Genomic DNA, 257,138 nt, shown 5'->3' with positions numbered 1-257,138 from the left:
TAATTCACACATTAATTATTATTATTTTTACTGCAGTTTTGTGCAAATCTGAGATATCTGGAAACTCATATGTAATAAACAAACAAACAAACAAATAAAATGCACCCTTTCATAAAACACTTTACTGATAACACTGAAGAATGGCAACTACCGAAATCACAGATTGGACTTGGGCAAACTTAACTCGATTGATCCGTCCTGGTGTGGGGAAGGGGGGACGAGTTGGGATTTTGTTTTTGTATCTTTGTCTCCTTTTTGCAATTGTTATATCTTGGAAATCAATAAAACCATTTAAAAGAAAACAGAAAAGGTGTGCGCGCGCACACTGCAAACAAATACCTATGCTCATACTCACAAAAGACCTTGGGTTCCCCTAAATTATGGTGGGTGGGGAGGTATTCCTTGAGGGGAGGGGACAACAGGACACAACATGAATACATCCCCACCAAGCACGACACACACTGAGATAGATTTCAGTGTTATAAATCCAAAAGCACTCAGGTTTGGGCAATGCACACACAGGAACACATAGACACAGCCCCAGGAAGGAATGAAGCCAGACTCTGCCAAAGGGAGGGACCCGGGTGGCGCTGTGGTCTAAACCACTGAGCCTCTTGGGCTTGCTGATCGGAAGGTCGGTGGTTCGAATCCCCGCAACAGGGTGAGCTCCCGTTGCTCGGTCCCAGCTCCTGCCAACCTAGCAGTTCAAAAGCACGTCAAAGTGCAAGTAGATAAATAGGTACCGCTGCGGCAGGAAGGTAAACAGCGTTTCTGTGCGCTGCTCTGGTTTTGTCTGCGGACAAATGTCGGCTCCCTCGGCTAGTAAAGTGAGATGAGCGCTGCAACCCCAGAGTCGTTCGCAACTGGACTTAATTGTCAGGGGTCCTTTACCTTTTTACCTGCCCAAAGGGCTTCTTCTTGTTTTTAGTTGTGCTACTCAGTTCTGGCCATTACGATGAAACTTCATTTGTTCACCAGGAGCAAAGACAGCCTGCGAAAGAGGACTCTGGGAAGGCATTACAGTTTTGTTGCTAAAAGGACTCCAAATCCTGGAATAGGCCCATGTTTCCCCTGCTAGCAACCCAACCCGTGAGTGACCTCTTTGTCAGCCAAAGCCCACTTTCATTCCAACCGCCCTCCCCCAGTTAGTCACCGTTCCCCTTTCTTTTGTTTCCGTGTGTGTGATAAAGTCTGTGAAATCTCTGTCGCCCTGGAAGGAATGCGTGGCTGCAACCTCCACCTCCTGGGTGATGACAGGCTATTTTCTTCCTCAGCGTCATGGAATTTTGATGCTGTTGCAAATGCTGAAATGTTCCACAGATATCAGGGCAACAGAAGCACCAAGAATTCGCCTCCTAACACATTGAAGCAACTCAGCTGCTGCAAACTCTGTCTTTTATGTACAGCATAGTTGCTGTTCCATCTTTCTGTTTAAAACCATTGTCTCCATTGTTTTGGCATTCCTCTTCCCCTCCCCAAAATCACATTCAAACTGCTTTCCTAAACCTTCCGCCTCATTCCAGTAAGTGTCTGACTCTTAACACACCACAATCACAGGGCTCATGAGTTACAGATATGCCAGCACAATTCTTTATATTTATCCATTTCCAAATCCACTTTATTCAATTGATTTATTGCTTTTATTGATGACACCAAAGTCTGTGAGAAGCTTTGGCTTTCTGCAGGCTAAGGCCTGGTCAGTGTTCCAAGGGACCGACAGCATCAAAGCAGGCTAAGCAAACCACTCTGGTTTGGGTTTTCTCAGAATCATAGTGTAAGAGAGAGGGCTTGCAGAGAGCAGCCCACTCTGCTTACTTCCGTCAGATGGGAGAGCAGCAGCAAGTCTGGGAGTTCAAATCAGGAACAGGAAGGGTTAAGACGGGTCCAGGGCTCTGCAGAGTCCTGGTGGCTCAGCTCCAGGTTGGTAGCAGGGAAGCAGGGGAGGAGCTAGCTTCAGCAGGGGCTGGAAAGGAGGGAGGAGAGGGAACGGCACCTCAGGAGCCTGGTTTGGGACCACGGAGGACCCATAGAGCAAGGAGGAGGGGCGTTTGGAGTCTTAAAAGGGGGGTCAGAGCCCACAAGACGCCATTGTGGGCTTCTGCCCCATGCAGAGCAGACATGATTTGAGACATCTCACCACTGTATATAGCATGCACAATAAAACTATGAAAATCCAGAGGATGTGTGGAGTGCTTACTCGGGAGTAGCCAACACCCCATCTGTGACACATAGCATTGTTGAGTTGGAAGGGACCCAAAGGGTAATCTAGTCTAAACCCCTTATTTCAGTATGCCTCTTAATGCAAACATTCTCAGGCCCTTCAACTGTCCCTATTTTCCAGGGACGGTCCTGGATTTACGGTTTCTGATTTGATCCTGGAATGTCCCGCTTTCCCTTAGGCCAGGGAATCCCAATTTTCATCAGAGAAATGTTGGAGAGTATAGAATTTTCTGACCCCTGAGCCACCTGAAAGCAGCCCTGTCTAGGGAATTTTTTTAAGTTTTAATGTTTTATTACCTTTCCTATATAATAAAGTGCAAGTGTCTCTGCGTTCAGATTCCCTGTGTCCCTGTGTCCATGCTACTGCGCATATGCCCCACGGACACAGGGATTGGATGCAGAGACTGCACACACACACACACACACACACACTCTCCCCACCCCCCCACCTACCGTTTCCCTGCGGCTGCCAACCGCTGCTCCCAGCCAGACTGAGCGTTGGCGGCGGGGGGGGGGGAGAGAGCTTGCGTGTGTGCGTCCAGCAAGGACAGGTCCCTGGGTTCGGAGAAGCGCTGCGCAAGCGCTTCTCCGAACCCCGGGAAGTCTCCTTCCTATCGGCGGCTGGGGGAGAGGAAGGAAGGAGGAGAAAGGGCTGCTTTCTCCTCCTTCGTTCCTGTCCCCCTGCTGCCGACAACAAGGACAGGTCCCGGGGTTCAGAGAAGCGCTGCGCAAGCGCTTCTCCGAACCCCGGGATGTTCAAGCGCCCGTTTACTCAACGGGCTGAATTACACTAGTGTTTTATATATGTTGGAAGCCACCCAGAATGGTTGGGACAACCCAGTTAGATGGGTGTGGTACAGATAGATGATGATGATGATTATTATTATTATTATTATTATTATTATTATACCCCCCCAGCTGCAGCTCCCAACAGAATATTAAAACACGATAAAACATCAAACATTAAAAACTTCCCTAAACAGGGCTGCCTTCAGATGTCTTCTAAAAGTCAGACAGTTGTTTATTTCCTTGGCATCTGACGGGAGGCATTTCACAGGGCAGGCGCCACCTCCGAGAAGGCCCTCTGCCTGGTTCCCTATAACCTCACTTCTCACAGTGAGGGAACCGCCAGAAGGCCCTCGGAGCTGGACTTCAGTGTCCGGGCTGAACAATGGGGGTGGAGACACTCCTTCAGGTATACTGGGCCAAGGCCGTTTAGGGCTTCAAAGGTCAGCACTTTGAATTGTGCTTGGAAACGTACTTATTATTATTTAATACAAAGTCCAAATTTTCACTGAAGAAATGTTGGAAGGCATGCATTCTGCATGTTTCACTGCTTGTCATCTGCAGGTTTTCACTACTGGTCCTTAAAAGGCTTAAACAGAGTTGCTACGGATGCAGCAGCTACACACTTCCTTGGAATCCTAAAGTATTGTAGAGAGAGTTCTCTACACACAGATTCTTCTGAAGCTAGGAATAGCTGCCAATGTGGAATGCAGCACTTTCTGTTCCTTCACAGTGTACTTTGGCCTTGTGAGCGGCAGGGTTTGACTTCTCACCCAACAAGGCAGGCAAGAGTTACGAGTCAGCTAGTGGGATCCTAGGGCAATGCAGACAATAGTCTATAGGGCTATTTTTACTTTTCAGCAAGAAAGGGGAAAGTTCATTTCAAACAGGGAGGTTACACACCTCTCTGAACTTTTTGTTCTCCGTGTCGCATCATCAGGTGGGTAAATGTTTAACTGCTGCAGGAACATTACCTTTCAGAGGCTGAAGCGGCCAGGTTAATCAGTTTCCAGAAGTCATTAAAAAAAAGTCACAGGTGCCAGGAAGTGCCATAAAGCTTTGAACCTTTGGAGGCACCCAGAGCCTCTCTTAGCTTTGGAAAGGGGCAATGGCTCCTCAGCTGAGTCGTTAGGAGAAGTTACTTGATTACCATTTAATTGATTACGATTTACAGTATCTGTTTCAAGTCATGATTTCCAAACTGGAAAGGAGGAGCTAGGCAGGCTATTGTACATAACAGTAGTAAAGGTAAAGGTAAAGGGACCCCTGACCATTAGGTCCAGTCATGACCGACTCTGGGGTTGCGCGCTCATCTCACATTATTGGCCGAGGGAGCCGGCGTATAGCTTCCAGGTGTTGTAAAATTTAAGCTGGTTCCTATGAACCCAGAGAAATGGATCTTGACCCAGGGAGAGCTCAAGGATCCAGGCAAGCAGACGAATTTAAGCGTCTCCTGCCCACCAAATAACAGAGACCAAACCAGGACGTACGAAGCAAGGCACTTTATTTTAACTGTTGCAACAGGGTCCTTCCTCTCACACAGGAGAACAAGGAAGGAACCCCAAACAAAGATGTCTTGTCCTTAAAAAGAGATTTTAAATTGGTTTCAGCCCACCCCCCCAGAAGCATCATCCATATGTCACAGAAGGGGTGTAGCCCAAGACCCCCCTCCCTAGATTCATCATAGGTACATCATGAAAGGGGAGGTCTGGTGGCAGTAATCTGAGCAGTCTGGACCCTGCCCCCTGCCCCCCAAAACCTAATCAACAAAATTGAGAGATATTTACATTTCCCTGTTTCCCAGCCAAGTTAATCACACCCTTTTGTCTGGCAGTCAGGTATCAGGATGCCAGGGATTATCACTTTAATTCCTGAGACAATGAGAAGGTTCCCCCCACCCCACTTCTTCCTTGCAGAGGAACACCTGGTCAGAGAGAGTCAAAATGGTGTCAGTCAGGCCTGTTTTCCTGTGCTGCTTCAGACATGTTTCTGTACATTCATGTACATGTTTTATGAACAATTATTATATATATATAGATATGACCTCAAAATTCTTATAACAATTCCCCATTTGGGGCTATAATTTTTCTTAAAAATTGTTGCCCCACAAAAGAATAACCAGATGTGTTGTTTTAGTACTTTGGGAGAAGCATTTCTCAAAAATGGTCTACGTATTTCATTTAACAGGATGGTCCACCAATATTGACTGGAAAGTGCAGTTTGTTTGTTTACCCTTTTGTGTGTTCTTCAGGTGTCAAAAGCTAGCTCTCCTCTGGTTGCACACCTCCATCGTGGCACAACAGCAACAATCCCTGGTGAATCCCCTTAGGGCTTTCATATTGACCATGTCGCCTGGCACCCCCCATAGCTGCCACAGGTTTGGACATGTCATGAGAGAGATGCCTTTGCCTTGGGCTTCCTATGGGCCTTTATTATAGGCTCTGGCCTTGCACTGTAGGGAGTTGCCCAGTTGCTCTTAAAGGAAGAAAGCTACTTGCACCTTGGATACACTTGCCCAATTAGAACTGAAGCCAAATTAAAATTTATACAGCCCCATAAAACATGTCCAAATTAGTCAAATTTAACTCTAAAAGGGATCATTCCTGTTAAATCAAGACATAAATACCTTCATTTATCTGGTGTTTCATGGATCTTGGGGCTTATTCTTGGTAAAATGATTTAAACAATCTAAAATTGTGTAAGAAGGCTGGCACACTGCAGAGTGCCAGGTGGGACAAGAAAATGTGGTCATAATTTGATCTAATCTAAATACTGAACTATGCAATATCCTGATCCTTTAAAAGGCATACAATGCATGGCAATAATACAAAAAAAACATTGGGACACTATACATTAAACATTAAAAAACAACTAAACACAAAATTGGTTCACCCCCCCCTCCTTGTGGAAATAACATACTGTCAGACATAGTTCAATGTTTCTGTCGAATATCACACAACATAAAACATAATCATATATCAGTTGTATGTCTTGAGGCCATCATGATCTTGAGACAATTCCGGCTGCTTTTAAATCCTAGGGCACAGAGTCTTGAGGTCAAGGAGAGAGAATGTCCTTGCAATTCACTTTCCCCCTTTGTCCCAAAGTCATTTGACACATTTCAGTATTCCTATATAACACAGAATGCACAAAACCTTCACATTATTAATTATACGCCATTTGTATATCTTGAGGCAATCAGGTGAACTTGAGATAATTCTTGCTGCTTTTGCATGTATCTCCAACAAGGGGGTTTTCTTGTCTGCCTTCGAGTCACTGGGAGGAAGTTAACAGTACTTCTATAACAGCACTTCTAAACCTTGCTGAAACGTTATAGCTTTCTAGGTCCTCCTTCTTAGGTTGTGATCAAAGAGATAAAATGTCAATTTGGTTTCCTGTAAAACATCCTTTTGAAAATAGGCCTGCAGGGGGTTGGGGCCTGAAGATATGTGGCCAGCATGACAAAGCCGCTTCTGGCAAACCAGAGCAGCACATGGAAACGCCGTTTACCTTCCCGCTGTAGCGGTTCCTATTGATCTACTTCCATTTTGACGTGCTTTCGAACTGCTAGGTTGGCAGGAGCTGGGACCAAGCAACGGGAGCTCACCCCGTCACAGGGATTCGAACCGCTGACCTTCTGATCAGCAAGCCCTAGGCTCAGTGGTTTAACCACAGCGCCACCCGGGTCCCTTACATAACAGTAGTACTGCGCTGAAATTCTTCAGTAGCCAGTGTTCAGTAGGGTCTTTTGAAAGCATCTTTGATTATATCCTTTTGCTTGTTTTAAAGTTCGAAAACATTTCTCCAGTGAAAATAGGGGCGTCCTAAGGGGATCATTCCGGGATCAAATCAGAAACTGGGATGACTTCTGTAAATCCAGGACTGTCCCTGGGAAATAGGGACATAGGGAGGGTCTGCACTCAGAAGCATATTGGCGCCTGAGGCAAACCCCAAAATGGTGCTCCCCACACCAGGAAAGAAACGCTGAGTGAAAATCTACATCAGAAATAAGCGGGGAATAAAGGTTGACATCTGCTACCAATATAGATCCTGCCCCCTAGTGATCTCCTCACCCAAAATAATAAATGAAGTTGATCCAAAATAATAAATGAAGAGAGCCTGTCCCTTCAAAAAACATGCACAGTGATGTGAAAAATTTGGGCCCCTCCTCACATGCCTTTTGAAATAGTGGGGGAAGGAGAGCTGAAAAATATTTCACATCTGTCAACCAATGCCCCCCTTTGGTTTCAGACAGCACATGGGTAGATGAGTCTCAAAAGCCCGGGACGTAAATATTCATGTCCCTCTAGCGGCTATGGTGGCGCGTTTACCAGAAGTAATGTATTTAGTGTTAACTCTGGAAGTGGATACTCGATTCGGACCAAATGAGGCCTTCTGATGTGTTCTAGGAGGCTTAGTTTGGTCAGAACAAAATGTGCAAGGGCCAATCACTACAGGGCCTTTAGTTTGAGGATGTGAGATAGGTCATATCCACACCGCACATTTATAGCACATTTAAAACGCATGGCTCCCTCCGTGAATTATCTTGGGAGCTGTACTTTGTTAAGAATGCTGGGAATGGCTGCTCTGGGAGGAGTAACTTAAAGTTCCCAGGATTCTTGGGGAAAGCCATGTGCTTTAAATCTGGGTTAAAAGTGCTTTCAACGTGTGGTGTGGATGTGACGCTAGTATAAAGGCCCAGCACTTGTGGTCCACATTCTGTGGTGTGTCTCCATAAAGGAGGGGCAGGAAAACAGATACATCCTGCATCAATAGGCAGGGCCATGATAGGGCTGGCAGGAGGATGGCATTCCAGAGAGTGCCTACCTGTATGATATATTTTCTCTTGCACAGGTGAAACCAGCATCACCGGTCTTTGCTTGTCATAGCCACTACAGTTCCGAGGGCCTTCTGGCGGTTCCCTCCCTGCGAGATGTGACATTACAGGGAACCAGGCAGAGGGCCTGGTAGTGGCACCTGCCCTGTGGAACGCCCTCCCATCAGATGTCAAGGAAATAAACAACTATCTGACTTTTAGAAGACATCTGAAGGCAGCCCTGTTTAGGGAAGTTTTTAACGTTTCATGTTTTACCATGTTTTTAAAATTCTGTTGGGAGCCGCCCAGAGTGGCTGGGGAAACCCAGTCAGATGGGTGGGGTAAAAATAATAAATTATAATAATAATATTATTATTACTACAGTCGTACCTTGGAAGTCGAAGGGAATCCATTCCGGAAGTCCATTCGACTTCAAAAACCAAATTATGGCTTCCAATTGGCTGCAGGAAGCTCCTGCAGCCAATCGGAAGCCGCGGAAGCCCCGTCGGACATTCGGGTTCCAAAAGAACATTTGCAAACCAGAACAATCACTTCCGGGTTTGCAGCGTTCGGGAGCCAAAATGTTTGAGTTCCAGGGTGTTTGGGATCCAAGGTATGACTGTATTCTTTCAACTATGAGTAAATCAGCTCTTAGTGCGTGTTCCCTTCTGCTTTCTGCTAGTGTGTAGTTTGTCCACCTTTGGTCCAAATCCTGCACTCAGCTCCCACCTGTGGTTCCTAGAAGCTGCCAGCATGTGGCTGCGGCCATACCCTGGGAAACAGCTTTGACTGGCTTGCTAAGCCAGGCAAGGGAGTTAGGAACATCCCCTGCATGTGAAGACAGACTCCAGTGGATTGAGCCGACAAGACCAATTGTGGGTCCAATGGTCTAGAACAGGGGTCGGCAAAGTTTTTGTGGCTTGTGCCAGTTCACGGTCCCACAGATGCCGCAGTGGGCCAGAGTGTGCGCGTGCGCGTGCAAGCACGCATGTGCAAACACTATTTCCAGCGCTCCTTCTGGCGCGGAGGAGGCGTGCACAGCTTCCCATTGGCTGCAGGCCGCTTGTGGCCCATGGGCCTTAGGTTGCCGACCCCTGGTCTAGAAAGTGGTTTCTGCACGTGCTGTAGAGGGAAGTGATGGGGCTCATCAACCTGGGAAGGTAGCCCATCTAGGAGAAGGGAAACTCTGATCTCTGCTGCCTTGAGGGACATCTTTGGGAGAAGTAAAGGCTAAGGAGTAAATCCCACACAAATCTGGAGTGGAGTTCTTAAGACGGTTGGATGGTGTCTTGTACGCCTCCTTCTGACAACTCCTGCAGCCAAGCTGGTGCCAAATGTATCACTCTGCTTTCCTTTGGTCTGCATCAGAGAGGCTGGGGGGTGGGTCTTGTCGTTTGGGCAGCCCAGGACCTCCATACACACTGCCCAGGCTTGCACCCCAGGGAGGTCACTTCAGTGCAGCGGTTTGACTTCACCCCTGGAGGTGCACTCCATTTTCTCTTGAGGCAGATGGATGCTGTCAGGGATGTAGTGACTACTCTTGAGTAACGACCTTCCACATGCTTGTCTTTCAGACGTTTTTATTAGTGCACATTATTTACAGTGTAACAAACTACTGATTCCATGTCTACCCGCTCGAGTCAGATTCCTGCACTGCCCCCCTCCGCGTTCTGGACCAACATAAAAGCCTCGGAGCTGAGAAGCGCCTTCCTTTCCTCCTCCGCCTCCTCCTCAATTCCGGCGTCGGGGGGACGGGTCTTCTGTCTGACCGATTCCTGTCCTCTCTGTCCGCCTCCCTTTCTCCCTGCCTATGGAGCAGGGGCTCTTGGATGCTGCCAGAGCCCTGGCCCTCCCTCTCCGTTCCCTGACTCCCTCCATCAGACCCCTCGCTCTCATGACTGCTGGGAGACGGGCTGCTTCGGATGAAGGGGGGGTTCTCTATAAGCCCTCCCCCTTACAGATGCCAACCACAATATGAACAGGATTGTGCATATGAATTTCAGGGGGGAAGGGCTGATGCAAGCAACAGGGGCAGAAGAAGGATCTGGTAGGGAAACTTCTGGTGTCTCCTGGCCTTGGTTCAAACCCTATCAGCAGACCTCACCTTGAGCCTTACATCCTCCCTCACCCGTCTAATAATACAAGTCTAAGCCACAGATGGTGAACTTCAAGAAGATTAAACCTTGTTGGCAAATACACAATGGCAGCAACAACTAGGGAAGCGGGGGAGAGAGGCAGCCACTCTTTTTGTGCACACTGCGGCTCGGAGCAAAGGGCACGTGACTGGAGCCGGGCTCCGGCTCAGCTGCTAATCTGGGAGGACAGAGGAGGCATTGTTGCTGTTCAAAGACTTTGACATGATTAGGCTGGTTGATGTCTGACTGCAGCAAAGGGCTCCTCCCCAATTTGGGTTGGAAACGTCACACAAAGGCGAGGAGTCCAGCTGCAGTGACACTGGATATTTAAGGCCTATGGTTCATAGCATCATCCAGAGGAGTAGCCACCTATTGCTGAAGAACATCAAAGAGTCTTGGGGCACATTAGAGACTGAACAGATTTATTGTGGCATAACTTCTGTGACCTAGAGCCCACTTCATCAAATGCATGCAGTGTTATCCATAGCTGGCAGATATATACGAATTAGAATGGATCCTTAAGATTGATTCCAATCATTTGTACCTCAAGGCAAGAAGAAGAAGAAGAAGAAGAAGAAGAAGAAGAAGAAGAAGAAGAAGAAGAAGAAGAAGAAGAAGAAGAAGAAGAAGAAGTGGTGTGCCCTGCTGCCGCAGCTTCCAACATATACAAAAACATAATAAAACATAACACATTAAAAGGCTTCCTATAAAGGGTTGCCTTCAGATGTCTTCTAAAGGTTGCATAGTTACTTATCTCCTTGACATCTGACGGGAGGGCATTCCACAGGGTGGGTGCCACTTGTCGGGTCAGCCGGGGGCAGGAATGATCCACAGGCATATTGCAGGAACGAATCCAGCCCGTCTCTCCCATCAGCGTGCAGCGTGCAGCTCTAGGGAGTTCCGACAGCCCTTCCCGACGATTTATTATGACCCATGTCTTGGAGACACTGAGCACATATTCAGAGTCCAGCAGAGATAAAATGCAGACGGAGGCAGGCTGAGGTTGTGTACTAAAAGCTACATTATTAAGCGTAAGTCAGAACAAAAGAAAAACATGTCTCCTCTCGCTGAGAGAAGTCCGAAGAAGGAAAAAACACAAACGGAAACAGAATACAGCAAACATCCGCTCCCGTGATTCCAACGATCTTTGCTGGAATACATAACACAGGCATGTGACCTGCACAGTGAGAGGAATAGAAACCGCTAGCGAGAAGGCCCTCTGCCTGGTTCCCTGTAGCTTCACTTCTCCCAGTGAAGGAACCACCAGAAGGCCCTGGTTACTAGAACTCAGATTCTGGGCGGAACAATGGGGGTGCCATTACATGTGCTAGATTAATATAGGTAAAAAGGTAAAGGCAAGAGACCCCTGGATGGTTAAGTCCAGTCAAAGGCGACTATGGGGTGCTGTGCTCACATCACTTTCAGGCCAAAGGAACTGGCATTGGTCCACAGACAGCTTTCCAGGTCATGTGGCCAACGTGAGTAAACCACCACAACAGAACACTGTGATGGAAACCAGAGCACACAGAAACGCCATTTACCTTCCCGCCGCAGCAGTACCTATTTATCTACTTGCACCGGTGTGCTTTTGAACTGCTAGGTTGGCAGGAGCTAGGACAGAGCAACAGGAGCTCACCCTGTCGCACGGATTTGAACAGCGACCTTCTGATCGGCAAACCCAAGAGGCTCAGTGGTTTAGACCACAGTGCCACCTGCGTAAAGAAAGACTGTTTCATCATATTGTGCACGGCATCTGTACTTACAAAGTATACCTTGTAAGTATCCATTAACACGGAGTGTAATAGGCTGGGCATCCCATGAAGCCAAATGTTGTTAAGTTTCAGGAAAGAGAAAATAGATTCCTTCTTCATGCTGCACATTGTTAAACTACGGAACTCGCTTCCACGAGAGGCAGTGATGGTCACCCACCTAGATGGCTTTAAAAGAGGATTAGGCAACTTCATGGAAGAAAGGGCTATCAATGGCTACTAGCCATGTTGGCTATTGTCTGCCTTCACAGTTAGAGGCTGCAATGTGTCTGGATACTAGTTGCTGGACCATAGCTGTCAACTTTCGGATTTAAAAATAAGGGATCACTTGCCGAGTGCTGCCGGAAATCGCTCTGCCCATGTCAGGGGCACTGGAAATCGGTTCCGCGCATGTCCAGACATGCGCAGAAGCGACTTCCGGTGCCAGGCTGCCCGGGTCGACATGTCTGGGCACCGGAAATTGCTTCTGCGCATGCCCAGACATGGGCAGAAGTGATTTTCGGTGCCCAGACATGGGCAGAGCAGCACCGAAAATCGGTTCTGCGCATGCCCGGGCATGCGCAGAGGTGATTTCCGGCAGCACTCGGCAAGTGAGCGAGCAGCCAGCCGCCGAGCGAGGCATTTTACCGGCTGACGGCTAACTGCTCGCTCGCGCGGGGGGGGGAGTGGAGCCTCCCTGGCCGGCAGGGAGGGAAAGGAGCTGCTTCCTTTAAAATCCAGGATATTTATGGGATATTTTACAATCCGGGGTAACAGCGGAAAATGGATTTAAATAAGCGAGTTTCCCCGCAAAAAAACAGGAGGGATGAGAGCTATGTGCTGGACAATGTGGGGTGGGGTTACTGGGCTCAAATCCTGCTTGCTGGTTTCCCAGAGGCCACTGGGAGAACAGGATGCTGAACTAGATGGGCCACTGGCCTGATCCAGCAGGTCCTACTTATGTTATTAAGATGGGATGCATGCAGCAAAGTGTACCAAAGGAAGTCTCATCTACAAAGAAAGCAAGGTTAATAATGGGCTATTTATAGATGCTGACCCAGTCATCCCGGTTGAAAGCTCTGGCTCAGACTGGCCTCTTAGGGACAATTATTATTATTATTAAAAGAAAAGAATAAGGCAGGCAAGTACGAGGGCAAACAATTCACTGCTGGAGGTAATATATCTTTGGAGCCAGGACTAACCGGAGTCAGCAGTAACTGCATTATAGAAGAGATTGAAAGGTTAATAAGCAACCAGCTGACACTGAAAAAGAACAATTAGAAAGGTTACGGGGCTTAATATTAGATTAATGGCTGCCTGGAGCAGAAAAGCAGATTCCAGGAAAAATCAACACGGCACAGAATCTCTGCCGTCTGGTCTCACAACCTTCTCTCTCTCTCTCTCTCTCTCTCTCTCTCTCTCTCTCTCTCTCTCTCACACACACACACACACACACACACACACACACACACACACACACAAAATTCTGCCCTGAAGGCTCCCGTGGTTCTGTCACATAGTTCTGTTCATGACCCGGATTACGGCCATAGTTGTATCTGATCACCCAGTGATCTGTTGAGTTTAGGGCTTTCCTGTTCACATGTTGACTGGGATGCCGTAAAGAGAGGAGAGATCTCCCATGTTGTTCTGGCCAAGGTCCCACTCCTTGGCCAAACATATGCACTCCGGCAGAAGAACTTGGGAATTTGAGGCCTGTGGAACTTCCCCATGCCTGAAACCTTTCGGTGTTAGGTGGGGCACTGAGTAGGGTTTCACTGAGCCCTTGAAGCCAAGTGTCCGATGCAGGCCAGCACAAGGCACCAAAGTCCCCCACAGTTCTGCAAAGGAAGCTGAAATACCCTCCTAGTCCTCCCACCCCATTTGTAGTCTGCAAAGAGAAACCGCCTCAGCAATTCTTGGAGGGGGGGGGTAGGAAAAACGTTTTTTGCCCCTCTTAGGTCACACCTGCACAATGCATTCCAAGTGTACGTATTCCCCCCGAATCATCCTGGGAATGGCATTTTGTCAAGGGTGCTGGGAATTATAGCTCTGAGGGGTGAGTTACAGTTCCCAGGATTCTTTGGAGGAAGCCGTGACTTGCTAACGTGCTATAAATGTGCTTTAAATGTATGACGTGGGCAGAGGTGCACTGTCCTAAGGGTTGGTGATGTTGTAAAAATTTTGCAGAGCTACACGGCCCTAGAATTAAGTGGATCCTTGACCCAGGAAGAGTCCAGGTATCCTGGCAAGCAGACAAAGTTTAAGCGTCTCCTGCCCACCAAATAACAGAGACCAAACCAGGACGTGCGAAGCAAGGCACTTTTATTTTTGCTGTTGCAACAGGGTCCTTCCTCTCACACAGGAGAACAAGGAAGGAACCCCAAACAAAGATGTCTTGCCCTTAAAAAGAGATTTGAAATTGGTTTCAGCCCACCCCCCAGAAGCATCATCCATATGTCACAGAAGGGGTGTAGCCCAAGACCCCCCCTCCCTAGATTCATCATAGGTACATCATGAAAGGGGAGGTCTGGTGGCAGTAATCTGAGCACCCTGGACCCTGCCCCCTGCCCCCAGAACCTAATCAACAAAATTGAGAGATATTTACATTTCCCTGTTTCCCAGCCAAGTTAATCACACCCTTTTGTCTGGCAGTCAGGTATCAGGATGCCAGGGATTATCACTTTAATTCCTGAGACAATGAGAAGGTTCCCCCCACCCCCCTTCTTCCTTGCAGAGGAACACCTGGTCAGAGAGAGTCAAAATGGTGTCAGTCAGGCCTGTTTTCCTGTGCTGCTTCAGACATGTTTCTGTACATTCATGTACATGTTTTATGAACAATTATTATATATATATATATGACCTCAAAATTCTTATAACAGTGAAAAAATCCTCCAGGAACATTCCTCAGTTCCTCAGTTATTTATCAGATTTTTTTCCTGGTAGGGGTCCTTTGTGCCCATGGCAAGGAGCTGTATTGGCACCCCTACCTGGGCATGGGCATGACCAGGGGTAGGCAACCTAAGGTCCGTGGGCCGGATGCAGCCCAATCGCCTTCTAAATCCAGCCCGCGGATGGTCCGGGAATCAGCGTGTTTTTACATATGTAGAATGTGTCCTTTTATTTAAAATGCATCCCTGGGTTATTTGTGGGGCCTGCCTGGTGTTTTTACATGAGTAGAATGTGAGCTTTTATTTAAAATGCATCTCTGGGTTATTTGTGGGGCATAGGAATTTGTTCCACCACCCCCCAAAAAAATATAATCCGGCCCACCACATGGTCTGAGGGACAGTGGACGGCTGAAAAAGGTTGCTGACCCCTGGGCATGACCATATTCTGTGACTGCTTGCCTTCATTTTTCCTCCTCAATTGCACCACACTAGTGTGAGGACGGGAAGCATTCCCCTTGCTCTCAGTTGGCTCTGCAAGGATGCCATGAGAGTAGTGTGGCCGAATGCAAGAGAGAACAGGGCTGCTCCTGTCCCTTTAAGGCTTGTGTAGTAGAGGAAAATGTGCAGCTTGCTTGCATGCGAGTACTCCTACGATTTGGAGTAGTTATTTGTGTCTGTGCTTCTAACCCCTCCTTCTGTGGCTACCTCCTCCTGCCGTCTGGTTTTAAGAATGCAGGTTCCTTGAAACAGAGGCCTATCATAGTGTTTGCTTTACTCTGCAAACATTGTAGCATTGTATCAACAGTGAATACTAACATACTGTGTTGGTATATTTGAGGGCTGGTGCAATGTTAGGGTTGGAGCAGAAAATTTTGCCATGTATTACAAGAGATGTAAGAAGGCAGCAATTTCCATCCTATCTCGTATTCGTTGCAAGCAGCACCGTTTCCATTCCGCTACAATTTGACTTCTACTGAAACCTACATTATTTACCTCACTATCTGCTAATATACTTATTCTTTTCTCTTCTCTTCGAGACCCACACCCCATACATTATGAAAACCTAGATTCCAGTACATGCCCCCAAAATTCCCACTCAGCCATGAACTCCCTCGGGTGATCTTTCCCCCCAACGTGGGCCTTGAACCCCTGAGTCTCCTGCTCAACTGTCCAAGCTCAGAACTTTTAGACCGGACTAGTCTTCATCAAACAGCACCAGCAAACCAAAATAGATTTGTCCTTAGGTTACAAGTTGCTTAGAATTGCTCCTCATGAGCAGGAAGCCTGTCTTGGCAAGATTCTGGCTCATGAGGATTCCAGGTGTGTTAGACTCTCCAACATACAGCAGCTAAGTATTGGGGTGGGCAGGGCTGGATTTAGATAAAGAGAGGCCCTAGGCTACTCCACTTGTGAGGCCCCTCCGCATCCCTCACCCTCATAACTAGAAGAAAATGGAAGAGTGTTATAAACTAAATTGAGTGAACCCAAGGATGATGATGGGTATTTAAAATTCTACAATTCATAATTTCTCCTCAAAAGGACATAAGATATTATTGTTAAATACCATGGTTATTTTTAAAAATGCATAAAATTAACACCGAAAAACTTTTGCAATAACTGAACTTTGTAAAGCTTTTGTGGAGTTGTGACCTGGGCAGGCCTAGAACTAGTTCCCATGTCAAGTTCAGCCTTCATGGCATTTAACCATGGCTCAGCATCCTCTGAGGTTAAACTTTGGACCTTTTGGAAGCTTGAAGGTTCCCAAACCTTCTCTGAGTTACCGGTACTAACAACAGCTGTATCTGCTATGACTGTTTTAGCAAACTCTTCAGCATACCTTTCAGGTGATTTACCCTTTGTAGCCCTTTCAAATCTGCGTACTATACACAAGTCTTCCATGCTAGGCTTCTCCTCTTTCGGAGAATGATGGGCAGGCCGCAGGCCGGGTCGTCCTCTTATAAAGCTGCTGGGATTGACAAGGCACCTGACCCTCACCCAAATCTCATAGCTCTCCTGTAGCTGCCTCTGATTAGTTATCATTTAACTCTTGGGGGAAATAATTAGCATCACATGTCACGTGCATGGAAGTTGCCAAACCAATTAACCAACTAGAAGTATTACTGTTAATAGCACCAGTTTTCCTATAACTTGATATTGCTGGATAGTTTTGATGAACTGCAAAAGCATTTTAAGTTTGCTTTCTGTTGCCACCCTGGAACCTGGTTTTTTTTTGGGGGGGAGAGGTGGCAAAACTGATTTCCAGTGCCCCTCCCCTTTATTTCCATAACAAGTCCTTGAGTCTGTACTGTGAATGGCGACACCAGGGACCTAGAGAAGGTGCAGGGCTTGGCAGTCCAACCCCTGCACAAGTCTCATCAGGGCTGAGCTTAAGGCAATTGGAGCAATTGGGCCAAATTGGGCCCTGCTGGACACTCCTAAGGGGGGCCCCTGCACCAGGGCAATCTAGGTGGATTTTATTTATACAGTGCTGCCTCACAAGACGAAATTAATTCGTTCCGCGAGTCGTTTTGTATTGTGAAAATTTCGTCTTGTGGTTTTCCAATGCAAACAAAGCAAAGCCAAAAAAATGCATCAAAATTCGTCTTGCGAAGCATGGCCATAGAAAAATTCGTCTTGAGAGTCAACAAAAAGATCGCAAAACGCTTTCATCTTGCGAGTTTTTCGTTGTGCGAGGCATTCATCTTGCGAGGTACCACTGTATCTATAAGATTTTGCAGACTTTGGCTGTGAAATGGGGCCCTACAAAAAAAAAATTCAAGTTGGGCCCCACTGGCTAGCCCCGAATCTAATAGTTGCTGGGCCTCAGTTGCCCTGCCCTTGCATGAAGTCTTGGGTTTACAATTTTTGGAGAGGGGAGACTGCCCGCTGGGGAGTGGGAGGGCTGGCGAGGCCCCCTAGATTTAGAGGCCCTAGGCTTCAGCCTACTTAGCCTATACATAAATCCGGCACGGGGTGGGGGGTGGGAATTGCGGGCCTGCCTCTGCCCACTCCCCACTTTTAGCCAACAGGCATTTAAGCAGATTCTCAAATAAGGCACTTGTGAGTGTTGCAATTGAGTGGATGGATGGCTGAGGGCAGTTAAGCCATGGAATGCCAACAATGTCAGTTTACTGATGAAAGATAGAGGGAGATAGAAAGTGAATTGGTGTGCTTGATCCCCCAACAGCTTGGGGGCAAGTATCCTGCAAGTGGGTTCAGGGGGATGCATGCCAGGAGATTAAGAATCTCTCCAGCTATGTAGTAATAAAGTGAGAATATTCAGCCCAAAACCCAAGCCCTTTAGCACTGCGTGACAGCGAGAAAGGGGGAGGAATTGTCTTATGCAAGCACCAAACGCTACAAAACTCACAATTCGGGTTAGCCCAAGTCCTGAAATGACCAGGTAAATACTACAATATTTTGTTCTGAGTTCCCAGTTTCTCCTTCTAATAGAACCTCATCAGTTCCAAAGTTAAGCAGAACCACCAAAAGCACATTGTGAGTTCTACATTCTCAAGGGAATACCTACATAAATAGAAATATATTCATAACAAAAAGAAATGTAAGGTTTTTAAAAACTACCTGTGTGGGTTTTTTATAATATAGAGAATATTGAGAGCAGCTGAGCAGATAGAATAAATGAAAGCTTATTTATTAAGGAAAAATATAATTATTTAAGGCAAGCAGCAAGAAGGCTTCTCTCCTTATATGTGCCAGAGCTCTATTGCTTCTAAAAAGGACACCTGTTGATTTAATAACTTGGCATACATGAGCTACCTGATAAGGTCTATAAATATGCCTGCAGCACAATAAGAATTGCCACCCATACACCCTTTTACGCCCTTTTGTTAATTTGCGTATTTCTTTCCAATTTTGGTGAAAACTACTGATGTACTTCATTCAGGCTTGGCAAAGAAGGCATGATACCCTCAGCTTGGTGAAATTCCGAGCAGCAGTTTCAAAGGTCTTAAGGTTTCCCTGCCCCATTGAAGCTGGCAGTTATGCGTTGTGTGAGAATGGCGCCAGTGCTGCAATTCTTTGCAGAGGGAGCCACCTGGTGAATGCTATGTGCCGTGCCTGTTCCCTTGGAGACCTTTCCTTCCATGAGTTCTGGACCTACAGAAGGTTGAGGGCAGTTGAGCATTGTCTAAAAAGTGGGGCGTGGGACCTTCCCGGTGGCTGCTTCCAGACTTCAGAACTTATTCCCTAGAGAAGCTAGACTAGCTTCCTCCTTGCTGGGCAGGCAAAGACCTTCTTGTTCCAAAAGGCTTTTGGGAACTGATTACTCTGAATTCTTCTTTGGCGATCCCATGTAATCGAGTAAGATCGCCTTCCATAAACATTGGTTTTAAAAGTGAGTCTGTGATTGTGGAGGCCAATTCTGGATACAAACGTCCTTCCACAGTGGGGAACATAGGTTTCTGGGCGGGAGTTGATCATGGTGAGGGTTTGCCAAGCATGCCTTCCTCTTAGCGCGTTTCTCCCTTTTGTCCTGAGTTCGAGCATCTTCAAAACCCATGATAAGTAAAGGCTGTTCTCTCAGGCCAGTGTTTCCCAGTTGTCAGTGTTTATACTACATTTTTAAAGATTTCCCTTGAGAGGGTATAATAAAAGGGCTAGCGCTGTGCTGTTTTCGGTGTGATTGTATGTATAATATTATCAATAATAATTTGGTTTTTAATATATAATAGATGCAGTTTTAATTCTATTACTGCTTTTAAACAATTCTTTTTATCCTGTTGTTGTTATTTATATGTTGCCCATCTAACTGGGTTGCCCCAGCCACTCTGGGTGAGTTCCAACAAATTATGAAACCAGTGTTTTATTTTTACCTGGAAGCTGCTTTGAGTCCCCATCGGGGGGAAAGGCAGTGGTATAAATAAATATAGAATAATTACTATAATAGTGCCAAATGACACTTGTTTTTGTGGCAGGCTGACAAATATTTGTCCAGTTACATTAGACGTATCATAGCCTAATGCCACTTTTCTACTGTGTGTCCTCAGTACTGTAATGGGAAAATAGCATTGGTTTCCAAGCAATGAGGAAACACTGACACCAGCTGGCCAAGGTTAGGCCTTGTCTGGTTTAAAGTTTTGGGTCTGTTGTGCCACTCCTTGTATCATGGTATATACTAACTAGAGGGACCCCTGACCATTAGGTCCAGTCGTGACCGACTCTGGAGTTGCGGCGCTCATCTCGCGTTATTGGCCAAGGGAGCTGGCGTACAGCTTCCAGGTCATGTGGCCAGCATGACAAAGCCGCTTCTGGCAAACAAGAGCAGCACACGGAAACGCTGTTTACCTTCCCACTGTAGCGGTTCCTATTTATCTACTTGCACTTTGATGTGCTTTTGAACTGCTAGGTTGGCAGGAGCTGGGACCGAGCAACGGGAGCTCACCCTGTTGCGGGGATTCGAACCGCTGACCTTCTGATCGGCAAGCCCTAGGCTCAGTGGTTTAACCCACAGCACCACCTGTGTCCCAGAGGGACCCCTAGTGAGCTATTAAATTATAGACATCATTCAAAATTAAGATTTCACATCTGGTATAACCAAGTGAGGATTTTGCTCAACCTCTGCAGGCGTGTTTCTGGCTCCTGCCTGCCATGTAAACACAAAACGAAACTAGATAATGGTAAAATAAAAAAATTCCTTCAGTAGCACCTTAAAGACCAACTAAGTTTTTATTTCGGTATGAGCTTTCGTGTGCATGCACACTTCTTCTTTAGTGTATCTGAAGAAGTGTGCATGCATATGAAAGCTGATACCAAAATAAAAACTTAGTTGGTCTTTAAGGTGCTACTGAAGGAATTTTTTTATTTTGCTTCGACTCAGACCAACACGGCTACCTACCTGTAACTAGATAACGGTAGTTTTCTTCCCCCACTAAGGATTGTCTCAGAGTTCCTACACTTTTTAATAAGCAGCATCCTGCAAGCTCCTGGCCTGCACAGCACTGGGAAACAGTGTAGAGACATCAGACGATTTCTATCCTGCATTTCTCTTGCCATGTCCTATGATAGGGCTGCCATACATCCAGAATTTCCCGAACATAGCCAGGATCCGGCCATTGGAAACAGCGCCTGGGCGTAAATCGCTTAACTGTTCGGTTTTTGTTGTTTTTTTTGGATTTTCGCTTTTTGAAATATGGCAACACTGTTTTATGAAATGCTGTATTTTGATACACTCCCCCCCCCCACACACACACCAACAGCTTCACTCTGAATTGAGAAAAGGAACAACCAGAGCTATTTTTCCTAGAAAAAGAGGTGTTGGAAATGAGTTCCGGCAAGTTCCGGCTGGAAAAAAAAAGAAAACGATGGGAATAACCGAGCTGAGTTTTAAGCTTGTAATTATGATGCCCAAGTCATGGAACATTTAAAGTTTTGCTTTTAAAAGAGGACACTGAACAGGGGGAGGAAATGACCTATTGAGGCCTATAATATAATAGCTTATTGTCTCGTGGAGCATTTGAGTGGGTGGCATCTTGTGCTGTGAGATTAAAAATCCCGCTATGTCATGCCACATTCTTTTTCCTTTCTTTTCTTTGAAGAAAAACTTCATTTCCGCCACAGGAATGTTCGTGTTAGGGGCTGGAGATATGCTGCAACATTTTGTTTCGGGTCCCTCTTGCGCATATTCCGTTCTTAAATGTTTTTCAAAAATGAAGGGTACCTGCTCCCTCTTCGTCAAGTTTTGAGACTAAAGAGCAACCCTATTGTTGGCCTGGCGCATTCTTATCGTGATATCTTGTCCTGCCAGCAGTCCTGTGGTTTCTGAGCGTTGCTCTTTGGTTTCATCTCCCAGAATGAAGCGTTGTTGCTAAAAGAACAAGTGTGAGTAAGATAACTACTTCGAAAATGACTGTAGGAGTTTATTCTCGCGTTTGGTACAAAACAGCTTTTGATTAAAATTCAAGAAGATGAAAACAAACAAACTAAACCAACCCCAAACTTTGTGCAGTAATACCTTGGTTCTCGAACGGCTTAGCTGCCAAACAAATCGAAGTGTTCTGGTTTGTGAACGTTTTTTGGAAGCTGAATGCCTGACGCAGCTTCCGCTGGAGTGCAGGAAGCTCCTTCAGCCATTCGGAAGCAGCGCCTTGGTTTTCGAACCAAGGTTTCAGGAGTCAAACGGACTTCTGGAACGGATTAAGTTCGAGAACCAAGGTATTACTGTACATTTTAGATTTTAGTTGCACCTCGAGTGTTCAAAGCATTTACATACATTATGTTGTTGCATACCTTAAAAACATAAGGCATTTTATGTTTCAGGCTTACATCTTGCCCTTCATCTCCTGCGCAGGTGACAAGAAGTATAAATACGAATTAAATCAGCTTTTCAAAACTTAAACACATCTCAGGAGTCAGGTGCCTGCAGTGGAGCTGGAATGGGGCTAAAACAGAGAGAAAGGCCTTATTCTAAGCCAGAGAAAGAGATGTTTTGAATATATCTAAGCCATACCAGCACTCCAGCTTTAATTTAAAACATTAAGAACTGGTATATCTAAGAAACATAAAGCATTTCACCTCTTTGACCAGTAGGCTTACATAAGAATTCTGCACATTTCCTGGATACATAGATACAGTAGAATCATGAACTTAAAGTTGGAAGGGGCCCTGAGGGTCATCTAGTCCAACCCCCTGCAATGCAGGAACCTCAACTAAAGCATCCATGTTGAGTACATATCTTGACATTTTGTATGCTCTTCAGCCAGTAGGCATAACCACCAAATGTGCCTATCACAGCTTTGTACAGGGCATTAAGCACGTTCTCTGATTGGTATGTATTGAAAACATGCCGTTGTTTTCAATTTCTAATTCAGAACTGGGAGGTCTATTGCCTCCTGGCCACTTCTGGCTCAATGCCTAATCTCATGTGGCAAAATAGTATTTCGCCCCCCTGCAGTCTGTACTCCTTTTCTCCATTCAGCTGAGCAGCAGAGAGGTGATCGTAGGCAAAAGACTTTTAAACCTTCCACGGTCCCCATGAAAATTGTCCCCTAAAGTGGATTTTCCCCCCACATGAGATAGAAGTGTAGGAAGGCTTAAGCATACTGGCAAACGGCGTCGGCAATAATGATCGTTAAGGAAATGCTATGTGAAAATCAGAATATATCAAATGCAAATATTGTATACATTAAGTACAGCAAATCTTTGGACCAGGGCCAGCTTCTAAGAGAGCAAGAATTAAGAAAGAGAACAGCTGGGAGTTGTAACATTAACTTGGGATGATACACCCATATAAAAAGATTAGGGAGGAAATGAATCAATAGAATCCAACAGTCTTATATATATATATATGTTTAATAATAATTTTTAAAAACTTAGGTATGACAGAGTAGATGCCAGAAGATCGCTTGCTGCTCTAAAGGAAACAAATTTATACATTTTCATAAGCAAAAGGTCTTATTTGGTATTGAGATCTCAGAGAGAATGCCGATATTTAAGAAAAACAGACTGATATTTAACATATGTTTTTCAAAAGATGATGACATACAACCGATGAAATGCAACTGTGGTGTGAAAGGTCTGGTGTTAAAGATATTGTAGGAATATCTAATAATACAACGATATTTTTTACTAATACTTGTATTATATTTTAGAGTATGCATAGTACACGGTAATGCCTGTAGTCGTTAAATAAAGTATATACATTTAAAAATGTAAATAAATAAAATGTTTGCACCTGCACCAAGAAAACAAATCTTTATCTGGAGATCCACCCTTTCTTCCTGTGCTCAGTGGCTGTGATCGATGCAGGATTAGGCAGTCAGAAGCAGCCCGAGGGATGACAGTCTGCACACTTCTGAATTAGATATTTAAAAAGCCAAGCAAGCAGAATGTACAAAGGTCACCTGAGCTATTCCCCTAGACCTGCTGGATATTATGGGTATCGGCTGGGAAATGTGCAGATTACCCCTAACATATATTTTGCTATCTCTAAATAGCATTCTGTACATCTGACAAAGTCCACCAAAGGCTATGCCACAATAAATGTGTTGCCCTTTAAGGTCCTGCAAGACTCGCTCAGTGCTTTTTGGTGCAAACAGTTCTATTCCAATGTGCTTTGACAAATCTTGAAGAAACTTTATCACCTAAGACCCTGGAGAGGGATGCTGCCAAGTCATGCAGGAGAGGATAAAATATACGCCATTAAGAAGGCATATTTTGTACATATTTATGGAAATTTAGGAAATTCAGGAGCATGCACCGGCACACGTCTAATTCTCCTTAAACCACAGCTAATTGTAATTGTAAGAATCTCAACAGCGCTAGCTTGCTCTAGTCCTGCTTACCAATTTCTCGCAACTTTGTTAAAAGTAAATGTTGGCAATAAAATAAAATAAAAACCCAGCTCACGGCATCAAATATGAACAGCCACTTGACAAAATGTCTTCTCATCTTTGAAATTTCACTGCAAAAAAAATAAAATTGAACACATCTGGGAAGAGGTGAAAATAGATCCCGCTGGATCAATAATAATCCATACAATGGATTCATGAAATAATTATTCCAGATGTGAGTCAAAAGCAGAGAACAGGAGCCAAATAAATCAGCTGTGCTGTCAAATTCCTTATTCTACACACTGGTTCTTCCCCTTTGCTCCAATGAGGGTTGTTTTCATCTTTCTGCAGCAACAGCTGAAATAGAGAGCAACGCAGTAATGCATTTTTATGAAACTATGCTGAAGGCCATGCTGGTGTTACAGAACAGATTAATGAAAAGCAGTCTCAAGAGACTGCAAATTTGATTGGAGCAGCAGCAGAGGAGCCTTTCCCTTTCGGGGTCATTTCCCCCACTCAACATCACCCACCACCACTGCCTGACATATATTTCCTGCTGCGGAGGGGGGGGGGGACGACATTTGGGAGAGGGGATGGTTCCAGAAAGAGAGGTGTACAACTGCACATTTAGGATGTGCAACTGCCTTTTTTCTGGGACCTGGCCCATGCACACGGGCCACTAACACACTAAGAACCGAGTCAAACCTCGGTTCCCAAACGCCTCCGCTTTGGAACGTTTCGGCTCCCAAACGCCAAAAACCCGGAAGTAACTGCTCCTGTTTTCAAACGATTTTGGGAAGCCAAAAATGCTATGCGGCTTCCATTTTGAGTTTCCCTATTGTAATGCGTGGGTTATGTCTGTGCCAAACTGGGACTCTGACATGGGCGAAATAAAGCCTAGTTTCAAGCATTCTTTGATTTTTAACCTCTCAGGGAACGTTTGAGTCTCCTGCTTTAAAACAGAGGCGAATAAACTGTGGCCCTCCAGATAATGTTGGATTTCAACTCCCTTCGTTCCTTGGGCGGATCTACATTCATGGTTTATAACGTTAGGAAAGGGTTAAGAAAATGTTTCAAAATGTAAGGGTCATATTATATTTAGCTTAGAACATTAACAATGCGTTATTAAAATGTGACACTAGAGGGCACTGCAGAGCAACTAGCTATTATAAACAGGGTAGAAGTTGTGGAAAGGAAAACAAGTGAAACCAAATGGGACTGATATTTAATAATGTTTAAAAGGCGAGTCTAGATCCAGTCCTTGACTACTCTCCATGTTGACTGGGGCTGATGGGAGTTGACATCAACATCTGCAGGATCATAGATTCACAACCCAAGTTTTACAAACGAAAACCAAGCTCAAAGCAGCCAAGCTCAGAAGCACTGCATGCTGCAACATTATGTAGCCAGGGCCCCGTTTGGTTTATTTTTGTTCTGAGCTAGCTAGCTAGATGGATGGATTGATGGAATATTATATTCTCTTTTAATTGTCACCCATCCTGAGTTTTCATGCTGTGGAAAGCAATGACTAAATGGATACGGTGGTACCTTGGTTCTCAAACGCCTTTGGTACTCAAACAACTTGGAACCCAAACACTGCAAACCCGGAAGTGTTCCGGTTTGCGAACTTTTTCCGGAAGTCAAACATGCTCCGTTTTGAGTGTTCCACTTCTGATTTGAGTGCCACACTTCCGTTTTGAGTGCTACCCAGACAATTTGAGTGTTACCCTGAGGTCTGTCCGTTTTTGCTATTTATTTTGCATTTTTGTTTTTGCGTCTCTTTTGTTTTTGTGGAACCCAGTTCAGCTACTGATTGATTGACTGTGTGGCTGCAGTACATTGTTTATTGCTTTCATTTTATGGATCAATGGTCTTGTTAGATAGTAAAATTCATGTTAAATTGCTGTTTGAGGGGTTGTCTAGAATGGATTAATCCATTTTGCATTACTTTCTATGGGAAAGCATGCCTTGGTTTTGGAATGCTATGGTTTTGGAACGGACTTCCAGAACAGATTAAGTTTGAGAACCAAGCTACCACGGTATATTAACAGGCAACTACAAACTATTTTGCCTTGCCAGGGGAAGTAGAATCTGTCACCTTTTAAAACATAGCTGCCAAGTTTTCCCTTTTCTCACGAGGAAGCCTATTCAGCATAAGGGAATTTCCCTTAAAAAAAAGGGATAACTTGGCAGCTATGTTTTAAAATCAAGGCAACAGAAAATGAAAACAAAGCAGGGGATAAAATGACTGCTAATAAAAAAGGACTATAAAGAGTACATTCAGCTCGCAACTTGGGTGTGTTTAACCTATGCAATTTCAACTTCGATGGCTGGCAGGCTGAACTCACACAAATTAAATGCATGGAAGCCGGAAGCTTAAAAGTGCTTTTTTGTGTGCAGGGTCTTCCCAACGGAGAAATGGCTTTTAAGCTCTTGGTCTTGCTTGGGGTGGTGGGTAAGGCCAGTTCAGTGCGCTGGCTCCGGAAGGTAAAATGGAATGCCCGCAGGGGCATTCCAAGGGGTTGTTTTGACTATATGTGATTTTGGCTTTATGCACTCCCTGGAACGTAAGCCCCATGTAAGATGGGGTATCTAGTTGGCCACTGTGAGAACAGGATGCTGGACTAGATGGGCCATTGGCCTGATCCAGCAGGACTCCTCTTGTGTTCCTGTATACACTAAAGAAGGGAAATTATGTGCAAATCAAAAGCTCTCTGCCAGGATGCTTAACGCTGGCCATTCTAATAAATACATTGCCTCATATATATATATTGTAGGCGTTTCATTCCATGGCCTTCAAACAGAACTTTTTAAAAGGAGTGTTGTATAGCATGTAGAAGTTAGTCCATAAAAGAATAGACGTACATTTTCTATACAGGAGAAACCAGATTAATACTACCATCAGGGTGATAAATATTATGAACAGCACTCGGGTGATGCGTCTATTTCTTATAGAAGTAGAAAGTCCTTAAAAAGAAAATTTGAAAACAATAGGTTAAAAAAGAGCCATCTCAAATCAATACTTTTGGATTGACTTCATGGATCAGATCAATGTTTTTGGATGCAGAGGGGAACAAACCCCAAACACTCGACACCTTCAATGCAAAAAGGTTCAGCTGAACTTTCTTGCCGAACATTGGTATAAAGGTAGAAGACCAAGAACCCACCTTTAATCCCTACATGCAAAAGGCAACCTAGTTTTATTTTATTTTTTTACTGCATATGTACTTCTTTCTCATTCTGTCTCATACACACTCTGTTTTGCTCCTTTCCCCTCTCTCTTGGGATATATCTTCTTCCCAACGAACCCCTGGAAAGCTTGATGGTTGAGTGATGGGTAGCAATATCTAACAGAATTAATAATGCAGGTAAAGGTAAAGGGACCCCTGACCGGTAGGTCCAGTCGTGGACAACTCTGGTGTTACGGCGCTCATCTCGCTTTACTGGCCAAGGGAGCTCTGGTTCGTACAGCTTCCAGGTCATGTGGCCGGCATGACTAAGCCGCTTCTGGCGAACCAGAGCAACGCACGGAAACGTCCTGCACCTTCCTGCCGGAGTGGTACCTACCGTATTTATCTACTTGCACTTTGACGTGCTTTCACACTGCTAGGTTGGCAGGAGCTGGGACAGAGCAATGGGAGCTCACCCCGTCACGGGGATTCGAACCGCCAACCTTCTGATCGGCAAGCCCTAGGCTGTGTGGTTTAGACCACAGCGCCAGCCACGTGGTCTAATGCAGGTACCAAATTATAATTCCCAGGAATTTGAGGGAGAAACCATTACATTTATGGGCTTTCCCCTCAACTTTCTTACTTAAAAAATAAAATGTTGCACTACTGGTGTAACCCATCTTGGGTTAGGCTGCAATCTGGGGGTTCTGACCCACCAGCACAGACTATTGTTGGATATTTTTTAGTGTTTTGATTTTATATTGTTATTTAAGGCCACTTCTATACACACACACACACACACAACCTGAAGCAGTATGTGAAAAAGACCTTACAAATTGCAGTAAACATGCAATAAAGCATTGTAAAATACAAAAAGACTGGGTCCATCTTAATGACCAGGGAAAGCCTAGAGATATCTGAAGCAGGTAACTGATGGTGCTTCCCTGTTTTGTTGCTGTCATTGTTGTTGTTGTTGTTGTCGGTGGTGGTGGTGGTGGTGGTGTGTGTGTGTGTGTAACATGTATCTTTACATATCTTGCTGAATAACAACCTGTAATTACTAAGTAACGAAGGGAAGTTTAAGAGTTTCATAAAGAGCCAGTGTTGTGTAGCAGTGTCAGACTAGGACCTGGGAGACCCGGGTTCAAATCCCCATCTGGCCATGACCTTGGACCAGTCACGACCTCTCAGCCCAATCTACCTCACAGGTTTGTTGTGGGAATTAAATTTGGAGGGGAAGAATCATAAGCACCACCAGGCCAGAGCAGTGGAGGCCGCCAGGGGGGGCCAAATGGCATGGGCCTACGATTTTGAGGGTGGCCAACTCCAAGTCCCTATGGTAGCGGCAAAGGGGGACCCTTTGGTAAAGATGAATGAAATGGGCCCTACATTTTATATCTAGCCTGGGCCAGCTTTGCACAGCCCTGCGGGCCACCTTATGCACCCTGAAGGAAAATGGTGGGAAACAAACAATGATAAAGGCCAACGGGATAAACACTTACCTGGCGGGTAACACTCTTCCAAACTGATGGATGTGCTGGCATTTGAACTGGCGGTGATTATGGTACATGTGACTTGCTCAGAATGGTTTAGGCTTCCCTCAATGCTGACCACAGGCTGGTCAGAAAGAAATGTATTTTTTAATTTCCAGTGGTAGGTCACAGGTGGATCCTGGAAGACTGGCGTGCAGGACACCTGGATGCTGTCGTTGTTAACACGGCACTTTAAACGAGGTGACTGTAGCTCTCCTGCAGAGAGGAAGTACGGTATGCTGATGACACTCAGCTCGATTTCTCCTTTACACTTGCAGGTGAAGTGCTGGACCAGTGCCTTGCCTCGGTAATGGACTGGATGAGAGCCAACAAACTGAAGCTCAATCCAGATAAAAGAAGGCCTGTTCTCATGTTGCCACCCTCCAGACCTCTCGAGGAGGAGGTACACGAAGAAGGGCCTTAGAAGATGATCTCAGGGTCTGGGTAGGTTCATATGGAACGAGGGCGGTCCTTGATGTATTGCGGTCCTGAGCCGTTTAAGGCTTTATAGGTCAAAGCCAGCACTTTGAATTGGGCCAGGAAACTAACTGGTAGCCAGTGCAGTCTGACCAGGATCAGTGTAATATGCTCAAACCGATCCGGTGAGCAACCTGGCTGCTGAATTCTGCACTAGCTGAAGTTTCCCAACTGTCTTCAGAGGCAGCCCTTCCTATAAGGCATTGCAGTAATCTAAACGGAGCATAGACAACAGTAGTTTAGGCTTTCCCTGTCCAGATAGGGGCGTAGCTGAAGCTAATGGAGGCTACTGGGGCCACCTGAGCCTTGAGCGACAGCAAAGGATCCAGGAGGACCCCCAAGCTACGAACCTGCTCCTTCAGAGGAAGAGCAGGCAACCTCCCACCCCTATGGTCTAGGGCAGGCATCCCCAAACTTTGGCCCTCCAGATGTTTTGGACCACAATTCCCATCATCCCTGACCACTGGTCCTGTTAGCTAGGGATCGTGGGAGTTGTAGGCCAAAACATCTGGAGGGCCGCAGTTTGGGGATGCCTGCCCTAGACCATAGGGGTGGGAGGGAACCAGCCACTAACAGCGCCTCTGTCTTATCTGGATTGAGCTTCAGTTTTTTCCACCCCGGGGTTGAGAAACAATTTAGTGCTCAACCGGAGCAAGCGGCAATTTGGGTTTCCCGCAGATTGACATTTGTTCCAGCCTATCGCTAAATAGTGGGTTTTGCCTTGGAAAGGAGCGGGGCAGAGGGAAGACCACCTGGACCCGTGTTTTCTATGCAGGCCAATAAGGAGAAGTGTGAACAAGCCCCGAGTGTGCATCTCAACAGCAGCACAAGAAGAGGGGCAGAGATCAGCTCCCCCCACCCTCCACCAAGGCGAAAAGTAGGCTCCGTGCCCTGCTTTACTCGAGAGCAGGGCACATGTGCGGCGAGGGAATCGACGTGGCCGCTGCGGTTGGGTCTCTCCGCGAAAGCGGGGAGGAGAGGGCGGAGCAGGCCGCTTACCCGACGCGGCGGCGGCGGAGCAGAGGGAGCCTCTCGCCCGAAGCAGCAGCGCCAGAAACAGCACTGCCAGCGGCGGCCTCCAACTCTGGGGCTCCGGCATGACCGCGCTGAGAGGCGGCCGCCACCGCTTCGCCCGGAGCAGAGCCGCGAGGGAATGAGAGTGAAACGGGGACCGCCCTTGGCAACCGCCCGCAAGGCCCGGGGCGGCGCCACTCGTTGCCGGCCCTCTGCGGGCTCGAGGCGGCTCTCTGCTGCTTCTCCTCTCGGGAAGGTTCTGGGCCGGGGAAAGGAGGCTTCCTCACGCAGCGCCTGGTCGGACTGTGGAACTCTCTGCCTCAGGAGGCAGGGGTGGCCAGGCCCAAGTAGGGAGAACTTGGGGCCTCTCCTGCTGGGCCAGGCTGGCTGAGGCATAGGAATCATGTCCTAGGGGCCAGGGTCCCTTTGACCCCAAATAAAATACTGCATTGCCATTCATATTGGGGTGTGTGTGTGATCTACACCTTGTGATCAGTTATGTGGAGCGGGGCTTACCCGCCCCCAATATTTTATTCAATTTGGCACACCTGGGCACAGTCCGAACTCTGATCCAGTTTTATTTCAGAGATAGAGAGGGTGAAGGGAGGACCCTCCTTGGTATTGGGACCTTGCAGATTGAATAATTGAAAATCCCATCCCACTTCTTGCACTCCGATCCCGCCCTGCTCTCGCTTGTTCACATTCGCGAAGAAAATTGTGTTTGACGCAGCTGTTTTGCACAGTTCTCCCCAAGAAAGCTGTTGTAAACAGATTAAATGCTTTTTTGTGAATGCTGTCTCTTTTTCCCTTTGAGACAATGGAAGCAAAATGGGAGTAGGGTGTGTGTGTGTGGTGATAGGTGGCACCTGTGAAACATCGCCACACACATTAAAAGAAACTGAAGCACAATGTGCTTCAGTTAACATGGGATTTTATATTGGATTTACTTCCCTTAGCAGATTCTCCCCATACTGGGAAACTCCCTAATTTAATGGAGGTGATGGGAGTGCTGGCAACCTAATGGATGATAATGATTTCATGTGTATGGTTCAAGGTCAGTACCTGACAGTATGAGGCGAAGAAAACTGAAGCACGTGAAGTACTGACATGCTCTAATACACACCAGGGAAATTCTGGTGGGTCCAGGATCGCTTTTTGCAGGGATGAACCCTATGCCCATATGCCAGTATGCTCATGGTATCCCTTCAACCAGCCACCAGACATGCTATCGGCAGAGGGTTTGTTAAGCATGTGCATGCTGGGGCATAGAATCATAGACCAGTAGAGCTGGAAGGATCTGTGCCCCCTGGCAGCATGGGTGTGATATAAGCAAAAATCTGCCCTTATTCCCTTATGGGGTACACGAGCCCTTATTGGGTTCTCCATTGGTCAGAGAATATAACAGAGGCTAACCAGAGAATTTTGAGAAGCAAAGCCTTTATTTTTGCTGTTGCAACAGGGTCCTTCCCCTCATGCAGGAGAACAAGGAAGGAACCCCAAACAAAGGTGTCTTGCCCTTAAAAAGAAATTTGAAATTGGTTTCAGCCCAACCCCCAGAAGCATCACCCATACGTCACAGAAGGGGTGTAGCCCAAGACCGCCCTCCCTAAATTCATCATAGGTACATCATGAAAGGGGAGGTCTGGTGGCAGTAATCTGAGCATCCTGGACCCTGCCCCCTGCCCCCAAAACCTAATCAAGTAAAAAAAATGTATATTTACATTTTCCTGTTTACCAGCCAAGTTAATCACACCCTTTTGTCTGGCACTCAGTTATCAGGATGCCAGGGATTATCACTTTAATTCCTGAGACAATGAGAAGGTTTTCCCCACCCTCCTTCTTCCTTGCAGAGGAACACCTGGTCAGAGAGAGTCAAAATGGTGTCAGTCAGGCCTGTCTTCCTGTGCTGCTTCAGACATGTGCCTGTACTGTACATTCATGTATAATAATAATAATAATAATAATAATAATAATTTATTATTTATACCCCGCCCATCTGGCCGGGTTCCCCCAGCCACTCTGGGCGGCTTCCAACAAAACAGAAATTCTAAAATACAGAAATCCATCAAACATTAAAATACAGAAATCCATCACACATTAAAAGCTTCCCTAAACAGGGCTGCCTTGAGATGTACATGTTTATGAACAATTATTTTATATATAAAAAACCTTAACATTCTTACAACAGGTGCTTAACTCTTTCTCCAATTATTGATGCTCCTTGCAACTCCCTCTCCCAGCTGGGTTTTCCCACTTCCCCTGCCAGCCTGCTCGGAGAGCAGTGCACCAGAAAACTGCTTGAAATGAACTGAAAGGAAGGATGGCATGGGAAGAATGATAGAGAGCAGATAAGTACAGGGAGTCAGCAGCTAGCCAAGTTTATTTGTTAGAAACCATTGGTCATCACAAAAACGCTAAAAATGCAAACAGTATAGAAGTGCATCTTGATATAAGGTGGTCCCCAATACACAGAATCCCACGTTGTGCAATGAAATTTTGAGCTGCTAAGGCAAACAAAAACTCCTTATACCTAGCAGGGGTGCCAACTTGAATAAAATATTGTGGGTGTCCCCACATAATTGATCACATGGTGCAGTGCACACACACACCATTTGAATGGAAATGCACATCAACTTTGTGGGGGCCTGGCCCCCTCAAATATTTCATTGAGGGGGCCAAAGCCCCCACGGCCCCTAGGAGTTGGCTCCTATGATACCTATTTATTTATCCCCATCCACCAATAAATAACACAGGCAGACATGAGGGGACAGACGTGATAGCTATCAAAAGGTTCAAAATATTAATATTTCATCAGGTGCAGTCCTTCACACATTCCAGGCAATCGTAATTGACTGACACAATCCTAGCAGGGCAAATTCTGGTGGTGTACCTTCAGGGCAATCCATCCTTTGCCTAAATTGGACCTTTGTTACTTTCACATGTAAGACAGAGCAGCAGCTTGGGAAATTAATTCATTGGGTACAAAGTGCCCTTGGAGACAGACTTTCTCCTGTCTTGTTTGCAGCATCTTTTGCACAGCCTATTGCCATTGATCTGAGGCCGCCAGTCAACAGCTTCATTCCATCCCTATCTTTTGAAACAGAGTTAGTAAACAGTGCTTTGACTCTTTGCCAGATGGTTGTGTGGCTTTGATTCACCAGTGTTTGTCCAGCGGTCTGAACAGAGGGGTCATTGAAATGCATAGAAAGCAGCACTTAGAACTCCTCCTACTAAGCTGATTCCCGAATTCAATTGATGGTTGCAAAGGGGAAATGAGCCTGCTCAGTTCCCCAAGCCTCAGTGCTTGTTGACCATTAACCAAGACCCCAAACTGATCCGCTGGGCTTTAGTTCACACACCCATTCTCTACTATAAGAATGAAGGACCCAACAGGGAAGATGGTTACTGACCCAAGGAGATATCCTGTCTTAGCGATCATGGTACAACTGCTTTTCATCTTTGTTGGTGCAGGTAAGGAAGATACTGGCAGCAGTTTGAATGGCAGAAGTGGAGAGAGCCAGGATGCCTCTGGCCATGGTGCATTTTGACAGTGAGCTCAACAAATCGTAATGCAAACGAAGGCATGCAGAACATGCAGGTGGGTTGAGATAAAGGAGGTGTGCACAACTGGTGATCTCTCAAGCTGAGCTCTCAACCATATGCTCAGTACTCCTCTTTTTTGCAGGCCCAAGTAGTGCAGGTTAAAGGAGATGGGCTACAGTAAAGCAAAGGGAGGCAACCTCGCCCCCTCAGGATTTGTTCTGCTGCACGGCCGGAAACATTTTGTGCAATGGGAAAATATGTGCACTGGGAACTAAGCTGTGTGCAGTTGGGCAAGCAGAGTTTGAAAAGGAGATGGATTATTTACTTAAGAAGAAATGGATGGGGGAAAGGTAAAAATACAGAGAAATTGAAGATTAATATTATTTCTTTTGTCAGTTACTTTTACCTTATACCAGTGTTTTTCAACCACTGTTCCGCGGCACACTAGTGTGCTGCGAGATGTTGCCTGGTGTGCCGTGGGAGAATTACTTTATATATAGTCAATATAGGCACAGAGTTAATTTTTTTAACATTTTCTAATGGTGGTGTGCCTCCTGATTTTTTTCATGAAACAAGTGTGCCTTTGCCCAAAAAAGGTTGAAAAACACTGCCTTATACTAACAGTAGATCATCATCATCTTCTAAAACCAAATCTGGGTGGCCCTTGCACCTCTCAGTTTGAAAGTAAAAAAAATAAGATTTATTAAAAATAAGATTTATTCAAAACACCAACAGGGTCCTGCATGCAGTAGCTTTTCATACCTGTGCGGAGGAAAGCTGAGCCATGGAATGTTGAGGTTGTGATGGGGGGGTAGCCTATTTGATCCCCTGACATATTATTGTATCCTTGAGGAGAGAGTAGCATTGGCCAACACCCCAGTGTTGGCCAAATAAGATCAGAATCCAGGCTGAAAGAGTCCAGGCAAAAAACGATTTCTCCAAAGTTGTCTGAGACCTTCAACAACTTCTCTTGTGCATAGTTAAAGAGATGGGATGTAGGAAGCTTCAGAGAAGCTATGCAAACACTGGAAACGGATCCTTGGTCTTTGAAGGACCGTTTAATAATGCCACAGAAGTTTTATTTGGTGCTTTTGTTACGTAACAGCTGATTGTGCGTACTTTGCTTACATCTCCTTTCAGGGTCTGGAAATTTTACAAGAAGCCAAGCATGCACCGATTTCCAGTCTGCAAGCTTATTACGCGGCAGCAGCCTCAAAGTTCAGTTTCTCCTGTTCTCCTCTTCCAACCCCAGCTGTGGACAGCTGCTTTCCACACGTGAGGACCTGCAAAACTCCAGTTTCGATGCCACCTTGGGAACCAAAATAATCATCCATGGTTTCAGGTACAAACATACAAAAATGGACGGTCAAGCTAAAGTTGAATTAAGTGGCAGCCATTTTTCTTGTTTACAGCTTTTCCATTTATGTGGGGACTTTAGATGGCCCAAGGTGAAGATGAATGCAATAAAAATAGATTGCAGTGGGGAAGAATCACTACTAAGGAAAAACACAAGACCAGCCATCGAAAGCTTAACAGTCCGGCTTTTCAAATGAACCCCTTTGTATGTTATAAGCATGCATAAGGGGCCTGCAGGGGCTACCTTCTGGCCAATGTGGTCCCCCATTGTATTCTGCTGGCTGCATCTTCAAGAAGCATGTGCAGCAACTAGGGATGCGGGAGGAGTTTGGTTCGGTTCACATTTTAATAGCATGTGAAACTCCCTAATTTGTACTCCCTCAAACAATATGCAAAACGAAACACAGTTATCCGTTGGAATTTACGCTTCTCCAAATTTGGGGGTGCAGTGCTCCAGCCCCCAAAGTGCAAAAGCAAGCGTGCATGAGCTCATGCATTCATTTGCTTCTGTCTTCCCAGGGTCCTCGGTACGAAGCCCTCCTGGATAGATGGGCTGATTAAGGCCTTGCTCCAGGCAGCCCAAGCCAATGTGATTGCTGTCGACTGGGTCCATGGAAGCACAGCAGCCTATTATGCCGCAGTGGAAAATGTGATGAAGTTGGCACTAGAAATAGCCAGTTTTATTCGCAAATTGCTGGTAGGTGGAAATGTGTTTCTGAGTTTGGGTGTTTCACAGAAATGGGCCAAGCAGCTACAAAATGGTAGTGTAGAGAGGAACATAGTCAACTGGCAATTACAGACATAATTTTCTCTATATATCTAATCCCTCCCTGAAAGTTGCTAAATTCTTTGCCACCTCAGGGAGTTCCACACTTCAGCATTCCCCAAGCTGGGTAAAGACTTTGTCTCAGACTCCCTACTATAGAAAGAACCTGCAGGTCCAGAGACTCTGAGTTCTGAAAAGATTTTATTTTATATTTTCCCTCCCCCTCCATGCTTCTAAAAAAAAGAAAGAAAAAGCTTTTTACTCATGTCCTGTCATTTCTTCTCTTCTAACACTAAAATTGTGTCCTATTCCCACCTGTAAACTGACGGTTTCCATTTCTGCTCCATACTCCTTTCACATTCATTTCTTCCTCCTGTAACAGCTTCCCCAGTTATCCCTTCCTCTCTGTTCCCAGTTAATTGTTATGACTTTTTAAAATATTGACCCTTTTATTCACTCTTTCTAACTTTCTTTAAAGCCCAAAACGGGCTTTAAAGCCCTATTCCCACAGAGGAGGGATGAGAGACTTCTGGGTTCAGCTGGAGACTTGATAGGAAGGAAAGGGGAGGAGTGTGTGTGTGTGTGTGTGTGTGTGTGTATGAGTGTGAAGCAGAGGGGCTAGAAAGCTCAACAGAAGCCCCAAGGGGACTTCTCCTTTTCCTCTCTCTCAGTGTGTCCATTTCCTCTCCTCCTTCCTCTTCCTTTCTTCCTCTTCAACTTTTCATTCTATAGCCTCCACTGGCATAGCATGGTGGGGCAAGGGGGCCCCGGGGACTGAATTCTGACAGGGCACAACCCAGCGCCCTCACGACAGGCTCCCTCGTGTGGCTGCTGCCTTCCGGAGCCATTGGGAGGCAAGTCACACACGGGCTGGACCTTTAGGGCTGCAACGGTACCACCTCCTCCTCATGGCCAGCGAAGGGACGCCTGCCCCGGGCAGAACTGCTGCCGGCCAGAAAAGCATCCACCCCGTGGTGGGAGCACAGAGAGGAGAGCTGCCCACTCGGCTGGGATCAGCTGGGTACCTGCCCTCGTGCTGTGTGGCTGAAATATACTCAGAGTCGAGAGTGAATTTCATTCTCTTTATTCGGCTTGTAGTAGCAATAGAAGAAGAGAAGAATCACCCTTTCCCCAAAACGTCTGCTTATATACATTATTTACACAATGGGCCTTGCGTGATTGGCTACTTTCAGGGCCGCACCTGTGGGCCAATCAGGCTGCTGATTCACTTCCACCTGGAGCTGGATTGGGTGGCTCCTGCGGACCAATCAGCAGTACATAACAGTGGCCAAGGGATGATGATATTTATTATTATGGCCATTGGCCCATCACATAAAACACATTTCAAGTGGCCAAGGAGAGATGGCCAGGGAAGGCTGTGCTTGGTGCCTTGGCCAGCTCTCCGCCACCCTCCTCCTAGGCCAGCTGGGATGCCACCAAGCCTGCCCAAGAGCACCAGCTGATGCTCCCAGCAGGAGCTCGCTGAGCGTGTGAATGCAGCAACTGGCAAGCGGGCTCCATGAGGAGCAACCACTGCTGGGGCACAGCAAAGTCCCCTTATTGCCTCCTGCACAAGGCCTGCAAGGAGGTTAGGGGGAGCAATCCTTGCCTTGCCCGGGGTGCCAGCAACGCATGCTATGCCACTGATAGCTTTGCTTTCTAACCAACCCCTGTTCTGATGTGCCTATGCACTGTGCATGTGGGGAGCTGTTGCTAGTGACCATCCAACCAAAAGGCTTGCAAGACAAAGGGAAAGGCAGCAGTGATGAGACCCACCGGAAGGGCTTTAGGGAAGACAAAATGCTGAAATTGCATCAATTAATCCTGTTCATCTTAACTTTTCAGGACTTGGGAGTGCCTGAGAAGTCCATCCACCTTATTGGGGTGAGCCTTGGAGCCCATGCCGGGGGTTTGGTAGGCCATTTCTTTGAAGGCCGACTGGGAAGGATTACTGGTAAGGAGAATAAAAAGGGAAAACTTCTATATTAGCCCATGAAAAAACCCCTGAAATGAAGGATTCTTGGCCACTTTGCCAGGCCATTACACCTATCGAGGTGACTTCTAGCAATCCTATTGGTCTGACTAGTTTGACATATCCACAATCAAACATCAAGGGCTGGATAACCTTTTAAACCTTTTTTGAGGTTATTTATGTATGTTCCCACTGTAGCCCATGTTTGTTAGCCCAAAAACAGAAAACAAGTGAGGTCCCAACTAAAGAAGAATGGCAACTTAAGTTGACAGAATATGCACAACTCACAGACTTAACATATAGAATAAGAGAACAAGAAGAACGTATGTTTAAAAATGTTTATTGAATATATGGGAAATAATTGTATACAGCTGAAAACGCTGGCAGAATTAATATAAATTAAACAGTGTAAACAAGTTTTGATGGATGTAATAATGGAATACTGAATGGTATAGTTTTTGTAAAATATGCAGGGATTTATGATATGTAAAATGAACCATGGAAAGAGAAGAGAAGTCACTGATATCTTAAGGATGTAAAACGAGTATTTTAAATTGCAAAACAGAAAATTTAATAAAACTTACACACACACACACACACACACACACACACAAATCAAGGGCTGGTAGGGATCAATATTTATAGAATTAATTGGAATAGCTAAACTATTTGGCACAATGTATTAAGAAAAAAGTTGATGGTGAGAGAAATGTAGGATGCAGACAGATGTTTAATAGTCACTACAAAATGTTGAGGATTACAGCACAAGCCAAATCCAGGATCCACTGCCATAAAAGAGTTTGGATCTTGGGCTAAACTGCTGCAAGCCCACTTTGGCTGAGCTAGAGACCTGCTGAGCTGGGGCTCAGTCCATAGAACTTAAAGCAGCAATGTGTAGGCCTGTTTTAAGTCCTTCCCCCCAAAGGGGTGTTCTGAGGGGCAAGATTTACACCCACCCCAAACCTTTACATATTTGCAAAGAGCATCAGTGTACCTCTCCTGAGACATTTTCTTGTCTGCTTTTGCCTTTCTTGCAGTACATCTTCCTGCAGAGGAAGGAACTGCAATTACACACTTTGCACAACATCAAAACCTTTTCCACCTCCGAACGCCAAAGCTGCTGAACCCAGAGTGCTAGATGAAATCTGACTCTAGGCATATTTCAGCCGGGACTCTCCAGTCACAATTTTTATAATTTCTCTCACCAGTGCCACATCTGGAGGGGGACGTAAAAGGGGGCCCACTCCTCAGGTGGCGTTTTAGTAGGGCAGCAAAATTATGTGGTTACTCCTGGAAGGTGGCCCAGCGGGAGGCAAGCAAAATGGAGGTTGGGCTGAGGGGGCGCCATTGTTCCTGTTCCTCTCGCAGCCTGTTATTCAGGTTTGGCCAACATGGGGGCATCTTTTGGCTCTTCTGTCCCAACCACTGAAACCTCAAGGTTGCCCTCTGCTCTCATCTAGTGATCATCCCTGGGCCGAGAGCAAGGCCTATTGCATTGGATGGGAAACTACTGAGGGCGTCTGGGCTACTCCAGCAATGAGGGGGTGCAGCAAACAGAGCCAGAAAGTTTCCAAAGTTGGGGAACTTTGTAGCTAAGACCTCTGAGAACTTGCAAAGTCTCTTCCCCCGCATCACTGAGTCATCACAATCTGTACCCCCACCCCCATAAGATGGAGCTAGATATGTTGACTGGCTGAAAGCAGGGTAGGGAGTGGGCAGGCATATCTGAAAGGGAGGTCAGGAGGAAGTGGAGAGATCATGGCTGGGAGAGGGGGCGGTTGTGCAGATTCTTGCCAACAAATTTTTGTCAATCTGGCAGTGGCTATCACTGTCTTCTTTCCCTTCAGTGGTGCTTTGAATATGATTTTTTATTTAAAAAAATAGTCCCTTGATATTCCCGAGCATTTTGGTGTAAGAAATGCTTTTGCTGCAATTTGGTTTGAGGCTAAGCTGTCCCCGGAGCCAGATTGTCTCATCTACCAGGGCTGCAGCCCAAGCAAAAGAACCAGTAGTTCTTGGCTAGATAGGTAAAGAAAAAATGCTTTACATGTACAGTATATGCATTGTATATGCAATATACCACTGCGACACTAGATGGCGCTGTGGAGTCCCATCTTTCCCTACCAGATTTCCCTGTATGAGTTTGCCACGCGTTGAACTAAATCGCCTCTTTGATGTGTCTAGATCCAGCCCTAGCCACAGACTTCCCAGAGACCCAGATACTGTTTTTCATCCATATTCCAGGTCTGGATCCTGCAGGGCCCAAGTATACCAAGGCCAGCCGCGAAGAGCGCCTAGATCCTGGAGATGCTGTCTTTGTGGAAGCCATTCACACAGATGCAGACAGTACGTTGGTTGCATTTGCCAATCCCATGATGCTTCCCAAGCCCTTTGTTTGCCCCTCCTTCTGCAACGTGGAGAGCTGGAGCTGAGTTTTATGAAGATACCAACAAAAACAGCCTGCTTCCTGCGGTGGTGAATGTGCAGGAGATCCAAGCTCTCTAATCAAGGTGGCCACTTTGTGAATGTTGTCCCTACCACTCTATATTCCTGGCCAGGAGAAGATACAAGATAATTTGCACAAAGACACACACAAAGGTTTTGTGAATTAGGTTAATCGATTTTCCATTTGTGGTCAACCCTTCTAACTGGGACTTTGCCCTGAATATCCAGATGGAATATTTTGAATGTGAGATAGAAGTGCAATCCTAACTCAAGTCTTCTTTCAGATTTTGGTATCCGGATACCTGTTGGCCACATTGATTACTATGTCAATGGTGGCAGAGATCAGCCTGGATGTCCCCGTTTTATATCATCTGGTGAGCTTACTAATAGAAGCTGCTTTTCATTGCCATTCATCACTCCTAACCATTTATCACTGCAAGTTTTCAATGAAATGGAGTTAGACTATATCAGGAGGTCCCTCTATTCAACTCCTGCTTTTGCCACTCCTTCTCATTCCAGTAAGTGCTGTCAAAGTAATAGCAGGTTTGCCAGCTGACCCGGTCCACCCCCAAGGCAAGGTGAGGTGCATAGCTGCCAAGTCTCCCGTATTCCCTGGGAAACCCCCGTTTTTCCGGCTGTTCCCAGCCGAAAAAAACGGATTTTTTTGTTTTCCCCCGGTTTATTCTGGCACGGCGGCCATTCTGGAACTGGGCGGAGCATGCTCAGAAGCGACTTTTGATGCTGCTCTGCCCAGTTCCAAAATGGCTGCAGCGCGACTTCTGGTGCGGTGGCCATTTTGGAACAGGGCAGAGCAGCATCAAAAGTCGCTTCTGAGCATGCTCCGCCCAGGTCCAAAATGGCGGCAGCGCTACTTCCGGTCTGCTACTTCCGGTCCGATCCCTTATTTATCAGGCAGGAACTTGACAGGTATGGTGAGGTGACTGTCTCGGGCAGCAGGATCCACAAGGGCAGAAATCTTTGCACTGATGTCCACGTTCACTTAGCACTGAATACAACCCATGGCAGCAAGTTCCTCAATTTATTATTTTATTTTTATTAAATTTGTCAGTCACTTTATCTTGTTGCCCAGGGCAAACAAATAGATAATAAACCCCACATCGATACATTGAAACTAAGCGGAAAGAGAAATACATCTTAAAATCTCTAAAAAGCCACAGGTAGCTTAATTGTTGTAGACACTCTCCACAACATGTGGAATTGAGTTTCATAGCTTAACTGGTGTGTTATATGTGCACTAGTTTTATTGAATTTTCTCTGATATTTATTTAGAGAAACGTAACTAAAAAAAGCCTAAGTGGTAAAATAATATGGGCTGATATAGCCTTAAAATATATTTTACCCCATATGGTGCTCCCATGTATTTATGGTGATGTTTACATTGAGATCAGATTCCTATAAATATTTTTGACACTTTCTGTTGCAACAACAACAACAACAACAACTCTACTCTACTGTCGGTGGATTCCAACATAATAAAAACACAGCATCTATGTGCAATTCTACTAATATTTTATCGAATTACGATATTTCTCCTTTAGATGAATTTGTTTCTAAAACAATCTACCGCTGCCATATAACATCAGAGCAAATAGTAGCTTGCATCCACAAGCTTACATGCTTATTTGTTAATCCAGAATAAGGTTGCCATATCTTGAAGAGCAAAAAAAGAGGATAGCCCAAGCCACTGCTAGCCCAAGCTGGCGAAAGAGGGCCCGCACGCCTGTTTCCCCGGCTCAGGCTGGCAGTGGCTGCAGTTGCGGCGTGCAGAGCAGCTCAAGCCTAAGCCCCCCCAAAATCCAAAAAAACCTGGACATTTCCTTTAAAATGTAAAAATCCACCTTGATGGGCGTGTTGGCTCCCAAAAAGATGGCATGTCCGATTTCCCCCGGACATATGGCAACCCAATGCTTCTGGATTCTTTGCCAAAGGTGAGAAATGCTATTCCATCCGCTGAGTTGATAATTAGGAGTGGTTGCCTCATTTTATATGCTGTTTTTCTCCTCTTCAGGCTATAACTACCTGATCTGCGACCATATGAGATCGGTGCATTTCTACATTAGCGCCTTGACTGACCCCTGCCCCATGATGGCGTTCCCTTGCTCGAGTTACCAGGATTTCTTAACTGGCCACTGCTTGGACTGTTTTAACCCTTTCCCCCTCTCCTGTCCAACAATAGGTACGTTGCTCAGCTTGCCACTTAGATGAGTTAGAAGCAGCACCAGGCATGAAGAGGGATTCAGGAATCTAGAATTTGGCTGGAAATTTTGAATGTAGGTGAGGTGTCGGGGATCCAGTCTTCATGGGGAAATAGAAAAAGCTTGACAGTCAGGAGTGGAGCTGAAGTCTTACTGTCCTTAACAATCATATTGTAATTCTGATCAGAAAGTCGGCGGTTCCAATTCCTGCGACGGGGTGAGCTCCCATTGCTTGGTCCCAGCTCCTGCCAACCTAGCAGTTCGAAAGCATGTCAAAATGCAAGTAGATAAATAGGAACCGCTACAGCGGGAAGGTAAACGGCGTTTCCATGTGCTGCTCTGGTTTGCAAGAAGCGGCTTTGTCATGCTGGCCACATGACCTGGAAGCTGTACAATAATGCGAGATGAGCGTGCAACCCCAGAGTCGGTCACGACTGGACCTAATGGTCAGGGGTCCCTTTACCTTTAGGAAATAGACGGAATTGCAGACATAAACTCTGAATGGCAGAATGTAAGATTAAATAGCCAGAATCGACGCAAGCACCCCTGCCAATGGTTTCGTGAGTTGCTTTGCCTTTAAACTGTGGTTTGACACTATATGAATCAGCCTCGGCAAAGCAGCACCAGACTCACGCCCTTCTGCATCCTGTGTGGGCAGGAGAAAGAGGTCTGCTGAGAATCCTTTCAGATTTAAATATTCTCTGCAGTACGTGCAAATCAGAAATTCTGGTTTAAATGGCTGGTTGCTAAACAAGCCAGCCTCAAAGCATGGGTTATGAAGCGGGCTTATTTGACCCCATGCAGAGTGAGAAAGGCAAGCCAATGGCCCACCTTGGTGGCCATCCTCTCAAGCAGCAGCAGGAGGGGAAGCATGAGACAGGTAACCCAGTCAGGTGATCTCCTACTCCTGAGCTGCGACACAGATTAACCGAAATGAGTGTAGATCCAGGTACGTAGCTGTGTTGGTCTGACGCAGTCGAAATAAATTAAAAAATTGTCCAGTAACACCTTGGAGACCAACTAAGGTGGTTCTGGGTATAAGCTTTCGTGTGCATGCACACTTCTTCAGAAATGAGTGTGTTTGGTACCCATGAAACACCTGCCAGGGCACATGGGATAATTTGAAGTGACCAATAATCAGATCTAGAACTGCAGTCCAGGTCTGGAGATCCAATTTGTGTGCCTTTATCTGTACCATATGCATTCATATATAAAAGAGACTGATAATGAAGTACAGTCGTACCTCGGCCCCTGAACACCTTGAGAGTTCCTGCTCCTGAATGATCGGAAACCGGAAGTGAGTGTTCGGGTTTTCGAATTTTCTTTTGGAAGCCAAACGTCTGACGGGGCTTCCGCGGCTTCCGATTGGCTGCAGGAGCTTCCTGCAGCCAATCGGAAGCCGCGCTTTGGTTTCCAAATGTTTCAGAAGTTGAACGGACTTCTGGAATGGATTCCGTTCAACTTCCGAGGTACATCTGTCTTTGTCTTCCTGATACACCCTCAAGTAAACAGCCACTTGCCTTGCTTTGTACTCTATACTCAGCTCAGGCCAGAGTTTCTGTGGTTTTTACTACCACTTGGCTTTCCCACACTCTGGTCGCTCCTACCACAGAGATATCACAGGGATGGGTTATTTCCTACCATTTCCTACTACATCCCTTCCGACTAAGACTGGGCAGGTGTGGGAATGGAAAATACCTGAGAAGGGATTCTCTGGTTAAAGGCTTGGAGAGAACCAGACCTCCCACCCCACCCCCAGCTGTTCTTAGGTCTGTAAGGAAAGGGGGAAACGCAGATATACAGGTGCTGTTCTTGGGGTGTTTTTGTTTTTCTTCGCAGAGCTACCAGCTTGTCTCTTTGTGTGAGAGAGATTGGTTGCTTCACATTGCGGGAAAGTAGTTCGGAGGAAAGAGTTAACCACTTCCTCATCTTCAAAGAAGCAGCCAGGCCTTAGGCCAGGGTTCCCCAAACCTACCCAGCTTTGGGCCGGATGCCCGCCGCGCCAATTGTGTGGTGGGCCGGAGGGTGGGGGAGCGCACCCATGCGCATGCACAAACGCTATTTCTGGCACACTCCCAACCTGGAAAGTGCCGTAAATAGCTTGTGTGCATGTGCAGAAGCCTCCTCTGACCTGGAAGTACACCGGAAATGACGCTTGTGCATAAGCACAAGCTTTTTCCGTCGCTTTTCCGGGTCAGAAGTCGGCAGCGACGCCGCACCGTGCCGGTAAGAGCGGGCGGCGGGGGTCCCCGGGGGCTGCATAAAAGAGCCTCGGGGGCCGTATGTGGCCCCCAGGCCGTAGTCTGGGGACCCCTGCCTTAGGCTCTGTGGTGGTTTTTGCTTTACTAATCACAGACCTTTCCTTGTTTGGACCGGGAGGCAACCCTTGGTAAGGTACGAGGTGTCAACTCAAGCAAACAGTCTCTTACTTGTGGTGACAGCTAACACCAAAGAAGAGGAGTAGCAAAACACCTCCCCTGCTCCCAATTGATATTTTCACTTTCAAAATTATGAAGCTTTTACATATACGTGCTCTGTGAGCCAGTCTTGTGCTATGCTGAGTAGACTTGGCCACAATTCCCAGCATATCCATGAAGCTCAGAGGGCTGTTGTGAGGCTAAAATGAGAGTAAATTCATGTGTGCTGCCCTGAGCTGCAAATGTGACCATAAACAGTCTCTTAGTAACAAAACTGCTTTGTTCTCATTCCCTCTCTTTGCTCAGACAATAGAAAATAAAATCACCAAAGAAGGGATGTATGAGAAACGAGCCTAGAGATGGTCTTGTTTTGTGATCTAGATTCTGATCTTGCTTATGCTTAACACAAAGTTACAGAAATATATTCAGTGGTGGTGATAATAATAATAATAATAATAATAATAATAATAATAATAATTTATACCCCGCCCATTGTGACACATACATAGATACAGCGCACATGTCTGCAAAGGCTCTGTTTTCTTCTCTAAAACCAAATATCCTCAACCCGAGTTATTCTAAAAGATTTGTTTGGCAGTTTGTATACCCCATGCACAATAAGCAAAAAAGAGATGTATTTTCTCATTTCACATATATTCTACATCTGCTACCGTAGCTGTGCTATGCTATGCTGAGGACTGAAGGCCTCCCCCTTGACTGCTGGGTATCTTATCCAGCCTTCCTCTCACATACTGAATTTCACCAGGTCACATACTTCACAGACATAAGGACTGGAAACTTTATTCTTGTTTTAGGACTGCTAGACAATGGAGGAGTCCACATGGGAAAACTACCGACAGAGGTAAAGGTTTACTTGGCCACAGCTACGTCAGCACCATACTGTGGTGAGTACATCCAGAGGTCTGAGATTTTCTTGGTATTTCAAGGCAACAGCAGAGAATATCAAAATCCCACAGAGCGCCCCTTATACATGTAGTGTAGGAAATGGGCTCTCATGCACTGTTCTCGCACATTTGACTTGTGCACATTTGTTTGAAGGCCTGCATAGAGCCTGCACAATGCACATCTCTCTCCATGTGATTGGGAACTGTGTTTTTTCACAATCACATGGGAGACCTCTAGACACACAGAGCACATACAGTATCTAGGCTTTATGTAGACTATCAAATAAACTTGTAGGGCATGGATGGAGCACAATGCCATGATCTACTACCAATCTTTTGGGGGCCAGTGAGCACATTTGGATTTTTGAGGAAAGTGCATTGGGTGTTAGTTGCACAAAATGGCTGCCGCAGTGCCATGGCCTAGCACAAAATGGCTGGAGAGGGTGTGTAGCATAAAAGAAAATGGCTTCCACATCTTTAAAAAGAAAAAGAAAAATAGATGGGGCCACAAAATGTGGGGGCATCCCCTTCCCATTGGTCCCCAGAGGAAAAATCCCTACACCAGCCACTGCCATACTTACAGTTATTGTTGTTGTTGTTGTTGTTGTTGTTGTTGTTGTTTAGTCATGTCCGACCCATGGAACTCCTGTCTTCCACTGCCTCCCGCAGTTTGGTCAAACTCATGGCCATACTTACAGGTAGATGCTATATCAGGCATCCCCAAACTGCGGCCCTCCAGATGTTTTGGCCTACAACTCCCATGTTCCCTAGCTAACAGGACCAGTGGTCAGGGATGATGGGAATTGTAGTCCAAAACATCTGGAGGGCCGAAGTTTGGGGATGCCTGTGCTATGCACCTCTTTTCTGTTCAGAATAGAAATTAAAACAGGTGTCCAGTCCTAGAACCCAATGAACTGTGGGTAGGTTTAAGGAGGCATGCTCGCTGTAGGAGAGGCTGAGCCAATGCAAACAGGAATTTAGCAAGAGGAGCAAACAGTCTAATGCATTATGGATTTTAAAGGTATATTTACTGAGACCATTCGCAGGCCCCATAAGAGGTATATTCAGGCGTGCTGGTTCCATGCTGGCAACCCCTGATCTGTGCAGATCTTCAGATAAATGTGTAGGTCAGGAGTGGGAACAGCTGCTACGACCCTGCTCCCGCCTGCACACGTAGCATGTACGATTTAAAGATCTGAAAGGGGCTTGTGGGGGCTACTGCTTCACGAATGCTGGTTGCGTGACTCGATTTCTCTACACTTGATGGCTGGAATTGAATGTGTGAATTGGCTCCAGTAAAAAGCATTCATGCTCAGAGATAGAAAAGTTCAGTCTGTAGTGTTAAGGTCTCTGGTGCCCCCCTGCATGGCACCACTTGACGCTGAGGAACCAGCTCTGAAAAATCTGTAAAATGCTTCCAGAGCTGTGGATTATGTCAGTTCCTAACCTTAACCCTAACTCTAACCTTTAACAAAGGAGCAGTTAAATGGTTTGATGAGGGGTAAATTATGGGTGGCTTTGCAAAAGACATAGCGGCCATCTTCTGTTAAAGCCGGAGGCTAAAGATATTCAGTGCTTTTTGCCCAAAATATGATCTCTGTTGCCTAGTGTACCATAGCCTGGTAGAATTTCGCATGCAGACGACGAGGACTTCGGACACCAACATTGAGGTAGCCTTTCTCAGCACCAACTCCTCATTCAGCACCAGCATTATCATGTAAGTAACAACGGACAATTTTGGTGTGCTTCTCATGATTCTCTCTGTCCCCTTTTCCTTTCAAGATTTGCTTAGTTGAGCGTGCAATACTACGCATGGTAGTTCAAAAGTAAGGCCCGTTAAGTCCAATGTGACTTACTCCAAGGTGAGTGTGTACAGGATTGCAGCCTACGTATCTTCACGAGAGACTCTGCAACAGTCACATTTGTGGAATATAACAGCAGCACAAACTTCCACCCAAGAGTAGACATTTCCCCTCCCCCTTCCCCAAAATAACAGAGGATTATTACTTTGGACCTTCACCAATTTCCTGGAGAAGATCCACCCCACCGAGATCATTCACCTAGAAGCACATTATTGTATTATGAACCACTTCCCTTAATCAGGCCACTCCTCCCATATTTCCACCAAACTCGGCCAAGGAACACACAATTGACCAAAGACACGTCTTTTTTATTCATTAGTTTAGCAGGTGAAAGCGAGCGGCAACTCATGCGATTCCTTACCATGGACTGCAACCATTGTACTTGAAAGTGTTCCTTGCAAGCTAGTAGCATTCTGCCTGGAGAATGCCTGACTGGGAAGGATAAGGGGGCACATGGGGACATTGAGCACCACAGAACCAGAGAAGTGGGTGTTCAGCCTCCAGCTTTTCAGCACAAGGAATGGGCCAGTCTGAAGATGGTTGTTCTGTCTCAAAACACTGGCAACTGGCATGCACGTCCCTGAAACAGCCCATGGCATCCACATCTGCTTGCAGAACCACGTTGTTGTAGAACTATGGCCCCCTTCAGAGCCAAAATTTCAATGTGGGATGAATCCAAGGTGTTAGGGGGAGAGATTATAGAGAACCTCCCCCTCTCATCAGGAGCAGTTCATCCCCGAGCAGCCATGAAAGTGCGGGGTCTGAAGGGGCTAGTCAGGAAACGGAGAGAGAGTGCCAGGTCTCTGGCAGCATGGGAGAGCCCCTGCTCCACAGACAGGAAGAGAAAGAGGCGGAAAGGGGGGACAGGGAAAAAACAGATCGTAGACCCTTTCCCCCGGCACCGGAATTAAGGAGGAGGAGAAAGGGGAGGAGATTCACTGTCCCGCGGCTTTTATGTTGGTCAAAGTCGCGTAAAGGGGCAGTGTCAGATTCTGGATCGGAATGAGCAGACATGCATCCAACAGCTCATTACACTGTAAATAGAGTGCACCAATAAAGACTGTTAAAAGACAAGCATGTGGAAAGTCGTTACTCTAGAGTAGTCGCAACAACCCTGACACAAGGTGACCTAGCTCATGGAAGCCTTTGAAAGCTTCCACGCAGGCATAGACTCTGGGGCTGTGTGTGTGCAGCCCATCAGGGGAAGGTACATAAACTGATAGAGGGGAGTGGTCCCCTGTTGCTGCAACTGCTCCAAAGGGCGTGGACCGGGAAATAGCTGTTTAGACACTAGACTGGTGTGCGTGGGTATTCGGAGCTGCAGAAATGACTGTGTCAGCTTTGACAATAAAGATTTAACTATCTCCCATGTGCATTCCTTCGGATGGAGAGGGCCCTTGACAGTCAGGGCCAGGCACTTAACTCATCAGTTCTCTGAGACACGCTTTCAGTTTATGTTAATAACAAATGTGTGAGCCAGGAAATTGCATTTTCTTTGAAATAAAGAAAAACACTACCATTGGCATGCAGTAGGAAAGAATCTGTCCCCAGGACAACTTGGACTATGAGCAGCACTGGATAGGGGTAGTTGCAATATTGCTTAAGTACAAATTGAACAGTAGGGGGCACCAACAGGTAAAAAAAAGGTGAAAGTAAAGGACCCCTGGAGGGTTAAGTCCAGTCAACAGCGACTATGGGGTTGTGGCACTCACCTCGCTTTCAGGGCAAGGGAGCCGGCGTTTGTCCAGAGACAGCTTTCCAGGTCATGGGGCCAGCATGACTAAACCGCTTCTGGTGCAACGGGAAACCATGATGGAAACCAGAGCTCACGGAAACGCCGTTTACCTTCCTGCCACAGTGTTACCTATTTATCTACTTGCACTGGCGTGCTTTCGAACTGTTAGGTTGGCAAGAGCTGAGACAGAGCAACAAGAGCTCACTCCGTTGTGGGCATTCGAACTGCCCACCTTCCGATTGGCAAGCCCAGGAGGCTCAGTGGTTTAGAGCACAGCGCCACCTACGTGTCCCAGCAAACCACCTAGTTGTCCACCCCTAGAGGGTTGAATAGTTTTGCACGTCAAAGTGCAAGTAGATAATTAGGTACTGCTCCGGCGGGAAGTTAAACGGCGTTTCCGTGTGCTGCTCTCGTTCGCCAGAAGCAGCTTAAGTCATGCTGGCCACATGACCCGGAAAACTCTCTGCGGACGAACATCGGCTCCCTCGGCCAGTAAAGTGATATGAGCGCCGCAACCACAGAGTTGTTTGCGACTGAACTTAACTGTCAATGGTCCTTTACCTTTTTATCAGAACATTTTACCGTTTGCTCATTGCTGAGAATAGGGAGATTAGTTTAAACTTTGCTGGGTCAGTCTTGTTATCTTTCTTGGTTATTGGGGCCACTGTTCTTTCATTCCACCCCTTGGATAATTGGCCTCTCTTGTTTAGAACTGTAAATATGGGACTGTAAATTGTTGTTGTTAATGTGTGCAATATATATATAAAGATTGTTGAGGGAAGACAAGCTACATCCCTCTTTTCTGCAAGAGGCTTGTCATCTGACTCCTTTGTTCTTTCTGCCACAAGAGAACAGCTCTTCAGCTGCCAGCTGGCATCCTTGCATGCTTTGTTTACTATGCTAAACCTGACAGAGCAAAAAGATTGTGGAGCAACTTCTCTCTTTTTACCAAACGGGAAGGTGATGGGACTTCCCAAACATGTTAGGAAATCATCTTGGGCAATTTCACCCCCTTTTTGCACCCTGGAGGAAACCTTGCTCCCCCCCCCCCCGTTTTAACTCTTCCCTTTTGTAAAGCTTAGGAAACTAAACAATGAAAGAAAGAGGAAGGGACACACACACACACACACACAAACAGGTGTTGAGGGAAATGTAATGGTGAAGGTGCACCTAGGAAGGAAGTGAAAAGGTGCAGGGATTAACCTCCCAGAATCGCATTGCACGTGTAAAAGACTACACATCCATCAAAGGACTGGAAAGTAGAAATATAGGGCATACACACTGGTAGAGTTTGTGCTACTATTTCCTAGTGGGCTCGGGGTGGGGGTAAATCAGGCATGTCCAAAGCCCGACCACAGGGGCTGGATTGAACCTGCCGGTGGGCCGGATTAGGCCCACCGGTGAGTTCAATCTGGCCCCTGTGGTCGGCCCTCACTTATGTTCACTTCATCAAATCTGGCCCTCTTTGAAAAAAGTTTGGGCACCCCTGGGGTAAATGGAATAGGGGGGCAACATGGAACAATTGGGGACATGGGTGGTGCTGTGGGTTAAACCACGGAGCCTAGGGCTTGCCGATCAGAAGGTCGGCGGATTGAATCCCTGTGACGGGGTGAGCTCCCGTTGCTCGGTCCCAGCTCCTGCCAACTTAGCAGTTCGAAAGCATGTCAAAGTGCAAGTAGATAAAGTGCTACAGCGGGAAGGTAAACGGCATTTCCGTGTGCTGCTCTGGTTCACCAGAAGCGGCTTTGTCATGCTGGCCACATGACCTGGAAGCTGTACACCGGCTCCCTCGGCCAATAACGAGAATTGAGTGCCGCAACCCCAGAGTCGGTCACGACTGGACCTAATGGTCAGGGGTCCCCTTACCTTTACCTTTATGGAACAACAGCTGGGGGAACACGAGCTATTTACAGAAAGCTGGTGATATTGTGTGGACACTGAGGTCCAGCCAGCTCCGAGGGCCTTTTGGCGGTTCCCTCAGTGCAAGAAGTGAAGCTACAGGGAACCAGGCGGAAGGCCTTCTCGGTAGTGGTGCCCGCCCTCTGGAATGCCCTCCCGTCAGATGTTAAATAAACAACCACCTGACGTTTATAAGACATCTGAAGGCAACCCTGTTTAGGGAAGTTTTTAAAGTTTGATCTTTTATCGTGTTTTTATTATTCTGTTGGGAGCAGCCCAGAGTGGCTGGGGAAACCCAGCCAGATGGGTGGGGTATAAATATATTATTATTATTATTATTATTATTATTATTATTATTATTCCCAAAATATGTGAACGGGGCATGTAAAGGATTGTCTAAAAACACCTTAAAGTTCGGGTGAGCAAACAAAACCCACACATTTATCCTGCATGCACAAAAAGTCCCTGTTGTTCCCTCGCATCCCCTTGTTGTGTTTCGCAGACCCAAGCAGCAGACCTTAGGCAAGGGCCTCCTGACACACTCTGCCCCGCTGTGCCAGATGAAAAACATGATGCTGCAGTACCGTCACAAGACCTGGAGAAGGAATAAAGATGAGACTCCTGTTTTGGGCCAGTTCTGTACTGCTCCCCTGCCTGTCGACACCAGGTAACCAAGATGCATCGTTTCTAAGGACTCAACCGGCAAGGGAATTTTACCGAGTGAGGAATGGAAAGCCTTTTTTCGGTCTTTATTTTATGGTCTTTGGGGTCCACACAGATAATCAAGAGGTTAACGTGAGGGATTTCTTCCCTTTAGGGGTTGCTCTCAAAGGCCAAACAATGCCCACCTGTGTGGGAGAAACTGGTAATATAAAACAAGCCATTGCCTCCCAAACCTAGACCTATATCACTGTAGTTGCCTTGCATGTCCCATCCTTTTACATGGTTTTGTATGTTTTGTGGCCTTCCATTGCATTGTGACCTTCCATTATTTTTATTGATTATAGTTTAGTAATTTTTTATTGTAATCAAGTGTAAACTGTTCATTATTTGCTGACCTATAATTCTACTGTTTACTATTACAGTCCAATTGAATATTGCTTTATTTGATACAAGTTGTATATTTTAAAGTTAGGTTTGCATTATGACTTTTTGGTATTGGATCAGGTTGTTATAAAGTGCGCGATCTTTGCTGTATGTTTTGTTGTTTCTTCAGCTTGTAAACCGACTTTTCTATAGTAATATAGAAATATAGTAATACTAGCTGGCCCTGCACGCGTTGCTGTGCGTTAGTCTGTGAAATGGAGAGTAATAGCCCCCCTTCAGATACCCCTGAGCCTCTGAGGCGAGATACTGTGGAGAGGGCAGGTTTCATCCGTGTGTTCCCCCCCCCCGTTCTGACCCATTACTTATCCCTGCCCTCTATTCACACACACCCCACCTCCACTTGGCCTAGTCTGGAAAGCGGCCTAGTCTGCAAAGCCGAGGTGAGATATTGTGGAGAGGGCAGGTTTCATCCCTGTGTCTCCCCCCCCCCCTGTTCTGACCCATTACTTATCCCTGCCCTCTATTCGTCCCCCCCTACCTCCACTTGGCCTAGTCTGGAAAGCGGCCTAGTCTGTCTGATAATGGCCGCCTCGGTGGTTTCAGTTGCTTGGTTGATGATGTCATTTGGTTTGTGGGTGTGGCTTAGATTTCACAGGAAGGGAGGGGGTGGAGGAGGGTACTACGCCACCTGCCCAGGTGTGTGATTTGAGGGATTTTTGCCCCCAACAATGCTCAGGGAGTGGCCTGGATCGTTGTGTCAAAATTTCAGGACGATCGGTCAAGCGGTTACGGAGAAAAGTGTAGAACGCAGTTTCACGATTTTTACATTTTTATATATATAGATAAAATATAGTAATATAGAAAAGATGTATACAAATTAAAAGTGAAATGAAATGAAAATGAAGGCTGGCAGGCTGACAAAACAGCCTGAACAATCCTTGCCTCGTGTGGGCCGGCCCTAGGCCTGAGGCACTATGGCTCTGGACTTGTGCAGGACAGATGTAACCAACTTGATGTGCTGCAGATGTTGGACTGCAATTTTCAAAAGGACCAATAGAAATTGCATGATGAGAGCTGTTGTCTAATCTTCTAGTCGCCATGTTGGCTGATTTAATATGATACCTTTACCCAAAACACCTCCCCACCTCCCAAACCTATCGCTGGCTTTGTTAGCATCCTTTAACTTCAGTCTTTTTCTTTTACAGTAAGGAGATGTTCTGTCTACCTCAGCTGCTGACTCTTACACGAAACAACCCACTTCTACATGGCCTCACCGTTGCCTGCGATTAGCACAATTGAGCAAAGAGATAACAACAAGAGTCCTAAGGGTGAAGGCATATATTCTAAAATACAAAATGTGATAGAAGCCCAGTTGTCGGGGAACTAAGCAGATGCAGATACAGAAATTCTCTCAGTTCACGTGTTCTCTCAGTGTTTAGGAATGGAGTTCTTTGAAGCAAATGTGAGCTGCATTTGTCCACAGCACATTCTTGTCCGTAGATTAGACATATTTAATGTTGTATTCTTTACATGTTGCTTTGCTTGATGTTTCATAATGCTGTTATCCTGAAACTCCCTGCGAGAGGAAGATTTTATTATTCCCTCCCTCTTCTACATCACCTCAATATACTAGCTGACAGTCAGCAGACTGAGAGACTGGGAACATTTCCATTCCCAAGTCAATCCAGGAAGAGTTTGCCCATTTCTAATGTTACCTGTAGGGGTCGTATTGTTTCCGATTGTTGTTGTTTAGTCGTTTAGTCGTGTCCGACTCTTCGTGACCCCATGGACCATAGCACGCCAGGCACTCCTGTCTTCCACTGCCTCCCGTAGTTTGGTCAAACTCATGTTCGTAGCTTCGAGAACACTGTCCAACCATCTTGTCCTCTGTCGTCCCCTTCTCCTAGTGCCCTCAATCTTTCCCAACATCAGGGTCTTTTCCAAGGATTCTTCTCTTCTCATGAGGTGGCCAAAGTATTGGAGCCTCAGCTTCACGATCTGTCCTTCCAGGGAGCACTCAGGGCTGATTTCCTTAAGAATGGATATTGTTTCCGATAGCAGCTGCTAAAACTCAACCATTTGTAAAACAAACGCAGTCATCACTAAGGAGTGTCTGGTATCATGATTTTGACTCAAGTATTCAATGATGTTAATAGTCTCCTTTGATACTCTGTTTGTAGGTTCTGCTGCAGCTGTTATGCTTTCCTAACATGTCAAACTAAGTAGCACGTAAACTATGTTTTATGACATCAGATTGTTCAAAGTGGTAAGAAAGGAAAAGGATTGCATGCTTTAAAAAAAAAAAAAAGTCGCCACAACTACCAATAAAGAAATATAGGATACAGCTAGTGCTTTTCTTGTAGAAAAAAAATATGCCAGTACTGCGTACCCTCGAGTAGCCTCAGAAAAACAGCACTGAATACAACTACATGATTTAAAACATAACAAGAGGAAGAGGATTGTGTGGTTTATAATTATATATTATATATTCTGTACTGTGGCATACCATCAGGGGGAGAAGCACTGCATTTAGGGTGCCTAAATTGGCAAGGAAAGAAATATTAGGGGTTGTGATAGATAGTCAACAAAAATGTGGTGTCATTGTGTGGTAGCTGTGAAACAAGGCGAATTCTGTGACGCAGTCATTGAAATAAAATTGCCAATATCATAATGCCATTATAAAAATATATGATGTAATCGCACCTGGAATACTGTGTCTAGTTATGGTTGTCTCACCTGGAAAAGGATATAGATCTGGGAAAAGGTTCAAACAAGGGTAACCAAAATGATCGAGGGGCTGGAGCAACTCCCCTATGAGGAGAGGTTGCAATTTGGGGGCCTTTTTAATTTAGAGACATGTAAAGTGGGACATTATGCATGGTGTGGGGAAAGTGGATAGAGAGAGGTTCTTCCCCCTTACTCATAATATTTGGCCTTGGCACCATCCAATGAAGCTGGATGTTGGACAAAATAAAATACTTATTTATGCAGTGCATAGTAAATTTGCTCCCACAAGATGCAATAATGGCTACCACCATGGATGGCCTTAAAAGAGGACTAGGCAGATCCATGCAGGCTAGAGCTATCCATGGCTCCTAGGCATGATGGCTATGTTCTGCCTCCAGTGTTGGAGCCAGCATCCTCCTGAATATCATTTACTGGGAATCACAAGTGGGGATTCCCAGGTCCTGTTTGTGAGCTTCCGAACCCCTATAAGCATCTGTTTAGCCACCATGAGAACAGGATGTTGGACTAAATGTGCTTTTGGCCTGATCCAGTTGAGCAGTTCTTATGTTTACAGCTGCCATAATCCCTGGCCTTTGGCCATGTGAGATCATGTTTCCGGATGCAGCATCTAGAGAGCAGCTTAACTCTCCAATTCTAACTTTATCCTAACAGTTTTCCTCAATGTTCTTGAACTGCCCTGGAGTCACCCTTTTGCTCACATCTGCATTCTGTTCTACACCGAGCCATCTAGTGCCAAACTACCAATTTGTACCCACTGGCAGAGGAAGGGGTGGATGGTGTGTGCGGCCCACCCTGGGTGTCATCCCTGATGGGGAGTGTGTGTGTGACATCACTGCCCCTCCCCCAGGGGACACTTGCTGTGGGCGGAAGCCCCCTGGGACACTTGCTGCTCCCTGTGGGTGGCTAGCCCCACCCCCGGGTGCTAGAGCAGCTAGCTCCGTCTCTGTTTGTACCCCCAGTTGAGGTAAAAGCCACTCTCCTGAAAGAAAGGTCAGTCAGGTATGTAGGTTATGACTTCCTCCTTCCAACCAACGCCGCTTAAATTTCGGTTCCAGCTAGGCAGCATCAACCAGATTGGAAGACATGAAGAAAAGAATAATTCCCTCCTACCATGTTTTGCAATAGAAGACTACTCAACAGCCCCTCAACAGAGAGCAAATTCCATTCACTAGCTGTAGATAGCATTTCCAAGGTGTTTAATGCACCTAACAGCAGAACCATACGGCAAGTGCTCAAGAACACAGACAATCGGAAATAGCCTGGTGCCACTGCAGGTCAACAATCTGTGGGAAGTGTTCCAACATCACACTTCATTCTCATGCATGCACTTCCAAGTGCGCCATGCTGGTGCTGATGCAATACACGTGTCAACACACAAGTAATGAGCACCATTATGATCAACCATGAGTGACCATATGGTGACGTGCGGGTCTTTGAGAGTCCAAACTCTTTCTCTAGAGTTCTGGGGTCTGCGTAGGAGCCAGAGGGGCTCGTCTTTCTGCAGAGGCCTGGCGATTACTCCTCAGGAGGCTTCCAGAAGCTGCAGGACAAAAAGCATATTGTCATTCTCATTAGAAATGTTTATTCACACTGTTACAAGTTTGTGGGTCCCAGAGTTTATGGGTGCAAAACACCCATAATTCCTGGATCTACTAAACGTCGGAGTTTAATCAATGTTTGGAGTATTGAAATGGGCTGCCAGATGCTGGTCAGAATCACTACACGATCTGCAAGTGATCAAATGATCTAAACGCTCTCCTTGGTTCCCCCTTTTAAAAACGATCCTTTTTGGAGCCAGTTTCCTGCCGGATTTCCGGCCAGCCTCTCTAAGATTTGCTTTGACTGAGCTGTGTTTCCGAGCTATGCCCTCTGCCGTCCTAGACGGACGATAAAACAGGATACTGTACAAAGACAGACTCTGTATATGTGGGCAACCACAGATGGAAGACATTTTGCACTTTACTATATTGCCCACTATACATTGGACCCAGGGGGCAACTTCTCACCTTACCGTCTACACAGGAAAGATGTCTCTCCCCAGCAGAGAAGGTCCAATAATAATAATAATAATAATAATAATAATAATAATAATAATAATAATAATATATTATTTATACCCCGCCCATCTGGCTGAGCTTCCCCTGCCACTCTGGGCGGCTTCCAACAAACATTAAAATAAATCAAATATCACAGATTAAAAACTTCCCTAAACAGGGCTGCCTTTAGGTATTTTCTAAATGTCAGGTAGTTGTTTATCTCTCTGACTCTCTGACCTCTCAATGTTTGGAGTATTGAAATGGGCTGCCAGATGCTGGATTGAGCTAAAATACAGGCCAAACCTGTGCTCAGGAAATTGCCTGGGAGAAGAACCATCAAGGAGAACCAAGGAAGGTGATGGTTGAGAGACTCTCTGCCAACCAGCAAATGGGTGAAGCCGCACCCTGAGCTGTGGATAGAGTTGTGATCTGGGGTGTGAAGAAGATGGGAGTATGTTTAACACAGCAAGCTGGAGGGGAGATCAGAGCACAATGTGGGCTAACAGGAGGCTGCAGTAATGGGCAAGATGAGATCCTCTTGGAGTGTAAAGCCAGATGGGTAGGGTATAAATAAAATTGTTGTTGTTGTTGTTGTTGTTGAACCTCTCCATCGTAGGCTCAGGTTGTATATACAGTGGTACCTCGATTTTCGAATGTCTCCATTGATTAACATTTTGGTTTATAAATGCAGAAGTCGCTTCTACGCATGTCCGGAAGTGTGTAGAAGCGACTTCTGGCGCCGCTCTGCCCATTTCCAAAATGTCCGCAGCGCCAGAAGTCACTTCTACGCATGTCCGGAAGTGCGTAGAAGCGACTTCTGGCGCTGCGAACATTTTTGAAATGGGCACAGCGGCATCAGAAGTCGCTTCTATGCATGTCCGGAAGTGCGTAGAAGTGACTTCTGGTGCCACGGCGCTGCTGATCCCGGATTTTTCAATCCAGAACTTGGCACCTATGCTCAGAAGTCGAACATGCCATGCGGCTTCCGCTCAGTGCAAGATCTGGAGGCCTAGCTGTCAGCTGTTGAGTCCTTGCTTTTCAAACGTTTCAGAACTCAAATGGTCTTCCGGAATGGATTGCATTTGAAAACCGAGGTACCACTGTATATGTAAATAAACTATATATCATAAAGACACCACAGTCTCTGCTTGACCCTGGACTCTTGCACCACTCAGAGATTAGGGTGGCATGAAACAGTACCTATGTGTCCAGTTATTATCAAGGAAACCAACAGTTCTGCCAGAACCATGTCTCAAACTACTGGTTCAGAAGGTTTCAATCATTTATGTCGCTGATAATATACCACCCTTTCCCTTCACAAACAGCCCATGTACCTACAGTGAAAGTTTATCATTTTATTGGTACTTTGGAGGTTACTAGAGCTAGGACAAAAGGTGTTAGCGGTTTTGCACCTCTGGTAAAAAACTTCCTAAAGGGGAATCCTATGGCGTATATCCCCATTTGCAAAGATTTGAAGAAGGATTGGCTGTGAAGAGAAGGAGAAACCCTGGGTTGCCTGAAGAAACACACACTAGGAATCTGCACTTGTCTTTCCTTCAACCTCACCCCAAGTGCTGTCTTTGCAGCTGCTGGCTGTTTTAGAGTGTTTAGCAAAGGAGAGTGTGCAATAAATGGCTCACCGGGGGGGTGAAGCCCCAAAGTAATGTTCTGCATGGGCAATGCAATGGGATGCACAAGATGGCTTCTGATGCTATCTTAAAAACCAATATTAGAACAGTAGTATAAAGCAACCAACAGTCAGCACAGAACGAAAAAGCCACAAAAATATTAATAATAACCGACGAAAGCCAGAGTGTAAAACACCGTTAATCAATTGACGCCAAAGACCTCGATAACATCGCAGCAAGACAAACAATTCTGAAAGATAATGTAATTAATGGCACCGGGAGAGAGTGCCATCACATGCATTTAAGAATATATGAAAACTCCTACTGGCCTTCCAAGTCCAGCATCCTATTCTCACAGTGGCCAGCCAGGTGCCTCTAGGACAGCGTTTCTCAACCGCTGTTCTGCGGCACACTAGTGTGCCGTGAGACGCTGGCTGATGTGCCGCGACGTGCAGCGACGAGAAGGGCGATTTGCATTGTCACGTGCCTGGCGGCCGCCAATAACCAGCGCTAACCCGCTGGAAAGGAAGCCGGCCGGGTCACGACGCAGGGCGAGCGCAGCTCTCAACAGCCACCACCACCGGAGGGTGGTTTTAGACAAACTTAAAGAAGCTGGCTGGATGAGCTCAACCTGAAACTTGCTGAGCAAAGGATTGTGCTGGCAGAGAAATCAGCGGCTTGTGAAGCCTTATTACAGGAGATTGTAACCAACACAGCAATTGGCAAGTGTTTCTTACAGTCATAATTATATAGTCAATATAGGGCGGCACAGAGTTAAATTTTTTAACTTTTTTAATGGTGGTGTGCCTCGTGATTTTTTTCATGGATCAAGTGTGCCTTGGCCCAAAAAAGGTTGAGAAACACTGCTCTAGGAAGCCTATAAGCCGAACTTGACTGCAACTGCGGAAACTTGCATTTGGAGGCATACTGCTTTGACAGTGGAAGGTTGCACGAGAGAGCAACCAAGACAATCTTTCTACTAGAACTAGCCTGGAAAGGATCTAAATAAGTGGTATTATTAGGGTCGCCATATCCCCCAAAATGAAAATCCTGACAAAGTTGTTGTCTTCTGGGGCGGCCGGGGCGGGGGGGGGGAGCTTGCCATATGTCTGGGTTTCCCAAGACATTTTGCCAATTTGGATGCCATTCTGCTGCCCAAATCCCAGTCGTATCTGGGAAAATGTATGGCATTCCTAGGTATCATCCAACTGCCCCCCTTGAATGGCCACTTTGTCCAACTATGATGTAAGAGGTCTTAGATGTGTTAAAAATTGGTGGCATCGAATGTGGGCTTCTTTACAAGGGTGACCTTCCTCAATGTTCTATGGTCTCTCTGCTCCCTCTTTCTGTCCATTTTCTGATTGGCTTCATTCCAGGAACATAGCTCTTTTCCTCTTTCAAGAGTTGGTAGCCATCCGGCATCCTTAGGCCCCGCCCATTACGCCAGACTCCCACAACACCTTACAAAACTTTCGCAGCTCACAAGAGCCTTAAAGTGAAACCACCAGGACCTGACAGCTTCCAACTTCTTATTTGATCCATAATATGATGGTTTCAACTCTTTCCAATACACAGATCTTCATCTCATCCTGGAATAGCCACTAGTCAGCCTGAAAATTTGTGTTCTACCCTTAAAAGTCCAGCTCATGAAACTGGCCTGGAAGATCTTTGTATAACTACCCCCTGGAGGCAGGGCTACTCTCTGGAGACTGTCTCAGAGCTTTTCCCGATTCCTTTTTCAGAGACCATTGTCAGACCCTCCAAGCGCCCCTATTTTCCAGGGGTGTCCCTGATTTTGAGAAGCCGTGCCGATTTCTGATTTGATCCTGGAATGTCCCAGTTTTCCTTAGGATGTCCCTATTTTCATTGGAGAAATGTTGGAAGGTATGGAGTTATCCGACCCCCCAAGCCATCTGAAGACAATACTGTATAGGGAGGTTTTAAAAAAACAAAACAAAACATTTTTAAAATGTTTTTATATATGTTAGGAGCTGCCCAGAGTTGCTGGGGCAACCCAGTAAGATATGTAGGGTATAAATAGTAAAATTATCATTATGGAATGGGATGTCCCTATTTTCATCAGATAAATGTTGGAGGATATGCATTGTTATGGTAGGAAATTGAGGAAGGTAGAATATAGAATTTACCCCTCTGACAGGTTAGTCCAGTTAGGGTTATGTGGCTGGGTTATTTATCACCAAAAGCTTCAGGTCCTAATCTGCAGCTTCTTTAACTGGCTTCGAAAGCTAATGCTGAACCCACATATCTACCCTAGCAAGTATAACATCCAGGCAGGCCTGAGGCTCAAACCTCACATTTAAGCTGCTTGGATCGGGGCTACTTGTCAGGGAGGAGGGCTGCACTGAGGAGGAATGGTGGGAGCCTCCCCCTCCCCCTGCTCCTGAATCTTCCTAGAAGCAGGAGGACAGTATAGATTTGGAATAGTGGTTTGCAGAGGGGCATAGTTCAGAAGGCAGAAGCTGGGAAATACTGGATGGGGAACAGCTAGCAGAAGAAACACTAGAAGAGAGAGAGTTAACAGATTCACAGTCTCTGGACAGCATTCACCCCCCTTCTCCAAGGACATGGAGAGCTCAGAAAATGTTAGAACCAAAAAAGCAGAGGTTACAAGCTCAGGTTACAAGACGTAGGAGTGGCTTAGATTAGTAGGGTCAAAGGGGGGGGGAGTAACCCTTAATTGGTAGCACCGCCATTTCTAGGAGCCATGTTCTTTGTTCTCTCACTGTGATTATTAACGATTCTAACTGGTAAGATGCTCCTTTCGTTTGATCTTTTGTTACTGTCATGGGGGAGGAAGCCAATTCCCCAAAGCCTAACTACTTCATGCTGTAAGGAGGACTCAGACTAGCCTTTTGGAGCAAATGAACTATGAGTCTAGATGTGCGTCCTTCACATCCTGCAAGGAAAACCAGCACAATGGTGTGCACAGCATGCTGGACATATCAAACACCACCTCCCAGCACACACAGTTGTGTTTCTTCCTAACGTCACAAAGAGTACTTACTTACACAGGGTGATGTGTGCCCATGTTAGAAGTGCCCTCACTTCATATATTCCCCTTCGCTCAAATAGTCCATAAAGGACCCTGTCAACTCAGCAAAATCTTCCACTACAAGACTGGTAGAATCCTCACCAGACAGGTCACTGTCAGGCCGAGGTCTCCTGAGATGGGCAGGAGGGGCAGGAGGAGACACAGTGCAAGGGGCCGCAGGAGCTGTCTGGACAAAAGTGGGCGAATGGCCCAAAGGCGCTGCTGGACCCTCGCTTTCCTCTGGTTCTTTCTCCACCTCCATGTCGGAAGAGGCAGGTCCCAGGACATGGTAGAGGCTGGGAAGGCGGATGTCAAACCGCAAGCCGAATTTAGCAAAAAACTTTTCATTCAGGGCATATAGTTTCTCTGAGATGTCAAAGCCGAGGAGAACTGAGAAGAGGCGGGCAATATAGCGGTCCTTTGCCAGGAGCAAGTAGAGATCCTTCCTTTGCCAAGTGATGAAGCTACAGTCAGTCTCTGCTGTCAGTGTTACCTGCAGAGGGAAGGAGAGAGGAGAGATGGCTAGCTCAGGCCTTTGTATCTAGTGTAAAAAAAAGTCACCATGCTGTCCGAATTTCTGCTGCAATACTGTCCCCAGCACAAAAATATGTATGAGGGCTCCAGATTAATGAGAGGATGTTTATACTGCTTTTAAATTCAAATATCTTTGGAAAGGAGATTTTGCAGTAAATATGCCTGGGAAAGTTTGTACTGTACTCAGGGGCGTAGCAAGGGGGGGTGATGGGAGCGGTGCGCCCCAGGTTCCACTCTGGGGGGGCGACACTCGGCGCCCCCCCCCATAAGTGAGCATCCATGCCCGTTAAAACGCCTCGCTCGGCAGCTGGCTGCTCGCTCACTTGCTCGGCCGGCACACACTTTGCTTCTTCCTGCTGGGGCGGAGGCAAGGGGCGGGCCAGAGAGGGGCGCCTGCCCCTCACCTCTGCCCCAGCAGGAAAAAGCAAAGCACGTGCCGAGCAGATGAGTGAACAAGCTGCAGAGCGAGGCTATTTAAAAAAACCTCGCTCCACAGCTTGCTCGCGGTTTGCCGGCGGCATGATCCCGCCGGTGCTGGAGCAGCGCCGCCAGCAACCCGCTCCGTAGCACGCTTTGCTTCTTCCTGCTGGGGCGGAGGCTAGGGGCGGGCCAGAGAGGGGCGTCAGTGTGCTGCGTGGCAACGCCCCGCCCCCCGATACACACCCTCGGTGCCGCCCCGGGTGCCGGAGCGGCTTCCTTCGCGCCTGACTGTACTGTAGGAGTGGTTTTGACTATAAAACGCCTTAGTACCTGAAGGATAACCTCGTCTCATATGTATCTACCTGTGCCCCATGATTATCAGCTGAGGCTCTTCTTCAAGTATCCTAACAATCAGATATAAGGGAGATGTTGACACAGAAGAGGACCTTTTTAACAGTGACACACAAATGCACACTACTGTGGAATGTTCTCCCCGAAGAGGCTTACCTGTCATCGACCGTAATGTATTTTTGGTGCCAGGTGAAGTTCTTTTTATTTTCAGAGTCTTTAAAAATTACTTAAAATTATGAAATAGTGGATATTAACATTTTAATCTCTGAATCTCACCGTGATTTTAGGAGATGTTTTGACATCACAAAGATGCTCCCTGCTGCTCTGCAAATAGCTACACAAAAATCCTAAAACCCATAACAAATTATGTTCGAGCAGAGTTCATACATGCAAGTTTCAACCACAGCTTGGTAATTTGTGGCTGAACTGTATGTACAAACTCTGCTCGGACATAATTTCTTACGGTTTTTAGGGTTTTGGGTAGGCGTTTTCTTAGATTCGCAATTATAAGTTGTTTAATTTGTTTATTGGCAATAGAAGTTTGGTGATGAGGCCTCCAATAAATGCAATAAATAACATTTGCCTCCACTGTGTGTGTTATGCTTGCACAGGCGTAAATAAAGCAAATATCGCAAACCACCATAAGGTGCCAATTCTGTCTGATACCCAACAACACTGTTCCTGTATTTACCTGAAATCATTTAAACGAGAGCTGCTTCTTTTGTTTTTACAGGTTTGGGAAAATGTAAAACTCTGGCAAGAGAGAAAAGGTGTCTGTTTCCCCAGACTTTTAAAATGTACACAGGATTTCATTCACTGGAGTGGGTAAATGAGACGCTGGCATGTGGACGATGGCAAGAACTCAGCCACATTACCCTAGAGGCCTCCCTAGGTCCAGGAATCTCCTTGGCCAAGGCCCAAGGAATGGTGGCTTGGGAAGTAGAACATGGACAGGCGACACGGCATGTCCTTGAGTCTCATATTTAATGCTGCTGCCAAGCAAGCAGTTGTTTAGGCCTCCTCACTGAGGGGAGCCAGAATAGGATAGCTTTCCTAAGGGAGGTCTGAAAGACTTCAGGGGATGAGAAACCCATTTTACGAGCAGCATTTTCCAGCCCATTAGAAAACTTGGTGAGTTTATATTGAAGTCATACAATGTTATTCCAATGAAATAAAAATCAGGTTTTTGCTGTTTACTACAAGAAACGCAGTTTCTTGTACAGTAGTAGGGAAAAAGGATGCACTTTTAAGGGAAGCAAGAGGAATGCTACCATGCTTATTTCCTTGATATAGCCTCAGGCTTTAAAAATAATCTAATACTTCAAGGAAATTTCAGGCAGTTTACAAGCTCGAGGGCAAAATTAGAGCTGTGACAAGCTGCCAAACTGTCTCCCCGTTTTTTAAACACACACACACACACACACGTTCATTATGAGCATTAAAATATCCAGACGGGAATGGGTTAAATTGTGTGTGTGTGTGTGTGTGTGTGTGTGTGTGTGTGTGTGTGTGTGTGTAGGGCAGTTTTAAGCATATGCAGCGCCAGGGTGCAAAGATCCGCCCAGCGCCCCACCCCCAGGTTGCCCAGTTGTTGACCTTTTTTTAGTGGGGAGGGACCCCAAAGTTATTGACCTTTTTTAGGGTGGGCCAGAAAGGCATGCACGGCAGAGCCGGAGGGGGTGGGCAAGCAGAGCCCAGTGCAACAACAGTCGAGCCCAAGGTGGTGGCAGTGACTGAGTGAAGCTGGGCGCATCATGTGAGTAGCGTGCGCTGGGCGGGCCTCTCAACAGCCTGCCAATCCTGGCCAGCTGCCTCAGCGCCTCGCTCGCCTGCAGCAGAAGACCTGCAGCATCCCGACAAGCTCTGCTCCGCTCAGCAGCGGTTGTTGGCTCTTCCCAATCCCCGGACTCCAAATCTCGGCCCCGGACTCTTGGCTTGGCGCCCCTGAGAGGCTGGCGCCCGGGTCCCCTGCACCCCTAGCACCTATGGGTCGGATGACCATGTGTGTGTGTGTGTGTGTGTGTGTGTGTGTGACACAACTAAACAAGTTCTTCAGAGCCTCCTGCGACGGACCTCCCCTCGAACTCTCAAATTCCCCCTGTTGTCTTTTATTTCTCTGTGGTGAAGAGCGGGACTCTCTTAAACTCCCTTCTATACCAGACTCTTGAGGTCCGCCTAAAATAGGAATCTCCCCTTTCTCTAGGGGTCTTTCAACAACAAGGGTACACCTATCCAGCTAACGTGGCCAGTTTCAGGCTGGGCTCTGGGTTACTAGGAATAAAGCTCCTTTTGCCTCACGTCCAGGGCTTCCTTTGCCTAGGGGTCCCCCTGTTACTGTTACCTCAGCACACAGGGCAACAATATGGCACTCCTGAGCTTTTTCGTCCCTGCACCCCTCTTTTGGCTGACTCCAGGACCTGACTTATCACCCTGTAAGTCTTAGTGTCCCTTTCTTCGAGTTCACCACCTTTTGAGCCTGCCCGCCTTGCTGGATCAAACAGACGACGATATTTCTTAGCACAATAAGACCTAAGCTTTATTTATTATATAACATAACCTTTTCAGTATTTCATTTGTTTACAGCTTACCTTCCAAGTCCCGGACTGCAGAATCCGGGACCGGCAGCCGTGTGACACTGGAAGTTGCATCGACGTAACTTCCGGTGTCGCTTTGCCCTTCTATGGGCACCAAAAATGGCCGCTGCCGGCTTCGAAAGTCGCTTGTACGCATGTCAGGAAGTGCGTCGGCGCAACTTCCGGTGTTGCTCCGCCCATCTATGGGCACCAAAAATGGCCGCCGCCGACACCGGAAGTCGCGTCTATGCACTTCCGGACATGCATAGATGCGACTTTTGAAGCCGGCGGTGGCCATTTTGGTGCCCATAGAAGGGCAAATCGGAAAGAAACAAATAGCCGCCGGCAGGAGATAATAATGGAGAAAAACGGGAGACGAAGTGATACGGGGGACCACCGGGAAAAGGTAAGTAAAAACGGGGGTTTCCCGGGGAAAATGGGGTACTTGGCAGCTATGGTTTACAGTATGCTTTCTTCATTCAGATGTATAACTGTAATTCCTACTTGTCCCTACCTAACCACCACTATCCTGGCCCCACACCCTCTGCTTCCAGTCACTACTCTCCCCCGCCCTCTCCTCCTGACCAACTGCGGCTGCTGCCTCCTTTTAAAGAGCGGAATGTCCCGCCTCTCTGCAGCCAACTGTCACTCTAACGGAGTGAGTGTAACTTAACTCTTAACATCCTGGAGAACTTCCTAAACCAGACCAATCCGTCACACCTCCCATGCATGGCTGTTTTTTAAATTTAAAAAGGAAAAAGGAAATTGAGGAAATATAACGTATGCCACTTTTTAGTTTCGGCGGCAATAAAACAGTACAGAACGTACGAAAGAAGTATGATATCTGCGATGTTGAGCCAATGAATTTGGAAAAAGGCAAGCATCAAAGAACATTGCAGTCTATGCCTTCACAGACAGCTAAGACTTGAAGCATCCTGGACAGGGCCCAAATTTGCCACCTCCTCTCTTCCTAAAACTGTGCACCATATCTTATCTATATTCCCCCTTAACTTTTGTAGCACAGCTATTCCATGAAGACATTCGCCTCTGAGGCAGCTGCTGGGCACTCCATACAGGAATGGATATTTGAGATTTTTCCACAGCTTGTCACTGTGCGTTCTATTTTAAAGCTTCCTCTGCAGGGCATCGCAGTCCCATTGAGTATAGTGAACAATCCATTTATCAGCCCAGACGACAAAACTTTTACCGTGTCACAGATCCTGACTCTGAATTCTTAAAAGGATCTCAGACACAGTGCGGCACCATTCATTCCAAACATTTATGCAGGAATTGTACTTGGGCGATTTGGAGAGAGGTTACGGAGTGTTTTACAATCATTTTTTGATAGAGCAATCTTATGGTGTGTGGAGTTGTCTAGTGTTAAAAATACTGTGACATGGATGTCCCATAATAATGAAGACCTTGATCCCAAAGTCAGCTTTCCTCTGGAATGTCACGGCCATTTCAAACATATACAGCTAGTCTTAAGAGAATTTAAAGGCAAGTTGAACCCAGGAGACCTCAGCTTTGAATCCCGACACTTGGGCTTCACCTATCTCCAGTTGCTTTTGGTGAGATCCAAACAGCTATTTTAACCATCCCCAGTTTGGATTTTCACCTTTCTTTTGTTTAACGGCAGATCTCCATATATCATCACAGACACTGCTTTTGAAAGTCTCCTTGCTTTCAAAGTACAGTCGTACCTCAGCTCCTGAATGCGTTGGGAGTCCAACATTCCAGCTCCCGAATGATCGAAAACTGGAAGTGAGTGTTCCAGTTTTCGAATGTTATTTTGGAAACCGAACGTCTAACGGGGATTCCGTGGCATCCGATTGGCTGCAGGAGCTTTCTGCAGCCAATCAGAAGCAGCGCTTTGGTTTCCAAACGTTTCAGAAGTCGAACAGACCTCCGGAATGGATTCTGTTCGATTTCCGAGGTACGACTTGTATGCAGCTTGCTATGTGGCATCAGTGGAGGAGAGGTTGGATTACTAAGAAACATAAGCGCAAAGGTTTATTGAGTGCATGAAATGACTAGAGCAGTTCTTTGGACCCCAGCCTCTATTATTACCTCAAGGAACTAAACAACTACGGTCAAACCTCAGCTCCTGAACAGCTCCATTTTCGAACGATTCGGCTCCCGAATGCTGAAAACCCGAATGCTGAAAACATTTCTTGGAAGCCGAACATCCGACACGGCTTCTGCTGAGTGCAGGAAGATTTTGCAACCAATCAGAAGCTGTGATTCAGTTGTCAAACGTTTCGGAAGCCGAACGGGCTTCTGGGACGGATTACGTTTGACAACCGAGGTTTGACTGTATCTGACTTTTATATGGCATCTGAAGGCAGCCCTGAATAGGGAAGTTTTTAATGTTTGATGTCTTACTGTGTTTTAATTTGTTGAAGTTGCCCAGAGTGGCTGAGGCAATCCAGTCAGATGGGGGGCATGTAAATAAGTTGTTCTTGTTGTTATATGATTCTGACCAAGAAAGTAAACAAACAATCAAACACCACCACACACAACACACACAATCTCAAAAAACCCCAAAGATGCACAAAACTACCAGGCAATTGTGTTCTGTGAGGTTACCTGAAATGTTCCCTCTTCAGAAGGGGGCAGTGATTCCCACTCAGGGGAATCCAGGAATTGATATGGGAAGACATAATGTAGAAATTGTCCATCCTGGCTTACTATAACCCTAATTGGGGCAGGGGGAAGGAAAAAGACATATTTTAAAGCAGATTAATTTTTTAAAAAAATTATTCCCAGAGTTTATACAATGCATTATAATACCTGCCCCCACCCCAAGGTGGATCACAACAGAAATTACTCTTACGCCACTGGCCTCGCATCTGACGGTAGGGGCACCTGGAAAACGGTCTGGCAGGTATATGTGGGAGCAGCTAGGTGGTCCTCATGCTGTTGTGCAAACATTCTTTAAAAATATGTATTTATTTATTGCATTCACATCCCACCTTTCCATTAAGGCAGTCAAGGCAGTTTAGAATATAAAATATTAACCTATCATAACAAATGCATACCCTCCAACACTTCTCCAATGAAAATAGGGACATCCTATGCAATAATAATAATAATAGTAATAATAATAATAATAATAATAATAATAATAATAATAATAATAATTTTACTATTTATACCCCACCCATCTGACTGGGTTGCTCCAGCCACTTTGGGCGGCTTCCAACGTATATAAAAACATAACAAAACATTAAACATTATATTAAAAAAAACTTCCCTATACAGGGTTGCCTTCAGATGTCTTCTAAAGTTTGCATAGTTACATATCTCCTTGGCTCAGGGGCCGGAAAACTCCATACCCTCCAACATTTCTCCAATGGAAATAGGGACGTCCTGGTACAAGATATTATCAGGCCAACTTCAGGAGCTGATAGGCATTTGGTTCATGGCCTGAGTTTCTCTGGCCATTTAAGACCATACGCGTCTTAAATAGCTCCGGAGTGGCTCAGTGGGGTGAGGGTGCCCCGACATGTCTCTCAGGGTTGTAAAAGCAGAAAGAGATGGCAAAGAGCTTCAAAAGAACCACTCCAAACGGAGCGAATGCTTTTCGACATGAGTTGCGCAGCAAAATATCACTTGATAAAGAAAGGAATTGAAATCTGGTTTGCATAAAACTCCAAAAAAGGCCAAAAGAAACCCCAGGAGGCCTATTATAAGCAGCACATGTCTACAGCACAGGATAGACAGCGATATTTTGCATCAGCGAACAGGCAGAGGAGAGCCTCTGTTGCAGTAGCTCAAGTTCCGCTAGGCAATTGCATCATTATCACCATCATTATTTAATACAGTATCGTCTATATACAGGACATTTTACAAGATTAAAGGCTGCATTGAGAATTGTGTGATAATGGCAATTACTATTCTATACAGGTAAAACTCGGAAAATTAGAACATCGTCGAAAAGTGCATTTATTTCAGTAATGCAACTTATTTTTTTTATTTTTATTTTTATTTTTACAAATGCTTTCTTTTGGAAATTCCACAGTAAGAAAACAAATAGTTACAATAATACAAAAATAAACATCACTTTACATTTCATTAATTACATTCCATTTATAACGACAAATAATTACAATGACACCAAATAAAGGCTTGACATATCTTGCTTTGCATGTCATGCATCTATCTCATATCTTGGTTTCACCTTTCAAGTTGCATTACTGAAATAAATGCACTTTTCAACGATATTCTAATTTTCCAAGTTTCACCTGTATTATTCTATATTTATACACCCCCTTTCCCTCCTGATGGGACAGTATGGTCTTTGGTGCAAAAACTGGCTATGGACTCTTCATTTCTGATTATCTAAGCAAGTTTCAGGCTCTATACCAAGAAACATGTCTCTATTTTGTTTTTGTTGTTGTTGGGAGCTTTTGATGGGATACAAAAGCAGGAAGAGAATGGAACTATAGCTCAGTGGCCAGTACAGATTGCAAATCCCCTTCCCACCCATTGTACGGCCATCTTTAATTCCTCCAGGTTGTGACAACTGCAAAAGAGTCTCCAAATTCTGCATCACAGCATAAACTAAAAAAAAGTCAACAAGTCAAGCAAACCAGGTAAAACCTGGCCCACGGTAGAAATATTTTTTTCTTTTTTTAATGTAAAATTCCAGACCCCTTGACTGTGGAACACTTCAGACTTAACCAACATATGACAATGAAGAAAAGAACGAAATAGTTACAACCTAGTTAACTGTTCCCCACCATACAAACAAACCCTGAACCAACCTTCAGCTGCCACATTTAAAGCTTGTATTATTATTTTTTAGCCCTTTCGGAAGGGGAAGCATCATTGTTGTTTGCCAGCTGCTTTATCTGCTTTGTCAGGTAACCTTACCTGAAAACGAGGATTCACTTCCGAGGAGCCATGACTTTAATTTTACAGTACACCTATCTCCCTAAATGCTGAGGGCCAAATTACATTACTGCAGAGCCATGTGCAACTTTAGCTCAACAGCCACTTCTCTACTGCAACGCATCCTCAGGAGGAGACAATTTGCAACAGAAAAGCATCGTGGATTGGGTTCTTAAGCCCTCGCTCTCCTTCCCCTTTTCCCATGGATGTCCATGTTTAGAAGGTAAAAAAAAGGTAAAGCTGGGATGCACAACTTCAGCATAAAAGCTGGGACTTCAGACCCTCCAAGTGTCCCTATTTTCCAGGGACAGTCCCGGATTTAGAGAAGCTGTCCCTGTTTCTGATTTGATCCCAGAATGTCCTGCTTTTCCTTAGAATGTCCCTATTTCCATCGGAGAAATGCTGGAGGGTACGGAGTTATGTGACCCTCCCTGAGCCAAGGAGATAAGTAACTATACAACCTTTAGAAGACATCTGAAGGCATAGGGAAGTTTTTAAGTGTTTACTTTTTTATTGCGTTTTTTACATATGTTGGAATCTGCCCAGAGTGGCTGGGGCAACCCAATCAGAAAGGCAGAGTATGAATAATAAAATTATTATTATGGAATAAAGGTAAAGGTAAAGGGGCCCCTGACCATCAGGTCCAGTCGTGTCCGACTCTGGGGTTGCGGCGCTCATCTCGCTCTATAGGCCGAGGAAGCCGTGTTTGTCATGTGGCCAGGTCATGTGGCCAGCATGACAAAGCTGCTTCTGGCGAACCAGAGCAGCGCACAGAAACGCTGTTTACCTTCCCGCCGGAGTGGTCCCTATTTATCTACTTGCACCTTAATGTGCTTTCGAACTGCTAGGTGGGCAGGAGCTGGGACCGAGCAACGGGAGCTCACCCCGATGCAGGGATTCGAACCGCCGACCTTCTGATCAGCAAGCCCTAGACTCTGTGGTTTAACCCACAGCGCCACCTGGCTCCCGTATTATTATGGAATAGGACGTCCCTATTTTCTTTGGATAAATGTTGGAGGGTATGGGATGGAATGCTTCTTCATACAAACACACAAAAGGAGCCCTCCATAAAGAAAACTAAACGTCAGAGAGGAAGTTATAACCTAGTCTTCTCAATGTGATACAAGGTCTTTTTGAAAAAAATGACAAAAACTCCATCACATGAGTTGAGTTCTCAAATGCAGAGTAAAGTGATACAGCCGAGACAAAGGTTTTACCATCTGTGTGAGAACTCAGCCAGAAGAAACTCAGAGTATGCATGGGTTTGTTTCCTTTTCATGCCACTCCATCTATTTTTCAAAAGCACCAGTTGGGTCAATTTTCTAATGCCAAGAAAAAAATATTGTCAGGGTAAGTTGAGGCCTACCTGCCAGACAACAAGAATGACAGACGATCAATTGACGTCTTGCCCTCCACAGCATAGGTCTGGTCTTTGGCCAGTGGCAAAACCTGTTCCTCGCAACACTTGACAATTTCTTTGTAGACCTGAGGTGGCACTTGCAGAGGCTGGCACACTTGCTTGTAGAGCATGTCGAATTCTTCAGGGAGGGCGTGTTGACGGAGTTGGTAAACTAGGTGAGCCAACTGAAGCAAACAGGTCAGAACTAAGAGCATGTTCCAAGTGAAGATGTCTAGTCCACAAGCATCTAGCCAGCCCCAGAGCACATCACAGAAGAAGCCAATGGCCAATAAGGCAAAGATGAAGATGGAGCCAACCGTTCCACTTCCTCCCATGAATCCCAGGAGGAGGAAGAAACCAGCAAGGTGATACATTGGTCCTTCCATAGAGTGCTTCCATCCCTCACATAAAATTGGGTAGAAAACAATCCGATCCAAGAGGGTGCTGTTTGAACTCATTTTCTTTGTCTCCTAACCTCTGCACCAATATGTCTTGAAAAATTATACTGGAGAACTTGTAAAACCAGTTCCTAGAACTGGAGCTGAACAGTACCGGTAGTGATGTCTTAGAGGAACATTGTCAAAATTATTAATGTGTTTGCACCAAAAAAACCCCAGCAACCCCTTCCCACGAAGTGGAAGACCCAAATGTGGTTTGCAGGAGTCCAGTATCATACCAATCGGCTGCACCAACTTGCAAAAGCACCAGAAATTCAATCTCGAAGGAAGCGACGCCTTTCAGTTTGATAACTCCTTGGAAAAAGAGCTGGGGAGAGTTGCCTGCGGCTTCCTCCTTGCCGGCCGTGTGAGAAAATGAAAATAGACTCGGTGAAAGAGCAGCAGCCAGGGCAAAAGGGGCGGGGAAGGGAGAAGCAGAGGGTACTTGTGTTTAATTTGGAATGTATAGCACCCTGCCATGGAAGGAAGAGCAACCCCGAATAGATAACCATGTTTGGAATTGAAATCCAAGAAGCAAAGGCTGAGAGGCGAAGAGAGGCCAGCCAGGCGTTTGCCACTTAACATAACCCAGAGAACTAGATTACACATAGTATTGTCTGTTCCCAGAGGTTGCTTGGAGGAACAAATTCCGTCTCATATCACAAGGTGGGGGGAGAGATTTCCTCTATCATGAATTGCAAGCCACAGAAAACAAGATAAGGTAGGATTTTAGGAAGGGGTGTGTGTGTTGGCTGTAGACCACAGTATCCAAAGGAAGTGGCGACAGCTGGGATTTTATAAAATTAGACAGAAGCTGTGGATCAGAGTCTGGTTGAACAAGCTGCAATATTCTGAGGCTGCAAATTTTATAAATGATTCAGACAGAAGACTAGAGTGGTCAACGAAGGAAGTTTGCTTGACCTTTAACAGTGATCTATCAAAAGAACAGCTGCTTTGTGTTCCCATTTCTTGCTTGGTGTTCCCTAGAACTACTTCCCTCCAGTGGTGGAACGCTTTGATTCCTATTTTTCAGCCACTAGAATGACACAACAGACATTCCAGGCAGTGGAGCAGACTGTCCACTTTTAAAATTATGCTACTGATCTTAAAGCCACCATTGTGCTGGGTCTGACTGCAGAGAAAGGGAGTACGGCAGAGCTTTCCAAATTTGTGTTGTGACATTTTAGTGTGTCGGCTTTAGTGTGTCGCGAGAATGCTCCCGGCGCTCCTCCCGGGGCTGGAAATGGGTATTTTAACCAACTGAAACATGTCTAATAAGTGTGTCGCTGACATAAAAAGTTTGGAAAACTCTGGGAGTACAGGGGGTCTGAGGGGCACAAGCGTTCCTGTCTTTCTCAGTGAGATAGGAAGACCATGTTGACAGCTGAGCTGCTATCACAAAGCAATGTCAGACAAGCCTTACCTTACATTATCAATATACCAGTAGTTTTTCTGAGCAGGAATGTGAGCAGATTTACTGTGTTTCTCCGAAAATAAGACACCGTCTTATATTTATTTTTCCTCCAAAAAACACACTATGGCTTATTTTCAGGGGATGTCTTATTTTTGCCGTGGCCGGCATTGCTGCTGCGCCTATCACTATGTCTTATTTTTGGGGTATGGCTGATATTCCTTGAATGCTTAAAAATCCTGCTACGTCTTATTTTGGAGAAACAGGGTATGTGTAAATACTGCATTGGGCAGGCAGGGGGGGGGAACTGAAGGAGATGGAATTTATTCCATTCAAAATGGAGTAAAATATAGTCTTTTCCCTTTGTTTCAGAATAGAGTGATCCCCAAGAAAACAGAAGCTAGCCGTCGTACTATAAGGCATTTTCATTTAGGATTTTATGTGAAGTGGAAAGAACTATCAGGCAACAAGGAACCCAAGATTAAGATGGTATTCAGACTTCAAATCACCCTATAAAACTCGCAGAGTAAAACTTATCTCACACATCTGAGCAGATTAACAGTGTGGTATACTTCACATTTTTCTTGGCTTCCTTGAAAAAAATTGGCAGTATGCAATGATTGGAGTTTTAAGAGTTTGAAATGCAAAACAATGTCCTAAAGAAATTATGGTTGGAGCACACCTTAAAAGATAATCGTTGTGTGTCACCGAATAGAACACCATATAGAACATATCAGTTTGACCCTTTCATCAAGAGGGACAAGAGACACCTTACACCAGGCATCCCCAAACTGCGGCCCTCCAGATGTTTTGGCCTACAACTCCCATGATCCCTAGCTAACAGGACCAGTGGTCGGGGAAGATGGGAATTGTAGTCCAAAACATCTGGAGGGCCAAAGTTTGGGGATGCCTGCCTTATACACTGCAATATAACATGTCCTTGCAGATTAAGTTATCCAAAGGTTTGGGTGCAAAGATCTCAATCTTCTCAGAACATCTGAAGTGTGTTTAATCTTGCATGGCCTCCTTGGGAACAGGTATGTAGGGCCCAATTCAAAGTGCTAGTGCTGACCAATGAAGCCTGACATGACTCAAGACAATACCTGAAGGACAAACCTCTTCCCACACGAACCGACCCAGACCCTGCACTTCTCATCCGAGGCTCTTCTCTGTGTCCCCCTCCCTGACATAGCTGTCAAGTTTTCTCTTTTCTTGCGATGAAGCCTATTCAGCATAAGGGAATTTCCCTTCAAAAAGGGGAGAACTTGACAGCTATGCCCCCCGAGAGATTTGGAGGGTGACATGAGAACAGGCCTTTTTTGTGGTGGCTCTCTCTAGAGAGGCTCGTCTGGTGCCATCATTACATGTCTTTAGGCTCCAGGCAAACATTTGTCCTTATCCAAGCCTTCAGCCATTAAATATTCTATGGCCTGTTAAATGTGTGGGGTGGGTGGATGGAACTGTTGTTTTGTTATTATGGCGTGTATTACGTTGTCATTTTTATGATGCATAAATTAGGTTTTTAATGTTGTACACCATCCCGGGATCTTTGGACAAAGGGAAGCATCAAACAAATAGGGTCAAATCGGAGTCCTGAACTTGAAACACAGAATGGGGTCCTGAATGTGCACACCAACGAACAGAATGCCAGGCAAAAAAGTTAAACCAAAAAAATTACTTGCTCACTCAATCCTTAATAAATATAAACTTAAAATAAATATAAGATGGTCCTAATAATTTATTCTAATTTCAGAATTTAGGATTTCCATACATAAGGCCTTTGTGTAAGAGTTAGAAATTCTAATCTATTACCATCCTTCAAGGTAAAATACTAGTGGAGAATACAGAAAACACATCAGAATGCAGAAGTCAACAGTTGTATCTAGTGCTTTTTTCTGGGGGGGATGCAGGGGTATGCATACCCCTAAATTTTTTGTGAATCTTTGCACTTTTGTCCATTTACTGCATTATTTACACTGGTTGTATCCAGTCTGAGCAAAAAACAGTTTTCCTCCTACAGGTTGGGTACCAGATTTTTAGTGAAACACTCCCTACTGATTTTTAACGCCCATGCACAATCCCAAAAGTTGTTGTTCCTGAGGGACCCTCTAGAATACAGTAATAGGATAGGACAAGGACACTGCAAAGGGGAGGGGAGGTGGGGAGAGAGAGCAATAAAAATCTGGCGCCTCAACTTGTAGGAGCACATTTTGCTAAAGCAACACTGCCAGCGGATGTGACTCCACAGACAACTGGACTCCCATCGTGTAGCTGCTCTCAGTTAAGGAGAAAAAACAAGGGTTACAGTGAGCTAATCCCGATTCAGTAATATTGAGTAGACTAGTATTCTCTGAAATTTACAAGAACTGGGATGTCTTCAAGCATCTTTTTTCTGTTTTACATGCATCAGAGTCTGAAGGTGTCAGAGGCAGCTTTCATATTTTTTTATTTATTAACAAAATAATTCCATCTACAAACTTTACACAGGCCAGGACCTGTCCTGCACTTGAATATAAGGTCACTTGGAAAGCTTTGCATGTTACTCTGGAAGCCCTGAGAGAAAGATTAAATACAAATCTAACAAATAAAAGAAAAACAAACAAACCCAGCTTCCCCGCCCAACTACTTGGTTGACATTTGTGCAGCTTTGCTATGGATTTACTACAGCAGCCCCTTCTCAAGAGAGGTAAGTTACACAATGCTGGAAGCCATGAATTGTTATTTTTCACACACAAAATATTATTGTGTCCATCTACCAAGCTGGGTAGCCATGCAGCCTACATACAGCAAATCTACAAATTGATTTTGACCTCTACTGAAAAAGGAGCTTGGCAGATTGCAATGGAAACTCGAGTGCGTGCACACATACTTGCCCAATCCAACAGGATCTCTGAATTCAGCCAACTTTTGTTTTTATTGATTTAGCATATTTAATTCCAGTGAATACACGGGAGGGTGGGGACATAGCTTTCCAGATACAACTGCATCATACAGGAGCCAGTTTTGTTGTGCTCAAATGAGAATGTTAAAACGTTTGAGAATCTCTCGTATCACTTAGCCAGGATCCAGCAGGGGAAGAAGACTAACTCAACACACTCCTCTGATTTTAGAATCCATTGCATTTCCCCCCCAATAAATTAATCTTCTGACACATAACTTTTTTTAAAAAACACACACCCGTGTTCAAGCAGCCATGAAGAGTAAAGTCCCCAAACTAGTATTTCAACAGCAAATCACCTAGAGGGAAAAGAGAGAGAAAATCCAATAAGAAGCAGTTTTAGCTATATAGCTCATCTATTAGCAATGATGTTCCTCTAACACTTATGTTGGAAAGTTAGCTGTGAAAGCACTACCTGCAAGTAAAACATACCAAGGATTATGCCTTATTTGTAGTTATTTTATGTCTACCATCATCACCACTAGCCACCACCACAGAACTAGTGGTTTTACTTAATTAACCAAAGTGACTTTGAAAACTTACTGCATTTGGAAGGTTAACACAATGGACTATATACTACAAACTTTCGACAGAATGTTTGTACCCAAAGCATACCTAGCAGAAGCCTATCCAAGGAAGGAGATTCTGCAACCTGTTCCAGTGCTAAATTTCTCTTACATTTAACAAAACCTACCTCCTGGCAAGTTACAAAACTAAAAATATCAGTCATCCAACACTTGCTTTTGTCAGGCATACAAAGTAGACACATTGGCATTTTTGCCCAACAATTTTTAAGGGTGTTTGGTAAAGTATATTCACAGTACTTATGAAAGGCTCTCTCATCATGTTTTGATGTTCAAACAATAATCTTAACACACACACAAAGTTTATTTACTCTAAACTTCCCGTTTTTAATTCTTTACAAGCCTAAATCTGCAAGGGCAAGTTTACTATGTTAAAAGGTATTATCATGGTAATGACCACTTGTTTGTTTTATTATTACACTAGCTGGCCCTGCCACGCATTGCTGTGAGTCAGTATGCTAAATGGAGCCTCAGAGTCCCCCTTCAGACCCCCCTCACCTTCAGAGCCCCCCTGTTTTACACGTGTTATGTTTAAACAGGCGTATCCCTGTGACTCTCTCCCCCCCCCCGTTTCGACCCATTACCTATCCCGCCCCCTCTTCTCCCCCCCCCCCGACTCATCCCTGTGATTGGGCTCACCCTGTACTGACACCATGACCTATCCGGCCCCATCCCCCCAGCCCCCACCCAGGCAAGCCCTCCCCTCCCCTCGGCCTAGTCTTGAAAGCGGCCTAGTCTGCATAGCCGAGCTGAGATAAAGTGGAGAGTAAAGCTTTTCTACCTTAGGTGTAGTACCAGCGTAGCTGTTGCTAGAGGGCACTGTTGCGGAATCTCTCTGCCCTCTATTTCCCAGCTTCCCCGGCTGTGTGATTTGAGGGTTCCAAATGACCAAGTTTTGGGGGTTTTATGTTGTGGAGGTGTCACATCTATCTTCCCAATGGGCATGGTGTTACTCAGACAAGCGGTTTTGGCGAAAGGTAAACGCACATGCGCAGGCCGCTTTTACATTTTTATATATATAGATTCATATACCAAACCCAAAGAGCTGAAGGTGACACAAACACTTCTTCCCCCTCTCCATTTTATCCTCACAAGTCGGATAGTTGTTTATTTCCTTTACATCTGGTGAGAGGGTGTTCCACAGGGCAGGTGCCACTATCGAGAAGGCCCTCTGCCTGGTTCCCTGTAACCTCACTTCTCACAGTGAGGGAACCGCCAGAAGGCCCTCAGGGCTGGACCTCAGTGTCCAGGCTGAACAATGGGGGTGGAGACGCTCCTTCAGGTATACTGGACCCTGTATCATTGCCAGTAGTCAGAGCAACTTGTTCTAAGTTTATTTAATTGTATATATTATCACAATTCATTCCTGAGTGTAGTATATATAATCTTTTCCTGAACCCTAAATAGCACGGCAGACAAAACAGTATTTATATGGCATTCCTACATTGACAATATTACATGTTGTTACAGAGTTGCTCCAGAGAAGTGGGAAGTTATATTCATGATCTTTTTAATGTTTTTACACGATGGACATATGGCACTGTTAGAAAATGTGGGGACAGAGGAAAGCAATGAAAATGGTAGCTGTGCACTCCTGCTGCAGTCGCAGAACAAAGTTCTGAGACTCCATAAAACTTTTTTAAAAAAGCAGTGTCACAATACATTACAAAATTTAAAGGGGGAGTAGACCTACAGACAGGAGAAGACAGGAGTTCCTGGCGTGCTCTGGTCCATTGGGTCACGAAGAGTCAGACATGACTAAACGACTAAACAATGACAGACCTACAGAAGTGTTCTAGATATCACAAGCTCTAACCAACTGATGTCCTTGACATCACACAACATGTACGTTTGCGAGCAAAGTTCAAAGTGTTGGTGCTGACCTTGAAAGCCCTAAATGGCCTCGGCCCCAGTATACCTGAAGGAGCATCTCCACCCCCAACATTCTGCCGGACACTGAGGTCCAGTGCCAAGGGCCTTCGGGCAGTTCCCTCAGTGCAAGAAGCAAAATTACAGGGAACGAGGCAGAGGGCCTTCTCGGTAGTGGCACCCACCCTGTGGAACAGCCTCCCACCAGATGTCAAAGAGAAAATCAACTACCAGACTTTTAGAAGACATCTGAAGGCAGCCCTGTTTAGGGAAGCTTTTAATGTTTAACAGACTATTGTATTTTAATATTTTGTTGGAAGCCGCCCAGAGTGGCTGGAGAAACCCAGCCAGATGGGTGGGGTATAAATAATAAATTATTATTATTATAACAACCTCTATCTTCCACACAACAGTCACAATGTAGTGGTAATGTTTTCTGGGAAAGAACGGCAAATCCACAAACCAAGGTTGAATTAAGTAGGTTGAGTTCTGGAGAGTTGCAATTCACCCCACAGGGGTTAATGTAGCAGTGTTACCTTGACAGCTACCAGCATGCATTTCCCCCTGAAAAAAGGCACTGTTGCAAGAGGACATCAGTTTTACCTTCCAAACATTCAGATATATGCTTCATCTTGTTCATATCTTAAAACCCAAGGCTCTCATGCACTCCTTGTGGGCCTCAATAAGAGCACCACAGTGTTCTTCTCCTTTTTCGATGATGCTGCAAGACAAAATTTCACAATCAAGCAATTTCACAAATTAGGTAGCTGACTTGATCAGTGCAGCCTGTAGGTGTGTCATGTGAATGCTCCCCGCGCTCCACCCAGGGCTGGAAAGGTTAGTTTTGTCAGTTTCCATTTCTTAGCGCAGAAAGTATTGATTTGATGTGTCGAGATCTTTCCTATTCTACTTAATTCAAGAGGGTTCTGGAAGCTTCTCTGTGTGAAAGAAACAAGCAGAAGATTCATAATTGGATTATTCCTTCAGAAAAGCTGAGTACAGCTGGCTTAAAGTGATTCTGTTACCTCTTCTGTCAAGGCCATGCTTACTATAAAAGTACAGTAGGACCAGAAGGAGCCTGGGTTTCACTTTCTCTATCTGTTTTCCTTCTGGTGTGGTATTCTGTACATAGTATGCTTAGTGTTAAGGTTTAGACTTGTTACAAGTTATTGTAAGTTTAAGTTAAGTCTGCCGCAACTGGATTTCTTATGGACAGTGCCAATCCTGAATGCATTGGATTTGTGACCATGATGCTCATTTGCCTTAAGTAGCAGTAAAGCTCTGCTGGATGAAATATTAATTGCCTCTGGCCTATTTTTTGGGAATCCTGCAACGTGTTTTAAGTTTTTACTCTGCTAACTATACATTGGAATCTGCTCTGGATCAATACCGAGTAGAATTTTGCTAGTAAAGTTTGCTAGTGAAACCGAATTACCGTGTCGTGAAACGAAGCGTGTCTAGAAAAGTGTTTCACCGACATGAAAAGTTTGGAAAGCTCTGCGCCCTCTGGGTCCCTTCCAACTCTGCAATTCTACGATTCTAACACCAACGCACTAACGCACAGGGCAAGTCCACACAACAGAAAAGGAGGAAGTTGATAGGAGGCTGCCATTTTCAGCAGTGGCTCAGCTTGCTTCTGCTAACTTAGCACACCACGTGTGTTATTATCCAGAAGCCCAAACGCATTTTTGGAGGATGAGAGCTACAGATCTCCTATGTGGTGCACGGTCACCCGTTGCCCCAGAAGCAGGAGTGCACTGATGGTAAAGGATTCTTTTCAGCAACAGAATCCAAGATTATTCTTCCAAGGGCCAGGTTTAAGAGATTTAAGTGAAGACCCCTTCCGGCCCCAATTACCCACCAGGCATCGCGCTCCCGCTTCGTCTCCGGGCAGGCACAGCACGGCTTGAGGGAAGGCGGCGGCTTCTGCTCGGCCGCCGCCGCGGGGGATTTGAGACCCGGGGTGTCGCGGGACGCCAGGGTCGACATGGCTTCCGAGTCGCGCATGCGCAAAAATACGCACGCACGCACGCACCTGCGCCTGGTGTCCTTCCCACAGAAGAGGAACTTCCCTTCTCGGCGTTCTCCGCCTCTTCCGCCACACTTTGCTCGCCATTTGACGCCGAGCGATGGGGGCGGGGTGTGTATGTGGTGTCGGTGGGTGTGCGCGTGCGCGCCCGCAACAGAGCGGACAAAAACTGTCCTGAAATGGTAGGGGTGGAAAGACATAGCTTCTTTAACTGCACGAGGGTCTATTTCAGCAAAAAAACAAAACAAAAAACAAAAAAACACGACAGCACAATCGTACATCACCGCCTTGGTTTGCAGTTTGGCCAAAGGCGGGGTGGCGAGGAGATAGAAATAGGCTGAGCCAGGCAGCCATTAGTCTTCAACCTTTTCAGGATCACATCCCGCATTTAATATTGCAACTGCAATAAGGGTTTTATTTTTTTACCCACCCGCCGCGTTTATGCCAACTTTTACTTTTTTTAAAGAGTGGCCATGTCACGCAGGAATAAAAAAGTATCACGCTCAAAAAAATAAAAATAAAAAATAAGGATAAAAGAAGGCAGTTGAAGGGGCAACAATTTCAGCGACAAGCGGAGTTTGTTTTGAATGGAATAATAAAGCGCAATATTTAGCAGACCCCAAAAAAGAAAGAAAAAAAGAGAGAGAAGTATCACGCTCCAAAATGCTTTCTGACAGAGTTACTGTATTTGGGACTGCAAGCTCTTCAGAACAAGCGGCCTGCCCTCTTGTCTTCATAGATTCATAGAGTTGTGGAGGTGGAAGGGACGACGAGGGTCATCTAGTCCAACCCCGTGCAATACAAGATTCTTCTGTAAAGTCCTATGATCGCTGACGATAATATGCGAACAAATGCAAATTTAAAACCTAAGGGAATTCTGAACTCCTTTCCCTCCCTCTCCTCTCCTAAAAGAAAAAGGGAAAAAACCGAAAGAGAAATTAGCGGCGGTGTCTCTGATATGATGATCAAGACCTGACCCACTATTGGAAGACAAATGCCCTAAGTAACACATGGATACGAGCATTATATCCGATGTCCTAAACATCGCTTTACCTGCCTTGTAAAAAAGAGGGGGGAGGGGGAAATGATAATCCCTAATGATAATCCCATAGCTGAGCAGGGGGGGGGGAGAAACCCCGCAAACCCCTGATACAAACTAGCGTTGAGTTGCAGAAAGGCCCGTATGGTCAATCTGCCCACCGCCACAACTCCGTGCAGAAGCTTTGCATGCAGCAAAGCATCGCATCAGCATCCCAAATTACCGAGAAGACGGGCAGGGCGCGCACACATCCTTCCTAGAAGAGCATCCTTTCTTAAAACTTGGGGTCCCAGTACGTTGTTGGACTACAACTCCCATCATCCCTGACCACTGGTCTTTCTAGCTAGGGATCATGGGAGTTGTAGGCCAAAAACATCTGGAGGGCCGAGGTTGAGGAAGCCTGAGATAGGCTACTCCACACTTCAGAAGAATCTTTATTTGCATCAGCCACTAGCCATAGCAATAAAACAAAATAAAATGTACTGAAGACAGAGGAAAAAACTTATACATTTGGGGGGGGGGTTTACATCAATAATCAAATAATTGCCCTCACTAAGCATCTTGTAGTTTTTGCTGTCACCAGATCATCTTGATCTGCTAAAAAAAAAAGGACACAGCAGCAATGGTTGAGCGATCCAGCATGGACAAAAATAGAAGGGTAATAAAATAACCTCACTACTCAATACTTGATAAAGCGTGCAAGCTACTCTACACCATTTCCTATCTCTACGGCTTCAGGTGTGCGAGCGAGGCCGCGCCCCCTCCCAGCTGGGTCCCTGCGTTGCTATGGAAACGGCTTCGGCCTAGGAGCCTCTGGTGGCAGCGGCGGAGAGGCGCCAAGATGAGCCGCTCGGTGACGGTGGGGCGGGGGGCCGCGGTGGCGCACCCTGGGTCTCGCTACCGGAGGATCGTGGCTCCCAACCGGGCCTTCGACTTCATCTACGGTGATTCGCGGGAGCTGGGGAGGGCTGGGCTGCGCGGGGAGCCGGTCCGTCGGCGGGGAATGGGCACAAGGCCAAGCGCAGGGGTGGCAGTCTCAAAGGCAGACGCGCTTTTCGTGGATTACGCTGCCTGCAAGCGCTGGAAATCGACGGCAATGACTGTTGTCGTGCATTTATCTATACCCCGCCTTTTTCCCTCACAGGGACTCAAGGCGGCTTACAGACAAAAATAAGAACAGCTGAAAACAGAGGAGGGAAGGACGCAATCGTGTTTAGCACACAATTATACACGGAGATGCATTAAAAACCACAGATAATTACTACGGTATAAATAGAGCACAGGAAGTGGCATTGTTATAATTATTAATAATATTTTTTATGCCTTGCTTTCCCCCCAGACACAGGGACTCACAAGCAGTTTACAGATAAAAATGTTGTTTAGTCGTGTCCGACTCTTTGTGACCCCATGGACCATAGCACGCCAGGCACTCCTGTCTTCCACTGCCTCCCGCAGTTTGGTCAGACTCATAAGAACAGCTAAAAACAGCATGGGGAGGAGGGAGGGACGCAATCGTTTAAAAAACAACCACCACAATTAAACATGGAAATACTGTACATTAAAAAGCACAGGTATTTACAATAAAGACAGTACAGGAAGTGGCATTGTTATTCTTTTTATACCCTGCTTTGTCCCCTGACAGGGACTCATAAAACATGGGGGAGGGGAATAATCATTTGAATATACAATTAAACATGAATAGAATTAAGACTAAAGCGCACCCATAAAGATATTCAAAGTTGTGCTTCATGGGAGCAGCGCCCTACAACAGGCACACAAAACCACAACATGCCATAATAAAGGTGGATTATACCTTCCCTTCCAGTGGAGTGCAGAAGACAGGAGATCATATTCATTTCCAGCTTTAAAAAAGTTACCAATGATATTTCAGTCAATAGTTGTAACTCATGTTAGATCACATTGGTCTTTACCACCACCACCACCCGCTGCCCTTTGTGAGTGTTGCAAAGTGGAATTTGTCCCCCCCCCCCTTGCTACCTTAACACCTCCACCCCAATGTGTTGGCTGCAGGTACCTGTTTCACTATGTTTAGGCATTTCACTCCACATCCCCAATGTGATTCCTGGAAATGCAAATTGGCATGAGATTTTATTTTCCCTATAGTTAACCTGTCATGCCCCCCCCCCCGCCGATTTTGCTGTACAGTCATTTAGGAAGCTATTATTTCCACCAGTTTTTCTGACGCTTTGACACATAAATAAATAATCAATATTATTTACCTGTTTTCTGGTTTTTGTATCGCAGCCTTTTAACAGCGCTCCTCATCCAAAAAAGCAAGAAAATTATGATATTTCCTTTCCACCTTTTTTATTGTGGTAGCACATCTGATTTGATTGATTGATTTAATTTCTATACTGCTTAATATATTAGAAATTTCTCTAATTGGTGTACAAAAAAACTGAAGCAACAGAAAACTTAAGCAAACTATTACATTTTTAAATGTTACGTTAATACCAAGTTACTCATACGTTATATTTAAAAAAATCAATTCATTTTCCTTCTGACACACCTTCTCTCTCAACCTCCGGGTTCTCACCCAGAGTCCAAACAAATTCTCAGCTCACCCATAAAAGTCTCTCAACAAGAAGGGTTTGTGGAAATAGCGGACATCACCCTAGTCTCTCTAGAGGGTGGTTGGTACTTCCTCAGGCTGCCCACAGCTGTGCCCCATTCAGCTGCACACTCCACAACCAGCTTCAGGTATAGCAGGTTTGTTGATTTTTCCAAGGGGCCCAAAGAATGGGAAAAGGTACTCCCCACATTCACAGCTCCTTCTTGAACTGCACATACACATCCCAACATGAGGGCTGTAAACAGCATACTCACCTTTTTATTGTGGCATCCGCATCTGATCCTCTCCCTCTGCCCATGTGGTTGCTGGAAAAAGGAACTTAAACCAACTATATTCCCCAATCTTCCTTTATTTTGTTTAGATGTGTAGTTCCCACCCTTCCCAACCCTTAAACACCATAGTGCTTAAACAGCAAGTGACATGCAAAGTGCACCTCTCTAAAAATAGGAAAACAGTGGGAAGTGAAGCAAAAATTTAATCAGAAGTGCCAGATAAAACACAGTGCTTAACCTGGTTCAACTATTATAAACAACATTCCCACCACCAGCCAGGTGTGCCACAAGGGAACTAGGAGGGGCTAAAAGGTACACACCCTTTTAATTTTCCATGGCAGACATGACACGGAAAGGGTAAAGAAAATAGGCTGCCATGAAGTGTGCAGGGCAAATCATGGGTCAGCACTTTTCTCTCCAGACTCCAGGTGAGCACTACCATTGCCAAGGCTAGCTTGAGTCAGTCTTGGTGTCTGCAGTGAGGCACTGGAAGCACTCGTTGGTAGCAATGTTTCTACTGAGTCACCAGTTTCAAAATGGAAGAATAGCTGGGAGGAAGGGTAAAGGTCCTATACGTTTTCACTCAGCCTAATATTCATAAGTTTAATGAAAATGTTTCTTTTTTTATATATGTGTTTTAGATCCATTATATACACTTTCAAGTGAGAGAGACCATGCACAAGCAACTGTCCAGTCTCATCTGCTTCACGATGAAATGGTAGGTGATTACAGTTCTTTAATAAGTAGGTGATTTAAACAGTTCTTACAGAACTGTACTCTCATATTTCTATATATTAAAAAATACATTTGCTGAATAGCTTTTAAATTTAATGGACGATGCAGAGATGGAGAACCTGGCAGCAAAAATAAGAGTTTCAAAAAGATGAAATCTTTGTTGAAGAGTAGAGGTTCTTTTTGGACTGTTAGAGAAAAAACTACAGCCAAATGAAATTGTTAGCAGAATTTGAATAATAGGCAAGGGAAGCAGAATAAATTAGTGATAAATATAAGTTATAATACAGTAGTATATCAATGGCAGTTATGGCAGCAGATAAAGAAGCACAACAGGAACATAGAGGTAAGGATGGGAAGTCAAAATGTAAGAAATTATATTGAAAGTGAATTGAATTATGTCAAATTCTGTGTAAACTAGTAAAATTATTTTTTGAAAATTAAAAAATACATTTGCTGAGGGCTGAAATTTGAAATATACTTCATAAGCAGAGAAATAGCTTTAAAGACGGGGCATTATCTATATATGACACCAGTAATGATGTGTATCATTTTGCCCACCCACATATTTTTTATCAATGCTGGCAGGAGGTAATTGAACCAGAAAAAGGCTGCCAACCTGCTAACACTGAGGGACACTGGAAATATATACTGTAACTCTTTATATAAAATTGTTACAGAAAGATTTTGAAATTATTACATGGACTTTAAATAAAGGCAGTGACTGTCCATGGCTACTGTGAAACATTTCTTTTCAGATTCCTTTGTAATTTATAGTGTAAACTTAAAAATGGCAGTTGATTCTCTGTGGATACACATTGGTAAGGTTTCAGTTACATGTGTTAAGGCTTGGCGGTGAACGTGTTTATTTGTCTACTATACATTACTAGGGAGAGAATTTCCAGAAACAATTTTTGTACAGTGTTACCTCTGGTTAAGAACTTAATTCGTTCCAGAGGTCCGTTCTTAACCTGAAACTGTTCTAAACCTGAGGTACCACTTTAGCTAATGGGGCCTCCTGCTGCCGGTGCGCTGCCACCACGCGGTTTCTGTTCTCACCCTGAAGTAAAGTTCTTAACCCGAGGTACTACTTCCGGGTTAGCTGAGTCTGTAACCTGAAGCGTTTGTAACCCAAAGCGTTTGTAACCTGAGGTACCACTGTATCCTGGAAAGTCCTCTCTCGTCAGTGCAGCCTTGTGTCTGTAAGATGTTAGGCATAGGAAAGCTATGACTAAAAGGAAGAAGAAAAGGCACTACCTGTAATTAAAAAAGCAAAAAACTTTTTGATGCAAAAGGTTTTGCAGCTCTGACCAGGCCTGGGATGCAAAGGAACATTTTTCCTTTGCAGCCACTGCTTGATTTCAAGCCAGACTGCTTGATTCAAGCCCATTTGCAAAGGGACTTTTTTGTTCAAGGCAAAGGAGGAATTGGAAGCACAGTTAGAGGGTTTTCAAATCTTTCCATTAAACTGGCATCCAGTGGTTGACAAGTAGACAGCCCTGCCCATCTGTCAAGTGGTCAGCAGTAGTGGAGGAGCTCAAGATCCTGGTTATTTCCCAATATTTATGTTTCCACACAAATACTAGCTCTTGTGATGTTATTCTCCATATATTTACCTACAATATTTGCCTTTTCTATCTTTTCTCCATATAAAAAAGAGGAAAGTGCCAGCATTTAAAACCATGTTCAGTAACCTGATCCACTATCCACCGTACTCTATGCAATTAGAAGAAATAAATCCTGTTCCCCCATTCATTGACCGAAGATGGAGAGGAAGGGCAGAACGGCGCATTGAGGCTCTTCAGAAGCTTGCTAGGTAAGTGTCCTCCTGAGTTGTAAATGTTTTTTTAAAACAACTGTTTAGCCTTAGTTACATTTCCCCATAAAGTAGGTAGACTCTTGGCATTAATGTAGCTTAGCCTTAATTCTAGTTTAAATATGGCTGCAAAAACAAAGAACCATTTTTTACTTTAATTTATTTTATTTATTGGTGTGGCTCATTCACTTCAGTGCTGATGGTGATCAGACTACCCATCTCTTTGCCATGATCACAAACTTCACGTACAGCAAAACTTTTCAGATGGTGGCTTTAGGAAATGGCCAAATGAAGGTATAACCAAATGGCATAATTTCAAAGCTGAGGTCATATAGTGTGAGGACATAATACAGTGGTGCCTCGCTTAACGAATGCCCTGTAAGACAAATTTCTCGCTAGATGAATGGATTTTGCGATCGGAGGTTGCCTCATAAGACGATAGAAAAATGAACCTCCGACTGCAAAGTCTGCTGTGTAGTGAGAAATTGCCAGGGCTTTTTGCCGCCTGCCTTCCCCTTGGCTTGGGGAAGGCAGGCGGCAAAACGGCCCCACACCGCCACACTTTGGCTCCGGGGACGGAGCCGAAGTGCGACAGTGCGGGGGCTGCGAAGGCAAGCAGCTCTGTGCCAGGCAGCGGGGAGAAGCAGCTTTTCGCTTTCACACTGCACCGCTTCGGCTCCAGGGGACGGATCCGAAGCGCGGCAGTGCGAAAGCCCCTGCACAGCAGCAAGCTTTTTGCCACCTGCCTTCCCCTTCGCTTGGGGAAGGCAGGCGGTGAAATGCCCCCGCACCGCCGCACTTCGCCTCTGTCGGGCGGGGGGAGGGAGAAGCGAAGGACCAATCCGATCCTCACTTCTCCCTCCGCCCGCCCAACAGAGCCAAATGCCTCAAGCCCCCTACAATCCCCGCTGTGTGACAGGCGGGATGGGGGGGGGATGCGCAGGAAAGATCCTGCGCTTCCCCCCCATCCCGCCTGTCACACAGCGGGGATCGTAGGGGGCTGCTTGGGGAAGGCAGACAGGTAGGCGGCAACAGCCCGGGGAAGCTCCGGGGCTGTTGGCATCTCCCTGCCTGCTTCCCCGAGCCGTAGCGCATCGGGGGACAGAGCCGAAGATCGGCGGGCGCTGTTTGCCGGGGTTGACAAGCCCCGGCAAGCAGTGCCCGCTGATCTTCGTGTGACAGGCGGTGGGGAAGGCAGCCAGGCAAGAGAGCAAGCGCCTGCCTGCCTTTCCCGCCGCCAGTCCCCTGGAGCCCATAGGAACGCATTGATTAAGTTTCAATGCATTCCTATGGGAAACCGGGACTCGCTAGACGAAAAATTCGTTACACGAATTGACCCGTGGAACGAATTAATTTCGTCTAGCACTGCACCACTGTACAGTTTCAAAGACCTGACAGCCCTTGTTAAGTATTCTGCTTCATTTTTATCCTGCCTCATCTGGACAGAAAACCCAAGAAAGCTAGATATACAATATTTAAAGCAACAGAAACATAGGAATCTGCCTAATACCAAGACAGACCAATCATTGGTTTGTCTAGCCCAAAACTGATGACATTGACTTGTAGTGTAACAACTTCAGACCAAAGGGAATATGTCAGTGGTTGAGGTTTCTGACTGATTTCAAGGGCAGCCCCAAATAGAATGCATTATAGTAATCAAACCTGGAGGTACTGGTAACAAGAGTGAGAATGACTATGGTGATGGTGAGGTCTGGCCAATTTCGGAAAGGGTATAGCTAGCAGACCTGCTGAAGCCGATAAAAGGTACTGCTTGTTACTGCTGCCACCTGAGCTTCTATAATTAGTGCCAATTCAAGGGCACACACCTTACCTTTTAGGGCAGGTGTGGGGAAACTATGGAACCGGCAGATGCTGTTGGGCTCCAAGTCCCATCAGCTCCAGCAAATAGTCAGGGATGATAGGAGTTGTAGTCCAACATTGGGTAAACCACAGGTTCTCCATCCCTATTTAACAGGCAGTCAAACCCCACCCATAACATGCTGCACACCTAATTTCAAGACTGAAGGACACTAAATACCAACACTTTTGTCTTGCCTGGATTGATTTCCATTTCAGCCACAAGTGACAAAGTTTAGTGTTTCTGCTGCTTCTCTGAATATGATGTAAGTGTGAGAGGGCACTAGGTGTCACTAGCATAATGTTGGTTCCATAGCTTCAATCTCTGTGCATCTTTACCCAAGAATTTCAGCTAGAATAGATGGTGAAAAGATAGAACTCTGTGGGTCCCCATAGGGGCTGTGCATTAATCTCCCAGCCCTGCTTTCTGAGGTCTACCCTCTAGAAAGAAGTAGAAAAAAGAAAAAGGTAAAGGACCCATGACAGTTAAGTGCAGTCGCGAACGACTGTGGGGTTGCAGCACTCATCTCGCTTTACTAGCCGAGGGCAGCCGACGTTTGTCTGCAGACAGTTTGTCCGGGTCATGTGGCCAGCGTGACTAAGCCACTTCTGGTAAAACCAGAGCAGGGCACGGAAACACCGTTTACCTTCCCGCCGGAGTGGTTTAGACCACAGCGCCACCCACGTCCCTCTAGAAAGAAGTAGTGCCATTTAAAAAGTGTTTCGCACACCCAGAGAAGTCCAGGACAATCAAGAGGGTCATACTTCCTCTGTGCATCTTGTGACACATCTCTGACCATCTTTGGGTGACCAGGGCAGTTTCCACCCCACCTTTGAGCCAAAAGTCCCATTGAAAATGATCTACATAATAACCAAGGGAGTCTGGAACAACTGTCCGTCCAGGAGATTCTTAGACTGGTTCCCTAATTTATATATTGTATTCTAGCAGGAGATTAAAATCAGTTTCTTACCACACCTTCTTCTTTAAAAAATAGATCTCAACCCTCACTTCAGATTCCAAGAATTGAATATGAAGATCCTGATGTTAGTGGAAGGAATCGCTGGAAGTATTTTGAACGGTGGGAACTGAACAGAGCAAATCATACTCTGTTGCAATACATGTTTTTATCATGACCAAATAAATGAGTACAGTACTGCACCAAAATATGTGGAAAGGACATTTCTGTCTTTCAGATTCCCAAGGCACTCCTAGACTTGGGAGTGTCTTGCTCATATTGTTTGATTTCATGTGTGTGTGTTAAGGCTGTCAATCACAAGAAGCACCTCCTGTAATCTATACCATGTTAGACATACGCTTAAGTAAGCTTCTAGCTTTTCAGACTGTGTTCAGAGTCTGTTCTCAGACATTTAGTAGAAATGCTCATGGAGAAGTTCAGTGATAGGCGTCGGACGTTTGGGTTCCAAAGAAAGTTTGCAAACCGGAACATTCACTTCCAGGTTTGTGGCGTTCGGGAGCCAAAACGTTTGAGTTGCAAGGCGTTCGACAACCAAGGTACTCTGTTATAATTCACATTGAGATGTCTCATGGGAAGCAATTTGTAAATGAAATAAATAATTACTGGTGTTATTATTGTTAATGCTAGTAAATAATACCATGCCAGCCATGCAAGATTCAGGGGTGTTTGTGCAGACACCCACATGTCTCCATCCAGGCAAGGAAGAGGCATCACCAGAGTTTGAGGACATGTTGCAGCCAGGAGGACACAGAGCCAGACTTGTTAAGGGTGTAGACTGAGCGGGGGGGGGGGCATGGCTGGGAGAGTCTCATGGGCGAGATAGAAAGGCCTGAAGGACCACAAATTGGCACTCTTAAGCAATATCTTAACTCTAAATATGAGAACAGTGACTGAAAAGTGTCCCTTACAACTGAAAGGTAGCTAAATAATAAGCTTGTTAACAGACCAGGCAGCCTGGGAGAGCTGTGCTAACTGAGGAAATGTTCTGCTTGTTTGCTTCACTGAGCTAGCCTAAACTCACTTTTCTCTCTTTTCAGACCTTTCCTCCCATTTCATAAGCCGATGCCACTAAATGTTGTTTATGCAATGTCAAAGTAAGTAATGATCTGCTGGCCTAGGTTTGTTCTCACATTGTGCTCCCGTTGTTTTTCAAGAAGCTGATGTTTCTAGTATTGAAAAGTCAAAAAAAGAAAGAAAGGAAGACACTTTTGTCCGTAGGAGAGAGTTGGCTGTTCTTAGTTATCTGATGATTGGTTGGTTGACTGACTGAATGATTGGCGAAGATAAGGAGGGAAACACAGACTTCCCAATCCCTATAATGACCCTGTGGGATGCATGCAGACGCCACCCCAATTTGCAGGTCCAGTTACACCTTGACAAATTAGGAAGCAAATTTATGTGGGGTGGGGACTTCAAGTAATTTTTTTGCGGGGGTGGGAGGGAGTTGTGCTTACTTTATTAACTGCTGATGGGGTCTTTTTTGCTATCATAGTTTCAGGTAGCACTTCCTGGAAAAGCCACAGTGGCACATCCAGAGAGTTTCATGCTATATTATGACTGTAAAAGTTTTATAGTAAACAAAAATAACCAGATTGTCTGTGATGCAATGCTGAGAGTGTGGGACTGTGACCATAGAGACCTGGGTTCAAATCTCTGCTTAGCTGTCAAGCAACCTGGGTACTCTCATGCCAGCTTTCCCCAACCTGATACTCACCAGATGTTTGGGGCTACAATGCCCATCTTCTCTAGCCATTGGCCGTGCTGACTGTGACTGAAGAAGAGTTGTAGCCCCCCCAAAACGCATCTGGAGGGTAAGAGGTTGTGGAAAGCTGTCTCACTCAGACAAACTACCTCACAAGATTGTTTTGAGGACATTGTAAAGTGGTACCTCAGTTTTTGGAAGTAATCCGTTCCAGAAGACCGAGTTCTGAAACGTTCGAAAACCGAAGCTTCAATATGGAAAAATCAATACGGAAGCTGCGTGACATGTTTGACTTTCAAGGCGTGTTCAAAAACCAAAGCATTTACTTCTGGGTTTACGGCATTCGAAAACCAAAATGTTTGTCAACGGAGACATTTGAAAACTGAGATATATTACATTATATTACATTGGTAATATAAACATGCAGTAAACAAGGCAATTTCAATAACTGTGGTCTAATTTTTAAAAATAAAATTAAAAAGTTTTTTTAAAAACAACAACAATGACCTAAAATGGGTGGAAACATTTTGAAATGTATTGTTTTGCTCTCATTTGCTTTTTAGGCCAGAGTCATACATTGACAAGCTGAAAGCCAGGGACAAGCCATCTTATCTCATTTCACGAACTGTGGGTACACAGACAGATTATCGGGATGGTGAAGCTCAGACAGATCCCTACAGCCCTGAATATGTGGTGCCTCCAGGTTCAATACCTGAACTCCTGACCCTTGTCACACTGACTTGGGGTGAGTTGAGCAAAGTACTGATGGTCATATGAGGGTTCTTTCTGACTTGCATGAAGCAAAGACACAATTTTCTCAATGTTAGAAGATGGGCTTGCTCCCACATTCCACAGACGAAATGGACCCAGTTCCCTGATCTATTACCAGAGCATTTGAGTTGGTTATAAGTTCCTCAGTTAGGCTCAGCAGATTTTTAGCAGTTCTAGTAATGCAGATAAAGCTAAATCTTTTGCATTGTACATTGATTTTAATTCGTCAATAGTTTCGGCTTTCTTATTCCTGCCTGTGCTGGTGGCTAAATGAAGATTCATTCTTTGTCCCACTGATTTCAGTGGAACTTAAGTGCTATTAATTTTAACTGGATGTGAACCATAGTATTGTGCCACAATGGAAAGTTCCTCCCAATGTTTTTGTTATTACTATTTTGTTATTACATTATTATGTTTATTTGTATGCTGCTTTCTCAGTTTACAGAAACAGTAAATGAAACAACAATATATAGAAAGACATTCATCAATAAGAACATTTAGAAAAAAATACACATCTAGCTTACAAATCTTTCACTAACAAAACCAAATCCCAAAAATATCAGTAGCAGAAATTGTTGTTGGCATCCATCTGTCTAGAGAGACAATGGAGTGTGCCTCCAGGGATGAAGTCAAACTGCTGTGTTAGCAGCACCAAAGTTATCTCACTGGGGTGTAAGTCTGGGCAGTATGTCTGGAGGTTCTGGGCTGCCCAGAGGACAATATCTTGGCCTTGCTGATGTGGTCCAAAGGAAAGCAGAACAATATGTTTGGCACCAGCTTGGCTGCAGGAGTTGCTGATAGGAAGCCTATAAGGTGCCATCCAGTGCTTTTTTTCTAGAAAAAAAATTGTTTAGGGGTACTTTCATTTTGATTCAAGAAAATCACCATTTTATACAGTGAGGGGGGAAAGTATTCGCTACACTTGATCTTAGCCAAATGGCCGATATCTTTTATCTTAGCCAAAAGGCATGTCAAAGGCTTCGAGGGGGGAAAGTATTTGATCCCCTCCTAAATTTTCCCGTGTGCCCTCTGACGAAGAAATGACCAGTCCATAATTTGAATGGCAGGTTTATTGTAGCTGTGAGAGACAGAATAACAACAGGAAACCCCCCAGAAATCCAGAAGACAAAAGTCAGAGATTGATGTGCATTATAATGAGTGAAATAAGTATTTGATCCCCTATCAACCAGCCAGATGTCAGGCTACCTGGTATCTTCACTGTATGTAACAAGCTGAGATTAGAAGCACCTGCTGTAAGGGAGAGGCCTTACCAGTAATCCCAGCTCATTACAGTACCTGTACAAAAGACACCTGTCGACAGAAGCAATCAATCCAGCAGATTACGAACTAGCCACCAAGACCAAGAGCAAAGAGCTGTCCAAGGATGTCAGGGACAAGATTGTAGACCTGCACAAGGCAGGACTGGGCTACAAGACTATTGCCAAGCAGCTTGGTGAGAAGGTGACAACAGTTGGTGCAATAATTCGCAAATGGAAGAAACACAAAATAACTGTCAACCTCCTTCGGTCTGGGGCTCCATGCAAGATCTCATCTCGTGGAGTTGCAATAAACAGGAGAACGGTGATGAAGCAGCCCAGAACTACACGGGGGGAACTTGTCAATGATCTTAGGGCAGCTGGGACCATAGTCACCATGAAAACAGTTGGTAACACACGATGCCGTGAAGGACTGAGATCTTGCAGAGCCCGCAAGGTCCCCTTGCTCAAGACAGCACAAGTACAGGCCCGTCTGCAGTTTGCCAATGCACATCTGAATGACCCAGAGGAGAGGTGGGTGAAAGTGTTGTGGTCAGATGAGACCAAAATCGAGCTCTTTGGCATCAACTCAACTCACTGTGTTTGGAGGAGGAGGAATGCTGCCTACGACACCAAGAACACCACCCCCACCATCAAACATAGAGGGGGACATATTACGCTTTGGGGGTGTTTTTCTGCTAAGGGGACAGGACACCTTCACCGCATCGAAGGGACGGTGGACAGGGCCATGTATTGTCAAATCTTGGGTGAGCACCTCCTTCCCTCAACCAGGGCTTTGAAAATGGGTTGACAATTGGTATTCCAGCATGACAATGACACAAAACACATGGCCAAGGCAACATAAGGAGTGGCTCAAGAAGAAGCACATTAAGGTCCCGGAGTAGCCTAGCCAGTCTCCAGACGTTAATCCCATCGAAAATCTGTGGAGGGAGCTGAAGGTTCGAGTAGGTACACATCAGCCTCGAAATCTTACTGACTTGGAGAGGATCTGCAAAGAGGAGTGGGACAAAATACCTCCTGAGATGTGTGCAAACCTGGTGGCCACCTCCAAGAAACGTCTGACCTCTGTAATTGCCAACAAGGGTTTTGCCACCAAGTACTAAGTCATCTTTTGCAAAGGGATCAAATACTTATTTCACTCATTATAATGCGCATCAATCTCTGGCTTTAGTCTTCTGGGTTTCTGGGGTTTTTCCTGTTGTTATTCTGTCTCTCACAGCTACAATAAACCTACCATTAAAATTATGGACTGGCCATTTCTTCGTCAGAGGGCAAACGGGCAAATTTAGCAGGGGATCAAATACCGTACTTTCCCCCTTCACTGTCGGGAAAAATAAATACAGTAAATGGACAAAAGTACAAAGAATATGCATTACCTCATATTACACAGCAGCTGACAGCTCACAGTAACTTCCATTACTTCCAAATCTCCCGTTAGATTCACAAAATGTTTAGGGGTATGTGTACCCCTGGGTCTCCCCAGAAAAAAAAGCTCTGGAACTGTCTTAGGGACTCTGCTCTTGATTTGTGGAGGGTTTACTCCTTAGCATTTTTCTGAAGGTATCTTGCAAGGCAGTGGGGATTTAGGAGCAGAGATTTCTGCTCCTTTAGAACAGCTGTTTGTTCCAGGTTGACAAGCACATTTATATTTATATTTATATTTATATTTAATTTCCAGGGCACCTTACAACAAAACACTATTAAAATACAGTGTATAATAATTAATAACAATAAAAGACAGTCATGGAACAACAACGTTCTTAGCATTAAACAATTTACAACCCAGAGTTAAAGCCTAATTAAAAAGCCTGACTGAATAAAATGTTTTCATCTGGTGCCAGATTCAAAGTCTATCAAAGCAGCAGTACAGTACAGAAAGGCAGCAGAAAGTGCAAGTTGCATTTGTCTTAATTAACATTACAGCAGCAGAAAATATGCTCACATCTTCTGTTATCTCAACTACCTACAAGCGATGAACAAGCAGGCTCTCTATTTTATTGGCCAGGTTCTGCAGGAGAAATCTGAGTCTTATCATGAGTACTGTAATGAGAGCATCTGCATTTAGTCACTTTTAAAAAAACACCGGCTTTTGGCCACCTCAGAAGTGTATGTGTTTTTCATACTTCTGTTGAGGCAGGTTTTTGCATTGTGCTTTATGAATTATAGCACATTCATAAAAAAATAAGCTATACACTCTTATTGTTTCCTGCCCTTTGAAGGTCGGGGCCTTCCAGCAACCCAGGCAGAAGTGGAAGTGATTGAACGAGCCAGAGAAAAACGTGCCTGGGAGCTAACACTCCCACCCCTCAGCGATGCTACACAGATTGCAAAGAGGCGGAGGATGATGGAGGAAATGGAGAGGAAAGAGTGGGCCTTCCGGGAAGTAGAAATAGAGGAGTAAGTGTTTAATTTTTACCTTCCTGTTTTCGTAGCCCATGGTCCCAAAACAAGCAACCAAAACAGGTTCTGAACAGAAACAGTAACTTAAGGAGGACCATCGCTTTAACCACGATTCAAAGTGTTGGTGCTGACCTTTAAAGCCCTAAATGGCCTTGACCTAGTATACCTGAAGGAGCATCTCCACCCCCATCATTCAGCCCGGACACTGAGGTCCAGCTCCGAGGGCCTTCTGGCAGTTCCCTCTCTGCAAGAAGTGAAGTTACAGGGAACCAGGCAGAGGGCCTTCTCTGTAGTGGCACCCACCCTGTGGAACGCCCTCCCATCAGATGTTGAGGAAATAAACAACTACCGGTATCTGACTTTTAGAAGACATCTGAAGGCAGCCCTGTTTAGGGAAGTTTTTAATTGTGCTTTAAATATTCTGTTGGCAGCTGCCCAGAGTGGCTGGGAAAACCCAGCCAGATGGGTGGGGTATAAATAATAAATTATTAGTATCATCATCATCATCATCATCATCATCATCATCATCATCGTATCCATGATGGATAAGTTAATGATCCTCCATGTGCAGGTGTCCCTAGAGATTAGTTTCCAAACTGGGCCATGGTTAGTGGTATATAGTTGATTTAGATTCTTTGTCACCATGAATCCTAGATACCTAAGTTTGGTATGGTGTAGGGACCCAGGTGGCGCTGTGGTTAAACCACTGAGCCTAGGGCTTGCTGATCAGAAGGTCGGCGGTTCGAATCCCTGTGATGGGGTGAGCTCCCGTTGCTCGGTCCCAGCTCCTGCCAACCTAGCAGTTCGAAAGCATGTCAAAATGCAAGTAGATAAATAGGAACCGCTACAGCGGGAAGGTAAACGGCGTTTCCATGTGCTGCTCTGGTTTGCCAGAAGCGGCTTTGCCATGCTGGCCACATGACCTGGAAGCTATACGCCGGCTCCCTCGGCCAATAATGCGAGATGAGCGCGCAACCCCAGAGTCGGTCACGACTGGACCTAATGGTCAGGGGTCCCTTTACCTTTACCTTTACCTTTACCAGGATTTGAAAACCCTCATTATCCTAGACTGTCCCCCCCAGTGGGATGTTTAAAAAAAATATCTGATTTGCCAAAATTAAATTTCAGCCCAGCCACCTCTTGAACAGACCTCATAGGTTCTTGACAACCAGGTGCTTCTTTTTAATTAGCGGGAAATGTTTGTGGAAGTGGCCACCATACATAGCTGGCGAGCTGCATTTATTTTATTGGGTCATTGGTTCTGCAAGCCATTATAAGAGGTGCATGATAAAAATGTGCACTGGATATTTGAAACAAAAAAGGAGAAACATTTGTTATAGGTAAATCATCTAAATAAGGGTGGCAGTAGTGTTTGAGATCTGTTGAACCCTCTTCTTTTTTGAAGATTGCAAGAAGTTAGACTAGAACTCTTAAAGGCTTTGCTGAGGAAAAGGGAAGAGAACCGCAATGAACTGATGGTCACTCGCTTGGATGCTCACTGGTTTAACCTCATGCACGAAAAAGAAGAAAAAATTAAAAAAATTCAGCATGAACATATAAAAGGTAACGGAAATGGGAATGGAGTAGAAAGTCTACACCGCTGTCTGCTTTCCCAAGCTACGGAAAGCTGATACAGATTTTCATTTAGATGTGCATCTTGTCTGAAATTCCTTCTCAGCAATCAGAAGACTGATAGCCAAGGGGAAAAATGTGGAAGGAAAACTGGATAAAAGAAATGTCATCCGAGACTACACTGAATTTGATTCACAGCCTTACGCTCCTCTATCAAGAATTGGCTACTTTCCAGACAATAGTGCCGACCGTTTCATAGTGAAGAACCCCTTTCTCAACACCTATCAAGGTCAGTCATGCTAAGGAAATCTTCTAGTCCATTTTCCCTCCTAGACACGTGTAAGCTACAAAGGACATGCAGACTTAATCTCCTTTCTGTTCAGGGGAAGGTCAGTTTCATGTGCTCTGTAATATCTGTGCCTGATAAGGCCATATTGGATCAAAGTGAGTCATTCTCTTTCATCACAATTCCAGTTTCTCTTTTCTTCTTCTTCCCCCACTTCCGCTTCCCTCCCACCCCAATGCTTGCATTCTATCTTTCCTAGGATTACTTGAGCTGGAGGCATCTCTTCCTGACTCTGTCACTCAGCCCCGAACTGAAGCTCCCAAAAGGAACACCACCACTAAGGATGGGTTTATTAAACGGTCGGCTAGACTAGAATTGGAACTGGCACAGGTTTACCAGGTACAATGCTTTATGTGAGGCCATTGCAACTCTTCCTATCTGAAATCTGTCTCTTACTTGGCTTCCTGAATACCAGCTTTAGGCCATTCTAGGCAAGAAAACTGTGTGTCAAGACGGTGGGAATGTTGTGGAAAGTAGGAGAGGATATATTGATTAAATATTATCCCTCCTCACTCATGCTAGTGAGCAAGTAGCAGAACACATTTCCTTGTACATTGCAGGAAGCTAGTTGATGGATTCGTGAGAATCATTTAAATTAAGCAATCCAGTCTGGCTTGTCCAGACTGGATTGTTCCTGGTGAATTTCCCCTTTATTTCCCTCTTAATAATAGTAACACAACAGTCTTCTTTAAAAGTAATGGTAAAGTTTACTTACTACATTCAGTTCATAGTAGTATCCCGAAGGCAGGCTTTATCTTGTGGTTTCAGTTACATTTGTAGAGAAAAGAAGTCATGAGCTAGGCCTCAGACTTTCTACCTTGTGGCTTCCATCCTCTGTAAGGATGAGACATGTGCTGCTGGCTAGGAGCCAGCAGAGGAGTCTGAAAGGAGAAAAGGAGTCTGAAAGGAAGATGGCTGTGTCACTAGCCCTTTTGTAGGGTCTGCTAGGGTCACACCCATCTATCTGGTCACACATAGGGGTAGTAGGCTCCAGAGCAGGTATGACAGGAAGTCCTCCCTATCTGGAGCAACATTCCCCTGTGTGTCCACTCTATGCAACAGGAAATGTATTTGACTGCTTCAGTGATGATACATCCCACAAAGGCACCCACAATTTTTTTACTGTGAGTGCCTGGTCGGGCGACCGAACATGTTGTGTGCTGCAACAGGGCTCTCCATCTGCCCTCCCACTGCGGCAGCAACATGTGACATCATGCAGGTGCATGACATCACACACACACACACACACACACACACACACACACACACACACTGGGCCCCCACAATGCTGGGTGGAACCTGGTGTGCCTGTGCTGAGGAGAAACCGTGCCATCTATTTTTAGAGGTTGCAGGCTGCTATTCAACTTCTGTTGTTCCTTTTACATTCATGCCATCCTTCTTCGTTCTCTTCTCCTTCCCAGCCTTCCCTTATTATCCCATTACTTTCTAGCAGATTGGGAAAATAGGTGAAATGAATAGTGCCAATGTAAAACATGGACCAGGTGTTTTAAATGTTTTGCACCACTGCAACAGTTTTTTGGGTGAATTAAGAAAAGTGAAATGGTGACGCGATGCTCTTTAGGTCACTTAGGCCTAGTTCCTCCAATGCTACTAATTTCTTTTCCAGATATTGCAAGACAGGAAGAAAAAAGTTAAGGAGCCACGTAAACCACTTCGTTTCCTTGAGAAGGTATCAAAGATCCCCCCTCGTCCTCCCACTCCAACACTGGAAGTGCCTTCACTGGTAGGTGGAATATTTCTGACACTCTGAGGGGCCTTGACCTATCTCCAAGGTGGGCTGCAGTTTTGGTGTGGGTGGTTGAAGATCAGAAAGGCAACAAGTAGAAATAATGACTGACAGGCAGACAAGAGTCAGAGACAAGTGCGGAATCAGACCAGGCAGAAGATCAGTTTCCAAGGCACAATAGAGGGTTGGAGAGCTCAGAATCAAGTGGTAGGTCAAAGGCAGGCAAGGGCACAATCTGACATTATGATGGTGGTCCAGGAATGAATGAGAGAAAGTGGGAAGCGTCCGCATTCTTCAGATAAGTTCCTTATACTCAATAAAGGTTGCTAGGTTCCAAGAGCTTTATGGGGGTCTGGTGTATCACAATTGTTTTGGAAAATCAGCTGACAGCATTCAAGCTGGAATGGGGGCCTAGAGGTCTCCCTTTCCCATAAGGCCTAGAGCCTACCCTCCAACATTCCTCTGGTGAAAATTCCTCCCGTGTCTTTCAGTGCAGTGAGTCAGCAGCACCAAAAGACATGCATCTTTTGGTGACGCAGTTTTACAGAAGCCAGATAACTTGCACGAGAGTGTTCGCCACTGCAAGCGCTTGCTCACTGTCCTCCCTGAGCTGGGCAGCGGCACTGGAGTGGAAAAATGGGACATTCTGGGATCAAATCAGAAGCCGGGATGACTTCTGTAAGTTCGGGATGTCCCAGGAAAGTCGAGACACTTGAATGATAGGCTAGAGTCTTCCTGATCTCCTGTGGGCCTGTAGCACAGGAGGAAAGGTACAGTGGAGACTAGCTGCTGGAGGCTCTGGATTTAGAAGTGCACCCCTTAACACCTTATATTGTTATTGCCACAAGCATACCATTGTTCATTAAACTATATAAACTTGGATTAGAAAAAACAGGAGTATTTACAGTTATTTGGTGTATAACACTTTGCCTTTTACAAACCAGTTTTTAAAAGTTGGCAGGCTGCATTCTCTTATGCTATTACGCTGCCTCCCCTTCTCAGGATTTGAAACCTTCCTCTGTTGGTTAAAATGTATTTATTTATATTTGCTTAATGTGTATATTTTAGCATACATTTAAAATAATTCATACTTTAAAACATTCCTGCAATTAATTTGCTTTCCCCCATAACAATTGAATGGATTTCTGTAAAATTTTAGGCTAATGGTGTAGCAGAGACTGTTTTATATTAAGTCAGCTGAAACTATCTCCTATTTAGTATTTTATACAGATTCAGGGTACATCAGGGCAGGAATTTATTGTGGAAGCAGTGTTGCTTAGGCATGCAGGTTTTGCAGTACCCACATGACATCATCATCTTCAAAATGACAGTCCATTCTTTTTTCTTTTTAACATTTGTTCCACCTTTCCCATTACTGGGGGGAAACTAACTAAATAAGAATAGCCTGTTCTACATCTGCAGTCACTTCTGGTTTGGAATCTCATTAGCACTTTCCCCCTCTTTTTATGGTTGCCACATGTCCAGTAATGTTTCAGTGACTGGCCTCTAGTGCCATGCCCCTACTTGATGGAAGAGTGAAGGAAGAGGGATTGTGGGGTGAGACAGAGAAACACAGCCCAGATACATTCTGTGAAGCATGGCCCCCTGGGTGTGGATGGCAAGCAGTGGAATAGCAATGAATAGCCGTGACTAAAAGAATGGGAATGTATGGAAGCTAACTTGCCGAACACGCACACAGAATTTTCAGATCCTAAGCATCCTTAGAGTAGATTTATGCTTTAAAAAAAACTGAATGCCCCAATCTTTCCATTGCTATGCTTCCCTTCTCCCCCCCCCCCATCTGTAAACCAACTAGGCTGTTATACAGGGATTAAAGTCAATAAATTAAATGTGAGCCATACTCTTAGAAATCTAGGTAATATTATACAGATCATTTAGCGGTGTCCTTTCCTGAGTGTCTTCCTGCAACAAAGCAGTTGGCAATGGCAAATTATTCTTGTCTTTTACAGATTGAAGAAGAAAGAGAACTAGCTGTGATTACACTGCAGAGCTTAATCCGAGGCAGAGCTATCCAGAATATGGTATTCTGGTCTTGGTTTTTCTTTTCTTTTCTTCAGCATCTAGTGGCAGATTAAAAACAAAATGAGAGAAAGGTGCTGATAGGCCAGCACAAGAAGCTTGGGAGAAAGGAAAAATGTGTGTGTGTGTGTGTGAGATAGGTGGCTGTACTTGGAACAGATTTTGGGCGGACCTTTAATAAATATGTAAAAAAGCCTGCAGTCCAGGGAGGAGGAGAAATAAGAAGACAGCTCAACCATCCTCCTTTATTTTGTCTTAGAACAATGATATTTCTTCCCCCAAGCAAGATGTACCTTCTTTGGGCTAGATTCAAGTGGGTTTTTAAGTTATTCAGCTGTTTGCCTTGCTGGGCTTTAGAGAAAATGAATCCCTTGACCTCACATATCTATTTAGGACACCCTTGAGTCAGTTACTAGGGAGAAATTCATTATGAATAGAAGAAGAGCCTGGTTGGATCAGGCTAATGGCACATCTAGCCCAGCATCCTGTTCTTACAGTGGTCAGCCAACGCCTTTGAGAAGCCTGTAAGCGGGAGTTGAGTGCAATGGCACTTTTCCTGCTTGCGGTTCTGGGAATATTTCACATAGCTGTATTGATAAAGCCCACCAATGTGCTTTTGCATAGTGTAAGACCTGGTCACCCCTTGTCTGCACACCAGGATCTCCTTTCCTTGTTTATTTCTCACAGTCAAGATCAGGTTCCCCACCCTACTTCTCTGGAGGGGATAATCAAAGTGTGGAGATTAATGGTTCTGCAAAAATTAACTTGTCATACATGAGAAGCAAGTGTGATTCCTTTCCCAATATATTGTTTCCTTTCTTTAAAGACATTGTGACGCTGAAGGGGAAACAGAACACTCCCCATAAATTTGTTTCCCGGTGTTGACAAGCGTAGCCTGGTTCTTTAACATAGGCTGTTTCCCTACCTTGAGAAATTATTCTCTTATGAGGCAGAAGGCGGCTATATTTATGTTTTATTTATATTTTACTTGTTCTGTTTGTTTATAAAACCATATTGAAAACTAGGGTAGTTTATATTTTAAAAAATGAGATGACAACAATAAAGTTTGGTGGAAGAGAACATTCAGCGAAGCTGCATCTTCATTCATTCATTCATTCCCTCTGACTTCCTGACAGATGTTTGAAGGGAAGGAAAAGCGACTGGAACTGATCCGTGAGTTGCGCACCATTCATGCACTTCAGGAGGATGGGCAACTGTTGAAGAAGGCTGAGAAGCAAGTGACGTTGGCCTTGCAGAGGCAGCGGGATCTGCATGAACACAAGGTTTGGCTATAAACATAGAGGCAGTTCACCAGTATCTTGTTTAAAGTCTCTCCCTTCTGTCTCCTACAACAATGTATGCAACAGAAGCTTATGATGGAAGATGGCATTTGGTCATCTGAGGGAGGAATATAATCTCATAGTGAGTGCTTTGTTGAAGGTAGGGCTCACTAGGAGTTTCGTATGCTAGTGTTACACAGAGGAACAAGATGGCTGGGTTAGCCAGTCATTGGAGTCATTACTTTAGGCAACTCGTGCCAACCAAGGAGGTATCTCTTAGGTGGCTTTGCAGCTAGTTGACTGACCAAACCCAAAGAGTGCTCATTAAAGGTTCTTCATCATCCTGGGGAAAAGTGACAAGAGGTTCGCTGCAGGGTTCTCTCCTGGGCCCATTGTTGTTCAACATCTTTCTAAACAACTTGGATGAAGGAATTGAGGGGGTGCTCATCAAATTTGCTGTTGACACCAAACTGGGAGGGGTAGCTTATGCTGTAGAAGGCAGAACCGGGATTCAAAATGACCTTAACAGATTTGGAGAACAGGGCCCAAGCTAACAAAATGAATTTCACTGGGGACAAATGTCAGGTTCTGCACTTAGGCAGAAATAACTAGTTGCACAAATATAAGATGGGGGGACACCTGGCTCACCAGTAGTACATGTGAAATGGATCCCTTCTTCCTTTGGGGGTTCTCCAGCTGTTTGTTCCCACCATTCCTGTATCCAACCAGTCCATGACACCAGCCCTTCAGGTGTAGTTAGACTCCCAACTCCCATCAGCTAGTGTGGGAATTGTAGCCCTGCAACATCTGGAGAGCACCATGCTGCCTATCTCAGTGCAGCAGCAACAGCACATTATTCCAGATTACTTTCACATCTCCAGAAATGGCATGCATAATCTTTTCAAGGCTGGGTTCTGATGCTCAGGCCTGGAGCTCATTTCCTGGGGAAAAAGTAGCTCGTTTTATATAACAGAGAATAATTCTTCCGTGTTGCCTTTAGGTGTCTCTCATGGAAAAGCACTTGGCTCGGGTGGAAGGGAGAGCCCTCTCCAACATGCTGGACTTCCTCTCCAAAGAGCTGATTCGGCTCCAAGACGAACGGAGGATCCATGCTTTTGCTATGCTCGCTGAAAGGCAACGCCGAATTCGGGAAGCCGAGGAGAGCGGCCGCCGGCAAGTGGAGGAGCGGCGCAGGCGTGAAGAAGATGAGATCTTTAGACAGGCATGTGGGGGGGACTACAGCCGCAGGGCTCAAAGGGGCCTTTCCCAGTCATGGGGGTTTAACTTTGTCCTGATACCTGCACAGTAAACTGAGCCAAGTGTGCTAGCCCTGCATGAATTACTTGTAGAGGACTGTTTCTGCAGGGTAAGAGTGAGCTAGACTGCTGTGGGGATGTGCAGGGCTCTCACAGTCAAGGGAGCATAGATAACATACTTTTTATCATCCTGTTTCGTCCCAGTATTCGACATGCACCCATCAACCTACCTGGACCCTGAGATCACCTTCTTCTTGTGCCTCCTCCTTGAGAGGTCCAGAGAATGGGCCTTTGCAGTGGCTCCCTGTCTGTGGAATGCTCTCCCCAAGGAAATTCACCTGGCACCTTCATTATACTCCTTTAAGCGCCAGGCAAAAATGTTCCTTTTAAACCAGGCCTATGGTTGACCTGATTGACATCCTTTTAAAATGTGGCTCTTTTGGGGGGGGGCGCGTTATTTGGTTATTGTTTTTATTTTATATCCAGTATTGTGATCTTTTCTGTGAATCGCCCTGAGACCTCCGGGTATAGGGCGGTATATAAATTCAATAAATAATCATAATAATAATGTCTAGATTCTGTCACACATTCCATACTTTGGAGTAAACGCTGACCATTCTGCGTACCTGAAAGCTGATCCTTTGGCTGAACATATATGTGCTAAACTAAATCTGCAGGTAGATCACTTAGCCACAAAAATGCAAAAGCAAGCTTCGTGTTATTTATTCTTATATCTTACCCTTCCTCCCAAAGGAGCTTGGGTTGGCTGGCAATGACCATTAGGCCGAGTGAGGCAAATTCTTCAGGTGGGGAGCAGCAGTGGCAGCTCCCAGCTAACTCCTTCCGAGCCTTCCCCCCCTCAACATTTTCCTCTGTTGAAGGGCAGAACTAGGTAAGCTATACAGCCTGTCCGAAGGCCCCTAAACTAGTCTGCCACCTCGTGTGCAGAGAAGGAGCCTATCCCATTGCGTATGTTGAAGTGAGCTTGTGTGTGTTAGAAATGAAGGACCGCCACCATCTTGGCCTCAGGTAGCAAACATATTGGACTGGCTATAGGAAAATGATAGTTGGAATCGCGTCAATCCCTTCCACAATAGAGCCCTTTAGTGCTGCAGAGGCTTTTCCACAATAAATTGGAATTGGGATTAAAACTGTGATTCTACACAGCATTTAATCTAGTGCTATTTTAACTAGAAATGCCTCCCCCCCCCCCCCCGCTGGCCAAGATCTTCTGCAATGTCTACTCAGAAGAATGTTCCATTCAGCAGTTATTGGCAACTTAAAAGTATATTGCTTGCCAGTCAGCTGTTCTTGTTGCTTCCAGTTGACCCTGGGGCTGGCAGATTTTTGAGAAATTTATTTTTGAGAACAGCCCGTGAATTGACACATGACAATTTCTTTGCGGTGCGGGACTGGTCTTTTATCACCAGCTAAAAAGGGGAAGAGATCAGTAGCTAAAGAATCTCTCCCTCGCCCCTCCAAGAAATAAACTGAAGGTTATTTAATGGGAAATTATACACTAATCCATCAGCCAGAATCAATAAAACAGGTGCAACCAGCAAAGTGAATGTGTTTCATTTAAAGGTACGAGATGTGAAAAGCCTTAATAGCACCCTCCACACCTTTGGACAGGCACCTAATACAATTGCATTGTATGATTTAAAAGTCACTACAAAATGTGTGTGTTTTTAGGGGGGTTGCAGAATAGGGGGCATGAAATGCAGAAAATACTGGAAGTGTACAATTTGGAAACCATCATTTGCACGCACTGTAAAAGGGTATACAAAGGTATACAAAGGTATACAAAGGGTATACAAAGGTCCTAGTGTGGAAGCACCAAATCTATATAAATGATCTATATAAATGATCTATATAAATGATTTGTGCGCACTCATCATATGAGATGGTGCTAAGAAGGAAATTCTGCTCGGGGCTATTTCCAGGTTGTTACGGTGCACCAGAGTACAGTTGACTCCTACCTCGAAGATGTCATCCTGGAGAGCATGGAGACTACAGCTGACGAACAAGCTAGAGAAGAGATTCAAAGAGTGGCTGTGGAAGTCAACGACATCGCTTATGAAATGGAAACACGGTATGGTATAGATTCTCAAGGGAACAGCAGCATGTATCGCAATATAAAGTATTGTGGCACCTTAAAGTCTTAACCATTTTTGTGCAGGTTCGTATCCTGCCGACTGCATGCAAAGTGTAATATTTTGGTCCCCTGCGGATTGCTCAGTTGGTAGATTTTATTGTGGCATAAAGGTTTGTGGACTAGAGCCCATTTTGCCAATAAAGTGCACTCTTACACTTCATAAAAGTATATGTCACAGTAAATCTGTTTGTTCTTTGAGGTGCCACAAGACACTCTCCTGATGTTGCAACAGACTAATTCAGCTATCTGCGTGAGAGATGCTGTGACACTTAAAGCCTAGCAGATGCTTAAAAAACAGATTTGAAAGGGCCATCTAACCTAGGAAGAAGCTAGATTCAAAAAGTATTTCACTGTGAGTGTGATGTGAACAGCAGTTCTCCGCGCCCACCTGTGCTTTTTGTGCCATATTGCAAACTTTTAAAGTTTGTGTATATTCATTCCTACAGAGTTGTTCAAACTCGGGCATGTAGCTACTATATATTTTATTATATATATATTTTTTTCACACCAGCGAGATGACTCTCCTTCCTCCATTTGCCCTAGATCCTGCATTGCTCCTGTATTCTGAAAGATAGCAAACACAGGTCCTTCCATTCCCCTGGAGTAGCACCCACCCTGATCATTGTGTGGAAGTGAGGTATTACCCTGCTCCTGTTGCATATGGTCTTATGCCCCCTTCCCATCATGTAGGAGGTGTCCTCACTGACAAAACGTGCACAAATAATACTGTTTCTCTTAAAAAAACAAAAACCTCCTGATGTGAAACAAAAAAGAGCAGAGGAATTGGGAGGAGAGAGGGAATGAAGATAATGACAAAAATATAACCTTTTGTACAAATGATCTCCTCTTTAGTCGAACACACCTTCAGTCCGAAGAAATTGTGGCTGAGCTGGTTTATAGTTTCCTCATCCCTGAAGTGAGGAGAATGGCCATCAAGGAGAAAGGTAGGAAGTGTGGACAGCTTGTTTATCTCCTGAGATTACTTATGTCTTAAAAAGGGATGTGGGTGGCGCTGTGGTCTAAACCACTGAGCCTCTTGGGCTTATCGATCAGAAGGTTGGCGATTCAAATCCTCGCAACAGAGTGAGCTCCTGTTGCTCTGTCTCAGCTCCTGCCAACCTAGGAGTTCGAAAGCACACCAGTGCAAGTAGATAAATAGGTACCACTGCGGTGGGAAGGTAAATGGCATTTCCGTGCACTCTGGTTTCTGTCACGGTGTCCCGTTGTGCCAGAAGCAGTTTAGTCATGCTGGCCACGTGTCCCAGAAAGCTGTCTGCGGACAAACGCCGGCTCCCTCGGCCTGAAAGTGAGATGAGCGCCACAAGCCCATAGTCACCTTTGACTGGACTTAACCGTCCAGGGGCCCTTTACCTTTACCTTTGTGTCTTACCATAAATTTTGGATATGGTATATGAGCGTCCTCTGCCTTTGTCATTTTTAATTATTTTCCTCTTATTCCTTTGAGATCTCCTTTGCATAGCTCTCTGCCGCCTTTAGAAGGCCCTCCCCTGGAGGCCTCTGTTTCTTCAAATTTAATCCAGGGTGCATCTTCCCATCCTTGTGCTGAAATGAGTGTGGGAGCCAGGTCTGGAAGAATTTTATTTCTGTGTCACAGGAGTCTCTCAAAGGGTGGACTTGGTGAGCCATCTGAGTCTCTGCTGGTGATGTTAGCAGCTCTTGCTTTCCAGAGTTTTCCTATGTTTTGGAAGACTATGGCTGACTTAGCTGAGCGGAGGCTGGCCCCTTGGTCAGGAAGTTTCTCTTACACACCTGTCTCCTGCCCAATTCACCATTCTCATCGTTGGCCTCCCTTGGATCTACCACTTTCTCCCGCACAGTGAGGCAGTCCCAGAGAAAGCACATTAACGCAGCTCATCAGATCATTCATGGGACTACAGAGGCCGCTGTGGGACAGCTCTTTGAGCTCCAACTGGCAACTGGTGTCGAACTTTCTCAGCTAGCAATCCCAAGTGCTGAAGAACCGCCTTCGGCAACAGCTGAGGAACAAGGAGCTCCCGAGCCCCATGAGCCGCGTGAGCCACAGATTCCAGACAGTCAAACAGAGCCTGAAATGCCACCTGAAGGTGATGGTACAGACCCCTCAGGCAGTGAAGAAACGGAAAAGAAATAAGGTATGCTTAGAATTGTGTTCCTTTCCAGTCCTGCTCATTAGGCATTATGGCCCCCCCTATGCACAACAAGCCCCCATCCTGGGGCTTTGGGGGGGGGTTGGTTTCAGGGAAGCTTTGGCCTTTGTTTGTAGCCATCACTTGAATTGTTTGCTTTTCTCTGTTCCATCAGGCATTATGAGAGATGCCGCAATGGGGGGTGGGGGGTGGGGCCTTTTCTCGGTGGTTGCCAGTACAGTACTTGCCTGGCAATTTTTTTCTTGCCCATTTTCAGAGTGATACCCCCACCTCATTTGGTCAAAGAACTTTTTAGTTTCTTACCCAGGGGTAAGAAAGCTTGCCCTGGACTCCAGTGAAGTCTCAAAAATTCTGAAATAGTGTGGAAAACGGTTGTCCTTTGAATGGATATGTAGCCTGTTTCTATGCCTGTTGGCTCAGTCCTACTGTGGTCAATGGAGCTTACTTGCAGGAAAGAATGTAAAGGATTAGTTGTCATTACGTAGTTAATATGAAGCTCACCCTTGGGTTGGATTTTTAACAGATTTTGTGAGAACTATTTGATCAGGGTTGCAGATGTTTCCAAGAGAATTCAGCTGTTGCAGGTTGAGAACTGTATATTCCTGTGTATAAGACTACTTTTTAACCCAGGAAAATCTTCTCAAAAGTTGGGGGTCGTCCTATACGCCGGGTTGTATTTCTTATACGGCAAGTATATCCCAAACTCTATATTTTAACTGGAAAAGTTGGGGGTCGTCTTATACACCGGAATATACTGTATTTTTTATTAAGTTTGCGTTTGTGTGTCTCTGTGTATCGGTACAGTCTAATTGGGCCATAAATCTGATATTTATAGTATTACAGTGGACCCTCCGGATACTAACTTAATTTGTTCCGGGGGTCCGTTCACACCCCAAAAATTACGTAGAGGTGTGCTTCTGCGCATGCACACGTGGCAAAAACCCGGAAGTATACACTTGCGGGTTTGCCGTGGCCGTAACCTTAAGATTCCATATATGACTGTATAGGGCAGGCATAGGCAACCTTGGCTCTCCAGATGTTTTGGAACTACAACTCCCATGATCCCTAGCTAACAGGGCCAGTGGACAGGGATCATGGAAGTTGTAGTTCCAAAACATCTGGAGAGCCAAGGTTGCCTATGCCTGGTATAGGGATTCTTTAGGAGAAATAGGATGAAGTTTCATTGATGAGGTGTTTTCATGTTTAAGACCCATTATGCAAACTTTTGCACATTATTTCATAATGAAGTGTATTTTTTACAATGTGTTTTACAATTCTCATTATTCATTGCTGATGGTTTGTATATATTGCTTTTCTAGTTGCCTGAGGAACCACCAAAAGAAGCACCTCAGTCTAATATGCACCTCTGAGGTCTCCCCCCCTTTTGCATTGGTGCCCTTTCTAAAATCTCTTTGTATTTACCATATCAAACAAATCGAGAGCAACAGCAGAATAATTTTTTCAATCTTTTCATAGACTGCAGAGGTAAAATCTTGAAATCGAATTGGCAGCAAGAAAAATAAAAGTTTTGCAAGAAAAGCAGAACAATTAAAGAAAAAACATACATTTGCCAGCACGAAGCTTAGGGTTAGGGGTTTTTTTGTTTTTGTTTTTTGCAGCTATGGGGGAAAGACAGCACACAAGAGAGTTTGGAAGTCTGGTATCTTCTCGTCATAGAATAAATCACACCCAACCACCAAAACTCTGGAACTGGAGGGAAGGTCTTGCAGAGAAGCCCTACAACCTCTCTTTGTCTCCTCTTCAAGCTCCAGCAGCCTTGGAAAGACTTGGGCAAAGGAAACGAGAGAGAGAGAGGCAAGCAAGAAAGGAATCTGCAGAAGGAGGGATGCTCTTGTGAAAGACAGAACAAGAATAGGGCACACAAGAAGAGACCAAGTAAAGCAAGTCAGGGCTGGAACATATTGCTGTCCTGTCATCTTCCAGCTTTGGTCCAAGGAATGACTGGGTTGACACTGGGACAGTTGCTCATAGAGGACAGGGGCCATTTCCTGAAGATAGGGCATAGGAAGGTAAGACTAGTCCAAGCTCCTAGGCATGACCAGCTCAGGGTAGCAGGGCACAAGGCACAGCAAAAAGGCTGCTTGTCAACACCCTGGAAAGCTCACAATGGCTTGCCATGACACACTCAGGGACAACTGCTGAAGCTTTGAGGCTCCCTAAAGGTAGGCTGGCAGGCACCTTTAACCTCCCACACCATGGGAGTTTCTGTTCTTTCGAAGGACCATCGCCCTGTTCTTATAACCATGGGCTGCTGTGCTGTGCATTGAGGGATGAAATGGTTGAGTGTCCTTTGAGTTGGAGGAGTCCACACCTTTTGCCCTAGATGGTCTACGAACAAGGAGTAACACCTCCTCCTAATGCATCCGTTCTCCAAATCTGCCTGTGAGCCAGATGGAGGATATGGGCAAAGAATGCAACAGTTGTGGGAGAGCCAGGGCAAACAGAAGGGGGGCAGGGCTGGGAAGGTTAAGCAATAGGGAGAAAATCAGAAGCAATCAGAGGCTGCCACCTCCCTCCCCCAACACAGACTCTTGTTACTGGCTATCTAGGAACTGAAAACGGGAAGTGCCAGCCTCCCAGGAGGACTTCGACCATCTTCCCACAACTTCTGCTCTGCCCTACCCCAACCTGGCTGTCGCTTGTATGATTAATAAAAATGAAGAGGAGTCTTTTTTGCAATATATTTTTTTAATTTATTGAAGCAGTAGTCACATGACCTTGCATCTAGCCTTTTAGTATAGTAACAGAATAGATCTGACCAGTCATTCGGCTTGAAAAAGAAATTTTCTTTTGCGCAAACAGACATCACATTGAATACATACATTATCCAGGACTGAAACCCAGCTGAGATAGCAACGTGCCGATTCGTTGGAGGAACAGCCCCACAAGACATGGTTATTATAAACTCTTCACACCGTCACCAGATTTACTCAGGGGCTCAAATAAAGGAAGTGCATTATATGTCCTAGCACATCTTGCAGATAAAGTAGGGTCATCTATGATGATAACTGTAAAAGGGTTCCTCTTCCTTTCCATCAAATCAAATGGTTTGGTGGAAGACAGAAGCTGTTATCTCTTGCAAAAGTATCACAGATTAATACAGACCATTTAAGAAAACATGCTAGCTCCCTGTGTTTATATAAAGAGTCAAACCCACCTTTTGGGCAGGGTGAGGAACAGTTCTGGAAAAAGGTGAATAGGAGCAGAAGAAGAGACTTTTAATGGAAGTGGTATACAGAAAAGTTCAAGAGTTTTGAAATAAAGACCACACACTTTGTATTTTTAAATTTCATGTCCAGGCTAACCTACTTTTTATTTAATGCAAATTACAGTACCAGTTAACTATTTCCGAACCAAGTCACACAGAACAAAATGTATTTACAAAGGAGCAGAAGGGAGAAGGCAAAATAATAAAACATTAAGCATACTCTCCACAAAAAAGTTTATATTTAAAATGAAAAAATTAATCAGTCACAGAGGCATTCAAGTAGTAATAATGTTATACATGTTTTGCTTCTTCTTTGAATCAAGACAGCTTTGTACGTGTATGCAATAGTTTGTATACAACCCACAGTCCATTATATATAGATTTTAGATTTTCTGTTTTTAAGATGGAAGTGATCACGGTAATTGTGTGCACAAGCCCAAGTGATGTATCAGCAACATAGTAACAAACGCAAATTTTACAGGCAAGCATATTATTTATATATATAAATGCTCATTTATATATATAAATTGTTTTTTTCCAAAAAAAACCCCAAGAACAAACAACACAAGGAAGGAAAATATGTATCTCAAGCTAACCCTTTAGGTACAAGTCTTTATTACGCCTTTTCATTTTGCTTTTATTGCCTTGTCACAAATGAAGCAAGAAATTAGCCTCTATAGAAATATTGGTAATTCAAAGGCTTTCTGATGTATACACCTGGCAAATGTAGGTCCTGGGCTACATACTAAACTGTGCTTTTCATTACTGGCTTTAACCTCTAGTGGCTGGGATTTACAATAGGTAATAGTTTATTGGTAGCATTTCTTAAGAAGCATTACTAATCTGGGAACATTTCAAATTAACACTAATTACGGACATTCACCATCACTTGGCTTATTTATAAAAGGAAGTATATGCTTAAATATCAGTTAGTTGACTTCAGAGTAATCTTTATTGATTTCACACACCCCTTTGTTTAAATGAAGGTACTTCAAAATTAAGATAGTGTCTTGATTGACTTTCAGCTGGGGGACACAGAATATTGTTAATGCCATCTCAGGGACATGCACAGTTGCAATGCAGACAAAGGATAGATCAAGAGACCATTAAGGTACTTCATTTAAAAACAAGCCACACAAACAGACTTCTGAGTGGACTGTCAGAAACAAAATGCTATCACTGACCTTTGTGTCACCAGAAAAAGTGCAGCCTCTGCCTTACTGGAATGAACACAAGATGATTACAAAAAGACAAAAAGCCAAAAACAAAACAGCAACCTTTGGTTTGATAAAAAGTTCAGCATTTTGCCATCAAAGAGAATCTCACGTGGAATACTAACAAGGTCAAACACACAAGTGAGCAAAGTTTTCAAAGCAAGGCCTTTGTGCTGGGCACAGAAATTAAGGTCAACTTCAAAATGACTTTCATAAGAAAATAAAACTTCAGGGTGAGAGGGAGGGCAAGTGATAATCTACAACTACAGACTCTCAATACCACAGATAAATCTACGGCCAAAAAAAGCAGAAAGGATGTGTGAGTGAGATCCCAATTCTTCCACCCCACTGCTGCCCCCACCCCCATTCCATGACAGCTTCTTTGCAAAGCCCTATTTTGCCTCTACAGAAACAAAGACTAAACTAAAGCTTCTAGAAGCTGTTGCCTACAAGTAGCTCTTGACAAACGTGCTGGGAAAAGACGAGCAAAATGTAAACTTGCCACTTAGATGCCAAGATAGCAAACATAAAATGAAACCGGTCACTGCTATTGTGGGGTAAGGGAGAGAAACTTTTAAACACCTACAAACAAAGCCATGGTTTGAAGTAAAAAAAAAATCGAATGAATTTTCTTTTTAATTATACTACTGACATGAAATAACTCAAAGAAGGGAAACAAAGATTTCCATGTGTGAGACATCTGGTACAAAAAAAGGAATAAAATAAAATAAAAAGATTATGGAAGCAAAGGCACTCCAAACTATATAGATATACTATACATCGCTAGAGTTATTGTTACAATAATACAGGCCGGTTATCTACTGTACAGAGTTAGAACTATATGGCTTTAAAAAGCTCGTCTACATTTTGTCTGATTATTAAAACAGATTTAACTGCCCTGAATGGTAACGTTTTGCTCATTAACAGCAGTTCCTGGGTCCACATATTTACATACAAAGCAATACAACTCAAAATTTTAAGAACAACTAATGTACAAACTTGAATTTGGTGAGGAGCTTTTGTCTTGTTTATTTACAAAAATGGTATTGAAACACCTGGATCTAGATTTGTATAAAATTTTGTCTGCAGTCCCGCCATGATCCTTGAGAAAATAAAACCATCAGGATCTCAGTTTACACATACTGACACACACACATACACACACACACAATTTTTTAAAAAAATTATTAACGCTTTTCATTCTTCTTCCCTGCTAGCATCAAACTAACAGAAAGTAATGCAAATCCTAAGACACCATCTCTCTTCTGAGCCTGGACTGTCCTGCTCTCATGACTGCAAATCGAGTTTTCTCTATGTCATCCTCCTGCTTGTTCAAGTGTCTCAAGAGCTCTGATCGTGAGGGCCGTAAATCAACATGGAAGACACCTATAGGCTCCTTTCCTGCAGCAAGATCCCCTTCCAGGATTCTCATTTATAGAAAACTGGGGTATTTAAATATGGGTTCCATACCCATTCCCCTTGAAGCTATTTTAATAACAATGTATCTGAACTTTCTATTCATCCTTTTTTAAGACAGCCAAACAGCTCCCTCCTTTGACAAGCACCTTTAATCAGATTAGACTTTGTATCCCTCTCATACCCAGCTTCATAAACATGGGAACAAAGAGGAAAGAGGAGGCCCTGAGCCCTGTTGCCTTCGAGTGGCTGCATTTGCATAATGCTGAGTTTCCCCAGGGCCAAATCAGCAAATCACGTTTCAAAAGATTCAACAATGAAATAAACCCACACAAGCACCAAGATGACTGAGATTCATTTGAATGAGTGTAAGGCTAGGTGAGCACATCTCTCAATCCAAGTAGAAAGCTAGAACGTAAAGAGCCTGTCTCGGTTACTACGGCAGCAATGGCATTCCTTCTCGCAACTTCCCTAACACCTTTCAAGAAGTATTGCTTTCACTTCAAAAACAGAGAGACTTGACTTTTTGCCACTACAAAATAACCCAGAACACAGACACTAGAAACAGGCATTTCTGCTTCAGTCAGACCAATTATAGATTAAAAAATAAAAAGCAGCACTGTATCTATGTATATATTTATAATATATATATATGTATATGTATATGTGCATATATACACACACACTTAGCTTTCTATAAGTCAGCAAGAGCAAGTAAACTGATTTGTCTACTTATTAATATACTACCATTGTGAAAGCATCACAACAGCAACTGTGGAAGATCAATAAATAAAGATTAGAAAGAAGGGAGCTTTAAAAAAAAAGAGAGAGGTGAAATTAAATACAAATTCTAGATTTGGATTTTAGAATCACCTAAAAATAATGTGTTGATTTGAAAGCTCCAATTGCAATGGAAGTTTACGTCCATTCACGTTACAACCCCTGGCATTGTTTTCCTGTTTGCTTCTTTGAGAAAGAAGCCAGTTTAGAGTTTAAAAAAGAAGGTGGGCAAGGTGCAGAAGTACCTCTCCACTGGTTTCCTGTCTGTTTTCTGCACCTGGAGGGATAGGTACACTTGCTCCCACCTGTTGAAGAATGCAAGTGACTGACTATGGCCTCTTTTGTGCTTTACAGAACCTGTAATGTTCAGGGATCTTTAAGGTAGGTGAATGAGCATTTTTCATTCAAGCCGATAGTCTGTGTGTGTATATGTAACATACATATCTGCAGAATTCTCCAATGCTAGAACAGAATTTAAGATCAAGATTTGCCCTTAAGCTTTATCCATACAGCAATTGCCCCACCCCACCCCATCCCCGGCTTTGGCAATTCAGTGTATTTTAGACCTCACATTTTGCTTCCTCCTCATCCCAACTCAAAGATAGTTAAGGTCTCCTGTGTATGTTATTCATGGTGAGCAACTCCTGCTAAGCTCCCAACCAAATTCAAGTTGTGCACTACACCAAAAGTTGAAACTTCACTTAAAAATACAAGGCTTAAAAAAAGGAGCTTCAGCAGAATGAGGGTTCTCCTTTCTGTTGTGGGAGGGCATGAGATAAGATTCCTGATTCTAAAGTACACAACAGCAATTGTTTGAAATTAGAAGATTGTCATGGGAAGAGACTGGTGTGTTCTATTGCTCCACTTCCCCTCTTCCCACCCCACCTATTCCCCTGCCCCAAAGGGCCCGCAGAGTGAGCACACAATGAAACTGGTTTGAATTTCTATTTTACAAGGTTAAATAAGAACAACAATAATAAAAAAAAAATCGAACACTATAATGAACAGGGTTTTTTCCTCTTTTTAAATTTTCTTTCCAAATGTGACCAGCGTTGCTGAGCAAGACTCAAAATTACTGGCGATTGTTCCTGTACAGGTTGCTGCTTGTGACCAGTTCAGGTGGAGTTGGAGGCTGATGCTGAAGCTACATTATTGGTCTGAACTCGATCTCCTGCATTGGCATCTGCAAACACCGCAAAAGAAAGCAAAGACATGGGTTAAATATTGGAAACTTGCTGCTTGCGGGCAAGCCTCTTAAGCCAGTTGTGGCAAGGGGAGAGACACCTGAATGTCAGCTAGAAATTGGGTACTTTTTAAAAGGACCTGTTTGGTACCTGAAAAACAATAGAGACCTCTTCTGGCAGGAGAGTTACAAGTGTGTAGAGGAGCAGACATAAGCCTCACCTCAACCCCCAATGTTTGCTGGCTCCTTTTCGATATGAAGTCCCTGAACAAGGCTTCCGCTTCCATATTATCAGGAATCCTGGTAAGGTAGGGATCCTGATCCTGTGGAGGCTTCTACAGTGGTGCCTCGCTTAACGAATGCCCTGCTTAATGAAATTTCCGCTTAACGAAAGGATTTTTCGAGCGGAGCTTGCCTCGCTAGACGAATGCATTTTACGAAAAATTCGTCTAGCGAATCATGGTTTCCCATAGGAATGCATTGAAATTCAATTAACGCGTTCCTATGGGCAAAAAAAATTTCAAAAAAATTTCAATGCATTCCTATGGGATTCGCTAGACGAATTTTTTCGCTATAAGAAAAGACCCGTGGAACGAATTAATTTCGTCTAGCGAGGCACCACTGTAATTGTATTTGGTAGAACATGTGCAACAGCTCAGCAAAGGTCTGAGAGAAGCTTGTGCTATTGGGATATTGGGAGGGTTGTTTGCACTTTTAATCCTTGTGAGTTCCAGCAAACACGCAAAGAGGGCTAAGGCATAGATCAGACTATTTGGTTCAACTACAGCTGGACATGCCCCCAAAGTCATGGCTCTGGGAAAGCAATAGCAGGGCCTGATGCCAAGAACAGGTTTCACATGTCATACACTGAAGGGTTCGGAAAGCAGGGGGAAAAAAATCTCTGCCCCTTTTCTCATGAACACAGCTAGCAAATTGTGAGGTACTGATAAATCAAGAGGAACCAAGCAATATAGGAAGGCAACGGTGGCAGTATGTTACAAGCCATGATCTCTGGCTATTATTTGGGGCAGTTCCTCGCATAAAACCCATTCGACTAATAAACCTTCGCCAACCATGGTTTTTTACCAAATAGCTGAGGTTTAGGCCTCATATACACAACATCTTTTTATTGATGGAACAGGTCTTAAAACGCTTGATTGATAAACAGAAACAAATAAACAGGATGCTAAGAGGTGACACTATTCAATTCTACGGAGTTAGAAAAGTATTGGGAGCTCGCTATGCTCGTTTTCCTCAACTCCTTTCTCTCCTGAATTCAGTAGACAATAAAAACAGGGTTCGGAAAAAAGAAATAAAAAGATTTAGTTATCGAAAAAGGCTGTCACAATTCCTATTCAAAAGTATAGGATACAGCTGTGTGAGTCCATAATGAAACACAGCAAGAGGAAAAGGATGTGTGGTCTATAATTAAGAAGGGTTTCATGGTGCAAATGAAAACAATTACAAAAAAAAATCAAAAAGAAAAATGTTGGACTGCAATAAATTGAGACACTCGCATAGAACTGTAGTACCTGATGAGCTGCTCTGTTTGGTAGCTATTGCTATCTAAAAAAAGTGGGAGAGGTAGCAATGCTGTGAAGTTTACTGTGATAGGGACTTGGTGAGCCATCTTTACAGAAGACAATAGCTCTGTCGGTACCCAAATTCTCATTCTCATTCTCTGATTGGTGCTACTAAAAAGAAAGAAGCACTCCAGAGGAGTGGGGAATTCACTGTCTGCTGGATGGTGTAGTTCTCCTAAAGTCTACAATGGGAAAGCTTTATTTTGCTTGAAACATACCCTGTTTCTCATATTTTAAGACATACCCATAAAATAAGCCATAGCAGGATCTTTAAGCATTCAAGGAATATAAGCCATACCCCGAAAATAAGACATAGTGATAGGCGTAGCAGCAATGCCGGCCACGGCAGGAGGAGGAGGAAAAAAATAAGACATCCCTTGAAAATAAGCCATAGTGTGTTTTTTTGAGGAAAAAATAAATATAAGACATGTCTTATAATATGAGAAACACGGTATGCATTATGTGCTGTTGGGGCTCTGCTTTTGTTCTGCTAAATTGCAGTTGCAGAGGAGCGCTGCTCCCCCACTATTTAGCAAAGAAAAACCAAGCACTTATGTACATCGCAAGTTCTGCTTGGCATTCACAAAACCTGCTGTCATTGCAGGAGTATTTGGGAGAACTTCATTACCAACAGACATCACCTTCTTTTCCTCTTCTAGCAACAAGGACAGCTGTTGCTGCCCTCTGGTCACGAAGAGTCGGACATGACTAAACGACTAAACAACAACAAAAACAACAAAATGCCCTTTTATGCATCAAATCAATGACACTGCAAGATTGGGAATCCTGTATGTAGTTCTGGTTACTCACTCATTTTTATTTCTAACTTGGGTTTTGAGTTGGCTGGTATCCATTTTATTTTCCCTCTCTTATTCATCTGACCTAGGTATAGATTGGACGACACAATCTAGGAATGTGGTATTCATCACATTTGCCCTGTTCTGAAGTTAGTGCTGCTTAATCTAGCTCTGCTGCTGGACACTGAAGTAGCATTCAGGAACTTGCAGTATTTTTTACCAGCTGTTTTCCTTCTTCATGAGAGATGACCTGGCACATCTCAGTCCAAGCAGGGTCATGTAAGGAGATGAGGTCCTTCAGGTACCCTGGACTCAAGCTGTATAGGGCTTTATAGATCATAACCAGTAACGGACTGGTACCCAGTGGAGCTGCTGTGACAGTGTTTCTATTCTCCCTGTAATTAGCTCCAGTGAGCAAACTGGCTGCAGCATCTTGGATCAGCTGAAGTTTCCAAACACTTTTCAAAGGCCGCCCCACACACAGCTCACTGCATGAATCCAAACAGGATGTAACTAAGGCATCATGGCCAGGGCAGACATCTCCAGCAACAGGAACAGTGCACTAGTTTTAAATGTGCTCCTGGCCACTGCCTAAACCTGGCCACCTGGGGTTAAGGGCTCAATCCATGAGTACTCCCAAGCTGCAAACCTGAATCCCTATTCCCTGATCTGCCTTTCAACTGACCATGACCGTCAAATTGTTCACCCTCCTCCAGTATGTTACTAACACCAAACACCAAAACAGCTTCGCCATATTTAGATGGAAAGGAGAGATGGAATGGTGGCAGCAGCCCCCCAGAAACTCTGGACCTCTCCTAGCGGCATCCTGCAAATGTTAAATAACATTGGGGCAGGACAGACCCTGAGGGGCACCTCAGGTTAACAGCCGGGGCATCAAACAGAAGATCCACAGCACCACCTTCCCTAGGATTAAAAGGCTCAGGAGTAGCATACCTCAAGGACTGCCTCTCTCCTTATGTACCTACCAGGGCCCTATCATCCTCTGAGGCCCTTCTTCGTGCACCTCCTCAAGAGGCTCCAGAGGGTGGCAACACGAGAACAGGCCTTTTCTGCAATGGCTCCCCCTTTGCGGAATTCTCTCCCCAGGGAGGTTTGGCTGGCACCTTCTTTATACACCTTTAGGTGCCAGGCGACAATGTTCCTCTTTAACCAGGCCTTTGGCTGATTGACATCTGATACCCTTTTAAATGTGTTGTGGAAGGGGGGGATTATTAGGTTGTCTTTGCTCTTATTTTTGTTATGTATTTTGTGTTTTTTACATTGTGATTTTATGTTGTGAACCGCCCTGAGATCTACGGATATAGGGAGGTATACATGTACAATAAATAAATAAATAAATAAATAATCACAGTAAGATTATACGGCCACCGTAAAACAGTGCCTCCAAATTCCACCCCAGTGAGGTGTCCCACAGAGAAACCATGGTCAATGGTATCAAAAGCCACTGAGAAGTCCAGGAGAACCAATTCCTGCTGTAGGTCATCCACTAACACAGCCAATGCTGTTTCTGTCCCATAATCATGGCTGGAGCCAGTATTAAACGGATATAGATGATCTGTCTCATTCAGAAACGCTTGGAGCCAAGAAGCTGCCACACACTCCAGCACCTTGCCCAAGAATAGAATATTGGAGACTGGCCAGTCGTTATCCAAAACAGTGGGGTTCAGGGAGGGCTTTTTCAGCAGAGGTCTTATCACTGCCTCTTTTAAGGCAGGTTGCAACCCTCCTTGCTGAAACATGTTCAATCGCCACCCTTACCCACTTGAGTTAGTCTTCCTCAGCTGCTTTCATGAACCAGGAAGGGCAAGGGTCTTGCACACATGTGGTAGCCCTCACCTCTCTGAGAAACCTGTCCCCATCCTCAGGCTGCACTATCCCAGTATCTGATTCTGCCCAACTTGCGGTTTTTTAAGTATGGGTGTTGCAGAATGCTGATGAAATTGGAAATCTGGAGTGGAAATGACTGGTGTTCCCTTATTCACCCCATGTCTGAAATGGAAATCAATCTAGCAAACAAAATTGGTATTGGCCTCCCCCCCCCCCCAGTTCGCAAACAAGATATGATCTGTAACTGATGACACACAGTGTTTGGTGGGGTGGGGTGGGGGAATAGTTTAGCAAGGAAAAAACGTGGCAGGCATGAAGAAAGTCTCACCTGAGGCTGCTGGAACATTTGTCGGGGTTGAAGCAGCTGCTTGATTCCGAGCATGAGCAGGTATGAGGGTCGAAGCCAGAGATGGATTACTTGACAGTTCTAAAAGGAAGTTGGAGAAAAGTATTTACAGCCAGCCCATAGGGAACCTCTGCCAGCAGGTTCACAGTGTTTCCTATCACACATCAGCCACATGGCAATGTGTCGCTAAGAATCTATGATTCTAACGTGCTTTCCCAGACTTGGAAACTGCTCAGACAACTTCATTGGGGAAAGACTGTCATCCTTTGCATGTCCTTTTCCGTTGAAAAGGTATTTCTTTGCCATGATGTCTGCCAAATCGCCTATATTGCATTTCTTTTAATTTAAATTTCCCCCTTGTTGTTTTTGTACGGACTCTGTATTTGTGCATTTCTACACCCACACATCCTGCTCTTGGAACTGTGAGCTATTTAAAACAAGCAAGCAAAATGATTAGTACGATTACACCACCACATCACACCAATAATGCTGAAGGGAAGTGAGTATGAACTATATTGAAGCAGCTGGTATTATATTGCAATCACTCTACCTTCCGAAAAGAAACTGTCGTTATTAGTACTATTTCAGCTAGAGTACAAAAATGAACTGCTACAGACATGCCCTTGGAATATGAGTTTCAAAAAGAGTATTATAGTTGCTTAGTGACTTCTTGCGACTGCATTCTTAACATCCTCCACTGTGGCTAGGACTGCCTATTGCCAGCTATGTCTGGTACCCCAACTATAGGTTTAGATGTTTGTTGGTAGAAAAGGGTCTGCCCTGGAGAAGGGCGCTTTGGTTTCTTTCTAATGGCAGCCTCTTGCACATTGTGCAGTGTTGCTCTGGAGAGCTCCTTGTCAATGGAGACACTTGGTTGGGGAGAGTGCTGCTACTTCAGAGGGGAAGCTAAGATATACCATGTATGAGGAGGATACCCATGTGTGTGCTGATCTGAATCCTGGCCATAAAACTGCCCTGTTCTTGAAAGGAAGTGCAGGCTTGTCTAAATGAGGGTTGATTTAGACATGCTGTTGTATCTACATGGGTTTTCACAGAGGGTTGAAAATGGTGAGGAAAGTGTACAGATGACACTCATACGTTTTTATTTATGCAGGCAGTTTGGTTAGATGGCCCTTGTGGTCCCTTCCAACTGTACAATTCTATGAGATCACCCAGAAGAGTGCTGCTAGTTGTCACCTGTGTTACAGAGGCCTGGCTGGCTTCAACTAAAAGTGCTTAATATTACCAGCCCCATGCTGTGGAACATTGCTCCAAAAGAAATTTGGCAGCTGCCCTCACTTTTCACTTTCAGGTGTCTCTTGAATACCTTTTTATACTGACAGGCCTTTACAAAAAGTAAAAATATAGCAAAAATGTAATTTAAAACTTAGTAATTTGCATTTTCATATCAATATATTTTTCCAAGAATTTATAAAATATTAAAAATGAACTCATAAAGTTATCATGATCAAATGCTGCAGCATATTACTATGCTTCACAATTTAGCTCTATATCACCTATATTTCTTCTCATTTTGTTTTATAATACATAAAGGTAAAGGGACCCCTGACCATTAGGTCCAGTCGTGACCGACTCTGGGGTTGCGCGCTCATCTCGCATTATTGGCCGAGGGAGCCAGCGTACAGCTTCCAGGTCATGTGGCCAGCATGACAAAGCCGTTTCTGGCAAACCAGAGCAGCACATGGAAACGCCGTTTACCTTCCCGCTATAGTGGTTCCTATTTATCTACAGTGGTACCTCTACTTACGAATTTAATGCGCTCCGAACACATATTTGTAAGTCGAAGAAATTTTTAAGTCGAATCCCATAGGAATGCATTGGGAGAAAAAATTCGTAAGTCGAAGCAACCCTATCTAAAAATTCGTAAGTAGAAAAAATCCTATCTAAACCGCATCCAAGATGGCGGACGGACCTCCATTTGTAAGTAGAAAAATTTGTAAGTAGAGGTACCACTGTACTTGCATTTTGATGTGCTTTCGAACTGCTAGGTTGGCAGGAGCTGGGACCAAGCAACGGGAGCTCACCCCGTCATAGGGATTCGAACCGCCGACCTTCTGATCAGCAAGCCCTAGGCTCAGTGGTTTAGCCCACAGCGCCACCTGGGTCCCTCTACATATTTTCTCTTAATAAAGTATTTTTCAAAAATCATTCAAAGTATTAAAAGGGGGGGGGGGCAATAAATCAGGACCGCAAATCAGATTTTATGTCTATTTATATTGGTCAAAATGTAACAGATTGAATTGTAGAATACTAATGTGTTGCTGTTTATTTGATACTGTACTGCCCTAGATGGAGGTGGAGGGTGAATTAGCTGGCTACAAATTATGTTTAATGCTGCCAGTGATTTTTTTGTAGACCCAATGTTCATTTGGTGAAAAATGATTTATTACTTATACCCCGCCCATCTGGCCAGGCCTCCCCGGCCACTCTGTCCAGAGATGGCCTCTGTAACCATCAACTTAAGCAGCATTCAGAGTGGCAATGGCAATTTTTTTGAGAGCTGAATATGTTCTTGCTAAAGCACCTCCAGATAAAACTGAGCCACAACAAAAGGTTGTCCTGCCTGCTTGCCTGGGCCATAGCCAACTAATGCATCCGATTTGTGCAAGGATGTCCATTTGCACAACAGGTCTTTTCAGCCCCTCTCTCCAAATCTCAGGAAAGTGGGGGAACCCCAAGAATAGATTTAAGTGGCACATGGGGGGGGGGAGAGGCAAGGAGCCCCTTTGCATAAGTGGAAATACTACCTCTAATGGCAGGCTTACACTATGTTGAATACAACCCTTAATTTTCCCTCCAGCCTGCCATTTACAGAACACCAGAAATAATCCAAGACATACCAGTGATTTTGACAATATTAGTTTGAACTGCCTCAAGTAATTTGCTGAGATGAGGCAAATTAAAGATCCAATGTAGTTAACAAGATGTTCAGAGCAGTGTTGTGGTTACTTTCATATGTGCAGAAATGGAAGTTGGCATGGTGGGTCTCGGGTCAAGAGGAACTGGCAGCATTTACTGTTACCAACGCAACCAGGAAAGGAAGTACCATAACTCAAGAGTAGAGCAAATTCTTTAAAGGCAGAAAAGGTGCATCTCAACAGCAGCAGCATTTGTGAGATTAGAAAATACTATCCCAGCACTCTCAGTACCCTTTCGAAACCTGAGAAGCGGTCATGGCCCTTTCTCTGACTTTAACATAGAAAAGAGTATCTTCAAATAGGGCTGCAATATTATTAACTGGCTAGATATTTTTTTAAAAAAAAAAAGCTTTAAATTAATTAATCAATTAAAAATAAATGTAAAAAGTACTGCTGATTAAGCAGGTAACATTTTATTTTTTAATTATTTTTTAATATAAATGCCTATAAATACAGAAAGTGGCAAACACTATCACATGCAAGCAGAAATGCCTCTTCCAATGCCTGCTTTGACACATAAAGGTAAAGGGGCCCCTGACCATCAGGTCCAGTCGTGTCCGACTCTGGGGTTGTGGCGCTCATCTCGCTCTATAGGCCAAGGGAGCCGGCGTTTGTCCGCAGACAGCTTCCAGGTCATGTGGCCAACATGACAAAGCTGCTTCTGGCGAACCAGAGCAGCGCACAGAAACGCAGTCTACCTTCCCGCCGGAGCGGTCCCTATTTATCTACTTGCACTTTGATGTGCTTTTGAACTGCTAGGTGGGCAGGACCTGGGACCGAACAACAGGAGCTCACCCCGTTGCAGGGATTCGAACCGCCGACCTTCTGATCAGCAAGCCCTAGACTCTGTGGTTTAACCCACAGCGCCACCTGGGTCCCTAGCATCCTATAAAAGAAAATATGCTTCTTGCTTCAGATATTTTTTTAACCATGTGCAAATTAAATTGATATGTTAACTACAGTTGCCATAAATTGTTGAGCTCCCCCCCCCTTTTTTTTTTTTGCAAAGCTGTTTGGCAAAATTGCAAGAAGAAAAATGCTGTTTTTGAGCTATTTTTATGGGAAAACAGCACTGCCAACATGGGCAAATCCAGACGTATGGCAACCCTATGCTAACCGAAATGCATGTGAGTAATTGTAATTGGGTTGCAGCCATCTTTCCAAAGAATCTGAACAATACAGGCCACAAATTATGCGTCTGTTTTACAACCCCTAACAATTGTACAGTTCTTGAAAACATGTGCAAGGCAACTGCAAAAACATACTTCCCTTAGCCTGCATTTCAGCTGATCCCCTAAATCTGGACTCCTGGATGTTCTAAGTTACATACTCAAGTTACATACTCAATTAGCTTATTAAATACGATTCCTGGTAAAAATGTGAACATGAGCAGTAGTCTCTATTCTTCCAAGGATATTTCAATCTTCTATCTAACAAGCAATTTCATCTATGACTAACTAGGAATTGAATGTCCCAATAATAATGGCAATCATGACACAGAAGCACCAGCCCGTTGAGATTCGAACAGCCTTTCTTCGATCAAGCCAGATTAACTGAGGAGTAAAGAAGTCTCTCTCTCTCTCTCTGGCCTTTTTTAACCCTTTCTCTACACCTTCTCGACACAGTTCACGCTTTGAAATATTTCCACTCTTTCCAGCTGCCCAATCCATCCCTTCTAACCACTATTTGAGATGATGCCATCTTTGTGCCATAAGAAACTGTGGACACACAATCTTCCTTCATGCTCCCAGACTACCTTGAGTGGTGAAGTTAAAGAGTGCAGGTTTCTCTCGCCCACTCGGTAATTTGATGTTTGGGTCCCGTAATTCATCAAAGAAAGAGTGTGCACACGCTTCCAGCGGAGTCAGGCGTGCAGTGGGGGTATATTCCAGCAGACGGCTACATAGCGCTATTGCTTCTGGTGGAGTGCGGGGCCGGAAGACCTACGGCAGAACAAGAGGGACAGTCCATCAATACTCTTCTTTGCTCTTGTCGTTGAAGGGCTGAGAATCTGAGGAACTAAACCGCTCAGAGTAGGAATTATACATTAGCTTATAAAGTACTGAAGCTTAATCAAGCTTCTAGGGTTGAATGGGTTAAGTGCAAGGAAAGTTGTTGTACTAAGGTGAAGTTACAAGGTCACATGGTGGGGGGACACACACAAGACACAGCTGAGAAGAACTTTTAGGAAGAGAGAAATAATCCATTCCAAACATAACAGGAATGCAGTCAGCCATGCATATGGGTTGGAGGAGAGAGAAAAGCAAATGAGCAGGATTTTCTGAAGACCACGTTCTGAAGCATTTACTGAAAGCAAAACTTTTAAAGATTTCCACCTTTTAAGCAACCAACTGATTTTATACTGGGTGTGGATTCATGCTGATAGGGACACTGATCAGGTCTCACAGTTTTGGTTTATCCTTTAATAATACACAGCAAGTAATTAATTAGGATAACTTCCAAATTTTAGGTGTTTGGGAGTATTGTTGAAAGGTACTCAGCCACTAGTTTTTCTCTCAGACATTTGCCATTGGAGGTTAGGTCAAACAACATATATTTCCAGTATTCACAATCAGTCTTTTGTCACCAATGTTGCACTCCATCTACCTTCTCCTCTCTCACACACATAAACATTAAATAACCACACATTCATAGGTTCCTTAAGCATTTTCTTTCACCTATGCTACAGGTGCAATACAGGTCATGAGCAAATAGTATATGTAAAATCTTGAGACAAGGGTGGGACAAAAACTGGCAAATCCAACTCACAAAACACAAAGGATGAGATTCAGTTGTGGCAGCTCACTTGCACAGTGGAAACCTGCTTTTGCAATGAGACTTTTGGTTCCACTTCTCCCCTATCTAGCCCCCTGCACACACCCAAAATCTGCCCCAGAAGGATACTCAATCCTCTGGAGCAGATTTCTGGGTGCATGGAAGGCTGCTAGTGGGAAGAGAGGAAGGAGAAACCCTACTGAGGGAACGGATTCCCATGCATGTAAAGTTGGCTCAAACCCCAAAGCAATAGCATATACCACATGTAAAATCAACTGCAAATCTGCTGAAGAATTAAAAGACAAGAATTAAGTTAAGGCAGGCAAACGGTGGCATAAGCAAAACTTCTGCAGTGCCCAGATGTTGCAAGAACTATTAAAATGAACCAGGCTGCTGCTTACTTTCACGCCTGGGGCAACTGTGGGAGGGAGTAAGTAGTAATAACATAGTCTGAAAGGAATCCTGTAGACCTCTAAAACAGACAATGAAATTAGCCCCTCTCCGGCTCTAGCTTGCTCAGATAAGCCAAAGCAAGCCCTCTCCCCACGTGCATCGAATGCAGGGGTGCTCTTTTCAACCCAGGAAGAAATTACCATGTTGCACAGCCATAGGGAAGATTTGTATGAGAGAATCAACAGGTGAAGGAATGTTTGACTATTCCCTCTTGCAAATGTCATGAACACAAGCTCACCTGTCTCTCTCCCCCTCCCCCCCCCCCGGCCACTAAACTGGATTTGTGCTTAGTTCTAGTCTCAGAATCCAGCTGCAGAGGGAGAAAAGGAAAGGGCTAAGCAACCTCACAAAACACCTCTGAAAACTCAGCACTTCTCCTACTCTTGCTGGGTTAGGAGAGGTAATGAGAAGCTACTGCAGCTGGCTCCCCTAGTACTACTCTGGTAGCAACTCCTGAATAGGAGACGGTTGCCTCTGTGCCCTGACATACTTCTTGGAGCTACTGTTAACATGGGTGTGACATGGGTTTATCTTATATATTTTTACCAGGTGTCCCCTTCACTTACAACAGGGATGGGGAATTTGTGGCCCAGGTGATGTGGGACTACAGCTCACACTATCCCTGCTCACCGGCTGTTCTAGTTGGAACTGATGAGTCCAACAACAAAATAACTGGAGGGCCTCAGGTTACCCATCCTAGAAACAATTTCACTGCCATAAGTAAGAGAAAATGGCTGTGCTGTCCATCTATGATTGTGGCGAGACCAAGTTCTGGGGTCATGACTGAGTTGTTGAAGCACAATAAATTAAAAAAAAACCATGTTTCATCTCATAAATTTTGGGGAAATTATCTCCATTAAAGAAGTTCAAATTCTTTTTCCAGATACATAATCCATCAAGGTACTGAAAATCCTACATTCAAATTTGAATATACACTAAACCAAAACTTTCCCCAAATTTTATGAACCCCAAATATTGTCCTAGAACTTGTCAAATAAAACCACCATAGGAAATCAGGTGGAAATTCAATCTAAGGTTGAAATACTTTAGGTATACGTGCCTCCTTTAAAATAAAATGGTGCTTTGTATTTTTCTTCATTACTATCTTTAGATGAACTGCTAACTGTGGAACATTTCTTTCTTTTTTTTACTTGTCTAGCAGAACTCAGGCTGACTGTATCTTTCACTCCTTCCATGACTAAGCAAAAGCTATTCACACTTAATATGTCTTGTAATGTACTGCAGCATGTATTCTAGCTTCCACTATAACTGCAGGCCTCATGAAGATCAGGTTGCCCTTTCTCTGCTGGGACTTGGAAAAAGTAATTTGATACAGAATGTACTACATTAACAATGCCAGAAAATTGAAAGCCCAACCCCCACAAGAAACTAGCAGCTAAAAACTGAAAAATGTTTAGAGAGAGAGAACATTTGGCTCAGTGACCTGAAGTATGGCTGCTTGGTGTCAACTCTTCCATCCTCATTTTTGCCTCTCCTCCTCCAACAATAAACCTGATGATATGAAAAAATATTTATGTACATACCCGTACTCCTGAGGTGAAATGTCCTGTTCCTGACGAGTCCTAAAGATGATAATGCAGTGAAATAATCCAAACAGGGGGAGTCAATCCAAAAGAATAGTCCAGCAAGGAAAAATATATCCAATATTATCAGAAATCCATGGTGATGGGGAAATATTAAATGTTTAATACAATTAGAACCTTTAAACATCAGTCTCCATAGCAGCAAGTCCAACTTTTTTTAAAAAATGATTTTGCAAGGGTGAGGCATAGAATAGAAACATTTTATTTTAAATGCATGTTCCAATGCCAGTGACTTTAGTAAAAAGTAACAAAAAGATGAAATAAAATGCCTATGTAGAAGTAAAATTATACTGAATTTTCAATATTAAACTGCAGTCTTCTTCCCAGTCTTGGAGATAGATTTCCAGAGACATGGGAAAAAACATGAGACATGCTCTCATGTACAGACTACTCTTTTTTTCTCCACTTTGTCCCAAAAGCACAACATGAGAAGTGTTTTTGAAACCACACATGTAATAGATAAAGATCTTTAAGATTCAGTACTAAAAATAACTATTTTAAATTTCTATAAGCTATGTGTGTATCAGGCCGCCGCGGATTATTCTTCATTTTGGATTGACTTCCCCGCCAATGGATTGTTAGTGTTTAGCTTTTTTTTTGGCAGATATCTCTTTAGGATGCTTCAGGAACTGGACATGACATTTCAGAAGTGCTGGTAAGATCTTAACTCTCCCCTGCCCCTTTATTGTGGCTTCCTTCCTTATTCCCTCATGGCCATTTAAAAGGGGGGAGGATTTGGTTTATTTCTTTTCTTTTACAAGCACACACTGATAATGAAAGAAACACACTACCATTGTTTAACTCTTCTTACTTTACTGCAACCTGTTCTACTGCTTTATTCACCCACCAAGAACTACACAAAAGCATACAAACAACAAACATTAAAAGCAAGGGACTGTCACAGTTACAGGTTAAGTGGTCAATAATACAGCTTGCCAACACTTAAGCACAATGGGCCGCATTACAAGCTGGGGATGTTTTCGGCGTTCTATTGTGCCTAGGTGCAAAAGGGCAGGTGGCAAAGTACGCTGTTAGCTGTGAACCGTCCCCACTATTATGTTTTAAGCATAATGGTTACTGTGTTTAATGTAGTTTTCAGTGAGGGAATTTCTGGGGCAAATAATCCGCGGATTATATTTTAGTCTGCGGACTAAAATTTAGCACTCGGTCTAAAAACCGGCCCGTCACAGTGAAATCTATTGAAATCTAAAGTAAGTCTTGCTGAAGGAAAGGAAAAGCTAAGAGCACAAAAGAGAATGCAATTGGGCAGACTAACCTTTAGTATGCAGACTAAATACGGCCAGATAAAATGCACAGGAAAGCCACACGCAGAAAACAAAAACTAAAATAAAACGTGGACACTGATAGGAACTTTTCAAGTAACTTTTAAATATTATTTCACTTGTTCATTAACATATGTTATCATGGTCACAGACAATTTACTATTTTAGGTAGACTTGCTTGATTAGTTAAATAATTTTCACAGAGGAAACCACACTGAAAAATGCATATACTGTATACTGTGTTTCTCCGAAAATAAGACACCGTCTTATATTTATTTTTCCTCAAAAAAGCACACTATGGCTTATTTTCAGGGGATGTCTTATATTTTTCCTCCTCCTCCTCCTGCTGCGGCCGGTATTGCTGCTGTGCCTATCACTATGTCTTATTTTCGGGGTATGGCTTATATTCCTTGAATGCTTAAATATCCTGCTATGGCTTATTTTATGACTACATCTTAAAATAGGAGAAACAGGGTATATATATATATATGGGCCCTGCAACAAAATGTTCCGTTTCAGCCCTGTTCAGCACTCAAGCCAACCATAGTCTCAATTCCAGGATATTCCACTTCCATTTCCCTTCCCTTTTCATTACTGGAATGAAAAGTTAAGCATGAAGAGATGCTATTATCACCATGTAAGTTGTTTTGGACTATTTTATAAAGTAACAAATATAATTCAACTAATCTCAAATGAATTGGTTGGTCAGAAAGTAGAGACGACAAGTTTTTAAATTGCTTTGAAACAGTGGATCACAATAATTTAGAAAGTACTTAACTTACACTTGAAAAGCGGGGGAACAACTCAAAACATTCAGTTATGAAAAAAGGTGACCCCCCCTTCCCCTATTATTTGTACAAGAGCTCTACCTGTCAATATATCATCAGGGCTGCATCAGGGCCATGATGGGTCCTGAGATGTAGCAAACTCCTCCAGCTCCAAACTCATGTAACTGACAGTTATGTACACATGTGCATTATTGCACACACATGAAGAGTAGAAGAAAACTACATCATGCACAACAAAATGCAGGAGAGAAAACTGCTACACCTTTTCCATGCTTCCTGAAAGCAAAAAAAAATTCCACCCCCTCCCCACCGATATGCATAAATTTTGCAAAGGGGTAAAGGGAAATGTGGCTGCTGGTCCTGTTTTTTACTTCATGCAACTTCTGTGGCCCAACCGATTCTGAGGATGGAGCGAAGGGACACTCTTGAAGCTCTCCACTACCCTCAGAAGCTTGGAGAGTTGACACCCAGAGGAGGGCATTTTCATATAAGCAATCACGAAGCTTATAAACCAAAGTCTGTTTTTCTTTAAAAGGAACTGACTATGTACTCAGAACAGTATGGAATGCTACTCAGCCCATCTTGGGGCAGTGGGCTGTAAGTAGAAAGCGTGGGGTGACTCCTCGCCCAGAAATGATCTACATGTGACCCTGCCTGTCCAATTAGAGGAGAGGAGCCATTCCCACCATAAGGGCTGTCCTCCAGGAGCTTGTAGATACCTCCCCCCTTCCTCCTTCTCCCCCCTCCCTCTCTCTCTCATACACACACACCAGTAAATCTGGAGAAGTGGGAGCATGTAGTAAGACATGGCTGAAACAAAATACTGTGCTGTGGAATCAATGTATGCAGGGCTGGACCAAGACATTTTGCCAAGGTGGACCACCAACCATGTTATTTTGGCACCTGAGACAGAAAATCCCTCTCCTGCTTCCAAGAAGCAAAAACAATAATATAACTAACAATGAATTAATATAACTAACAATCATTACACCCCCAAAATCAGCTGCCAGAGGTGGCCTTCTCCTAGTGGCAGGACTGCCCCTTTATGGGAGGAAAATGAAGTTCTAAGGATACCCAAATGAAACTTTTGCATCTCTCCTGCAGAGATATGAACTTTTGTTCTGCAGATGGCAGAAACAAATAGGAAAAAAGAACATGCTTTCTGCTTTAAATAATAATAATAATAATAATAATAATAATAATAATAATAATAATAATAATTTATTATTTATACCCCGCCCATCTGGCTGGGTTCCCCCAGCCACTCTGGGCGGCTTCCAACAAAACATTAAAATACAGAAATCCATCAAACAGTAAAAGCTTCCCTAAGATGCCTTCTAAAGGTCTGGTAATTGTTGTTCTCTTTGTCCTCTAGTGGGAGTACGTTCCATAGGGTGGGTGCCACTACCGAGAAGGCCCTCTGCCTGGTTCCCTGTAACTTGGCTTCTCATAGCGAGGGGACCGCCAGAAGGCCCTCGGCGCTGGACATACAGCCTTTGAGACTGCATGAATGGGGCAAATGAATTTTGACCCGATACAATGAAGGTTTGTCACTTGCTTTGAGGAAGGCAAGGTCTCCACAAATGCATATGATGGGAAGTAGCAACTGTCTATTTTCAGAGGAATCCCAAGCAGCAAAGAATGAAGTAGCAGGTGAATGCAGATTGTTGAAACTTTGCAGGGAGAGACACCATGATGTAAAGAAGTGAGTCCTGAAGAGGAATGCAAGGGTGCTAAGGCACCTAATTTGCTTTCTCTCTCGGGTAGTGGGACAACCTAAAGGAAGTGCCTGTTATATGACTAGACAATAATAGCTATTAAGAAGAGTGAGGAAGGCACCCTGCAGCTAAAAATCTATAGTGGCAGTAGTCTTGCACACTTTGTTTTCTAAAGAACACAAAGGTTATCCAACCTACAAAACTACAGAGGCTGGTGTGTAATCTATTTATTTATTTAAAACATTTCTACCCCACCTTTTCAGTAAGATACCCAAGGTTGTGAATAATAACTAAACAGTCAACAAAACAGTCATTGCAACAATAAGATCAAGGAACAGAACAGCAAATAAAATGACCAATAAGTAGCTGAAAGGCCAAACATTTTGGTGAAAACAAAACATGCCAGGAAAAATGTAAATAATTACCTTCCATGAACTACACTAAATACTCAAACAGGATCTAAAACACTTCCTAGGGGTAGCCAATAATTACTTACCTGGAACCTAAACCCTGTGGACTGGGATTTTTTGTTGTTGTTTTATCAAGAGTCTTAATTAATAATTAAATCTGTTTTCAACAATACAGGCTCTAGGAACACATAGTTATCAGAGGGCCATAGGACCTCAATTTCCCTAACCTAAAACTAGGGGTGGGGAAGAGGAAGCAGGGGTAACCCTGCAACTTGTCAGAGAGACCTTTCTGATGAGAAGAACTCTGGACTCATGGTCATCTGAAGGAATACTTTGGTCCTGACCCTACCGGTTCAACCAGCGTTCAGATTTTCCTGGATGAACTCCAATTTCCACCAAGTAAGGCATACTTCTTATCGGTCTAGCACAGGGGTCCCCCCAAACTAAGGCCCGGGGGCCGGATGCGGCCCGATCGCCTTCTAAATCCGGCCCACGGACGGTCCGGGAATCAGCATGTTTTTACATGAGTAGAATGTGTCCTTTTATTTAAAATGCATCTCTGGGTTATTTGTGGGACATAGGAATTTGTTCATATTTTTTTCCAAAATATAGTCCGGCCCCCCACAAGGTCTGAGGGACAGTGGACCGGCCCCCTGCTGAAAAAGTTTGCTGACCCCTGGAGCAGGTGGGATTGTTCTAATTGTGCCTCCCTTTGCTACTGTCTTCCCCTATCTTATGCCAGGCTGGTGTAAGCCCTCCTAGACTGCGGATTTATCCATTCATTTACTTCATTGGCTCCCTCTGTGACCCAGTAAGATTCCTATGTGTAGAATGTCTTTTCAGTTACACTTTGATCCATATGTTCATTCTACATTAACTTTATGGGGTAATTTGGATGTGAAAATAAAGAGGAAGTCCTTTGTGAAAGAATTGAGTTGACAGCCAGATATCAGTTAAAAGCATCAGATTGAGAACGTGTGCCATTTTCAATTTTGCTGTCTAGCTGCCACTTACCACTAGAGCTGAATCACGGTATTTACAACTACAGCTCCTTTTAGTGTCTATTTAGGAAATGTCAGCTTTGAGTGCCTTAATGTCTCCTATTTTTGCTGGAAGAAATAACTGGATCTTCACTGAAAACTAATAGAGTGTTCTATTCATTCTATTAATGAAACACTGCTTCATCATCTATTTGGGCTGTTTCTTTAATTTTTAGCCAAAATTGAGTCAACAGAACATGATGTTTCTGGTATGCTGGACTCCACCATGCCTTTATAGGAAGAAATGATGTAACACTGAAAATGTTTTGAGGCATACAATGTGGTCATGGTGCTATGGTGTCTTCTTTCTGGCTAGAAACTATTGTTCATATTAATGTTGTCTGGAATATTTGCAGATGCTCACAGACTCTTAAATTATATCCTTGAGGTGTGGTGACTAACAGGTGGACAACAAAAGTGAATTATGTGAGCCTTTTGGTGGCCAAAAGACTTATATTGCAAGGTTAGAAGGCCAAACATCCACTATGTACCACTCAGTGGTCTGAAGATCTCTGCCCTTTCTTTATCTGAGCACATGGCTTATAACTATTTGGACATAGGAACTGCTTATATTAATCTATACATTTAAATTAGGATTGATGTAATATTTGTATTATCAATGTCAACTGCCTTTGTTTGCTTTTTCTCCTTTCTCTCTATTATATTTGCAAGTTTGTTTTTAAAATTGCCCTGTGCAACAAAAATTACCAGAAATCTACAAAGGCGGCTTCTAAATTGTTATTGCAGCAATTATAGCAATGAACTCTCACTATTCTAGCCACAGTAACAGAGGAAACATGGAGTAAGACTCCACCTACTGACCTGAAGGTAAAATTAACAGGGCCATTAAGGGCTTCAAAAGTAAAATTGTAGTGCCTTAACTGAACCTGCTACATGTTTCCTATACCCATGTTGAGCCTCACAAACTATCTACCCAGGATGGCTCCATACACAATGTGTTAGATAATTGTCATTAAATCATTTTTAGTGAGGACAGGGTGTAAGGAGCTCTTTCATGGAGAAAATAATCCCACTGAAAGCACAGAACCTGTTTGTCCCCAAATGAGCTGACCTCTTAAGCATCAACATTTCTATCTTGCCTGAATTTAATTTAATTGTCCCCATCCAGCCAATAAAAGGCATTTGAGAAACCCTCACTATCTGGATTAGATGAAAATGAAAAACAGAGTTGGGCGTCTTCAGCATACAGTACTTATAATGCCACATCCCAAAACGTGCTTGTCTCTTCCAGCAGCCACAAATTTCAAAAGAACTAAACACTATTGGGTAGAACAACAGCCACTCAATATTACCCTCAATGTTGCTCAGATAGGAATGGAACTATCAGAGTGCGATTCCTGAATACTGACAGCTTCTAGCAACCATATAGCGTACAATCCCTAGAAACTTTGTTGCAGATGGTAAACCACCATAACAAAAGTAGTTTCTATTCTGTATTCTGCCCTAATTCTGGATTGATTTGGATCATGGAGATAAATATAATCCAAGGGTCATTGGAATTACAACCCTGCTGCCTACCCATCATCTCTTCCTCCAATTTTGTTCTCAAAATTGATTTCAGCAAGACCTCAGTTAAGAGGAAATGTCTACGCTCAAGTTGTCCGAGGACTAAATATCTGCAGGAAAACACACTCTGTCCCCAGGGCCGTCTCAAGCAAGTCGGGCGCCCTGGTGCTGAGGCACGGAGATCGCTCCGGCGCCCCCGCCCTCGCAGCGCGGCTTCGCCGTGCAGCGCCCCCCCCCTTGCCGGCTTGGCGCCCTGGCGCCCCCGGGACTATACCTAGAGCAGGGCCTGTCTGTCCCATTCACAGCTGCAACCCTTCCCTCCAGAAGAATAATGTGGCAAGGGGGAGAAAAGCTTGCCCTGGCATCCACAACAGAGATGAGGCAACTGCAGAGCTTGCTTCTCCCCACCCTGCTCTTAGTGAGCTGAAGGGAAGCTCACATTGGTCTCTGCCACTTTACAGAGAACCAAGTACTAAGAGGTGTGTGGATGTATGTTTTTTGCTTGTTTATAACTGCATTGTGATACTCCCCTGTGAGGCAGGAAATTATTCTATTTTAATTCTCTCTTTCACCTAAAGAAAAATCATTTAGGTTCGGAATACATCAGGCCCTGCTTGTCTCCTTATTGGTGTGGACAACAGCTATAAACATGAACAATAAGGATCTCTATTCATTTTTCTTTTTTGTTAATAGCTGGAACATTCATGACGAATATGATATAATAACATCACCAAATTTTGTATAGTGAAGTGCTACTGTTGAGGAATCCAGTGAATACTTCATTCCTTTCTCTCCCTACACACCTCGGTTTTCTTTCACCCCTTCCAAAAAATACACTCAGCTTTCCATAGCCACAATGAGCACTCTTAACCTTCAATGGGCTTGGCGGGGGGGGGGGGGCTTTAAAAAATCATTCCTAAAAATATTTCGTACTTCTACAAGCCTTGGGGTTAACCTGAGCATACTGCAGCCTCCCTCTTGTTTCTCAGTTACTTTGTTTCAGCTAAAATCCTATCAATATTCACCAGGTGAATCTCCTGTTAAATGGGGTGAAGCTAATCTAGTAATAAGACACCCTGAAACCTCCATATTTACACAAGACACCACACACACACACACACACACACACGAGAGTTGGCTATGAAGAATAAAGGGTTGGATTCCCACTACATAAGTAGGAAGGGTGGGGTGTAAAGGAAGGTGCAGTTGAAAAGAGAAATATGTGTTTCGCCCCATCTGACTGGAAGTGCCTTCCAGTTACAGTAACAAAAATACTATTCTGAACATGGTTAAAATACACGCATTAACATTTATAGGACCACTGAGTAATATAGTGCCTTGGTTCTGCCCATTACCGTAACTTGTAAAGATTAATGTATAGACCTCAGTGTATCCTCTCCAGGCACCCACCACTATTTCAAACAGGCTCTCACCTTAGTCCATGGATGTGCCTTAATCTGGGGAAATTTAAATTCAGTGTAGTTTGGATTCATTTCTCTAATCTGTTCTCTTGTAGGAGTTCCAAGGACCTAGAAAATATAAAACGTGGTCTATTAGCACCTTGAAACAATATAGCTATTGCAGCCAACATCTGTAGCATGTAGCACTTATAGTAAAAGGAATGGATGCAAACAGGAACGGCACATCTAGTGATCTCTCCAACTGCGGCCAAGTTTACATTTTAATCACTGGCTGTGTTTCTTACTATGCCCTGGAGTACTGATCACATAATTAATTCAAATGTGTGTAGGACTATGCACCATAATTAACATTATGCAGACCATCTCTGAAGCACTTAGATAATTTTGTACAAAATGCACTTTAGATAAGCCAAGTGCTACTGTAAACATACTTTATTTTACTACCAAGAAAAAGAAGAACCTGCATATGAGTACATTCCATATAAGAAATGCCCTTTTTTTTCTCCTCATGGATGATTTGTGTCCAGCTCCGTTAAAAAACATTGCCTTTGATGGGATACAACCCCTATCTGCAGCATCTGATCACAGCAACTCAATCACAGATCCTATAGTCTACGAGACCTATTCAGACCTGCATTTGCAAGCACAAAAGCTGTATAAGGAGCCAAAGCACACAGCATTTTCTACAACGTGGACATGTTAAGAAAGACTTAAAATTTTGCTGCCAAGAGAGAAGATGAACACTAAAAGGACAACAGCTATAGCAGAAACTCCTACAGAATGAATTTCATTGGATATACATCAAGAGGTCTAAATGAAGAACTAAACTGAATATGACGAACTGAACAAAATCTATTATTTTGTCTGCATAAGAACTATATATCTGTGTGCATTTATATAGGTTTGACCATTGAATTTTGTGGAGAACTATTTTGGGTTCTGTCAATCACAGATTGAAAACCACCCCTTGATGCTGATATAAGCCGACCTAGTTTCACAACTTATTCTCTATGTTCCTCAATTCCAGGCATGCAATTCCTTTTGACAACTTCTCTGGCCCTGATATCTATCACATATAAGTTATAGGGCTCAGTTCTTTTTTTGAAGTTGGGATTGCAGGGATACACAACCAACTTAGAATTGGGTCAAAATACATTGAAGGAAACTTCTGAGTCGCAGCAAATACCCCTGCTCCACAAATAGTGATGAGATTTTCATAGCTAGGGAAGACTACTTGCTACTGGATCATGCCACAATTAATGAGCAATGGACATTGTGAGGGGTGTGGGGAGCAGGAATCATTATGTCTGACCATTTGGTAGTGATTCCAATACATATTTTTGCACTTTTAGATACGTTTTCTGTTTTATATTTATTACTGATTTAGGTTATTCATATCCTGCTTTTCATGGTAGAAAGATTCACAAAGTGGGCTTCTTGCATTTCTAATGTAGTGAAGCGACTCTGAGTGCCCTATGTGCAGAAGGGGTAAAAGTTACTTATTTACTTACCTGGAAAAGAAAAGCCAGTATTACATTTATTTTTAAATATAAGGAGCATTTTATATAAACCAAAGTCACATTAAAATTATTATTATTTCATTTCCAATTTAAAATGATGCCCAAATTAAAAAAAAAATCCCATACCTTGATTATTTCCACCAACTGATCTACACCACTGTCGCCTGGAAAAATTGGTTGTCCTAGCAACAGCTCTGCCAATACACAGCCTGCAGACCAAACATCTGGGGGAGGGGGGAAGAAACATAGGAAGATATTGTGGGTTACATATATCCATTTTCTCTCTCTCTATATATGTGTGTGCGCACACGCACACGCACGCACGCACGCACGCACACACACACACACACACACACACAGTGTATAAATAGACATAGAAACAGAACAGTAAGGCTTACTTTACCAGGTAAGCATTTAGGCCACTGCAGAGAAGCACCAACAATGTTCATACAAATGGTACCTTATATGAATCTGTACCAGGTCAAAACTTGCAAAGCAAAATTATATACAAAATTAACTCAGTAAGATGGTGCCGGTGTTCTTTTCAGATTGTGCCAATTTCCACACACACCCCTCCTCTAATATGAAGTTCATTCTATTCAATAGATATTTCCATTTGTATCTCCATACTGCTGCTCACATTCCCACTCACTCTCATTTCAGACCTTGATGCCTTGGCTCACCACCTTCCTCTCTAACAACATCTCTGGTAATTTCAATGTGTGTCATTTTTTAAAAATGTGTTTTCAGTAAATGTGTTTTAAAATGTGTTTACAGAGCCATTATTGTGTTGGACTAGGACAGGCATCCTCAAACTTCGGCCCTCCAGATGTTTTGGACTACAATTCCCATCGTGCCTGACCACTGGTCCTGTTAGCTAGGAATCATGGAAGTTGTAGGCCAAAGCATCTGGAGGGCCGCAGTTTGGGGATGCCTGGACTAGGACCTGGAAAACCACAGTTCAAATGCCCACACAATCATGAAGCTCACTGGGTTACCTTGGGACAGGTACACACTCAGCCTAACCTACCTTGCAGGATTATTGTGAGAACAAAATCAGGGAGGAGATCTATGTATGTCACTTTGAGCTCCTTGGAGGAAAAGTGGAATATAAATGTAATATAAATAAAATGTTTATATATACAGTGTAAAACTAAAATCTCAAAAGAGGAGGAAGGCATTGTGCATTCTGACTTCTAGTTTACAAGGAAGGAAAAAGCAGCACAGCTCGAAGAAGACAACTGAACACTACTGTCTACAATATGGTATTGTGGTAAAGAAAACCAAAGTCACTTTTCAGGCTGCAAGAAAAGAAGCCTAGTTTCCAGTATTTTAGAAATAACAGTGCTCCTCTACCAATACTGACAAGATGCATGTAGAGTACTCTGCTTCAGTCTCAGGTATACGTTAGAAAAGCCGTCCCCAATCTGGTGCCTTCCAGATGTTTTGGACAACTCCCATCAGCCTCAGCTAGCAGGCTGCACTAGAAGAATGATCCTGCTATGCTGGAAAGGATTCAGGGAATGCTTGATGTGGCATGCTGAAAATGATTCAGGAAACAGCAATGATAAGGCAATGGACTCATTAACTGGAACTATGCATTTTCAGGTGACTGCATAAGCTAACCATATCAGCTAGAAAACTGAAGATTTCACTTATTTAAATGCAACATGGTGGCAAACTGGATTTATACTGGGAGACCCAGATTCAAATCCTCAAGCATCCATGAAGGTCACTGGATAATTATGGGCCAGCATCGCTATTTCTCAGTCTAATTACCTAACAGGGTTGTTGCAAGGATAAGAACTGAGGGAGAAAGGCCATGTACATTGTCCTCAGCTCACTGGAGGACTGGCAGGATTTGTAAAATATGCAATTAATTAATTCAATAATCTCTATGCCAGTCCAGGGTCTGATGCCATAAACTTCCTTGCAGCCCACTTTGGGTAACCTTTATGCCTTTTATAGTTGGGCTGTCTCACTAAAAAGCATAGCTTGCATCCTGCAGAAATAAACAAAGGTGGCATTGTTGATATGGCAAAAAAGGACCAGAAAATGCCACGATGTCACACAGAAATAGAGGTGGAAGGTCCTGAATACTAGAATTTGCCTCAGCACCATTTAACAGGATTCTGAAAACATAGCAGATGAGAATCTTTTATCTTGATTTTCAGTTTGGTGTTATAATGGAACAGTAAGGGTCACCTACAATTCATTGCAAATACTGGATATCCATGTGAACTGTAGCTTTGCGGTGTGTGTGTGTGTGTGGAAGTGCAGTGTTCCATAATAGCTCCTCAACAGGGGTTTGATGTTGTTGTTGCATTTCAGCATAGTTGTGATTGTGTAGTCTACCATTCTGATCACATAAAACATAAATATTTTAAAAATAAATACACACATACCTATACTGGAGGTATAATCTGTAGCTCCAAAGATCAACTCTGGTGCCCTATAGTACCGAGAGCAGATATAAGAGACGTTAGGCTCTCCACGAACTAGCTGTTTTGCACTAGACATGAAGAAAGAAAAAGGAAGATGTTATTTTTTAAAACAAGAACAAAAACATGCAGTGCAATTAAACAAACAAATGTTATTTTGCTTTAAGATGAAGCTTCATTTGCAGCTTTTCACTACATAGATCTCCTGTTGCATAATACCTTTTCACTTTTCCCAAGCTGGGAGAAGGCACAGATGTTTAGGCTCAAGAGAACCACAGGATCCGAACTACAGAAAAGGCCCAACATCTTTAAAAACAGCATGGCAGCTGTGTTATCAAAATATTCTGTCTCATTATGAATCTAATTCAGAAAAGGATACCACTGCTATCATATTCAACAGAGAGAGGGAGTTAAGACACCATGAAACACATTAACTGTGTTTTAGCTTCCTGGTCTTTGCAATACAATGTAACACAAGGTACAATCTTGTCCCCAATGCTGTTTAAAGCTATACAGTATAAGGTCTATGGATGCAGTCCTTAGGAATTGGGGGCAAAGTGTCATCACTGCTCTACTTCGCCATAACATCTGAGTCACAAGGGGTTTTACATGATCTGGGCCATTCTCTGGGTGCGCTGCTGGACTGGATGAGGGTCAATAAACTGAGGTTAAACCTTGGAAATAAAGAGACACTGTGGGTTGGTAGTTCCCATGCCCACAAGACACACCACAGCTAGGCTACTGATGGGGACAGACCATCGCCAGCGCATAACTGCAGCGCTCAGAAGTCTGGACTGGCTGCCCGTACATTACCAGGTCAGGTTCAAGGTTTTTGTATTGATTTTAAAAACCCTTAAAATGCTTAGAGACTATTGTAGTTAAGCAGTATAGAAATTGTTCAAATAAAATAAAATAATGAATTCCCCAGACACTTAAATCATTCATTCCTGTATTGGACTAGAAATATCCTTATACTGTCAAGTCTTACAAATTTCAACTACTCCATTAGGCACTAAAGTCCTTCTAACGACCTGCTGGGGTCAAGAGGAGGAGGAGTCAAATGTTGCACTCCCAGCCGTGCCAATGAAGTGGTGCTGCATAACTACTCTTCCATCCTCTCCTGCAGCCTGATGAATGGCTGCTGCCAAGTGACAGCCGCTGGCGAAAGAAGACTGGCATCTGAGCAAAGCAGATATTGTATCCCTTCACTTCTATGTTGTAACGATAATGCCATTGTGTAGTTTGCCTGTCTTTAAAATATTTACTTTCAGACAGATTTTCTTTGACCATATTTGCCACAAGGCTAATGCATTTATTGCAATGAGACTTAATGTGTGGTGCAAAATGGCCTAGTTGTTGCTTCGCCATAAACTTCAATATACATACCTATCCAACATGCATCAACCATGAAAAATTTACCACAAAGGCAATCACGCACACTTTGTTCATTTCCAAAATTAAGTGTAATACAGTTATAAATGGCAGTGGCATTGTCATGCAAGCCAGAATAACCACAACTACTGAAATGGAGCTCAGGATAAACACCACTGTCCCCCAACTATGTTCAACTGGACTAATTTTTGCCAGAGACACTTACCTTCCAAAATCACAAAGTTTTAGGACAGCTGTGTCGGGGTCCAGCAAAAGATTTTGTGGTTTTATATCCCGATGGCATATTCCAAAGGAATGGATATAGGCTAAACTTCGGAATAGTTGATACATGTATAACTGGAACATAAATAAGAGATTTTAAAATAAATATTATCTCCCATACTAAAACATGGCAGGAAGTTTAACATACTAACTTTTCTACAATGCTTGACAACTAAAAATATGGTTAAAATCAGCACTTTGATGTAATGTCCAGTGTCCTTTTTTAAAATAATAAATGTATTCTGTGTTTTATTTTTTTTCTTTCACACTTGTCTTCCACTTCAGAATTCAAAGCAGCTTAATAATAGAAACAATCAAAACAGTATCAATAAAAAATAGAAGTATAAAATTATTAGAAAGATACAATAGCAAATTCTAGTTCATCAGTTATTTTATCAATTAAACTAATTAACACCACTTGGTATTCAAACCCAAAGAGGTTTAACACTTCCTCCTCATTTATAAAAATAGAGAAAAGCTGAATACTACCGGTATTTCAAATTTTATGGAAACAAGTACTGTGGAAAGCTGAGAAAATATTTACATGCAAGAAAAAAGAATGAAAATCGAAGGGAACAGGAAATACAAAAATATTTTTTAAGAAAGGCCCAACTGACAATAAGAGACAATTTAGAACAATTTGCTTACAATCTATTATGAACAAGTTATATTTCAGATTCTATGGCAGGATTTGATTTGCTCCCCAGAGACAAGCTCTGACTGAAACTGAGTACTGTAATGTCATTGTTGATAAAAGACTGCTCCATCTTAGTCTCTGAAAAGAAGTCTACACAAAAGAGTCAGTTACTGGATGGTCAAACTCCAGAACAGGTAAAGAGTATTAAATACCTTGGGTTACTGTTCAATATAGTATTTCTTGGACCACATATAGACTCCATGATGTCCAGAAAGTGAATACAAGTGAGAGAGGCATAATGAAGGGTGAGATCTCTCTCACAATTAAGTTACAGAGCTCAGCTCTTTTATGGAGTTCTACTGTGGTGATAGTCATCTGAGAATTGGGTTAAAATACATTTTAAAAAACTTATTGGTGTCCCTACAAATACCCTGCCTCATTAATAGGAGCGGTCTTTCACTCTCTTCCAAAGCTATGGGACATTATTTATTATCAATTAGACTTATTAGTTGTTTGTTACCTGTGGAGACACAGGAAAGAAAACCCATTTGGCTCAAGCCACACCAAGAGTATCCAAAGATCTCCAAGGAGAGATGCATACTCTATTTTTGCAGTCAGCAAATGGGAAGCAGACTAGTGACTAAACCAGGCACCTAGAATGATCTAAATCCACCCCCTTTTCAAATTCCTATTCACTGCATTTACTGCATTAAAACTATTTGATTTTTATTTTATTTGTCCTAAATGTGAAACAGGGGTGCAAGATCTGCTATCATTAAAATATAAGAGAGAAATGAAAGGGGTAGATACACAATAAGCTTGTTTAAGTTTTACTCAAATCCGTACTCTGAACTCTATGGAACCATTCCATCCTGATACTTAAATTTATATTTTATTTGTATTTATATTATATTTATATTGTATTTAAATCCTGATATTTGAATTTAAATTTCACCTACTAATGGGTGGCTTCAATTATCCTCACACAGAGGATAATTCCAGGCATGTATTCCAGGCATGATGAGGAGGTAAAATGTCTAAATATCCTTAAAAACTGTGCCATAGTTTAGTTGGTCATGGAACCAACCAGAGGGAAGTCAGCCCTGAACTTAATTTTAAGTGGCACGCAGACACACAGAAGCTAGTGCAAGCTGTGCTTTTGAACCGGCTGGGAAGTGACCACAGTACAAACAAATTCAACATATATGTAAGTGGACAACTGCCAAGAAAATCAAACACAGTCACGTTTAACTCCAGAAATGGAAACTTACTCTTTTAGCGAAAGAAATTTAAGCAGACAACAAAGGATACATAAAATAAAAGACTGATCAGCACGTTGCTAAAAATAGAATAAACAACGACAAAAAACTTTAAATACATTAGTAGCAGGAGACTAGCCAGGGAGCTGGTTGAATCACTGGATGAAGAGTCAAAGTTGTGCAAAAGGAGGAAAAGCAGACTGAGAAGAAACTGAGTGACTTATCTGCATCTGTCTTCACAATGGAAGATAAAGGGTGAATCCACGCACCTGAACTTTAAAAAAAAACTGAGAAACTGGGGCAAATTGTAGGGACAAGAGACAAAGTTCTTGTACTTCTGGCCAATGAGCCAAGCCATTTCCTCCAAACCATGCATACCTGTTAAAACAGCTGATGCCACTGGGTGATGGGCAGGGTTCAATTCTGCTGCATGCTGCTTTGCCAGCATGTTCCCTGTGGGCAATATGTTGGCAAAGAAGAGCCTTTGCCCCACACCCGTGGGTCAACCTGAGTGACAGTTGGGTGGTACCAAACATCTGTCAAAGTTAGCCGGGATGGGGGAAAGATAACTATCTGGCCTACTGAGCCAAAAGGGTTCCCCATCCCTGTTCTAGGCCTTACTGACAAAGTAAAAACTAACATAACATATTGTCTTGTCAAATCTTGTGCTGAAGTCTTGCCTGTGGGTTTCCCACAGGCCGCTGGTTGGCCACTATGAGAAGAGGATACTGGACTAGATGAGCCATTGGCTTGATCCAGCATGCTCTTCTTATATCACCAAGTCCAGATGGCATCTACCTGAGAGCATTTAAGAACTCAAATGTGGAATCGCTTATCATCTTGCTTTACTTTTTTTTATTAACATAAAATAAAAATGCAAACAAACAAGAGGTGGGTCCTTCTGCATCTATCATTATATTACATCACATTTCTAATATAACAGCTTTGTTTTACTACTGGAATGGCTCATAAGAAGGGGACAGTCAAACAGAGTATGTTACAATAAAAACATCTATGGATTTTGCTGGTTTTTAATCGAATTCCTTCTGTTCTACAATCTATACATAATCCATACTCTTTAAACACACTGAGGATCGGGGGTGGGGGTGGCAGCACTGTCTTTCTCTAGTTTGTTCACCTCTATTAGACCACTTACTAAATTTGAAAAAAAATTATTACATCTGGGTCACTGGGGCAGAGGACTGGAACCTGCTCTTTATAAGCAACAGCCCAGGGAAAAGGTGAAAGCTATGAAGCCTCAGTCATAGCAGACAGGAAGGCAATAGTGAGGAGTATGCTACATTAATCCAGCTTCTGAATTAAGAACAGTGTACTCCCAAGAGTTACAGGTAACAGTAAAGCTAATGGTGTGCTATTAAAAACACAAGTGGTAAAGATATTTCAATTAATTTATTGTCCAAACACATGCCAGGACATGTCAAGCAGAAGCTATTCATCAGAACAGAATCAACGAAGCTATTCCTAATCAGTATCTAAAATAGGCCGTGTCGTTTTTGTTTTTTTAATCAGTACTTTCAAGATATTGCAAGAATCAGCCTTTCTAGTTTTTTGGCACTTTGCTATATAAGATGGAAACCCATTGCATATGGCAAATGGAAGCTATTTTGGCATATGGGTTGTATAACCTATACAGTATAAGTAATAAAATTGTAAGAATGTCATCATGCTTCTGTTCATGGGGCCACCACTGGGTAGTGCTGCGAACTACAGCATGATGACCAACTAGACCAGGCATCCCCAAACTTTGGCCCTCCAGATGTTTTGGACTACAATTCCCATCCTCCCTGACCACTGGTCCTGTTAGCTAGGGATCATGGGAGTTGTAGGCCAAAACTTCTGGCGGGCCGCAGTTTGGGGATGCCTGAACTAGACTCTCAAAGCTATTGGACCATCACAGCAGCTCAGAGGTAAAGGAGGAGGAAGATAAAGGCAGGGCATCCCTGGCCCAGGCCAATGAGTGTGTGGGCATCCCAGACAGGCAGACTGGCTAAGCCAGCCTTCAGCTTCACAACTGCAGTAGACCAAGATGGAAAAGGGAAAGCAGCCATGCACAGCTCCTTTCAGATTGGAGTTTGAAAGAATCAGCAGTGGGCTAAATTTTCAAACCTTCCCATACACCCTTTGTTGCTGCCACTGCTTACAAAATTAAGGGGAACATGGCTGCCGCCACCACAGCTGTTGCTGTGATAAAGAGAAGTTTGTATTTTAAAATTCAGCAAGGGGGGGCATTGCATAAAAGTTGGTAAGGTGTACAGGGAGGGGGGAAAGGGTTGGCAGGTAGGAGATGGGCTGGAAAGCAGGGGTAGTAGCCCCTAGCAACCTAACAGAATCATAGAATTGTAGAGTTGGAAGGGACCACAAGGATCATCTAGCCCAATCCTCTGCATAAATAAAAACATACGAGTGTCATCTGTACACTTCCCTCACCATATGCAACCATCTATGAAAACTCATTGTAGACATGACAGCATGTCTAAATCAACCCTCATTTAGACAAGCCGGCATTTCCTTTCAAGAACAGGGCGATCTTATGGTATATCTTAGCTTCCCCTTTGCAGTAGCAGCACTCTCCCCAACCAAGTGTCTCCATTGTCAAGGAACTCTCCAGAGCAAAACTGCATAATGTTCAAGAGGCTGCCATTAGAAAGAAACAAAGGGCATTAGCAGACCCATTTCTACCAACGAACATCTAAACCTGATTGCTGCCCTACGTCTGATGTAACAACCAAGCAACCAACCATCTAGGTTATCATTTCCTTTTACCTACCTTCACAAATATCATCGGGAGTGTCTGCTTGGCCCGACTATAATGCCTGGCAACTCTGTATACTGTTTCAGGAACATAGTCCAGAACCAAATTAAGGTATACCTCATCTTTCTGGAAATGCGGAAAAGACAGAGATGAAGAAGAAAGATTATATGAAACCAGAAGTATGGTATTTTTCATGGTGCTTTTTACAGGAGGGAAACCATATTTTTTTAACAAAATCTTGTTTACATCCATAGACCATAGACCAGTAAATGCATTAACTTTTGTAGCACCAAGACAACCCATGCCTGTAAATGCCATATCACGCTGATTACATTTTTTTCAGTGCAAATGAGGCCAGGCAAATAATAGGATTACTTTGACCCATATTTCAACCCCTTGAAAAAGGTATTGCACATTTGAGATTTTACAGTGTACAGTTAAAATACTGCCTCTGTAGGCATGTGCGTTCCAAATGATCAGCATGTAGTAGCAGATGGCAGGGTGGGGCAGTGGCGTTCTAGCCTCTGATGTCACTGTTGCATACTGGGAGGGTGAGAGGGAGGGGACAGGCAGCAGCAAGGTTGGCATGGAGCAAAATCACTGGCAGAAGTGGTGGGGTGCCTTTGCTGGGCAACTGCTGCCTCCCCCCCCCCCCCGGCATCCCATTATGCAGCAATGATGTGGGCAACCAAAGATCAGGTGAGCACTACTGCCCCGCCCTGCCACATGCTACAGCTCCTTACCAGAGTCTCTCTAACCAATTAATCATCTGATTTAGCTTTTCTCTTTCTTTCTTTCTTTCTTTCTTTCTTTCTTTCTTTCTTTCTTTCTTTCTTTCTTTCTTAAACAGGGATTAATTTGGTCTCCCTGTCCAGAAGAGGGAGCTGATGATGCCAGCTCAACTGAGCGCCACAGCCAAAAGCTAGCAAGTTCTCATGCATCCCATTCCCCCCCCCCTGCAAAGTTCTCCTTAAATTACTTCTCCTTGCCACTGTTTGTTCACTTATCCACCTTCCGACTTTGAGGGCTACTTTTGTAGGATGGTGACAAGAATGAGGAGGAGGGTGCACATCTGCCTGAAGTTTGCCAGCTGCTGCAAACCCAATTATTTGCTTCCTGCATGCCTCTCAAAACGTACCTTCTCTCCACTGGAGTAAAAGAAATAGCGCAATCTGACAATGTTACAATGATCGAGCTTTCTCATGATTTGAAGCTCTCGATTCTGAAAAAGAGAGTAATATTTGGCAGGTATTACAAAGGCACACAAACTATTATTAATCTTTGCATTAATTTATTTATATACTGTTCACTTGTCAAAATGGCTTCTAAATGGTTTGCAAGTATAAAGCCAAGTATAAAAATACATTAACAGTAATATAATTTTATCAAAACATTCAGAATGATACATTTTAAGACAATTAAACAGTTTAAACAGTTAAAACAGCAATTACAACAAATAGATCAAGCTAGGAATTGAGGGTAATGCTTCTCTAAACAGGTGCGTCTTCACGAGTCAGCAGTATGCCTGTGAAGCTCCTCATATTTCAGCAGGGAGATTAATTTCATATGTAAGAGTTTAAACTCATTTGTTTTGTTAGAAATTATCTCTCATTACAAACACAACCATTTACTTCCCAACAACCAAGTTTTTTCTGGACAGTTTACTATAAAAACTGAAAACTTTAAGAAGTAAAATATAAAATATAAAAATGAAAAATGAGACAGAACCAAACAGAATATTACATTAGGGCAGAGAATTTTAAACACACTAAGATAATTAAGACTAAATGGTCTGGGAAACTAAAATGGTATTTCTCTGGCACTGAACAGACCCCCAAGTAAGTGTCAAGTGATGGTATCTGATGAAGGCATTCCACAACTGGGGTGTGACTACTAAAAAGGAATTCTTTCTAGTAGCTGCCCACTGCACTCCATTTGTCAAACTACATTAGTATGTGGAAGGCATGAGGACAGGATTCAAGAACATTTCAGCATAGCTAAGCTAGATTTTGCTTTTCAGAAAGCTTATAAATCTTAGAAAGTGTGACACACCATTGTGCATAATTCATCTAATTTTGCACTTTAATTCACTACACAAGTAAGGCTACACCTAAAACCAGCATTGACTTTGGGATAGTAAAACTCAGTCTACAATCTCTGTCATTCTCTAGTTCAGGGCTTTACCACTGTGGGAGGCCTGAGGGCACATTTGAAAATCTAAGGAAAGTTCACAACAGTCAAGCACCAATTTTACAGAAAAAACTGGTGTACTCAGGGACCCCCACCACCATCACAGAAAAAAATACAACAGGCCAAAACCATAGAACAAGCAAACAACCCCAACCAAAACACACAAATAAAATTTAAAAACTGAAGGGGCACAAGGCCTTGGTGGGCACCATGGTACCTTTGAGTATCTATCTAGGGACCCCAGATTTATTTTGGGGGCAGATAGGCAAGTTAAAGCTACTCCTAAAGCCTTAAAGCCCAGCATTGGAGAACTCTCTCCTGTTCCAAAGCAATATCCTTACTTCCAAATTCAAAAGCAAAAAGGTGTCTCTTGATTACTTGTTACTTATTTTTCAGGCTGTTTCTCTGCACCAGCTCATCCTTAAATTTCAGAGACCTATTACTCTCTCTCAGCCCATTTAAACTAGTTATAGCTAATTAACATTTCAGATGGTAAAAAAAGAAGTACCTTCTATCCACAAAGCCCACTTCCAGGAAGAAACCTGGACATGAGCAAAAGTATCAACCAGCTGAACATTCCACGCTACCTCCATTTCTATAAAATATTCATATGTGTTTGGTAGACAATCAAATGGACACAACTAGGTAAATTCTAACTAAAACAAGCTGGTTCCTCAATATCTTCTTGGTGCTCCATGCAACAACACATTTACTTGAGTCTGCATGTACAATGGTCATTAGATGAAACTTTCTGACCCCATATTAGAGAGCCAGAATAGTAAAATAGCTATTAGAATGTTCATTTGGGCCTCAGGGGGACCTAGGTTCAAATCCCTGCTTAACTATGAAGGTAGCTCAGTAGCTTTGAACAAGTCATTATCATGCAGATTAGCCTACTTCATATGGCTGTACAAGGATAAAATGAGAATAATTCCATGTATCCCACTTCCCTGATCTCTTTCAACAAATAATCTTCAAATCCGCTTCAGGGCCAAATTACATGTAACATTAAATGCATCTTTCTATCTAGCCTACAGAATTGTTTTTTTAAACGCAAACTTCAAAGCCAAGGAGGGCTGATAATTAACAGGATCAGAGCAGAAACAAAGAAGGGATTTCCTCCTCTGCTGCAGTTCCAAAGAAAATATCTCTCCTGAACCTGGTATTTGCTTTGGAGGTTGTTGGGTCAACCAGGGAGAGGAGGCGGACCTTAAAACCCTCCACCCTCCACAATAAAACCCTACACCACCACCCCACAATAAAATACAAAACAGTCTCTTCTTGCTTGGAGTTAATTTTAATTTTGATTGCTCGTATTATATCACAGAGCCTGATTCCCTCCCAATGAATCTTTTTGTCCCTCCTTTACTTCAGGAAGTGACCAAGACTCTTCCAGATCACACACACACCAATGAAGCTTATTTTCTAACAAGTGAAGGGTTAAGGACATAGTGAATCCCAAACTTTGGTCTCCTGTTTGTAGGTGTATGAGTTGTCTTCTGCCACTCAGGGTGCCTGGGGAAAGCACCGAGTTGTAAGCTAAAGCCCAGGTTTCTCTCTGTCCCTTCAAACTCTTTTGGCCAGTTAATAGCTGGTTCCGATCCCTTTCTAAGGATCAGTTGAGCTATAAGGGGTCAGGAACTTTGACTAAAACCACCATCTTTTTCTTGTCCCTTCCCTGTGCAGCAGTATCACTAGAAATTTAAATGCTTCCATGTTGCTTCACTCTGCCTCATAGGGTTCATCCCAGTTACTGACTTGGATGGAGGCTGATCAGCTCAGCAGAGGTGTACTGCACCAGCTGTGTGGTTCATAAGTAGTTGTGTGACTCAGCTGCTTCTATGTAAAGCCAGATCCTCATCTATCCCTGGGAAGCAGTGACAGGGGTAAATCTCCCACTGGCTCAATGTATTATTACTTGGTAGTTGGTCTGAAGGCTGGCATGAGGAGCTGGCATAGTTAGGGAGCTATTGAGTCCTTTAGCCACTGCTGATCAGAGATGCTGGAGCAATCTCCAATTTCTCAATGGAAAAAGTGTCTGGTGGCAACAGATAAAAAGACTGGGCACAAAAGAATCACACTCTGCTGGTTCGTCCAGACACTCTCCCAGCAAGAAATAGACTGCCCCAGGGGAAATCTCCAACTACCCATGGGGGAGCATGCCTAAAGGAAGCAGTGCAACCTTAATATATCACAATATTTGAAGTTTTAAAAATGAAATGACTAAGAAAGGAGTTTTCTTTCCATCTGATTATTGAGATGCCATCACATCACTACAAGGTCAAAAGAAATGCATTACAGTTCAAAGCTAGAATTTCCAGCTTCCTTCCTATATATCCTGCACAAAAATACAATCATAAGACTACAGTGTCAATGCTCACAATATACTCCCTAGGGAAACATCATTCATCAAAGACTGGCACATAAGAACAGAAAAATAGTATCATGAATGTTCTTAACTTTTCTTACTTCTTACCTTAAACCTCTTGTCTTGCAGAACTTTCTTAATAGCAACCAGTTCTCCTGAATCACAGAGTTTGGCTTGATATACAACACCAAAAGATCCATTTCCAATCACTTTGGTGTCTGTGTAACTAACTTCTTGAGGCCTGTCTGGACCCTGCCCAGGAGTTGCTACCACTGTGGTCACTTTGCTGCCATCTTTGTCTCCTGGAACATACAAAAAGTGAGACAGTTAATATGGAAAAATCTATTACAGAAGAAAATATCACACTGTGTATGTCCATATAGAAAACTGTGTTATGAGAGATAGTTTTTTAGTATGCATTATAAAAAAAGAGTATTCCAACTACTTATTTGTTCCACAATATATATATTTTATTTTTGCAGTTTCCCATGTTCATAAGATGGAGAAATATAAGCTGACATATTTATTATTGCTTATACTGTTCCAATGAATATTGATCTACTGATTTTACTGAAACTGCTTCAATAATCTTGACAATCTAGCTAAAACCTATAAAGTGCTATTCAGGTGAGACTGCCAGTGAACTTCCTGATACAAAAAGGACATTGCTGTGCAAAGTCAGAGATCTGGGACACATGATGCCCATGCAGATAAAATCATATCCAGTTCTCCTTTTAGCTTCTTCTCTCTGCTAGACTTTGAAGATTTGGCATTCAGGTTATCAGTAGCATCAGGGTTAAGAACACAAAAAGGTAAAAGTTCTTACATTATACTTGCAAAATATCAGTAAGATTTGGGCTCCCTTATTGTTTTTCAGTGTTAGTACAAGAGAGTAAATTGGCCAACTATAAAAATAACCTGAACTCAACTGGGTTACTTCTTTGAGAAACATATTCTTTTAAATATGTAAAGCACTGAAAAATACTATAATAAAATCAATACTGAAAGGTTAACATTCAAACAGAAACTCTGTGCTGGAAAGAACTGATCCTTTTTTGTTTTCAGTTTTACAATTACACAATTTTCCATTCTTATACAGTAGTTCTTTTCGACTTCCCACTCAGCGTTCCATGACAATTCTTTTAAATTTTTGCTTAGTTGCATATGCATCAATTCTTTCATCTTATTTTCCACACTTTAGTATATTTTATATTGTCTACTGGTGGTCACAAAGCATCCCCTACCTGGAATTTATATTTGAGGTTAATTTTTTGTAAATATTCCCCTAGACATTCCCACTCACTCCTCATCCGGTTGTCATCTTGATTTCTTATTTTGGATGTCATACTGGCAAGTGCTGCATATTCAGTTAATTTATTTAACCACTGTTCTTTCTCTGGGGTCTCTCTTTGTTTCCAATATCTTGCATATATTATCCTCACAGCCGTTGCTGCATATAGAAATAGGTTGTGAGCTTTCTTTGGTAACTCATTCCCAAGCATGCCTAGAAGGAACACTTCCAGTTTCTTGGGAAATGTGAATTATTATTTTTTTAACTCATTGTACACCATCTCCCAAAATTCCTTTGCTCATTTACATTTCCACCATAAATGAATAAATGTATCCTCTACTTCTAGACATTTCCAGCATAGTTTTGAGCCTCTTTTATACATTTTAGTCAGTTTGATTGGTGTCAAATACCATCTATATTGCATTTTTTGGGCATATTTTCTTTTATATGATCATGCAGAGTTCACTGTTGAATTCCATATTTTCCCCACTCAGCAATTTCAATAATAGGCCTAATATCAATAGCCCATTTTGTCAATACCTCCTTTATAAATTCATCTTTCGGCTTCCATTCTAGCAATAGTTTACATATTTTAGAGATTTTTGTTGTTGTTAGACCCCAAAAATCACTTTTTCAAATTCTGATTCTTCTTGTACAAATCCTCTTTAAATCACTTTTTCAAATTCTGATGTACAAATCCTCTTTATCTTTTTTAAACATCTGCTTTGTTTGGAAGTATTGAAACCAGTCAGGTATCCAATTTGACAACTCTTCCCTATCTCTTAGTTTTATGTTGCCATCTTTATATTCAGGGTGGTCTTTTCCCCAGATCCTATCCATATTTATCCTTTTTTACTGCGACCGCTTTCACCAACCAGGAGTGTTACTTTCTAAAATATATTTATGCCTCATCCAGACCTTAGACAGACTCCTTCTAATCACATGATTTAAAAATCCCTTGTGAACCCTAGTTTTCTTATACCAGAGATATGCACATGCCACCCATAGATCAGATCAGCACCTTCTAAATCCAGTATATTTACATCCTTCAATTTGATCCACTCTTTCATCCATCTTAAACAGGTTGCTTCATAATATAATTTCAAATCTGGGAAAGCAAACGCCCCTCAATATTTTTCATCTGTTAGTATTTTATATTTTATCTTTGTTTTTCTCGTTTGCCATCGAAAGTTTAGTATGTCTTTTTCCACTGTGTAAAGCAATTGGAGTTGGATATTACTGGTAATGATTGAAATAAAAATATCATTTTGGGGAGACATTCATTTTAATTACAGATATCCTACCCAAAAACGACAGATTCATTTGCTCCCATTTTTTAAAGTATTTTTTAATTTCGGTCCACACACTTTTATAGTTATCTTGAAATAAGTTCAGATTTTTAGATGCAATCCAAACTGCTAAATATTTAATTTTCTTTTCCACTTTAATTCCCAAGTCATTTCCCAATTTTCTCTTTATTTGGTTATTTATATTCTGAGTTAGCATTTTCATTTTATCTTTATTAATACAGTATAAAGCTGCGGTTCACTAGAAATAAAGTTCATCCGCCTGGTAAATAAGGAATATCCATGTTAATTGTGTTTTTAGTTTTAAGGACTTGTTATAATTTCTATTGTATCAAAAGTCTGGAATGTATTACTGGTCTCTGGCCACTTTTTTGTCTCTTGACCTGTTTTCTATGATAATCTTGTTCTATGCTTGATTTACATTTTAAAAACAGACCAAGATGGTGGACATGTTGCCACCTAATAAAGCATAAAATCAACACTATACATACAGTATAGGTACAAAAAAACCCATTCCTCATACATTCAAATAAAAATGTTTATAATTCACTAATCACTCATCTCTGCCCCCCGCTCCGTCCAGACCTGCTGGTTCTGGAAACAAGGAGAAACTGTACAGTGGGACCCCTGGTTAAGAACTCAATTCGTTCCAGAGGTCCGTTCTTAACCTGAAACTGTTCTTAACCTGAAGCACCACTTTGTGTAATGGGGCCTCCTGCTGCCACTGCGCCACTGGAGCACTATTTCTGTTCTCATCCTGTAGCAAAGTTCTTAACCTGAGGTACTATTTCTGGGTTAGCGGAGTCTGTAACCTGAAGCGTTTGTAACCCGAGGTACCACTGTATTGTGAAAGAGACCTGAGTATCTGTTTCTTAAAAGACACTTAATGCAACATCCAGATCAAGTTTTGACTGAGGAAGGAGCATATTATTGTTTGGTGTGGTGCAAAAATAGCAAAAAACCGATCTAGAGCTTCCTTGCTCCCAACTACTCATAATTGATGTGTTCGTTTGTCCACAATGGCTACATCCCATACATTGTGATACAACAGTGACAAGTCCAGGCATTCCATATTCTTTTGTTTTTGAACTATCGCTAAGCTGCTATCAGAAATATTAGTGTGTGTGTATATATATATATATATATATATATATATATATATATATATACTTAATAGACATAATTGAGGGGTAAGCTCAATGTTTTATTTCAATATCTGAACTATTTTATGAGAAACCTCAAAGAGAAAGCATGCCACCAACAAGCATTCCTAATCCTACCACAGTATGCACCTTCGTGACTACAATTTCTCCAACATATTTGAGTTACGCCTACTAAAACCACTGGGGCATGTAAAGTTGCAGCTGTGTCAAAAGGATTTGCAGAGCACTTCGAAGCCTCAACTATCAGCTTGTCAGTGCTTCAAAGACCCTCTGCAGGCACCAAGGATCAGCTGATAGTCGGAGCCTGAAAAGAACCTTGCACAGCTGAAATCCCAACAATCATCTGAGATCAGCTGCACAGAAAGCAGTTTGTATTCAAAGTGCTTCCTCCAATGCTTTGAATACAAACAGCTTCCCCTGGAAAGAAAGGAAAAATGAGGGTTTTCTTTTCTTTCCAGAGGAAGCTATATGAAGTTTTTTCCACAGGCAAAAATGCTCCATTTTAGGAACATTCTCCCCCCTGCAGATACTTTAAGGCGCCTCCTGTCCTGACTCCACTCATCAGATTCAGAACTTGAGCTTTCACCACAACCAGGTTTTATTCAGGAATTCAGTACAGTGCCCAAACATAGGTCTACAGGTGACGAAATAAGGCACAACAGAGCTTTAAATCATATGACTAGGTATTGCTAAGCTGCTGATTCCACAAGCCACATACACTCCACACTGTGCCGGGTAGGCACTCCTACTGAGTTGGCCAAACATGCAGTGTCAGCTTGCGCCACCAATGGCATCACTGTGTCCTTTGCGACTGAGATGCTGAAACTAGCTAGCTAGCTAGGTACCTCTACCAAAGGGGAAGGCTTCTCTCTGAATGGAAAGGGCACTTTAGCCAGTTCTCTTGCAAGTACAGAAGCACCCAGAAGACCCAAACCTTTCCCCCCCCATTCAATGCTAGTAGGACCTTCCCCTACATCATCCACTTCTTGGTGTCCATAACCATCAACCCCAACCCACTTGAGCCCTCGCCAGATCGGACTCCCCCAAAACCATCCCATTCCTCCTTTGCATCAGGCCACCACCTCCAGGAAGTCTCCCTTTAACCAAGGATGAGCTAACTGACATTTACAGGGACCCTCTTTGAAAGTGCACTACCAGCTGGGTGGTATCTGGTTTTCAACACTGTGATATATCATCAGCTAAACATCATGATATACTGATATATCACAATGTCCAAAATAAGGATGTAGAGGCATTAACTGACTTCAGGGTTTTTCCTGCACTGTGATTTTGGCCAGCACTTGCTCTTGTGATCCACTGTCCCCTGCATGAGGCAGGGGAGAGCTGAGTCGGCAGAGTTAACAGGGGCTGCAGGAATCAAGAGAAGCTTTGGCTGGCTTCATCGTTTTTCCCATTGTAATTTTTGCATGGCACACACACACACCATGATCCGTGATATATTGCCAGGTCAAAAATTATGAAACAGATATCACGAAATGGACTTCAAACCGGTTTTGGACAATATATCGATATTTTGCCCAGCCCTACAGATGACTGGTGAAAGCACAGCTTCAAAGGGGGTTGCTATAACCACCAAACAACAGATTGACAATTGTACAAAACTCCTTTGAACTTTTAACAGATTATGCAATAATGTCAAGTGATTTACAGGTGGCCTGTGTGTGAAAGGAGAGGTAAGCATCTCGCTCACTGGCCAGATCATGTTTCCTAACCTTGTTCTAAATCAAAATTTTCTTTTTCCTCTTTCATGCACGTTGACTACACAGTATCATTGAGATTCTTGGGCTTCCCAAGTATTGCATAGCACACACACCCGAACAAGCATCGTGACAACATATTTAAAAGTATTTGTGCATAGGTTTTCAGCAACCAAGGGCTTTCCAGGCTTTTTAGGTATTCTTGGCAGATCCCAAAGCAATTACCGGTATTTTCAGTTCACAAAAAAGTATTATCAAGATACAGACAGTACTTAGCATGTGGACATGCAGGTTTATGTTTATGCAGCACTGTCCAGTAATATGGACAGGCATACTGCATAATTAGTAACACAACCACTTTTCAGTAGCTATGATTATCTACACACATGCCTTCTCATTCCATTTAAGAAAGACAGTTCTAATAGAACTGGCTACAAACCTGGGACATTATCAAGCTAAAGTTAAGCATGTTTAAGACCTGTTGATATCAGTGCCAGAAATGTATGAGCATGTGCCTAATCCAACATGGTTAATTGGGCACATGCTCAGCTCCATGAAGAATTAAGCATCTACGTATTTTAAAATTATGGTGCCAAGGGAGATGTTTATGGATAGTGCAGTTTCTGCTGCCATTGTGGTGGGGACTCCAGGTCTAGTGCATGCTGGTTGCTGGGACACTTACAAAACAATGTATAAGCACCACATTCCTTCCTACTTGCAGTTGTTATTGTCATATGCTGACAGTGAACTGCTTTTCCTTTGCTTCAAAAGTTGGGAGGCAGAATACTACAGGGCTCAACAAACCTCCCCCACATTTCCATTTCAGAGTTGGAAGGAAGAAGAGGCTCATGATGAACAGAATGTGTTTCTAGCCCCATGATAGCTTCAAAAAAATTACTTTTCCTTACTAAATATGCCTACCAATGGCTATGAATAGCAATAATAGCCCCAAATGGAACCTCAATAGCAGACACCAAACATAATAAATAATTATTAGTATTAGTATTATTTATTTATACCCTGCCCATCTGGCTGGGTTTCCCCAGCCACCCTGGGCGGCTTCCAACCGAATATTAAAAACAACACAGCATCAGACATTAAAAACTTTTCTAAACTGGGCCGCCTTCAGTTGTTTTTTAAAAGTAAAATAGTTGCTTATTGCCTTGACATCTGCTGGGAGGACGTTCCACTGGGCAGGCGCCACTACCAAGAAGGCCCTCTGCCTGGTTCCCTGTAACCTCACTTCTCGCAGTGGGGGAACTGCCAGAAGGCCCTCGGCACTGGACCTCAGTGTCCAGGCTGGACGATGGAGGTGGAGAAGTTCCTTCAGGTATACAGGACCGAGGCCATTTAGGTCTTCAAAGCTCAGCACCAACACCCTAAAATTGTAGGGTCAGCCTATTCCTGCCATTCAGGCCACACTCAAGCAATTTCACTATTCAAAATTAACCACTTTAGTGAAGGCAGTTGGTTTTACAATTCCTCAGATTCGAAGCTACCGTATATAAATCAGTTATTATCAGATCCTACTTTATGAGGTGTTCTAACATCTTTTACAGGCTAAATATAGAACAAAATCCCTAAACAAAAAACTCACTTCTATATGTGAAATAAACTGTTGCACACAGTATAGATTATAAAATGACTATGGCTTCATTCAGACAACCATATCTTAGTAAGCCACAAGATGAACAAGGCTTTTGCTCTTCAGGCAAACTATGATTAAACCAGGAATATTCTAATTATTAATAATTCTATGCTTGTCTAACCATGGGGAAATGTGGCTACAGCAGTGTTAGAAATTAGCCAGGCGGATTGTGCATCCACTGGCGGAGGAAGAGGAGTGGGGGGGAGCGCACTGCCCCTGGCAGCGCAATTCCAGTGAGGTGTCATCATGGCTGCCCCCCCCGCCCATGCTGGGTGCCACACCCCTGCGGGTGGCATGCCATGCCCCCAGGACGCGTGCCACACCCCTGCGGATATCAAATGAAAAAGTTCCAAGCGCTCTGGCCAGGTAGTAGATTAATTTTTAGAAAGTTTTAAGTTGTTCCAGTAGCAATCCAGTTTTTAGAAATCCAGGACAAGGCCCTGTTTCGGTTTATTCTTCATCAGCTCTAGTTTCATAGTTTCAAGGTCAAAGCATGAATGGTACCATGAATGTGGGAGCACCTTAAAAAGCAGAGACATCACATTGCCGACAAAGGTCCGTATAGTTAAAGCTATGGTTTTCCCAGTAGTGATGTATGGAAGTGAGAGCTGGACCATTAAAAAGGCTGGTCGCCGAAGGATTGATGCTTTTGAATTATGGTGCTGGAGGAGACTCTTGAGAGTCCTATGGACTGCAAGATGATCAAACCTATCCATTCTGAAGGAAATCAGCCCTAAGTGCTCACTGGAAGGACAGATCCTGAAGCTGAGGCTCCAATACTTTGGCCACCTCATGAGAAGAAAAGACTCCCTGGAAAAGACCCTGATATTGGGAAAGATTGAGGGCACAAGGAGAAGGGGATGAGAGGACAAGATGGTTGGACAGTGTTCTCAAAGCTACCAATATGCAAACTGCGGGAGGCAGTGGAAGACAGGAGTGCCTGGTGTGCTCTGATCCATGGGGTCACAAAGAGTCGTACACGACTAAACGACTAAACAACAACAACATGTGGGAGAATTGAGGGCAGAAAAAAGGAAATACTTCTTCACACAGAGCCTATTATAGAACTCACTAGCACAGCATGCAATGATAGCCACCAAATTAGACAGCTTTAAAACAGGTTATACAAATCCATGGAGAATAAAGCTATCATCAGTGACTACCGCTATGAGAGACTATATGGCTCTGTATATCAATGGCTGGAGTGGAGCTTATGAGTGGAAGAATGCTTGTGCACACATGTCTTACCTCCAGGCTTTCCACACAGATCTGGTTGGCCACTGCAGAATCAAAATGTTGGACTAAATGGACCTTTGTTCATATATTCCTTTTTAGACCCCCATGGCTCCAGGCATGAGTGAGTTAACATTCAACTTCCTCCTCCAGGCACACCTCCCATAGGAAATGGGAAAGTGCCCCAATGACCCTTGCAATCCCCCATTTCATTATTTTTGGGGAATGTTGCCTGGCTACAGTACCTCACCTCAAAAAGCATCATCAATGAAGGACTGAGAGCATCAATGTTTTTAACAATTGGGTCAGGAACTTTCACTAATCATTTTGATTCATCAATTAAAGCTGCAGCCCTAATTTTAAAATAAAGGGTGGAATTCAACATAACACTAAATGCATGCACATAACGAGGTCTACTCATGCAATAAGACACCCCCCCCGTAAGGCTGCAAGTCCCCTAAACCTTTTCTGAGGGTTCCCCCAGCCTTCCAGAGCAAGGCTGCCACAGGGGGCAGATAGAGGGATGAGAGGAAAGAAGTCCCAGGTGTGCAAGCAAACATCATTCCATGCATGTAACAACTTAGTTGAATTTCACCTTTCATTTCCATCAATGAATAACCTTGAAGTCATCAGGAACTGTAAAAGTTTCTGATATAAGCATGTTTATATTGAAAGTATTAATAATTATGTAGCAACCCTGCATAGAGTAATATAAGCAAACAGTGACCTCTTCCAAGCTCAGGAAAATACAATCTAAAATGTTAACAATGAAGGTGAAAATTGTAACAAGTAATGAATATAAACAAAAACTGTCCTAAACCTGTATAAACAGTTGGTAGCTGGATGATGTGACAGTCTGTAGTGATGAAATGGCACTCCATACAAACTAAATACAAATAAATTATTTCAAAACACAAATTTCATCATAATTTGGGAATATATTGTTTCCCTGGAGACAAATCCCATTTGATGGCTTCTGTTGTGACCATGTTAACCTAATAATCCAAACAGCTATCACATTATTTCTCACTTTCTCTCCCACCCACCCCATATATGAAGCTGCCTTTTATCAAGTCTGACCAGCAACCCATCTGCTCAATACTGCCTATTCCAGTGATGTCCACGGCATCTGGAGGTATCATGTTGGCTTACAACCATTATCCATGATCACTGGCCATGGTGGGTAGAGCCAATGGGTTGTAATCCAAAACACCTGGGGGGGGGCATGTTGGCTTTCCCTGGCCTACTTTGTCTGGCAGTGATTTTTAATGGCCACAGGCAGAAATCTTTCCTATCACCTGCTGTCTAATCTTTTTAACCAAAGACGTCAAGGACCAAAACTGAGAAGCATGCAGTGTATGCACTCTCTAACACTGAGCGTCCCCATTCTTCCAACCCTTATTGTATTGATTTAAAAAATTGTTCTTAACATGATCTTATGCATGTTTGCTCCAAAGTAATTATTACAGACTTCAGTGGTACTTATGCCCAAGGAAGTGGAGAGAATGGAATATCAAAGTTGACTCAACTGCATCTTCCAAGTGCTGTTCGCCCACGTGCACAATGAAGAAGCAAGAGTGAGGCCAGGAATATGCATTGCACAGCATGTCTTAAAACACATCTAAACAACAAAAAGTGAGTACTCTGCTGGAAAGAGTCTACTTTTTCATACCTCAAATACAAAATTAGAGTAAGCAGAGAGATGTCACCATAAAATCAGAACTTTTGCAGTCAACTATTCCAAGGGAAAACCAAGTACCGTGTTTCTCATATTATAAGACACGTCTTATATTTATTTTTTCCTCAAAAAAACACACTATGGCTTATTTTCAAGGGATGTCTTATTTTTTTCCTCCTCCTCCTGCCGCGACCGGCATTGCTGCTGCGCCTATCACTATGTCTTATTTTCGGGGTATGGCTTATATTCCTTGAATGCTTAAAAATCCTGCTATGGCTTATTTTATGGGTATGTCTTAAAATATGAGAAACAGGGTATTCAACAGCTAAGTGAGCATCCTCAGGGGCATTTCACCTACTTTTGTATTTTCTTTCTGTCAATCTGGCCTTGAGGTAAGGGAGAAATTGAGACTGCCTGGCCAAGGGTTCTCGGGGAAGACAGCAAGAGTTAAAGCGAGCCACCCCTTCTAGAAACAATAATCCCAGAATCTGTTTCTCTCCTGTGACTCAACTGATTTAGAATGAAATACTGTAATTCACATCCCTGCAACCACCATTTAAGACAAAAGGAAACTTGCAGGCAGTTGCAGGTGGCAGAAATGCAGGAGTAACTGTCACAAGGAGATAACAGGAAATAGAAATAGAATAGAGTAGAATTATGGTTGGATGGGCAAATAAAGAGATTTTTAAAAGGTTTCTTTGAGAGACAGGACTGATTTTGGAAGCAGAAGGTAAGACCTATGGTAGCTGTATCAATGAAAAGTCCAAGAGAATAGAGGCCGCCTTCTTATGTAGCCTTAGGTGGCAGTTAAGCCCAAAAAAACATGACAGGACTTTCTTCTAAGTAAACATTCATAAGTTTGGGCTGAAAACAAGAGACCAACAGTTTGCTTACTTTGACTGCAGAAATACAGATCACACACAGATAGGAGAAAACACTTTTAAGACCTCGAGATAGCACACTTTCAGGGACTGCCTCATTGGTCATCAAGACCAGACCCTACATGGCTATTTATCTTAATGACTTGAAGGATTTAAGAGTCATGAGACAATCAAGAGGAGGCAACCAGGCTAGTGACAATTGGGCAGAGATGTGTGGCACTCCTTGCAATGTCTCCTAATGTGAGAACAATAATCTAAAAGTGACCGGTTTAAAAGCGGAAACAGTAATGTCTATCTCAAGTTAAGACACAGGAGAAAAATCTATTTTCACACACATTCAGTGTGAAAAAGAGTGCAAAGAAATCTTGAATTATTATTATTATTATTATTATTATTAATTGAATTTATATACTGCCCTATACCTGGAGGTCTCAGGGCAGTTAACAGAAAATATCAACATAAAATGAATGATAGTATTATAATACTGTATATAAAACAGGTATGAGTAAGAAAATACTGGTAATTTAATGTAGAGTGTATGAAGACTCAGAGATTCAATTGGATCAACATGGAAATTACATTACTGAAGAGACATTATGACTTTATGCATTGAAAACTGCTCATCCCTACCAATTACATGAACATGTTGAATAGTGACATTTCATGTGGTTTTCATTCCTCTTTTTGTAACAATGAGTGTAGTGGCAGCATTTACAGGCCACAAGGCTTATTACACAGTCCTAGTTGTAACCTCCACTGAACACAATGGCCAGAATTGGATTATTTCTATCATATATTGCTGAAATATGAATGAGAATTCTGGACATGCATGCAACCACTTTACCATTCCATTTGTGGAAGACAACAAACAAATTAGGACGTTTCCAGTTAACTATGGTTTCCTATTTTGCCAAAGTCGGGGCTGCCTTTGAAGACTGTTCAGAAACTGCAATGGGCGCAGAATCTGGCTCTGACCAGACAGCCTGAATATGTAACACCAGTTCTAGCACAACTGCACGGGCTTCTAATTAGTTTCCAGGATCAATACAAGATGCTAGTATTGACCTGCTAACACTTATGCAGCACAGGACCCCAATACCTCAAGGCCACCTCTCCTCACATGAACTAACACAGACTCTACGCCAGGGTTTCCAAAACTAAGGCGTGCGAGGCTCACTTATGCGCCCCCCCAGTGACCCCCGCCGCTGCGTCATTTCTGGTGCACTTCTGGGTTGGATGAGTGCTGGAAATAGTTTGTGCGCATGCGCAAGCGTTGTTTCCGGCGCACTTCTGAGTCGGAGGCGCGTGCACATGTTCACAAGCTACTTTCGGCGCTCCTCCAACCCGGAAGTGCGCTGGAAACAGCGTGTGCACATGCGTATGGGCGCATGCTCCCCGCCCTCTGTGCAATTGGTGCTGCGGGCACCGGCCCAAAGCCGGGTAAGTTCGGGGACCCCTGCTCTACGCTCATATTCTACGGCCCTTCTCCCTGTGTCTTGTCCGAGGGAAGTGAAGAGGGTAGCAACATGGGAACTGGGCTTCTTAACAGTTGCTTCCCATTTACAGAACACTCTCCCCAGGGAAGCATACCTCGTGCTATCATTACCCATATTTAGGCATCGGGCAAAAAAACTCTTTTCCATTGGGCTTTTGACTTTTAATTATCTGTGCCCCCCCTTCAGTGGATTGGATGTCTTACTCCTTAGCTTTTACAGTGGTACCTCTGTTTATGAACACAATTGGTTCCGGAAGTCTGTTCATAAACTGAAGCGTTCATAAACTGAAGCGAACTTTCCCATTGAAAGTAATGGAAAGTGGATTAATCCGTTCCAGATGGTCCGCGGAGTACTTAAACTGAAGCGTTCATAAACTGAAGCGAACTTTCCCATTGAAAGTAATGGAAAGTAGATTAATCCGTTCCAGGTGGGTCCGCGGCGTTCGTAAACCAAAAATTCATAAACCGAAGTGTTCATAAACCGAGGTTCCACTGTACTCCATTTCAGTTGTACGTTGCTTTTAATTTATGCTTTAAGTTGCTTTGAGTTACCGGTACTTTTTGTTTTTTAAAAAGTGACCCATAAGTTCAAATCAAAATAACAGGCTTTCTAACAAGGTGGATGGATGCACAACCATAAGGCTCCTTCATATGCATTCATAAGCAGAGATGTGAGACTATCCAAACATAGCCATTGGATGTTGCTTTCAAGTAAACATGCATAGGATTGCTCTGCATTGCCTTTGTGGTAAGCTGCACTCCCACATTTATGAATAGCTTTTCTGCTACAGAAAAGAACATCATCCACAATATAAAATAATATACTATCAGTACATACAGTATTTTTAAGACAATCCATTTTATGCCAAATCATTATCAGAAATGGCAAAAACAGCTAATTAAATGCATATTGCACATAGGAGAAATGGATCTAATTCCCTTGGTTTATTGACAGACAAAAGGACACTTTTAATTTATTAACAGAATATATGCTGATTTGTTTCTGCAAACTTAATTTTAAAACATTTAAGCCTTTCTGTTACCAAATATTTATCTAAAAAAAAATAGTGGCACCAAATCAGATTTAGACTGACTCGAGTTCTTTTGAGATTGCTTCCTTTGATTGACTCCTTGTTTGTAAGATTTTAAAACTACAAGCACTTTATATTTGTTCAGATTTTTTGTATGTAGATTGGCTTTTACTTCATAATGTGGGGACTCATATAGACTGCTCAGGATTCACTTAAAACTTTATGCCAGACATAGAATCTTAGCCACAGAATTTGGATAGTTGATTCTGGATATGTGAATTATGCAAACTTTCAGATCTATCATTTGGTAGGAATTAACAGTAGTTTTGTATGTATTTTGTGACTTGGTATTACTATTATTCTTAATGATCCTGGGTATTAGGGCCATGTGAATTCTAAATATCAGAACCATCTTAAATACACAATTGCATTGTTTGGTCTGACATTAATTTGAGGTTCAAATCAACACACACAACTGCCACTCACCTTAGGAAACATGCTTCCAACTAAAACCTAAGTGATCTGGTTGAAGACTCAAAAAGGAAACTTATTTTGATTCAGTCATACAGTGACTACAAAGAAATCTTGAATGGTAATCCACATTTTATGTCTTGTATTGCTGAGAACATAAACTGATATCTTGCTGACTGTTTGTATAAAGCCTAAGAGGTAATAAGAATTTTACAGAGAAGATCCATGGTACATGGAAAGTCATTACCTGCTATACTGTATAAATCTCATCAAGGAAAACTGAGAACAACTAACTGATGAAGTGGTAAAGAAGAATATGTAGGAACCAGATATATCAAAAATAAGGACCAAGGCAGATCTGCCTCAGGGTGGCTAGGGAAGGATTGCCTATGCATTGACACCAGTAAAGTCCTGCAACAAAAATGCTGCAGTGTTGAGTGCTTCTGTTCAGCCATTCCATTCTGCCACTCCATCATGTCCCACAGCCAGTTCACATTCTGCACTCAATTATTTGAGGGCTTTTCCCCACTTCATGGGAGGGGTTGGAAGGGACTAGACACACAGATGTCCGATCCCAACTAAAAGCTTGGATTTCTAGATTGATATCTATGGGCAGTTCTCCCATAGACATTTAAAAATAGCTTCTTATTGTGAACCAGGAAATGACCTACCCAAACAATGAGACTGTTTTCTATAGCCGTTATTTATTTAGAACCATCGAACTAGAAGAGACCTCAAAGGTCATCTGGTCCAAATCCCTGCTGGTGCAGGAAAACCCGTTGGTACAGCATACATCTTTGTGTTTCTTCCTTGATCCTCCTTTTCCAGTCATTCCATTCCCCTTCCCACCCATGTTTTCCTTCTCTATGGTCAGTCAGCATTCCATGGGCACTGAGCAAGCACAACTCACTGGGCTGTTTTTTTGAGGGGGGATACACAAGTACTCAATCTCAGCTAATGCATTGGATTTCTTCATTTAATTTATCTCTGCACAGCTCTCAAATCCAGTTTTCAAATTTCCCTCACTCCTCAAGTCAGCCAGCAATTCCATAGACATTGAGCATCTTCAGTCTTCATTAGACTGTTTTGAGAGGGGCAGAAGGGATAAGGCTTTTTCCTAAAGATTTGTTTATACTTCTGCAAACCTTCGTTTCCCCAAATCTTCTGTGTTGTCATTTTGGCTATGTAAGCAGCAGCAGTCAAAGAACAGAATTGTAACTAAAATATAGGATTATGGCACAAATGAAAGTTAATTTCCTCATTCTTAAACAAGAACTGAAATATAAAGGCACAGGTCAAACCATGCTATGCTTTGATCAGCCTAGTAGGTGACTGAGTAAGTGGATGTTCCCCTCTTTAGAACTAAATGCAAATATCAAAAGGCGGAGTAGTCAAATTTCACCTGAAGACAGAGCTAGATATATCCAGGGCCCCCTTATTATCTGGTGTCAAAAGTGATATAAAGTGGTACTCTTTTCTACCTCAAAAACCACTGATTTCTGCATGGGGTGAAATCAATTAGTAACAGCCAGATCCACTAAATCTGTTAGCCAATAGGTTTAAGCAGATTAAGACCCTCCAATGCCACCTCAATGTGAGTGTGCTCCCAAGTCTCTAGGTGCTTCCAAGTTCTTCTAGATAAAAGGCACTAAAATATAATAGAGAAATAACCTTAAACTCAGAGAGTAAAGTCAGACTCACTAGGAAACTCAACAATACACAAATCCCATTCTACTTTAAATTAAAATACCACTAAAATTTGTGGTGTCCACTAATAACTGAATTACTTGATTAAACATTACAGTCCAGGTTATCACTTCGATTAATCTTTTTTGAAAAAACAACTTTGAAAAATGTGTCATAGATGAATCACATAGCAATTTTTTTAAAAAATTATATTAAAACAAGTGCTTATAAAATTCCATGTGGCAATTTAAAGAGGCATCCATCACAATCTGGGCCGCTCAAATAGTTTAAAATTCTTTCTTATTAATAGAACTATTCATTTGTTGATATGCTTACTAAGTATCATTATTTTGGGGGGGGGGCATCAATGGATGGCATCTCTTTACCACAAGGATGGGGAACCACTCCAGACTGCTGAACCAGATTGTTATTCTCCCCGCCTCACCCCCTCTGCACAGGCCAGGTTTAGCATGTGGCTCACCTGTCAATTACCTGACATCGTAATAAAATGAAGTGACCTTTTTTTGCCTGCTATTTTGCACACCACTTTGAGCAGGGCTTCTGAAAATATGACAATTGGCTGATTGTTGGATCTTCCAAAACCCAGTTCAAAGCACCACAGAAAATAGCACTTTAGAAGTCTTCAGAAGCCACACTGAAACTGCTAGCTTGCCCTGCACTGTGAAAGAGCCTTGGCAAGCACTGCCAATTAGCTAATCAGTAATGCCTGCAAGCACCCCTTCTGCCAAGCCCTGCCCTTACCTGCCCCAGACCTGACATCATACATGACATCAGGTTAGGGCAGGTGGACATGGCTTAGTTGAAATAGCCTGATGGGCCAAATGGGAAGACCTGGCAGGCATTATTAGACCCACAGACCAAAGGTTTCCCACTACTGCTCTATCACAGTCTCTTCTCCCAACCTACCAGAATTGCAGAACACACAACCAGGACAAGAATTATGGCAAGGAAGGTTATACACCCCGATCCTGATTTACTGTGATGAGATATACAGGGAACCTCATGTTTGCCTTATGTATAGTTTTACCCAGAGAATTTTAATACAGCACTGTGAAATTTAAAACAATATTGAAAATCAATATGTAACTTACGATGCAATCTAGGAGTTGGAAACCTGTGACCTTCCAGATGTTGTTGGATTTTGTAAACCACTTAGAGGTTTTATTTATAACCAAGCAGTATATAAATTCTGTTAAATACATTCCGATTCAAATCAGCCGCAGCCATCATGGCTGTTGCCAGGGATGATGGGAGGTGTAGTTCAGTAACATTATGTAGGGCCACAAGTTCTCCATCTCTCTTAGATGTGTCTAACTCAAATAGGGTTTACTTCTGAATAGACACATACAGTTCAGGATTGACTGTTACTGTCATGTTGTTCTAGGATTCCAAATAAATAATATAGCAACTCTAAAATACCAACATCACAGCTCTCTGCAAACTGATTAATAATAGTTTTAAAAATATGTGCAATTCTAAAATTAGTGGTCAACTAACATTTCTTCCAACAATACATCAAAACCGATCAAAGAATCGCCCACAGAATTATAAATGAACACTTCCAAGTCTCAATATGCTGTGTTGTCACAGATAAAAGTTATGTGGTCAACAAAGCTTAGATGAATGGGCTGCAAACTCTCAATGCTTTTTACATGAGAATAAGTAAAACACTGGCAATGTGTCTAGTATTTCTGAAATAAAGAGGTTTTGTAACACCAAAAGTATATTATCTAAAGCACCCAACATATGCCAATTATATTCTACATTTTTACAAGTACTACTGACACTCTAGGCATTAAATTAAGACTGTTTACAACCTGAACCCGTGGCCCAGGTCTTCATAACTCATAACCAATCAAACAAACAAAAAAACAAGAGCTTGATAAACATGTTGAGCTTGTTGCATGGTCCTTCAAGAACTGCAGGGCTGTCATGCACCTGGCAGCCCTGGTGAGCTTTTTTTGGCCTGGTTCTGAAGGCCTCCTCCTCCTCCTCAACATTCTTAAACATTTAATTGCTGTGACAAACATTTCAGAAATTAATGGATAAATATTCCATAAAATTTCTGCCAAACAATAATCCTTAATACAAGGCCATATTATTGCATAGTCAGATAAAATCCCAAGCAAGTGTTTTTAGGACTGCAGCCTTGGAGGTGGGGGGGAGAGACTTTTTCAGGTCCATAAAAAGGTAGCCAGATTAGAGTCTTGTTATAAAATCTATGTCCTACAATGGAGCTAACCACAAAGTCCTTTTAAATACGAGCTATATCCATAAATACAAGTTCTTTGAAAGCAGCTGGATTAAAACAAATTTGAAGCTCTATTTGTATTAAGTTTTACAATACCACACCCATTTTTATTTAAACGATTTGAGAACTGATTTTCACCAGGAATTTCCATTAGCTATATGCATAAAGAAATCAATCATTGTTCAGGTGTATGAAACAGTGGTGTATAAGATCAAATGGAACCACGGCCCTCACCATTAGAAGGCACCCCTCATAAAAAAGGCCTCATACTGCAAAAAATATATAATAAAACCTGAAATAGTATGAACAGAGTCGATCAACATCCAATCACTTCTTAAAGGTTGCGTGAACAAAGTAGATTCATCCTTGACAAAAGCCACTATGCAGATCCAAAGTATAATTACACAGATGTTTCTAGCAGAAGCATCAAGTACTGTAATACTTTAGGAGGAAATGCAGAGAATAAAAAGCTCGGTTTTTATTCTAAATGGAAGCCATAGGGTGGGCCTATTCAAAGTGTGTGTGGAGTGGGGGTGGGGAGAGGAGGGAGCAGAGAGAAAAGAAAGGAAGCTGCCTCATAAAGAGCCAGCCACAAGGCCTCATGGGTCTGACACTTCTTAAAAGGCAGCGCTATAATGGACCAAAAAGAATCAAAGGCATCCACTGAGAGATGCGATGTTTAATGAAGAGAGAGAACCACGTATAAGGGGTGTGGGGTGGTGGTGGCGATTTGTACAAATCAATACTTACGGCTAACTTTCATGCTGCCAAACGCCGAAGGCTGCTGCACCGGCTTGCAGCTTTCTGCAAAGGAGGTGGTTCTCGGCCGCCCTGACATGGTTCCTCGCCTTTCCACCCCCCGCTCTCGCCGGATCAACTCCCCTTCGCTCCTCTTCGCTCCGTTTCTTCCTCCTCAGGTGCCGAAAGGGAAGGATAAAGGCGGAGGGCGTACAGATCCAGGCTCTCCCTTCCACCAAAAAAAACCCACCCTTAAAAAATAAAGGGGGGCTCCCCCTCAAAGACTGTCTCTTCCCCCCCAAAGCCCTTTTTCGCCTTATCCTGAGAGGGCCGCCATCCTCTTCCTTTCCTGCAGCGGCGGCGCCGGGGCCCGCGGCGGCCCAACCCTGCACAATCCAGTCGCCGCCCCCCCGCCCACCGACGGCCCCTTTCCCGATGCGAGGGAAGAAGAGGAGCCGGGCTTTTTCCGGGGCGCTGCTCCTCCCGTCCTTCCTTAGTGGAAAATCAGTCACATGAGAAGGAGGCGGCGGCGGCGGCAGCAGAGAGAAAAAAGAGGTGCCCCCCCCTTTTCTCCCTCTTCTTTTCCTCCCCCCACCCCGGGGTGGGGGCGCTGGGGAGACACGGTAAAAAGGGCGGACTATTCCTCGCCCCCCTCCGACTGGCGGAGGAATACGAGATGCGAGGCGCCTAAGAGGCGGGAGATGTGGAGCCTGGTTCCGAAAAGGATCCGGCGCCAGCAAAATTCGGCGGGGCCGTGTGAGGAGAGGCGGTGGCGGCGTGTGAGGTGATGGCCTGACGACGAAGGGGCTCCTTCCTCCCTTTCCCTCAGTCGTTCTTTTTCTCCTCAGCGCGGGGACAAGCCAGGCCTGGCGCTTCTCCTCATAGCGCCCACAAGGCGGGCAAGTGGCGTCCGGAGGGGCGGCTCAGGCGGAGGGCGCTGCAGTGCGGTTGGCGGACAACGAGGGCGGCAGGGCTGTCCATGGCGCCGCTGCTGCTGCTACTGCTGCTGCTGGCGGCGGCGGCGGCGGCTCCTCCCGGCCCGGCCGGCTGAAGCGTTGGGTCGCGCTTGGCGCCGCCTTTTCGCCCGAGCTCCTTTGTCCGCTGCGCGCTCTGGGGCCGTTGCAGTTCCTCCTTCGCTATTTGTTCCGGCGGCGGCTTCCGTACTCTCTCTCTGGGCTGCTAGGGATAGCCGCGCTTACGCACCCTTACTAAGTGCCCTTCGAGAATGCTGAAACGAGCGTCCCGTTCCGTCGGACTCGAAAGGCGCCGCTGCGCTTTCTTCCATACTACACCAAAAAAGGGGGAGGAGGGAGGGGAAGAAGGAGCAGCAGCCTGCTAACGCTTACGCAACCCGGCTAAGTGTTCTCCGTGAATGCCAAACCGAATGGCCGAAGCTGTCTAGACCCGAAAGGAATCGGGGCTCCAATCAGCGAGAGCTGCGGCGGAAAGCCCTCCCTCCTGGCACTACATCGCCACCAATGAGCGATGGTGAAAGGAAACGTCCTCCGCTCCGCGAGTGCGGCCAATCACATACAAGCTATGAAAAGAACCAAAGGGTGTACCCGTCCCTTCACTTTCAGGATCCAATGGGAAGCCGCTGTCCCTAAATTGTCGCTGCAGCAGAGCCAATGAGACGAAAGGATGTTTCCCACGACAGTGGGACGGGCCCGGAGACCGTCTGATGCAAAATGGGTGGGACCTAAGGCAAGAGTTGCTACACCCTGCCCAGCTCGCTTCAGCGCAGAAGGGAAAGGAAAAAGCCTCGCCTAGTGAGCACGTCGCGCGGGGAGGGGGTTTGGGCGGAGACTTAATTTGGCTTGATTCAGATTGGTTCGCGCCTGAAGTACTGTTTTGTGATTGGGCGGCCGTGCTGAGGCGGCCTGGGAACACCAACCAGCTTCCTTTCCGGCCCGATGTTCGCCCAGATCTAGCATCTGACGCGTGCTTCCATTGGAGGAAGCTTCTTTGCTATAATGGGCGAGGGCGCGGCTTCACCTTTCTTTCTCGCCTAGCTCAGTTCTGAGATTGGGGGGGGGGGGGCAGTAGTTTCTTTTTTATGCGAAATGTCTTGGCGCCGCCCTTGAAACAGGCCGCAAATCGCAGCCGCATCCCAGGCGCTATGCAGTTTGAGGGCTTGGCAGGAGGAGAGAGGAGGGGCGACTGCGAGCTTCCGTCACCCTATACTCCTCAAAGGGACCAGGCAAATGCTTCCGAAAAAAAGATAATTATCATTAATAATAGAATTTGTATACCACCTTTCATCCGAAGATCGGCTCACAGCAAAATAAAAATACAGAATAAGAACAAAAAATAAACCCAGAACCACCTTTCCCACACAAGCACATTTAAAAGGACATACTGTATTATGTTAATCAGGGCTGGCCCTACCATGAGGCAGTGAGGCACTTTTCTCCAGCAGGTGCTGAGGGAGTGGAAGTGGCCAGAGCAACCAGCAGCATGTGACCTGCCCTGTACCCCCTATGCTAGCCTGCTGCCCTCACATGTGGAAAATGCTGTCCTTTCACCAGGCTTGTATATGTGCCTGGACGATTAAGTCTAGTCAAAGGTGACGGGTTGCGGCACTCATCTCACTTTCAGGCTGAGGGAGGAGGCGTTTGTCCACAGACAGCTTTCTGGGTCATGTGGCCAGCATGACTAAATGCTTCTGGCGCAACGGACACCATGATTGAAACCAGAGTGCATGGAAACACCATTTACCTTCCCACCATAGCAGTACCTATTTATCTACTTGCACTGGTGTACTTTGGAACTGCTAGGTTGGCAGGAGCTGGGACAGAGCAACGGGAGCTCACTCCACACGGATTCGAACCACCAACCTTCAAATCGGCAAGCCCAAGAGGCTCAGTGGTTTAGAGAACACAGTGCCACCTGCGTATACAGTATATACCATATGTACAGTAATGTGGAATCTGATGTAATGCAAGCTTAAAAGGTAAAGGGACCCCTGACCATTAGGTCCAGTCGCAGATGACTCTGGGGTTGCAGCGCTCATCTCGCGTTATTGGCCGAGGGAGCCGGTGTACAGCTTCCAGATCATGTGGCCAGCATGGCAAAGCCACTTCTGGCAAACCAGAGCAGCACACGGAAACACCGTTTACCTTCCCGCTTGGAGCAGTACCTCTTTATCTACTTGCACTTTGACATGCTTTCGAACTGCTAGGTTGGCAGGAGCTGGGACCGAGCAGCAGAAGCGCACCCCGTCACGGGGATTCTAACTGCCAACCTTCTGATCAGCAAGCCCTAGGCTCCGTGGTTTAACCCACAGTGCCACCTGTGTGGGTTAAACAGCGCCACAAGCTTACTCTAAAGCAAATCCCACTGATTAGAACTTACTCCCAAGTAACCTGGCTAGGATTGCAGTCTTATTCCTCCATAATGTACTGTTTACATTCTTTGCTTATGCCATTCATCTGGGTTACAAGTTTGGAACTACCCTTGCACACTTTACTGTGAAAAAGCTGAAGGCATTACTCAGTGTTTTTATAATATCCCTGATGGAGCTCTTGTAAACTAGCCATTCACTTTATGGATAACTGGTGGCTGTACAGTCTCTAAACTCCAGAGGCGAAGTTTAAACAGAGGTGAAACTAAGCTTTATTTCACCTGGGTCAAAGACCCAGTATGGCACTCTCCCACCACATTTGCATAATCACAAGCTGGGAGCCTCAATGGCACCCCTCTGCAAGTTTCACCCAGGGCAAAAAACCTGGCTGGACACCCCCTCCCCATAGCTACGACTCTGGGTTTAAACAATCTTACTGAAAAAAGTAGACTTACTAGCATGCAGCTAAAAGAAATATTAGGCTTCCTTAGGGAGCATGAAATACTTCTAAAATATTCTCACATTCATACAGTTAAATATTGGGGCCAGATTCAACTAATGAGTCCTTCTAGCGGAATTTCTAGCACAAGGATTTCTGCTAAGGCAACAGAAATTCTGGACGTATGGCAGCCCTAAACAGGAGAGACCCCCTGGAGCAAAATTGGAATATGGAGAGAAAGAGTGGCAGATGGAGGGAAAGGAAGTCCCTTTGAGCCATTGGAGATCCACTCATATGATGTTAGATGTCACTCTTAGAATACAACCAATTATTGTGAATAAAAAACCATGTCATGCTATTCTGTCACTTGATGCAGAGAGGGCATATGAGTACATTAAAGAAGCCTGCCTTTTAAAAATATTCAAAGTATAAAAAATTACCTGTGGCTTCTTCCAGTGTGCTTCACCAACTGCTCAAGTTATAGTCTGCAGTTGGATATGAATTCCTGATTTGGAAAGGAATCTGCCAGGGATTTTGTTTTTCTCCCCTTTTATCCACACTGTTAATTGATTCTGTTTGCAGAAACAAGGCCACAAAGGTTAAAGGCAGGGCTGGCCTGAGACATTTTGGCCCCTAAGATGGACCACAAAATGGCTTTCCCCCCCTCCCTGCCAGGGAGTGACAATCAACATTGGGAACAGGCAAGTAATAAAGACCTGCATCGGAATCTGCTGCTCTGAGGATCCTGCCACCTGAGGCAGTTGCCTCACCTTGTCTCATGAGTGGGTTGGTCTTGGTTAAAGGCCTTTTAATTACCGTAATCATACCTTTTATAAGCCATCTCCTTTCCAGTACAAAGAAGCACTTGGGAGCAAATATGACAACAACTTTGAGTTTCTTTCCATAAATAATTATGATAAACTCCATGTTTGAGGCTTTCAGGAATGGCTTAAGCTGAAGCCGTTGTTACTAATGAAAGTTAATGCTGTAGCATTCCCCGATCTGCCCCCTTCCCCCTTTGTTAACTGTGCATTTATGTTTCACAGGGTGCAAAAGAAGGGCTTTGCACCTTTATACAATATGCATGTGTGCTTGGGCCCAGGGTCTTTTGCCTCACCATCCCCACTACTCACTCCCTATTGCTACTCCACTTCAACAACAACAACAAAAGTGTCCCTGGATTCATTGAAAAAAATCTGGTAACCATACGCTAGTAATGTTGAGAGAATGCCAACAATTTAGCAAACTGGACATTTCCCATGTTTCTCAGGTATTGAATAGTTGCCGTTTTTCACCAAACTTGTCAGAACCTTGGGTACATCTAGGGATATTGAATCAGCATCATTGGTTCCTTCCAAAGTTTTCAGCACTCTTAGAATCTTTGTAACACCTGCTAAGAAAATGAGTTTTTTGTCACCTGGGAGACAGGCAAGAAGAAGCCTTTCAGTGCTTCATCCTATGGAAGACTGTCTGTCACTTAACATGAATCCTAAGGAGGATTTGCAATGCACTAAATAAATCAGAACAGGGCTATTAGATGGGAAAAGAGAGTCTAGATACTGAAATGTCACCAGTCATGGGCATACCCAGGATCAAAACTAGTGGGGCACACCAGCCACGCCCCCACCCCCAGCCACTTGATTGGCTGGCTGGCAATGACGTGGCCAGGATCCCCCCAGGAGGCGTGGTCAATGTCCACGTCCCCCAGAGGGAAAGGGGTCATTTTCCAGCCATTGCCAAGGTGGCACGCTTGTGCTTCTGCCTCACCCGCTCCTTTACCGGCAGCGGTGACTAAAACGAGGCAGCAGCAGTGAAGCTGCCTCCGTCGAGAGAAACCTGGACCTGGACCTGGGCTAACTTCAGCCCACACTCCTTCAAGTCACAGCGAGCACAGCACAGAAAGTGCTGCCCCACAATGCTCTGCACCACTTCATTTGTGCTGTGCTCGCTGTGACTTGAAGTAGTGTGGGCTGAAGTTAGCCCAGGTCCAGGTTTCCCTCGGCAGAGGCAGCTTCGCTGCCACTGCTGCCATTTTGCTTCAGCCGCACAGGCTGAGGCAGTGCACAGCTGGCAGTGTTCCTGTCTGTCGTGCTGTGCTCTCCCTTTTTTGCTTCTAGGGGGGCAGCTGCCCCCCCCTGCCCCATGCTGGTTACGCCCATGTCACCAGTATCTATGGAAAACATTTCACTATTGTAACAGAACCATTAGTTGGACTATTTAAGGGAACTAATGCACTGAAAACCGTGATAGCAACTCAGCTACAGCATTAGACTTTAGCAGCTTACAATATCATTTACCAACTGGGCTGTCGGCATGGGGATGCTGAATGATCTACCAGTCTCAGACTTAGCCCCTACTGAAGAAAGTAGTTGTCTGGTTGTTGGAACATCTGGAACATACCCCAGTGAATGCTTCCAGAATAAGAGTGCAGAGCAGGAATTCCTCCTGTCTAGGGTAATGCATTGTTTCTTAGGAGATACTGGGCTTTTTTAGACCAGACATATCAAATTAAGGATAGAGGATAGCTGTATTTTGTGAGGCATGTAAGTGGTTGTCCCTCCTTAGAAATTTCTGATGGAATTACATGACACACAACCTAGGATTTCCCAAAAGAAAACGTTTTTCAGTTCAATAGTTAATTAAGGTGGCCTTATCTGGAAAAGGTGGTCAAGCACTGCCCCTAACATATATCAGCAGTCTCCAGCAGAGCACACACACTTTTGAATCGGGACAGCTTCAGTCTTTTCCAGCCCCTATTTGGGGAAAAAAAGGTTCGTTCCTAATAGATGCTCATTCAAAAGTATACAGGCCTACAAAAAGTGAGTTGATCCTGTTAAGTGAGGAACTTAACAGCTGGTGTGTAGAAAACCCAAAGATCTATGGCAGTGGTGAGCAATTTCCTACTTCCTGATGGCCTGTCAGGACTCAGAGGTTGACCCACTGACCTATTTTTGGCAAGCCACACCCACATTTTCTACACCCAGTGTCCTATATATTGCAGCAGCTGCAAAAAAAAGTTCAAGCCATGGCTGCAAAGGAAGTCTCGGGAGCACTGGTTTGGCTTTTTTGGTCTTACCTGCTCTCCAAAACTGGAATTTAATATAGGTTTCTGGTTCGCATTAGCCCCTCAAAGACCTCCCTGCTAGGGTAGAGCTAAAAAAATTGGTTTCTGCAGGCTTATCACCCCCTAGAATTTAGCTCATGTATTATAAGTTTGCGGGACTTAGTTCCTAATGCACAGCGCCCTTACTTTAGTGTTAATACAAGGGGGCTTGTGAAGAAGGCGCAGCAGAGACTGTACTTTTTGAGAATTCTAAGGAAAAACCATCTTCCAGAAAAGCTGCTGCTTGCCTTCTATCACTGTGCCATACAGAGCGTGCTCACGTATGGTTTATGTGTGTGGTACAGAAGCTGTACTTCTCAGAATAGAGCAGGGCTGTGCAGAATTATTAAAACAGCAGAGAGCATTATTGGCTGCTCACTCTCCACCTTAGAACAAATCTGCACCACCAGGTGCCATAGAAAAGCACTAGACCAGTGGTTCCCAACAGGTGGTCCGGGGACCCCCAGGGGTCCGCGAGCTATGCCAGAGGGGTCCGCAAGATGCTATTAGAATAATTTTTATATATATATATATATATATATATATATATATATATATATATATATCGTATGATAACAGATTTTTTTGTTTTGGCCGCTTCCTGCATGAGCAGAGTCTAGCGCAAAACTAGAATTAGATAGAGGCAGTAGTTCTGCTGTATGCCGTTAGGTGGCGCTTTACAAACACTACTGTTTTGCAAAGAGGCAGCGCACGCATACTAACGCTCACCTCCCCAAGATGCTTTTTGCGCGTCGGCTTCATCTGTGCGCTACTGCGCAGGTACCCTGTCTTCTCCATTCCCCTCCCTCCTCCCTGGCGCACGCTGCCTCTTTGCAAAACAGTAGTGTTTGTCAACAAATCGTTGTTTTTCGCGGAAGCTACAGTTCGCGTAGTTAAAAATGGACCGTTGGTTAAAAAGTGGTTCATTAAAACGACAAAGGCCTACAGATGAAGAGGAAGATAATGCATTTGATGTTCAAGCAAGTAAGTCAGTGACTCTCGAACCGATCTTGTCAGTGTCCATTGAACCTAAATCGTAACTGTAAAAAACGTATAAATATACAATATAAAAAGACTCTTAATTTGGCTCTCACTTTTTAATTTTAGGATTAGGAATTAATGGGGGTCCTTGTCACAATAGCGGCTTGATGAGGGGTCCTCGAGAAAATTTTGTTGGGAACCCCTGCACTAGACATATCAAGAGATCCAGCGCACCCTGGTCACTGTTTCTTCGAGCTCCTGCCATCAGGACGGAGATACAGAACAATGCAGGCAAGAATGAGGCATTCTCAAGAATAGTTTCTTCTCTAGAGCGATTTTGGCCTTTAATGCAAAGTCTGGACTTTGAAGTCCTCTTATTTTACTTGTTATATTGTATCATATTGCATTGTTTTAATTAGTGTTTTGTAGTAATTTTGGATTATGTGGAATATCTGAGCTTTATCCGAGTGGATGTGGTAACCGAGTAATTTCGTTGTTCCCGCAAGGGGACAATGACAATAAAGATTATCTTATCTAATGCATTTAATGAATGAATGAATGGTGTTTACCTTCTAGTCTCTCAGATGTTTGTTACCTTGGCTCGCTGCTTCTTCACTAGGAATGAGATGCTTCAATAGCTGGGGCTCCGCTTATGGAATGAGCTTCTTCGCTAGGTTGTTCTAAATTTATAGAACTGGCTAGCTTCCCCCAAGTTGCTGCAGACAATTAGATCAGGAGGTTCTCATTTGGAAAAAATATCATCATGTACTAATGAAAGGAATGAGAAGCAAAGCCACTTTTGTTGGTAAACATGGAGAACTCAACCTGTTGCCTCATGACTCATTTTTTAATTGTAAGATCAAAGCCAAGGCACACAAAACAGAACAGTCAGTCACTAGAGAAAGAATACGTTCTTTACTCTCAGTGATGTGTAGGTCAAGCAATAGGTATCTATACCAGCAATGGCCATTTGGAAACCTATCTGAAGGCTGTCATCTAGTCGACCCTTACTGGGCTCCTGGGCTTTCCAGAGTGCTTTGTAGACAAACATAACAGCTGCCGCCAAATAGCAGCCAGCTTCTCGGGGGCTGATGTCCCTTTGGCACCCCCAATAAAATATTTGAGGGGGCTGCCCCCCCCAAGTTGATGGACATTGCCATTCAAATGGTGTGTGTGCCTTGCACCATGTGATGTGGGTGATTGGGAAAGTTGTGTTACTTCTCTGTCAGCTGTGAAAGGCACAGGGGGATCTACAAAAATGAAAAGTTGCCAGCCCCATCCCCCTATGTTGCTGTCAGAGCTTGCTTCACAAATGATGCTATCCAATAAACACTGCAGCTAGGATCACAGTTACATTATGTCAGTGTTAGTTCCTCCACGTTAGCCAATTACATAGCAGGGCCATAGGATGTACCTATCCAGCAAGTTTTCTTATGTAACATGGTTAATAAAATGCCACACAGAAAACTATTTGGATAGGCATGGATTTAAGTTCAGTTAGCCCAAAATTATGCCCACAATTGCCTTCCATTTTCATACAAAGCTGTTTCTCTTGATTTATTGCCGCTAGATGGCAACACAGACAACCATTTTTAAAGTCCTTTAAAAACAAACAAACCACAACTCCACTTCTCTCTGGGGCGCAAGCCTGGGCAGTGTGTATGGAGGTTCTGGGCTGCCCAGATGACAAGAGCACACACACACACACACACACACACACACACACACACCCTTGGTCTTGCTGATGCGGTCCAAAGGAAAACGGGGCAATACATTTGGCACCAGCTTGGCTGCAGAAGTCTCTGTCCTCAATGAGGGAGCTTGTTGGGAGGCTGCTCCTTAAATCCCCTCAAAAAAATGCACCTGGGACCACACCCTTCCCCCCCCCCCGGCATGCCACTCCCCTCCCTGCCAGACCTCCACGGCTGACCTGGTCTCAAGGTTTGCCTGACCCCCTCAAGGCAGCAGGGGGAGGCCTGCACACCATGATACCACCAGGGGCCACCCCTAGGTCTCAGGTTTCCACCCTGAAATATCAGGGTCTTGGGGGGGGGCGGGTTCTTGACTTGACAACCCCTACACATAGGTGGGCTCCAAATCCTCAATGAAGTTCACAACTGGCTGAGGCTTGCCATAAAGCTTTGCACAGTAGTCCAGGGCCACCCCAAGCTCGGGGCCTGTATCAGTGATGCAGCTATCACTAGAGGAAGACAGGCTGTAGTGGCAAACGTCACACTGCTGCCTGTGGTGGCAATGGGTTACCCTCCCAGAGGAGCTGCTGCCAGAATCAGAATCAGGGTAAAAGTGCTGAGAAGGGACGGGGCCGAGCACTGCGCGAGTCAGAAAATTCTGATGACGGCAGAGATTCCTGGATCTGCTAAGATAAAGAGTGGACACGCAATTCTTCCCTTGGCCCTTGTCTAACAGCCAGCCACACCCTTCGTTGCTCGAATGCTTGGACCAGTTTTCAGCCTTGTAGTTAAGTGTTTTCTTAACCACTGGTGATGACGAAGAGGGTGGCTGATGCAGGGAACATCTGTCCTCAGTGTCTCCTGCTGCAGCCTGATGAAATTCTGTTAATCCACTGAAACTTCTTTGCCTTCCTCTGGTTGCCTTGTCCACAATACGCCAAGTCTCAGGAGCCATGGGGCTGGGGGTTTCCCACCCCTGTCTTGACTTACAAGGACTAAGCCTCATAGGCTCTCCTGCCTGGGTCTCCTCTGGCTCCCATAATGTGCACATGTTGCCATCGACACTTTGCTCGGGTGCCCTGGGAGACACCTGGGCAATAGCAACGTGGCTCATACTTAGCTCTTGTAATATTTCCTGAAGCTTTTCACTGCTCACATGGCTCATCCCTGGGAGCTGCCTCTGAGGCATACATGGCTGCTTTGCTTCCTCCCTCGGTGTGGAAAAACTCTGCCCGAGGGGGTCCTGCAAGGTCCCCATACTAAGTGTGGTGGTATATTGGGGGAACCATTGATCTTGGTCACTTGAATGACCAGCGACGTTCTTGCATCCATTCAGAAGTCTGTACTCAGCAGCAATTTCTGCCAGTATATTCTGCCGGTGTTGATTTGTGTGTTCCAGATCATCAGTGGAATCTTTTTTACTAAGCAATCCTGGTTTGCACTGTGAATGTGAGAGCCTAGGATGCTGCCTTGAGTTCAGCCCCTGACCAGGTGAAAAAGGATAACTCATTGGGTTTTCAACTGCTGCATAAGAACAATTGGCTGCAGAGTAGGAAGAAGGAGGAAATGGAGAGTCAATTGTATTGTATTTGTCCTCTGCAGTCACAAGTCTCACCAGCTTCTTCTTAGCATTATTCACTTGCTCTTGAAGAGTTGCAATTGCTGTATCTTTCTGTATTGAATAAACCAAGGTAAAATTTGTCAGAAAAGCAAGGGCGTGCAGGTAAAAAACAGAAGAATGAGGTAGAATAATTCAGAAAGAATGAATAGATATGCAGTTATTTAACATATACTTCCCAAATAAATTATCTATGCCGTTTACAAGTACAGTCGTACCTTGGTTGTCGAACAGAATCCATTCCGGAAGTCCATTCGACTTCCAAAAATGTTCGACAACCAAGGCACGGGCTCCGATTGGCTGCAGGAGTTTCCTGCATTCAACTGGAAGCTGTGGAAGCCACGTTGGATGTTTGGCTTCCAAAGAACGTTTGCAAACCAGAACACTCAATTCCGGGTTTGCGGCGTTCAGGAGCCAAAACGGACGAGCACCAAGGCGTTCGGGATCCAAGGTATGACTGTACAAGTTACAAGCACATAGTCATAAAAAATAAGCAGCATAAAACCAGAATATCCAACTCAATACTGAAATCTCATTAGATATTAAAAGCCTGGATTATTTTATTTTATTTTTTAAAAAGGTTGTCTGGCAATAAAAAAATTATTCATGTATTTATTAAATTCAGTTAACGGCATAAGAATACAAGATAAAACACAAAACATAATTAAAAAAAATAAGGAGGAAAACAAAACAATGGCTCTCCCACTCACAACCTAACAACAAATAAACAACAATGGTGAGGCGAGCCTCTTAGGGAATAGAGTTCTATAGCTGGGGTGCAACCATGGAGGAGAACTTGCAACCAAAGAACCTTAAAGACCGTCTGATTCCTTATGCTCCACGTGGATCACCGAGGTCCTCTTGGTGGTTCCCCACAGCCTGAGGTTCACAAGGGACCAAGCCTTTACTGTGGCAGGTCCTGCCCTGTGAAACTGCCCACCAGCAGAAATGGAATCATCTCTCCCTTTCTTCATTTTAACCAATCGGTACTTACTGATGTTTTAAATGATGGTTTTATGTTGTTGTTGTTTTTGCTGATTTTATTCTGATGACTTGTATACCATCTTTATATATAATTTTATGGAAGTGTAATTAAATAAATCAGCTTTCCATTTTGCCACTTCATTTGGTGAACAAACTTCTTGGGGCATAAAGTTATGGGGTAAACACATATTCATAATGGCTACAACCTTCGAAACCTCTCCGTAGTATGTGTAGGAATGCACAAAAGTGCTGGACATGCATGTGGGTTCAGACACACACACAGCACATGCGATATTCATTTATGGTTTCTTCTCCAAGATAGGATAGTTTTCTGACAGAATGTTGTGAGCATCTCTTCATTTAAACAAAATGATATTCTCTCATAGAATCAAACTACCTGCCTGCATAGCTGCCTAGTCTCCCGTTTTGCCCGGGAAAACCCCGTTTTTCCAGCTGTCCCCAGCCGAAAAAATTAATTTTTTTGTTTTTCCCCGGTTTATTCTGGCGCGGCGGCCATTTTGGAACTGGGTGGAGCATGCTCAGAAGCGACTTTTGATGCTGCTCTGCCCAATTCCAAAATGGCTGCAGCACGACTTCTGGTGGTGCGGCCATTTTGGAACTGGGCACAGCAGCATCAAAAGTCACTTCTGAGCATGCTCCACCCAGTTCCAAAATGGCTGCCGTGCTACTTCCGGTGTGCTACTTTCGGTCCGGTCCCTTATTTTTTCAGAGAGGAACTTGACAGGTATGCCTGCCTGTCAAATCCAACATTCAGTGAACTGAATGCCTCTGGAAAGCTCACAAACAGGGCAAGGTTTTTAAGTTGTTTGTTCTTGTGACATTACATCACCCTAGGTCCTAAGAACCATTTTTGTACCTCACAATGTCTGGACAGTTTTATCCTAAAGTATCTCCTACTATGATTCGTTAACTGTGTTGCGTTCTGATCCATGTATACGACGCACTTTTCTTATTCCAATAAAGGAGATTGATTGAGTGATATTTTAGTACCAAAAAAACCCCTTGAACTTGGCTTGGTAGCAGACTGGCAGCCAGTAAAAATCCCCAAAACAGGGTGTTGTTGTATGCTAGCAACTGTTTGCCGCCACAATTGAGTGAAAGTTTCTGACCTCTACAAGCTGTTGCATCATGGAATTCTTTTCCCCTAGCAGCTGGTAGATCTCTTCATCACTGTACATGGTAGAGTGGAAGTTCTTGCTTGAGCTGGTAAAATACTTGGCCATATTGTTGATGTCATCTTTCTGTTTTTCAAAAGCCTTCCATTTTCTGACCTGCTGAACATTAAAGTATATTGTAGACCTATAAATTAGTTATATTAGAGGAAAACTGAAAGATGACGAAGATGGAACGCTTTGGTTTTGGAATGGACTTCCAGTATAGTGGTACCTTGGTTTCCGAACGTAATCCATTATGGAAGACTGTTCGAGTACTGAAACGTTGAAAAACCAAAAACTCAACAGCCGACAGCTAGGCCTTAGGATCTTGCACTCAGCAGAAGCTGCATGGCACGATCGACTTCTGAGGCATGTTCAAAAACCAAAGAATTTACTTCCGGGTTTGCAACGTTCGAAAACCGAAATGTTTGTCAACAGAGATTTTCGAAAACCGAGGTATTACTGTATATATTTAACTTCTACCCTGCCTATCAATCTAGGAGATTCCCTAAAGTGGCTTACATACAACACAACACAACACAACACAACACAGGCTGCTTCCATCCGCTGGTTGATTAACAAACAGATAACTGCTATCTTATACATATTTGAGGCTAAATTATCCCAGTAATGCATTCCCAGCTCACTGCCAGCACCTCAGCTATCCTTTACAAATCTCACTTTTGAGGAAGCGTATTGAGCTTTTCTGGGGAGCAGGGGAAAGTTAGCAAAGATTTGGGATACTTCTTCCTCCCCTCTAGTTTCTTACCTGTGGAATAAAGATTAAACAATTGATTGTAGATGTGCAGACAAAGATTCCTCCTGAGGTAAATCCAAAGACCAGGTTGTGCCACAAGTGGAAAAAACGATTCACTACGAGCATAACACCCGTTGAGAGGAAAATAATGGCTATCCCAATGATGAGGGTCAGGGACTGGTTGACGGGTGAACAGCTGAGATCATCTGTCAGACCAGCAAGGTAGGCCCCATAGATCAACAGGATGCCCTGCGGTGAAACAGAACAACAACACATGGTTATAGAAGCGTTAATTCAGGAGAAAGAGTTCTAGCATTTTGCAGAATGTGGGTATTTTAGTAAGGTGTAGTCTTCCAATTAACCACCCCCTTATTATTCTTTTCATTCTTTATTAAATTTATATACCACCCTTCCTCTGAGGATCGCAGGGCGGTCTACAATATAAAAACACAAAAATAACGTTTCTGGGCCCAATTCAAGGTGCTGGTTTTGATCTATAAAGCCTTACCCGCAATACCTGAAGGACCACCTCTCCCCATACAAACCAATTTGGACCCTGTGATCATCATGTGAGGCTGTTCTTCACGTGCTCCCCGCCCCCTCACAAGAGGTCTGGAGGGTGGCAACGCAAGAACATTTTCTCCAGTGGCTCCGTGCTTGTGGAAGACTTTCCTGCCTTACTTACATTTAAGGCACCAGGCAAAAACATTCCTCTTCTCCTTTGGCTAATTAAACCATCTATGGCCTTTTAAACTGCTCGGGTGGCGTATTGTTTAAGGCTTTATTGGTCAAAACCAGCACTTTGAATTCGGCCCAGAAACTAATTGGCAGCCAGTGCAGTTGAGCCAGGATTGGCGTTATATTGGTGAGCAAACTAGCCGCCAAATTTTGCACCAGCTGAAGTTTCTGAACCGTCTTCAGAGGCATCCCCATGTATAACATTTGCAGAAACCCAATCAGATTCAAACACGTATTTGTTGCAAGGTCAGCACCTTTACTGTTGATTTAATTCGTTCAGCCAATATGATCTAGCAATTGCATTCAATAATCCGTTCCTCCCTTGCAGATTTAAAGGGAAAGTTGAAAGCAACAATTTGTTGGGAAAGGAGAAAGTCTGAATTAGGCCACCTACCAAGAACCCTCCAACCATGCAATCTTACCAGATAATTAGCAAGCTTTAAATACAGAAGAGGCAAGGAAACGCCTATAAAATAAGAGAGGCAAGGCAGGTATCTCTTATTAAGTGCTGGACTACAAGTTCCATTTGTCTTGACCATTGGCCATGGTGGCTGGAAACAGTGGGAGTTGGAAGTTCCAAAAAGACTTCTGGAAAGGCAGTAGGGTTCACCAGCCCTGCTATAAAATAATAGGTTAAAAAAAAAAGGTAAAGGACCCCTGGGGTTGCAGCGCTCCTCTCGCTTTTAGGCTGAGGGAGCTGGCGTTTGTCCACAGACAGCTTTCCAGGTCATGTGGCCAGCATGACTAGACCCCTTCTAGTGCAACAGAACACCATGATGGAAGCCAGTGCACACAGAAACGCTGTTTACCTCCCCCCCCCCGCCGCAGCGGTACCTATTTATCTACTTGCACTGGCGTGCTTTCGAACTGCTAGGTTGGCAGGAGCTGGGACCGAGCAACGGGAGCTCACCCCGTCGCGGGGATTTGAACCGCCGACCTTCCAATCGGCAAGCCCAAGAGGCTCAGTGGTTTAGACCACAGCGCCACCCACGTCCATAATACAACATAGAGCAGAGAAGGGCTTTTACAATGTGTACCAGCAGAGGGGCCAAGGTTCAGGAAGAGGCCCTGGCTGTGACAATGAGTTACAAGTGTTATAAAAGTTCGTCTGCGAAACGTGGGGGTATGAGGGCCAAAGGAGTTTGTCACACACTTTGCCCTTGCCTGGTTGGTTTTCTAAAAATAAATAGCCACGTTCAACAAGATACTAGAACCAATTTCATACCTTAAATCCCAGAAAGAGAAGAAGCCAAAGATCAGAGTACATTGATGTGCAGTAGTACCCTTGGCTCGCTGTGCAAGTCAAACCTCTCTCTGTCACCTAGCAGAGAATTGAAACACAAAACAGAAGGCTTCTTCCCATCTGTGAAATGCCCAGTATGCAACAGAATTGAAATGTCTACTTCTGATTGCACTTCAATACTGAAATCAGACTTGGAATAAATAATGGATTCACATGGATATGCTGGAATTGTTTGTTTGCTTGCTTGCTTGCTACAATCACTGGCAACATCTACATTGTCACTATTTTCAGGTAGGATTCAATCATATCCTGGCAAATTCAGGCTGCACTATTAAAGCATATTGGGAGCTTTTACACAACAAACCTGCTTCCCCAAAAGATAATACATTTTGCGATAAGAAGAGCGACTGGAAAATGCACTGTCAAGCAGGATAACATCTGCTTTGATGCACATTATCTAAACTCTCCACAAGTTGATCAAGCTGAGTGCGTATTGAACAGCTAGTTTGAAAGCAACCACAACCACACCCACTTCAACCACTGCTTTCTCTAGCCTCATTGTTTCCCATTTGAAAAGCAGAATGGTCGTCATTAGGTTACTTCTGTGTGATGAATCTACTAATTAGCCGGCATTTTTAATCTTTCAGCCTCTATATTCCCGAGCTGTAAAATGGGAACAGTGCTGTACAAAAGCCTGTTGAAGTTTGCGTGCTCTGGTCCATGGGGTGACAAAGAGTCGGACACGACTAAATGACTAAACAACAACATGGCATGGATTTACTAAGCAGCTTGGGCTAGTAGTCACTTCTCTCTGATAGTCACTGTTCTATAACAATTAAAAAAGATAATTGTGTCCTAAAATACCTAATTATACAAGCTAAATTCCACAGCAACGAGTTACATACGTGTTTGTTACATGTTTGACTAACTCAGTAATCTGAGGTTTGCCTAGAGTTATCTGCTCATGGTCTGCCTTAGTTCTGATTTATAGCACATTTACAGTGGAGATTGCATAGGCTTTGTCTTCTAACTCAAAGCTCCTCCAACCCCATATCATTAAGCTCCAACCTGACCTCACCCAAGTATATGGGGGCAGAGTTTTCCTTGTTTTCATATTTTAAAAGTTGGAGGGTGTACAGCTTTCTCTTAGTGATGCAGATAAACATGACCCATGTTCACAATTTACGTATGTCCAGCCACCCAATCTACACTCCCCCCCCCCATCTTACCTTCAGATCTGCATTGAGACTTTGGAGACACTGGACGGGATCCACAAACATCCATATCAAGAGCAGAATAATGTCGGCCAGCACTAACACAGACACCATCACCAACAGCTGGAAATCTTTGATAATCTGCAAAACAGATGCTCAACTTGCTCACTTTGTGATGTGCTGTGTCAATATCGCAGTTCATTTTTTGTGCACACACAGAGGAGTTTTCCCCAGAACCATTTACAGTACTTAGATAAGCAAGGCTGGAGAACATAAGCAAGGCTGGAAGCATCAATAGGAGCATAGCATCTAGATCAAGGGAAGTAATAGTACCACTGTATTCTGCTCTGGTCAGACCTCACCTGGAGTACTGTGTCCAGTTCTGGGCACCACACTTCAAGAAGGATACAGACAAGCTGGAACGTGTCCAGAAGAGGGCAACCAAAATGGTCAAAGGCCTGGAAACGATGCCTTATGAGGAATGGCCTGTTTAGCCTGGAGAAGAGAAGGTTAAGGGGTGATATGATAGCCATGTTCAAATATATAAAAGGATGTCATATAGAGGAGGGAGAAAGGTTGTTTTCCGCTGCTCCAGAGAAGCGGACACAGAGCAATGGATTCAAACTACAAGAAAGAAGATTCCACCTAAACATTAGGAAGAACTTCCTGACAGTAAGAGCTGTTCGGCAGTAGAATTTGCTACCAAGGAGTGTGGTGGAGTCTCCTTCTTTGGAGGTCTTTAAGCAGAGGCTTGACAGGCATATGTCAATAATGCTTTGGTGGCGTTTCCTGCTTGGCAGGGGGTTGGACTGGATGCCCCTTGTGGTCTCTTCCAACTCTATGATTCTATGATTCTATAGCCAGAAATCAGGACCCGCTAATGTTTCCTTTGTTATCAAATACCAAAAAGAGTGAAATGACAAAATAACACCACAGGAAAACAAATTCTCTATAGTGCTTGGACTCCCCTTCGAATTTCTCTGTGCCAGATGCTGAATTTCATATACAGTAAACCATGTTAAAATATAAGCTGGACTGGCTTCCTGATGAAGTAATTGCTTGGAGAGATGGACCATTAAAAGAGCAGAAAGGGGAGGGTGATGGCCTATTAAGGAAGCCATCAGCAAAGCTAAAACTGCAGCAGCAGGAAAATGGCTGAAGCCCTTCCCTGACATCAGAGTTAGGTAGAAGAACAAAGGCCAGTAGCAGAGTTTTTGGGATTGCAGTTTTGCCTGATGTAAGCAAAAGGAAAAGATAGTTGCAGTCTGCAAGCTGGAAAAAGGTCAGGCCGGTCAGAGCAAAGTGGGCTGCCAGTTTGAATCCAAGTCAGCAGCCGTGGGAGGGACAGAATCCTGGGAGCCCCTCCGTCATAGGCTCAGGATTTATATGTGTAAATAAATCATATATCCTAAAGTCACCATAGTCTCATTTCCAAAGGAAACATGAACCCTGGGTAAATGCTGGAGTTGTTGAGCTTCTTTGGGCGAAGCCAGTGATCTACCACAGACATCCAGTGATCTACTGGTAGATCACGATCTACTTGTTGGACATGCCTGGCCTAAAACCTTAAATAGCAGCAGCCTCCACAGAAAGGAGTGATAATGTGAACCGCCCTGAGATCTATGGGTATAGGACGGCATGCAAATTTAATAAAACCAATCAAACAAACAAACTTTATTTAAAGCTTTACGGGAGTCTTGCCGTCTGCTGCTCCTTGAGAGGGGAAAGCTTGCTGTGGCCCTTTGTCACAGGAATACTACCTGAACAGTACTTGGTGTCATCATGGCTGTGTGGGTTGGGATGACATATGGCTCGTTTTAGTAAGCTTGCATGGCCCACTGATGTGGGGATAGGTTGGGGAGGCAATGCCCCGGAACGCCATCCTGCATCTCCACGCACAATTCAGTCCGTGCTTGTGTGCCATTGGCCCAGCAAACTGTATCTTGTAGACATTCAGCTAAGATGATGCAGCTGGTACTACCATAGTTCTTTTTTTTCTTTGATCATGGTGGTTTTACCTATCTGGAATGCAGGTGGTGCTGTGGTCTCTAAACCACTGAGCCTCTTGGGTTGCCGATCAGAAGGTTGGCAGTTTGAGTCCCCGCAACGGGGTGAGTTGCCATTGCTCTGTCCCAGCTCCTGCCAACCTAGCAGTTCAAAAGCACACCAGTGCAAGTAGATAAATAGGTACCGCTGGGGCGGGAAAGTAAATGGCATTTCCATGCACTCTGGCACTCATCATGGTGTTCTGCTGTGCCGGAAGTGGTGTAATCATGCTGGCCACATGACCTGGAAAGCTGTCCGTGGACAAACGCCGGCTCCCTCAGCCTGAAAGTGAGATGAGCGCCCCAACCCCATAGTTGCCTTTGACTGGATGCAACCATCCAGGGGTCCTTTACCTTTACTTATCTATTTTGAGTGTTGAGTGCATCTTCCTGGCACAAGGTTGAAAGCTGTATGGGAATTCAAGGAAAGGCCACCTAATCTGAAAATAGATTCAAGAGACTGCCAGCCTCTACAACCACATGCCATGTTCTGAGCCTAGCACTGCTGAAGGAAAGTTCCATTGACAGGAGGGAGGGAGCATCATTAGGTGAGGCCTGCTACCTCCAGGTAGCAGGTCTCACTGAGGGCGCTTTGTCCAGGGGCCACTGAATCCGGTCCCATACATGGTGACTGCTTCCAACATGTATACAGTGGAACCTCAATTTATGAACACCTTGGTTTACAAATTTTCGGTTTACGAACGCCGCAGACCCATCTGGAACGGATTAATTCACTTTCCATTACTTTCAATGGGAAAGTTCGCTTCAGTTTATGAACGCTTCAGTTTATGAACAGACTTCCGGAACCAATTACACCCATGCTTCGGGTTAAGTACGCTTCAGGTTGAGTACTCCGCGGACCCGTCTGGAACGGATTAATCCACTTTCCATTACTTTCAATGGGAAAGTTCGCTTCAGTTTATGAACGCTTCAGTTTATGAACAGACTTCCGGAACCAATTGTGTTCATAAACCGAGGTACCACTGTATTTTAGCCCCAATAACTGTGGCCCAGTCTTATTTGTTTCTGACAGCTGGATGTACATTAAAAGAACTCACCACTCTCTTGTCTGGAACTTGCCGACTGAACACTTTATACAACCGCCAGCTTTTCCCTAGAATGGGGCCAAAAGCCAAAGAGACTCCAATACACAACAAGCTGATTCTCACCTGTAGGAGTGCGTGTTGGGTTGTGGTGGTGGTGGTGGTGGAGGAGGAGGAGGAGGAGGAGGAGGAGGAGAGAGAGAAATAAAAACACAGAGGTTTTATTTTATTAGTTTTATAAAGCTAAGGTTCAAGATAAACATGGGATATTTGTAATCAAGATCTCCTGTCGCTTTTAAAAATAATGGCAGACACTCTGCCACAAGGACAGAAGAAGTGTGATCCCACTAATTCTCTGGGATCTCTCAGCAGCCTTCAGAGCCACTAACAATGTCATCCTATTCATAGTCCTGTTCACATCTTGGGAGCCAATTCCAGGAGCTTGGTGCTGGGGAACTACTGTGGAGCTCAATCTCACACCCAAGGAATACCAAGAGATAATAAATCACAAACTAAACAACTCTGTATGTTGGCTTACAAAAATCCGTTAACAATAATGTATGACATTTCAACAACTTCTATTTCATGAAATCTTAAATAATATACACAATGCCAAAATCACAACAAGATACCCAGATTTCAACCTCTGTTTCGTAAATCTTCTGGAACTATACAATGGCAATTAATGCTCCGCCAAACAGGTCAGCTCCAACCTTAGAACAGCAGTTTGCTCTTTTCAAAACCAGAGACTGAAATCTGGGTATCTTGTCAGAGTTCCATTGACATCACACCAGCACAAGTATACACATAGAGAATTGTTTTCATGGACCTTGTTTTAGGAATATTTGGACTGTTATGGTTTTGAGATACTGAGTTGCACATGTCATTATTATTTTTGGCATTGTATATATTACAGTGGTACCTCAGGTTGCGGACCCAATCCATTCTGGGGCGCCGTTCGCACCCTGAAAAGTCCGCAACCCAAGCAGAGCTTTTGCGCATGTGCAAAAGCGTGATAGAGCGCTTCTGCGCATGCGCAAAGTGCGCAGAACGCTTCTGTGCATGCACGCATGGTGGAACCAAGAAATAAACACTTCCGGGTCCACCGTGTTCGCAACACAAAAGAACGCAACCCGCAGCGGACACAACACAAGGTATGACTGTGTTCAAAATTTCATGTAATGGAAGGTGTTGAAATGTGGGTTTCACGGCTGAGTGAGGATTACAACCCCAGTCTCAGTCCAACACTCTATTCCCTACATTGGACTGGCTCTCAAAAACCATTTATTGCATTTCTCAGATATTTATCTCAACATAGGCTACATAGGATTCCCAGGCAGTCTCCCTTCCAGATGCCATTAGGACCCAAGCCTGCTTAGCTTCTGCAAGGCTTCTGCATCACATTCCTTCAGTCCATGCCTTGGAATGTTACACTTTAGGAGTTGAAAGAACAGTTTGGACATTCTGGAAGAGTTCTTTCTGAAGGGGAACTATGGGGCAGGGTTAATCTGTGTGTGCATGCATAATTTGTCCACGTACCCCTTTGAATTCTGCCTAATTTGCAATATAAAAATGTCCCCACAAGAGCAATGTCCAGTGAGCCACACCTCTGGCTTTCACCCACCTGAACAAGCATCTCCATGGATGGCCTGGTCAATGAATTCTGTTTTTCAACTCCAAAGAGGTAAGCGCTACTGTAGGTCAAGCCACTGCCCAGCAGGGTCACTATGTTCAGGTTAGGACTGGACATTTTCACAATCCTCCAGCAGACAAAGGAGATAAGAAAACAGGGAGGCAAGGGTTATGAAAGAGGAACCAGAGAATTGTAGAGTTGAAAGGGACCCTGAGGATCATTTAGTGCAACCCCTTGCAATGCAGGAATATGCAGCTGTCTTAAGCCCATCCAGCGTACTGGCGCTAGGTCCCTCCAGCGTCCCCCTCCAGAGCCTCTCCAAGGGCCCGGAAGTGCCAAGCGGACCACGGCAGCAGCGGGAGGCCACCTCCGAGGACTCCGCGCTGCACCGCCTCCTCGTTTCCCCAGCGCTGGGTTCCACTCAGTCAAGCTTCGCCACCAGCGCACGCACCGCGGGACCAGCAAGAGCTGCTTGGGCGCTGTGCGCGCGCTGGTGGCGAAGCTTGACTGAGCGGAACCCAGCGCTGGGGAAACGAGAAGGAGGCGCAGCGCGGGGTCCTCGGAGAAGGAGCGCAGTCCTGGCCAGATCGCCAGAACCCTGTGCTCACTTGGCGCCCTTCCAGCGCCCGGTGCCGTGGTTCTCTGCACCACTAGCCTCTATGGCTAGGACGGGCCTGTGTCTCATACAGGGATCAAACCTGCAACCTCGGAGTTATCAGCACCATGTTCTAACTAAGTGAGCTATCCAAGCTTCCCTTGGACAGAGAAGTTAGGCTTGCCCCACTCTTACAACCCATGTAATACAATGATTTCCCCCTCTTACTATGCTTTATCTGAGAAGGCCTTTTTCAATGCTCCCCAGTGTTTTTTGCCACTGAAGACAATCGGGCCTCCAGAGCTAGGGGATCGAATAGCACCTCAGACTGCAGACCTGATCCCTAAGGAAGTTGGCAACGTCATCCAAAGGAGGCCCAATACTATCTCTGAAACCAAAACATCTCCATTTTGCCAGGATTGAGCTTTTCTTGGTTGGCCTTCAACCATCCCTTTACTGATCCAAGGCGCTGGTTCATCTCTTCCAGAGCATCATTGATGAAAAGAAGATGTACCATTGGGTGTTGTTCACCATACTGATACAGCATAATGATGGTACTGCACTGCACTTGAAATTCCCAGGTGACATCACTCAGTAGCAAGGCTGGATTAAAGTGGCTCAGGTGCAGTTTCCAAAATAGAAGGCCTCTCCCAACCAAGAAGGAACACATAAAATCACCACAAAGCCTTCCATTTCCTCCAGGTGTCCCTATTTTCCAGGGACAGACCCGGATTTACAGAAGCCATCTCGGTTTCCGATTTGATCCCAGAATGTCCCACTTTTCCTTAGAATCCCTAGAATGTGGATTCTTAGTAAGTTTATGTTGATCTTTTCTGTGAACTGCCCTGAGACCTCTGGGTATAGGGCAGTGTATAAATTCAATAAATAATAATAATAATACTGGAAGAAGAAGAAGAAGAAGAAGGAGGAGGAGGAGGAGGAGGAGGAGGAGGAGGAGGAGGAGGAGGAGGAGGAGGTGGAGGAGAAGTTCCTGAACTTCAGCTCCTGCACAGCAGAAGACACCCCTAAGCCTCTTTGCAAAGTTTGTCACATTTTGCGTCTGAAGTTGTCCTTTTGGAGACATGTAAACACTCTTTCATTCCTCCCAGACCTCCAGCCATCAAATGGAAGCATTTTTCTGTTGCTCGTTCTGAATTTGTTATTATCAACCGTTTTATATTCATTTGTTTTCTTTTGCTGACTTAAAAACCATTTTATTAACCTGTGGCAACCTTGGGAATATTTGTTGTTAAATATCTGCAGTGTAAATGGAGACAATTGTGCAGTTTGCACGACATGATATATTCTGCTCTTTTTAAAGCTAATTTTCAAATGTCCAGAGAAAGAAATGCTTTTCATTACTGTATATGATAGCAAAAGATTTCTCCGGAACAATGGAGCCTTAGAGCAGTTTGCCCAGCTACTGAAAACATGGCCACAATATATTCCTGGCCCTTACCTGTTCTTTCTGAAGTGAATTGTGAAGATGAGAAAGAAGAAACTGAGCAGGACTCCACTGGTAAGAAAGACCCATGCAATGCCCAAGATGGCTGCTGAAAAGGCGGAGTTCTTACAACTGCTGTCAGAGGATGTCTGAGGAAAGACAGGTGAAAGATAGTAAGAACCCCTTACTATGAGGGGGTGGGGAGGGGAAACCTACTTCACTTGAAGCAGCATACAGTAATTGAAAAGCTATATCAGCCACTTCAGAAAAACCAGAAATAATTAATATCCACAAAGAGAACGCACACCCTCAAGTGTCCCTATTTTCCAGGGAAAATCCCGGATTTACAGAAGCCATCTTGGTTTCTCATTTAATCCCGGAATGTGCCGCTTTCCCTTAGGACAGTGATGGGCAACCTTTTGAGCTTGGTGTGTCAAAATTCGCCCAAAAACCGAGTGGTATGTCAAATAACTCGGGTGAGTCACTTCAAGAAAAAAACCATAATTTCGCGATATTTATAGTTTAAATAACAAAAATGTATCATTGTAATATATAACTGTATTTAATAAACCAAAACCTAATTATTTAACCTAACCAAACCAAAAAACCCTTATTTATCACAAAGTGCCCAGAGTTGTTGAGCTTTTTGGGGGGAGCTGCTGACCAAAGTTTTGGAGTTTTTTTGGGGGGTGCAAAAGTTGCTTTGCTTTTTTTGGGGGGATGCCCCAAAGCTGCTGCGCTTTTGTGGGCGGAGAGAACATAAATAAATGACAACTAATACCTTCGCTGGAACTAACACGCAGCACCGACATAGTCTGTCAAAGCGCCAAAAAACCCAGCACAGAACGGGTTAAAAAATGAACGCTGTTACACCCAATCATTGTCTGCCAAAGCGCCAGAAAAAAACAGCACAGAAAGGGTTAAAAAACTAATCTCTGGCTACCAGCAACAACAACAAGAAGAAAGGTTCCGGGTTTTAACAGCGGAGACAAGCTGTAGCGTGAGGAGGAGCGGGAGAACAAATGGGGGGGGGGGGACAACAACAACAGCGTGAATGGGCCGATGGGGCGCGTGCCAGCAGTGAGGCCTCTGCGTGTCACATCTGACATGTGTGTCATAGGTTCACCATCACTGCCTTAGGACATCCCTATTTTCATTGGAGGATTGTTGGAGAGTATGGAGTTATCCAACCCCCAAGCCATCTGAGGGCAGCCTTGTCTAGGGAAGTTTTTTTAATGTTTAATGTTTTATCATGTTTTGATATATGTTGGATACCGCCCACTTTGGGGATAAAGTTACTTGCCTCTGGTCTGGCTTAAAATGCTCTTCCATCCTAACATTATAAGAATCCAAACAAACCATTTTTAACTGGCATATATTTGCTTCAAAAAACATTAAAAGTTGTAACTCTTTCCTTATATTTACCCACAATTGTTATAGTCCAGAGGTTCTGCAGGGTCTTCTGCTGTTGTTCCTGGGTGTTATCGCACTGGTTAGCGTAATTGAATCCCGTTTCCACGGCACATTGTAAGCCTTCGTTCAACCACATTGTCTGGGCAGAGCAATTTACCATGTCCCAGTCCCAAGAAACTCAAGATCAGGTATATCCAGTGGCAGCAAGCAAGATGTGAAACGAATTCCTCCACTCTAGGGTACCCTGAAAAGGGAGAGGGTTGATCATAAGCAAAGCAGTGACAGAAACATGGCAGCAATTAAGTTGGACCAGTCCAATTAGGGGGTTGGACTGGATGGCCCTTGTGGTCTCTTCCAACTCTACGATTCTATGATTCTAAGTTAACAACCAAAGTCAGCTTGCTCATGGTTGCCAACTTGAAACTTGGTTTGGAACTCTTTGCTGCTATGTCTCACCAACTTGATGATATACAATAATAATTATCGTGTTAATCAGGGTGGCGGTAGCATTCGTCGTTTCTCCCAGTTACGTGTGTCCAGGCAGGCGTTCGTTGTACAGATTGTGGCTCACTCAAGAACGGGTGAAGTGGTGGCATGGCTGAGGCATGAATTAGGAAGTCTCTGACTTGCCCACCTGGTAGCTCAGTCAGCGGAGCACAAGACTCTTGATCTCAGGGTCATGGGTTCGAGCCCCACATTGGGCAAAACATTCCCGGATCGCAGGGGGTTTAGACTAGATGATCGTCGTGGTCCCTTCCAACTCTACAATTCTGTGTTTCTAGGATCTCTGCCATGCAGTGCTGTGCGGTGGAATTTTCCATAGGGGGACAGTTAGGGTCAGAGGTGTCAGCTTGTGAGTGCTATGTGGGGGGGATGTCGTGCACATGGTGTCCTGATGTATAAGCATCAAACCTCCCTCTCCAAGCTGGGCAGAAGCTTTCCGGGCTTTGGGGAGGTAGCAGGAAGGCTCTCCAGAGCATTGCACCTCCCTCCCTAAGCCAGGCAGAAGCTTTCTGGGCTTTGGGAAGGTGGCACCAGGGGAACATTTAGGATACTAGCCCAGTCCCCCTAGATGACTACATGCCACTGCTGCCATGCACTCACTCATTGGCCATAGGCCAGCCTGCCCCTCTCTCAGCTTCAGTCCCAGGGATAGAACGTGGACCTTTCTGTATGCTAAGCATGTGCTCTGCCACTGAGCTACAGCCTCTGTTCCACACAAACACGCACCATGTCTTTATGCTTCTTTTCAAAAAGTCTTGGTCTAGGGAATAATTGTTTAGGAGTGGTCTTTCATGTTTGCCTCTTTCAAATCTCTCTCTCTCTCTCGCTCGCTGTGTGTGTGCAAAGCATTAACTGGCCTTGTGTAATACAGTCATACCTCGGTTTAAGTACACTTCGGTTTGAGTACTTTCAGTTTAAGTACTCCACGGACGGTCTGGAACGGATTAATCCACTTTCCATTACTTTCAATGGGAAAGTTTGCTTCAGGTTAAGTACGCTTCAGGTTAAGTACAGGCTTCCAGAACCGATTACCCTCATACTTCGGGTTAAGTACGCTTCAGGTTGAGTACTCCACGGACCCGTCTGGAACGGATTAATCCACTTTCCATTACTTTCAATGGGAAAGTTCGCTTCAGGTTAAGTACGCTTCAGGTTAAGTACTCCGTGGACCGTCTGGAATGGATTAATCCACTTTCCATTACTTTCAATGGGAAAGTACGCTTTATGTTAAGTACGCTTCAGGTTAAGTACAGACTTCCGGAACCAATTGTGTACTTAAACCGAGGTACCTCTGTAAGCCAAAATGGACAATGGTCAAGCACAGAGGCAACAGGCAGCAGTCCCCCTCCCAGCACACTGTCAAGATCTCAATCTACAATAACCGAATTTATAGGTAGGTAGCCATGTTGGTCTGCCATAATTGAAACAAAATTAAAAAATTCCTGCCAGTAGCACCTTAGAGACCAACTAAGTTTGTTATTGGTATGAGCTTTCGTGTATATGCATACCCATAACAAACTTAGTTGGTCTCTAAGGTGCTACTAGAAGTACTTTTTTTTTATTTTGTTACAATAACTGAAATTCATCAAGACACAAGCTGACCGTGGCCTGAGAGTAAATTCTCGTTGGACAGCAGGAGCGTCCAAGTCAAAGAAGATTCAAGTGCTTTACATCAAAAAGCCACCAAAGGTTTAAATTACTATTTGAGGGGTGAGATGGAGAAGATTTGGAACAGTTACATTGGACAGCTTTGCCCAGGTAATGTGCACTCAAGACTGGCCATGCCTCACACACCTGGAGTTCCATTATTGGAAAAGAAAGAAGGGGAGAAAGCTGTGCACTCTTCTGTTGTCATGATACATAAAGGGGGGGGGGGAGAGAGAGAGCGCAGAATATAATGTTTTCCCCAGTTCACAACAACCCTGTGAGGTAGGCAGCAAGGCACCAGCCATCCACCTTGAGAGAAACTGCTGCTCATAAAGTGAGCAAAATCCAGACAACCCACCTGGCATAGTGGTCACAGTACCTGACTTGGAGTGGGGAGACCTGGGTTCAAACTTCTGGATGACCTTGGATGGTTGCTCTCTCTCAGTCTAACCTACATCACAGGGTTGTGGTACATCTAAATTTGGAAGAGGGAATGGACCAGACATGCCCCCCATCCCTTCCTGAAAAGTCCATCATGCCATACATACATTAACCTTTACTCAACTAGGCAGGCCAGTTTTTGATCCAGGTGAGGAAAGCCTTCCCCACTACTGATGAAGTCATTGGGGCCAATTGGGTGGGAAGTAGTATCCCTGTTTCACGGCCAAACAGGAGAAGGTGAATGTAAGTCATGCTGCAAGGAGTTCTGCAGATCCTCCTGGAGCCCCACCAGCCATGAAGGGTAAGGGTGCACACGAAGGGGAGCATGGTCACAGAATCATAGTTGGAAGAGACCCATGGGTCATCTAGTCCAACCCCCTGCAATGCAGGAATCTCAACTAAAGCATCCAAAACAGATGACCACCCAACCTCTGCTTAAAAACCACCAAGGAAGGAGAGTCCACCACCTCCCAAGGGAGTCCAAACAGCTTTTGCTGCCAGAAAATTCTTCCTGATGTTGAGTCCGAAACTCCTGAAGCCATTGGTTCGAGTCCTACGCTCTGGAGCAGGAGAAAACATCTTGCTGCTATTTCCATGTGCACAGTGTACCCCTTTAAATATTGCAAGAAGATGGCTATCATATCTCCTCTTCTATCCAGGCTAAACATGGTCATTCCTCCTCCATCCTCCACCCTCGACCAGGAAGCGCAAGAAAAGTCCATCCTCCTTACCTGGTTGAGGGCGCACTCACCAAGCGGGAAACCTCCGGCAAGGGAGCGGGTCGCAGGAGAAAGAGCTCGGTGGAAAGGAGGACGGACGGTAGCTTCTTCCAAGCAAGGAAGGGGACGGGGGGTGGTGGCTGAGGGCGGGGGTAGCAACCTCGGCTGCACTGCACAAGACGAGCTTGAAACGGGTTCCTGGACCTGGTCGCCGCCACCAGCTCCAAATTCCCAGAGCGGAAGGGAAGCGTGTGCGCCTCCCGCGCACCCAGAACCAAACTTGGGCTGCTGCTACCCCAAGATCACGACACGGGTGGAGCGGCTGTCCCTTCCGCGAGGCAATGGAAAGGGGACCCCGCTGGGGAATCAAAGGCGTCCGAGCCCAGTTTTGAAGTCTCCGCAAAACAAAGCAAAACACCTCCTGGGTACCACCCACCCCGTCTCCAATCCATTGCCTTCGTTTCAGCCGCATGAGGGCTGGAGAGACGTTTTGCTGCTGCTGCACCAGCAGCAGGAGCTGCTGCGAGTTAGAGAAATCCTTTGCTAGTCTAGTCGCTTAAGAGCTCTCCACCAGAACAGAAGATCCAGTGAACTTTCTTTCTCCCCATTTCCCGTGACATGCTCCAGCCAGTGCCATGTCCCCCTTGAATCCAGCAGGTGTCTTTGGACAGCACCCAAGCTAGGCTTGAGAGGAGTCAGAAGGGGCTTATCATAGCCTTGAACACTTCTACGACCCATGAATTTAAGCAGGCATTTGTTGGGCTGCTGGGTTGCATCACATTATTGTGTTTTATTATTTATTTGTACTTAACTGAATATTTTACTGAAGGCTTCTCTGTTTCTAATGATGTATTTATTTGTACAGTATTTGTTGCATTTTGCATATTAAGCGGTATATCACTGTTATCACTGGGGTCACGAAAAGTCGGACACGACTAAATGACTAAACAACAACAAATTACTGTTATCAATGAGGATTGTTTTCTGAGATTGGGGGGGGGGGTTTCCTCCTGAGGCCTTGGGTCATGGGCAGGTGACCTGGGCTGTCAATACAGCTGCGCAGAGTGGCTGAGGAAACCCATTATTATTATTATTATTATTATTATTATTATTATTATTATTATTATACAAACATGGCCAAACACTCCTGACCCACCTGTCAGCTCCTTGGTATTCTGAATAACCATGTAAGGGTAGGCCAGTGACGAGAGAGTAAATGGTAGAAGACTCATGAAAAATATGACCAAGCACACATGGGAATCTAACTGCAGCAGCCAGTACACTCCCCACTTTTATTTCTACCCCAAAATCGCATCTCCAAGGTTTACACAGGTAAATATGTAATGTTGCATAATATATAAAGCAGGACATGTACAGGCAAAGGTAAAAGGTAAAGGACCCCTGCACGGTTAAGTCATGTCAAAGGTAACTATGGGGTGCGGTGCTCATCTCTTTTCAGGCCAGCGTTGATCCACAGTCAGCTTTCTGGTCATGTGGCCAGCATGAATCACTTCTGGCACAATGGAACATCGTGACGGAAGCCAGAGCACAAGGAAATAGTGTTTACCTTCCCCCCGCCACAGCGGTACCTATTTATCTACTTGCACTGGCATGCTTTCAAACTGCTAGGTTGGCAGGAGCTGGAACAGAGCAACGGGAGCTCACTCCATTGTGGGGATTCGAACCGCCAACCTTCCGATTGGCAAGCCCGGCCCCAGGAGGCTCACTGGTTTCCCTTAGGAAGAGGATGACAGCTCCGTATCGATTGATGTTCTCAAATTCCTCCAGGCAACCCACTGTACACCAGTGTACTATCGATTACAGTGCTCACCTGTCCTTTGCTCATTGTTTTGTGGTATTGTGTTGCCTTTTAAAGTCCACTTCCTTTTGTTCCAGCAGCTGAGGGAAAGCATCTGTTTGCTGTTGGGTGCACAATGGGTCCTATTGGTACCTTGATAAAACCATTTACTTTGCAGCTGTGACTGGTTTTGTTTGTTTGGAAGGGGAAATGAGCACTGAGCAGCTTTGCTGCAAGGAAGGCAGGAATTTCCCCACCAAATTGCACTGCTATAGCTGGCAATTCCAACTGGAGGTGGCTTGGTAATTGTTATTCTCAATCCAGCACCTCAGTTGCTGCTGAGATTGCTACATGCACAAGTGACTTAGTCACGGACTCCTATGTGACAATGCTTATATTACACACCAGTGACCGACATAATCAATAATGATCATTTATGGGCACGATCCCATCAGCTAAACAAAGTCTCATCTCATAGTCTTGAGAACTTAAAAGATAAGTGAAATAGCACCTCCGTTAGAAGCAACAAACATTCCCAAAACAGGAACCTCCCTTTAATGTTTCACACAACTCCCCCTCAGCTCCCAAGAAGTCCACATCACACTGTATTTCAAGTTTAAACAATATTTGCTTTTTCAAAAGTAAACACTTCGTGTTCATAATTCAGCTTTGGGAACTTAAAAAGCAAATGCAATTGCCCCCTTGTAATGTGCTGCTTCCTTCACCGCAGCTCTATTAATAGAAGTTCTTTTTACATAAAACAAAGCAAGTTGTGTTGTGTATATTACACGTTATTCGAGAGCTAAATTACCTCCAGTCCTCAATGGCATGACAGATAGAGCTGAAGAACCATCCCCATCTATCTTAAATCATTCATATTTCAAATTACACAAGCCTCATCTTAATAGGCCCAACTATAAATTACAGTACTGGGTGCCAAAGGAGGAGATATCCTATCAGCGTTATCACTAACTGAAGTTATAAAGATGTACCACTCCACATTAAATCTTTAAAGATGTACCACTGCACATTAAAATTACCTATACTCACACTGCTCCTTGTAGTTTTGTAGCTTTTTTCTTCCACAGCAATGTCATGCAGATAGATAGATAGATAGATAGATAGATAGATAGATAGATAGATAGATAGATAGATAGATAGATAGATAGATGATAGATAGATGATAGATAGATAGATTCCCCTTTCCAGTATTTTTGCTATTACAGTACTTAAGTGTTGCATTATATCCCCTTCAACGTCAATATATTATTTTGGTCCCTCGATATAAATAAGAGAGCTAACACTGGTCCCTTGCCACATGTCTAACTAGTACTTCTCATGTTTCCCTAGCACCATCTTCTCATTAGACTAAGCCACTCTTTTCATTACATGTTTTGTTGTATTATTAATTGCAGAGAAAAACGTTTTCAGAAATAACTTTAACTCTCCCTCATGATCTAACCTACTTACCGCAGCTACTCCTCTGCTCAAAAGCACACGTGGAAGGACTTTGCTGACTCTTATCTACTAGGGATCATAAGATGCCTCTGACAAACTGCAGATCACCCACTAGTTAGCCACTTTATTATTAGGAAATGTGATCTATTCCTTTCGGGCCCCCTGAGCTTCCCAGTCTACTGAAATATTTAACGTCCATTTCTGCTGAATACAAGCAGGTGTTTGGCTCCACGGTTACCTCCTCTGAATCATTTGGAGATCTACTCACAGTGCTGAAGAGAACCATTAAAAATCTACTGTGCTGGTTTCTTGTTCTGCAGCACATGCAACATCACACTCAGCAAGGCAAGGCTATGTATCTCTCTTTTGATTCACCGGGGAAAACCCTCAAGACTGGAATTAATGTTAGCAAGACAGCATTACAAATTTATCACTTCCATCTGAGACGGTAATATGGCAACCATAAATGTAAGGATTTTTTTTTAAAAAAAACCCACAGCTGATCAACTCCCATAGGTTGGCAATAATTAAAAGAGGTAAGGGGTATGGTTAGAGGTTAGGGGTACGGTGTTGATAATGCCAAGGTTGAAGGCTGGATCCCCGTATGGGACAGGTGCAGGGCCGGCTCTACATAGACCCCCGGTGGCGCAGTGCACCACGGCGGGGGGCTGGCAACCAATTGCGCCCTGCGAGGGCGGGGCGGGCGGCGGAGCGATCTCCGCCCCTCAGCACCAGGGCGCGCGATCTGCTCAAGACGGCCCTGGACAGGTGCATATCCCTGCATTCAGGGGTGGCAAACTCCCAAGAGACTGCGATCTACTCACAGAGTTAAACACGTTGGCAGTGATCTATCTCCTTTTTTGGTTCAGGTCAAAGTTGTTTTAGAAAAGGGCCATTTGGGGGGTGGGGTGGGGGGTTGTTAAGTTTTTTCAGGGAGGAGATACGGTCAAATGTCGAACTTTTTTTAGGGGAGCCACAGTTGTTCAGCTTCTTTGGGGGAAGGCAATGATCTACCAGTGATCTACCGCAGACATCCAGTGATCTACCAGTAGATCATGATCTACCTGTTGGACATGCCTAGACGAGATGATCTGCAGGGTCTCTTCTAACTCTACCGTTTGACGATTCCCTCCTAGTCATTGTTTCTTTAAAAATGAAAGTTGATCCCGGTGGTTGCACTTTTAAATAGAGTAATGGGGAGGTAGGTATATTCAATAGGGTACATCCATATTATGCTCCATGCAAGATGGTGTTGTATGTAGCCATGTTTCCATTAGATAACAACCATTTCTGATTTTTTTTTACTCAACCTGTTGATCTAGATGGGTCCTCAAAACACCTTACAAAGATTGAAATGCAACTTGCCTAAAGGCTGCTTCTAAGTTTTCTGATCTGTAGCACTGCTTTCAGGCCTTATGAGGACATTGTGGCCATTTTCATTGCTATTCACCCGTTACTTCTGTTAACTGCAGGCACGGTTCTGTAATCTATATTCCCTATTGCTAATGACTGCAAAGTGCTTTCATGGTCCAGAGGCAGAGTAGGGGTGGGTGGGAGAGGTGTAGCAGCAGACTTTTAAAAAACCAAGGACAAAATGTTCTTTATTTTTAAAAATGCATAATAAATGGTAAGTTGGAAATATGGCAAGCAAACAAGCATGCTGCTAAAACCTGCAGGACTTAAATAATGTAAGAAGAGAAAGCCGAGCTGGACCACTTAATCACAGAAGAATTGCTGAAGGATGAACCGAAGTAGAAATAATTGTTTTCTTCACTGTGGAAGGTGCAGATCAGCTTCCATACCTGCATTAGGATTTGTTTTCCAGAAGTTTGTCTGAAGAAGTAAGCCAAATAGAACTGACAAAAGATTAGGTGGTTGAACTTAGCAATAAACCAAGAATCAATTGATTTACTTCAGCCTACCTGCCTTGTGGCTGAACTTGCACAGCTACTTAATTTGTCTTGCTGCTTTTCATTTTCTTGACACTCTCGCTGCATCTATGAAGGCTCCCCCACAAGCTAGCCCTACACATTTAGGCTAGCAATTTTTCGTACGTAGATCTAATTATCTTGCAAGGACCTAGCTGAAACAAGAAATAGTGTTTTGTTTTTTAGAATGTTATTAGATAAACGCTTATAGGAAAGGTTAACATTTGGAGTATATTCAATGTAAAGGAAAATCATATGCATTGGATATTGACAGGAAGTCACCATGGAATTCTTTTTTTGGATTTTTTTTTCTTTTTCTTTTTCCGGTTTTCTTTCATCTTATTTTCTTTTATTTTAATTTACTTCAGGGAAGAAATAGAAATGTAAAAATATGTTTAAAGATTGTTGTATTTAGCAGGAGATATCGGTGTCTGGAGGTATTGGTGTTTTATATTCTGTTATTCTATTATTCTGTTATTTTGCTATTCTGTTATCATGTATGGAAATAAGCAAACAAAAATATATTTTTTAAAAAAGAAAAGAAACAAGAGTAGTAATTTTATCAGTTGCAGTTTTAACTACACTTAACTGGGGGTAACACACACAACTCTTAGTAGTTCCTATTTCTGAAGGAATGTAAGACTGCACTGCAAGTTAGTTTGGTCCCTCTTGGAATGTATGCAACCCATTTTAGGCCTAGCTAAATTTATACAGTACTTTTATTTTTAGACTGAACTAAAAATTGAATTCAGTAAAGAAACTTTTATAGAGGTTGTATACAATTAGCAAACTAATTAGCCAAAACACATCTATCCACATACAAGAGAAAAGTATCATTGAGCTTTTGGAACCCTAAACTTTGCATAAACAAGGGAATAATTCAAAAACATGTTGGGGGTGGGATCAGAGGGGGCTGAGCATACTGAGTTGCCATGCAGTGCTAGCTGACTACTGGAAGGATTGGGGAGGGGGGCAGAAGTAAGAAAAAAACAGGGTTCATAAGGAACATGTTTTAAAATGGGGCATGGCTTGCTTGCTAGGACACCAAACAAGAGAACTCTACACATCAAAGTTTTGTTGCAAGCCCACATGTATTGAAACAAACAATGGTTTAAAATATACAATCGTACCTTGGTTTTCAAACAGCTTCTTGAATGTTTTGGCTCCCAAACGCCGCAAACTTGGAAGTGACTGTTCCGGTTTGTGAACTATTTTTTGAAGCCAAACATCCGACAGGGCTTCCGATTGGCTGCAGGAGCTTCCTGCAGCCAATCAGAAGATGTGCTTTGTTTTCCGAACGTTTTGGAAGTCGAACGGACTTCCGGAACGGATTCCGTTCGACTTCCAAGGTACCACTGTATAGAAGATAACCAGATGGAGAGGCAATGGGATTATTAGATAAAGGTGTTAAAGGCTATTAGAAGGAATACAGGGAAGATAAACCAATAAATTATCTTCACTGTAAATGCTGAAGAAATCTACACACGGACCATTGTTTTGGGGGACGGCATGGGCAGAGCAACCAACAACAGACAGCAGCTGCAGCAAGTAGTCTCTGAAGCTGCATGCACAGTAAGAGAGAGAGAGTTAAGAGTTACCCAGTTATTGCAGCCGTCATCCATGAAGGTTAAGAACCTGTTAAGGAGTTCTAGGAGAAATGTTTGCAATGGGCACAAGTTCCCATGTGAGCTCAGGAGCCAAACATTTTGCAAAGTGGCCCCTTGTGCCAAAGTGCGCTTTCTCCATAGCTACCCATCACCAGAGTTTGCCTTTGCAAACTCAAGGGTACGTGACACATGGCTAGAGAGAAATTGCCCCATTACTGCATTTTCCGAGTCCATAGCCTGCTGGAGGTGCATGTTGTGATTGGAGGTTGTGCTACACTATTCCAACACAGTGTTGCAAATTTATTTCATTTGCTCCCTTCCGCCTATGTTCAATGGGAGGAAAAATACTTGCATCACACACACACACACACACACACACACACATTGAGTAAAGTTGAAATGTCACTGTGGGTGTACTTCTGAAATTTATGCTGTGGAAAATTATGCCCTGCGCTTTTATACTAATTTGTCAGCCACCTTGAGGGTGTTCAGGTCAAAAGGCAGGTTATAAATCCTATAAATAGAGGTGATAAAAATATCATTTTAACAGAATACAGAAAAGAGCTCATTTTTCGTGGGGGGGGGCAGGGAGAAGGGGGGGGGCATCCTTTCACTACAAGAAATCATTGTGTGAGCTTCCACTAGCAAGACTCATTAGTTGAAGCCATCCCAAACACTGGAACACCAGCCAAGCTATTTGCCACTTCTCCCCACAAACAAAAAGAAAATATTTTAAAATTATATACAGTACAGATTACACACTGGGGGAGGTGGGCATTTTGCAGCACACATATCCAGGTACAATGACTTCACATAAGGACAAAACAGACACTTAAGAGTCCGGTGCAAGTTTTAAATAATTATTTGATTTAGTGTTCAAAAGCTCCTTAACAATTCATAATGACATACTCTTAGAAATACAGTACTTTGCATATCTAGCAAAGTGAAGTTATACAAACACAAGGCACCTTTAAAACTTGGTAAAGCAAATATAAGGCACATGATTAAATTTAACAAGAGAATTAGGTGAAACCTCTGGATCAGAGTTCACTGTGCAATCAAGCATGCTAGATAAACAAGCAACGTAGTTTGACCGGAAAGTTTTTTGAAGACGGGAATTATTTTTAAACCACACCACACTCCAGCTCATCTGTTTGAAGTGTCCAAAGAGCTTTTTCAAGCAGTGAAAAACACATCTCACTGGTGCAGTTTAAGATGATTAAAATGACTCTTTGAAGTCAGTAACAAAGCAGCACTGTAAGGATTAAGTTTCATTACTTCCCATCGGTTAAATCCCTCCCATTCATTGCCACTAACTAAAGAGGACCAAGATCCCCGCCTTGCCAAGCGATCCAAATAAGCTTTCAATAAAAAGAGAAAAAGATCAGGAAGGCCATTCAGAGCCCCATGAGAAAGTGCATGAGTACCTTTGAAGGCATACTGAAAGATTCTGCAAATCCTAACCAGAGAGAAGCAGGAAGACTGGAAACTGTATAAATTGCTTCCAGTCAAGTAGCTATTTTGTCCTCAAAGCCTTCCCTACTGATCTTAAAACATTACACTTGCATTTACAAACAGCCCATCTGTTGTTTTTTTGGCTAAAGAGATGGCAGGAGGAAGAAACAGCAGGAAAAATGGAATTATTTATTCACTTTCAGGGTTAGCTTAAATGAGAATAGTAGCTAAAGCAATGAGGATGCTTTGATGAAGGCTAAAAATGCCTGTTTGGTAGTGAAGATTCATACAGACAGCAGCTTTGGCTAATATTCTGAACACCAAATCAGAATAATCTCACATATTAAGGGTTGGAAAGGAAAGTATGTACTCTCCAGGCTTATTATCAAAGATGCTAGAAAATTCATCAAGATAGACTGGAGGTAAGAGGTGCACCTGGGTGGGGCTAACAGTATGTAACAAACAATTTTACTTCATTTATTCACAGATTCAATCCTACATAAGAACCACTAAGAAGGAAACACGCTGATAATTCATGGCTCAAGCGACAAGATTTAATTTGGTATCGTGATGAAAAACACGCTGCTATGAAATTGTGGGGTTTTTCCACTGTATGTTATTGAACTAAAAGTTGGGTGATTTGATTCATTTTCTAACACGTATATCCTGCCTTTCTTCCACCATGGAATCGAAGGCTAAATGAAGCAGGGAAGCGGGAGTGCGAGTGGGAGGGCTGTCAAATATCAAATCAGAAAAGGGCAAATGCTCATTCTTCAGCAAGAAAGAATAGCAATTTACGTTATTATAAGCATGAGTATTTGTGGGTCATCTCCAAGAGAACAGTTCCAACATCAGTATAGAGAAGGATTAGCACATTAGGAAATTCTAGGAAAGAATAAATATTATTCCATACTCAAGAGCCCACAAGCATCCACCCTGCTAAGTGTGTTCATGTTCCTCCATAGATCTATCCATTCTAAACAAAGCTTTCACTAGGCACAGGAATGTCAAGAGATGGGTAGAAACAGAACTGCATGCAGATCCAAACTTTATCACAAGAACTAGTCTCGCAAGACTCTTCCTAATAGCCCTGTCTACAGGAGCAGCAGTAGGATTCCCTTCTCACTCAACTGCTCTGTGCTAAGGGCTTTTCTAGATGTGATTTCTTCTCCAAGCCCTGGTACCAAATCCAAATGTAATTCCTCAAAACAGTGTTTCCATTGCAAATAGATAACTTTTCTCAGCATTAGCCCACAATACTAAATTCATTGTTCAAAAAATGAACTCTCTGCTCAGCGAAAGCAGAAAATCTTGAGAAAAGTCACTGTGAATCTTCAACAAAAACAAGTGACAGAAACAGGTAAAAGGTGTGTGGAAACACCTGTAACTTGAAGAGTAGCAGCACATCCTTTGAATTTACAGATCTATTGAAACTGAGTGCTGTGTGACGTTGGCAACTGTTAGAACTACTGGTATATCTAGTGATCAATGAAAATTCCTATCTGTCTGTTATTCAATAGAATTTTTTTTAATACTTAAAAAAATCTTCTACAGAGGCTAGACACTTGCCTATTGTACATGATAGAATCTCCAACAGTGACAAATAAGCACAGAAGTGGGCAAAATCCACAGGAAGCCAAAACTAATATGAGAAAGACAAACTGAGTTGCAAGACGGAGAGAAGAGTCAAGTGTATGACATAAAAAACCTTTGCTTTGAAGGGAACAGGAAAGATTGTAGTATTGGTAGAAACGCCTGACTCTTCAGAGTTCTATAGCTGCAAGGCATCACATTATTCTAACCACCGAAGTTTACGACGTAGCCATGCTCTTTGAGCAAATATTGTCGAAAGCATAAAATTCTTAAAGAATGGCACCTCTGTGTATAAGAACCAAGCTGGAAGCAAAGGATTAGTTTGCAATTTACTAGTTAGTTAAGCTTTTGCTTCAGATGGACTTAGACCAGGGCAAGTAATTCTTGGACCACACAGGGAAAAGCTGGTGAGACTCAGGAATTATCACAGATAGTTATATAAGGACAGTGATGTAGCAACTGTAACAAAAAGGAGAAAGTCCAAAGAAGGCACTAATGCTGTAGTGCAAAGCAATGTAATATAATGAAAAGCACAGTTCTGTTACTAGAGCAGAACACCTGGTTATAGGCAGTCAGCCAAAGTAGTATCAGAATTAAGATATTTCTGTACTTTGGAGGAATGTTGTTAAAAATAAAGAGCAAGCACCTCAATTGAGAGAGAGCAATGTTCAAGTATGGCAGATGCAGCTGTTAACACTGGGGAGTTGCCACCCTGCACTATCATATCATTATTTGTTTTATCACAGTGACAAAGATCAGTCTACTTCATCCTTATTCTCAGTACTGAAGCACTCAAGGCACCCTTTCAACTGGTCTCCAGTGCCAAAAGTCCTAAAATGTCTAACCCTAGAATTATTTCCCCAATAGCATTACCTTCAAAGGTTCCTGTGTCAATTTCCACCCAAATGCACGAAGAAATTTAGCCTCTCAGGACACACTGCCCAAACTATTCTGTTTGGCCACCCACATTTCTATGAGCCACAAAGTAGAGACAGGTCAAGGTAAAGTTCCTAGGATGTCTCTTGCACAGCACCAGACACCGTAGTTCCACAACTGCTTTTCTTTACACGATTCACATCTAGTCTTTTCCTTCCTTCTCTTAGCCAAGAAGAACTTTTTGCATCCTGCGTGCTGCAACAATGGCTTCATCTTCTGAATCAGACTCACTCTGGGAAGTAGAACTTTGAGATGCAGAACTGCACGGGGAAGAGCACTCTGGCGAACATAGGTAGTGCATCAGAGGAAGGCGGTACTTCCCACAGAAGTCAACAAATTTGATTTGTCGGACACAGCTGTCAAAATAGACTCCTATGGGCAAAATAAATGTAGTTTAAGACAACAAATGCTTTCGTATTTATAGTTAAAGTGTGCATGTATAATAATAATAATAGTAGTAGTAATAATAATAATAATAATAATAATAATAATAATTTATTTATACCCCGCCCATCTGGCTGAGTCTCCCCAGCCACTCTGGGCGGCTCCCAATTGAATATTAAAACAATACAATGTATCTTATTTGTATAATTCCTATGCAATATTCAACTGTGTCCAGTCAGCACAAAGAATTCCGTTAGCACAATGGGACTTCCCCCCTCTTCTTCCCTTGCATCCGCCCCGAATCTGTTCCTAAGGGTTAGGGGGAACCCCCTTAACAGATTGAAGGGGTGCACAGGGGGAGGGGGGAAAGTCCTATTGCACAAGCAAAGTCTTTGTGCTGATTACACAGCCTTTCTGCAAAAGGCACTAACAAACAGGAAAACCCTGTTGCTGGTTTAGGCAGTCTCTGGTTTTAAACTGATGGGCCAGAAAGCAGAAGTGGGTTATGACCCATCTTAACTAGGTTGAATGAGTGGCACCATTCTCTTTTTCCCTCTTGAGGATGGGAAGATATTTTTTAAGAAATAGGTGAAGGGGTACTACTGGCTGCCAGTTGCTGCACTAGGTGGACCGAAGACAAAAGCAAATCCTACTAGGAAGTAGGAGAAAAACAAATGGGGAAGACACAGAGATGGAGAAAGATAGATGTAAACAGTAAAATAAATAAAGTCTCATGGTGCGTGTTGCAGTTAACCACTGTTGACACAATTCTATTCAAGTCTACTCTTCACTTCACTGGGGCTTATTCACAGGTAAATGTGTATAGAGCAGCCCAAGGCTCTGTTCTGAAAAGGTTGATGACTCCATTCCTAAATGAAATGAAGTTCTCACAGTTCTGATTTAACACCTATTTCTCCAAATTATCTTCCAGAAAAGTTATTTTTTCTAGGCAAGAAAAATGCAAGGTTGCCTTGCTGAAGGTTGAGGGCTAGTTTGTTAAGCATATTGTTGGTTCCTATGTAGACAGGGATATATTTTGTACTAGTCTTTAAATTGCTAGGCCCCAATATTAAATAAAAGTGACTGAGTAGCCTCACATGTGAAAAGCAATTTAGTTCCTCAAGTGTCAGCTTTAGAAATAAACCTGAACAATTTGTGTACTAAGCCAAGTCAAGGCTGGACTTTGCACATCATCCAAGCCAGAACTTATGATTAGCCCAAGCTGTAGCCGAGGTTTGCTCTTGAATGCTGCTCATGCTCACTGAGGAAAGTGTGTAACTATGACAACATGTTTGATCAAACCTTAGGTTGGCTTATTATCATGGCGGTAAAAAGGAACGGGGAGGGACAAAGTGGCTGTGAGTTCTCTCCTGGTGCCTGTATGCTTGTGTAGGAAGGTAGGAGGAATGTCTCACAAGAACAGAGAATAGGGCATACCTCCACATTTAGGGTTGGGGCAGTTGCTGGCTAGGCTCAAATAGCGGAGGAGATTCCCAGGGAGGTCACTAGGAACATAGGGAACATTGCGGGTTTTAATGGTGCGTCCAGCCAGTTCCTGGAGACTTGGAGGGTTGTAGGTCAAGTCACGGACAAATCGTACAACCAATGGGTTCCCACGCAAACTCAATTCTTCAAGATGAACTAGATTGAGGATTTCCCGAGGAAGGTATGTCAGCAGGTTATTGTGGAGGCTAAGGGAGCGCAAGGAATGCAACCTGGAAACCAAACATCAGAAAACCTGGGGTAAGCCAATACTATAATTCCAGTCCTCCGGTCCCTCTTTCCCTTACACTTTCCATAGGAGAGTCTAAGTCTCCGAGATTAGACCTTCAAAATTCCTTTCAAAAACCCAAACATATGCAGTATGTTTAAAGTGCTTTGTATGTTCAAAGGACATTGGATTGCTGCTTTGATCCAATTGCTTACATCCTGGTTTTTGCTGCAGTGATAATTTCACTTCAAAATTCAGATACCTAAACCGTATGCAAGCCGAGGCACCTAATTTTACCCCCCAAAAAACTGGGAAAACTTATTGACTCAAGTATAAGCTGGTTCACCACGCCACAAACCGGAGGAGGAGGAAGGAGCAGCCCAAAACAGCTGCTTTCCGGCTGCTTGTTCCTTCTCCTCCTCCGCCGCCGCCACTGACAAAGGCGGCGGAGGAGGAAGGAGTAATCCAAAAGGGCTGCTTTCTGGCTGCTCGTTCCTCCTCCTCCACCTCCGACAGCGAGAGATGGGACCAGCAGCAAGAAAGGGCTCCTTTTGGGCCGCTCGTCCCTCCGCCGCTGCCTCTGCTGCTCGCAAGAGCAGGCATAGGAGCTGCAGTTGGGAGAGGTGCAGCGCAGCGCCTCTCCCAACCACGGCTCCTGTGTCTACCCTTGTGACAGGCGGGCGGCGGGACCAGTGGTGAGAAAGGGCTCCTTTCGGGCCGCTTGTCCCTCCACCACCGCTGCCCGCCTCACTTGAGTATAAGCCGTGGGGCGCCTTTTCAGCATTAAAAATGCACTGAAAAAGTTGGCTTATAATAGAGTATATACGGTAATAACTCCTTTCCCTTCACAGGTCTGCATGATATTATTCCCAAACCATTCAAAGATGTCAAAATAACATGGCTGATACAGAATGCAAAACTGCATAGACAAAACAGCCCTAAACAGAGTACCGTAATAAGAAATCCAAAGGAGACAACTGGATGCAAGATCCAGTATTGCCATTTTTGCGTAAATTTAACAATGCGATTAAGCTGCATGATTTCATTTAGAGACTTTTTCTATAGCACACAAATTGCATGCAGATTGTCATATGTCACAACTGCACAATATGTTTTGCGACATAAGCGTGCTGTGAAATCACAGCTAATCACAACTGGCTTGCACATACAAACAGCTTGCATGCTTCTTCCTACATACAAATACCTGCTGAAGCAGGAGTTACCAGGTTCTGAAGAGCTAGATATATTCAAAACAGTTAAATTGCTTGAAATACTCACTGTGCCAATTGAGGGGGAATACTCTGTATCTTGTTATCACACAGGACTAGGTAATTTAGTAAAGACAGATTAGCCAGCTCTGGTGGAATTGAAGTAATGAAGTTTCCTCCAAGGTACAAAAACTCCAAACTGGAAGACAAAGAGAGAAGCGACACAAAAAGTTTATAGTAATGGTTTCTCTCCGCTCAGAATTTCAAATCACAACACAACCCGCTTTTGGAAAGAACACGGTGCAAAGGATGAGATTTTACATAAGAGTGTCTGAAAGCAGAGCCATGAGAAAGGTGAAGCACCCACCTCGGGCGGCCGAAGTGCAAGAGGCAGCACTCAGTCTGCTCCACCGCAGAGCCGGCCCACCCATGAGACAAGATGAAGCACCCACCTTGGGGGGCTAAAGTGCAAAAAGGTGGCCCCACCACGAGGGAGGCATTGTGCTGTGTGGGGAAGCTGAGCAGTGACATAAGTGTGAGGGATGTGGCAGCATGGGGTGGCAATTCCCATATCGCTTCGGGTGGCAGGATGGGATGGGTGGCCCCTGGCTGACAAGAGATGCAGTTGAACTGAGGGGTAGGGTGGCCACGATTATTATTACAGTCAAACCTTGGTTCCCGAGTGGCTTAGTTGCCAAACAAATCAACTCCCGAAAAACGCAATCCTGGAAGTAAGTGTTCCGGATGGCAAACATTTTTTCAGAAGCCGGACATCCGACGCGGCTTCTGCCTGAGTTCAGGAAGCTCCTGCAGCCAATTGGAAGCCATGCCTTGGTTTTTGAACAGTTTCGGGAGTCAAACAGACTCCCACAATGGATTAAGTTCGAGAACCGAGGTACCTTGGGTTACGTATCCCTCTGGATATGTAATCTTTAGGTTGCGAATGCGGCAAACCTGGAAGTGTATACTTCTGGGTTTTGCCGTGCACGCATGTGCAGAAGGGCGCCTCCGGTTATGGACTTTTCGGGATACGGCCGGGCCTCCGGAACGGATCCCGTCCGTACCCAGAAGTACCACTGTATTATTATTATTATTTATTGAATTTATATACAGCACTATGCGGGGGGGGGGGTGTGACTCAGGGCGGATCACAGACTTAAATCAAGATCTAAAACCACAAAATACCTAATAAAAATAAAAACAACAACCCAATAAGCCAGCCATGCTTTGCGTGGGGAGGAGATGCTGCACTGGGGGGGGGGGTTCATCATAGGCGCATTCGAGGGCCAAGCCAAACGGCCCGCCACTTCCCTCAGCCTCTCGCCCACCTCACCTGCTGAGCTCCTGTATGGCGGGCGGGATGCCCTGGAGCCGGTTGCTGCCCAGGCTAAGGCTCTGCAGGCGGCGCAGGCCCAGCAGCGAGGCCGGCACCTGGGTGAAGCGGTTGCCGCTGAGGTTGAGGACTCGCAAGGTGCGGGCGAGCGGGGCTCCGGCCAGGCCCTTCGGGAAGGAGCCGTCGGCGCCCAGCCGGTTGTTCTTGGCCAGCAGCGTGTGGAGCCTCGCCAGCTCCAGCAGCTCCGGGCCCAGCGCCGACAGCCCTGTCCCGCTCACGTCCAGCACCTCCAGGGCGGGGAAGCGGCGGCTCAGGCCCGCCGTCAGGCCGCCCTCCGGGGACAGCCAGGACGGCGGCAGCACCAGGCGGCGCGGCGGAGAGGCCTCGCAGGCCACGCCGCGGGGCCCGACGAGCGCGGCCTCTTCTCCCTCGCTCGCTCGGCGGGCCTCCGCCTCGGCCAGGCCCGGCTCTTCCGCCATCTCGGTCCGTATAGGGAGGAGGCCCCGGAACCTGCGCGCTTCGTCCGCTTCGCCTCGCCGCCGCCGCCGCCCCACTTCCGTCCCTATGGCTTCTTGCTTTACACAGGTTCCCGGGTGGCCTCCGCGCGCAGTTTGCAGGCTAGGCATTCCTGAGCATTGGGCATCTATTTTGTTGTTGTGGTGGTGTTGCTGTTGTACCTACCTAAATATTGATTGATTTCTCATAAAGTTTATACATCGCTTGGTCGTAAAGCAACGACGCCTCAAAGTGGTGTAGAAAAAGATGAAACAGTGAAATTGAGGGAAATCTGCAACGCTGCTTTGAAAACTGCAGAAGTTAAAATACTGAAACATGATGATTTTATTATTACCACTACTACTATTTATCATCATCACCATCATCATCATCATTAGTAGTACTGTTTATATCTACATACATATCTATTTATTGCCTGCCAACCTACCTATTGGTTTTCTCATGAAATTTATACACTGCTTGATCGCAAAACGAAGCCTCAAAGTGGTGTGCAAAAAAGATGAAACAGTGAAATTGAGTGAAATCTGCAACGCTGCTTTGAAAACTGCAGAAGTTATAATATGCAATTTTAAATTTTAATAATGGAACCCATAAAGGGTAAGGGGGGAGTCTCGAGATTCAGAGTAATCTCTATATATGGATGTCTATTTGGACTGTTACAAAATTATTTTTGTAAAATCAAATAAAAATGATTTTTTAAAAATGAAAACAGCAGAAGTTAAAATACTGAAACCGATTATTATTATTATTTCTACAAACCTGCCTATGTATTTATTGTCAACCTGTATATTTGTTTCTCTCATTTATCTATTTATTTATTTCATAAAAATTATACACCATTGTAAAACACCACCACCACCACGAACTTTCAAAGTGGTTTACAAAAAGATGAAACGGTGAAATTGAGGAAAAGCCACAATGTTGCTTTAAAAACGGAGTAGAAGTTAAAATACAGAAACTATTCTTATTATTTTACCTACCTGCTTATCTATTTATTGTCTGTCTACCTACCTTACCTATTTGTTTCTCTCGTTTATCTGTTTCTCTGATAAAATTTGTACGCTGCTTCATTGTAAAACAACACTGCCCCAAAGCGATTTACAAAAAGATAAAATGACGAATCAGAATTATAGATTTGTATAATTGGAAGGGACCGTGTCAGTCATCTACAGTAGTTCAACCCCCTGCATAAATGAAAACATACAAGTGCCATCTGTACACTTCCCTCGTCATATGCAACCAGTGGCAGATCTTGGGGTCTAAAATTTCAGCAGCACTATGTATGACGCCAAAATTCAGTGTCGTCCCCTATTTAAAGGCCATAGATTGTTTAAGAGGAATGTTTTCGCCTTGCCCCTAGTGACATGTAATGATGGTACCAGGCAAGCCTCTCTGGGGAGCATTCCACAGACGGGGAGCCAACACAGAAAAGGCCCGTTCTCATGTTGCCACCCTCCAAACTTCTTGGGTAAAGAGAACACGGAGAAGGGCCTCAGATGACAAGCGCAGGGTCTGGGTCAGTTCATATGGGGAGAGGTTGTCCTTAAGGTATTGAGCCATGTCAGCACCAGCATTTTGTACTGAATGGGCAGCTAGTGCAGTCAGGCCAGGATTGGCATTATACGCTCAGCTCATCTTGCCCCAGTGAGCAACCTGGCCGTCAAATTTTGCAGCAGCATGTGGGTTAGCTTGCTAAAAACAGGAATGTTTTTAGCAGGTGCCGGAAAGTGTATGGTGAAGGTGCCTGCTTCATCTCAATAGGTGGGGAGTTCCAAAGTGGTTCTAAACAACCAACTGCAAGCACATTTGGAAAGCTAATCAGTGTCCCGTACAGTTTCAGATCTCAACTGCACGTTGTGATTTCTACACTGCAGGGGGTTGAACTAGATGACCCTTGGGGTATCTACAATTCTATGAGCTCTTACAGATACAGAACAGGTGTTACCTGACACCTGCAGCAGTGCCAGTTTCACCGTGGGCACATGTTGGGTGAGTGATCTCGTAGGTAAACTGGTCCTAAGTTGTTAAGGATTTTGCATGCTAATAGCAACACCTTGAACTTGGCCCAGCAGCAAATCAGCAAACAGTACAGATATCTGAGCACAGGTGTTTTATGCTGACAAGATCTCACTCTTGTTAGCAGTTGTGCTGTAGCATTCTGCATAACTGCAGCTTGTGTGGTGTAGTGGTTAAGAGCGGTAGACTCGTAATCTGGGGAACCGGGTTCACATCTCCGCTCCTCTGCATGCAGCTGCTAGGTGACCTTGGGCTAGTCACACTTCTCTGAAGTCTCTCAGCCCCACCCACCTCACAGAGTGTTTGTTGTGGGGGAGGACGGGAAAAGGAGATTGTTAGCCGCTTTGAGACTCCTTCGGGTAGTGATAAAGCAGGATATCAAATCCAAACTCTTCTCCTTCTGGATCAAATATAAATTATTATATATTTATTTATACCCTCCCCCCTGAAAGAGACTCAAGGTGGCTTACAGATAAAAATTAAAAACATACAGATTAAAAACATTGGGGGGATCATTAAAAAAACAATTAAGCATAGAATTAAAACTATGTGCACACCCACCCACCCCTTAGAACCATGCAAATAATTACAAAATAAAAAGCAAAGCCCCAGCCCTTACATTAAAAGAAGTCAGTTCCTTGTTGCCACAAGAAAGTCTATGCATTCCTGACATGCAGGAGGTGACAGGGTGGTGATTAGAGATGGGAAGGCCTGGGGGGAAAACAGAAAAATTGGGGAGGAAAACCCTGTCCCCCCTTTTTTTTCCAAATGGAAAAAACAGAAAAAAACCTGGGGTTTTTTCCTAGGCCTTCCCATCTCTAGTGGTGATTGGGCACATTAGACAGGAGGGGCCTGGCCTTGAGTATTCCCTGGCCTGCTCATTTTCCAGACGCGGGACTTGCTTTTTTTGTCTGTTGGGTTTTGGTAGGGAGGAGCTGGATTCCATCACACCATCTGCCACCCGCAATCTGAAGTGTTACGGCCCAAATACAGCTCCTGCCCCACCAATCCTTAGTCACCTGCCTGCCTTGCTTACAACCAGTCCAGGTGGGTGGTACTACCTGCCAGGTTGCTGCTCCTTTTTTTCAGCATTGCCTTTGCAGAACTTGCCAGGGAGCAGGACGGGGGGGGGGGGGACAAAGCTAGAATTGGCTCTGCCTGTGGCTCTAGCTCCACCTACTGTTGGGCTCCCTGCTCCCCACCCTAACAAGCCCAGTGGAAACCAGGCAGCCTTGCACTCAGGATGTTGTCATCTAGCAAGTCAGTGAGATTAGGCTGAAGGTTGGGACCCAAGTGGATGAGAGTGATGCTGTGTTTTGATGTTTGCAGTGGTGGAATGGTGAGAAGGGGTTGTCTCCCAAACGTGCCTTCAACATTTTACTGTGAAAAGTTCAATCATATTACTTTCAAGGCAGCTTACAAGCAATTTTGTTGTTGTTGTTTAGTAGTGTCCGACTCTTCATGACCCCATGGACCAGAGCACGCCAGGCACTCCTGTCTTCCACTGCCTCCCGCAGTTTGGTCAAACTCATGTTGGTAGCTTTGAGAACACTGTCCAACCATCTTGTCCTCTGCCATCCCCTTCTCCTTGTGCCCTCAATCTTTCCCAGCATCAGGGTCTTTTCCAGGGAGTCTTCTCTTCTCACGAGGTGGCCAAAGTATTGGAGCCTCAGCTTCAGGATCTGTCCTTCCAGTGAGCACTCAGGGCTGATTTCCTTCAGAATGGAGATCTTCTTGCAGTCCATGGGACTCTCAAGAGCAGGCATCCCCAAACTGCGGCCCTCCAGATGTTTTGGGTTACAACTCCCATTATCCGTAGCTAACAGGCCCAGTGGTTGGGGAAGATGGGAATTGTAGTCCAAAGCATCTGGAGGGCCAAAGTTTGGGGATGCCTGCTCACGAGTCTCCTCCAGCACCATAATTCAAAAGCATCAATCCTTCTTTATGGTCCAGCTCTCACTTACAAGCAGCAGGTTGTAGTAATACAAAAAAGCAATTCACACCCACACACCCACCAGCCTTCCGACTCACAGATGGGGGCAGACCAAGCTGCCCTTCATCTCTGAAGTTTCAGGACAACTAGCAATTAAACCTGATTGTCCTCTTCAGTGTTGCAGTTCCAAAGCAGACAGTTCTGAGGGAAATGAAGCCTTGGTCTGGCTCAGGATAAGGGGGATGGGGCACAGCAGTGGTAGAGTCCTTGCTTTGCATGCAGAAAGCGGCAGGTTCAATCTGCAGCATCTCTAGTTAAAAGGATCAGATAGGAGGAAGACAGCCCAGGAGCTAGCTCAGGGGTCAGCAAACTTTTTCAGCAGTGAGCCAGTCCACTGTCCCTCAGACCTTGTGGGAGGCAGGACTATATTTTGAAAAAACAAACAAAATGAATGACTTCCTATGCCCCACAAATCACCCAGAGATGTATTTTTTTTAAAAAGCACACATTCTACTAATGTAAAAACACACTGATTCCCGGACCATCCCCGGGCTGGATTTAGAAGGCGACTGGGCTGGATCCAGCCCCCGGGCCTTAGTTTGCCTACCCATGAGCAAGCTGGACCAATGGTCTGATTCACCCATCCTGTGTTGGGTGGATGCTAGCTTTTTCAAAAATACCCTTCTTTCTTTCTTTCGCAGTTCACAATTGGGTCGCTCATGGATTCTGTTAATTTTCTTCTTTTTTCGTAGCGTGGCAGTTTGGGAAAAGATCCATACTGTGCTTGTGTCTTCTGCATACCAAGCATGTGCCCTACCAACAACCTATGGCTATATGTAGTACATTGGTGCTCCAGCACTTGCACTAGCTCTCCATAGTCTTCTAGGTGTTGCTTAAGATGTTGGTATTGACCTATAAAGCTTGAAGTGGCATACTTAAGATTTGTCTCCAGTTTCTCTTTTCCTAATCTATGGGATTTACCAAAACGTCTATCTTCAGTGTACTATCTGTGCACCAAGTCTAAAATGGCAAACAACCAAGGCACAGCTCCATTTACTCCTTTGCTCTGGAACTTCCTGCCCTGTGAAGACCCTAGCGGTTAAAATGGCACAGTAAAATGCCCTTAACTTCAGGCTGAAAGGGACAGCTAGTAGATTTTTAAATTGTGGGATACTGGGATTATGCTTTCAGGGGATGGAATAAGTGTAGACAAATAGCACGATCATGGTTATTGGAATTTTTTTTGGCACAAACAACAATGCTTCTGATGTTTACTATACCACTGCGGGGAGATTGAGTCCCCTGATTTTATTGCCAAAATTCCTAAATAGCATGGAACAGTCTCTGGTATCACACCAACAAATGCAATGTATTTATGGGTTTGCATATTCTCCTTCCTTTACTTGGTGTTTCACTTCCCTCCCTTGATGGAGGTTCTTTCCTTTCACTGCATGGAAAAAGTTGTGTCAGCACTCAATCAGCAACCTGCTTGGATACTCCAGCTGTGCAAGTGTCCTTTTGGAAATTACAGAACCAGTCCCTAAGTAAAGAAGCACCGGGAACTTACACATCTTAGTGACTGGAGTTCCAAAATTGCTTCCATAGCCTGATGAGAACTTATACATGTTTTGCCTGACGTAATATTTTCTTCCATTTAATGTAACGGGATTGGCCTTCAATTCTTCCTGAATTCTTCCTGAAGTGAATAATTCTTCCCTTCCTTGAAGGAAGGGAGACAGTCTCCTTTGAAAACCCTATCCAGCTCTATTCATACATGAACTAAGGGCTCTTTACCATAAAGGATGCTGAAAATATCAAATCCAGACGGGCCCCGTATGCTCTGAGCCCCTCCGTGTGCTGCACTGATTTGACTTCTTTGATACATGCAGCTATAATACAAAGCATGAACCAGAAGTACAGCATTTTTCAGTAACTATAAACAATATCTATAAATCAAAGATACAAAAAGCTCAGTTAAAAGTCATTACTTAAAAAAAGAAGAATCAGTGTAAGAGTGTGATAAGAAAATATACTGTAGCACCTTTGCAAAGAGAGAGGGAAAGAAAATGAGGTCACTTTGGAACTCAATGCACTGGGCTATCTGGCTTCTGGCAGAGATTTGGTCTGTGTTCACCAGGAAACCCCCTTACACAGGCACAGTAAACCAGTCTGAACGGCCAGTTATTCTTTGGGAGCAGAGTATGGACAGGAAAGGGAAGACAGGACAAAAGTTGTTCATGTGTGAAAACAGAAAAGCCAGTGATCAAGATCATGAGGCGTAGCAATATCCCATGCAATACATGCTTAGCCATAGGCACTTCCTTTCCAAGTCCCTGAAGTTATGGTCGTAGCTTTTAGGCTATCAGCAAAACTCAAGAGAGGTAGCAAGATCCCACACATGATATGAGCTCAGGTGTTAGGGATGCTACACCCTAAGTTCCAGAGCTGGAATTATTTGTGGCCCTCACTAATGCCCTCAGTTCAGTTCCTTTCCTCATTGTAAAAAACAAACCATGATACAGAGGGGTTTCTCTTAAATTTTAAAAGAACCTTTTTTTTCCTTTGCCCCCCCCCCCATTGCTATACAATGTAAATATCTGTGACTGGGCAACAAGTCCTACATATATTTGCATATTGAAATCAGCACTGAAGGAAGACTGGTGGGTGAGTCAGGGAACACACACCGGCTCCAGGCATCTTCCACTTGCCCGTTTCGCTTACATCTCTTTGGTGGTCGTTCGCTTGGTCTTCTCAGATGTCTCCTGGAAAGGAAAAGGAGAGGAATCTATTGGTCGCACTGTGATTTCACAAGCTGGTGCCAGGATAGGGTGCCCACAGAAAGAAAAACCTACTTATCTGGTCCACTTTATATACTCAGTTCTTATATTAACAACAGGACACAGTTCTTCCCCCACCCCACTAAGATCTGTCTGGGATGAAAACATGCTGAATATGGGGCTGGAACAAATATTTAAATGTTTCAGTTCCAGAACTGCTGTTTCAGGACCCAGAATCACACTTCTGATTTGAGTATTTGTCTATGTGACCGGGAATCTGTCCCCCGCCCCAATTATGTTTAACTATGAATCATCTGCAAAGGCCCGCTTGAGGGAAGTTTTCACTTCTCTTGTAACACTAGTACTCAGGGCCACTCGATTTGTGGGATGCTATCCCCAGAGAGGCTCACCTGGCACCTTCATTACATATCTTTAGGCACCAGGTGACAATGTTTCTCTTAGGCTTAGGCTGACTGAACATTCAACGGCCATTTAAATGTGTTTGCAAAAGAGGGTTATTGGTTTGTTCTTGTTCTTGTTTTATTATGTGTTTTGTGTTCTCTTTTTTATATTGTGAAATGCCTTGTTATCTTCAGATGAAGGACGGTATACAAATTTAATAAATAGTAGTAGTAGTAGTAGTAAAGGTAAAGGGACCCCTGACCATTAGGTCCAGTCGTGACCGACTCTGGGGTTGCGCGCTCATCTCGCATTATTGGCCAAGGGAGCCAGCGTACAGCTTCCAGGTCATGTGGCCAGCATGACAAAGCCGCTTCTGGCGAACCAGAGCAGCACACGGAAACCCATTTACCTTCCCGCTGTAGCGGTCCCTATTTATCTACTTGCACTTTGACGTGCTTTCGAACTGCTAGGTTGGCAGGAGCTGGGACCGAGCAACGGGAGCTCACCCCATCACAGGGATTCGAACCGCCTTCTGATTAGCAAGCCCTAGGCTCTGTGGTTTAACCCACAGCGCCACCTGCATAGTAGTAGTATTAATAATTATAAAACACAACACAAACACTGCCCACTAGTGTTGACAAGATACATAAAAATGGATTTTGGAGACATAAAACTGGAAGTGCCAGGCCCGTCTCAAGACGGTCGGGCGCCCTGGCGCAGAGATCCCTCCAGCGCCCCCACCCTGGTGGGCGGTTGAAGCGCGCAGCATGGCTTTCGCACGGCTTTGCCACACAGCGCCCTCCTGCCAGCCCCGCGCCACTGAGACTACCCCTAGAGCCGGGCCTGGGAAGTGCTTACCGTATGTGTGGACAAAGGTGCACAAATGTACCACATGTAAACAGTGACTCGTTTATGTGTTAAAGCTCTAGTGCGGACACAGGCTTAGGGCATGAGGTTCTGTCCATCTGCCTGCATAAAATTCCTTCTTGACTTTGGTGACCAGGCAAGTCGCTCAAACAAAACTGACTCGAGTTATGTTGTATCCCTAGTTATTCTCAGCAGCCTCCAATAGGAACAGAATCTTATAGCTGTTCAGCAAAAAGACCTATAGAAATAAATATATAGCCAGCATGTTTGCAAGGCAAAGAAATCTACAGTCCCCTTCTGACCTGATGCTTTTGCAGTTCCTGAACATATCTGGCCAGTTCTTCTTCAGTCATCTTATCTTCAGGCTGCTGCCCTTCAGAAGGCACTTTCTGGTTCTTGCCTACAAGGATAAGTAGATTACACAACTGTCACAGTTGGCAGAGTACAGTGTTTAGGAAATTCAAGGCAAAGAGGTAGAATCAGAGCACGTTCTACCACCACATCAAATTTAACACAAAGTGTTGGCTCTGTTGACGAAAAGACAGAAACCACTGAGGTTATATACTAGCAAGGAGAAAGAAATTGGCTTAGAAATATCTCCATACATATCATATGATAGGGATGTTCAAGGTGAAATCCATAGACACACCACCAAATTAGTCTAACCTTTGCAAAAACCCAATTCCAACTGCCCACTCGTGGTCTTTGCAGGAGCTACAGAATCCTGGCGTAAGCAGCAATAATACTGAAATGAACTTCCTTAATGTACCCAAGAACTAATGATGAAACCAATTCATCTCATTCTCTTCCCTCATCCCCACCCCCTTTGGTAAGTATCTTGAAACCATTCACATAACCTTCCCAGGCTTGTCACAATCTTTAGGTAAGACAGTAGCACACTACTAGACCCCGTTTGCCATTTGGTGCAATTGCTTACTACTTGGTACAATCACTTAAAATTCTCGCTGATGAGCTCATCATGGCAGCCTGTCATCCTGTTAGACCTTTTTCAGCAACAGTTAGTGAGAAAATTGAATGGGCCAGTCAAAGACTGAGAGGTAAAAGTACTGTCACTGGTTTAAAACATGATGAAGGAAAGGCAGATCATCAGTTTTATGCCTGGCATATAGTGAGATTCAAAGAGAGGCAGAAGGAATGGTTACAAGACTAAAACAAAAAAAGAGCTGGAGTTCTCCCCATTATACAGGGCCGGTGCTAGGGTTTTTTGCGCCCTAGGCAAGATCACCTTCTGGCGCCCCCCCCCCCCATTAATAAAAAATAAAATAGAAAAAATAGAAAATAGAAAAAATAGAAGAAAAATAGAAAATAGAAAAATAAAAAATAGGAAAAAATAAAAAAGTAGAAGAAAATAAAAAAGTAGAAAAAACAAGAACAAAAAAACAGTTGATCCTCTCCTTCTCCTCCGCCTCCTCCTCTTCCTCCTGCCTGTTTCCTCGCAGCCACTGCGGGACGGGCTGCCCAAGCGAGGAAGCCATGGAGAGGCGAAGGCGGGATGCTCCCTCGCAGCCACCACCGCCGCTTGGGGCCAATACTGCCTAATCCTCTTCCCCGAGCTTGGCTGTGGCGACGGCGGCAGCGCTGTGAGGGGGCGAGGCGGCGGCGACTGGACGCTCAGCGCACTTCCCCGGGCAAAGAGACTTGCGGCGGCAGTGCCGTCACAGCGCTGCCGCTGCGGGTCTCGGGTCTCTTTGCCCGGGGAGGTGCGCTGAGAGGGGGTGAAGTGCACCCTGCCGCTGTGAGGGGGCGAAGCGGCGGCGGCGACCGGAGGCTCAACGCACTTCCCCGGGCAAAGAGACCCGCCGCCATGGACGCGGGTCTCTTTGCCCGGGGAAGTGCGCTGAACCTCCGGCCGCTGCCAGAGCTCAGCGCACTTCCCCGGGCAAAGAGACCCGCGGCGGCGACCGGAGGCTCAGCGCACTTCCCCGGGCAAAGAGACCCGCCGCCATGATTGCGGGTCTCTTTGCCTGGGGAAGTGCGCTGTGAGCGCGGTGCTGGCGGGCAGGCTCGCCAGCGCCCCCTCCATTTCAGGGGCGGAGCCAAGCAGCCGCCCGCCAGGCTCCGTCAACGCACGTGGAGGTGCCGGCAGCGCGGGCGGTGACGGGCAGGCTCGACAGCGCCCCCTCCATTTCGGCGCCCTAGGCGATGGCCTAGTTTGCCTAAGTGGAGGCGCCCTTATAAAGGGATCAGTAAGAGGAAACATAATAAAAGGGACTCTCCTCGCATAATAATAAGATGCCATCCAAAAGGAGCTGGGGTTTGGGCAGCTGAATAAATGCAAATTTTAAGATGATCAAAGGCAACACTGCAGTGCAGACTTTCTAATTAGATTACTGTACAGAGTTTATTGTCGCTTTGTTGTGCCCCCTCCTGGCCAGCAGCGTTGCAGCGTCTGTTTATCCTGCCTGTTCAGTTCTTCAAGCTTCCCAATTGCTCTCCTGGCCTTAGATCTAGAGGGTTGTTGTTGTTGTTTAGTTCTTTAGTCGTGTCCGACTCTTCGTGACCCCATGGACCATAGCACGCCAGGCACTCCTGTCTTCCACTGCCTCCCGCAGTTTGGTCAAACTCATGTTTGTAGCTTCAAGAACACTGTCCAACCATTTCGTCCTCTGTCGTCCCCTTCTCCTTGTGCCCTCCATCTTTCCCAGCATCAAGGTCTTTTCCAGGGAGTCTTCTCTCCTCATGAGGTGGCTAAAGTATTGGAGCCTCAGCTTCAGGATCTGTCCTTCCAGTGAGCACTCAGGGATTATTTCCTTCAGAATGGATAGGTTTGATCTTCTTGCAGTCCATAGGACTCTCAAGAGTCTCCTCCAGCACCATAATTCAAAAGCATCAATTCTTTGGCAATCAGCCTACTTTATGGTCCAGCTCTCACTTCCATACATCACTACTGGGAAAACCATAGCTTTAACTATACGGACCTTTGTTGGCAAGGTGATGTCTCTGCTTTTTAAGATGCTTTCTAAGTTTGTCATTGCTTTTCTCCCAAGAAGCAGGCATCTTTTAATTTTGGGACTGCTGTCACCATCTGCAGTGATCATGGAACCCAAGAAAGTCAAATCTCTCACTGCCTCCATTTCTTCCCCTTCTATTTGCCAGGAGGTGACGGGACCTGTGGCCAGTGGATCCTTCATGGTTCACTGCCTTGAAGGGGCTTGAATAACTCAGAGAAGCTATGAGCTATGCCGTGCAGGGCCACCCAAGACGGACAGTTCAAAGCTGAGAGTTGAGACTAAATGTGATCCATCTGGAGAAGGAACTGGCAAACCACTCCAGTATTTTGCCAAGAAAACTCCATGGACAAAGACAACAGGACAAAGATCTAGAGGGTAAGTGGTTTAAATTCACCCATGTCCTCCTCAGCTTTGGCTGAACAAAGGCACAAGCTCCCACTTCCTTCAGCCATATGCATGGCTGTGAACAGCAAAGTTTCTCAGGAAATTTCTCCTTTCTCACAAGACATGTTGGCCTCTAGCTCCCAAAAGGAATTGCTTGCACCCTGGACCCTCCACAGTGTATGCTGGGCCTTCATCTGCCATGGGCAGCCTAGGGGAAATGGACCACCCTGAGGGTACAGGCAAGGTCACAGGTCAAGATCAATAATTTCATGTAATCCCAAGAAATGTAACAAACAAACAAAATCAGAGTCAAACCAAATGCATCTGTGGTTATTATTGAAGGGTGGAACAAAAGAGCAAACAGCCTCTCCGCTTTTGCTCACCCAAGTTTTTAGTGTTGCCATAATTTGTTTTCCTCTCATGGAAGGGTGGACATATTTCTATTTTGTAATGTGGAGTAGACAGTGGGATCGGTCTTTCCACTCACCCCATTTCCTTTGTTCTCCCTGGTTTCCATCTGGCAGTACTAAATTGACATTTGGCTTTTCAGAACTTTCTTTTGATACAAATTACAATCTCAGATAAGAGTCATGTTTACATTTACTAAATATTTGGAAAGCTGCTTGTTTATCTCTTTGCTGTGCATTGGAGCTCCTCCTAAGATAGTGTAACCTAATTTTGCATGAGGGTTCCTGGGGTAAAAGAGGAACAGGTTTTCATCTCTGGATACAATAATACAGTTGCACCTTGGTTTTCGAACAGCTTAGTTCTCGAACATTTTGGCTCCCGAACACTGCAAAACCAGAAGTGACTGTTCCGGTTTGCAAACTATCTTTGGAAGCCGAACGTCCGACGGGGCTTCCGATTGGCTGCAAGAGCTTCCTGCAGCCAATCAGAAGCCGTACTTTGGTTTCCAAACGTTTTGTAAGTCAAACGGACTTCCGGAATGGATTCCATTCACTTGAACCAATTCCCATGGTCCTCTGATGCCTTCAAATAAATAATGCCCAAGTAGTCCCCAGAACTGAAGTGACCAGAATAGTACATTGGGAGTATATTGGGTACTGGGAAAATGGCATATTGAGAATAGTATATTGGGTATTGGGAGAAAGGTCTCTTCTATCATGAAAACAACATTTCCCGATTTCCAGGTTATAAAATAACTGATCCCAGACCAAGGATGGTTCATGGGATTTTGATCTGGAACTCCTTCTGCATTCAAATGCTTAGAGCAAGAAGCCAATGGTCAAGATATCACATTTCTTTCCTCTGAGGAAGAAATAGTGTTCTAAAAAGATCCAAGATTTCCTTGGTCGACATACCTTCACAGGTCATGGCAGTACACACCCAATTCCCACAGGCACAGACACAACGGTTACACTCCACTTGGGTCTCTGCTCCATCTTCATATGTTTCATCTTCCAGGGCACATTCTAGAAAGATCACAGAGAATGGAATATGGTCTCAATGTACTGTATATGAAACCTGTGGCTTACTGTGATATGTGGCTTATAACATATGGGTAATGATAGAGCAGACTAAAGATTAATGACTAATCAGAGACAGGTTGATAAGACACTGTCTGGTTTTTGAGACACATTTCCACCCCTCAATCTTTCTGCTCTTTTAGGAACCTCAATCTCTCTCTGTGCAGACAAGGTGTTCCTACTTTTTTCTGGTGGGTTGAAGGCTGGATTGAGGCATTTCAAAAATTCATTGAAGCTAAGCTTCCAGTCAGCATTCTCATCAGAGAGCTCAATGAGGGCATCTACGCAGAGTCCCCTGCAAGAAACACAAAAAAATACAAGCATCAGCCTAGAAGAAAACACAGCAAAGCAGGAATAGCTAACATGTTTACAGTGAAATGTTGTCTAATCGTTTCACTGGAATTTTCTGACCATGTGAAGCAGCCCACCAGATTATCGGCATTCAATGGCTGCTGATTCTTCCTATGGTCTAAACATGACCAACTATTCCTTCTCGGGTAACTTGACAAGTTCCACAATCATCACTGGCAGTTACTAAACACTTTTCCAGGCAAATGCAGAAGAACAGGAATGTAGGGTTAGGTTCAAATACTTGGTCATTAGTCTTGCTGCTTTAAAAACATACAGTAGGTGACAAGGTTTTTTGCCTGGCAAAGGACAAGAACGGGAGCTTTCTGATAGATTTGTCTACTGTTTGAATCAGCAGGATTCCAGATCATGACTAGAACCACCCTGTGATATGTACAAGCTAACAGCGTACTGTTTTTGCTTGCGTTCCTGTAAAGCAGGGGCAGACTGTGGGCCTAATTAGATCTGCAACAGGTCCCAATTTGATCAGGAGAAAGAATCACGAAACCAAGTGCCATTTGTAGTTTGAATCTCATTCGCTTTGATTTCTGCCCCAAGCTACCTGAGCAACTTGTTGGTCTCTTGATTCACATAGGTGGTGATGTTGACCGCTGTCTCATTTTGTTCCACAAACTTCAGGAACTCACTGGAATCCAGGCGAGAATCCCCATCGTCGAAATTCTACAGAAGTACAAAGCAGCATGCAAGAAAGGCTGAGAACAACAGCGCTGCTTCTATGGACCATTAGCTATTTCCTTTCACAACTTCCACTACTTGTTCACTTGAATGTAGCAGTGGATGACATGGAAGGGCTGTGTTGCTCACCTGACCTCCACTGCAGAGGGGAGGAGCATAGTGGTGGGAAGGCTAGTGTGGTGTCAGTGCACTAGGAGGAACACTGGAGTGACTCCACCAGTGTGTTTGTTCTGTGACCATCCATGTCAGGCTTCGGAGAAATGGCTTCCTTCCCTGCTTTGGCCGTGCATCAGCAGAACAAAGCAATTAGAGTCTCTTACCAGTTTAAGAGTGTTTAATGATCACAGCAAAAGAACACAGCAGCCATTCTCGGAGCGAAGGTGCTCCCCAATTAAGTTTTCCTCCTCCTCCCCCCCACAGTCATCGTCACTTCCCCTTCTTGCAACCTGATTTTGCAACCACTGTGCCCTCTGCATAGCAACCTTATCAGCTCTCCTTGCCCTTGAAGAGAGAGGCTGGACATTCTCTAGCAAAGGGGAGTCAGTTATCTCTCTCTCTTCCTGTTCTGCTTCTTCTAGCTGTTCCTCACTCAGCTTTTCCCAGCTGTTGTTTTCCGAACTATGTCCCTCTGCAAACCAATTCTCTAAATCAATACTGCTCCACTGTTCCTGAGCAGCTTCAAGATCCTGGTCAGGAGCAGGAAGAGGGGGAGGTTCCCACCATTCTTCTTCAGAGCTGCCATCCTCAGTCTGGTGTCTCTGACAATCCAGCTGCCATCACATTGCTCCCTTTCTCCATCTGGCTACGCTGCAAGGACTCAGCCAAACAGCAGTCAGGTGAGTGGCACAGCCTCGCTTCGCCACCCACTGCTGCTTGATCTTTATTTGTCAAGTACCTTAATCAGCTCAACTGTAATTGAGACAACATACAAGTATTATATGGCCATACTGGCCACCATAGGAGTCAACACCTAGGGGGCTGTGGGGGCTTCGGACCCCACAATAAAATATTTGAGGGGGGCTGGCCCTCCACATAGTTGATTGGCATCCCCATACAAATGGGATGTGTGCACTGAGTCATGTGGTTGATTGTGCAGGGCAGGGCTTCCCCACAATATTTTATTCAAGTTGGCACTGCTGTCCACTGAAGTTTAGAGACTACAGCTTTACGCTTTCCTTTTAGGGGGATGACTTGCTGGATACAACTTGCTCATGTTCAGGTGTGAATGAATGAAAGCCTTATGTGCAGTGGGGAACAAATTCTCTCCCAAATCTGATTAGCTTGACTTCGCTGCCTCAGACCTCTACAGTTTTTTTCCATAGTAAGCTGCTTAATTTTCTGTCTAATTGAAAGGGTCCCAACACTGTTTGTTATTTTTAGATTGTGTGGGAGACTGAATTATACTTGACACACACACACGGCCCGCTGTTGTCTATTAAGCTAAGTCTTGCACATTTATCTGCAAATCAGGCATAATTGTTTTGTTGAGAAATAATATTTTATCCCACATGAATATACAGACCAGAATAGTCTATAATATGGTGATAGTGACTCTCCACAAAGCTGTTTTATCTTCTGAATTAGCCAAGTGTTTACTTGACAATTTCTCATTCATTTACCATCGTGATTGAAGGCTGCTAGAAGATCTAATGTAGGGTTTGTTATAGAAGCCTTATAAGCTGATCATATCTCTTTTGTAAATATAGAAAAGTAAGTGAAGGCTCAAGGCAGAGGTGAGAATGTAGAATATTCACAAGCTAGTTTGCGAAACAAATTAGTGATTCAGGAAAGTTCACACTAATACTATGAAGCAAATCTCTAACCACCTCTTCCATCAGTTCACCGTTTTTTATTTTTCTTTTCCTGCCATCTGTACCTTGAAGTACTTGTCTAGGATTTCAGTGTAGTTGTTGCCTTTAGAGAACCAGCCATCAGGAATGATCTCAGTTTCAAGCCACTGGATGACACGACGCCGGAGTTCGTCTCGGTCAGTCTGGTAACAGACAACTATTGAGTGACAAGAAAAGGGGAGAGTTGGACCAGGAATGTCAGAGAGATACAATGAATTGAAAGTGGGGGAGGCAGCTAGATGGCAGGCAAGAAGCAAAGCAACTTCTCTTCATCTCCAGTGGAAAATGGATCAGAAATCAGCAGACTCCCAAGTCTCCCAGCTTGTGGAGTGATAGGCCACGTTTATTTTCCTCTGCTGTTGAGACACATGAGAAACTACCATTGATTATGCACAGTGCTATTTTCAATGGGAAAGATGAACAAAATAAATGCTATGTTTTATTTCTTCAGTCTGGTAATCCAGAAAATTAAAGGTGACAGTTCAGGAGCAGACAGAAGGCAAAATCTCTTTTGCCATTCTCCACTGATCCTCAGTTAACCAGCTAGGCTTCATTTTTCACATTCTACTTGGCACATTTCTATTATTGTTTCTTATTATTAGCCTGGTAAGGCACAGTAGCCAACTGCAATTGAACTGAGACTAAAAACAGAAAAGAAAAGGTAAATTGGGGGGGGGGGAGAGACACAAATTCCCTTATCTTTGAATCTTGCACATGAAGTAAACACTGTGGCTCAAGATATAGAATGTAGCTTAACCACTTTCGTGAGAAGAGTGTCATGCCCATGAGTGAGATATTAACAATATGTTAAAAGAGGCAATGAGGAAGGTGACTCATAACCAGTTGGGATATAGAAGTTCCACTCTGTAAACACTATTCCAGACAGGATCTGCACTTGAAGGGCATTCGGACACTCTTCCTTTGACCTATATTGAACAAATGTAACATGAGGAACAGCCCACAGATTGCACAGCACAGGCAAAGGCATATTTACCTGGACTTGCAGCGGAGTTCTCTGGCTTCTTCTCTATTTACAGGAAGAAATAAGAAAACTTCAGGTTGAAGGTACTGTAACCATCTATGGTTTTCCTGAAGTACATCTCATATCTCCCCTAGACATTGCAGGGGGTAGGGGGGCAGTATTCAACTAACCCATCCCATCAATTCAATAAGTTCTCCTTGTGCAATAGGGCTTCCCCCACCCACCCACCCACCCACCCACTCACCCACCGCCTTAGTTCAGAGTCTGGGTGTCTTGCCTAGAGTGCAATGGTGCTTACGTGGCACTGCACTGGCAACCCTTGAGTAAACTACTCAAAAGTTTAACATCCTTTTCTTGACATTTTGGTTGACCCCCATTAAAATTATTGCCCAACTTTTGATTTTGGAACATGATGGTGATGTGTTTTCCCACTTACTGTCAGCTGCACTGGAGGTCAGGTGGAAATACAAGTATTGTAAACGAACATAGTTTGTCCCTTGCAGTATTGCAAGGAACATTCATGTGGCAGGACTCAGTAACATATACAGCTGTTCATCTAGGGCTCCCACTTCCATTTCTTCCACCCGAGTTCAGCCTCCAAACACTCAGCCAAGCTCCAAGGAAATCATCCCTGGTATGGCTGATGTTAGGTTTAGCATATCTCTCACACACGACACAGCAAGCTGGCAGTTTAACTCCTTTAGCTTTATTTGGCAATTACAGGCTTACAAGCAAACAGATTCTTCCACAGTTCATTCATCACTATCAGAGTCAGTTGACTCAACTGGCCTCCAGCCCCGTCTAAGGCCAGATATATGCAGAGCCCGCCCCCGCTTCCAGCTGGTCTTCCTTTGCTGTAATTGCTTGCTCCGCCTACTTCTGGGAGACTCAGGTGCAGCCAATTCCTCCTCCTCTGGAGTTGAATCCAACCCCCTACTACCACCTGCCTCCTGCTCCTGCATCTCAGTGTTCCTTTGGGAAGTGTCAGGCAGCCTTCTGTTTTCCTCTGCCTCTTTCTCTCCCCCTCTGCCATATTCCCCTCTGTGGGCCATGTCTCTGACAGCTGACTACAGATTGTAAATTCCACCTACTATTGACATTACTTCCCATATCTTCCTCTATTTCCTTGTTACTATTCTGTCTCACAAGACCAGAGAACAATGTTTTTTTCACCGTAGTGCCCCACAGTCAGGGCTGCACTGTAATGGGTTGCGCCAAACGTCTAATGTCACAGTGGCAACTGGCTCCTTGCTCTGTTGCCCTCAGCTCTGGGGCCACCCGACACAAGAAGTGGCACTCTTTAGCAGCAATATTCAGTGGAAACAGGCATGGAATGTTGTGGCACATTAAGTCATGTGCCTTTGAAAAACCAAAATGGATATCTGGTGCCAGAATTCCCAAGCCTAGATTGAATTCTAATGTCCTCTAGCCTCAGTCTTACGGAGTAGGAGTTGTTTCCAAAGATATCCCTCCCCAAGGATCTGACTTACCTTTGCAGTGGCCATCATAGTCCACCTGAATTTTGGAGCCAGTGAGGCAAGCATCACGATGCAGCTCACAATGGTTCAGGTATGTCTTGCCGTTGCTGCCACAAACTGGCCTTTTGTGAGGCTTGCATCTCTGCAACAGCAACAAAAAGACAGATCTAATGTAACTAGGCTCTAAAGGTGGAAGGAGACACACAGGGCATAAAGATAAGCACTTTCACACAGGCGATACACATTTCAGTGAATCACAGTTTGCCCCTGAGTGCAGGATTTTCCTTCCTGAATAGTGGGAACTTCCCCACCCACTACAAATAGCAGACATGTGGGGTCCAATTTGGATTGGCACCACAGTGGGGAAATGTAATCAGATCAAGGGTTACAATGCACAAATGAATAATTCATCAACAAACAGAAACAAAGGATCCAGGCATGTCTAAGTTTTGATGAGATTAACTTTACAGTCTAAGTTTGTCCCAACCATAGCTGTCAAGTTCCGGCCTGAGAAATAAGGGACTGGACCGGAAGTAGCAGACCGGAAGTAGCGCTGCCGCCATTTTGGAAATGGGCGGAGCATGCTCAGAAGCTACTTTTGATGCTGCTCTGCCCTGTTCCAAAATGGCCACCGCACCAGAAGTCGCGCTGCAGCCGTTTTGGAACTGGGCAAAGCAGCATCAAAAGTCGCTTCTGAGCATGCTTCGCCCAGTTCCAACATGGCCGCCGCACCAGAATAAACCGGGGAAAAACAAAAAAATCTGTTTTTTCGGCTGGGAACAGCTGGAAAAACGGGGGTTTCCCGGGGAATACGGGAGACTTGGCAGCTATGGTCCCAATGCTCATGAATTCTTAAACTAATTCAGGGAGGGCCTGAATAGGGCAAGTGACATACAGGATAAAATCATATGCATACACTGTTGCCGAGTGCTTTTCTTCCCTGATTAGAAGACGCCTGCCCTCTCATTCTTCAAATCCCTCCTCAAATCTTCCACAAAGCCTTTAGCTATCCCCAGTGCTTTTTTTCTGGGGGGGATGCATACCCCTAAACATTTTGTGAATCTTTGTACTTTTGTCCATTTACTACCGTATATTCCGGCGTATAAGACGACTGGGCGTATAAGACAGCCCCCAACTTTTCCAGTTAAAATATAGAGTTTGGGGATATACTCGCCGTATAAGAAATACGATGTGGCGTATAAGATGACCCCCGACTTTTGAGAAGATTTTCCTGGGTTAAAAAATAGTCTTATATGCAGGAATATACAGTATATTTATTTTCCTCGATTTGTACTATAAAATGGTGATTTTATTGAGTCAAAATGTGAGTACCCCTAAACATTTTTTAAAGGGGAAAAAAGCACTGGTTATCCCTGTCTTGGCTTATTGCAGGGGTCAGCAAACTTTTTCAGCAAGGGGCCAGTCCATTGTCCCTCAGAGCTTGTGGGGGGCCAGATTATATTTAAAAATAAAAATGAACGAATTCCTATGCCCCACAAATAACCCAGAGATGCATTTTAAATAAAAGGACACATTCTACTCACGTAAAAAAACACTGATTCCCAGACTGTCCACAGGCTGGATTTAGAAGGTGATTGGGCCGGATCTGGCCCCCGGGCCTTAGTTTGCCTACCCATGGCTTATTGCTTATTTCTCATCCTTTTTGGAAAACTAAGCCCCACTACGTGTAATTTACTGGACTGAAAGCATTAGTCTCCCCCATTTGTGCTTATTTACATCTTCCTCCTCTTCTTCAGTTGCTTCCTGCTATAATGTGGGCAACATATATTGTGGGCAAATGCACATTAGGGAAACCTACATTAGTGAAACAACAACTAATAATGATAATCATAGTCACAGGCTGCATCAAATAGGTGCTTATGACGATTTGCTAGGTATACTCCACACACGAGTCAGAAGACCAAAATGATTTGGAGGGAAGCAGCATAAAAGGATGTGATGTTAAGTGCTCAGGAAATGTGACGTTGCTACAATGAAAGGGCTAAAGTCATACCTTGGAAGTCAAACAGAATCCGTTCTGGAAGTCCGTTCGACTTCCAAAACGTTCGAAAACCAAATTGTGGCTTCTGATTGGCTGCAGCAGGAATCTCATGCAGCCAATCAGAAGCCACAGAAGCCCCGTCGGACGTTCAGGTTCCAAAAGAACATTCGCAAACTAGAACAATCACTTCCGGGTTTGCAGTGTTCGGGAGCCAAAATGTCCAAGTCCCAGGGCATTCGGGATCCAAGGTACGACTGTACCTTGAAAGAAGGCTCAAACCTACGTGCAGAAAATCCATAGTAATATAGAGGAAGCAGGAGGAAGCACATGTCAGTCACCACCTCTAGGTGTGCTGGTTCTCCACATTTGGGATGACATCAGCCTTTGATCTCAGCAGTCCCAGGACTTCGCTTACCTCAATGCAGAGACAAGTTGGCTCACTCTTCTCTGTCACAGCACACTCCCGGCCAGCCCCACAGAAGACATTAGCACAGATTTTAGATTTGCTCATCGGCTCTTCCTGCAAGGCATAAAAGAAAAAAATATTTTGTTGTGGGGGGAGAAGCCTCCTTAAGATAAAGACTGTGTCTTTTATTTAGCTACTACATTGATATCCTGCCTAATAATAAAAGTTATCTAGGTGGCCAACAATGAAATAAAAACATTAAGAGGTAAAAACCACAAAACAGCATCCAATAACTGCTGCTTTCTCACAGATCTTAAAAGCTCCAGAAATATCAGAAGAGCCACAGATCACTAGCAGATTGAACAGGCCTTTGTGGGCGATTTGTTGACTTTAGCAGGCAGGTGTCAATCCAAAAAGCTATTGACACCTTCTCAGTGCCTTTGCCAGAAAATAGATTCTAAACTACGTGGTTACATGCACAACTTTAAATGTTGCAGCTTTTCCATCAATCTGGTCTGCTGCTGTCCTAATATATCTTCCTCAAAATTAAAATTAAACAAAGGATGTCTTTTTTATTTATTGGGAAGCACAGCAGTTAAAGCACTAGGCTGTGGACTCCTGTTGGCCAAAGGCCACTTTGAAAGGATGGGCCATGACAAGCCAAGTAGTCAGCGTAAGTCGGGGTGGGGAAGCTGTGGCCTTCCAGATGTTGTCAGCCATGCTGGCTGGGGCTAAAGGGAGTTGCCATCCAACATCTGGAGAACCACAGCTTCCCCACCCATTAGCACAAGTTGGTCTGAGAAGCAGAGAAAACGGCAGAGTTAACCTCTGCTCTCTAAGCAAAATTTCACGAGCCAAGATGCATTAGTGTGACCACAGAAAGTATTAAGGCTACTAAGGTGTGCGTTTCAAATTAGGCAGGGAAGTTTTTATTGTTCATTCAGAGCCATCTCTCAAAACAGAAGGGCCAGGTCTGTGCATCTCTGTGTGTTGTTGTGTGTGTGTTATTGTGACCTGGAGTACAAGGAGACTGGCATTAATGCCAACCCCCTTCACAACCATCTGAGCAAAGGGGAAATAACAGCTTTGAGTCTATTAGTTTAAGCACCCAACAAAGCTTCTGTATTAAAATGTCCCAACTCTGACAATGTTTTCCCAGCTTGTCATAAATGTTTCCCCACCCTGCTTCACTTTCCGAGACCAGCCAAGCACAAACTCCACCCGCCTTACATCTTGCATTCTTGGCTCTCATACTTTCTAACAAAAACCAAATGCAAAATACACCCCCAGGAGGAAAGAGGTCGCTGCGTATTCAGTCAGATCTCAAGTCTCCAGGAGGTTGGCCAATCGGAGCATACCAGAGTTACATGGTCACACGGGCTGAAACCATTGTTTCAAAGGAGCAAGAGCCTCCCAAAAGGATCTAGCTGCAAAATCCAGCACAGTGGAACATGCAGCTCCCCAACTCTGTCAGCAGATTGGAATGCCCTTTAAGAGGCAATATTGCAAATATGTACAGGGAAAGTCACAGCAAAGTTTTTATTCCTCTCTTAGCAGCTTTTGGAACTTTTCTAGCACAAAACGGTTTAAACACATGAATGCCGCGAAGACAATGGAAAATCAAATGCTGGAAGCTTCTTCCCCTTGCAGTGCCTCTACTAAAATGTTAAAATGCTATGAACTTAAATAAAAAACCCTTTCCGTATCTACCATTCCATGTGCTAAACTTAGGAAATCGGAACACATTTTAATGAGGACCTAATATCAATGCCTAGCCTTTTAAAAAAAACAAAACACAACCCCACTCTTGGAACAATCTGAAGGCATCGAATTGTTTATGTAAAAGGTCACATAAGAACGTTGAATCTGCATATTCTTAATATTCTCAAAAGCTCCAGCCTGATATAAGAACTCTGGAAACAGAAGTGAAGATCAGGCAGCAGGCTTAGCAGGCTTAGGTCACTCTGCAGAAGTGTTTTTCCCTCCCACCAGTTGTTTTCCAGTTCAGTTCTTCTGAAGCCTTCCCAGAAAACTGGCCCCAAACCATCTTATTCTTACATAGTTTCTCCTCCATTTTATAATCACTGCAACCCTGACAGACAGCAGTGAGCTTCATAGGACCTGCATCATCTTCGTATGGCTCTTCAGGATCAGACCTTATATCATTTAATGCCAGGTAGGAGCAGACCAGCAATCCAGCCTCACCTCACATGTGTTAGACACCTACCACTTCAACCAACAAACACACAACCGCTAGTGGCAGGTGTGTGTCATGCAACACAACAATGCATGCCTAAGTATGCTTACTCAGGTGTATGTTCCACTGTGTTCAGTGGAGCTCCCTCTCAAATAAATGTGGTTATGATTGCATCCTAAGACCACCTTTAAAACTAAATTTACTCACAGTGTTGATCAAAATGACAATGACAATGACCCTGAAATACAAAAAGGGGATCAGGGAGGCAACTAAAGTAGAACATCTTCATTCACAGGAAGCCACATTCCTGCATATGCACACAACTGCCTATCACACACACATTCAAGATGTGTTGCTAACACACAGGAGAAGTTAAGGCATTTACAGATTCACTCAGTGCATTGAACCCACAGTGAACTGCTCCAGAAGCTCTGCATCTTGGTAATCAAGATAGCCCCACAATTCACTGGTGGTTGCTGTAACGATGAGCTCCTATAGAAAATCATAGAACTGTAGAGTTGGAAGGGATCCCTAGAATCATCTAGTCCAACTCGCTGCCATGCAAGAATGTTAATGTTTATGAATATATGTTTGTATTCACTTTCTTTGATATAAGCTAACTGGCTTGCTTTAACCTTATCTGTGTGCTTGGGGTGCTGGGCTCTGAGCCCAGAAAGGGGGACTATCTATAAGATTTGGGTATTTGTCACCTATGCCCTCATCTGGTCAAGTGAAGTGATGCAAAGTCCTGGCCAAAGTGGCATATGCTGCTTTTTGTGTATAAAGAATGTATAAACATTTGCTTGGGTGCAGACTAGTCACAGCGACATCTCATAGTTGCAGTGTCCATCCTGCACCTGTAAAAGCAATGGGACTGCACAGGCTATGCTGTAAGTTTAAAAAGGTAAAGGTAACCCTGACCATTAGCTCCAGTTGCAGACAACTCTGGGATTGTGGCACTCATCTTGCTCTGTCACTAGAACCGATCACTCTGGTGTTTTTGATGTCCTTCTTCAGTATACCTGTCCTGCTTTGGTCTGGTGGACCAGGATACTCAGGCTCCAAAAGATGGCAGTGGAGCATCACCGAAGGATGTGGGAGGAGTCTGAGAACTGATTTGGAAAAACAGCTAGATGGCAGCATTGTCCCTCCATCAGTTGTTCACTGCAACTACCTCCTAACTGATGTGTTCCTGCTGAAACAAGTGGGGCGATGTTTAGTGCTGGGGAAGACCTGGAATGAGTTTGAGCTCTGTAGTAGTGATGGGTGTGAAGAAATAGCACTTCTCTGCCGCCATTGCATCTGCACAGAGTTGCCTAATGGAGCTTTTTAAAGCAGTCAAAAGTCCTGCTACCAGGGGCATACCCAGGATCAAATCTAGGGGGGGGGGAGCCATGGTCGTTCAGGGCCGGGGCCAAGGCACGGGAGGGGAGGGGCCACGAAGTGGGAACGTGGGTGGGGCTACAGAAACCCCCCCCCACCTTAAACTCTGGACAGCGAGGAAAACAGCAGCAGCAGCAGCGCCGACAGAAACTGAAAAGCAAAGCGAAGGAGTGTGCCCAGGAAACAACTCGACGGGAAGGGAGCGGCGGCGCTTTTCTGGCCAAGGGGCGTGCACCGTTTGTGCGCTCCGCTCCCCTCGCCTCCGGCAGCTGCCTCCGTGGCCGCTGGGCTTGCCGTCGCGCTGCTGTGCTCCCTCCGGTGTGCGCGTGGGCGGGCGCTTCCCGCCAATCAGCTGTGAGTGGGTGCGCGCAGCCTTGTTCGAGCCCGCACTGCAGCTCCGAGCGGGGGACGCCTGTTTCCACCACCGCCGGTCTTTTGAAGTGCCACCGCGCTTCTGCGGTTAGGCCTGCTGCTGCCGTGCTCCTGGGGGGGGGGTTTGCTTTCAGCCGCGTCCCCGCCGTCCGCGGCGATCTCCTATTGTGCCGCGAAGCGGCGTCACCTCAGAAGCTCCGCCGAGAAGAAGGCGGGGGGGAGAAGCATGGGTGTACCTACCGCCCTACTTCTAGGGGGGCAGCTGCCCCCCCGCCCCGCAGTGGGTATGCCCATGCCTGCTACATCTTGGTCCACTCAGTAGCCTTTTGTGGCCAATTTGTAAGACACTTTGCAGATGAATTTGTCCAGTTGCATGCCGACACGGAGGTCAGTTATTTGATATAACTTTGGCTCCTGCTTATCCAGTTGTATTTATTTATTTAGATTTCCCCCCCCTGTTCTGCCCTTCTAATGCTCATGCCCCCACTTTGGGTGGTTATTTGCACAGCCCAGGAAAATGGACAGACAGGATCCTTGGAGGTGAGAGACCTGCTTTGTGTGAGCTTGACCTGGATTCTGAAAGCTGCCAGGGGGACTGGTCAACAGGAGAAGGGCATTAGTAACTGTCTCCTTCTTACAAGAGGATGTGATATTGCAAAGTGTAACTGCTGCAGAGCTCTCTCCCTCCACCAACTCTTTGATACATGTGAGAACTTTGTCTTGACCAAACTGTACTGGTGGAGCAATACTCCCTTCCCTTAGCAGCTGAGATCAGCTTCTTCCACATCGGAGGTGCAAGGGTCAGCTGGAAAGCTCTCTGCTGGTGAGTGCAAGGCCCACCATTCCAACCATGGATGTGAAAGCCAAGCCTTCATGAGCACTTTTCCCCTTGCAGCATCACAGCCTGGCCACACAGAACAGAACAGTCACTGCACACGCAGAGTCCCAATGCAACTTCCCTACAGGGACAGGGGACGTATTGTCTCCATCACAGCAGGAGGGAGGTTGAAACAAGAGCATTTGAAGAGCACCACTCCCTTTCTCCCAATCCCTTCCCCCGAAACACTCACTGTTCACCCAGGTCCAGACACCATGCACTGCAGCCACTGATCAATGTTTGCTTGCCTACTCAAGGCTCCAGCGAGTGTAACCCAACAATGGGCGGCATGAGCTTTTCCTTTACAAGCTACATCCTGTTTAAGAGCAGATTAAACAATTCCATTTTAGCAAAGGCATAAACAGGCAGACATAGCTGCGCTCAGTAAGGCAGGTCCAGAGCCTGGTGCTCTTGACCATTTTATGAATGTGATGAAAAAACTGATGTACTTAATAAGAGTACTATTACTTTGGCAGGAAGATTATATGGTATCTGGTTACAAACCTTTTTCTTATGCAAATAAAGCAATTTACTGATCAAAGGCGCTCTTGTTCACCTTGCCATTACCATCCTTGCCAACAGCAGCACCCTGAGCTGTTCAGGAACAGCCAAGAGTTCTCACAACCTGTCACATTTTCCAGACTCCTAAGCACCTTTCTGCCAAATTACAGCCAAAGAGGTCACAATATGTAGCACATTCTTTCTTGGCTACATACCGTACTGGAAAGGTTTTGCACAAAAGCAGCTCAAACCAAGTGGTGAAAAAGCTGCTTGCTTTCAAAGACATTAGAGGCATTTCTGTGTCACAATTTCCCCGATTTGGGAGCTTGTGGTGATCAGCGGAGCAGACCAGACTGCTGGATTAATCTGAGAGTGTGGCCAAGAAAAACTCTCTCCAGCAAGACACACTTAAGAGTGCACTAAGGAATCCCAACATTTGCAGAGAGAATGATCTTATTCTCAAGTTACACCTCCTGATCAGTATCACTCCTAAGTCCTCTGCACATGGTGAACTCAAGCACACCGCCATTTCAGCCCTCTTCCACTGGCAGAAGACTCTACACCTACGCCAGTGGAGCACTGCCAGGACATAGGACAAAAAGTCGGCAGAGGTGGAGGCATGCTGAACAAGGAACAAAGCTCGGGAGGAATCCTATGCTTACTCAGGGCTCATTCCTACTCACTGTGATGGCACAGCAATAGCATCCTGCAAAAGCTGTCATTAACCCTTTGGAGACAATTTAGGTTCTCTCATCAGGGAGCCTTGCCAGGTGCCTAGCCAGAAGTTTTCCTAGTGACAAGTGAAAACTTTTTTATTTGCCTATGCCAGGGGTCAGCAAACTTTTTCACCAGGGGAGCAGTCCAGTGTCCCTCAGACCTTGTGGGGGGCTGGACTATATTGGGGGGGGGATGAACGAATTCCCATGCCCCAACGAATAACCCAGAGATGCATTTTAAATAAAAGGACACATTCTACTCATGTAAAAACACGCTGATTCCTGGACCGTCCGTGGGCCAGATTTAGAAAGCGATTGGGCCGGATCTGGCCCCCGGGCCATAGTTTGGATCAGGGATGGGGGAACCTGCAGCCCTTCAGATGTTGCTGGACTCCAGCTCCCATCAGCCTGACCAGGATGATGGGAGCTGGAATTCAGCAACTAAGGGGTGCAGGTTCCCCACCCCTGTTTTAGAAACCGTATGCTTTTAATCAGACTCTGATAGCCTCTTTTTTATAGGCTCCTCTTCTGCTGTGTTCTCTGGTCTCAGGGCGTAGTTTGAAAGCACATGAGTCAACCTCCTTGCTGAAGCTAAGCAAGTATGCCAGGACAGAAGGCTCTCTGGGAGCCACGTGCCCATTGCCTTGAGTCCCAAGATGGAAGAACAGCCAGAAGGAAATGTCATAGACAATTCTGGGTTTTTTCATGTATCATTTTTCAAGCTGTGTTTTAAAATATTCTGCCAGGCACTTGCAGAAGCTTTTACAGTCATACCTCATGTTACACCCGCTGCAGGTTACGTCTTCTCAGGTTGCATCCCACGCCGAACCCGGAAGTGCTGGAACGGGTTACTTCCGGGTTCGGCACGCACGCATGCGCAGAAGCGCTAAAACGCACTTTGCGCATGCGCAGAAGCGCCGAATTGCGTCACACGCGTGTGCAGATTCAGCGCTTCAGGATCATAGCTGTCAACTCTCCCGTTTTTCGTGGGAAACCTCCGTATTTAAATCCGTTCCCCGCTGTTATCCCGAATTGCAAAATATCCCGTAAATCCCCTGGATTTATAAGCAGCTCCTGCCGGCCAGGGAGGCTCCTCAGCTGTGTAAATGTCCCAGCTCCCGGCTGGCTGCTCACTCACTTGGCTTGCCGAGTGCTGCCGGAAATCGCCTCTGCGCATGCCCGAGCATGCGCAGAAGCGATTTCTGGTGCCCAGACATGTGGACATGGGCAGCCCGGCACTGGAAGTCGCTTCTAGGCACAGGAAATCGGGCAGAGCCGGCACCAGAAGTCACTTCTGCACATATCTGGACATGCGCAGAAGCGACTTCCGATGCCGCGCCGCTGCTGATCCCTTATTTTCCATTCCGGAAGTTGACAGCTTTGTTCAGGATGTGGCCTTTTCATGTTGCAGACGGGCCTCCGGAATGGATCCTGTTCACAACCAGAGGTACCACTGTACTTGAGAATGGGGTAGAATATGGGGGTGGAAGCGCCTGTTTTCCTCCACTTAAATAAGTTTGCAAGTTGTTGTTTTTTTTGCAGGGGGGACAGGACAAATATTACAATAACAACGCAAGTACCCAGCTTTCTCTTATCCAAAGGAAACTAAATGTGGTAGCAGCGCCCTTAAACATATCATCACTTAGAACTGGGGAGCATATGGTATCAGTGTCATATTATGGTACCTTTTACCGAAAGCCTTTATTTCTGTTTTGCTACCGGTCCAGAGCCGAATTCACCGTCTGCAGCTAATCTATAAAAAAAGGGGCAGCGGGCAACCCACTAGGGACCTCCGATTTCCATAATGCATATTCTGTCCTTTTTGCCCACTAGCCCACAGCAGCTTGAGTTTATTTTCTTTAAATCACTTCCACATTTCTCAGCCGTAATCATCAAATATTTTGCCTCTGACCTCATTTTCAGGGAGGCTTCAACTCTGGGGATTCAGACACCATTCCTTCATTCCTGGTCAAGCAAAACGTTTGGCTTTTGAAAGAGAGAAGAGTCCCAGCGAAAATACTTGTGGAGGAGCAGATGCTCCTCTAGCAAGGCTTCCAATTTTTTTTAAAAAAGCAGGGAGGTGGTGGCACTGCCAAGACTTTCTGATGAGACCTTTGAGACCTCATTTGGCTCATGAGGTCTCTTTAAGTCACCTCACCGTGAAGCTGAGGATTGCTTCCCCCCAAAGGAAAGAAGAAAAGCTGTTTCTTAAAAGAAAGGAAACCCATCTTCTTTTCCACATGGAAGCATAACTACAGTGGTACCCTTGGTACTCAAACAACTTTGAACCCAAACACTGAAAACCCAGAAGTAAGTGTTCCGGTTTGCAAACTTTTTTCAGAAGCCGAATGTGCTCCTTTTTTAGTGTTACGCTTACATTTCTGAGTGCCACGCTCCCGGTTTGAGTGCCACACTTCCAATTTGAGTGTTACACTGAGGTTTGTCTGGTTTTGCTATTTATTTTACGTTTCCGTTGCTGCGGCTCTCTCTTTTTGTTTTTGTGACTGTGTGGAACCCAGTTCAGCTACTGATTGATTGCGTGACTGCAAGTATGTCGTTTATCCTATATAATAATGTCCAAGATGTCCCTGCGTCCAAGCTGTCCCGTGTGTCCCTGGGTCACTGCGCATGTGCCCCAGGGATACAGGGATTGGACAGCAGAGACTGCGCGCGCGCGCACTCTCCCCCCACTCTGCCTCCTCCAACCGCCGCTCCCGCCGGACACCGCCTCACTGCAGGGCACGTCAGGAAAGCGAGGGTGGAGGCCGGCGAAGGCCTCCTCACAACCCTCCCTGGCCGTGAGGAGCGGCGGTTGGAGGAGGCGGGGGGGGAGAGTGCGCGCGTCCTTCCTGTCGGCGGCTGCGGGAGAGAAACGGAGGAGGAGAAAGCAGCGCTTTCTCCTCCTCCGTTCCTGTCCCCCTGCCGCCGACAGCAAGGACAGGTCCCAGGGTTCGGAGAAGCGCTGCGCAAGCGCTTCTCCGAACCCTGGGATGTCTGCTTCCTGTCGGCGGCTGCGGGAGAGGAACGGAGGAGGAGAAAGCAGCGCTTTCTCCTCCTCCGTTCCTGTCCCCCTGCCGCCGACAGCAAGGACAGGTCCCAGGGTTCGGAGAAGCGCTGCGCAAGCGCTTCTCCGAACCCTGGGATGTCTGCTTCCTGTCGGCGGCTGCGGGAGAGGAACGGAGGAGGAGAAAGCAGCGCTTTCTCCTCCTCCGTTCCTGTCCCCCTGCCGCCGACAGCAAGGACAGGTCCCAGGGTTCGGAGAAGCGCTGCGCAAGCGCTTCTCCGAACCCTGGGATGTCTGCTTCCTGTCGGCGGCTGCGGGAGAGGAACGGAGGAGGAGAAAGCAGCGCTTTCTCCTCCTCCGTTCCTGTCCCCCTGCCGCCGACAGCAAGGACAGGTCCCAGGGTTCGGAGAAGCGCTGCGCAAGCGCTTCTCCGAACCCTGGGATGTCTGCTTCCTGTCGGCGGCTGCGGGAGAGGAACGGAGGAGGAGAAAGCAGCGCTTTCTCCTCCTCCGTTCCTGTCCCCCTGCCACCGACAGCAAGGACAGGTCCCAGGGTTCGGAGACGCGCTGCGCAAGCGCTTCTCCGAACCCCAGGATTCTAGCGCCCGTTATTGAACGGGCTGAAAACCACTAGTTGCTTATATTTTATGGATCCATGCTCTCGTCAGATAGCAAATTTCATGTTCAACTGCTGTTTTAGGGGTTGTTTTCCAAAGCCTGGCACGGATTAATCCGTTTTGCATTCCTTTCTATGGGAAAGCGTTCCTTGGTTTTGGAACGCTTTGGTTTCTGAACGGAATTCTTCCAGAACGGATGAAGTTTGAGAACCAAGGTACCACTGTAGCCTATAACTCTCTTTTGCAAAGTTGTTGCTTGCTGGAAAAAAATCCCTCCCGAGTACTGTACAGTATCCGATTTTCTCCCACCCGCCTCCAGCCCTTCCCGCTTTTGTTTCCCCTCAGGAAGGCGGGCATGCGCTGCTGGGAGCCGGGCGCCTTTCCCGAAAACCGGCCTCAGGAATTCAAAGCCCCTCCTTTCCTCCCCAAGCCCAGCGAAGTACTTTCTGCCTGGCTGAAACGGTCCTCGGGGCGCCGGCTTGGCCGCGCCAAGAAGGCGGCCTCTCCCTCCTTCCCTCCCTCCAGCCTCGCATCTCCTACCTCCGCCAGGAGCCCCAAGACGGTGCCCGCCAGGACGGCGACGGCGAGGCTCTTCCACAGCTGCAACTGAGAGAGAGAAAGAGAGAAAGAAAAAGAAAGAGAAGCTTAGTCTGCGCCGGAGGATGATGTGGAAACTTGCCTCGCAGCCTCCTCTCTCCCACAGGCCTTCCCTCACCATCTTTGCTGGTTCCTTTTCGGGCGCCCTGCCGGAGTTATGAAGGGGAAAAGGCGGCGGGCTGCTTGCTTGCTCCTTTTCCTCTCTCCCTCTGTGGGCTTGGGAAGGCGGCGGCCGCGGATGCTGGAGGGAAACGCAGCTCCTCCCCGTCTCCCCTCCTTCTTTTTCGCCTTTTCTTTCTTTCTTTCCGTCTTCCCTTCCCTCCATCCCGCCCACCGCCCCATCATCGCAGGCGAGACAGGGAGGGAGGGAGGGTCGTCTGTGGCGCTGGCGGGACGCGGGGGCCGGCCGAAGAAGGGAGCGCTGGTCTGGCTCCAGGCGCGGAATCGGCAGCTCAGGCGGGAGAGAGGCGAGCTGAGCCGGGATGGGGACCCGGGGCGCACCGCCGCGCTGCTCTGGGGCAAGTGGCCTGGGAGGAGAGAGTAGAGTTTTTTTCAGGTTTTTTTTTAAAGTGTGTGTAATATTCAAACTACTGTACTGTACTGTATATCAAACTGTTTTTTCAGTTTTTCTGGGGGGAAAAGCACCCTGTTCTACAGGAGTTTTCCCCCCAGACCTTCCCATCTCTAAGGGGGGGGGGGAGAAAGTCCCAGCAACTTTGGTGGGAAGCAGTGGTTCCAAACCTGTTTTTGGCCATGCCCCACCTAAGCATCTCTAAAATCCTAATGACCCCGCCCCCATGACATATAATTCTTATTATTCAAAAAGTGAACTCCTATCATAGCTGCCAAGTTCTCTTTTTTAAAGGGAAATTCCCTTATGCTGAATAGGCTTCCTCACGAGAAAAGGGAAAACTTGGCAGCTATGCCTCCTATTCACTTGAAGGAAGCCTAAAAGGCCATTAACTTGATCTAAACATTCTCTAATTGATCAAGTATTTTTAAAAGACTGGAGTAAATTCTTAATTTATTTAAAAGACCGTTGTAAACAGTTAAAATCAGTGGCAGGGATGTAATGACACTTGAAATATGGAATTAACTGTGGTAACTATGGTTATATAACAGATGGACAATGGCAAAAGATGCAGAAACTTTAATCTTAAATATGGAATACATAGAGGGAAGGAAGGAGGTCCAAGGGTTCAAAAGAACCTTTTGTTTTAATATTTGAAATGGTTAAAGTTAAAATGTATAAAATTGTGAAAAACCAATAAAAAAATAAAAAAAATAAACATTCTCAAATTGCCCCCCTTAAAAATCAAATTGCCCCTGTGGGGCATGTGCCCCACGTTGGGAACCATAGGTGGGAAGGAACCGCAGCAGGTTTGATTCAACCCATCCGGACTGGATTCCTACAGATGAGGAATCCTTAAGCCGCCTGCTCCCGAAAAGCTGAGGGGTTCCTCTTTTACAAGAAGAAGAAGAAGAAGAAGAAGAAGAAGAAGAAGAAGAAGAAGAAGAAGAAGAAGAAGAAGAAGAAGAAGAAGAGTTTGGATTTGATATCCCGCTTTATCACTACGGGAAGGAGTCTCAAAGCGGCTAACATTCTCCTTTCCCTTCCTCTCCCACAACAAACACTCTGTGAGGTGAGGGGGGCTGAGAGACTTCAGAGAAGTGTGACTAGCCCAAGGTCACCCAGCAGCTGCATGTGGAGGAGCGGAGACACAAACCCGGTTCCCCAGATTACGAGTCTACCGCTCTTAACCACTACACCACACTGGCTCCCACACAAGGCATTTTGGCACCTGAGTCAAATCAGAAAATGGCACCCCCTTCACACTGGGAAAGAAGGGGTGAGTGGAGATCAGGGGAGCCAACTGGAATAACATATTGAGGGGGCCAGGTAAGCCCCCCAATCGAGTGATGCTGTGTGCACACACCATCAATGCACATCAACTTTGGGGGCCCCTGGTCCCCTCAAATATTTTATTTGGAATGAGACCTCGGCGGAGGAGTTGGCTCCCATGGTCAAGATCTGAATCAGGAACAAGAGGAGGGGAAAATAAAGTTACACATCGGGATCTGCGGCCCCTGTGGATCCTGCTGCCTGAAGCAGTCACCTCACTTTGTCCTAAAAAAGGTAAAGGACCCCTGGACAGTTAAGTCCAGTCAAAGGCGACTATGAGGTTTCGGTGCTCATGTTGCTTTCAGGCCAAGGGAGCCGGTGTTTGTCTGCAGACAGTTTTCCAGGTCATGTGGCCAGCAGAACTAAACCGCTTCTGGCTGAACGGGACACCGTGATGGAAAGCAGAGCACATGGAAACACCATTTATCTTCCTGCTGCAGCGGTACCTATTTATCTACTTGCACTGGCGTGCTTTCGAACTGCTAGGTTGGCAGGAGCTGCGACAGAGCAACGGGAGCTCACACCATCACGGGGATTCGAACTGCCAACCTTCTGATCAGCAAGCCCAAGAGGCTCAGTGGTTTAGGCCACAGTGCCACCCACTTCCCTCACTTTGTCTAATGGATGGGCCAGCCTTGCTTTTTTATTTACGGTAGCTGCTGCCATTACCCCTTCTGCCCACTTTCCATGCCCAATAGGCTTCACCTTGGTTCCATCAATATGTCCCAAAGGTCCAGCCAAATAGTGTCACAAGTAGGGGGTCTGTGAGGGACCATTTTGTCCCAAGCAACACCTAAGCGCTCCTCTTTCAATTGCTCTGCCAGGCGTTTTTCATTGCAACTCCAGCCTAAGCAGCACACATACACACACACACAAACCTTTGTCCACAGCTTGCCCCCATGATCTGTGATGCTTGGAAACCAATGTGACCCACTTCAGTCTCTGCATGCCCCTGCCTTCATGGGGTGGGCATTGGCTGCCACTCTCACCAGCCACCACTCCCTTCCTCTCTCTCAATTCCAGCATAGCCTGGAGAAGGGAATTGAGACACACTGACGTAACCTCTCATCACCCACATCCACATGTCTAGTGGCTGTGCTGAATATAAGCAGTGAGAGAGAGGAAAGGGCAGTTGACTTCACTTGGTCCCCATTGATGCACTGCAATAAAACTGAGGATAGAGGGAAGTCAGAGAAGTTGGGCAAGGTAGAAAGAAACCTAAACTCAGGCCTAATTTATGAGTTTCGAATACAGCATTCTTGCTTGTGCATCGTTCAGTGTAACCAGTTTCATGTTTAAATTGGGCTCTCAAGAGCATGGCTGTTCAGCTACCTACTTATGCTCAGAACAATGCATGTATTTCAGTGGCATAGCAGCATTTGCCGGTGCCCGGGGCGTGTGTGAGCAGTGGCGGGGTGTGGAAGGTGAGCGGAGCCAGCCCACCCCCGCCACTGGAGCCAATGGGACACACTGTGTCACCAGCCTGCCTGCGTAGGGGGAAGCCAACCAACCCAGCCCTTGGCAGGTGAATCCCCTCGACACCTACAATGAAGGAACGCCAGGCCAAGCCATGCCGGGGTCCCCCCCTTGCCCGCCTCCATAGGTGGCCATTCAGCAAGGGGGCTGGGGATGCGGCATCGGGGCCAGGTCACACCCTGGGGTCCAGAGACCCATGGGGGCAAGCAGGGCAAGATAGGGATCTTGGGGTGGTGTGGAGGTGTGTGTTTGGTTTGCACCCCCTTAAAACTGTGTGCCTGGGGCCATGCCTCCTCCCAGTTCCCCAGACTATGCCCCTGATATGGTTACAAATCATTTGCCCCCTTGCAGCATGATTTCCCCCATATCCTCTCCTTGGAGAAATCCAATACTTGGCCATTCTTTTATTTAGAATTGCTTCTTGATTCCATATATCTGCCATGTGATACATACACCTTTCGATCTGGTCCTCTCTTGACACCAAGCAGGTGCATTTAGTGTAGGTTCCTTCTGGAGTGATCTTTCATTTCCCAGGCACCTATCAACCATGGGCGTAGCCAGGAGGGGCAGGGGGACAGCTGCCCCCCCACCAGTGTCAGGTTTGCATTTTTTTTGGTACAGAAAGAATTGGTTTAGAGTGTAGATATCTTTTCTATTCTATTTAATTCAAGACGGTTCTGGAAGCTTCTCTGTGTGATACAAGCTGGAAGTTTCTATTCCGCCTGGAAACGAGCAGACGGTTCCTGATGTTTGGGTTATTCCTTCAGAGCAGCTGATTACAGCTGCTTTAAACTGGTCCTGTTATCTTTCTGTCTCTCTTTCCTTCTGGTGTGGTGGTCTGTATATAGTACTGTATGCTTAGTGCTAAGGAAATCAGTTAAGTGACCAATTGGGTTGGCTCCGCCTCACAACAAAGTCCTGCCTCCCCCCAACAAAAATCCTGGCTACTGTCGGAGAACCAGCCGACTCTTAGGTGCGAGGAAATCATGAGACGAGAGTCAAGAGTTTCAGATAGAGAGCATGAGCAGAGTGCGCTGAGCGAAGTGCTGCCTGCCTCTCAGCCTCAGCTCCTTTATTATGGATCCTATCCTTGTAAAAAACATTAACCTTTAACCTATACATGACTCATGCAAACAAGGAAGATGTGTAAACAGACAGGCTGGCGCCAGTGGTCCTGTGGTAAATCACTTGATTGATTACCCCCCAATAAACCTGTGCCTTACACAGAGAACTCCACCCGCACACCCCCACATCACCTCTTTCTGTTTATTTTTAAGCAACAGGGTAAATTAACACGTGGGAAGCCTGATAGGGAGTCGCTGATACCTCGCAATGAAGGCTCCACGTGAAATTCCAGTGGAGGGGCGTGCAGCCTGAAACCAGGTCATGCATTGACCAAAGAGGGAGGGTAAACATTGAATGCAGCAACATAACATAACCAAGCCACAGGCTAATCCTATAACCGTCAAAAGTGTTTTCCTGATCCAGGCACCGTTAGGCAACCAAGACAGCAGCCATTCCCATGGATCAAAACCCACGGCAGGTTGCAAGGGCTGTGCAGCCACCAAGTTCTCCATTTCTTGTATAGTATGAGTAATGTTAGGACCATTATCTTGCACATACATGCAACAATGACTATGTATTAAGGCACATACGCCTCTTTTCGAGGCTAAAATCACATCCTGTAATTCTGTATTGATCAATTTCATGCCTTTAACTGTGTCGTTGAACAAAGCCTCTGTCCAATTAGCTAAGTGATGCAAATCTCTATAATTCATTGCTACTCCTAATAATGGCAAAATACTACGAGCTATCTGAGTATCAGTATATTGTGTTATAGGGGCATTGACTTCGTGTTTATTGCGCAAGCGGGTGCGAGGAAGAGCATCTAACTTATACACCAGTTGTATCACTACCCCTAGAGTGCAAGTCCCTGAAAAAGCAGAGGGAATCTCTTTGTATGCTTTCTTACCACACAAAAGCCACATATTTGATTGTAACACGCATGTGGATCTCCAACTCTTCTTCATCCAATCAAACCATGAATGAAAATCACGGCATGTAGCCTGTTGGTAATATGTCATGCATCTGGTAACATTATTAATTGTTACCTTGGGCCTGCCGCTTTGGGTAGTGACGTTAAGAAAACAAGAGCTACCATTAATATATAAGTCCAACTACAATAAGGATAAGGACCTAAAAATCTGCTACTATCGTGATTAAAACAAAAACATCGTGGAGCTACTTCTAATAATGATAATATAACAGGGGGTGAACTAATACGATTATCTCTCATATTATTACTAATTCTAAAAGAATCATTAATAGGAATACCATGCAGTAATATCCCCTGAATGACTTGACTGTGAGGGAATATGTAAGCAAATCCAACAATCAGAATAGTTAAGCAATTTCGCAAACTGAGAAATATCCTGTACATAGGTATTATTATTCCATATGGAATGATAAGAGTCATGTCTTTAATACTTCTGTAAAATGGCAGCACGCCTAGAGCGATTATGGCTTGCAGATCGAATAAATGGAAGGTGATCTTAACGGAGTGCAGCCATATTTAGAGCACGATGTCGCCAGATGCAATGGTGTGTCAGACCGGGTGACAGGTGCTGTCCTCCAGAAAGAGTGTAGAAAGGTCTGCCTCCTCCCTCAGCGGCATCTGCGACTGAATGGGCTGAAGAAGAAGCTGTAGATGATTGCCAGGGTCGTACACAGCGTGCTGGCACCCACAGAGGGTCCCCATCGATGGCATATCCACGTCCCCAGGTAATCAGCGGTACAGGGCCACGCCATGCTGGATCCGGATGTTTCCTGAAAGACACAAGGGGGCGAGGCAGCTCCTCCTCTTTTCTAAAATGTAATTCTGCTGGAGGAAGCTGCTTATTATGTGGGTATAAAAGATTAAAAAGCACTTGATGCACAATATAAAATATTCCAACAATAGGAGCGTTCTTTCCACTAAGTTGTGGAAAAAGCAGAGATTTAAAAGTTGAATGCTCAACAATTGCTTGTCCTGTAGAAGTAAAAAGGAATACCATGAGTTAATTTCACATTCCACAATTTACAGAAATCAGAAAATCGCTTAGAAATATACGCGGGGCCAATATCCGTTTTGATGCTGCTAGGCTTTCCCATGACCGAAAAACAGCGCAGAGTGTGCTGTATTACGTGCCTGGCTGTCTCCCCTTTTAAGGGCGTCGCCCAGATGAAGCCCAAAGACGTGTCCACCGTGAGGTGCAGTCTTGAAAAAAGAGGCTAACAACGGGGTGAGAGCGACATCCATTTGCCAAATTGAGAGAGGGGCAATCCCTCTGGGATTGACAGCATCAAAAGGAAACATGGTAGGGGCTTTAGAACAAGAAAAACATTGCGAGACAATGTCTCGTGCCTGAGAAATTGATGTTCGAAAAGACTTGGCTAGAACCTTGGCAGATTGATGAAAGGTGGCATGGCTCAGCAGAGGGTCAGAAAACAAAGAAAAGACCTGCTCTTGCTTCAAAGCAGCATCTGCTACAGCATCTTGTAGCAGACGCTGCAAAGAGAGAAACAATTGCAACAAAATCATCATCCAGAGCAGGGAAATGTATGCCACTGACAAGAATGTTAAAAATCTGGAGACATACTGAATATCAACAGTCAGGTTAAACTTCACATTCTGAAACAGATCAAATGCCAAAATCACCGCAGCCAATTCAGAACGCTGAGCGGAGTTCTGCTCCGTAGTAAATCTTGTCTTCCAGGCCCCCTCCTCCCTCCACACAACCACCCCCCTCGTCTTTGTCCCATCTGTGAAGAGGGTGAGAGCAAAGGGGATAGGGGAGGGGGAGCACAGGGAACGGAGGGAATAGGAGACAGAGGAAAGAAAGATCAATGCCACAACACGTTGTTTTCCCTTGATAACAACGTCCATAACAGCTGCTGGAGAAGTATAGACATTTCGCAGTGGTGCATGGGGCAGGTGTAGCCATTCAACAAGACAAACGCGAGACTGAGAAAATTCTGCAGGCCGGTAGAAAACAGCTGTGGGCAGCAATTTTGTGGCAAAAACAGCCAATGACAATAGTCCTGTGGAATCCAGGCGATCCACCATAGATTTTTGCAAATGGTGATTAATCGTTGCCAGGGCTGATTCCATATCCAGTATGATGTCTGCCGGTTGCTTATGTCCTTTCAGGGCATTGTACAAAGGTGATAGTACACACGTTGGCAAGTCTATGTATGATTTTGCCCAATTCGAATGTCCTAACAGCAGTTGTAGATCCACCAGCCAGAGTACAGCTGGAAAATGCAGCTGCAGTATCAGGGGGGGTGCTGCTTGTTGCGTATCCTTGTGTTCCAGGTATGTGATAGGCAGGGTGCGTTGATTTTTTTCCGGGGCGATTTTAAGCCCTGCAGAGGTGAGATCCTCTGTCAGCTGGTGCACCCATGTTTCAGGAATGTCTTTAGCGGCAAGCAATTTTGCTGTGTGGGATTCAGAGCCGATTGATTGACAGGCTTTTAACATGTCGGCTATTGCCACATCAGGTGTAGCTACCAGCGGGCGCAAAGCTTGTCTACAGTCATCATTGGCATTATCAAAGGCTAATTGTCTGATAATTACTTCTTGCGCTGCTGTATCTTGAACCTGGCGTCTAAGGGTATTGTACAGTCTATCTATGAAAGCGCCATAAGGTTCAGTGGGTCCTTGCTGCACGCTCCCCCATCGCCCCCCCCTTTTCCTAACTTCTCAGGAGGAACAGACATCAAAGCCTCCTGGGCAGCTGAATTTGTGGCGTCCCAGTACTGAGGATCCAGAGCCAATTGCTGCGCAGTTGTTAAAAAATTCCCAGCTCCTGTGAGACCATCCAGGACGTCTCCAGGTGTTAACATAACAGGGGGAGGTGCGCCTGCTGCCAGAGCTGCAAAGGCATTGGCATGTGCTGCCAGTGTAGCATTATTCAAATATGTTTGGATATCATGGACTCGGCGTTGACAAGCCCAGGTCCAACTTTGCATAAAAATGATCACTTGATTTGGTTTGAGCACTGTTCTAGCCAGTAATTTGATATCCTCTGGCAATAATTGCTGTTGAAAAATAGTGCCAAAGAGACCAAGAGTATACGGGGAATGCAATCCATTGTCTCTTACTGACTGATACAATTCTTTGATGTATCGGAGTTCAAATTGCTCGTGCCGTGGTGCCCCTCCCCCAGGTCCCGCAGGCACAATCACAGTAGACTCAAAAGCCAGCAAAGGAGCTGCTGCTTTAAGAGATTCCTGGAGCCTTGTAGTATTCCCCCCCTCCTGCTTCACAGTGGGCATGATACTTTGAAATGCAGGCAAAACCTGAGAGACATAGGCTGGAGGGGGTGGGGTGGCAGACCAAGAAAGTTGCTGTTTTCCTGGCGGAGCTAAATTAGGTGGGTCCGGACCAGGAGGGATGGGGGCAGGCAATGCTGGATAAACAGAAGGCTTCAGTGGGGGAGGCGTGCATGCGGGCGGTGCAGAGGGGAGGCTTGAAGCAGCTGCCAGAAAGATATTCTTTGGCGTCACTAGTGCCAAGCATGCTCTTATTTTCCCCCATGTAGTTAAGACACGGACCCCAATGCTGGGATGAGCATGAAAATGTTCACCAAGTTTGTCCCAAAAATCTAATTCCCAAGTTCCATCCTCTGGAAACCATGGACAATGCTCATAAGCAGTATGAATAAAAGCAATAAGATCGTCTTCTGAGGCATGCTGATTGTTAGAAGTCAGCAGGTATTTTAAGTCTTGAAGAAAACGTTTCTGTGGCACGGAAAGCGAAGTGCCCATTGTAAATGCAGGAAGAGAAAAATAAGCAACAGCTGGGAGCCAAACTCACCGGGGATCCGAAGATGAGGTAGACGTCTGAACCCTTGCCGGGCGGGTGAGTGGCTGATGCAGGACCACGACGTGCGTCCTTTCAACAATGGCGTAGAACTTTTTAGCCTCACACGGGGCACCACTTGTCGGAGAACCAGCCGACTCTTAGGTGCGAGGAAATCATGAGACGAGAGTCAAGAGTTTCAGATAGAAAGCATGAGCAGAGTGCGCTGAGCGAAGTGCTGCCTGCCTCTCAGCCTCAGCTCCTTTATTATGGATCCTATCCTTGTAAAAAACATTAACCTTTAACCTATACATGACTCATGCAAACAAGGAAGATGTGTAAACAGACAGGCTGGCGCCAGTGGTCCTGTGGTAAATCACTTGATTGATTACCCCCCAATAAACCTGTGCCTTACACAGAGAACTCCACCCGCACACCCCCACAGGCTACACCCATGCATAAAACCATAGAATTCAAAGGGACCTCAAAAGTCATCCAGCACATTCCCAATCTACCAGTGTAGCATCCATGATCGGTGACCAGCCTCTGCTGAGAAACCTCTGTTAACAGAGAGTGTGCAACCTTCCATGTGAGTCTGTTCCACCATTGAACACTTGTGGCCACCTGGAATTTTTCTTCACACTTAATCTAAACCCCTTTCCCCTTCAATTTGAACTCATTGGTTTAGGTCCTATTCTGTGAAGCAACAGAAAACAAATTTCTTCCATTGTCTATGTGACAGCCCTTCAGATATTTGAAGATGGCTATCATGCCAACTCTCATCCACTTCTTTTTTCAGGGCAAACACCATGCTCCTTCAACTTTTCCTCATAATACTTGGGTCTCCAGGCCCCTATCTTTATCATCGTCCTCTGAACAGGTTCCCGTTGTCAATATCCTTTTTAATCTATAGTGCCCAGAAGTGGAAACAATATTTCAGGTGAGGTCTAAGCAAAGTGGAATAGATCGGTACCATGACTGCTTGTGAACTGCTTGAAGACGAAAGAGCTTAGAAAAGAAAGAGTGGTGGACTTATTGATGCTTCCCTTCAAAAGGGAATTCAGACAGAAAAAAGGAAATAAGGACACATTTTGAAGCAGGCTTCCTCAACCTTGGCCCTCCGGATGTTTTTGGCCTACAACACCCATGATCCCTAGCTAGCAGGACCAGTGGTCGGGGATGATAGGAATCGTTGTCTCAAAACATGTGGAGGGCTGAGGTTGAGGAAGCCTGTGAAGGCTGGACATTGTTCAGTTTTGTGGAAAAAATAATCTTGATCTTAGAGGCACTGCAGAGATTACTGGCAATCCCGACATGGGGATTTTTTCTAAATCTTATTTAATTGATTAGCCATTATGATAGCAAAGTTAAAAACCATTTATTAAATCATAAAACTGGGCTGTAAACTATCACATAAAATACAAAATGAC

At 44.5% G+C, this 257,138-nt stretch overlaps 8 protein-coding genes across 13 annotated transcripts; 2 read left to right on the top strand and 6 right to left on the bottom strand.

The window, feature by feature from the left end:
* Positions 1–33,107: 33,107 nt before the first annotated feature.
* On the top strand, positions 33,108–54,569 carry PLA1A (phospholipase A1 member A). Its single transcript, XM_035140980.2, has 11 exons — positions 33,108–33,544; positions 34,757–34,958; positions 35,492–35,669; positions 37,584–37,692; positions 39,955–40,056; positions 40,440–40,529; positions 42,185–42,352; positions 45,604–45,693; positions 47,302–47,410; positions 51,692–51,856; positions 53,442–54,569. Exons 1-11 carry the CDS (start codon positions 33,451–33,453, stop codon positions 53,524–53,526), a joined length of 1,392 nt encoding a protein of 463 aa, XP_034996871.1. The 5' UTR covers positions 33,108–33,450; the 3' UTR covers positions 53,527–54,569.
* A 47-nt stretch (positions 54,570–54,616) lies between these two features.
* On the bottom strand, positions 54,617–72,939 carry POPDC2 (popeye domain containing 2). 3 transcript variants are annotated; one of them, XM_035141162.2, is made up of 4 exons: positions 71,841–72,939; positions 68,168–68,276; positions 61,674–62,193; positions 54,617–56,524 (listed from the first exon to the last, which is right to left on the bottom strand). In XM_035141162.2, exons 1-3 carry the CDS (start codon positions 72,329–72,331, stop codon positions 61,711–61,713), a joined length of 1,083 nt encoding a protein of 360 aa, XP_034997053.1. In that variant the 5' UTR covers positions 72,332–72,939; the 3' UTR covers positions 54,617–56,524; positions 61,674–61,710. The 3 variants fall into 3 exon arrangements, with proteins under 3 accessions (XP_034997053.1, XP_034997054.1, XP_034997055.1); XM_035141163.2 differs by having other exon boundaries at positions 61,678–62,193; XM_035141164.2 differs by having other exon boundaries at positions 61,803–62,193.
* A 3,677-nt stretch (positions 72,940–76,616) lies between these two features.
* Positions 76,617–81,156, bottom strand: LOC118097874 (cytochrome c oxidase copper chaperone). The gene is made up of 3 exons (XM_035141165.2): positions 80,974–81,156; positions 79,716–79,833; positions 76,617–76,958 (listed from the first exon to the last, which is right to left on the bottom strand). The coding sequence occupies exons 1-2, from the start codon at positions 81,117–81,119 to the stop codon at positions 79,749–79,751; spliced, it is 231 nt and encodes a 76-aa protein (XP_034997056.1). The 5' UTR covers positions 81,120–81,156; the 3' UTR covers positions 76,617–76,958; positions 79,716–79,748.
* A 1,816-nt stretch (positions 81,157–82,972) lies between these two features.
* Positions 82,973–112,963, top strand: CFAP91 (cilia and flagella associated protein 91). 3 transcript variants are annotated; one of them, XM_035140435.2, is made up of 18 exons: positions 82,973–83,124; positions 85,687–85,763; positions 87,436–87,593; positions 90,446–90,529; positions 91,465–91,521; positions 92,693–92,874; positions 96,397–96,574; positions 97,983–98,140; positions 98,256–98,438; positions 98,695–98,834; positions 100,123–100,239; positions 102,213–102,284; positions 103,419–103,565; positions 104,563–104,784; positions 106,762–106,910; positions 107,826–107,917; positions 108,812–109,105; positions 110,740–112,963. In XM_035140435.2, the coding sequence occupies exons 1-17, from the start codon at positions 83,022–83,024 to the stop codon at positions 109,102–109,104; spliced, it is 2,412 nt and encodes an 803-aa protein (XP_034996326.1). In that variant the 5' UTR covers positions 82,973–83,021; the 3' UTR covers position 109,105; positions 110,740–112,963. The 3 variants fall into 3 exon arrangements, with proteins under 3 accessions (XP_034996326.1, XP_034996324.1, XP_060125132.1); XM_035140433.2 differs by having other exon boundaries at positions 110,440–112,963; XM_060269149.1 differs by lacking the exon at positions 82,973–83,124 and adding an exon at positions 83,344–83,446 and having other exon boundaries at positions 110,440–112,963.
* A 644-nt stretch (positions 112,964–113,607) lies between these two features.
* GSK3B (glycogen synthase kinase 3 beta) lies at positions 113,608–172,402 on the bottom strand. 2 transcript variants are annotated; one of them, XM_035140437.2, is made up of 12 exons: positions 170,940–172,402; positions 152,424–152,617; positions 148,896–148,979; positions 147,773–147,883; positions 143,033–143,163; positions 141,400–141,506; positions 139,121–139,218; positions 137,487–137,582; positions 129,228–129,266; positions 126,212–126,398; positions 121,499–121,597; positions 113,608–116,942 (listed from the first exon to the last, which is right to left on the bottom strand). In XM_035140437.2, the coding sequence occupies exons 1-12, from the start codon at positions 171,025–171,027 to the stop codon at positions 116,875–116,877; spliced, it is 1,302 nt and encodes a 433-aa protein (XP_034996328.1). In that variant the 5' UTR covers positions 171,028–172,402; the 3' UTR covers positions 113,608–116,874. The 2 variants fall into 2 exon arrangements, with proteins under 2 accessions (XP_034996328.1, XP_034996330.1); XM_035140439.2 differs by lacking the exon at positions 129,228–129,266 and having other exon boundaries at positions 170,940–172,398.
* Positions 172,403–180,713: 8,311 nt separating this feature from the next.
* GPR156 (G protein-coupled receptor 156) lies at positions 180,714–197,147 on the bottom strand. Its single transcript, XM_035097462.2, has 9 exons — positions 196,403–197,147; positions 194,989–195,122; positions 192,926–193,061; positions 191,317–191,427; positions 188,229–188,354; positions 186,982–187,077; positions 185,031–185,267; positions 184,217–184,378; positions 180,714–182,156 (listed from the first exon to the last, which is right to left on the bottom strand). The coding sequence occupies exons 1-9, from the start codon at positions 196,544–196,546 to the stop codon at positions 180,870–180,872; spliced, it is 2,433 nt and encodes an 810-aa protein (XP_034953353.2). The 5' UTR covers positions 196,547–197,147; the 3' UTR covers positions 180,714–180,869.
* A 10,187-nt stretch (positions 197,148–207,334) lies between these two features.
* LRRC58 (leucine rich repeat containing 58) lies at positions 207,335–215,652 on the bottom strand. Its single transcript, XM_035097149.2, has 4 exons — positions 215,109–215,652; positions 213,846–213,974; positions 212,294–212,571; positions 207,335–210,844 (listed from the first exon to the last, which is right to left on the bottom strand). Exons 1-4 carry the CDS (start codon positions 215,585–215,587, stop codon positions 210,636–210,638), a joined length of 1,095 nt encoding a protein of 364 aa, XP_034953040.2. The 5' UTR covers positions 215,588–215,652; the 3' UTR covers positions 207,335–210,635.
* Positions 215,653–220,835: 5,183 nt separating this feature from the next.
* FSTL1 (follistatin like 1) lies at positions 220,836–246,827 on the bottom strand. The gene is made up of 11 exons (XM_035141235.2): positions 246,606–246,827; positions 246,431–246,496; positions 236,234–236,338; positions 233,829–233,958; positions 232,351–232,383; positions 231,383–231,513; positions 229,373–229,491; positions 228,645–228,757; positions 228,298–228,408; positions 223,922–224,019; positions 220,836–222,335 (listed from the first exon to the last, which is right to left on the bottom strand). Exons 1-11 carry the CDS (start codon positions 246,810–246,812, stop codon positions 222,291–222,293), a joined length of 1,158 nt encoding a protein of 385 aa, XP_034997126.2. The 5' UTR covers positions 246,813–246,827; the 3' UTR covers positions 220,836–222,290.
* Between the last annotated feature and the right edge of the window lie 10,311 nt (positions 246,828–257,138).

Source organism: Zootoca vivipara, chromosome 16, assembly GCF_963506605.1.
Source record: "Zootoca vivipara chromosome 16, rZooViv1.1, whole genome shotgun sequence".
Lineage (NCBI taxonomy): Eukaryota > Metazoa > Chordata > Lepidosauria > Squamata > Lacertidae > Zootoca > Zootoca vivipara.
Note: the sequence above shows the minus strand (reverse complement) of the source record. Positions and strands in the feature narration are given on the sequence as shown.

What these genes read in the sequence shown, in the direction of transcription:
- PLA1A (XM_035140980.2), top strand. Translation starts at nt 33,451, where the DNA reads ATGAAGGACCCAACAGGGAAGATGGTTACTGACCCAAGGAGATATCCT. An exon ending in CCTCTCCTGTCCAACAATAG is followed by an intron (nt 42,353 to 45,603) that starts GTACGTTGCTCA and finishes TTCTTGTTTTAG; the next exon opens with GACTGCTAGACAATGGAGGA. An exon ending in TTCAGCACCAGCATTATCAT is followed by an intron (nt 47,411 to 51,691) that starts GTAAGTAACAAC and finishes TGTGTTTCGCAG; the next exon opens with ACCCAAGCAGCAGACCTTAG.
- POPDC2 (XM_035141162.2), bottom strand. Translation starts at nt 72,331, where the DNA reads ATGAGTTCAAACAGCACCCTCTTGGATCGGATTGTTTTCTACCCAATT. An exon ending in TCATTCTTGTTGTCTGGCAG is followed by an intron (nt 68,277 to 71,840) that starts GTAGGCCTCAAC and finishes TGCCCCAATTAG; the next exon opens with GGTTATAGTAAGCCAGGATG. An exon ending in CTGAAGAGGGAACATTTCAG is followed by an intron (nt 62,194 to 68,167) that starts GTAACCTCACAG and finishes TTCCCTCTGCAG; the next exon opens with GTAACACTGACAGCAGAGAC.
- LOC118097874 (XM_035141165.2), bottom strand. Translation starts at nt 81,119, where the DNA reads ATGCGCGACTCGGAAGCCATGTCGACCCTGGCGTCCCGCGACACCCCG. An exon ending in AAGCGGGAGCGCGATGCCTG is followed by an intron (nt 79,834 to 80,973) that starts GTGGGTAATTGG and finishes TTTGTCTTGCAG; the next exon opens with CATCATCGAAAAAGGAGAAG.
- CFAP91 (XM_035140435.2), top strand. Translation starts at nt 83,022, where the DNA reads ATGAGCCGCTCGGTGACGGTGGGGCGGGGGGCCGCGGTGGCGCACCCT. An exon ending in CGCTGGAAGTATTTTGAACG is followed by an intron (nt 90,530 to 91,464) that starts GTGGGAACTGAA and finishes CTCTCTTTTCAG; the next exon opens with ACCTTTCCTCCCATTTCATA. An exon ending in AACTGGCACAGGTTTACCAG is followed by an intron (nt 98,835 to 100,122) that starts GTACAATGCTTT and finishes TTTCTTTTCCAG; the next exon opens with ATATTGCAAGACAGGAAGAA.
- GSK3B (XM_035140437.2), bottom strand. Translation starts at nt 171,027, where the DNA reads ATGTCAGGGCGGCCGAGAACCACCTCCTTTGCAGAAAGCTGCAAGCCG. An exon ending in AGTTGGTGGAAATAATCAAG is followed by an intron (nt 137,583 to 139,120) that starts GTATGGGATTTT and finishes TATATTTTCTAG; the next exon opens with GTCCTTGGAACTCCTACAAG. An exon ending in ATTTCACCTCAGGAGTACGG is followed by an intron (nt 126,399 to 129,227) that starts GTATGTACATAA and finishes GTTCTGCCGTAG; the next exon opens with GTCTTCCGGCCCCGCACTCC.
- GPR156 (XM_035097462.2), bottom strand. Translation starts at nt 196,546, where the DNA reads ATGGTAAATTGCTCTGCCCAGACAATGTGGTTGAACGAAGGCTTACAA. An exon ending in ATTCACTTCAGAAAGAACAG is followed by an intron (nt 193,062 to 194,988) that starts GTAAGGGCCAGG and finishes TGTCTGCTGGAG; the next exon opens with GATTGTGAAAATGTCCAGTC. An exon ending in AAGTTCCAGACAAGAGAGTG is followed by an intron (nt 188,355 to 191,316) that starts GTGAGTTCTTTT and finishes TCTGTTTTGCAG; the next exon opens with ATTATCAAAGATTTCCAGCT.
- LRRC58 (XM_035097149.2), bottom strand. Translation starts at nt 215,587, where the DNA reads ATGGCGGAAGAGCCGGGCCTGGCCGAGGCGGAGGCCCGCCGAGCGAGC. An exon ending in GCCATACAGGAGCTCAGCAG is followed by an intron (nt 213,975 to 215,108) that starts GTGAGGTGGGCG and finishes TTTGTCTTCCAG; the next exon opens with TTTGGAGTTTTTGTACCTTG. An exon ending in ATTCCCCCTCAATTGGCACA is followed by an intron (nt 212,572 to 213,845) that starts GTGAGTATTTCA and finishes TTTGGTTTCCAG; the next exon opens with GTTGCATTCCTTGCGCTCCC.
- FSTL1 (XM_035141235.2), bottom strand. Translation starts at nt 246,812, where the DNA reads ATGGAGGGAAGGGAAGACGGAAAGAAAGAAAGAAAAGGCGAAAAAGAA. An exon ending in AAAAGGAACCAGCAAAGATG is followed by an intron (nt 246,497 to 246,605) that starts GTGAGGGAAGGC and finishes TCTCTCTCTCAG; the next exon opens with TTGCAGCTGTGGAAGAGCCT. An exon ending in TCCTAGACAAGTACTTCAAG is followed by an intron (nt 229,492 to 231,382) that starts GTACAGATGGCA and finishes GTACTTCTGTAG; the next exon opens with AATTTCGACGATGGGGATTC.